Source organism: Pan paniscus, chromosome 10 (genome assembly GCF_029289425.2).
Source record: "Pan paniscus chromosome 10, NHGRI_mPanPan1-v2.0_pri, whole genome shotgun sequence".
NCBI lineage: Eukaryota > Metazoa > Chordata > Mammalia > Primates > Hominidae > Pan > Pan paniscus.
Window position 1 is genome coordinate 26,263,117 of NC_073259.2, and position 288,358 is coordinate 26,551,474.

General features: G+C 38.3%; 1 protein-coding gene and 1 long non-coding RNA gene across 3 annotated transcripts; one reads left to right on the forward strand and one right to left on the reverse strand.

Annotated features, from left to right (window-relative positions):
- Positions 1-4,396: 4,396 nt before the first annotated feature.
- LOC106634354 (solute carrier organic anion transporter family member 1B3-like) lies at positions 4,397-81,311 on the forward strand. The gene is made up of 12 exons (XM_034935480.3): positions 4,397-4,626; positions 36,937-37,078; positions 40,347-40,479; positions 42,921-43,042; positions 44,302-44,448; positions 44,646-44,744; positions 57,096-57,338; positions 59,632-59,796; positions 61,286-61,481; positions 62,690-62,855; positions 65,255-65,439; positions 80,103-81,311. The coding sequence occupies exons 2-12, from the start codon at positions 36,937-36,939 to the stop codon at positions 80,146-80,148; spliced, it is 1,644 nt and encodes a 547-aa protein (XP_034791371.2). The 5' UTR covers positions 4,397-4,626; the 3' UTR covers positions 80,149-81,311.
- Positions 55,455-203,370, reverse strand: LOC103785659 (uncharacterized). 2 transcript variants are annotated; one of them, XR_010108816.1, is made up of 8 exons: positions 202,573-203,370; positions 202,077-202,144; positions 197,981-198,050; positions 161,424-161,495; positions 159,966-160,907; positions 93,162-93,294; positions 83,119-83,175; positions 55,455-56,921 (listed from the first exon to the last, which is right to left on the reverse strand). It is a non-coding gene; the product is annotated as an uncharacterized LOC103785659 (long non-coding RNA). The 2 variants fall into 2 exon arrangements; XR_004665638.3 differs by lacking the exons at positions 159,966-160,907; positions 161,424-161,495; positions 197,981-198,050; positions 202,077-202,144; positions 202,573-203,370 and adding an exon at positions 99,644-99,802.
- Positions 203,371-288,358: the final 84,988 nt, after the last annotated feature.

The following is a 288,358-nucleotide window of genomic DNA, read 5'->3' on the forward strand; positions in this document are numbered from 1 at the left end:
CTTGGCTCACTGCAAGCTCCACCTGCTGGGTTCATGCCATTATCCTGCCTCAGCCTCCTGAGTAGCTGGGACTACAGGCACCCGCCACCACGCCCAGCTAATTTTTTTTTTTTTTTATTTGTAGTAGAGATGGGGTTTCACCATGTTAGCCAGGATGGTCTCGATCTCCTGACCTCGTGATCCGCCTGCCTCGGCCTCTGAAAGTGCTGGGATTACAGGCTTGAGCCACCATGCCTGGCCACTCTGTAGTCACTCTTCTAGAGTGGCAGTCTGGGGATAGCACCAGGAGATATCAGCTGTGATGGCTCGGAGAAACAGTGTAAACCAGCAGTGTAAACGAGAGCAGGGCATGTATGAGTAGTTGAGAACGGTGAATAGGAGTGACTGGACAGAAGATAGTAGGGATGACAAGTGTTTTTGGGGCACAGTCTAAGTTGGTCTGGTGTCTGGAATGAGACTGGGGCCTAATAAAAAGGAGCGTCTATACAGGAGCTTAAAGGCTGTACCTTGTAGCATTCTGAGGACAGGTCTGACTTCTGAGAAGGGAAAGTGGTAAAAGTATTGTCCAGTCCTTTTTAAGGTGGTGGCTGAGCTTGGTGAGGTGTGTTTTTAATAGACTATTAGTCTGTCACTGAATACTAAGAGCCTAAAAAAATGCTTGGCTGATTTGACTAATAAGGGCTGGTCTTTTATCAGACTGTATAGAGGTGGGAAGGCTAAACTGAGGAATTATGTCGACAGAAGGGAAGAAATGACTGCGGTGGCCTTCTCAGACCCTATAGGAAAGGCCTCTACCTATCTAGTGAAAGTGTCTACTTAGACAAAGAGGTATTTTAGTTTTTGGGACTCGGGGTATGTTGAGTAAAGCTAATTTGCCAGTCCTGGGCGGGGGCAAATCCTCGAGCTTGTTGTGTAGGGAAGGGAAGGGGCCTGAATAATCCTTGAGGAGTAGTAGAATAGCAGATAGAATAGCAGATGGAACACTAAGAAGTTATTTCCTTGAGGACAGATTTCTACGATGGAAAGGAAATGAAAGGTTCTAAGAGGTGGGCTAGTGGCTTGTACTATAGCATATCCTGCCTTTGCTGGTGTGTGGTGATTAGGCCTGGTGGAACTGCCATCAATAAATCAAGGGTGATCAGGGTGAGAAACAGGGAAGAAGGAAATGTGGGGAAATGGGATGAACATCAGGTGGATCAGAGAGATGCAGTCATGAGGGTCAGGTGTGGTATCTGGAATAATGTGGGAGGCTGGATTGAAGTCCGGGCCAGGAACAATGGTAATTGTGGGACTTAACAAAGAGTGAGTACAGCTGAAGGAGCCAGGGAGCAGAAAGTATATGCGTCAGGTATGAGGAAGAAAATAGATTTTGGAAGTTATGAGAAATGTAGAGAGTGAGTTGAGCATAGTTTGTGATTTTGAGGGCCTCTAAAAGTACTAAAGCAGTGGCAGCTGCTGCACGCAGACATGAGGGCTAGGCTAAAACAGTAAGGTCAAGTTGTTTGGACAGAAAGGCTACAGGGTGCGGTCCTGGCTCTTGCGTAAGAATTCTGACCACACTAACCATGCCTAGGAAGGAAAGGAGTTGTTGTTTTGTAAGGGATTGAGGTTTGGGAGATTAATCGGACACGATCATCAGGGAGAGCATGTGTGTTTTTACGAGAATTATGCCGAGATAGGTAACAGATGAGGATGAAATTTGGGCTTGACTGAAGTAATGGGGTCTGTCTGGGAAGCCTTGCGGCAGTACAGCCCAGGTAATTTGCTGAGCCTGATGGGTGTCAGGGTCAGTCCAAGTGAAAGCGAAGAGAGGCTTGGATGACTGGTGCAAAAGAATAGTAAAGAAAGCATGTTTGAGATCCAGAACAGAATAATGGATTGTGGAGGGAGGTATTGAGGATAGGAGAGTATATGGGTTTGGTACCATGAGGTGGATAGGCAAAACAATTTGGTTGATAAGGCATAGATCCTGAACTAACTTGTAAGGGTTGTCTGGTTTTGGGACAGGTAAAATGGGGGAATTTTAAGGATAGTTTATAGGCTTTAAAAGGCCATGCTGTAGCAGGCGAGTGATAACAGGCTTTAATCCTTCCAAAGCATGCTGTAATGGGATATTGGCATTGAGTGGGGTAAGGGTGATTAGGTTTTAATGAGATGGTAAGGGGTGCATGATCGGTCACCAAGGAGGGAGTAGAGGTATCTTATACTTGTGGGTTAAGGTGGGAGAATACAAGAGGAGGATGCAAAGGAGGCTTTGGATTGGGAAGAAGGGCAGCAATGAGATGCAGCTGTAGTCCAGGAATAGTCAGGGAAGCAGATAATTTGGTTAAAATATCTCAGCCTAACAAGGGAACTGGGCAGGTGGGGATAACTAAAAAAGAGTGCGTAAAAGAGTATTGTCTAAGTTGGCACCAGAGTTGGGGAGTTTTAAGAGGTTTAGAAGCCTGGCTGTCAATACCCACAACAGTGATGGAGGCAAGGGAAACAGGCCCTTGAAAAGAAGGTAATGTGGAGTGGGTAGCCTCTGTATTGATTAAGAAGGGGACGGACTTATCCTCCACTGTGAGAGTTACCTAAAGCTCAGCGTCTGTGATGGTCTATGGGGCTTCCGAGGCGATCAGGCAGCATCAGTCTTCAGCCGCTAAGCCAAGAAGGAGTCAGTCAGAGAGCCTTGGGCCAGAGTTCCAGGGGCTCTGGGAGTGGCTGCCAGGTGAGTTGAACGGTCCGATTTCCAGTGGTGTCCCGCACAGATGGGACACGGCTTAGGAGGAATCCTGGGCTGTGGGCATTACTTGGCCTGGTGGTCAGATATCTGGCACTTGTAGCAAGCTCCTGGGGGAGGAGGTTCTGGAGGAATGCCTGGCCACTGCGGTTCAGGCGTTTGGAAGTTCTTGTGTGCTGGAGATGTGGCTGGGGTTTGTCTCACAGTGGAGGCAAGGAATTGCAACTTTGTTTTATTATTGTACACCTTGAAAGTGAGGTTAATTAAGTCCTGTTATGGGGTTTGAGGGCCAGATTCCAATTTTTGGAGTTTTATTTAATGTCGGGAGCAGATTGGGTAATAAAATGTATATTGAAAATAAGATGGCCTTTTGACCTTTTAGGGTCTAGGGCTGTAAAGCGTCTCAGGGTTGCTGCTGAATGAGCCATGAACTGGGCTGGGTTTTTATATTTGATGAAAAAGAGCCTAAACGCTTCTGATTTGGGATAAAGAAAAAGGAGCATTAACCTTGACTATGCCTTTGGCTCCAGCCACCTTTTTAAGAGTAAATTGCTGGGCAGGTAGGGGAGGGGTAGTCACGGAACAAAACTGTAAGCCAGACCAGGTGTGAGAAGGGGAGGCGATAAAAAGTTTATAGGGTGGAGGAGCAGAGGCTGAGGAAGAATTGGGACCTAGCTCGGCCTGGCGACGAGGGGAGAGGTCAGATGGGTCTGTAGAAAAGGAAGATTAGAAAGACTCAGCGATGCTTGGGGCTGGGACTGAGGGGACAGGCGGGAGGGAAAGAAGGAAGATTTGGGATGAATTGCATTGGGCAGAGACTAGGAAGGGACTGATGTGTAAAAGAATGCCTGGACATCAGGCACCTCAGACCATTTGCCCATTTTATGACAAGAATTATTTAGGTCTTGTAGGATGGAAAAATTGAAAGTGCCATTTTTCTGGCTATTTGGAACTACCATCGGGTTTGTATTGGGGTCAAGTGGCATTGCAGAAGAAAAAAGACGCTTAGATTTTAGGTCAGGTGAGAGTTGAAGAGGTTTTAAGTTCTTAAGAATACAGGCTAAGGGAGAAGAAGGAGGAATGGAAGGTGGAAGCTTGCCCATAGTGAAGGAGGCAAGCCCAGAGAAAAGAGTAGAGACATGGGGAAGTGGTGGGGGTTTCTTGCCCTCCAGAAAAGCAGAGAAAGGGTTGGGGCATGGAAATAAGGGATTGGGGGTTCTTGACCCCTAGAAAAGCGGGACTTGCCGCTAAGGGTGAAGGAGAAGGGGTTGAGGGGTACTTGCCCCTCCCCCAGAAAAGCAGAGAAGGGGTAGAGACATGGAGAGAAGGGATTGGGGTAGTTGTCCCTCCCCCAGAAAAGCACGGGGGATTGATCTTCCAAGGGAGGTCCCCCGATCCGAGTCACGGCACCAAATTTCATGTGCGTCCGGGTGAAGAGACGACCAAACAGGCTTTGTGTGAGCAATAAAGCTGTTTATTTCACCTGGGTGCAGTTGGGCTGAGTCCGGAAAGAGAGTAAGTGAAGGGAGATAGGGGTGGGGCCATTTTATAGGATTTGGGAAGGTAAAGGAAAATTACAGTCAAAGGGGGTTGTTCTCTGGTGGGCAGGGGCGGGGGTCACAAGGTGCTCAGTGGGGGAGCTTCTGAGCCAGGAGAAGGAAATTCAAAGGGTTAATCACTCAGTTAAGGTGGGGCAGGAACAAATCACAATGGTGGAATGTCATCAGTTAAGGCGGGGCAGGGCCTTTTCACTTCTTTTGTGATTCTTCAGTTACTTCAGGCCATCTGGGCGTATACGTGCAAGTCACAGGGGATGGGATGGCTTGGCTTGGGCTCAGAGGCCTGACAGTGGCAATGTATGGTCACATTACTGAATCCACATGTTGCAAGAGAAAAACTAGCAGGTAAGGGAATGGTCAATTATTTATTTGTCTTGTGCTCGGTAAATCGGCACTTTACACAATATAAGGTGAACATAGACTAGCTACCTGTGGAAATATTTAACCTTTTATCTGTAGCTATCTGCTTAAGGAAAGGCATCTTTTTGCAGAACTCAGCTTTTAGCTTAATTTTGTTTATGTCATAGTGAATTGGGGTCTCAAGTTTTTATTTTCCTTTCATACCCCTGCCTTTTTCCTTTTAAAATCTTTTGGAGAAAGCATTTTAGAAGAAAGTTACTCCTTGGTCTTGAATTTTGTCTGATCTCGCATGGCTGTGATGGTTTATTCCTAGAACAATAGATCCTACATTATTAGGAATGCTCATTTTTAGCAGGTTGTGAAATCTTATGTCCTGCAAAGAAAAAAATAGGAGGAGGAAGAGAGACAAACACACAGTAAAAGGAACAATCCTGGAAAACTGATATAGGCCATATCACTCTGAAGTGTGTTGTCAGTAGGCACGTATGAAATGGTTTGTGTGTATAAATCGGTTTCTGTTATTTTCTTCTGAAGTTTAAGTTGTCTAGTTTGCATCCCCATGGCTTAAGAAAATCACAGCTTAATATTTAGTAATTTTAAATTGGACAATACGGGGGAAAGGAAAATGAAAGGAAAGGAGAAAAGAAAGAAAAAATTGAAAACATTATTTGGAGACTTGTAGTCAGGAAAAATTTTAGAATTTATTTCAAATTGTAGAAAATAATAAAAACTGATAAACCTTAGGCAAGACTAGAATCAAACAACAGGTACTATAATTTATAGAAGCATAATTTTTCTCTCTTCAATTCCCCAGTTTTATTAAACAGAAAATCATAGTAGGACCAATTTATTGGTAAAATAAATTTTAGTACTTTTACACTTGGTTTAATTATTTGTATAAAGTGCAACAAGAATAATCATTTGCCATATAGGAGCTCTCTCTTTTTGTGAATTGGCTTTGCTGGATCTTTTTGCACAACGAATGTAAGATTGGACGTTTGTAAATGCCTGAAGCCTAGCCGAGGATTTATCTGTGCCTGCAGATACATATGTGAACTGGGTGAATTCTTCTCTTTCTGAGGTCTTAAGAAAACTTGGAGTTCCTGGACCAGTCAAAAAGTGACATTCTTTACTTACCACAGGTCATGACCCTGTAAAGGATAAGATATGGGGCTAGTTTTTCCAAGGGGCTTCTATTGGCTCTGTAGGTCAGCCTCCTTTTCTCAAGGCAATCAGAAAATGTCATTCCAGTCAAGGACTTGGTAAAATAACGAGTGTCTCGAATTACGTCCTGTGATAAAAGAAAATATATTCTTATTAAACTTATGCAAATAATTATATTGCCATAAATTGAGAATACTCTCAAAATAGTTTTCAAATTTTGGAGAAATTAGGTTGAGAGAAAGGAATTATATTTTAAATTTTGCTCATAAGAACAAATTTTACTGAATTTACTAAATTCACTTTATTAAATTGATAAAGCTGTAAATAGCTTAAAAGGAAAGTTTTCTTGACTCTGAAAAATAAAACCAATCAGCAAATGTTTTAAACAAAATCTTACACAAGATTATTTCAGTCTTCTATTAGTTTGGTCCATGCAATTAACTCCATGTTCTGCTCAATATTGGGTCAGCAAGACTTATTAATATATGAGCTCTCCATGAAAGGCCTGGAAATTTTCGTATCTATTCCAATGATGGTATATCTAAATTTATCAAAAACTTATTTTTTAGGAGTACTCAGAGTTCTATAGCAGATTACAAACTGTCCTATAAAAGGATTAAAGTAAAACAACTATTGTGAATGACAAAAATCTTAGAACAGCCATGGTTAAAGACACCATTGACAAGTAAATTTGGTTTCTTCTGTGGCATACAGCAATTTTACATAATAATCATAATTACTACTGACAACATCTACTAAGACATATTAGAATCACAGGAATTGCATATATTTTTGGAACACATAATAATAACACATTCAAGTAAATATAATATAATCCAAAGAAGGTTAAATGTCATTGTTTATTTGACAGTGCTTCCTGTATGACTTTACCATACCAAATAAGTCAAATATGTCTCTTTTGGACTTCTGGAGACCTATTATTAATAAATATATGAAGTCCAAGTACTAATTTTCCAATTTGATTTTGGAAAGTCTGTCAAATGTCAGAAGTTTAAAATACTTAATATGATAATATAGGCTCATAGGTAATTGTAAAATAAATCATTCATTTAGTCAAAGTGATAACAAAGTTTTTTTAAAAAAGGCAAAAATCTTTATTTTTTGAGAGAGGAGACTTAATTTCCCAAACAATGAGCCCTAAGAGAGACTGCATGAGGCCAATTAAATCTGTCTCTCAAATCTTATAAACAAATCTATTAAATTTTAATCATTTTGACCATAAGCTATAATTTCCATAAACCTTTAAATAACCTTTTAATGTTTTTTTAAATTAAAAAATGGGTTAATGCTATAAGAACCTCGTTTATCTAACACAGGGGCCCTGATGCTGGTCTTTCATCAACCTATAATATTAATGTGTAATTTATATGGAAACTCTGAACTAAGTTTATCTCTCAAAATTGGCCCTTATAATTTCACAGACGCATGTCTTCTGTGACAGTCCCTGGGATTAGAGGGGTTCAGCAGTTTTAATTTCTGGCACTGTGTCTCACGAATGCAGTTTATTTTGATTATCATCTTTTCCTGGGTCTGAAGATGAGGGTTTGACTGGTGTTACGGTTTAAGATTTAGCAGGACTTGGCGTGCTTTTTTGACCCAGAAGTAAAAGCCCTTTAATTTAACAGAATAGGCTGGGCACGGTGGCTCATCCTTGTAATCCAAGTACTTTGGGAGGCCAAGGCAGGCAGATCACTTGAGGTCTGGACTTCAAGACCAGCCTGGCCAACATGGTGAAACCCAGACTCTATTAATAAATATACAAAAATTAGCCAGACGTGGTGGTGTGCGCCTGTAATCCCAGCTGCTCAGAAAGCTGAGACAGGAGAATTGCTTGGATTTGGGAGGCAGAGGTTGCAGTGAGTTGAGATTGTGGCACTGCACTCCAGCCTGGGTGACAGAGCAAGATTCTGTCTCAAAAAAAAAAAAAAACAAGGAAAGAAGAAAAACCATGAAAACTTAATAGAATTAGGACTTTAAAAGCAACACAGAAAGTAAAATGGACATAATAACCTTAATTTTTAAAATTTGTAAATCTCAATTTTTCTAAGCAAATAAAAAATAAGAATAACAGGAATTATTTTGATAAATGTAAAATCTGTTAGACAAGTTAACAAAAAGAATAAAAAAGAAATTCTGTGTTTGCTTTTTCCTATGAGGAGTACATTTAAATAACATGCAATCAAAACTAATGTAAACCGTACTTGAATTAGTTGGATATAGAAAGAGTGTATTCCGGGTGATAAATGAAAATTCTTGGTTTCATAGAACAATTAAAGCCAAGAGCACAGAGGGTTATATTAGAAGAAAACATTTTATTTAGACCTTTAAGGTAAAACATTTTTTTTTTATAACGTCAGGCCACAGTAGCAGAACCTGAGGGAAAAAAATTACAGAAGCTGTTGACAAAGTTGAAGGAGAAAGTTATCTCAGTCCTTCTCAAAGGGAAGAGAAAGCTGAAAACAGTGGGACACAATAAAAGTTGAACTTTTGGGTTAAAAAATTAAAATCTCTTGTAATTTTATTAAGAGTGAATCAATACCTTAAGAAAATGTTGTTCTAACCAATTCTTTAGTGAATTAATTCTTTTTTAATATCAAGTCTCAATCTCTGGAATGACTATTATAAATAATTTCCCTTTAATTATAGCAAACTTGATCACTTTTTTTTACTCATAAATCCTCTTCTTACAAACCTTATTACAATTTATACAAATTATTTATGATATGCTTGGACTTTCTGTGTTATCCTAAAGGTACCTCTTTCTTAAATAACCAGTCATTTTAGAAAAAAAATTAATCACACAAGATTCTTTCTCATATAAAATTATTTTCCCTTCAACTTTTCTTACCAAAAATAACTCTTTATACCTACAACTTTCTGTGTATCTCTCTTATATACTAGTTTCTTTCACTTTGTTTCATAAACTTTAGCCTTTGTATTAGACAAAAATTATTTTCCTTTAAAAAAGAACATATTTTTTAGAAAAATGTCTCCCTATATTTTTTAAATTGGAAATAACCCAGATACTTAATGTAACATAACTTTAGATTATAAATGGTCATCATTTAAAGTTATTTGTCTGTTAATCATTTTTATAGCCTGTGATTTCAGATGTTTACCTAAGAACCTTAAGGTTAAATAACTTTTTTCTTGTTGTTGTTTTGCCGGTAACTCAAAAGTTAGCTGTTTTATTAAGCCAACAATTTTCAATGCATTATTTTTACAAAAATTACACAAAGATAACCATGTTTTGGGTTATAAGCTTTATAACCCTCATGCCAAATTTGGACACCTTATAATATTTAGCAGGGATAAATATTAAACTGCTTGATCAAGAAATCTAAACAATAATGTGAATTGACAATTCTAAAGACATTTCTAATTTTATTTTACCAGCAATTAAAACACACTTATTTATCAAGGATTTTCTTAAGTCACATGAACTTGAAAAAGCATTTGGGCTTTTCTATCTTCTGTTTTTCTGATAAAGTATTTGATTTAAATGCTTTTGTAAATCCAATTAATTACAGCTCCTTTATATATTTTTAGTAGTGAAACATACATGACACATAAATATGTAGACTTATTAGTCATGAAGATAAAAGTAGATCTTAAAGATTCATATTTTAGATATTTTAGACTTCCAATTTAGATATTTCAGACTTCCAATTTCTTTTTTTTTCGTTTTAAGACAGAGTCTCACTCCATTGCCCAGGCTGGAGTGCAGTGGCACGATCTCAGTTCACTGCAATCTCTATCTCCTGGGTTCAAGCAATTCTTCTGCCTCAGCCTCCCGAGTAGCTGGGACTGCAGGCACATGCCACCATGCCTGTATTTTTGTATTTTTGTAGAGACAGGGTTTACCATATTGGCCAGGCTGCTCTCGAACTCCTGACCTCATGATCCGCCCGCCTTGGCCTCCCAAAGTGCTGGGATTACAGGCGTGAGCCACGGTGCACAACCTCCAATTTCTTATGACCTGTTTAACTGGATAGCCCTAAATTTGCATACTAAAGGAACAACTCTTAGGTGAAAATCAGATAGCAAAATTTACATCTCAAGGTACAGAGAGAGAGTGGTGTGCTAGAGGGAGATTAAAAATGGATACCAAGTCAAACATGAAATTGTAGAAATCTACCTTATGATTGTATAGGAGACCAATTTTATTTAGATAGGTAGTTTTAAATTTAGTCTCTATCTTTTAATTGGATCTCTGAGCTCTTTGCACAAAGCTCCACTGAATCTTAGGTCTCCAAAAGGAGAGAGATTCATGAGACTAGGACATGTAATGCTTTTATGGTGCACTTGGCTACAAAGACATTTCTCTAAGTGTCTAAACCACACCCTTTTGTATCTTAAACACCCATGAATAGCACCTGTTGTAACAACTATTTTAGTAAAAAAAAAAAAAAAAAAAAAAAGGTAATACAATACAAAAACAAGCATTAAGAACTGAGAAACTTGTCTGATTGCACTCTTGGGGTTCCATAAGGAAAAACAGAGATTTCTCCCCAAAAAGGAGTCTGGGAGGAAACCTGTATTTTCTTAAGGAATCCCAGGCTGTTAGAAATGATTTTAGGTCCCTCACACAGTGGGAGGGTGACAAGAAGAAGGAAAGACATGTAGAAGTAAATGAATGAAACAGTCAACTGAGCTGTTTCTTCTCAGCCAACTGAGAAGAAGAAAGAACTTTTTCTCAAAAAACAAGATCCTAGGAGAGAAAGAAAGCATAAAGGCACACACACACATACACACACACACACACACACACTCACACTCACACACACATCTTGGATATTAGCTTTTAATTAAGCTGATTTTTAACCATGGAACTAAATACATCCTTTTAAATTTCATTACCATATTTTAGCTGTGACAAACTGCTGATATTTCAAAAGTAACACAAGTATCAACCCAGAAAAGATTGGATTTAGGAACCAAACCCAGGCTGTCATGGTGAAAAAAGGGCAGAATCTTAGCTACTGAACTACAGCATGGGGTAACTACCATTGCTCTGTCATCTTGGCTTGGCTAGGAATAAATGGCCCTGTTATGTACATAAAAGCCCCTCAGGTAATCAATATAATTTTTTCCTTTTGCTGGTTGTTTTTTAATTTTTCTTTCCTTTTACAGAGGCAGGAATTTAATCAACTCAGTAGCCTTTTTCCCCATAATTTGGAACTTTTCTTTGGCTTTGACCGTGTTGAGTAGAGTTGGTCAAACCTAACGGGAAAAAGACTGAAACAACAAAAACAAACAAACAAAAATCAGTTAAGTCAAACAAACAAACAATTGTACAATTTATAGGATCGCTGAGTGCTCTAATGGTACGGAGAAATTAAGGCCAGCTAGTTGCTAATCTTAACTTTTAGTAATTAAGGAGAATTTCCAAGACAAAAACTACAATTCAGCTACTGCCTAGGAATGGGGCCCAGGCTGAACACTGCTCTCTACCATCCTAGAAGCAGGGAAAAACTCAAACTCACCTTCCCTGTGGGAAGTGGGCTCAAACTTCAGAAAGGAGTTGTTGGTCTCCTTCATCATCATGGAGCAGGAAAACTCCCCTTCTTTGTTCGAAGCAAGTGAAACTCCAGAAGAGGTGTTGCACAACAAAATAAATCTTAGATCTTAACCAAATTTTGAGAGATCAGGCATTCTCTCTGCAGTGGGAGCCCCCTGACCTTGGCAAAATGTGCAATTGGTTTTGTTACAGGAAAGGGGTCCCAATCCAGACCGCAAGAGAGGGTTCTTGGATCTTGCTCAAGAAGGAATTCAGGGCAAGTCCACAGTGAAAAGTGAAAGCAAGTTTATTAAGAAAGTAAAGGAATAAAAGTATAGCTATTCCATAGAGAGAGCAGCCCCAAGGGCTGCTGGTTACCCATTTTTATGGTTATTTCTTGATGATATGCTAAACAAGGGGTGGATTATTCATGTCTCCCCTTTGTAGACCGTATAGGGTAACTTGCTGATGTGGCCATGGCATTTATAAACTGTCATGGCGCTGGTGGGAGTGTAGCAGTGAGGATGACCAGAAGTCACTCTGTGGCCATTTGGTTTTGGTGGGTTTTGGCCAGCTCCTTTACTGCAACCTGTTTTATCAGCAAGGTCTTTGTGACCTATATTTTATGCTGAACTTCTGTCTCATCCTGTGACTTAGAATGCCTTAATTGTCGGGGACTGCAGCCCAGTAGGTTTCAGCCTCATTTTATCCAGCCTTTATTCAAGATGGAGTTGCTCTGGTTCACATGCCTCTGACAGTGTGAGCAATGAAGATAGCTCAAGCTTGCACCTGGCACCCGTAGGAGCCTTGTCAAAGGTTAGGGCCATCTCCACTAAGAGTCCTTCCCTTGGTCACCAATTTACAAATTTGTAAATCAAAAGGTATGAGAGATAGGTCTTAATCAATTTAGAAGTTTATTTTGCAAAGGTTAAGGATGCATGGGGGAGACAGGCCTGTGCCTTTCTCAAAAGATTATTTTGAGGGCTTCAATATTTAAAGGGGAAAAATAGGTTGAAGGGGAAGGAGAGGTGAGGGTATGATCACAATTCTGAATCCACAGGTTGCCAGAGAAAAATGAGCAGGTAGGTAAATAGTCAACTATGTATGCATCTTGCACTTAGTAAACTGACACTTTAAACAAGATAAAGTGAACATAGAGTACCTACTCCTGGAGATATTTAACCTTTATACCTGTAGCTACCTGCTTAGGAACAAAAGAAAAAGCCGCTTTTGGTGACTCAGCTTCATTTTGTTTCTTTTGGCATAGTAAATTGGGGTCCCAAGTATTTATTTCCTTTCACAGAATTCACTTGCAATAATGTTAAACAAGGTTCCTTTTAACTTTGTCCAGGGAACATAGAGTTTGTTTGTTTTCTGAGCTATCTGGTAAAGTCTATTGTGATGAAATATTTGAATAATATTTCAGCAGAATGGCAATCATAAGGAAAAAGTATTGGCTAATGCAAGTGAATTATCTTCTATTGTCTAAGGGTAATATTAGGCTTAATTATTTTTACTTTTAAATACTGAGTGTTACAGTGATTTCACTTTCATGTGCATAGCAAAGTGACAACAAACTGGTGGAAGAAATAAGATTTCCAGAATAATCCCTTAAAGCATATTTGGAATAGAAGCTAGGAGTTAGGAAGATAGCAGTGTATGTAAGGCACGTTACCTGCAGTCCAATAAAGAAGCCAGGCCGGGCGCGGTGGCTCACGCCTGTAATCCCAGCACTTTGGGAGGCTGAGGCTGGCAGATCACGAGGTTAGGAGTTCGAGACCAGCCTGGCCAGTATGATGAAACCCTGTCTCTACTAAAAATACACAAATTATCCGGGTGTTGTGGCACGCGCCTGTAGTTCCAGCTACTTAGGAGGCTGAGGCAGAAGAGTCACTTGTGCCCGGGAGGCAGAGGTTGAAGTGAGCCGAGATCCCGCCACTCCACTCCAGGCTGGGTGACAGAGCGAGACGCCATATCAAAAAAAAAAAAAAAAAAAAAAAGCCAGGGGAAAATGTTTGAATAAGGTTAACATCATCGAAAACATTGCTAAATTGATTAATCATATCTACAAGTGATGTTTAAAGGAATCTTTTCACTAAGTTAAATTGTTAACATTGAAAGAATATTAACCTCAACAATCGCATTACAACAATTTTGTAAAGACTTGTGTGTCTGCAGTTGAATTTAGTTGCATTTCTGTGCCTACTTTGTATTCATGAGGAACAAAAATGTAATGTGATAAAATTTTTAAATAATCAGTATTTTAATTTTTTATGAAGTTTGGGACATCAAACTATCAACAAAGTACTGTTTCAGTAAAAATAATTACCAAAAATCTTATTAATTTTGAAATCTTGTGAATTAGGAGTATGCGCACATACAGACAGAGATAATTAAAACAATGGTAAAAATAGATCTAATTCAGCAACATAAAAAGAGATGGTGAGAGAAACAATAATAGTGGCTAACATTTGTTGAGCACTTACTATATATGAGATATTGCGCTAGTGTTTTGTTTGTGTTAATAGATTTTCTTCCTTACCACAGTTCCATCAACCAGATGTTATCATCTCCCTTTGCAGATGAAAAAAACCTAGGTATGGAAAAGGCAAATGAATTTCCCTAGTTCTCACAGCTCGTGAAAGATGGAGCCAAGGTCTGAATTCAGGCAGTCTGATTCCAAATTCCATGCTCTCAACTGTGTTTCACATTGCTAAAGTAACTGTGGACTTTTGTGCTATTAGTACCTTTAAGCGGTGCGGCCTATTTAATGATATACCTTATTCCATATTATTCAGTATCAAACAACCATGGGACTTGGTTTACGTGCATGTGCGCACACTAATACACGTTGTTACTGACTTGCATATACAGACTCAGTGGATGGAAATGTATGAAAGCCCAAGTAGATTACAAACCCATTTAAATAAAACGACATACTTTGATTATTTTCTACCATTATTTGATTATTTTCCCTCAGTTTTTTGTATTGAACCAACTGTGTTACACAGAATCTGCCACTGTATACTTCTTCATTACACTTGTCTTTTCTGCTCTTCAAATTACCTGTACCCCTATATTGTAATGAAAATCTTTAACAACAAAAAAGTAATGATTATTAAAAAAAAATAGAGCAAAAGAAAAAGTCTCCCCTTTCTGCCTTCACTGTCACTCCCTTTCTGGAATAATCACTCCACATACGTAACTGCCACCAAGATCCATATCCCACAGGTTTTATTCTGGGTCTCTTTTCTCCGGCCATGGTGGCCTTTTTGCTATTTCTCAAACATGCCAAGCACACTTCTGACTTGGGGAATTTTGCACTTCCTTGTTCCTCTTCTAAAACGTTCTTCTTCCAGATGTCTTGTACTTTCATGTCATTCAGATCTCTGTTTAAAGATTTCTTTACTCCTGAACACCCCATATAAAATAGCATTCCCTATCCATAACTCTTTAACCAGCTTAATTTTCATAGTATTTATCACCAGCTGACACTAAGACCCCAAAACGCACCTGTGTAGAAGTGCGTGTTTGCGCACGTGTGTTTAATGGCGTAAAACAAACAAACAAAATTATTATCTTAGAGATCTAAAATCCAGAAATCAGAAATAAGTGTCAGTGAACTAAACTCAGGGGGTTGGCAAGACCATGTTTCTTTCTGAAAATTCTAGGGACAATACACTTCTTTGTTTTCTCCAGTTTCTAGAGGCTGTCTGAATTCCTTGGCTCATGGCCCTTTTCCGTGTTCAAAGCTAGTGATGTCCACGTCACATGGATGCTTCTTTCACATTTAAAGGAGCCTTGTGATTACAATGGGTTCACTAGGCCAGGTCAAGTCAATCTCTTTGTTTTAAGTCATCTGTTTAGCAACCTTAATTCCATGTGCAATTTTAATATCTCCTTGCCATGTTACCTAACATATTTACAAGTTCTGGAGATTAGGACCTGGATGTCTTTAAGGGTCATTACTCTACCTAAGGTTATATTATATATAACATTACATCTATATATTCTCCATATATATGAAGAATACATATATATAGTTTATATATGTTTACTATATATACACACATATAGTTTGATATATAAATATATACACACATATACACAGATATATACATATGTTTACTATGTATGTATATACATATATAGTTTATATATGTATATTGTACACATATGTTTACTATATATACATGAATATATACATATATTGCATATATACACTATATATAGTATATAGAGTATGTAAACTATTATATACACACAAACTGTGTGTGTGCATATATATACATACACTTTATGGTATAGAGAGAGATGATAAATAAATTACGTGTATATTACATATATTTACATATGTAATTTATTTATGTAATATGTATTACATATATGTAGTTTATCATCTGTCTATATCATAAAGTGTGTGTGTATATATCTATATATGCACACACAGTTTGTGTTTAAATAAGTTTATATACTCTATATACTATATATAGTGTATGTATACAATATATGTATATATTCATGTATATATAGTAAACATGTACACATATACATATATAAGCTGTATATGTATATACATACATAGTAAACATATATGTCTATGTGTGGATATGTGTATATGTATTATATTTATATATGTATTTATATATTATATGTGTGCATATATAAAAATATATAAATATATATAAATATATACACATATATAATATAATCAATGCATACATAGATATAATACATACATACACATATAAAATATATGTATTTATATAACAAACTATATATGTATGTATATAGTAAACATATATAAACTATGTATTCATATACATGGAGAAAGTGTGTATATATAGTAAACATATATATAACCTATATACATAGTCTTCATATACATGGAGAATATATATATATAATTATATATAGGTTGTATATATACATATATATGTTGTAAGCTATATATGTAGTCTTCATATACGTGGAGACTATATATATATAATTATATATAGGTTATATATAATATAACCTTTGGTAGAGTAACAGGTTATATATAATATAACCTTAGGTAGGGTAATGATTATATATGTATATATATTATAATATATATTATGATATGTAACGTGTATTTATCCTATATTTATATATAATATATATGTAATTTATTTAGCATCTATCTCTCTGTACCATAAATTAAGCTCCGTGAAAACATAGGTGTTTGGTTCACTGTTCTCTCTGGCAAACATCAGTGCTCAGTGTGTATAAGCTGAATGACTGATGCAAGAGGTGGGTCCCTCAGTCTTGGGCAGCTCCACCCCTGTGGCTTTGCAGGGAACAACCCTCCTCCCAGCTGCTTTCATCAGCTGGCATTGGGTATCTGTGGCTTTTCCATGTGCACAGTGCAATCCACAGTGTCAGTGGATCTACCATTCTGGGATCTGGAGGATCGTAGCCCTCTTCTCACAGCTCCACTAGGCAGTGCCCCAGTGGGGACAGTTTGTGGGAGCTCTCCCCCCACATTTCCCTTCTGACTGCCATACTGAAATTTCTCCATGAGGGCTTCACCCTTGAAGCACACCTCTGCCTGACATCCAAGCATTTCTATACATCCTCTGAAATCTAGGTGGAGGTTCCCAAACTTCACTTCTTGACTTCTGTGCACCTGTAAGCTCAACACCATGTGGAAGCTGCCAAGGCATGGGGCTTTTACCTTCTGAAGCCACAGTCCAAGCTGTACCTTGGCCCCTTTTAGCCATGGCTGGAGTGGCTGGAATGCAGGGCACCAAGTCATGAGACTGCACACAGCAGGGGGGCCCTGGACCAGGCTCAGGAAACCATTTTTCCCTTCTAGACCTCCAGACCTGTGATGGGCGTGGCTGCCCCCAAGGTCTCTGATGTGCCCTGGAGACATTTTCCGCATTGTCTTGGCAATTAACATTTGTCTCCTCATTACTTATTCAAATTTCTGCTGCCTGCTTGAATATCCCCCCAGAAAATGGGTTTTTCTTTCCTACTGCATTGCCAGGCTGCAAATCTTTCACACTTTTATGCTCTGCTTCCTCTTGTACACTTTGCTGCTTAGAAATATCTTCCACCAGATACCCTAAATCATCTCTCTCAAGTTCAAAGTTCCACAGATCTCTAGGGCAGGGGCAAAATTCTGCCAGTCTCTTTGCTACAGAATAACAAGAATCACATTTGCTCTAGTTCCCAAAAAGTTTCTCATCTTTATCTGATACCACCTCAGCCTGGACTTTATTGTCCATATCAGTATCAGTGTTTTGATAAAAGCCATTCAAAAAGTCTCTTGGAAGTACCAAACTTTCCCACATCTTCCTGTCTTCTGAGCCCTCCAATTCTCTAGGAAGTTCAAACTTTCCCACATTTTCTTGTCTTCTTCTGAGTCTTCCAAACTGTTCCAACTTCTGCCCATTACCCAGTTCCAAAGCTGCTTCCCCATTATCAGGTATCCTGTAGCAATGCCCCTCAGTACCAATTTACTGTATTATTCCATTCTCCTGCTGCTAGGAAGAAACACTGAAGACTGGGTAATTTATAAAGAAAAAGAAGTTTAATGGACTCACAATTTCAAATGGCAAGGGAGGCCTCACAATCATGGTGAAACGCAGAGGAGCAAAGGTACATCTTACATGGCAGCAGGCAAAAGAGTGTGTACAGGAGAACTGCGCTTTATAAAATAATCAGATCTTGTGAGACTTATTCACTATCACAAGAGCAGCATAGGAAAAACCCATCCCCATGATAAAGTTAGCTCCCACTGGGTCCCTTCCATGACACATGGGGATTATGGGAGCTACAATTTAAGATGAGATTTCAGTGGGGACACAGCCAAAACATATCACTATTATAAATATCTTCTTTTCAAATTAAGTTTATGTGATAGATTACATGAATTGATTTTCATACATTGAACCAGCCATGTATACCTGGAATAAATCCCATTTGATCATGGTATTTAGTTATTTTATGTTTCGTGTATTATTGAATTTTTTTACTAATATTTGTTGAGGATTTTTACATCTATGTTCATGAGTGATATTGGTCTACATTTTTTTGTTATTGTAATATCTTGGATTTTAGTATCAGGGTAATGCTGGCCTCATGGAATAAGATAGAAAGTATTCCTGATGCTTTTATCCTGTGAAGAAGGTTGTATACAATTAGTATAACATGTTTCTTAAATGTTTGGTATAATTCACCAGTGAAACTATCTGGGCCTCATTCTTTCTGTTTTTTGTTTTGTTTTTTTGAGATGGAGTCTCGCTCTGTTACCCAGGCTGGAGTGCAGTGGTGCTGTCTCAGCTCGCTGCAACCTCTGCCTCCCCAGTTCATGCCATTCTCCTGCCTCAGCCTCCTGAGTAGCTGGGACTACAGGCACCCGCCACCACGCCTGGCTAATTTTTTGTATTTTTACTAGAGTTGGGGTTTCACTGTGTTAGCCAGGATGGTCTCGATCTCCTGACCTCGGGATCCGCCTACCTTGGCCTCCCAAAGTGCTAGGATTACAGGCGTGAGCCACTGCGCTAGGCCCATTCTTTCTGTTTTTGAAGGTTATTACTTGACAATCTAATTTCTTAAACAGATAAAGGCCTAATTCAGATCATCAGTTTTTTCTTGTAAGAGTTTGAGTAGATTGTTTATTTTGGGAAATTGGTCGATTTAATTTAGGTTATTATAATTGCAGGTATAGTTTTTTCATAGTATTTCATTATTATCCTTTTAATGTCTGTGGGATTTGTAGTGGTATCCCCTCTGTTATTTTTGATATTGGTAATTAGTATTCACTCTCTTTTTTTTTCCCTTAGTTAACCTGGTTAGAAGCCTATAAATTTTATGGATCTTTCTAAAGAACAAATCTTTGGTTGTGTATATTTTCTCTATTGAATTCCTGTTTTTAATGTCATTGACTTATGTTTTAATTTTTATTATTAACTTTCTTCTTCTTGCTTTAAATTTCATTTGCTGTTTTTTTCCAAGTTTCCTAAGGTAGAAACTTAAATACTGATTTTAAATGTTTCCTCTTTTCTCATATATGTATTCAGTGCAATAAATTTTCCTCTAAGCATTGCTTTTGCTACCTCCCACAAACTTTGATGAATTGTGTTTTTATTTTTATTTAGTCAAAATATTTAAAAACTTATCTTGAGATTTCCTTTGACCTAAATGTTACTTAAAAATGTGTTATTTAGTCTTTACATATTTGGGGATTTTTCCAGTTATTTCTGTTATTGATTCTACTTTAATTCTATTGTTGTCTGAGAACAAATGCTATCACTTCTTTTTGAAAATAAATTGGATAAGATATATTTTATGGCTTAGAATGTGGTCTCTCTTGGTGAATGTTCCATGTGAGCTTAAGAATGTCTATTCTACTGTTGTTGGATGTAATACATGAAGTTGTAAAGTAATATATAGATGTTAATTATATCCAGTTGATTAATGGTGTTATTAAGGTCAAGTATTTTCTATCTGTTTCTGCCTGCTGGATTTGTTCCCTTCCCACAGAGGACTATTGATGTCTCCAACTATGATAGTGTATTCATCTATTTCTCCTTGCAGTTCTACCAGTTTTTACTTCATAGAATTTGATGCTCTGTTGTTGGGTGCATATATGTTAAGGAGTATTATATCTTTTTTGAGAACTGATGTCCTTATTATTCTGTAATGCCCCCTCCCACCTTTTTTTCTTAAATCAATTTCCTTTTGCTTTTCTTTTTTTTTTAAATTTTATTATTATTATACTTTAAGTTTTAGGGTACATGTGCACAACATGCAGGTTTGTTACATATATATACCTTTTTTTAACCTCTGGTAACTTTCCTTGCTTTGAAGTTTGCTGTGTCTAAAATTAATTTAGCTATTCCTGATTTCTTTTGATTATTGTCATAGAATATTTTTCTCCATCCATTTACTTTTAATCTATATGTGTTTTTATATTTAAAGTGGGTGTCATGCACACAACATGTAGTTGGCCTTGTTACTTGATTTACTGTCACCTTCTATCTTTTAGTTGGTGCATTTAGATAATTGATGTTAAAGTTCATTATTAATATACAATCATGGAACATTAAATGACAGGAATGCATTCTGAGAAGTGCACTGTCAGACAAATTTTTTAATTTTGCAAACATCATAGACTGTACTTACACAAGCCTAGATAGATTAGCCTGCTAGACACCTAGGCTATATGTTATAGCCTATTGCTTTGAGGCTACAAACCTTTACAGCCTGTTATTATACTAAATACTGCAGGAATTGTAACACAATAAGTATTTTTGTATCTAAACATAGAAAAAGTACAGTAAAATATGGTGTTATAATCTAATGGGACCGCTATCATATATGCAGTCCACTGGTAACTAAAATGTCATTATGTGGTACATGACTGTAGTTGAATTAATATCTACCATACTTCTTACTGTATTTCTGTCTGTTCTTCTTTGTTTCTATATTTGTATTCCACTCTTTTTGTGCTTTTTGTGGTTTCAAATGAGCATTTTATATAATACCATTAATATTTTTTCTCCTTTCTTAGCATATTTGTTATATTTCTTCTTTGACTTATATAGTAGTTGCCCTGGTGCTTGTAAGATATATTTACAACTATTTCAAGTCTACTTTCAAATTACACCATACTGCTTCATGGGTAGTGTAACTTGCAAAACAAATTATTTTTATTCTTCTCTCCCGTTTATTGCATCATTGTGTCATTCTTTTTATTTTAGTGTAAGCATACATAATCAAATACATTATAGATATTATTATTTTGAATAACTGTTATTTCTTAGATCAATTAAGAATTTAAAAAAACTTTTTAATTTACCTTCACTTATTTTCTGCAGTGTCTCTCTGTTTTTATGAAGTTTTGAGCTTCTGATCTATATTATTTTCTCTTTCTCTAAAAAACTGCTCTTAACATCTTGCAAGGCAACTCTGATGAGAAATTCCTTTAATTTTTGTTTATCTGAGAAATCCTTATTTTTCTTTCATGTTAGAAGATAATTGCACAGGTTTCATAATTTTAGGTTGTTGTTTTCTATCAATGCTTTACATATTTTTATTCCACTCTTTCTGTGCTGGCATGGTTTCTGAGAAGTCAAATGCAATTCTTATCTTTGTTCCTATATAGGTAAGGATAGGTATTTTATTTTCCCTCTGGTTTCTTTTGGGACTTTTTTCCCCTTGTCTTTGATTTTGTGTAGTTTGAAAATGATATTCCTAGGTGGACTCTTTAAAGCATTTATTCTGCTTGTTTTTCTATGAACTTCCAAGATCTGTGGTATGTTGTCTGACATAAATTTGGGGAAATTCTTAGTTATTATTGTTTCAAATGTTTATTCTGTTTCATATTCTATTTTTGGGGTGTCCCTATTATGTGCATGTTGCTACTTTTGTAGTTATCCCTTAGCTTTTGGGTATTTTCTTCTGATATTTTTCTGTCTTTGTTCATTTTGCTTTTTACTTCTGCAGATTTTAATTGGTATATTCTGAAGCTCATATAGCCTTTTCTCAGGTATGCCAAGTATACTAATATGCTTGTCAAAGGAATTACTTATTTCTGCTACAATATTTTGATCTCTAGCATTTGTTTTTGGTTCTTTCTTAGAATTTTTATCTCGGCTTAAATTGCTCATCTGTTCTTGCGTACTGTCTCTTTTACTTTTATAGCCCTTAGTATGTTGCTCATAGTCATTTTAAATTCCCAGTCTGATAATTCCAACATCTCTGCCATATGTGAGTTTGGTCCTGATTCTTGCTCTGTCTCTTCTAATTGTGTTATTTGCCTTTTAGGTGACTTGTAATATCTCCTTGATAGCAAGGGAGAATGTATTGGATAAAAACCTACTATACATGTGCCTTCAATAATGTGTTGGTAAGGCACAGTCCGGAGAAGAGGCATCCTACAGTTCTAAGCTTAGGTATCAGTCTTTGAATGAACCTCTGACTCTGGACCATAAATTTCACAAATGCTTCTCAATTTTTTTTTTTTTTTTTTGAGATGGAGTCTCACTCTGTTGCCCAGGCTGGAATGCAGTGGTGTGATCTTAGCTCACTACAGCCTCTCCCTCCCTGGTTCAAGCAATTCTCTGCCTCAGCCTCCCAGTAGCTGAGATTACAGGCACTCAACACCACACCCAGCTAATTTTTTTGTATTTTTTAGTAGAGACGGGGTTTCACCATCTTGGCCAGGCTGGTCTTGAACTCCTGACCTCACAATCCACCAGCTTCATCTTCCCAAAGTGTCAATTTTTAAAAAAATGTTTTTCTCCCTAGGCAGGATAGGATGGCTAGAGTGGGCTGTAATTGAATATTTCTCTCTGTAATATGGTAGGCTAGAACTGGCTGAAGTTGGGTATTTCCTTTACCTCAGGTCAGTTAAGCTTAGATAACACCAGAGCTTATGAGGCTCCAATTAATTAGTTTTTCCTGAGGGCAAGTCTCATCATCCCTATTAAAAACAAAGTGCTCTAGCCTATTTCAAAATGATTCCTTTCTCTTTCACTCTGCTAGAATGAGAAGATTTTCCTCCAACATTTACTATAAGATCCGGGTCAAGCTCCTGAAGAGAAAATCATCAAAAAAGGGGGTCCTTGAATTGGTCCCCCTGGAGTTATTAGCCCTCAGACTTGTCCAACCTGAGGCTCTAGCAATTCAATTATAGTACATTTTTTTTTCTTTTTTTACTCTAGCACTATTTCCTTTCTGGTTTTTGTTATGAGTTTCTGCTCCAGGAAGCTGTTACTCCTTATATTTACTTTGTCTCTCCATTTCCAATCTTGGAGACAGTGGTTTGCCACATGTCCTCATCTCTTTTATGGATCCAAGAATCATTGCTTTTTCAGTCGGTTTAGTGTTTTACTTGATGTTAGAAAAAAATGGCGCCCTCCAACTTTCTTTTCTGCAAAAGTAGCACCCAGAAGTCCCAGTATATTTTTTTAAATTGTATTCACTTATCTCATGTCTTATCAGTCCTAAACTTCTACTTAAAATTCCACTATAATTTCTTAATTAATACACAAGTTATTTAAAATAAGATTTGCCCCAAATATATGGGGATTCTTATTTAAAAATGTTTTCTACCATTGCCTGCCATAATTGCACTGTGGCAGATATTGTCTGTATGATACCTACTTTTTGAAACCTGTTGAGTTCTCTTTTTCTTTTCAACTTTTATTTTAGGTTCAGGGGGTACATATGCAGGTTTGTTACATAGGTAAATTGTGTGTCATGGGAGTTTGGTGTACAGATTATTTCAGCACTCAGATAATAATCATAGTTACCAACAGGCACTTTTTTAGATTTCACCCTCCTCCTACCCTCCACCCTCAAGTAGGCCTCAGCATCTATTGTTCACTTGTTTGTGTCCATGTGTACTGTTGGGATTTTTTTATGTCCGAATATATCATCAGTTTTTGTAATTCTCCCTCATGTACTTGAGAAAAATGCGTATTCTTTGAATTGTTGGATGTAGTTTTTTTTTTTTTTTGAGACAGTGTCTCACTCTTTCACCCAGGCTAGAGTGCAGTGGAGCAATCTCGGCTCACTGCAGCCTCTGTCGCCCAGTTTCAAGTGAGGTTCAAGTGATTTTCCTGCCTCAGCCTCCTGAGTAGCTGGGATTACAGGCACATGCCACTGTGCCTGGCTAATTTTTGTATTTTTAGTGGAGACTGGGTTTCACCGTATTGGTCAGGCTGGTCTTGAACTCCTGACCTCGTGATCCACCTGCCTTGGCCTCACAAGTGCTGGGATTACAGGCATGAGCCACCATGCCCAACCAGATGTAGAATTTTATATGAATTTTATATGTATCTTAGAGGTCAGTCTTGTTAATTGTGTTATTCAGATCTTTTATGTTCTTGCTAATATTTTGACTACTTGACCTATCATAATTGAGAAACAAAGATATGTTGAAATTTCCTCTAGTGACAATAATTCTACTGACTTTTGTTTATATATTTTATACCTATTAAATCCATTGTTTTATAATCATTGTATCTTTTAGGTTGATATATCAATATGTAGAAACCTCTATCCATAATGATGTTTGTGTAAATCTATTTGGGCTATTATTTATACAGCTACAAGATTTTTTTTTAATTGCTTCTTATTCTTTTACCATTATCAACACTTTCTCATGAATTAGGAATACCTGTTATCAAGATCGCATATTTAGATTTTTCAAAAAATAGCCAAACTGAAAAATCTCTGCCTTTAAACTAGCAATTTTGTCCACTTACGTTTATTGTATTTTATATAGTCAGACTTGTTTCTACTATCTTAGAATATTATGCCAATTTACTCCCTTCCCTGTTGCCTTTTAATGTTTTCTTATACTTTTTGAATTGATATATTTATCTCTCTTACAACAAGGCAAATACTGTAGCATATTGCTATGGTCTGAATATTTGTACTGTCTCTGATCCAAAGGTAAAGACTTCAAGAAGTGATTAGGTCATGAAAGCAGACCCCTCATGAATGGGCTTAGTGTTTTTTATAAAAGAGACCCCAGAGAGCTATTTTGCCCTTCCCACTGTGAGATTACTGTAAGAAGATGACCCTCTTCCTGCTGCTGTCCTGATCTCAGACTTTTCAACCTCTGGAACTGTGACAAGTAAATTTCTGTTGTTTATAAGGTACTCAGTTTTGTTGTATGCTATATTTTGCTGTATTTTTAATAGAAGCCCCAAACATACTAAAATACATGTTCTCATGTTCTTTGATATGCCTCTTTAACCTTTATACTCTCTGATACTATCTCGATTTTCCATCTAAAATTTTAAATTTTAGATATTATATCTCTTTCCTTTTCTATTTTTGGTCTCATTTTTTAAAAGACAATTACAAAATTATCAAGTGTTTTATTCACCTTGTTTTACAAATCTCACACAATATCTTCAGTATTTGATTCTTGTTTTATTGAAGTATATCTTCCAAATTTGACTTCAGTGTGAATCTTTACATGCCACACTTTTGAGACCTTATATGCTCAATAATATATTTCCTTATAGTTGAATGACTACATGGCTAAATATAAAATTACAGTTTTAATGTTCTCTTACCTCAATACTTCAAAAGTATTATTCATCCACGGGGCTCATGCCTATAATCCCAGCACTTTGGGAGGCTGAGGTGGGTGGATCACAAGATCAGGAGATTGAGACCATCCTGGCTAACATGGTGAAACCCCGTCTCTACTAAAAATACAAAAAAATTAGCTGGATGTGGTGGTGGGCACCTATAGTCCCAGCTACTCAGGAGGCTGAGGCAGGAGAATGGCATGAACCCTGGAGGCGGAGCTTGCAGTGAGCTGAGATCGTGTCACTGCACTCCAGCCTGGGCAACAGAGTGAGACTCTGTCTCAAAAAAATAAAAAGTACTATTAATCTTTTGTACATGCACACTTACTGTTTAAAATTGATATGCTTTCTTTTCTGAAAGACTTCAAATTTTTTTCTTGTCATTGATATTCTTATGTTTTACTAAACTTTCTCCATATATATGTGTGTCCCTATGTCTTTTGCTGGGTGTTCAACAGGCACTCTCAATCTGAGGTTTTCACATTTTTGTTGAATATTGGAAAATTTGCATTTATTTTATTTTTTTAATTTTCTCCTCTTCAACTTATTATACTCCTTTTAAGGAATTCATTATTAAGTTATTGTTAATTTTAATTAAAATCTTTGTACACTTTAAACATATATATATAGTATATAAGTTGTGTGTATATATATGTGTGTTTGTGTGTGTATGTACACCTTAAACTTTGTATACCTTAAACTTAAAGATATTTATATATACATAAGTGTAAGGTATATAAAGATACCTTACATATATATATGTATGTATTTCCAATTTTTAAAATAATTTCTGGCCAGGCGCAGTGGCTCCTCCATGTAATCCCAGCACTTTGGAAGGCTGAGGTGGGCGAATCACTTGAGGTTGGGAGTTCAGGACCAGCCTGGCCAAGGTTGTGAAACCCCCTTTCTACTAAAATACAAAAATTAGCCAGGCATGGTGGCATATACCCCTGTAGTACCAGTTACTTGGGAAGCTGAGACAGGAGGATCACTTGAACCTAGGAGGCAGTGGTTGCAGTGAGCCGAGATCACACCATTGCACTCCAGCCTGATTGACAGAGCAAGCATCTGTCTCAAAGAAAAAAATAATTCCATCTTGCATTAATTGATAACCCCCAAATCATTCAGGAGCAGATTGTTTATTTTCCACGTATTTGTGTAGTTTTAGGAGTTCCTTCTGGAGTTAATTTCTAGTTTTATTCCACTATGGTCTGAAAAAAATAGTTGATATGATTTCAATTAAAAAAAATTATTCGGCTGGGCGTGGTAGCTCACGCCTGTAATCCCAGCACTTTGGGAGGCCAAGGTGGGCGAATCACCTGAGGCCAGGAATTCGAGACCAGCCTGGCCGACATGGTGAAACCACATCTCTATTAAAAATACAAAAATTAGCCAGGTGTGGTGGTGCATGCCTGTAATCTCAGCTACTCGGGAGGCTGAGGCAGGAGAATTGCTTGAACCCGGGAGGCAGAAGTTGCAGTGAGCCAAGATTGTGTCACTGCACTCCAGTCCGTGTGACAGAGCAAGACTGTCTCAAAAAAAAAAAAAAGCACCAGTTCTATCCCTCTAAGTTTCAGAGATGGATTCATTGCTAACCAAGGTGATGGAAGCCATTTTATTATCCAGCAAGACTTAGACTATGTCATTGAGCTCACCGGGCTGATTGTGACCCTATGTACAAGGTAGCCACATGGGAGAAGCAGATCTACACATACTGTTAAGATGGTCTTGTACGATTCTACCAGCTTTCTGACCTCTGACCTCTTGGAAAGAGCAGCCCCAGTTAGTGAAAAGGTTTGACCCTGATCAACAATGAGTAGAAACATCATCAGTCCTTAATGTCTTGGGCGCCCCTTGGAAATCACAGAAAGTCAGCTGTCCTGGCTATATGGGACTCTCATCCCAAGACCTACTTTGAACTGAGTAAGAAGCTCACCTGTGACTACTGCATTTGTCTCAACTTCTCCTTGTGTAAACTCACCCCAGCAACACAGGGCAAGGATATAGATGCTTCAGTTTGTTCTTTTGTGTTAAATGTTTACAAGGACCTCAGAACTAAAGCCTGTTCTCTGGAGGAAATAAAGAAAATATGTTTGGAGGTGTCTGAATATGAAAAAAAAAATTGAGATTTGTTTTGTGATGTATCATATGATCTATATTTGAGAATGTTCCATGTGTTGATGACAAGAATGTATATTCTGCAGTTCTTGGGTAGAATGTTCTGTAATAGCTGTTAGGCTCATTTGTTCTAGAGTGTAGTTTAAGTACATTGTTTTTGTTGACTTTCTCTCTAGATCATCTGTCTAGTGCGGTCAGTGAAGTTTTTAAGTTCTCCACTATAATTGTGTTGCTGTCTACTGATTTCTTAGGTCTAGTAGTAATTGTTTTATGAATCTGGGAGCTCCATTGTTAGGTGCATAAAAATTTAATCTCTTTTTGTTGGATTGATTTCTTCTATCATTATATAATCATCTTCCTTGTCTTTTTTTTTTTTTTTTTAACTGTTGTTCCATTCTGTGGAAATCGAAATCAAAAAGTGAGCAGGAGCTATTCTTATATCAGATAAAACAGACTTTAAAGCAACAACAGTTACACATATTTATTTCACATATTCCAATTTTTTTTCATTTTCATAGCTTACTTCTTTTGGTAACATTCACTATATTTTCATTTACTATGACATTGTTTTCCTTTATATCAAAGAGAATAGTTAGAATAGTTCTTTCAAAATTCTGGTCAGTGATTCCAACATATGTGCCATCTATGGGTTGGTTTTTGTTGATTGTCATTTCTCATGAGAATATCTCACATTTTCCTGGACCTTCACATGTGGATAATTTTGAACATTGTTATATTCTTCCAAAGAGTGTTATTCTTTAGTTAGTTAGTTAGTTTCTTTGTTTTATAAGGTATTTAACTTCGTTGACTTGGAATTGCAAACTATGTGTTGGTGTTTTAATCAGCTCAGGTGCTAAAACAAAAACCATCAACATATATATTTGAAGGATATGCAAACATTCAGTCCTTAACAGATGGTAATAAAAACAATGACAATGAGTGAGTTTGCCCAGAAAAAGTATATGAAGTAAAAAGAGGAGAGTGTCTGAAACAAATCCCTGGAAGAACAGGGGATAACCAGAATAACATAATCCACGGATACTTGTGAGGAATGATGCAAAAAACAGGATTTGAGTCATGCAGGCGTAGTCAACTCTAAGCTTCTACTGGAAAGGACACAAGGGAGAGTTATGGGAAAGAGAAGGTTCAGTGGGGCAGGGGAGTTATTTTTTAAAATAAAATAAACTGTAGAAGCTTAGAACTGTCTTCTGACTGTAAGTCCAGAAATTTTACCGTATTACACTAATGAACAGCTTGCCGTGACTGCAGGTAGATAGAGACTTTACCTCTTATCTCGATGCCAGTTGTCTCTTCCTGCCAGTGACATATTAAAATCTCTCTGACAATTATGTACATTTGTATCTCTGTTTTGTTTTTATTTGAATGAACTTAAAGCAGAGAGCTGGAGGTTGGTAGTTCACAATTTTAATAAAAATAGAAATTTATCAAGCTTACTGTGAAGCTAGCACTTCATGTTCCTGGAGGTATTTAGAAAGCCTCACATATGCCCAGGGTAGTAGACTCACTTGTAATAAAACACCTGAGAAGACCATAAGCTTTTACCTAAGGCTGATCCTCAGGCTCAGCCCAAGGCTTACCAAAGGTGGAAGAATTAAAAAAAAATAGCTAAAATAAAAATTTATAAGAAAAGAGTTATGGACTGAATATTTGTGCCTTCCTTGCCAATTACATATTGAAACCCTGAGCCCAAGGTGTTGGTATTTGAGGCCTTTGGCAGGTAAATAGATCATGAGAGAAGAACCCTTCATGATGGGATTTGTGCCCTTAGATAATGTGAGAAAGCCAACTAAATTTTTCCCTCCCTGTGAGGGTACGAGTAGAAGCTAGCTGTCTTCAACCTAAAAGAGGGCCTTCACCAGAATTCAACTGTGTTGGCCCCTTGATCTCAGACAACCCAGCTTTCAGAATTATGAAATATACATGTTTATTTCTCAACCCATTTAGTCTATAGTAATTTATTATAGCAGCCTGAACTAAAACCAAAGTTCATTGGCAACCTTAAGCAGGCAGAATACAGAATCATCGAATTTTAAGATAGGCCAATTGAAAATTTCAGTCTGAGAAGCAGAAAATATATATATATATGAAGAAGAGTGAACAAAACCTAAGGACCTGTCATATACCATCAGGTGAACCAGGATACAAATTACAGGGATTTCAGAAGGAGAATAGAGAGATAAAAGGGAAAAAAGAATATTTGAAAAATGGGCTGGCTGAGAACACCACAAATTTGATGAAAGACATAAATCTCAATAGCCTAGAAGCTTAAGGAACTCCAAGTAAAAAAACTGAAAGAAATTCACTTTGAGATATTTTGTAATCAAACCATTAAAAGTCAAAATAATAATAATAATACAGAATCTTGGAAGCAGCTAGAATGGGAATCATCATGTACAAGTGCTGTCCCATAAGATTAATAACTAATTTCTTGTCAGAAACTATGGAGACTAGTGAATGATATATTTAATAAGGGGCTGATATTCAAAATCTACAAAGAACACTTAAAACTCAATGATAAGAAAACAGCCAATTATAAAATGGGAAAAAGATCTGAACAGATACCTTACTGATGGGCATATACAGATGGTAAACAACCATATGAAAACATGTTCAACATAATATGTCAATAGTGAATTGCCAATTCAAACAATGAGCTTTCATTACATACTTATTAGAGTGAGTAACATTCCAAACACAAAAAATGCCAAATGCTGGCAAATATGAGGAGCAACCAGAATTCTCATTTATTGCTGGTAGGAATGCAAAATGGTAGAGCCACTTTGTAAAACAATCTGATAGTTTCTTATGAATCTAAAGACAGGCTTACTGTACAATCCTGCAGTCATAGACCTTAGTATTTACCCAAATGACTTGAAAACTTATATCCACATAAAAGCCTGCACACAAGTGTTATAGCAGCTTTATTCATGATTGTCATGACTTAAAAGCAACCAAGATATCTTTCAATAGGTGAATAGGTAAACAAACTGTGATACAGTCAAACAATGTAATTTCTTTTAGTGATTAAAAAGAAATGGAACATCAAGTCATAAAAATACATGGAAAGACATCCAAAACATAACTGTAAGCAAAGAAGCAAATCTTAAAATGTTATATATTGTAAGATTTCAAATATATGAGATTCTGGAGAAGAAAAATCTAAAGAAAGGAATGTGTTCAGTAGTTGCCAAGTGTTTGAGGAAGAGAGGAAGAAAGAAAGAAACAGTGCAGAGGATTTTTAGGTAAGGGAGACTATTCTTTATGATACAGTAATGAAGAAGACCTATCAATATACATTTATCAAAATCGATAGACTGTACAACACACCAAGTGAACCCTAATGTAATAATGCATCCAAATTGGTTCATCAGTGTAAACAAATGTACCACACCAATAGAAGGTAAACATAATAGTAGGGGAAACTGTGTGTGGATAGAGGGAATATGTGGAAGCTCTCTGTAATTTATGGTCAAATTTTTTTTTTGTAAATCTAAATTGCTCTAAAAAATAAAGTCTATTAAGTATATTAAAATGTTCAAGAAAATACTAGCCAATTAATTCCAACAGCACATTTAAAAGATTGTACACCATAACAAAGATGGATTCATCCTGGAAATTTAAGCATGATTAAATACATGAAACTCAAAGGAATGCAATATATTAAGCAAAGAAAAAAGCCACATGACCATCTTACTAGATGCATTTGACAAAAATCCAACACCCTTTCTCAGCACAAACACCCAGAAAACTAGTAATATAAGGGATCTCTCTCAACATGATAAGCGCATTTATGAAAAATCTTCAGCTGGCATCATATTTGATATTGAAAGACTGAAAGTTTTGTCCCTGTAATTAAAAACAATACAAGAATATTCATTTTTACTAATGCTATTCAAGATTGTTCTAGAAGTTCTAGCCAGATCCATTAGACAAGAAAAAGAAACAAAAGGCATTCAAATTAGAAAGAAGGAAAACTGTCTTTATTTACAGATAACATAATTATATGTAAAGAGAAGCCCAAAGAATCCACAAGAAATCTACTAGAGCTAATAAATAATTAAAGAAAAATTACATAGTAGAAAATCACACACACACACACACACACACACACACATACATACATTACTTGTGTTTCTGTACACCAGGAATAAGCATTGAAAAATAATTAAAGGAGTAAATCAATTTATCATAGCATCTCAAAAATATATATAGGAACAAATTTAAACAAAAAGGTTAAAAAAAATCACACACTGTAAACTATAAAACATTGCTTAAAAAATTAAAGACCCAGATAAATGGAAAAACATCCAGTGTTTATAGATTATAAAATTTAGTATTTTTGAAATGACAGTGCTACCCAGATTTCTCTACAGATTTACCGCACATTCTATCTAAATCCCAACAGCCTTTTTTTTTTTTTTCTTGCAGACATGGAAAAATCCATACTGAAAGTCATATGAAATGGCAAGGGTCCCCAAATAAACAAAATAATATTGAAAAAATAACAAAGTTGGAAAAAAATTTTTAAAACTTTTGTTTTAACTTCAGGGGTACATGTACCAGTTAGTTATATAGGTAAATTGTGTGTTGCAGATGTTTGATGTACAGATTATTTTTATTATTATTATTTTATTTATTTATTTATTTATTTTTGAGACGGAGTCTCGCTCTGTCGCCAAGGCTGGAGTGCCATGGCGCAATCTCGGCTCACTGCAAGCTCTGCCTCCCGGGTTCATGCCATTCTCCTGCCTCAGCCTCCTGAGTAGCTGGGACTGCAGGCACCCACCACCCCTCCCGGCTAATTTTTTTTTGTATTCTTAGTAGAGATGAGGTTTCACCGCGTTAGCCAGGATGGTCTCGATCTCCTGACCTCGTGATCCACCCGCCTCGGCCTCCCAAAGCACTGGGAATATAGGCGTAAGCCACCATGCCCAGCCGATGTACAGATTATTTTATCAGCCAAGTAATAAGCTTAGTACTTGATAGGTAGTTTTTCTATTCGCTGTATTCTCCTAACCTCCACCCTCAGGTAGCCACAATGTCTATTGTTCCCTTCTTTGTATCCATATGTACTTAATTTTTTGTTCACACTTATAAGTGAGAATGTGCAATATTTGATTTTCTGTTCCTGTGTTAGTTTGCTTAGGATAATGGCCACCAGCTTCATCCATGTTGCTGGAATACAATTGCTGGGTTGAATGATAATTCTATTTTAAGTTCTTTGAGAAATTGCCAAAGTGCTTTTCACAATGGTTGAGCTAATTTACACTCCCACCATCAAGGTATAAGTGTTCCCTTTTCTTCACAACTTCACCATTTTCTGTTATTTTTTGACTTGTTAATAATAGCCATTCTGACTAGCATGAGATGATATCTCATTGTGGTTTTGATTTGTATTATCATATTTTATTTATTCGTTTGTCAATGAACATTTTAGTTGCTTTTACCTCTTGGCTATTGTAAATAATGCTGTGATGAACATGGGTGTGTGAAAATCTCTTCAAGATCCCAGTTTGAATTTCTTTGAATATATACACAGAAGAAGGATCGATGGCTTCTGTGGTAATTCTGCTTGTAACTTTTTTGTGAAAACTCCAAACTAGTTTTCATGATGGCAGCACTATTTTACATTTCAAACAACAAACACAGTGGATCCAACTTTTTCACATACTTATTAACATTTGTTCTTTTTCTTTGAATAGTGAGTATTCTTATGAGCGTGGGGTGATAGCTCATGGTAGTTTTGATTTACATTTCCCTTATGATTAGTGATGTTGAGCATTTTTTCATATGTTTATTGGCCATTTATACATCTTGTTTGGAGAAATGTTTATTCAAGTCCTTTGTCCATTTTTTAGTTGCATTATTTGTTTTTTGTTGTTGTTAAGTTGCAGAAGTTACTTATATATTCTGGGTATTAGCTCCTTATTAAATATAGGATTTGCAATTATTTTCTGCCATTCTATAGGTTAAATTTTCATCTTGTTGTTTCTTTTTATGTGCAGAGGTCTTTAAGTTTGATGTAGTCACATTTGTCTATTTTTTATTTTGTTGCCTGTGCTTTGGGTGTCATACTCAAGAAATTATTGTCAAATCGAATGTTCTGAAGCATTTTCTCTGTATTTTCTTCTAAGAGTGTAAGGTCTTACATTTAGGCATTTAATCCATTTTGAGTTAGTTTTCGCATATGGTGTAAGACAATGGGTCAACTTCATTCCTTTGTATGTGGATATCCAGTTTTCTCAACATCAATTGTTGAAGAGACTGTTCTCTCCCTATCATGCAGTGTTGGCACCCTTGTTGAAAATCACTTGTCCATATAGGCAACAGTTCATTTCTGAACTCTATTCTATTCCATTGTTTTATATGACTATCTTTATTTCAGTACACACCATCTTAATTACAGTTGCTCTGCAGTATATTTTGAAAACAGGAAATATGAAGCATCCAGCTGTGTTATTCTTCAAGATTATTTTGGCTACGCAGGGTGCCTTTGGATTCTCTGTAAATTTTATATTTGTTTTTTCTATTTCTATACAAATGCTGGCTAGGAATGGTGGTTCATACCTGTATCCCCAGGGCTTTGGAAGTCTGAGGCTGGAGGATCACTTGAGGCCAGAAGTTTGAGACTAGCTCTAGTCCAAGCAACACGGCAAGACGCCATATCTTTAAAAAAATAATAATTAGTTAGGCATAGTGGTGCACAGCTGTAGTACCAGCTATTGAGGAGGCTGAGGTGGGAGGATTGATAGAGCCCAGGAGGTTGGGACTGCAGTGAGTCATGATCACTCCATTGTACTCCAGACTGGGCAACAGAGCAAGACTCTGTAAAAATTCAAAATTTAAAAAATTAAATGGCATTGAAATTAAAATCTGTAGATGAGTTTGGATAGTATGGATGTTTTAACAATACTAAATCTTCCAATCTATGAGAATTGAATGTTTCCCATTTATTTGCATTTTATTTATTTTGGTAATATTTAATAGGTTTCAGTGTAAAAATCTTCACTTTGTCATTTAAGTTTATTCCTAAGTGTTTTATCTTTTTTATGATCTAGTGAGATTTTCTTAATTTCCTTTTGAAATGTTCATTGGTAGTGCATAGAAACACTTCTTAATTTTGAATGTTGATTTGTGTCCTGCAACTTTGCTAAATGTGTTTATTTTTTCTAAATTTTTTTTGGTAGAATCTTTACATATAAGATGATGTCATCTGTGAACAGAGATAATTTTCTTTCTTTTCCAATCTGAATGCATTTTATTTCTTTTTCTTGTTTAATTTCTTTTCCTAGAACTTCCAGCAGTAGGTTGAATTAATATTAATGTTAGGAGTGGGCATCTTGTCAAATGTTTTTTCTGCATTAATTGAGATGATCATGTGGTTTTGTCCTTCATTTTGTGAATGTGATGTATTATGCTGATTTAATTTTGTATGTTAAATCATCCTTGTATTCCAGGTATATATTTTGCTGGATCATGATGTGATTTTAAAAAATATGCTGTTGAATTCAGTCTGCTAGTATTACATTTAGGATTTTTGTATCAATATTCACCAGGAATATTTTTCCGTAGTTTTCTTTTTTTTCTGTCTTTATGTTATTTTGGTATTAGGGTAATTCTGGCCACATTAAGTGAATTTTGGAGTTTCTTTCAAAAGTATTGGTGTTACTTATTCTTTAGGAGTTTGGTAAAATTCTCTAGTGAAGACATTGGTTACTGGTTTTATCTTTTTTGGAAGTATTTGATACTGCTTCAATGTCCTAATTATAGTTCTGTTCAGATTTTTAAAATTGAATCATAATTCAATTTTAGTAGGTTGTATGTTTCTAGGAATGTATTCATTTATTCTATGTTTTCCAGTTTGTTGGCTTATAATTGTTCATAGTCATCTCTTATAATTCTTTTTAATTTCTGAGACAGCCGTTGTAATGCCTGCTCTTTCAGTTCTAATTTTAGCTATTTAAGTCTCTCTCTCTTTTTTATTTTAGCTAAAGGTCTCTCAGTTTTGTTGATATATTCAAAAGACCAACTTGGGTTCATTAATTTTTTTCTGTTGTTTTTGTTTATTTTCTATTTTATTTTTTCTACTCTAATGTGTAATATTTTCTTCGTCTCTTAATTTCAGGTTTGTTTTTGTTTTCCTGGTTCCTTGATGGATACAGTTATGTTATTTGAGATTTTTCTTTCCTTAATATCAATTTATAAACTTTCCCTTTAGTGCTGCTTCCACTGCATCACATAAGTTTTGGTTTCTTGTGTTTTCATTTTCATTTTTCCTCAGATATTTTATTAATTCTTGTTATTCCTCCTTTGACCCATTGGTTGTGTAAGAAAGAATTTTTTAATTTCACGTATCTGTGGATTTTCTTGTTTTATTCCTGCTTTTACATACTAGTTTCATTGCACTGTAGGAGAAAAGATACTTAATATAATTACAACATTTTTAATTTGTTAAGATTTGTTGTGTGGGCCACGGTGGTCTATCTTGGAGAATGTTCCATTTCTGCTGGAGAAAAGATGTATTCTGTTGTTATTTGATAGAGAGTGCTCTATTTGTCTGTTAGGTTAATTGGTCTATCATGTTCAAGTCATTTGATTCCTATGATAGTCTCCCTGGTTGTTCTGTATATGAATGAATGCAGGATATTGAAGTATCATTATTATTATTATTATTATGTTACTGTCCATTTTTCCTTCAGTTGTATCTATGTTTGTTTCATATATCTCATTGCTTTAGTTTTAGGTGCAGATCTATTTATAATTGTTGGCTCTTCCTGGTGAATTGATAATTTTATGCTGCTATAATGTCCTTTGTCTCCTGAGACAGATTTTGTCATAAAATCTAGTTTTTCTGATATAATTATGGACATACCTGCTCTCTTTAGGTTCCTTTTTGCATCGGATACCTTTGTCTGTCTTGATACAGTCACTTGTGTTGGTCATAAAATTCCTCTTTGCCTCCACAAAGTTCTATTTTTCAGCTGGCTTCCTGAAAGTGCTACTCCTGCATGCACTGCCATTCCCCTCCCAGTTAGCCAGGGCTATTCACATGGAAATAAAGAAAATAGCTCACCATCATGGCCATCTGAGAACAGTGTCTAGCTTCCTATAAATCAGTTAATGAAATTAGTTTAAAAATAGCAACCTTAACTATACTCCTCTAGCAATCGAATGTTGTAACCAAGTTAGAAAATCATGCTTTAGTAGTGTACTGATGATAGTATTATAGGGCTGAGAAGTTTCAACTTGTATAGGGAAAAATGGGTATTTTTTTATGATAATGTTTTCGAGTAAAGAAGAAAAACTGTTTTAGTTCCATGTACCTATAAACATTATATAGTTCTTTGATTAACCAATTTTCATTTTTTATTCTATTGTTTTTAGATGTTCTTGGCAGCCCTGTCATTCAGCTATATTGCTAAAGCACTAGGTGGAATCATTATGAAAATTTCCATCACTCAAATAGAAAGGAGATTTGACATATCCTCTTCTCTTGCTGGTTTAATTGATGGAAGCTTTGAAATTGGTAACTTTTATTTTTTCTATTTGATAACCATACTTGCATAAGTTGAAAAACAAACTGTTCATGCATGCTTTATATCACTGGGTCTGGACTAGGTGTAAATTTGTCTCTCATGGGCAATTTGGCAATATGTTAGGATATTTTTGTTGCTATAAATGGGCTGGGGCAGGGAGGATGCCACTGGTACCCAGGGGTAGAGGTCAGGTATGCTGCTAAACACTGGGCAATGCACAAGACAGACTTACCAACAAAGAAGTATCCTTCCCAAAATGTCTATAGTGAGGATGGTGAAAAACTCTGGTCCTACACAAACTCATGGTTTGCAAATTAACTTTTTAGGAAACTTTATCTCCCTTGTCTCAAGGTGCCCCAGTGTGAAGAAAGGTTGAGGGAGGACTATAATTCTTATGGTTTTAGGTGGAGGGACTGCATAGGAGCAACCTACACTAGATTCTACTGTTTAACTGTGTACAACGTTGGGGGTTTAAAGTCTTTTTTTTTTTTGAACATTGAAGATACTGCTTTGATGTAATCATTTTAATTTGGATTTCTCCAACAATAGTGAGATTTTATATAATAATTGAAAATATTATATAATAATTGAAAATATATTTTCACTATAATAATTTTTCAAAGAAAAATTAAAATTTTTCTTATTTTACGAACTGCTAGCTCATAGCCTCTGCTAATTTTCCCTTTTTCTTTTCACTTTCTAATTATTTGGAGGGACCACCAAATTGTCTATTATATAGACTGCAAATATTTTCTACAATTCATGTTTCTATTCTAACTGTATTTCCACAATGCTTAACTAATGACTAAAATGTAATTGTCAAAGGAAGATTTATCTCTTTATATAAATTCAGAATATTTGTGATTCAAAGATATGACACTCTACATATCCTTCACTTGTTTACCTCCCAGGCTCAATGAAATCATCTAGAATTTTAGAATTGGAATGTTATTAGTTTTAACGTTTAATTCACTGTATGTCTATTTTTATTATGAAATTAATCCTTAACATTTTTGTTAAACTTTGCAACTATTTAACAGCAATTATTTGAACATCATTATCAGTTTGGTTTCTTACCTCTATTTCTTGAATCCTGTGACTGCAAATCTCATCTTTACTCTTTCTGGAGTATACCTTCATGTATAGATGACCCTCTGTATCCACAGGTTCCACACCCACGGATGCAAGTCACATTCAAAAAATATAAAACTTAAAAATGGCCATATATTAATAAAAATGATACGAATAAAAACAACATAGAATAGCAACTATTTACGTAGTATTTACATTGTATTAGAAGTATTAGAAGTTATCTAGAGATGATATAAAGCATACAGGAGGATGTTGATAGGTTTTATGAAATACTACATCTTTTGTTTGTTTGTTTTTGTTTTTCAAGGCAGAGTCTACCTCTGTCGCCCATGCTGGTGCAGTGCCCTCATGTCATCTCACAGCAACCTCCACCTCCTGGGTTTAAGCAATTCTCCTGCCTCAGCCTCCCGAGTAGCTGGGATTAGAGGCGTGTGCCACCACATCCGGCTAATTTTCGTATTTTTAAGTGGAGAACGGGTTTTCACCATTTGGCCAGGCTGATCTCAAACTCCTAGCCTCAAGTGATCTGCTAGCCTCAGCCTTTCAGAGTGCTGAGATTATAGACGTGACCCTCCACATCCAGGCAATAGTACACCTTTTTACCTAAAGGACTTGAGCATCCACAAATCTTGGTGTCTACAGAGCATCCTAGAACCAATAACCAGTGGACACGAGGGATGACTGTAATTATTTTTTTTAGGAAGAATTGAAAACGTGGCATATTTTCTAAGCCCTTGCCTGTTGGAATATTTATTTTAGTATCATATTTAATTGATAATTTGTCTGGGTATGGAATTAAAATTTCCAAATCCCTTTTTCTCAAAACATTAAAAATATTCATCTACTGTTTTATAACATTCAATGTTGTATATGAGAAATTATTACCACTGTAATTTTCATGCACTGATATGCATCTCTTTTCTATCTTTAAATATCCAAAAATTTACCAGCATGTATCCGAGACTCTCTCTCTTTCTACGTTATTTCTGCTGGACAAACGTAGGAACTTTCATATGAAAGCTTACGTCTTCCTCTAACACAAAAACTTTATTTTCTGTTTCCTATTTGTTTCTTCCTGTATTTTATTCTTTCTTTTCTTCTGAAACATGTATGAGATAAATAATATATTTTCTGAATATTTTTCCTTTAAAATTTTTTCCTCTAAATTTCTACCTCTTTTCTTTATGTTTCATCAATTTTCTCTGATGTGTGATGTCATCTTTTATATCAAGTTCTAATTTGTAAATTTTTTATTATATTTTAAATTTATAACAACACTTTATTGTTGTCTTATTATTTTTAGTCTGCCAGTTCTGATTCTATGGCTGCAACATGCCATTTTACCTCTAAATATACTAACAGGTTTTTTTTTTTAAAAAGTTTCTACTCTTTTTAGTTTAATATTGTTTAAGTATTTATTCTTGTGTTGCTTTATCTGCTGGTCCTTTCAGGTGCTTTCTTTCGTGAAACTATTTTCCATCAGTGTTCAATAATTCTTGATTATTGTCTGTTCAATGTTATATATAAGGCTACAGATAAATCTGAATTGGTCTACTCTTATTGCTCTTCTTCCACGTTTTAATCTAAATAATTTATACTCAACATTACATCTCAAATAATGTATCCTCCAGGAAACTTTCACAAAGCCCCTAATTAATTTAAGCTCCCTATTTCCATAATCTAATAGCACATCTATCCATCTGTTTTATTTTATTACTAGTGTGTTTCCAGAGAACAAGTACCACGATTTTTTTTTTTATATTTCTGACTCTGAGCACTGTGGTAGGTACATAGTATAAATTTAAAGGATGCCTAGAATAAGTTTAAAATATGCATGAATGATTATCTTTCCCTCAGATTAGGAAGACATTTTCCATTCCAATGCAATCCAGTAAACTCCAAATTTTCAAAAAAAACTTTGCTTCTCTCATATAGCCAAATTACCCAAGTGCTTTCTTTGCATATAAAACCTATTCTACTTATTAATACTATACAGCTTTTCAATGAGTGGTTTAATGTAGGAGAGTTCAGCTTCACAGTTAAATTACATGGTCTTTGAGGGAAGGTACAATGTCTTGGGCATATTTGCATTCATTTGGGGCATTCAGTTCTACTAGATACAAAATTACACTAAGTCATATCAACATAATTTTGGTTTTTTTCTAGGAAATTTGCTTGTGATTGTATTTGTAAGTTACTTTGGATCTAAACTACACAGACTGAAGTTAATTGGAATTGGTTGTCTCCTTATGGGAACTGGAAGTATTTTGACAGCTTTACCACATTTCTTCATGGGATAGTAAGTGTTAAACAGCTCTGAGCCATTTATTATCAGCTACTTGTAAATTAGCAGTAGAATTTCATTTTTATACTTTTAAGTGGGCAGTTACCTTTTGAGAGGAATACCTATAGGTATGCATAGAGAAATGGAGTATATTTTCTATATAATAGTTCATGTATTGCTTTATTCATCATGTATTTCTTTATTTATCATGGCTTTTATAAACGTTTAAATAAGAATAATATATAAGGTATACAGTTTTATATGAAATAAATATCTTATTTACCAATTTTAGTATAACATATGTATTTTATGTTTTTGCCTGTAAGATTTTGATTATCCTCAGTAAGGCTTCACAACTTCACCTGCTGCTGTACGGGTTTTCCCATCAGCATTTCACTGAAGCTGCTCTTTCTAAGGTAACAGTGTAGTTATGATTAGAGTAAGAAGCTCATATGAGAAAACTGAAAATAGCAATAACTTAAATAAGATAGAAGTTTATTTTTTACATTTTTTCAATGTAACTAGTCCAAGGATGATATGATTCTACTTTTCATCATAGTGCTATGCCTTGCATGGCCTTGTCCTCTTCTTACAAATTGTGGCAATGTATTTCCAGGCAACAGGATAGAAGAAGAGAAGAACAAGAACAAAGAGTGCACACAGGCTGAGCTCCAGGAGCATTTTCAGAAGCAAAACACTTTCACTGATTTCACATTTACGGGAAGTCAGTTACGTTTTACACATAGATATGTAGATGTTGGAAAAATATACTTTATTCCAGGCTTCCATATTTCCAGCTAAAAAACCCAACTTCTGTTACTATGGAAGGAGAGAAGAAAGGATACTGAGAGACAATGAGCAGTTTGTTAGAGACACCAATTCCTTAATGCCAAATCCAGCAATCATGCCTTTTGGTCACCATATGAATTCTGTTTTTTTTCCCCCTCTACATTTGGCCCTTATAAGAACTTTCTTCTTAATGGTACTGCTCTAATACTCATCATATTCCACAATCTTGATTCATTCTTCTATTTTTGTGGCTTCTTCATCATGCCCATCTTTTTCCTTTGCTTCTGACACCATATTCTGTGTCCCATAATTCCCTCTAATCTTCTTAATATCTTATTCTTCATGATTTTTATGGAGAATATGCCTTAAATGCAACTACCCCAGCTTCATCTTCCATTGCTCCCCACATTTGAGGACCACATTCTAGGCTTACAGCTCTCTAATGTGCCATAATATGTCATATCTTTGCATCCGTTATTTCTACATACTTGAATACTTTTCTTCCTTTGTCTACCAATTTGAATTCTACCCATCTTCAATATTCATTTAATCTGTCCTTCACATTGTGAAGTTTTCTTTGATCTACCCTCACCTCCAAGAAAAGCTGATCATTTCTGTTTTTTTTTTTTTTTTTTTTGAGACGGAGTCTCACTAGTCGCCCAGGCTGGAGTGCAGTGGTGCGATCTCGGCTCACTGCAAGCCCCGCCTCCCGGGTTCACACCATTCTCCTGCCTCAGCCTCCCGAGTAGCTGGGACTACAGGCGCCTGCCACCACGCCCGGCTAATTTTTTGTATTTTTAGTAGAGACGGGTTTTCACCGTGTTAGCCAGGGTGGTCTGGATCTCCTGACCTCGTGATCTGCCCGCCTCCACCTCCCAAAGTGCTGGGATTACAGGCGTGAGCCACCGCGCCCAGCCCCTGATCATTTCTTTTTTGTGGGTGTGTGACAACCCAGGACCTTGTATATTAAATTTACTATATCTTCGATCATATACATTTATCTTAGAGAGTGTGAAATTTCCAAAGTACAAACACTGTGTGTTTTATTTCTTGATCTTCATGTTTTATTTCTTGTTCTTTGAAGTTGAGCAAAATGCCTGGCACACTATATGTTGTCCTTAGAACTCACAGAGCGGTTAGTATTTTTGAGCATCAGCATCTGTCCCTGATCCAGCTCCATCTCCGTTGTTCTTATTTTTTCCTCATAAAGTTGAAATGAATTAGAAATTTGTTTTTATTGAGTTTTGAAAAGTCAAGCACTTTGTGTGTGTGTGTGTGTGTGTGTGTACATGAAAGAAAATCAGACAGATTGACCATCTTTGACGGTAACTCAAAGGGATAAATAGACATAGTTAACAGATAAAAAAACAACAGGTGAAACCATGATATTTCATATGTTGACCAGATTATAAGCACTCTTAGGATAAAAGCAAGGTGATAACCCACTTTGTTCATGGTGTATTGAAGTATCTTTCTTAGTGGACACTCCCATTTCACCCCCTCTCATCACCTGTTCTGAAATACATACTGGGAAGTTGACAAACAAGATTCTGGTAATTTGGAGAAGACAGCGGTTCAAATAAAGGAGAAAATTTCTCTGTATTTCTGGGAAAACTGAAAATATTCAGTAGATAAGCAAAATGTTCAATTTCATGTTGCTATTATAGTTATAGGTATTCTAAAGAAACCCATATTAATCCATCAGAAAATTCAACATCAAGTTTATCAACCTGTTTAATTAATCAAACCTTATCATTCAATGGAACATCACCTGAGATAGTAGAAAAAGGTAAGAATTAATAGTGACAATAAAACAAATTCTAGATTGATAGATTTAATCACATCTATAAAGTTTGTGATATTCTTTAACAAAATTGATTTAAGAACAAATAGGAAGAACATTTATCCCTTACATACAGACAAAATCATACTGTTAATGTATGCAGTCGATTCTTAAACAACACAGGTTTGAACTGTACCTGTTCACTTATATGCAGCTTTTGTCCAACCAAACAGAAGGAGAAACCCACCACCGATGTGGAGGTCTGACTTCTATAGGCGGTTTCCACAGGGCAAATGAGAGTCTGCATAAATTTGTGTACATATGAGTTGTCCTAGAACAAATCTCCTAGTGTACAAATGGATTATTGTATACCAAGGGCATTTAGAAGTAGATAAGAAAAAAGAACAAATTTAGTAGGAAATTTGCAAAGAACATACACATTTAAAATAAAAAAGCAGAAAGTGGTAGAAATATGTGAATAATATAACTTTCTCTTTATAAAGATGCAAAACGTTATAGCATTTGAAGACTTTGTAACTATTATAAACACAATAAGTATAATTTTAAACCCAAAATTTAATAAAAATAAATGAAGTGGAGGAAAAAAATGATTTCAAGTTTTCTGTATTGCTGGGAGAGTATAAATTTGAAAGTCTTTCTGGAGATTAATTTTCAATACATATTAAAGAACAAAAATATACTTGCCTACTTTCTTGATTAATCTTAAGGAAATCATCAGTAATGTTCACAAGGACATTTCATAATCACAGCCATGACATCCATGTTTAACAGAATAAAAGAAAATATTTTGTAACAACAAAAGAAGAGATTGTTTAACCAAATTAGGAAACTATTATTCAACACACTACTATGCAGTAATTAAAATTTTAATATAGAAGAACTCTTGACAACATGGGGAAATTGTGACAATGTAGTGATAATTGTATATGCACCTTAAAAATAACCTGGATTTTTAAATATGTAATGTACATAATGAATATTATGCATATTTTGTGCACTAAAAGTGCAGAAGATCTAGAATAACATTTGCAATGATCTTCTGTGTGTAGTGTAATTATAGAAAATTTTTACTTGTTTTCTTTGTGCCCTTCCTTATTTTCAAACTTTGTAAAGTGAATATGAATCACTTGTAATTAGGAAAGAAACAAACAAAAAATGGAAAAATGAAGGATTTAAAGTAGTTAAATTTCTAATAGGAATGTTAAAATTAATGTTTAAAGTAAAACACTCTCTTGTCTCGATAGATTGTGTAAAGGAATCTGGGTCACACATGTGGATCTATGTCTTCATGGGGAATATGCTTCGTGGCATAGGGGAAACCCCCATAGTACCATTGGGGATTTCATACATTGATGATTTTGCAAAAGAAGGACATTCTTCCTTGTATTTAGGTAACGTACAGAATATATTAAATTTCATGATTACATTCCCTGGATCTACCCTTGAAATAATAATGTCATTATTTTTTTCTTTTACCTATTAGAAAAATATTAGCAGAAGTGTATTGTGTAATATTACTTTTAAAAGCATGTTAAATGAAAACCAAGTATTTGTGACATCTGATTAAACTGTTTTGTAATACTTACAGGTAGTTTGAATGCAATAGGAATGATTGGTCCAGTCATTGGCTTTGCACTGGGGTCTCTGTTTGCTAAAATGTACGTGGATATTGGATATGTAGATCTGAGTAAGTACAATTAGAACAAGGTACCATGATAGTGTCTTTTAAGTGCAGGACACCATTCTTCCAAAGAATTAAATTCAGTCTTTCAATAGTTCTTTGTTTACTATTTTTCAAGAGTTACAAGTAGGAAATAAATCCATTAATAATCAGAATAAAAAAGAAATTTAGCTCCTATTTATACTTTGCTTTTACAACTAAGTATAAAAAGAGATTTTTAACAAATTTATTTTAGATTACTTGATCCAAAATAACCAAACTTGAAATGTCCCTTTCCCAAAACTGACTGGCCCAGTCAAGTAAATTTTATTTTTCAGTTGATGGTGACTTGGATGTTGATGTGTAGAACTCAGATGTTGATGTTTGCTTTGCGAAAGCCTCCTTGTGGCTGCTGCATTGACTTACGGCAGGGGTGGGTTAAGAGAGGCCACAGTGCACTTTGGTTGTGGTCATTTTTCCTGGTTCTCACTGAGGGCTTGGCCTATGGGAACATTTAATGAGTGCTTATAGAACAAATGAATGAAGGAGAGGATGCATAAATAAAATTTATAACTTTTGTCTTTACTCTCAGAGCATGCTTTATTTCTCCTCTCGTAGAAGAATAAGAATCAATGTTGTAATATCTGCCTCGACTTCAGGCCCTCCTTCCTACAGATATACCTTCACCATATCCATATTTATCTTTTTTTAACCCATACTTATGAAAAAGTATTTATCTTTAGCTAATATTAGTAGATCCAACTGGGGTTTAGATTTCCTCTTTCTGCCTCTCCTCCATCTGCACCCTCTCTTTTCCTCAGCAAACACACTGAAGTCTCTCCCATCTATGTACACATACACATTTTTATATCCCCAAACAACTTTCCAATTGATTAACTGTTTCTCAATTTATCTTCAAAGCCAAGTACCTAGAAAAACATCATCTAACATAAGTGTCTCACCTTCTCACCTCCCATTTACTCCTCATCCACTATAATCTGCTTTACCACTAATAAAACACAATCAACTTCTATGTAATTTACTAATTGTAATAGATATTTTTCTATAATTTATTTTAATGGATATTTCTACTACTTGTTCCATTTTTTTCTTCTTAGATTTTTTTTTAAATAAGTACCTAAAACTCAACCTGTCAAAAGCTGGTCTCATCGTCTGATTTCCAAACCCACTTTGTTTCCTGTATTCCCTCTCTTGATGAATATCTGTACCTTAATTCAATGACTGACTGAATTACTATGCCCTGTAATCTCACACTTCCCTTTATTTAAAATTGGAAAAACTTTTCTCTCTTTTTTATTTTTATGGTTCTCAAAGTCTCTTTCAACATGTGACTTTTCTCATGTAACCCTTACTTCATCATTTCCATTGGTCTCAAATTCGGTGCTCCTATTAATCATCAAGAGCATGCCTTTATTGTAGCCCTTCTCACAACAATCTATAAATATTTGCATACTTACCCACCATCTCTTTGAGAACATGACAGAATCGTGTCTGTGTTAGCGTATAATAACTCATCAGGGTTTGTGAATAAACAAATATGATTTTCTATCTCTTGAGGACTTAAATAGATCACTCCAAAGAGACCAAAGGATTCATTCCAAGATGGAATAGCCATTATTGTAGGCCAAGAAATCATAAAGTGTTTTCTATTATAAAACTAAAGCAAGTACCTGATGATATGTTTTATATCTTCCATGTTAGACATGTGGCTTAGTGTAGCTACACATTATGTACATCATTTTTACTCATTTGCTCTACTTTAATCATTGCTTTTAACACTGAGTACAAAGTAAGTGTTGAAGGTCTTTAGGATAGTAGTTTTGTAGCCTCTCTATTCAGAAATAAGCACACCATTTTAGAATTCATGGTGATTCAACTTCTACCCCTGACTCTTCAGACCTTATCACATCTTCTCTTATTCTGTGAGAAGCATGAAGTGAACTTATGATAAAGTATACTTTGGTAAATTTTAATTCCTACAGGATCCAAAGACATAAATGAGTAAAGAGTATCAAGGGCAGGAAATTAGGGTATGATGGTTAGAATGGGGACAGTTGTTGCTGGTGCACTACTCTCCCCATACACACCAAAACTCATGTGCTCCCCAGCTCTGGTCTATACTTTTCATACAGAATTTTGGCACCGGCATTAATAAGGCTTTCTGATTGGTTTTCCAGAGAATCCAGGAACCAAGATTTTAATGTAGAATTTTCCAATTTTTAAGATTGTGTGTGAGCCACGGGAAGCACTAGCAGGACATATCTAGCTTGGTTATGACCTTTAGTTCCTATATATAGACCAGTGAAAGAACCAAAAACAGTCATCAAAATTACATTTCTGACAGGTGATAAATAAACACTTAGCATGGATAATGGAGTTACTGATTTAACTAGTCATTTCCTGAAGTCTGCCTGAGTTGTTGATTATGAAACAATATGATCACATAAATCAATTTTAAAACCAGATCAGTCCATACTAGCAAATAATATATTTCTAAATAGTTTTAAATCAATTCAATATTTTTTCATGTCAATGATTTTTCTTATAGATCAGAGTAATGGCATCAGTTAAGTTTGCTACAAACTTCTATGGTGTGTGTTTCCGTGTGTGTACGCTTTCTTAATCTTTATTATTTTTATTTTACTGAGATAAGAACCATTAAAATGGACTCTACCTCCCAAAAATACAATTGAACCTTGAACAGCACAGATTTGAACTGTGCAGGTCCACTTATACATAGTTTTTTTGATAAATGTATTGGAAACATTTTTCGAGATTTGTGATGACATGAAAAACCTTGCAGATAAACTAGGCAGCTTACAAATACAGAAAAAGTTAAGAGAAAATTAGTTATACTGTGAATACATAAAATATATGTAAATATTATTTTATAATTTACTACAATAAAATATGCACAAATCTATTATTAAAAGTTAAAATTTGTTAAACTTTACACAGAGAAACTCTTATAGACCTTACATGATGCCATTCCCAGTCACAGTATTAAATCATAACTGCATAAAATTAACTGTAGTGCCTACTTCACTGCTGTAAAAATTCTGTAACCATCTCCTGTTGTTATTGCAGTAAGCTCAAGTGTTGAGAGTATTTATTTAAAATGCCATGTGTCATTCATCATCTCCATATGAGTAGTTTTCATCACTCTCCAGTAAGTGATGAATCACAGTAAAAAGTGAACCCTTGTGTTTTCTGCGTATTTTTCATCCTGTTTAGTGCTGTAACATCAACCTTAAGTAACACTGTGTGAGCCATATGAAGTACCACTAGTGATGCTGGAAGTGCTCCCAGAAGCAAAGAAAAGTCATGACATTATAAGAAAAAGTTGAATTGTTTAATATGTACTGTAGAATGAGCTCTGCAGCTGGCCACTGTTTCAATATAAATGTATCCAGTACAAGGACCATTGTAAAACAAAAACAAAAACCCACACACAGAAAAATGGATCAACATGAAGCCTCACTGCAGCTACAACATTGAGCACATAAACCTGTCCTTTTAGTGCAATAGCTTTTTATATCATATTGAAAATTCAACTTTTATGTAGATGCAAGATTGCTATCAGAAAGGCATACCTGTAGACTCGAAACATGATTCAAGAAAAAGTGAAGTCATTATATGACAACTTAAAGCAAAAGGAAAGTGAATGATGTAAAGCTGGAGAACTTCATGCCACTAATGGATAATTTGAAAATTTTCTAAAGAGGTTTGCCTCAAAAAAGTGTCAATATAACAGGAGAAGCAGCTTCTGCCACTTAGGAGATAACAGAAAAGTTCTAAATGGCATAAAGAAAGTCATTGAGGAGAAAGGACATCTACCTGAGCAGGTTTTTAATCTGATGAAAGTGCCCTATTCTGGAAAAAAAATACCACAAAGTACACTTATTAATAAGGAAGATAAGTGAGTACCAGTATTTAAGGCAGGAAGGGATAGGCTAACTAACTCTGATGTTCCGTGCAAATGCAGTGGGGTTTATGATCGGAACTGTTCTTACCTATACAACTGCTAATCCCTAAGCCTTGAAGGGGAAATAATAAAAAACAGTTGTTAGTCTTTTGGTTGTATGACAAGAAGGCCTGAACAATAACTTTTTTTCTGAAAAGTTATGACAGTTTCCTTCCATGCTTTGTTCTTGAAGACAGGAAGTACCTTGGCAGGAAGGGTTTACCTTTTAAAGTCCTTTTGATAATTGGCAATGCTCTTGGTCATCCAGAACCTCATGAGTTGAATACTGAAGATGCTGAAGTGGTCTGCTTTACCCCAAACTCAGTGTCTCTAATTCACCCTCTAGATGTGGGGTCCTAAGGACATTTAAGGCTCATTATACATGTTACCCTATAGAAAGGATTGTAAATACTGTGGAAGAGAACCCCAATAGAGAGAACATTATAAAAGTCTGAAAAGATTACACCGTTGAAGTCGCCATCATTGTTATGTAAAAAGCCACAAAAGCCTTCAAACAGGAAACAAATTTCTACTGGAGAAAACTGTCCAAATGTTGTGCATAGCTTCATGGAATTCATAACCATTCAAGAAAATTATGAAGAGATTGTGGATATGGCCAAAAAAAAAAGGTGTGGAGTGAAGAATTTCAAGACTTGGATCTTGGAGACATTGAAGAGGTAACAGGCACATCAGAGGAATTAACAGAAGACAACTTGATGGAGATAAGTGCTTCTGAACCAATGTCAGATGATAAGGAAGAAGACATAGAAGAAGCAGTGACAGAAACAAATTGACATCAGACAGTCTGGCAGAAGTGTTCTGATTATTCAAGACTGTTTTGATGTATTTTACAACATGGAAGCTTCTGTAATGTGGGCACTGAAATGAAAGCAAACAGTGGAAGAAGGATTGGTATCATATAGAAACATTTTCAGAGAAATGATAAAGCAACAAAGTCAAATAGAAATTATAATGTATTTCTGTAAAGCCACACTGTGTGTACCTGTCTTTCCTGTAGAAATTATGATGTGTTTCTGTAAAGCCACACTGTGTGTACCTGCCTTTCGTGTCTTTCTTTTTACCTCCTCCACTGCCTCTGCCTCTACTACCCTAGAGAAAGCAAGAACAATGCCTCCCCTTCCTCCTCCTCTACCTATTCAATGTGAAGAGATGAGGATGAAAAGCGTTATGATGACCCACTTCCACTTAATGAATAGTAAACACATTTCCTTGTGATTTTCTAAATGTCATTTTCTCCTGCTTATTTTATAGAAAGAATACAGTTTATAATACATACAGCATGCAAAATATATGTTGACTGTTTATGCTATTGGTAAGAATTCTGGCCAACTATTAGTGCTAAAAAAGCACTTGATAAAATTCAACATCCCTTCATAATAAAAGCCCTCAAAAATCTGGGGATAGAAGGAACATACCTACCCAAATATATCTACAGATTCAAGTTAAGTTTTTGGGGAACCCCAACTGTGTGGGGGGTCAGCCACCCTAAATCCCATGTTATTCAAAGGTCAACTGTACAATACAGTATTATTAACTACAGGCACAGTGTTGTACAGCAGATCTCTAGAGCTTACTCATCTTGTATAAATGAAACTTTTTATACCCATTGACTGGGAACTCCCTATTTCCCCTTTCCCACAACCACTGGAAATCACCATTCTACTTTCTGCTTTCATGAGTTTGACTCTTGTATGCCTCACATAAATGTAATCACTCAGTTGTAGGGACCAGCCCCACAGAGTCGGTGGGTCTCTCACTGTGTGTGGAGACGAGAGAGTGTAGAAATAAAGACACAAGACAGAGATAAAAGAAAAGACAGCTGGGCCTGGGGGACCACTACCACCAATGCGCGGAGATTGGTAATGGCCCCGAATGTCTGGCTGTGCTGTTATTTATTGGATACAAAGCAAAAGGGGCAGGGTAAAGAGTGTGAGTCATCTCCAATGGTAGGTAAGGTCATGTGGGTCACATGTCCACTAGACAGGGGGCCCTTCCCTGCCTGGCAGCCGAGGCAGAGAGAGAGAGGAGACAAAGAGAAAGACAACTTACACCATTATTTCTGCATATCAGAGACTTTTAGTACCTTCACTAATTTACTACTGCTATCTAGAAGGCAGAGCCAGGTGTACAGGATGGAACATGAAGGCGGACTAGGAGCGTGACCACTGAAGCACAGCATCACAGGGAGACGGTTAGGCCTCCGGATAACTGCGGGCAAGCCTGACTAATATCAGGCCCTCCACAAGAGGTGGAGGAGCGGAGTCTTTTCTCAACTCCCCCGGGGAAAGGGTGACTCCCTTTCCCGGTCTGCTAAGTAGCGGGTGTTGTTCCTTGACACTTTTCGCTACTGCTAGACCGTGGTCCGCCTGGCAATGGGCGTCTTCCCAGACGCTGGCGTCACCGCTAGACCAAGGAGCCCTTCTGGTGGCCCTGTGTGGGCATAACAGAAGGCTCGCACTCTTGTCTTTTGGTCACTTCTCACTGTGTCCCCTCAGCTCCTATCTCTGTATGGCCTGGCTTTTCCTAGGTTATGATTATAGAGCGAGGATTATTATAATATTGGAATAAAGAGTAATTGCTACAAACTAATGATTAATGATATTCATATATAATCATATCTAAGATCTATATCTGGTATAACTATTCTTGTTTTATATTTTATTATACTGGAACAGCTCGTGTCCTTGGTCTCTTGCCTCGGCGCCTGGGTGGCTTGCTGCCCACACTCAGTATTTGTTCTTCTCTGACTGGCTTATTTCACTTAGCACAATGTTGGCAAAGTTCAACAATGTTATCACATATTGCAGGATGTCCTTTCTGTTTAAGGGTGAATAGTATTTCATTATATGTATATATCACATTTTCTTTGTTTATTCATCTCTCTGTAGATATTAGGTTGTTTTCACATTTAGACTGTTGTGAAGAGTGCTGCAATGAACATGCAAATGGAAATATCTCTGTGAGATCCTGATTTCGATTATTTTGGATATACACCTAGAAGTGAGATTGCTCCATCATATGGTAGTTCTATATTTAATTTTTTGAGGAAACTTCATACTATTCTTTTATACCAGGTGCACGATTTTGCATTCTACCAACAGTGTATAAGTGTTCAAATATCTCCACATCTATGCCAACACTTTTCTCATTCTTTATTTTTGATAATAGCCATCCTAATGAGTGTATGGTGATACGTAATTGTGCTTTTGATTTGCATTATTATCATAATAAGTGATGTTGGATATCTTTTCATATACCTGTTGTTCATTTCTATACCTTCTTTGGAGAAATTTCTATTCAGGTCTTTCACCTATTTTTAAATCAAGCAATTTATATTTTTTTGCTATGGAGTTGTAGGAATTTTTTGTACACTTTAGAAATTAACACCTTATCACATATATGCTTTATGAATATTTTCTCTTATTCTGTATGTTGCCTTTTCACTCTGTTGATTATTTCTTTTGCTGGGTAGAAGCTTTTTAGTTTGACCAGTTCCATTTGTCTAATTTTGCTTTTATTGCCTGTGCTTTTGGTGGTACGTCCATGAAATTATTGTCAAGACAAATGTAATGAAATTCTTTCTCTAAGTTTTATTCTAAGAATTTTATAGTTTCTAGTTTTAAATTTTAGTCTTCAACATAGTCTGAGTTTATTTTTTCAGTATATATAAGATAAGGGTGTAACATCATTTTCTTGTATGTGAATATCCAGTTTTCTCAATACCATTTATCAGAGAAACAGTTATTTCACTATCGTGGTCCCTTGTCAAAGATCAGATGACTGTATACACACAGATTTCTCTGGGCTCTGTATTCCATTCTATTGGTCTACATATCTATCTTTATGCCAGTACTGTAATGTATTAATTACTTTAGCTTTGACATATATTTGTAATCAGGAAGTGTGAACCATCACCTTTGTTCTTTCTCAAGGTTGCTTTGGCTATTTGAGGTCATTTGTTGGTTTCATATGAATTTGAATCTGTGGATATATTTGGGTAGGTATGTTCCTTCTATTCCCAGATTTTTGAGGGCTTTTATTATGAAGGGATGTTGAATTTTACCAAGCGCTTTTTTAGCATCATTTGAAATGATCATATGATTTTTACCTTTCATTCTGTTTATATAATGTATCAGATTTATTGATTTGCATGTGTTGAACTAACTTTGGATCCCAGGATAAATCCCACTTGGTCATGATGAAGGATCATTCTAATGTATTGTTGAATTTGGTTTGTCACTATTTTGTTGAGGATATTTGCATCAATATTCATCAGAGAAATTGGCCTGTAGTTTTTTTGATGTGTGTTTCTTTGATTTTGGTGTCAGGGTAATATTGGCCTCACAGAATGAGTTTGGAAATATTCCCTGCTCCTCCATTTTTTGGAATGGTTTGAATAGTATTGGCATTAATTATTTCAGTCTCTTTGTTAAATTATCTGATAGTTTCTGAATTCCTTCTCTGTGTTATCTTGAATTTCTCTGAGTTTCTTCAGAATAGCTATGTTGAATTCTCTGTTTGAAAGATTACATATGTCTGTTTCACCAGGATTGTTCCCTGGTGCCTTATTTAATTTGTTTGGTGAGGTCATGTTTTCCTGTCTCATCTTAGTGCTTATGTTATTCATCAGTGTCTGGGCATTGATGACTTAGGTATTTATTGTAGTCTTTGTTGTCTGGGTTTGTTTTTGCCCATCCTTCTTTACTAGGCTTTTTAGGTATATGAAGGGACTTTGGCCACAACCTCAATAATACTGTGGTTTTTACAGTCTTAGAGAGGTACTGCCTTGGTGGCCTTGGAAAGTATATGGAAGAATTCTCTGGATTATTAGGCAGAGACTCTTGTTCTCTTCCCCTGCTTTCTCCAAAGCAAATATAGTCTTGGTCTTTCTGTGCTGAGCTGCCAGGAACTGGGGGTTCACTGATGCAAGCAAGCATCCTTGTGGCCCCCCAACCACTGAGACTGTCCTGGGTAAGACCTGAAGCCAGCACAACACTGGGTCTTGCCCAAGGCCCTCTTTAACTACTGTCGGGCTACCATCTATGTTAACTCAAGTTCAAGGGCTCTACAATCAGTAGTTGGCCAAGCCAGCCAGGTTTGTATCCTTCCCTTCAATTCAGTGAGTTCCTCTAGGCCTCAGGCTGGCCTACAGATGCTGTCTGAGAGCCAAGGATTGGAGCAAAAAACCTTAGCAATTTACCTGTAATAGATACTCTATTTTACTGTGGCTATGCTGGCACCCAAACCACAGCACAAAGTTCTTCTTGCTCGTCTCTCCCCTTGCCACAGGCAGAGGAGCCTCTCCCTGTGTCCACCACCACCACAGGCCCAAGGAAGATTCTGCCAGGCCACCACCCATGTTCAATTAAAGCTCTAGGGCTCTTCAGTCAGTGTATTATGAATGCTGCCAGGTCTCAGAGACTCATCCTTCAGGGCAGTGGGTCTCTTAGTCCAGGACTAGGCTATTGGACAGCATTTCTAGACTTGCCTCTGGCCCAGGGCAGGTCTAGAAATGCTTTCTAAGAGCTTAGTCCTGGACTCAGGGACCCCAAAAGCCTTCTTGTTGCTCTGTTCTACTGTAGCTGAGCTGCTACCTAAGGTGCAAGACAAAGTCGCCTTTATTCTTCCACCACTTCTCTTAAACAGAAGGAGTCTTTCACCGTAACCACCACGGCTGGGATTGTGCTTGGTCACACCTGAAGTCAGCAAATCTCAGAGCCCAGGGCCCGCAGTGCATTACTTTGGTACCACTGCTGGTTATTTAGGGCCTGAGGGCTCTTTAGTCAACTGATGATAAATGCTGCCAGGAGTGGGTCCTTCCCTTCAAGGCAGTGGATTCCTTTTTGGCCCAGGTTGTGCCTAGAAATGTTGTCCATGAGTTAGGGCCTCAAAACTCTGCCTGGTGCCCTATTTTACTGTGGCTGAGCTGGTATTAGAAAAAATATTTTGCAATCTATGCCTTAGAAAAAAAAGAATCACCTCTCCAACTCTTCATGGACTGGCCTTATTGTAGGAAAAAACCTTCATCAATCAGCCCAGCCATATCTTCTTGGGCCTCTCAAATTTTCATGGTCGTCCAAACATCTTTGTCTTAGGATCCCCCAGGCATCTAGAGTATGCAGGGTCTTATCAGCACCTTTACACATTTGAGACAGAAGACAGTCCTTAGTCAACTCTTAGGAAAGTTTGAATATTTGGCATGCTGTCCAACTCTTTCCCTTCCCATGGAGAATTTGGAAGCTGAGATTTCTTACCTCATCACTCTGCTTAAATCTAGGGGCAGGAAGAACTTGGCAAGTGCCCATGTGCTAGTTTAAATCATCATTTTTGTGTTCTTTATAGCACCCAGGGGCCAAGTGTATGCCTAACCTAAAGACAAGGAAGACAAAATACCTTTCCTTGATAGAACTCAGAAAAGATGAAATGTTATATATGTGGTCCAAATCTTTGTTTCCCCATGGAGGAGCTAAGAGCTGAGATGTTGTTGTTGTTTTTGTTTTTGTTTGTTTTTGCCTGCTCACTCTGCACTAACCTAGGGGGCAGGATCTGTGATAAATGTCCACATACTGGCTCATCTTTATTCTCTATAGTTCCCAGGTGTCTGGCATATGCTGGGTCCTGTCAGTACTTCGAGACAGATGAGATAGAAGCTAATCTATTGGGTAGCACTTGGAAAGGTTGAAATGTTGAATGTGCAGTCCAGCCCTTTCTCTCCCCAAGGATAACTGGGAGCATTTTAAAAAAAATTTATTTTACTTTAAGTTCCAGGATACATGTGCAGAATGTACAGGTTTGTTACATAGGTAAACATGTGCAATGGTGGTTTGCTGCACCTATCAACCCATCACCTAGGTATTAAGTCCCACATGCATTAGCTATTTGTCCTGATGCTCTCCCTCCTTCTGCCCCCATGACAGGCCCCAGTGTGTATTGTTCCCCGCTTTGTGTTTATGTCTTCTCAGTGTTCGGCTCCTACTTGTGAGAACATGCAGTGGTTGATTTTCTGTTCCTGTGTTAGTTTGCTGAGGATAATAGCTTTCAGCTTCATACATGTCCCTGCAAAGGACATTATCTCCTTCCTTTTTATGGCTGCATAGTATTTCATGGTGTATATGTACCACATTTTCTTTATACAGTCTATCATTGATGGGTATTTGGGTTGGTTCCATGATTTTGCTATTGTGAATAATGCTGCAATAAACATACATGTGCATGTATCTTTATAATAGAATGATTTATATTCCTTTGGGTATATACCCAGTAAAGGGATTGCTGGATCAAATGGCATTTCTCGTTCTAGATCCTTGAGGAATTGCCACATTTTTTGTTTTTTTCTTTTTCTCTCACACATTCGCTCTGTGTTAAGCCAGAGGGAAGAGCTGTGTCAAGTGTTCACATGCCAGTTTAAACTGCTAGTTTTTCCCAATTGTATGGTATAATACTGAGGAGGAGAATGGCAAGAGGATGTCTCCAATTATCTTACTGGTTTTTATATATCTGGTTTTGTACTTTCCTGATGTATAGCAATCTCTCAGTTAGCTTCTGTATTTCTCACAAATGAAATTGTTCTGAATATTACTGTTGAATCAGTATGTTCATGGAGAAAAAGGTATCTGTGCTTCCTATTCTGGTATCTTGCTGATATCTCATGGATGCATTCCTATTACTTAAACTGTATATTTTCTACCTACTAAAATAACTCATTGACATTTGAGATATAGCATTTACACATTACTCTTATACATACTTTAAGGGAAATATAGTTGAAATAAAATGGTTACATGATTTCTCACATTTAGAGTCCAATATTTCTGGGTTACTCTTAAACTCAGATTTTCATTTTGCATAGTTTTTCATCCTCTGTGCTGTCTGGAGAGTTGCAAATGCAGGTTCCTGGGTAGTTAGGGTGCTGTGGATGGAAGCTCCTTTATTGTCTCTAAGTATTTTTTGCCAGCTGCTTAAATTTTATTTCTGATGCTTTCTTGACCTCATTAGATGATTCCAACATTTTCAGACAACAGTGAGGATTCATATTTCTTCCATGAATAGTTATTAAATGGTCTGAGGAGTTAAATGTCCAATGATGACAGCTGTCCAGTCATGAAATCTGAAAAGCCACCAAGTGCACACAAGATCAGGCAATGCGAACAGTGTCATGACTGACTCCTGGACAATAGCAATTGCAAGATGTCATCAACCTAGTTTCAGAGATAACAAAATATGAAAAGAAGAAAATAGTGTTTTAGAATTGAAAGTAAACATTTGGTTTACTTTCTTCGTCTATGGAGGACTGCAATCATTATCATTATTTCCCAGAACCTACTGTATTTCAAAACGATTTTTGACTGGCTTCTTTTAACTGTTTGTCCTAGGCACTATCAGAGTAACTCCTAAGGACTCTCGTTGGGTTGGAGCTTGGTGGCTTGGTTTCCTTGTGTCTGGAGTATTTTCCATTATTTCTTCCATACCATTTTTTTTCTTGCCGCAAAATCCAAATAAACCACAAAAAGAAAGAAAAAATTCACTATCATTGCATGTGCTGAAAACAAATGATGATAGAAATCAAACAGCTAATTTGACCAATGAAGGAAAAAATGTTACAAAAAATGTGACTGGTAAGTATTTAACATTCATTGTCAACTTGGAATTGTTAATCTCAATGAAACGGAGAAGTGAGTAAAAAAAAATAAAGCATACTCAAATCATCTAGAGTTAGCTTTCTTCTCTGCTAAATTTAGCTGAATTATTTTTTCTAAAACTTCTATTAAAATTAACAAATATATCTTGAGTACATAAAAAGGGGAAGAGGATTAGGTTTCTGCTCTTTAGAAGAGAGAAACCAATCAAAGGCTACAAACATCTGTTGCTTATAAGCCAAAGAGTATATATTCATTTTAATATAATATAGTATAAACTGTGAGGGTTTAAAGGATTATAATTTTTCATTCATTTATTTATTTAACAAATGATACCAGCCATCATACTATTCCCTGGCAATAGAACATTGCCTTTATTTTTTGAGAACCTAGTGGATTATATTAAGTATATAGATCACTGTAATAAAGTATCTTAAGTACTATGGTAGGTTATATTTAACTATTCTCAGGTGTAGAGATGAAATAAGGGGAAGGAAGTCAGGAGAGGAGTCTGTCTAGGTAATTAGAGTAAGATTATTTTTCTTGGTAATTAAAATTACATCTTATTAAATTAATTTTTATATATGAATTAAAATTATATATATATACATATATAATCTTACCTAAGTATTCAAAAATGAAGTGAAAAGCAACATCAGTGATTAAGATATTTGGAGTCAATAATGTGAATTAGGATTCTTTACCACTTGATAGTGGTGCCTCTTTCGAATATAAGCCATATGGGCTAATGGAGTACCATTGAGAAGCAGTAATCAAGAGAATGATCTGGCAGCTGTCAGAGCAAGATATATCAAATGGTAAGGTATTGACAGCAGTTTTCAGATTAGGGAGAAATGGTGAAGTAGTAAAACCTGAAGCAGTGCAACCAACACTTAAACCCTTGGCACTTTTTAATGTTTTCATTGAAGTAAACTTAAAAACTTTCCAAAGTAACCCATGTTCTTTCTCTCATCAGTTCCTTCACTTACCTTTTTTGTTGTTGTTGTTATTTTCTCCTCTCCACCACACTAACCCAAGAGCAATGGGATGGATGCTGGAGACTTGTATATTCACTCGTGAGAGTGGATTGCTCAATTTCAGCTGCGTTTGTAGCTTGAAATTGTCCATGGTAGGAGAATTTACCATCATGTATTACCATGGAAATTGAAAAATATCACAAATCAAGTTTGTTTCCCAGTGAATCTGTTATTAAACATTTACTAGCACATCATTGATAAGTTTTTGTAGTTTAACATGCATACTAAAAACAGCGTATCAAGGATTTTTTATTTTGTCTATGCTATGTTTCTACTTTAATCAAATCCATAACAATTGATGAATTTTTTTTTTTGAGACAGTCTCGCTCTGTCACCCAGGCTGGAGTGCAGTGGTGCAATCTTGACTCACTGCAACCTCCACCTCCCAGGTTCAAGCAATTCTCCTGCCTCACCCTCCCGAGTAGCTGGGACTACAGGCACACACTGCCATGCCCGGCTAATTGTTTGTATTTTTGTAGAGACGGGGTTTCACCGTGTTGGCCAGGCTGGTCTGGAACTCCTGAGCTGAGACAATCCACCTGCCTTGGCCTCCCAAAGTGCTGGGATTACAGGCGTGAGCCACCATGCCCAGCCAATTAATGGATTTTCTAAACCTATAAGGACCAGGGTTGACTGTGAGCCCAAAAAGAATAAAGAAGATAATAAGGTGCAAAAAAAGGGGCAACTGTAAACATTTTCTATATTATGAACTGTTTTTTTAAGGGTAGTGACGTGAATAGTAAAGCGAATTTTAATTAGGTGCTCATTAGGAATGGTTAAAATACTAAGTACCTATAGTCAGAAAAAAAATTAGATTTATCCCATATATTCTTGAGTAGAACTAAGACTAATTGATTAGAAAGCGAAGAAAATTCCAGTTCATTACAAAGACAACATGTAAACAATGAGAACTGTTCAAAAGTTGAGCAAATTGCTCTCAAGTAGAGTAATGTCACTTGAATTGTTTATTGATCCATTTTTTAATGGATCAACATTGTAGTGAGTTATGATTGTATAGAAGTTCAGTTTAGATGACATCTGAGTTCCTATTTACCTCAAAAATTTAACAATTTGGTTAATTCACATGTTCCATTTATTTTGAGCAAAGGTCGCGACTCTCTTAGAAAGCCTCACAAATCATTTGTAACTTTAAGTCTTATATAACTTATATTTACAAAATGCAGATATTAATATATATTTTATTATTGAAATATGTTATTTTTATAACTCTATAGGTTTTTTCCAGTCTTTGAAAAGCATCCTTACCAATCCCCTGTATGTTATATTTCTGCTTTTGACATTGTTACAAGTAAGCAGCTTTATTGGTTCTTTTACTTACGTCTTTAAATATATGGAGCAACAGTATGGTCAGTCTGCATCTCATGCTAACTTTTTGTTGGGTAAGACATATTTTTTTACCTGTTTGCTTGATAAATGAAACACTGCTGAGTACTTGTGTTCCAAGTCACATTTTATTATGAAGGTGATTTTATATTTTACTAAATGTAATCTTATTATGTCTCAAACTTTACAAAATTTCTCCATCTTGTGATATCATCGTTGTTCTGCATTTGAAGTTGCATCTCATGTTAGGTGAATTTAATTCTATAGGTGAAATTCACCTAATTCTATAGGTGAAATTCTAAAGAAAAAAAATTGCTTGTGAATAAAACATTTAGACGTGGTATCTGCATAATTGGATCTTACAATATAGTACTGAGATCCTGAGACAAACCCTTTTATAATATAACCATTATAATCCTATAATTCATGGACTGAAATAAGGCCTCAGCTACTTACAAAAGACATAATATTAATATTTTCAGAAGGAGAATCAATTTAAATACATTACAAAATATGCATGATTCAAAACAAATGTCATATTTTAGAGAGGTTTATTTTGCTACAATACCTATTTTCAAAGTCATATTGAGACCTTCTCATTAAGGAAAGGTTATCTTATATCCCTTTTCCCACAACTCCAGTATTGTAGAAACCTTGTAGAAATTTGATAAGTATTTGATGAGTTAAACAGTGTATCAAATAGTATGTATCTAGGTCATATGTACATAGGAAAGTAATAATTAGAAAATGAATGTACTGAAGCATTGGAACAGGCTTCTGGATGATCTCCCTGTTGAACTGACAGATTTAAACTTAAAAGATTCAGTTTTGACTCCCAATAACCTGGCTTGAATTTTTTGTTAGAGGAATCTTCACCTTTAATAACACTTACGGGACTGTGAAATGGAAAAAATGTAACAGGGATCAGTCATTTTTAATCCTGTATGTAGACATTTTTATCATATCATGGTAGATATGTCTTTTATGAATAATAAAGAGATATTAATTCAAGAATTTAATTCTAAAGCCTTGGGCAAAATTGGAGTGAGTTATTGAGGACTGAAACTCTGTTTTGAGAAATGTATAAAGGATTTTTTAGATGATAGGATAGAAATCTCAGAGAAAGAAAGATTTTGTTTTTGTTGTTGATTGCCAGAAAAAAAGAAAGCTCCTCATAGAAATAACCTTTTTAGACACATAAATATTCTTAGCCACTGCCTTTTTCTTGTGAGGAAGCCAAGCCCTCATAATTGGCCAAAATAAATTATTTTTGTCTCTCATGTGGGTATACTTGTCCCTTACCTCCACCCTAGTGTGCCACCCTTCTTTTTTTTTTTTTTGAGATGGAGTCTCGCTCTGTTGCCCAGGCTGGAGTGCAGTGGCGCGATCTCGGCTCACTGCAAGCTCCGCCTCCCAGGTTCACCACCCTTCTCTTAAAAGAAATAAGAATGGGTGAATTTGGTTGATATACACTGTGTTTTATATATAAAGACATATCAGAAAAACCATATTCGTATAGTTATAGCTTTTTTCTCTTATTTCTAGGAATCATAGCCATTCCTACGGTTGCAACTGGAATGTTTTTAGGAGGATTTATCATTAAAAAATTCAAATTGCCTTTAGTTGGAATTGCCAAATTTTCATTTCTTACTTCGATGATATCCTTCTTGTTTCAACTTCTATATTTCCCTCTAATCTGTGAAAGCAAATCAGTTGCCGGCCTAACCTCGACCTATGATGGGTTTGTATATATTGCTATATAAATTGTGTAATATGTTAACCATCAAATTAAAAGATTATGTGCAAGTAAAATAAGGTAGAAAACAATTGTAATTAAACTTTATTTTAATTGAGAGAAATTTCAATTTTCAAATTCTTAAAATGTCCATTTCCTAAGACAATAAAAATTTGTTTTATTCCTTAAGGAAAAGCAACATCGGTTGAAATAATAATACCTATAATTTCTGGGTAATTAAAATGAGTGGTAGACGCTTTTACCCCAATTTTATAGATGGGAAAGTGAGATTTAGAGAAACACACACATTATATGGCTAGCAATGTTAAGATTAAGACACAAATTTGAGCTATTAGAGGTATCAGATGTCATTAAATAAAATTATTCATAATGTATTTTCTAAATTATCAATCTCCTTATTTTTAATTTAAATTCTATACTAATTTGAAGATATTTTATAAATCCTTAATAATTATCATATCTTTACAAAACAAAATCTTTAAGCTTAAACATTATACAAATAACATTTTATAATTTTAGTCATAATATAAAATTATATCTTATGATTTATAATTATATTATAAAGTAAATCAGTATAAATAATATAGTTTTATTCAGAAAATATGCAGAGATTTTTTATCCTTTTTCAACTAATTCTATTATTCTTGATTTTTTATTCCTCAGAGGTTCGGTTTTAACTACATTGAAATCTTTTTTTTATGTAGTTAAAATATAGATTGTAAAATTCAACAATGTTAACTAACATGCATAGATTCAGAGGATTTTAAAGTGAGCTTAGAGGAACCTCAATCTAATGCCATTACCTCCCTGAAGAGAAACTGAATCTCAGAAAAATGAAGTTACTTATATAATGTAAAGTTTCATTGATAGAATGATAAAGACCTCTTGTCTAAGTCTTATCTAACCTCTTTTATTTCTTTTTTAAGTTTTACTTTTTCTAGGTCATAAGTCATGTCTTGGTAAAGAAGGAGAGTTAAAAGTCAATAAGCATTACAAAAATTGCCATTTTGACATCAGCAAATCAAATTTCTCTATCTAATTAAAGGAAACCCCTTTCTCTTATTTCTCTTCTCTTTTCCTCTTCTCTTCCTCCTCCTCTATTTCCCCTCTCCTTATCCCCTTGTCTCCCTCTTCTGCTCTTTCTCTACTTCCTCTTTCTCTTTTTTTGATATATTTCTATCATATATTTTCAGAAATAATTCAGTGGCATCTCATGTAGATGTACCACTTTCTTATTGCATCTCAGAGTGCAATTGTGATGAAAGTCAGTGGGAACCAGTCTGTGGGAACAATGGAATAACTTACCTGTCACCTTGTCTAGCAGGATGCAAATCCTCAAGTGGTATTAAAAAGCATACAGTGAGTATTAGTTTTCACTTTTTCTCCTCTCCTTAATCAAAATCGCAGATTTGATTTAATAATTACTTATCAAATCTTCCTATAACTAAGGTCTCCAATAAAAAGATAAAACAAAAAGATTCCAGTATTATCTGTCCTCGTGATAGCTGTGAAGTATAAACAAAGCTTCATATAAAACTCTGCTTAGGACACAATCAGACTTCTCTGTTACTTGAATTCTAATTAGAGATTACTTACTTTTTTTCTTGAGATTTTAAGAATATGACCTGTTAGAATTTGAATGCATTTAGGGTCTCTAAGAAGCATCTCATTTGACTAAAGCACATGATTTTTATTATTTGGAATTACTTTACCCTTTGGAAGTTAGGGGAAAGTTCAGAGTTAGCCTGTTGTCAGCACTACCTGCTTTACGAGAACAATAATCTATTTGCATTTTAATATATACATACTGATAAGTTTAGCTAGGGACTCACTGTGGCCTTGGACTTTCCAAGAAATGAGTCAAGTCTTCATGTTCACTTGAATTCCCTATTCTTGATTTCCTATTTTGATGTTCCCAAAGCTGGCACTTCTTTTACTCAGTATAATTTAGTATCCTACTCACTGATTGCCAACATATCCATTGGAAATTCCATTTCTTTCTTAACTCAAAGGCTTTTTTTTTTCCGTATGACACATATCCTGTTTTTCCCAATATCCTGGGTAACTCCCAATGATTGGAAATTAGGTATGCTGTTCCCCATACCTACAATCAATTCAACATCTCACAAGTTGCATAACTATTTTTCAGGCCCTTTCCCTATTACCAACATTAGCAATATAGTCAGCTGCGATTATGACTCTCTACCACACTCTTCCATGCTTCAATTCTAAACATTTTCTATCTTTCCCTTGCCCAATATCCTACCAATGTATTATTAAATGGCATGGAGAAATTTGAAGAATAAAGCATCCTAGTTTCCTTGAAGATAGGCTACAACTTTAGTAAACTTGCACATTTGTGGCCCAAAGACTATACTTAAAAGCCCACATCTCATATTCATCGGCTATAGTATCTTTCAGTAAGAGTACCCCATTTAATCCCTGGTCCCGTGTTGTCCAGTAGTGAAGACCTGAAAGAGAGGTGATATTAGTATCCTAAAGAGAGCTCTGTCTTCACGGAGACATCATCTTCATATTGGCAATGGCTATGCCATGTGGGGGCTACTGCAAAGTTCCTTTACTAAATCCTCAGTAAAATTGTTAAAATAATGCTCTCTGTATCAAAGTTGGGTTTCATTGGCCAATGTGCTTGCTCCATAAAAGATTCCTCCATATTATTCCTATTAAAAAAAATAAAAGGAAAAAAGGAATCTCTCTTGAACCATACGAGTATGGATTTAAATTCTTTTTTTTTTGTTTTGAGATGGGGTCTCGCCCTGTCACCCAGGCTGGAGTGCAATGGCATGGTCTCGGCTCACTGCAACCTCCACCTCCTGGGTTCAAGCAATTCTCCTGCCTCAGCCTCTCAAGTAGCTGGGATTACAGGTTCACACCACCACACCCGGCTAATTTTTTTTTTAATCTTTAGTAGAGACGGGGTTTCACCATGTTGACCAGGCTGGTCGCAAACTCGTGACCTCATGATACGCCTGCCTCATCCTCCCAAAGTGCTGGGATTACAGGTGCGAGTGACCACGCCTGGCCAATTCTTTTACAAGTTCTCCTTCAGTAAATAGTCTTTAGCAGTAGTAGGTTCAAGATGAACTTAAATCTTTAGCCTAGAATCAGAGCAGAATTTATTAAAGCCACCTGACCACATACACTGCCTGCCTGATCTCTAAAATTACTTGTTCCTAATATTCCTCTTCTATATTCTAACCATTAGCCAGCACATTCTTTTCTGTTAAACCTTTCTGGTAATAATATACTATATCTTGTCACCTGTCATTATGGTCTTGAATGTGCTTTTGCCTGCTTAAATAGAATTCTGGCACCTCTGCCTGGCTCTATTTCCTCTGCACTCTGTCCCATTTTCATGAGTGGCTAGATTTTGTCCCTTTTCAAACTATATTTTCTGGATTCTTTTGGTAGTTCTTTCCCAGAGTAAGTCCCTAATACTTAGAACCTGCCAAAGAGAGTAAGAATGTGTATTTTGGAAAGAAAACGTGGGTGGAAGAGAAATACTTTAAATAATGTATATTAATGAAAAAATTATATACAGAATTTCATATACTAATTTCTTAAACTCCTAAATTCAGGGAGCTATTTTGCCTTCACTATTAAGCAACTATATTTTTATAACATTTTTTAAACTGTAAATATTTTAGTTTGAGACTTCTTTAAATATAATGGAATGTATTCATAGCCCTGTTGTATTTGGCAAATGTATTTGTTAATATTTCAAAAACTGTTTTTAGGTGTTTTATAACTGTAGTTGTGTGGAAGTAACTGGTCTCCAGAACAGAAATTATTCAGCGCACTTGGGTGAATGCCCAAGAGATAATACTTGTACAAGGAAATTTTTCATCTATGTTGCAATTCAAATCATAAACTCTTTGTTCTCTGCAACAGGAGGTACCACATTTATCTTGTTGACTGTGAAGTAAGTATGATCCTGTAAAACATTGTCATGTATATTAGACTAAAACACACCTAATGATAGGCATATTTTTCTGTATTTTGAGCTCAAATTCATATTTTGTCAATTTTTAATTCTTTGAGAATGCATTTTCTTAGAATTATTTTGATCTTTCAGTAACATCATTAATAATTTTTGTCTCTAATACTTCCATTGTCAAATCTAGGCTCTATACTTTCTTCTCTTTAATAAAAATCTTAAGGCACACACTGATTGACAATTGCCTTGATTGTAGGAGAATCTTTGTGTGATTGTAAAAGAACTTTTAATTTTTAGTTGCATTGCATCCTAATGAGCCAGTTAAGAGTAAATCATCTGTTGATTTCATTGAAAGAAAACATTTAGCAACCAGGTATAAATACAAACTTCAATTTGTAATGAAATTCTAATGCTTTCAATTCACCCACAGCATGGCTTTTGACCTGGTATTTCATGATACCCTTGTAGGGCATAAGAAAAATATGTGTAAATAATTCATTCCTTTTTTCACTTATTAGACAGTTATTTAGACAGGATATGATGTTCGATGAAGAATATTTCCTAGTAAGTAAAACCAATAAGGTACTTGTTTTCTCACAGCTTAGAAAATGACAAGACTGATGTGAGACAAATAAGTATAAAAATAAACACATAATTACAAATTGCTGTTTGTCTTAATAAGGAAAAAGACTGCCAATTAAAGGAATAAAAAGAGAAACTAAATTTAGGATTAAAGTAAGGGGATGTGAGGGGAAAGACTCCCAGAGTACATCTCAAAAGAAGTGACATTATATCTAAAGATGTAAAGAAAAAGCCAAATGAAGGGCTTTCAGGGAGAGGGTCTAGGTGCTGTTTCCTTAAGACAGGAAAGAGCTAGAATTTTTGAGGAATGAAAAGAAGCCAGTTTATTGGAACACACTGAGTGAGAGGGGTGTGGCAGATGATGTTTGGAGAGTTGGGGGGAAGCAGATAATGTGTGCCCTACTGGCCAAAATAGGCACGCAATCACCTAAAACGGGAAACATGTAAAGACATGCGTGTAGATCTTAAAAATATACATGATAAGTAGAGTGACCTGGGGTAACACCTAATTGTACTTTTAAAACCTACTAGTTGATCGTAAGTACATGGCCAGCCAACAGCATGACATGGTAGAAAAAAAAAAAGCAACCAACAATGTGTTTTAACTTTTGTTAATATGAATATAAACCTGTAAACTAAGTCAGTTTACGTTGTTAAATTTTCACCCTGCCTGCAAATTTTCTTAAATTCATACCATAAATATTCCACAAGTATAGCTTCATCTTAATATAAAATGTCAATTCAGAAGGAGAAGCCTTCTATATTTCCAAATTACAGATTCATTAACTTATAAAAATTCACTTCATAATTTCATACTAGTTTGCCTCTCAACATGTTTTAGCTTCTTAATTGAAACCTTTTCATGAGAAAAGGAGAGTTTTAAAAACATTATTCCATCCTTGATGATAGTTATATTTTATCTGAATAAAAAGTGATTAAATCAACATTACCACTTATCAGAGCATTTATTAATTTCTCACCTGCCTTTGATTTCCTTTGAAGAAAAGTTTTCTGAAGCTGACTGGAGAATAAAAATACAAACTTCATTTTATTAATGATTTTCTAATGCTTGCATCATAAGGCTATTGCTAAAACTAGACTCAGCAGGAGTGTAGACATTTACTCATCCAGTACATATTCATTATGTGTGTCAGCCACAAATCCATGCACTGAGGATGCAAATGTGAACGAAAATGATAAAACTTCATTAGCATCCAGTGGGGATAGGGTACAGGGAGTGGATACATATAGAAGAACTAATAAACAAATAAGCAAGTAAATATGTAAAACAGGGTAAGTGTGAAGCACTAGAAAGAAAAATCAGAGTCAGAAAATAGAAAAAGTGGGGATAGGTAAGAGATGCTAGTTCAGATATTGTGAAAGTTATATGACAAGAGACCTAAATGAAAAGATGAAAAGAGAAGCTACAAGCCATGCTAAATGAGGACAGGAAAGGAACAAGCTAGGCAAGGTAGAGCAAAGACAAAGGCCCTTGGGTGGAGCATACTTGATACATACAAGGTTAGAAAAAAGTGTGTGAGGAAAAGAGGTACGAAGTACAGTGACAGAGCTAGGGTGATCCAGATTATATTGTTCACAGGAAAGGCTTTGGAGCTTATTCTAAGTGTGTTCAGAAGCCCCAGAGGGTTTAAGCATTAGTATTACCTAATGCTTAAGGCTTACCTAATGAGAAGATCACTCTGACTGTGCATGACTTGTGTTTTTGGAAGACAAGAATGAAATCAGGGAAAACAAAAGGGTATGATCATTCTTCACAATGAGGTATTATTGAGCATGGTTATGATAAAGGAAATGGGAAGATATTTGTGCTTCATTCTTTGTTTTGTTTTGTTTTCTAAGGCAAAGCCAATATGATTTGCTGGTTGATTGAATGTGGCATGTGACAAAGATAATTTAAGGATGATCCCAAGGTTCTGGCCTGAGCTCTGGAAAGATGGTGATACTATTGAACAAAAGGGGAAATACTAAGGAAGGGTAGTTTGGAGGAAGTGGAAAAGCAAAATTTCTTATATCCCTGTAAAACTGAGCTGCCTGTTAGGTATCTACCAACAATGCCATATGTAGAATCCACCATTTAGGAAAATCATTAAAGCCATAGACACAAATCTAGAGTTGGCAATACACAGATGCTATTTAAATCCAATGCCACATTGAGATCTTCTAGGGACTGGGTACAGATAGAAACTACATCCTAGGAACAACAGGCACTCTAACTTTAGCGATTAATAATAGAAAGAGAAGACACTAAAGGAAACTGAGGAGGTCCCATGAGTTATGAGGAAAACTGGGAAAGGATCATGTCCTTGAAGCACAGTGAAGAATATATGAAGAAGCAGTGAATAAAGAAACTATGTCAAGGCCTGCTGAGAGTTCACAGGAGTTATGGACTAGAAAGTGACCATTGGATTTCATTATATGCTCATCACTATTAACCTAAACAAAACTAGTGCATGAAGATGGGAGGTGAAAAAAAGGATGTTTTGGTTGTTTTAAATTTTTTCATTTTTATGGATTTAGAGATAAAATTGTAGTTGTGAAACATGGATTATATTGTGCAGTGGTAAAGTCTGGGGTTTAATGTTCCCATAGTGTACTTTATATTCACCCGAATAGTGTACTTTATATTCAATAGGTAGTATTTCTTCCCTCCCACTCCCTTCCACCCTCCCACACTTTAGGGTCTCCAGTGTCAATTATTCCACTCTGTAAGTCCTTGTGTGCCCATTGTTTAGCTCCCACATCAAAGTAAGTACATGCATTTTTTACTTTGTTTCTGAATCATTTCACTCAGGATAATGGCCTCCATTTCTATCCACATTGCTATCCACATTCTATCCACATTCTATCCATGATTTCACTTTTTAATTGCTCACTAGTATTCCATAGTGTATACATATATACAAAATTTTTAATCTAATTATCAGTGAATGGAAATTTAGAGTGATTCCATGACTTTGCTTTTGTCACTAGTGCTGTAGATAAGCATACAAGTCAGTTGTCTTTTTAATAAAATGATTTCTTTTTCTTTAGGTAGACACCCTGTGGTGAGATTCCTGGATTAAATGGTAGTTCAATTTTTAGATCATCAGGAAATCTCTATACTGTTTTCTGTAGAGGTTTTACTAATTTACATTCCCACCAACAGTGTATAAGCATTCATTTTTCTTTTCATCTTCACCAACATCTTTTGACTTTTGACCTTGTAATAATAGCTATCTTGATGAGTATAAGATGATATCTCATTATGGTTTTAATTTTCATTTCTCTGATGATTAGTGATGTTGGGCATTTTTATATATTTATTGGCCATTTGTATGTCTTCTTTTGCAAAGTGTCTGTTCATGTCCTTTACCCACTTTTTAATGAGGTTTTTTTCTTTTTTTTATTGAGTTGTTTGAGTTCTTGTAGATTCTGGATATTAGCCCTTTGTCAGATGCATTGTTTGCAAATATTTTCTCCCATTCTGTGGTTTGTCTGTATACTCTGTTGATTATTATTATTTTTTTTTTTACTGAACAAAAGTTTTGTAGTTTAATTAAGTTCCATTGGTGTATTATTTTGTTGCATTTCCTTTTGAGGGTGTAGTCATAATTTCTTTGCCTAGACCATTGTCCAGAAAAGGTTTTCCTAGGTTTTCCCCTAGGACTTTTATAGTTTCAGGCCTTACAATTACGTCTTTCATCCTTTTTCAGTTAATTTTTATATATGGTGAGAGATACGGGTTCAATTTTATGTCTGTGTATATGGCTCTCCAATTTTCCCAGCACCATTTATTGAATAGGATGTCCTTTCCTCACTGTATATATATTTGTTACTTTGTCAAAAATCAGTATGTTGTTGGTATGTGGCTTTATTTCTGGCTTCTCCATTCTGTTCCATTGATCTATGTGTCTATTTTTATACTAGTACCCTCTTATTTTGGCTTATAGCCGTGTAGTATAATTTGAAGTCAGGTAATGTGATACCTTCAGCTTCATTTTTTTGCTTAGGATGGATTTGCTAGTCAGACTTTTTTGTTTCCGTATGAATTTTAGGATTTACATTGGTAATCTCATAAAAATTGTGTTGAATCTGTAGATTGTTTTGGGCAGGATGATCATTTTACACAATATTCATTATTCCAATTCATGAGCGTAGGATGTTTTTCTATTTTTTTGTGTGACATATATGACTTTTTTATCAGTGTTTTGTAGTTCTCCTCGTACAGACTTTTTTACCTCTTAGTTTAAATGTATTACTATTTTTTTATATCCATTGTGAATGGGATTAAGTTGTTGATTTGATTTTGAGCTTGATCATTATTGTTGTATGGAAATGGTACTAATTTTTGTACATTGGTTGTGTATCCTGAAACTTTACTGAAGTAGTTTATCAAGTCTAAGAGGCTTTCAGAGGAGTTTTTAGGGTTTTCTAGGTGTAAGATTATATCATAAGTGAAGAGGAATAATTCAAATTCTTCTTTTCCCATTTGGAGACCTTTTATTCCTTTATCTTACCTGATTGTTCCTGATAGGACTTCCAATACTGTGTTGAATAGGAGTAGTGAAAGTGGGCATCCTCATCTTGGGTCCATTCTTAGAAGTAATGCTTACAATTTTCCCCCATTCAGTATGTTATTGACTGTGGTTTGTCATATACATGGTTTTTATTATTTTAAAGTATGTTTCTTCTATGCCTAGTTTGGTAAGTGTTTTTATCATAAAGGGATGCTGGATTTTATCAAATGTTTTCTCTGCATCAATTTATTTTATCATATGCTTTTTGAAAAAAGATTTCTGTTAATTTTGTGAATCACATTTTTGATTCGCATTTGTTGAACCATCCTTGCATTTCAGGAAAAAGTCCACTTTTCATTGTGATGAACCTTTTTATGTGCTGCTGAATTTTATTTTCTAGAGTTTGTTTTTTTTTGAGGATATTTGGATCTATGTTCATCAGGGATATTAATGTGTAGTTTTCTCTTTTATTTGTTATTTACTTGCCTGGCTTTGGTATCAGCATGATGCTGACTTCATAGAATTAGTTGAAGAGGATTCCTTCCCACTTGATTTTTTGGAATAGTTTTAGTAGAATTGGTATCATTTCTTCCTTTTTGGTTTGGTAGAATCTGGCAGTAAGTTCATCTTTTTGTTGTTGTTATCAGGAGATTTTTAAATTATTATTACTAATTCAATTTAATTACTCATTATTGGTCTGTTAAGGATTTCTGTTTCTTCCTGGTTCAAACGTGTGAGGTTGTACGTTTCCAGGAATTTATCCATTTCCTCTAGGTTTTCCAGTTTGTGTATGTAGAGATGGTCATAGTAGTCTCTGATGCTCTTTTATATTTCTGTGGTAATGGTTTTAATGACACCAGTAATATTTCTGATTGTCCTTATTTGAATCTTCTTTCTTTTTGGTTAAGCTACTAGTAAGCTATCTATCTTACTTATATTTTCAAATTACAACTTTTTATTTCACTGATCCTTTGTAATTTTTTTGCCCAAATTTCATTTAGATTTTTTCTTTGATATTTACTATATTCTGCTAGCTTTGGGTGCAGTTTATTCTTGTTTTACTAGTTCTGTGAGATATGATATTAGATTGTTAATTTTATATCTTTCTGTCTTTTTGTTGTGGGCATTTAATGCTACAAAATTCCCTCTTGGCACTGATTTGTTGTATCTCCGAGGTTTTGGTATGTTGTGTCTTTATTTTCATTCATTTCATTTTCTTAATTTTTTTTTGTTTTTGGGGACAGAATCTCACTCTGTCACCCAGGCTGGAGTGAAATGGTGTAATCTTGGCTCACTGCAACCTCTACCTCTTGGGTTCAAGCGGTTCTCTGGCCTCAGCCTCCCTAGTAGCTGGGATTAAAGACCTGTGCCACCACACCCAGCTAATTTTTTTAATTTGTAGTAGAGACGGGGTTTCACCATGTTGGCCAGGCTGGTCTCAAACTCCTGATCTCAAGTGATCCACCCACCTCAGCCTCCCAAAGTGCTAGGATTACAGGTGTGAGCCACCACACCCAGCCTCATTTCAATTAAAAAAAAAATCTGCCTTGATTTCATTATTGACCAAATAATTGTTCAGGAACAGGCTATTTAATTTTCATGTATTTGTGTAGTGTTGAGAATTCTTCTAGGTACTAATTTCTATTTTTATTCCACTGTACTCTGAAAAGGTACTTGATATTATTTTGATTTTTAAAAAAAATCATTGAGTATTGCCTTTTGGCATAGCATGTGGTCAGTTTTTGAAAATGTTGCATGTGTACATGAGAAGAATGTATATTCTGAGGTTGTAGGGTAAAATGTTCTGTAAAATGTTTGTCAGATCCTTTGGGTCTAATGTCCATTGTAAAAGTTTCTTTGTCGATTTTTGGCTGCCATGATCTGCCTAGTGCTGTCAGTGGATTATTGAAAGACCCCACTACTGTTGTATTGCTATCTATTTTGTTTTCCTTAGGCCCAGTAGTGTTTGTTTTATGAATTGGGGTGCTCCAATGTTGGGTTTATATGTTTGGAATTGTTATATCTTCTTGTTTAATTGATCCTTTATATGATAACCTTCTTTGTCATTATTTATGGTTTTTGATTTGAAATTTGTTTTATCTAATGCCAGTATAACTACTTCTGCTCAGATTTGGTTTGTATTTTCATAGAATGTCTTTTTGCACCCCTTTGGTTTGAGTCTGAAAAGGTCTTTACCAGTTACTTGAGTTAGGTGGGTTTTTTGTATGCAGCATATAGTTGGATTTTTAAAAATTCATTCTGCCAGACTATATTTTTTAAGAAGAGTGTTTAGTATATTTATATATAAGGTCAGTATTGATTTTTGAGGGGTTGTTTCTATAATATTGTTAATTATTTCTTAATTGCTTTGCAGTCTCAGGCAATTTTAAAATAAGATCTGTAAGTTTTATACTTTGTGTGTTTCCATAATGATAAGTATTGCTCTTTCATTTCTATATGTTAGAACTCCTTCAAGCCTTTCTTGTAGAGTCAGTCTGTTTGCGACAAATTCCCTTAGTGTTTGCTTATTTGGGAAGTACTACTTTTCTTCTTGAATTATAAGTCTTAGTTGAGCAGGATACAAAATTCTTGGCTGGCATTTTTTTTTTTCTTTAAGAGACTGATAATAAGACCCTAATTTCTTTTGGCTTGTAAGATTCCTGCTGAGAAGTCTGTTGTTAGTCTGATAGGATTCTTTTTACCGGTAATTAGATACCTCTCTCTTGCCACGTTTAAGATTTTTAAATTTATGTTGACTTTGAGTAGTCTGATGACTATATGTCTTGTGCTGGTTATTCTTGCAATGCGTCTCACAGGAATCACCTGAGCTTTTTATATTTGGATGTCTGGATCTGTAGTAAGTCAGGGAAGTTTTTGGGAGTTATTCTTTCAAACAAGTTTCCCACACTTTTAACTTTTTCTTCTTCTCCCTCTGGAATACCAATGATTCATAAGTTTGGATGCATTCCGTAATCCCATATGTCCTGAAGGCTCTGTTAGGTTTTTCAATTTACTTTTCTATGTATTTTTCCTACCAAGTTTATTTGAAAGACCTGTCTTCTAGCTCTGAAATTGTTTATTCTGCTTGGTCTGGCTTATTGTTAAAGCTTTCAGAAGTATTTTGCAGTCCCTGAAATTGTTTATTCTGCTTGGTCTGGCTTATTGTTAAAGCTTTCAGAAGTATTTTGCAGTCCCTGAAATTGTTTATTCTGCTTGGTCTGGCTTATTGTTAAAGCTTTCAGAAGTATTTTGCAGTCCCTTCAATACATTTTTAATTTTTAGAAGTTGTGTCTGCTTCTCGTAATAAAATCTTTCTCTTCTTTTATACCCTATGTTATTTTTTTCATTTATTTTTGGTAATTTTTAACTTTCTTTTGGATCTCAAGCTTTACATAATCCCATATTACTTGAAGGTCTTATTTCTCGAAGACTTCTTTAGAATCAATATTTTGGATTCTTTATCAGCATATCAAAGATTTTATTTTGGTTTGGATTAATAGCTCAAGAGTCATTGTGGTCCTTTGGACCTTTAACAATCTATCTTCTTTATACTTCCAGAATTCTTTCTCTGGTTCTTTCTAACTTAGATAGGCTATCTCTCCTTATTTTGAATTTATTTTGTTTGAATTAGGTTTTTTTCCATTTGAAAATGTGGCTATAATGTGTGTTATGTAGGATCTAACAGGCTATATTGAAGAGGATAGAGAGAAAATGCCAGAAAGGGAAGTGCAACAGTCAGCACAGCAAGTTATTTTCAGGAGTAGTGCTACAAAAGAAACAGACAAAAGTTGTGGTTGATAGCAAAGTTGTGGAATAAAACTTCTGTTTATGTTCAATGCTAGACATAATAGCATGCTTACATACTGATGAGAATCATCAGTAGAGATGAAGGAAACTGACAATGCAGAAAAGAGGGAAAGCAATTACAGAGGAAGATGAAAAGAGATTAACCAGGACACAGAGTTTTTCTCTGTACAAGAAGGGAAATTTTTTATGTGGGTAAAAGGCAGGTAAATGTGTACCTGTAGTGATGAAGAATATTGAACTTTTTTCTGCTGCTTCTACTTTCTTTGTTATAAAAAAGGAATGTAATCAGATGAGAAAGAGGAGGAAGAAAAGAAAGAGTCTTTAGATCAGAAAATGTGAACTAGTAATCCTGAAGATTAAAGAAACATACTGACAGGGAAAATGGACTAGTAGAATATTGGACAATTGCCCTGGAGGCCCCCTGAATGTCTGTGCTTATGAATTTAAAGTGAGCACAGTGAGATGTTTGAATATTTCCTCCAGGGATGCAGCTCTTTGTATATAGGTTCAGAGAAGGCAGAGGATTAGATGAAAGCATTTTTGCTTGTCTAGTACAGTAAAGGATGAGATGGACAAAAATTTACAGAATATATGCAGATGAGCAATTATAACAAAAGATCATGATGAGAAAGGAAGTGAAGAGGTAAAACTAGATATGACCTGTGAAGAGGTTAGGGGAATCATAGCCTAAAGAGCTAGGGCTGGAGCTTCTTGTAACAGATATATTAAAGGGAGTAAATTTAAAACTTAGGAGGTAGTTATGAGGACTGGGATGGCCAAAATGGAGAATTTTAAAAGTGGGTACTGATGAACTGACTGTGGGTGGAAGACTTTCCAGAAAAGAGGTCAAGAAACTGAAAGGCCAGAGAACATTGGGAGCATAATCTATATGATCTATATTTCCTAAAATAACTAGGAAAAAGGGCAGAAATAATTTTCACAAAAATGACAGGGAGTTTGGAATGAAAATTGTCAAGAAATGATGAGAGTTGTGATGTGCCATTCTATAGCTAACTTCAACAAGGAGGTTAGAGAATAGTATGGTAGGGTGGTGCACTTCTTCTTGGGACCTAGAGGTCTGTCAGAAGAAAGACTCAGATCTGGAAGTGGTAAAAATGAAAGATCAATGAGAACTTCTACATTTCAGGCCCATTGATGTGGAGGTTGTGGAAGGAAAAAGCCTACAGGAGAGAGTTACATGGAGTGTCATTGGGAGTAAGCCAGGCTTTGTTTAGAACAAGAAAGTGAAAGGGCTACAAAGAATGTAGGAACTAATATTTTGCTGGTAACAAATATGAGTTTCCCTGGGAAAAATGAAAGGGTTTGAGTAATGGAAAAAGAGTAAGAGAGTGAGTGGGATTAGGGGATGTAGTAAACCATGTGGAATGAGAGCCTTGGTACCCAGACAGGATCTCAAAATCTTGACATTCTGCTGGTGACAGGATGTGAGGCATGATGTAAGTTTATGACAAACAAAACATCAATTGAAAAGGCCCAAAGGAGGGTAATGTTTCAGAACTTTTTAAAAAAACTGCATTTTAGTGGCTTAGCTAGAAAAGATTTAGCTCATATACACAATAAATTAGAGCTTTTCTTCAGTCTTTTGCAAACAGGAAAACAAGCATTCCCTACCTGTGCTATCTATTGTTAGAGTTTCATTAGGTCTAACTGGAAATTACCTCAAGAAACAGCAGGTCATGATGGTTGATTGTCATTAGAAAGAACAACAGAGGATCAATGTAAATGAAATCTCTTAAATTAAACAATTAAATGAAATAGCACATTTAACTTCTTAGGGTGCCTTTTGTGATGAATTCATCCTGAGATAGGTGCCAGCTGCTCAATATCATATGTAAAGCAGGAGTCACACTACAGTGGTAAATAACTTACATGATAACCATGCGCGAGCATGTGCAGATCAGTGAGGATGTGAGTATGAGCAGGCAAGAAGTAGTGTGAGTGTGCATGCATGTGGATGTAGGGGTGAGTGTGTGTGATTGTTATTGTATATGAATATTACCATATCACACACATTCATCATCTCCATTGAATTGTTGAAGATTTCAGGCCAGCTCTTAGGAAAATATCCTCCCTATCTGCAAGTCCCCCCAAGTCTCCTGCATGCTACCCCTTCCCCTGGGTGAAAATACAGCTCAATAACAAATTTCAGTTTACCTCGTGTGTGTAGTATACCGACAAAGTGTAACTTCTGAAAATCAAGTACAGTGAAAAATACATGTCAGGCTATTGTCAAAAAACTCAACACGGGTTGAAGTGCAATCTCTCCCTTCCCAAAATCTCCTTTGAGAAATCTGATATTTGAGAGTAATAACTAAATAGATAAGTTAAACTCCCCTTTCTACTGATTTCTTCTTGACCATCTCTTTATGAAATAAACTTCCTCCTAAATAGCAGGCATGGATTCTGTATTCATTTGTTTTTATGCTGCTGATAAAGACATACCCAAGACTGAGCAATTTACAAAAGAGGGAGGATTTAGTTGGAATTACAGTTCCACGTGGCTGGGTAAGCCTCACAATCATGGTGGAAGGCAAGGAGGAGCAAGTCACATCTTACATGGGTGGCAGCAGGCAAAGGGAGCTTGTGCAGGAAAAGTACGCATTATAAAGCAATCAAACCTCATGAGACTTATTCACTATCATGAGAACAGCATGGGAAAGACCATGATTCAGTGATCTCCCACTGGGTCCCTCCAACAACATGTGGGAATTATGTGAGTAAAATTCAAGATGAGATTTGATGGGGACACAGAGCCAAACCATTTCATTCCACCCCTGTCCCCTCCAAATCTCATGTCCTCACATTTCAATACCAATCATTCTTTCCCAACAGTCCCCCAGAAACTGAACTAATTTCAGCATTAACCCAAAAGTCCACAGTCCAAAGTCTCATCTGAGAGAAGTCAAGTCCCTTCCACCTATGCACTTGTAAAAACAAAAGCAAGCTAGTTACTTCCTAGATACAATGGGGGTACAGGCATTGGGTAAATACAGCCTTTCCAAATGGGAGAAATTGGCCAAAACAAAGGGGCTACAGGCCTTATGCAAGTTTGAAATCCAGCAGGGCAGTCAAAACTTAAAGCTCCAAAATGATCTCCTTTGACTCCATGTCTCACATCTGGGTCACACTGATGCAAGAGGTAGGTTCCCGTAGTCTTGGGCAGCTCTATCCCTGTGGCTTTGCAGGGTATAGCCTCCCTCCTGGCTGCCTTCTCGGGTTGGCATAGAGAGTCTGCAGCTTTTCCAGGTGAATGGTGCAAGCTGTCGGTGGATCTACTGACAGCTTCTGGGGTCTGGAGGATGGTGACCCTCTTCTCACAGCCCCACTAGGCAGTGCCCCAGTAGGGACTCTGTGTGATGGCTTTGACTTGACATTTTCTGTTCACACTGCCCTAGCAGAAGTTCTCTATGAGCACCTTGTCCCTGCAGCAAACTTCTTCCTGGGCATCCAGGCATTTCCATACATCCTCTGAAATCTAGGCAGAGGTTCCCAAACCTCAATTATTGACTTTTGTGCACCCACAGGCTCAACACCACATGGAAGCTGCCAAGGCTTGGGGCTTGCACCATGTGAAGGCACAGCCCAAGCTCTACATTGGTCCCTTTCAGCCACAGCTGGAGCAGCTGGGATGCAGGGCACCAAGTCCCTAGGCTGCACATAGCACAGGACCCTGGGCCTGGCCCAGGAAACCGTTTCTCCTAGGATTCCAGGCCTTTGACAGGAGGGGCTACCATGAAGACTTCTCACATGTCCTAAAGACATTTTCCCCATTGTCTTGGGAATTAACATTCAGCTCCTCGTTAGGTATTCAAATTTCTGCAGCCAGCTTGAATTTCTCCTCAGAAAATGGGGTTTTCTTTTCTATCACATTGTCAGACTGCAAATGTTCCAAACTTTTATGCTCTGCTTCCCTTATAAAACTGAATGCCTTTAACAGCACCCAAGTCACCTCTTGAATGCTTTGCTGCTAAAGGAAATTGTCACCATCCTCCTTTTGCATAGGAGTAAAAGGAAGCTGAAATGCTGGAGTGATTTCCCAAGGGCACAAGGGTAAAAAAATGAAATGATTGTTTGAGGCCTGGCACATGAAGGGTATCCCAAACATTTTTTTTCTCTCACTTCCCTAATATGTGGTTCGGCCCAAGGCAAGAACACAGAAGGAGGTTGTATTCTTGTGTTCAGAACATTGACTGCCACATTGTAAATTGAGCACATGGGGAGCCAGGCTCTGATCAGCTTTATGGTCAGCAAGAGTTCATTAAACAAGAACAAGACCTAAAAGGTAAACTTGGAAGGAATCAGGAAAGTCAGATGGAAGGCAGCATGTTATGAGATGCTTACCGGGGAGGACAGCACAAAAAGTGTGTGATTGTGGCAAGGGGTAGGGGAAGTAAGGTTTGAAACTGGGAAAATGATGGAGAAAGCAAGAAGATGAGGCATGCAGAGACGTATTTTGCTCTGAATTATTTTGACTAGGGATGTACTCCGCAAACTGGCGTCTGAAGACCAGAAAACCATGGATATATTCATGTGGCTTAGTGAGAATTATTTTTCTTTAAAGAGGCCTATACATTACTCAGCTTTGAAAAATGCTGAACAAAGGTCATCTCTACTTCAAATAGATAACTTCACTGATTGGACAGTGCCTTAATAGTGGTCCAGACTTCAGAACCACTCTGTAAATTAATCCTTTCAATGATACAGCATCAAGCTTATCAATGATGGTTTCACTTGCTTCAAATGATTAGCACCATAAAACTTAGGTCCTATTCCAGAAGTGTTCATGGAGTCCCTTGGGTGTAGTGGTAAACATTCATATGTGGCAAAAGTTAAATCTAAAAATATCTGAAACACTTTGAATTAAAATCATCAGATTATTGTAAATATCAGCTTGAGATATCAACTATCAACACTTTCAATTTCTTAATTTTGGAAGTTGCTTTTATTTTATTTTTAAAACTCATCAATTATTCTTTCAGTGGGCTTCAAATATTTTAATACTGCAGCACCAAATTCTTAGCTCTGACCACAGTGAGTACTGCTTCCCTGGTGTATCTCTACACACTGGATGAGATGATGATAAAGCCTAGGGATTGGGGAGCCACCAGATGGAAAAAGACAAGATCTCGGAATGACTGCATGGAGGAGAGCTGCCCACTTGCCCAGGAACTTTTATGAGAGCAAGAAACCAACTTCTGGTGTGTTAAAATTCTACCTTTAAAAACTGTTCCAGGCCAGGCACAATGACTCACGCCTATAATGCCAGCACTTTGGGAGACTGAGGTGGGTGGATCACGAGGCCAAGAGATCGAGACCACCCTGGCTAACACAGTGAAATCCCATCTCTACTAAAAATACAAAAAATTAGCTGGGCGTGGTGGCGGGCGCCTGTAGTCCCAGCTACTCAGGAGGCTGAGGCAGGAGAATTGCTTGAACCGGGATGCAGAAGTTGCAGTGAGCCAAGATTGTGTCACTGCACTCCAGCCTGGGCAACAGAGCGAGACTCTGTCTCAAAAAACAAAACAAAACAAAAACAAAAAACTGTTCCAATGTAATAATTCAGCTGGGACAAAATATATATTCTGATACTGATGCATCTGAGTTCTTATCTCAAATAGCAGAACACCTTGATTCCTAGACAATACAGTTTAAGTAAAATATGTGTTACTATTAAGTGCCAGTTATGGTTCTAATTATTTTAAACATATTGTCTTATTTCAGTCTCACAAGAACCTTACAATGTAGGATGTTTTTAATCTTTACTTAAAAGATGAATAACTGAAGAAACCAAGGCACAAGGAGGGGAGATATTTTGCCTAAGATCACATAGCTGTCAAATGGCCAAGTTTGGAATTTAGATTATTTGGACTCAAAAGTTGTATTTTCAACTGTGAACTTTCAATCATGCACCAGTTGTACATAAAATCACATGGAGTGCTTGTAGCAGAGACTCATCCTGTTCACTGAAATCTACTGCCTCTTCTTATTGGAACACCAGCTGGATGGTATTTCCCTTCCTCCCTTGTAGGTAGCTGTCACCCTGTGACTGAGATCTCCTTAACAGAATGAGAGGAAAAAAGAAAATTCATGCTACTTTCAGTCTGGTCCATTACAAGTTCCCATAGTGCTCCTCCATGCTGTTTCCCCTTCTACTTGGTGGATGCGGATGACTATGAAACCCTAGCATATGGGAGAGCCACTGATGGAAATAGTCTGGGTCACTGAATGACTGCATGTGGAGAAGCCTCCTACCAACCTCACCATGAGCCATCCTATGAACAAGAAATTAATTTCTATTGTGCTAATCTACTGACACCTTGGAATTTGATTCTTTCTAAAACTTACCTTAACTAATAAAGAGCTTTTTAAAAATTCAGTTTCCTGGTGTGAACTCCAGAACTCCTAGATTAGAATCTCTGGGATAAAGACTATGTATCTCTACATATATATTTTTTTTTTTTGAGATGGTGTCTCGCGCTGTCGCCCAGGCTGGAGTGCAGTGGCGTGGTCTTGGCTCACTGCAACCTCTGCCTCCTGGGTTCACGCCATTCTCCTGCCTTAGCCTCCCGAGTAGCTGGGACTACAGGCACCCACCACCTTGCCTGGTTAATTTTTTGTATTTTTAGTAGAGATGGGGTTTCACCATGTTAGCCAGGATGGTCTTGATCTCCTGACCTCATGATCCGCCTGCCTCGGCCTCTCAAAGTGCTGGGATTACAGGCATGAGCCACTGCGCCTGGCTGTATCTCTAATTTTTAAAAGATCCCCCGTGCAATTCTGAGGTAGCTAGTCTTTAGCAGTATTGCACTTCATATCACAATTGACTTTTTCCTTTTGCTAGCTAAATTCTAGTTGGATATCTTAAGACAATGGTTTTCCATTTTTAGTTTGCCTGATTTTTTAAAGAAGCTATAGCTCAACAATTTATATTGCTTCGGAAGAAGCTTCACTTATTTATTTAAGATTCAATCCATTTGACCCAGGGGATTCAAGATGTATCGTCTCATCATGAGGGCACCAAGTCATCTATTTCCTTCTTTCTGCCATCTCTCCCTTCCTCTGTCTTTCTCTATCTCTGCCTCCTATTCTTCTGTCTTTCTATCTATCTGTCATGGCTAAGCAGCCTTCCCCAAAGTATTTTCCTTCTATTTTATTGTATAAATATAGAGGTTTTGCATTGTGCAATTCCTTGAAAATAACATGTGGCAATTACGACATGAGATTTCATCAGCTGTTCATGTATTATAGTGATTACTTTGAAACTGTGACTGATATTTGAATCTTAGGGGAGAGAGGGCATTAAGAAACTCTCAGGAATGATTAGGTCTCCACCAGCTATTTTTTCAGTTTAAAATTGAGATTGTATTTCTTGCATCATTTCATCCATTATTTATTTTTTCTGACTAAAATAGATTATTGAAACTCAACACAGTGATAAATTTGATCTCTTCAAATGCCTTGAGTGTTTATATTAGGATGACATTCTTAATTGTCAAGGGGGTATATGAAGAAAGTCTTTGATATATCTAGCTCCACTGACAATTAGTAGAGCTGCATCATATAAGGATAGTTAATGATTCATAGAGTGCTTACTGTGTGCCAGTTGCCCTTCCAGGGACTTTGCATAACTTAAGTCCTTTAATTCTCAAAATAATCCTATGAATGGAGTCCTGTGTTTATCTTCGTTTCATAATGTGGAAATGGAGGCACGGAAGCACAGGGGAACATGCCCAAGGTCACACAACAAGGAGGGGTGGTGTTGGGACATGAACCCATGTAGTCTGGCTTTAGGCTCTGTGCCTTTACTACACACACTGACTGTTTTTATAGATAAGCACTCTTCCATGTGATTTTAAAAAAAATCATTCTAAGGGTATATTCCTTTTCTATTGCTTTGTAACAAGTTATCACTATTTTAGAATCTTGAAACAACATGCTTTTATTATTTCACAGTTTCCATGGGTCAGGAGTCTAGGCTCGGCCTAACTGGGTCCTCAGGTCATGGTCTCACAAAGCTGCCGTCAAGGGATCAGCTGGGACTAGGGTCTCATGTGAGTTTCAAAGTCTTCTTCCAAGCACACATGCTTAATGGCAAAATTCATTTCCTTGCAGCTGCAGAACCAATGGCAGCCTGTTCTTTCAGTGCCAGCAGGAGAATCTCTTTCTGACTCAGTGAAGTCCAAACCCTCTTTAAAAAGGCTTCCAGCTAATTAAGTCAGATCCAGCAAGTATAATCTTCCTTTTTGATGAACTTTTCAACTGATTTGAGGCCTTAATTATATTTGCCAAATCCCTTCACTTTCACCTATAATGTAACCTAATTATGGATGAAACACCCGGGCAGAGATCATGGGGCTGTCTTAGAATTCTTCCCAGACAATAGCGCAATGGGTATGTCTGATCCCTTCCTCCATGAGTGAGGGAGATGGCTAAATACTGATGGTTTCATTAGAATTTGACTCATTAATCTCAGCTTATAAAAAATATCTGGAATTTGTTTTTCAATGTTTTATACATAAAAATTTCCTTCTTTAACTTTTTTCTAGAATTGTTTATACAAGGTTAATAGCATAAATAAATTCGGAATTTTTTTGAAAATTATCTTGTAAATTTACTCTGCTGATTAGTTTCCTGAGACATTTCTTAAAACCAGCTTGTCACTTTTGTCCTTTGATCACCTGTTGGGTAAAAATCAAATTCCTTAGTGTGTGACAAACCAAATCTCTTATGTACTCACCAAATGTACCATGTTGTCTTAGCTGCTTGCTACTGACTTCTCCTCCAGCGTTTTATGCTAAAAAGTGGAAAGGAAGAAGGGAAGGAAGGGAAAAAGGCAGAGAGATGGTTACTGGATTAAGTTTGAATCCCTCCGGAAGTTTCAAGCAGGCCCCAGGCCCTAAGAATTCATTGATCAGTAACCCGTAATCTGCAGTCTTAGCTGGTCTGAGATAATATTCCATTTCTTGGAGGTTAAAGGTTATTTTAACCCTGGGAAGGTATAATAACTAGAGAAACATGAATAAATGAATTACTTTAAATATGAGAAACAAAGGTATAATAATAAATGCTTTCAACCTGTGTATTCTACTATTCCTGTTATTCCATCCTCTGCTTCTAATGTACATTTATTATTTACTTATTTATTTAGCATATTGCTTAGTATCTGCCTCCCTTCTTCCCACTCTTTCCCATCCTGTCAAGTATAAGGGCAAGGGTCATGATCTATTTTGATTACTGAGGTATTCAAGCATCCAGGACAAGTTATTGAATAAATACATAAATAATTGTGGTCTGTTCTTAGGATTTTTGAATCATTTAAGAAAAGTTAACATATTGGATTTGTAATTATATTGAGACTTTAAGGATCATTGTTTTGGTTTGGTTTCATTTTTGGGTTTTTTTGCTGTTTGAGCCTAACACAGATTGGAGGACATTTCCAAAGAGGAGGGTGTAAGGGGAGAATGGCTCTGTGTGTGTGGGTGTGTATGCATGTGTGCATGCATGTGTGTGCGCGTTTCTACATGCTGTATCGTGGCTAAGTGAGCAGACAGGATTGTCTGTCAGTATAGGCCTTCTGAGGGTGTAAACCCTCTAAGGAATAAATGCATCTGGAGAAATTCTACGTCCTGCAATTTTAACTCAAATTGGTTTCAAGAAGGACACAGAGATCTTCCCTCTGGAGAGTAGGTGCAGGCATTATTTCCTGCTCCCCCTTTAATTTTTCTGAGGAAACTGAGAATTAGAAAAATTAGTTGCAAGAGGGATAATATTTTTGGAATTTCGATACATCTTGCTTTGTGGGTGAACTAGATTTCTGTCTTTGCACCTTGTCCACCATGATTGCTTTAGGAGACTATAAATGTCACCTCAGAAAGGATATGAAAAGAGGATATGTAGAGGATATAAAAAAGAAGTCCCTTACAGGTGTTAGAAAGAAGTGGGATGTTTATCCTTCCGTGCCAGTGGACTGCAAAAAAGGAGACAGAAAAGAGAATTGGAGAGGCAAGTTTTTAGTATATGCATCCTGCTAAGAAAAGTCCAGAGAAGAGTCCAATTTTTCCCCATCACTGTTTGGAGCACTTGGGGAAAAAAGACCGTATTGGAAGACTCTTTGTTAATGTGTGAGGTGAGATAGTAGTGACAGTCTTGATCCTATGGGTTCTGAAAAGTTCTTTGAGCCTTGACAAGCAGACGTATTGGTGTTAAGAAGCCCAGGGAATTGGCAGAGGCCTGAAGATGCACAGAGGCTGTAGAGAAGGAAGGCACAACCAGGGGCAAATGGTCAGAACCAGAGGGTGTGCCAGAAAAATGTTCCAAAGACCCATGTGGACTGAGTGACACATCAGCTGGGAGGGGACCAGGCCATGCACGGAGGATCCAGAGGGCTCTGACATGCCTTTCCCTTGCTACCACACGATTATATCAGCCCCAGCCTCTGGGGAGAGAGAGCAAGCTGGGAAGATCCAGCATTGGGAAGAGAGGAATCTGGGAAGATCCAGAGGAAGCTTGGAAGATCCTCTGGGGAGAGAGAGGAAGCTGGGAAGATGCAAAAGTAAATGCATCATGGGGGAGCCCATTTAAAAGACAAGAGACTTTAGTACTGAATATTGGCAAGTATAAAAGAGTGCTGTCCATGCATTGGTACCCAGTGAGGTAGATGTTTATGAGGAAGAGTAGATCTATGACAGAAAACAGAGAAGCTGCATTTTCTTCAAATATTTGAAGTAGTATTTGAAGTTTTTATCCCTACTACCCCAGGTGCATACCCAAGCCCACTCAGGTGTGAGGGGGCATGGCTTCAACTGCAATCCAGATCCCTAGGGCAGGGCTTTTTCCAGTATACCCAAGCGTCCTGTTTTTGAATGTCAGCAAAGCTTACAAACTGTTGCCACATACAAACCAACACAGCCTCGGATAGTGGCCAAATTAATACGGATTCTTTTTTTTTTTTTTTTTTTGGAGACAGAGTCTCACTCTCACCCAGGCTGGAGTGCAGTGGGGCGATCTCGGTTCACTGCAAGCTCCGCCTCCCAGGTTCACGTCATTCTCCTGCCTCAGCCTCCCGAGTAGCTAGGACTACAGACACCCGCTACCATGCCCGGCTAATTTTTTTAGTAGAGACGGGGTTTTGCCGTGTTAGCCAGGATGGTGTCCATCTCCTGACCTCGTGATCCACCCGCCTCGGCCTCCCAAAGTGCTGGGATTACAGGCATGAGCCACCACGCCCGGCCTAATACGGATTCTGTAAGCTTTAGTGCAAGGGAGGCATTCAAGCTTGGGAAAGGAGGAAATCCATCTGACCTGAGTTCAGGAAGGGAAGGTGATGAGGGACCCTTGAGGGACACATGGGAGATGAGAAGATGTGCTCTTTCTCAGTGTCACTTCTAGTGTGGACTCATGGAGGTTAATCAGGTGCTCAATGCAAAAAAAAAAAAAAAAAGAATATGATTAGCTTCTATGAACTATGAACTCAGGTTGAGTAGGTTCTAGGTAGGCTTTTCCTCTGGGACTCACTCAACTCCATTTGTGTTCCCAAAGGTATCACAACAATAAGAACAGCCTGGATAGGAAGATTCAAAAGATGGTTTTCATATACCCGTTAAAAACTGGGGCTCCACCTCACCCATTTCTAAAGAGGAAAATGAAATCTGACAATAAAAGACTGATTAAAAAGCTAGAGGTGAGGAAGTAGAAATGAAATAATGAGATATTTTAGTCAGAAATGGACTCTAGCAATTTTAAGATAACAGAACATTTATGTAATGCAATTATATCTAGTACTATTATTAAAAAGTAAAAGAAACATTGCAATTATCTCAAGTATTTTAGAAGTGTAAAGCAACATACTAAATAACACACACCCTTAGTCCTTATATCTAGAATAAATATAGAGTATTTTGACTAAATTGTCAAGATGATTATCTCAGTTCTCCAGTTTACTTTTACCTACTTAGAGAGACTTGAATGCAGCACATGACAGCATGTGGCTCACTGCTACTTTCTGCTGCACAAATGCAGCATCAGTCATGATTATCCTCAAACCCAGGAAGGCTCCTTTGGATATAGTAATATCATGTTAATTCCAAATAAGATGCAGTTTTCCTCAAAAGTCCTCATCTATGAATGAGCTCCAGAGATTTTTAAGCAAGGGAGCAGGCGGGAAACGATATCCTTGTAATGGGTAAGGTGCCATCTCATGCAGAGAATAGAGATAGACCAGTTGGGTCTATGTCTAAGATTAAAATCTCCTGCCCATCCAAGTTGCTTCTACTTTGGAAAACTATTGGCAGAATTAAAATAATTTTTAAATCATTAAAATAAGTAATCCACCCCCTTTTCCATGTATGCACCCTATCAAAGATTTTTAAAAGGGTAAGGGGCTTACGTGGGGAAGAACATAGAAATGTAAAAGGTGGGAGTTGAGGGGAGGGTGGTGAGAGGAATAGGAGAAATTGAAATTATTTGACTCTGAGAGCCAAATACTATTTATGGGGAGAGTCTGTTGACACAACATCAACAGAATGTGCAGTTTGATTTTGAGTTCTCCAGGGCAGTGCTGGGTGTGTGCTATGCACATGTGTGCTCTCTCACCACTCCCCCCATGACCCACCATGTGCATTTGCTGGTTTAGGAGGAGGGCTTGGCCTTGTTTTAGAGAGAGGTTCACTGACTCACGCACAATTTGAACTCAAGACCTTGGTCTCATTGATTCTAGACCAGCTCACCCCTGTTTTGCTAGATAAAGATTGCATTAACCAGGTAATATTTTTCTCAAACATTACCAGGAGAGGAAACATCAAATTTAACACTGCCAACTTACTTCAATGTTTAACCTAAATCAATAATATAATTAACACATGTAAATAAATTACATTTTTGAGAACATGGTTGAGGATTTTAAAAAGATAGCTTTTCCATCCTAACCTTTTCCTATCCTCATTTGCAGGTAGCTTATTTGTCTGTGGCCCTCAGTGCATGCTGTGAACTGCTTTCCCTCCTGGTATGTTTCAGTAGCAGAATATTAAACCTTTGTTTTTAGGTCTGTGTTCTGGTTCAGGTTAGGGTTTGAGTTCATTTTTTGAAATAGCCACCTAGAGATTTCAAACCATGAAATCAGAGAATCTCACGAGCAAGTGGACATTGTTTGCCCTACTTCTTAATGTCTTATGCCCTCTGGTGGTAAAATCAGGTGACCTCCTATATTTTTCTTTGAATTCTCCAAAGCAAAATATTTCATTAAAATAAAACAAGACGGGTCTCTCCCTTTCTCTGCCATTGTGGTGTATGCGGTTGACTCCATTCCTCACTATGTCTGCTCGCAAGGTTTTCAGTATCAAGCGATTTCTGGCCAAGAAACAAAAGCAAAATCATCCCATTCCCTAGTGGAATCAGATGAAAACTGGTAATAAGAGCACCTACGACTCCAAGAGGAGACATTGGAGAAGACTCAGCTGGGTCTGTAAGGACTTAGACATGAGATGGCACTCAGATTCATGCTGTACTGGGGTCACTGGCATCTTACCATATCAACTTGGAAACGTTGCCACTGTCTGTACTGTGGGACATGTTTTAATGAAAAAATGGTTTATCTTTGTTTCTGTGCCCTGCTCTACGTTGGTTCAGTAACAAGTATGTGAGGACTTTTGTTTGAAAAAAAAGTTAAGACAGCATTCATCATGATTAGCAAGTTATTGAAAATGTATATATACACACACATATATATACATTATATGTGTGTGTGTATGTATGTGCAAGTATATATGTGTGTGTATGTGTGTGCTCTGGTTTGACACTAGGAGTGTGAGGTAACTATTGAGTAGTGATGAGTCTTGTGGTCTATAAAATAGGCCTATCCTTTATAGAGTAAGGATGCCAGGCCTTTATACCTAGGCTTTTTGAATAGAAATGAAGTTCCCTAAATCTAGAAAAACATGTATCTGTACATAAAATTTGACTCTAAGATGCTCAAATTCACTGAGGTAAAATTATAACTAGGATTAATTTATAAAAAAATTACTTCATTACCCAGGTCATATCCTCTGAAAATATGAACAATAGCAGAAAAAAAATAAAACAATGGGTCAGAGCAAAGGAACATATTGATCTGGGGGAGAATTTATGGAATAAATATGTTTTTCCATGTGTATTTTTTAAGAATGTATTTAACTTTTTTTTTTTAAGAGACAAGGCCTTGTTCTGTGGCCTAGTCTGGAGTGCGTTAGTGCAATCACAGCTCACTGCAGTCTGAAACTCCTGGGCTCAAGCAATCCACCCATCTCAGCCTTCTCAAATCTGGGACTTACAGGTGTGCACCACGATGCCTGGTTAGTTTTTTATTTTTATTTCTATAGAGATAGGGTCTCACTATGTTGTCCAGGCTGGTCTTGAACTCCTGACCTCAAGCTATTCTCCATCCTCTGACCTTAGCCTCCCAAAATGCTGAGATTACAGGCATGAGTCACTGCATGTGGCCAACATTTTTATTTTGAGAAGAAAATGTATTTTGAGAGGGTGTTAAGTCATCTCTTTTAAAATGAAGTTTTGTAATCATAGGTAGAAATGTTTTTAAATACCTTTTCTTTCTTTTTAATATTTTTATTACCTTTTTATTTTGAAATAATTTCAGACTAAAAAAAGTTGCCAGTACACAGAACTCCCATATACATTTTACCAAACTTCTCCCAGTGTTAATATTTTACTTTACCACAGTATAATTTTCAAAATCAAGAAACTAACATTGATATTATGCTATTAACTAACCCCAGACCTTATTCAACATTTGCCAATTATCACATTAATGCCTATTTTATAGCCAAGATCCAGATCATGATTAAGGTAATAATGATTAAATTCAGCTTACACATATTTAGTAAGACTACCACAGAAGCGATATTGTGGGCTTCTCAGTACATATATCATGGGTCCTTTTTGTTGAATACTTCTTATTATTGGTGATGTTAGCCTTCAACACTTGGTTAAGGTAGTGTCTGCCAGACTGCTCCACTGTAAAGGAACTGTTTTTACTTTTGTATTTAATAAGGACTTCGTAGAGAGAGACTTTAGGACTATGTAAATATCCTGTTTCTTATATATTGCCCCACTCATCGCCAACTAGTGATTTTTTTTACTTTAATAATTTATTTGACACTCGTTAATTATAATTCTACTGTAAAGAAGAGCTTTCCCTTCTCTCCCATTTGCTAGTTATTTCATTATTGAATTATATCAGTATGCAGTCATGAATACTTATTTTATTCTATATGCTATACTCCATTATTACCATAATTTACTTTGTTCTTCAAATTGGCTCACAATTGACCACTGGGGGCCCCTTCAAGTTGGCTTCTGTGTCCTTTCAACATGTGTCCACCATTTTGTTCTTACTGCTTCTTTTCTTTCTGGCACAAGATGTTCCAGGATAATCTTACACAGTACTTTCCCTGCCCCAGCCATGAGCTCAGTCATTTCTCAAGGATCCTTGGTTTCTTTTATTAAATAATGTCATCTAGAAAGCAAGATCTAGGTGCTCTTTGTGTTCATTGCTACTGGTGTCATAACTTTTAGGCCCTCTCATCAGACAAAGCTAGATAAAAATCTGTTTATAATAAACGTGTACATACACATAATCTAAGTCTCTATCTCTGTATCATCTATTATCTATCTATCATTTATCTATCACCACGAGTTCATACATTTGATTCCTATTTATATCTATCTATCTATCTTATCTATTATCTATTATCTATCATCTATCTATCACCATCAGTTCATACCAATACATTTGATTTCAGTCCAGTATTACAGTGTTAATTCTAGCCTTCCTCCTTTCCTTACTAGTAACTCATTTCTCTAAAAGTAAGAAATCTCCCTCTTGTTATCCAAATATTATTTACTTATTTGCACAATCCTAAAATAAACATTAACTGGGTTTATAATTACTAACCAATGCCTCTTTGGGGCTGGGGAGCTTGCAAACTAGTGTACAATGTTTGTGTACATTCCTGTTGGTCTTTGGTCTTAGAGTATATAATATGTACATTGTATTAATAATACATGTATATAATAATACATTGGGTTTCAAAGTTGTCTTCAGTTCATTCTTTTCTTCCTCATCCCCTTCAGTGTGGTTTGTAATTGAGTTAGGCTCATTTGTTATTGTTTGTATTGAATTTTGGGTCTCCCTTCACCCTGCTTGATTTTAGTCATTTATTTATATTTTTGGTAATGAAACATTACCATGGTTTCTAAAAGTCAGAACTGTAGAAAGAGTTATACTCAGAGAAGTGTTCCTTTCCCACCCCCATCATCCCTTGCACCCCAACTCCTTCCTGTTATCCCTGTATATAAGCAATCTTAGTTCCTGGGTTAACCTTTTTGTGGTTTTCTTTCTTTTTCTTTTTCCTTTTTTTTTTTTTTTTTTGGTCTCTCTTTCATAGAAGTTGACACATAATAGATATTCTTTTGCACTTTGTCTTTTTTCTTTTTCACTTAAGAAAAACCTATTTGGATTGTGTTCTGAAAAACAATCCAAATAGGTTCACAGGAATCCTTTTCTATTTTATTTTCTCTTAGAGCCTGTAGAGGTACACAATTTAACTACTCTCTTGTGTTCAGATATTTACATTGTTTCCAATATTTTGCAATAACAACAATGTCACAATTAATAACCCTGTGCAAATATATTTTTGCCTTATCGGAGGTGTATCTTCTGGGTAAATTCCTAGAAGTGGAATTGCTGAATTAAAAAATAAGTGTATGTGTAGTTTCTTAGGCATTACCAAATTTCCCTCTATAAAGCTTGTACCACTTGACATTGTCACCAGCAATGTGTGAGGGTATCTCTTTCCCTACAGATGACTGCCATATTTTTAATTTTTTTGCCAATCTGATAGGTGAAAAATAATATTCCTATAAAGTTTTAAGTTGTATTTCACTAGTTATGAATATTAAACATTTTTTGCTATCTTACAAGGTTTTTTATATATCTTTTTGTGAATTGTCTACTCTTGTTTCTTTATCTAGTTCAATATTTTTTAAAAATCCCTTCTCTTTCAATTTTAGGAGTTTTTAATATATTAGCAGAATATATACTTTATTATAGAAAGATTAATGTTGCAAGCATTTTTTTAAAGTTTGTTTGTTGTTTGACTTTGTTTATGGTGTTTTTGCCATGCATTAAAATTTTTATTTTTATGTGGCCACTCGTCAATCTTTTTTTTTTAATTGCCTCTGGATTTTGAGTCATGGTTAGAAAATCTTTCCCTATACCAACGTTAAATAGAAATTCACCCATGTTTTCTTCTGCTATTTAAAAAAATTTTTTTGTGTTTTACATTTATATTATATCTCTTTTTCATTGGGTCTTTATGCTTGTATATGGTGTGAGATATGGATCTAAACTTATTTCATTCCCAATAGCTATCCAGTTGTCCCAGAACCATCTATTAAAATTTTCTTGCCCCAGCAATTTTGTGATGTCACTTATCATATACTAAATTTCCATATGTACTTGAGTCGATTTCTGGGCATTCTAATTTATTCTATCAGTTCGTTTGCCTAGTCATGCACCTGCATCCCACACTCTTAATTATGAAGACTTTATAGTATGTTTTAATGTGTGATAGGGCTAGTTCTTCCTCCTAGTTTTTCTTTTTAAGTGTTTTCTTGGCTCTTCTTCAGTGTTTTATGTCTTTCAGAAATGCTTTCCTCATACAGTTTTTGCACATTTCCTTTTAAGTTTATTTAAGTGTTTCATGTTCTTTGTTGTTATTATAAATGAGGGTTTTTCTGTTATTACATCTCCTAAATAATCATTGTTTATGTATATAAAATAGTAAGTTATCTATGTAATGTTTTTATCCTGCTATTTTATATTATAATAACTTATCTTATTGTTTTAGTTAATGCCTTTTCTTAACTTGAACCAGAAATACATTTTTATTGTGTTAAGCCTCTGAGATTTGATTTATTTCTTATAGTAGTTAGCTGAGTCTGACAAATAAAAGATAGAAATAACTTTATTACCATCATAAAGTAAAGATATTAAGAGCAGAAATATTGACAAGTTTGCCTAAGGTCATAGAATGAGCAATGGACAACACTGGTTTTTAAATCAATATCCTATGTTATTAACCACTGCATATTACCCTCTCCTCAAGGTGTGAGTTCCTGAGCTTTTCTGCTAGCTTCCATTTGAAAGAGAGAAACCAAGTTCATTCTCCATCCTTCTTTGTCTACTTGCAGTTCTGTTATTCATTGTAGGGAAATGAGTGGGAGCAGAAGGCAGACTGCTAGATGAATAATAGCATGGAGGGACACACAGCTACATAGATTTAAGAGAGTGTGAACTCATTGTACTTTATAGGCATAGAAAACTATACAAGATTTTGTAGTTATAAAAATAACAAAATCTCAGCTCTGATTCACCATTCAATTTGTTCTCACTATACAACAAGTATGATCTTTTAAGAATGAAACTAGTTAGATGGCATTCTCTTTGTTTAAATCTTTCAATGGATTCACATTTGTATCAGAATAAAGACAAAACTCATTCACATGGCCTCTGCTTTACTATCCAGGCTCAGCTCCATGCCTTGTACTAATTGCTATCATACGGTATTTTGATCACTTACTTACTGCCCTGTCTTGTAAACTCTTCAGGACAGAGACTTTTTAAATTTTGGATTCCAGATTCTGGTACCATGCCTAACACATAGTAGGCACTAAATATATGTTCATTGAGTGAGTGAAGGAGTTAATGAATAAATATTGTTTTCCTACCTTTTTTGATTTCATGGAATATGCTTATCTCTTCTTTAGAATATTTTCTTCTTCCCTGCATGAGGAATGAGCTTTCTGTATCCTTAAGATTGCCACCATCATCAGCTGTGAGCTGTCATGAACTTTTCAAACTCTGAAGAGAAATGTCAAATGAGTGATCTGAGATTCTTGTTTTAAAGAAAATAATCAGCTGATATATTTCTTCCTACCACTTATATTTTCTACTCTTTATGGAAATCATTTTGCATTTGTTAGGATAAATAATCCTCAGTCTTTTGTAAAAGGCAAACTGAAAGTTTTATTTGAATATCTCACCCTGCCATTTCTTTTCTTTTCTTTTTTTTTTTTTTTTTTTTTGGAGACCGAGTCTCACTCTGTCACCCAGGCTGGAGTGCAGTGGCGCAATCTTGGCTCACTGCAACCTCTGCCTCCCAGGTTCAAGTGATTCTCCTGACTCAGCCTTCCAAATAGCTGGGAATACAGGCACGTGACACCATGCCTGGCTAATTTTTTGTATTTTTAGGAGAGACAGGGTTTCACCATGTTATTCAGGATGGTCTCGATCTCCTGACCTCATAATCTGCCTGCCTCGGCCTCCCAAAGTTCTAAGATTACAGGCGTGAGCCACAGTGCGCGGCCCTTTTTTTTTGAAATGGAGTCTCACTCTGTCACCAGGCTGGAGTGCAGTGGCACAATCTCAGCTCACTGCAGCCTCTGCTTCCTGGGTTCAAGCGATTCTCCTGCCTCAGCCTCCTGAGTAGCTGGGACTATAGGCACGCGCCACCATGCCCAGCTAGTTTTTGTATTTTTTTAGAGACAGGGTTTCACCATGTTGGCCAGGATGGTCTCGATCTCTTGACCTCATGATCTCCCACCTTGGCCTCCCAAAGTGCTGGGATTACAGACGTGAGCCACCACTCTCAGCCCACCCTGCCATTTCTAAAAGGCACTTTCTCTCAAAAGCCTGGTCCAACCCTGGCAATAAAGATTTTCTAAGTATCATATGTAGTCTCTAAACTAGTTTTCTTGACATTTGATAGTAATAAAAGTAATTGTTTATTGAGCTTCATCTGTGTATTAAGACACTCTTGTAAGCATATTATATACAATTTATGAAACATATTAGTTTCACTACTTTCTGGATGAGGAAACTGAGGCATAAAGAGGTTAGGTAACTTGCCTAAGTTTCTTTAAACACAGCCAATAATAAAATGAACTGAGATTGGAATTCAGGGAAGCCAATTCCAGGGTCCATACTTTAAATCTGCAGTGGATCACTTTCATCACTTATGATGCTTCATCTTACTGCACCTCCTAGAACATGTAATGTTGTTTGTGTGCTTCATGTACATCTATTTCATCATCCAGATAAGTTCCCTAGATGTTCTTTTTGGAGGAGTGTCTTATTTCTTCAGCCTTACAATGTTTAGAATAGCGGCAGACATATTGTGGGTCCATTTCATACACAATTGCTAAATTGCTTTGAAAGCTGTATTTAAATTCTCCCCCTAGTTTTAGGTAATTGTATATAGGGGTTTTACCAAGTTAGGATAAAGCAGCATATTTAAAAAATCTCCGTATTTGTTTACTCAAGAAATAAGTGTAGGATTGTGATTATAATAGATGTAATAGGAACTCAGGAGGGGTAGGAGATCCCCACAACATCATCCACCTACTGTCCTTCCTTTCTGTACCTCCATATGGATATAACGATGCGTTGATGGATATGAATGAAACTGGGCATTCTGTGACTTATTGATTTGAACCAACACTGGTTAATAAAGCATTCATTTAACTCATTCTCTGTTATAGCTCCCTCTACTGAGGGCCATGGCTCTTCTCTGAAGGAGGGGCAGGAAGCTTGTTGTCACTGTATGAAGGTGCAACTGAGTTCTTTAGCCAAAGGACAACCCCAGTTCAACCTGTGTACAACAACTCTCCTGTGATGATGACTGCCGTCCTCTACTGACATGCCTCCCAATGCTTGGAAGGTTAAATTATTCCCCATGCCACAATGAGTGGGGTTTTTGGGGGAACATGATGGTACTAACCATCAACCTTAAGAAAATAATAACTTGTTATTACTGAGACCCTCTGCCCTTTATGCAAATAAACCACAGCAGGCTACCATTTAGACATGCTTGTACATGTCTAAATTTACTAAACATATGTTTAAGAAATATATGTGGAAAGTTACAATTCTGTTATTTTCCCAAACCTATGTTCAACTCAGAAAGAGTTTGCAAAAAGAAAAATAAAAGGAAAGTCCAAAGAAAAGTAACTGAATATATTAAATTTCTTTATCAAGCCTCCATACTATAAGACTATGTCTTCTTAGAACTTTGTTACATTATCTTTTTTATTAATAAGTGCCTTTTGTTGTAATCATTTTAGGTCATAAAAATAATATATGTTCATGGTAGAACTATTGGAAAATCAGAAATATATTTTTAAGTGTTTAATAATTCATGATCTCTTCACTGGAAGATATTCACTGTTAGTATTTTGGTATATTTGTTTTATCTAGATAGATTGATGATAAATAGATTGAAAGATAGAGATGGAACTGTTTTTGATATGCATATATACATATAGTTTATTTCCACTGACTGAGCTTTATCTCATGAACATTTTTCAGATCACTTAATATTCCTCAATGACCTTTTATAAATGGTTTAGGATGTGTATTTTATAACTATATAGTGTTCTATTTAATGATCTGACAGAGTTAGATATTTTGATGCTTTCACTGAGATGAATGCCAGATTGCTCTTCTAAATCCTGTCCGAGTGAAAGAAGAAAGTACATCATGAACTGCATAAAAAACAGAGGGTGATTTTCTAAAGAAACAGAGGAACTTTCATCTGCCCAATGAAATTCAGAAATTAAAAAATAAAGAAAAAGAAATTCTTTTCTGTAAAAAGCCCCAGAACCTTGATGCTTATCAGAGATTTATCAAAGTGATTCGAGCCTAATGGGGACCTGTTTGTGTCTGAAATCCCTCAGCACTGCTCAAGGACAGGAAAGTGACAAGAGGACATATTTCTCAGATTTTCGGCTACTTCATTTTCTTAAGTCAAGCTGCAAATATCACAAATATAATTTTGCATGCAGTATTTTGGCTGTTCATGGTGGTTATCAACTGGTGGGAGGACCAAAGGGAAAGAAAATGGGATACGAAATCAAGGGATGTTTTCTGAACCTTAAAGTTGGCACAGTGATATTATCTCTACTTTTGCAAACAATTTACCTTTCTTTGTTACTGTGCAAAGTCAACACTTGCTTTGAGATATATTTACTCAAAGAAAAACAGTGTCTAATTTGGTAACCAAAATACCATAAACTGAAAGGAATTAGATTAGTCCTAAAAGGAACTAGACTGGGCTATGCAGCAAGAGAAATAAAGATTTTACTTCAGTATTCTGTACAATGGAGCATAAAAGGCTTTTATAGCATGTAAACGTACATTAAAATAGTATACCTATCAAATTGAAAAGGATTAAAATGTTGCACGTGGGCAAGGATGTAGAGAATTGGAAGCTGTCACTGTTAGAAAAGGACAGAGCAGTTATATAATACCTTCCAAAACTAACAGTGTATGTGTCCTCCAATGGCTCCTAGGTAAGCTTTGACCTATGTGGAGGAAACGTGTGAGAGGGCTATGTTGCAACATTATTCGAGATAGAAAGATCTTTTAAACAACCCAAGATTCCACTAACAAGAAAATAGATTGATAAATTTTGGAATAATGATTCAGTGGAATACTATGTAGCAGTGAAAATAATGTGTATCAACATGGATAAACCTCAACAATTTAATGGTGAATTACCAAAGCAAGATATTAAAAGAAATGCAAAGTATGATACCATTCATATAACATCTAGGGACACAAAACAATACTCAATATTATTTGTAGGTGTCTATGGAGCATAAATACAGAAACATCACGGGAAGATAAACATCAAATTCAAAATGTGTTTACTCCTGGATACAGAGACAGAGAGAAAGAGAAAGAGAGAGAGAGGAAGAGAATTGGCTTGAAAGGAGTACATAATTAGCGTCAACTTTAACCTTTCTTTCCTTGTGAAAAATCTGAAATAACTATGAGAAAATAACTAAGAGCAATAACATGTAACAAAGCTGGATGACAAGCATATGGGCACTTATTATTTCATTCTAGATAATTTTCTCTATCCTCGAGCTATTTCATTTAAAACAAACTTTTCAAGGTCACAGAGCTAAGAGATGGCAGAATTTGTTTGGTTTTGTATTAGGAAGTCTTGTTTTTTGAACCTGTTTAAGAGACTTCCAGCTATTTAAAAGAGAGGAGTCATGTGAAGGCATAGTTGCAGTACGAAGTACTGACTGAGACCTCCCTGGTGCGGAGAAGCCAAAGAGCCTTGGCAAAACTTCTGGGTTTAACATGGCCCATCTTGCTGGCTTTCCTTTGAAGATGCTTTGCCCATTGGATCAGCAGTCTTAGCTACTAAAACTTTCCCACAAGTGATCTTATTATCCTCATTCATTAAGGTGGCAAGAAACAAGATTTTCTCTAGCACTCACATGTGCATCGGGGGTCTATCTGGATCTAGCCACAGTTGAGCATCCCCTGGTCTCCTGAGTGTGCCCTGCGAACTGCTACCCCTCATCTCTACCTTCTTAGGTTCTGCCCATTTTCTAGAGTCAGCTACACCTCTCAACCCCACGGGGGCTTTCCCAGATGCTCCAACCCTATGCAGTCGCTTCCTTTTCAGAACCATTATAGCAGCTCATCTGCCACTTAGCATGTGCCGTCTTTTATTTCAGGTCTTCTTAAAACCTAATAATCAATACACTTTAAAGCTAGGAGCAGTTTTACAGAACACATAATCCAATTTCCTCTTTTTGCTAATGAGAAAATGGAAACCTAGAGATACTTGGTAAATAATAGAACCAAGTCTAGACTCCATCCCTCCTTTGCCATTATCTGGTATCATTTTACTGTGATATGTGTGTGTCCTGAGAGGATGTCAGGTTCTTTCTGGACAGCAACTTGTTTGAAACTATACCATGTGCATATTGGATCTTTAATAGCCATATGCACATGGTGACATGGTGCTTCACCACACCACATAGGGCAGGTGGAAGATAAATAATTTCTTGTGTAGAACAGAGTTTAAAGTTTAAAAAAAATTATTTATGTAGCGGTGGCTCATGCCTGTAATCCCAGCACTTTGAGAGGCCGAGGCGGGCGGATCACGAGGTCAGGAGTTTGAGACCAGCTTGGCCAACATAGGGAAGCCCCATCTCTACTAAAAATATAAAAAATTAGCTGGGCATGGTGACAGGCACCTGTAATCCCAGCCATTGGGAGGCTGAGGCCGGAGAATCACTTGAAGTCAGGAGGCGGAGGTTGCAGTGAGCCGAGATCGCGCTACTGCACTCCAGCCCGGTCGACAGTGCGAGACTCCATCTCAAAAAAAAAAAAGTATTAATGTATTTCAAACCCTTAGGTGTATAAAGTTTCCTTTAAAAAAGGATTAGAAAGCTTCTATTGGTCATATAAGATGTTCAGATGTTTCTATTTTTGTTACTACAAGCAAAACAAAGTTAATCGCTCTTAACTTTGTTCCCTTAATTCATTGCTAAAGGTGAGCTCAGAGAGGATTTATATGGACCAGTTCTGACCATTGTAGGTTAAAGACATTTCTTTGAATTTCAGCTGAGAAACATTCTCCCATGCAGCCCTTTTACCAGTTAAGTTGAAAAGCTTAACTTTGTAGATATTGTTTTTAGTTTCATTTCAGAAAAAAAGAACATTAAGATGTCAATTTAATCAGCAAAATTATTTACATGATTTAACTTAATTTGGCAATATGGCTGGGAAAATACAGAACAAAACAAAAGCAAATGTAAGAATACATACTTGGAACTGAACCAGTAGTGTTAGCAGTAATTATGCAATTAGTAGTTTTAATTACAATTAAAAAATCACCCTAAATTATCCAAGACCTATGATATGTGACATGGCACTCATCACCTTGAACGACTTCTCTGAATTCATTTTAAAACTGAGTACGGCGCCCATGGCATTTTCTTCCCAACTCATCCACCTGTGACCATGTTAAGAAGAAATTCCCTAGAATAGTTCAATCAAAGCTTACTGTGAACACTCTCACAACTTAATCGATGTTCTACATGTTCATTTCAAGGTTATTCTGAGATCTCAGGAAGGGTTTGTGAACTTCCTGAAATAGAAGAAGTCTCAGAGGAATTCATCCCCCTGAGCTCAGTGGAGATATTCCAGCCATGCGGGTCTCCTTCCTCCTCTCCACCCTAGCCTTCCTCCTTCTTCCTCCCTCACAGCAGAGATATGACAAACACCACCCACTTACAGTTGGTTCTCCTAATTCCACCCACAGGAGCTAAAAACCTAAAGAAAACACATTTATTTGTTTAAAAATGTAATTTACAAACAGCATTTTCATGAAAAATGTTCTCACCCTTGTTGTGCTAGTTCGTTGTATCTTTTTCTTCCAGGCTTATTCCTTCCCAAATGACTACAGTTTTTGCTGGCATTTCTCTGAAAGTATACTTGAGATCTCTTTAAGAGTCAGAAAAGCTACCTGAAATTGCAGGCAGCTTCCTGTTGGGCTCACATTTTGCAGAATCCACGCTTGGTGTGCAGAAGGTGGGCAAGGTGTTTGAAAAAACAGGAAGCACCTGTGAATGTGTGAATTTATTTCTGGAAGCAGAAGGCTCCCTCTGAGATGGCTCTAGATGCTTCCTGCTGTTCCACCTATGAGCATTTTGCAAGGCCTTTCAGTACTTTGGGGCTATGAACAGGCTTCCGAATGGCAGGATTATTTGGAAAATCTGGGACACGGTGGAAATTCTGTTTTTTTTCATGCAACTTTTCTGTTTTTTTCATGCAACTTTTTTCATGCAACTTTCTTTTTGGGGGATATTGGTTGATATGCGTGGAAATGAAGGTAGACTTTTAATTGCAATGGGGAAGTTAAAACCAAATGAGAATTAGAGATGTATGTAGCTTTATAAGTGATTTTGCTTTCATAAGATCATGTTTGTACTCATTGATTCCTTTACTCAGTAAACAGTATTGAGTGCAAGGCACTGAGATACTCCCTAGGAATCCACTGGGGACAAAACAGTGGTTGTGTGAAGTTTCAGTCCCCTGTTTCAGTCCCAAAATCACCTACAAGAAAGTGTTGTATTTCAAATTTGCATTTTTATATTTGCACGTGTCTGTATGATTTAGTGATGTGTTTAATTGAAATGCTACTGAAATAAGTCTCCTCCTCTGTATGAGGTACTCTAAACTACTGTTGGTGGCTGGCTATTCCAGCTTGGGCAGCCCCTGCCTGCCTTTTCAGGTCATGCATTTGGTGACATTAGTGGCTAATTAGGTTAATCCTGTTCCTTGACTGGAGAGACCACAGCTAATTGCTATCCTGTAAATACACTCTTGGCTGTAGATAAACTGGACTGCAACATGTGTCTGGATTATTGAAGACCTATTACCAGTCTTTGAGGTAAAAGTGTCAACAGCTTCTGTTCTACAGTTTTCAGTAGCTTTATTTTCGTATCTGAGCAAAATCTGGCACAGAGTAAAGAATACAGCTCCCTCCCTCTTTTATATGTGTGTGGCCTCAACAAGTCACGTTGCAGCCAGTTTGAAAATCTCCAAGTAAACAGTGCTGACTTGTTGGTAGACTACGCTGGAGAAAATGCAGAGGGGCTGGGGAGAAAGAAACCTGGGTCTAAAGTTTAGCTCTGCCACTTACTAGCTATGTGAACTTGGGCAAGTCATTTAGCATTTCTCCAAGACCACCTTTTTTTCATGTGAATGGAAATAATTCTCATACTTACCCAAGCAAGTATCATGAGGACAAATTATATAAAGTTTATAGAACATTATATAATATACATCCCCAGGTTCTAGAGATGGATTAGGGTTTGAGCCAAGAGGCATGGGTTTGATCTTGGAAAGGTCACCCTGGCCCTCTGTGCCCAAGACACCTCTAGCATAAAGATTGAACATGTCCTGTATTGGGCTCCTATGGATTTACTGAGCACCCATATATGGTAGTCACTGAGCCAGAGACTATTGACACAGATAGAAATGTCGGGTTCCTGTCCTCAACACAAATGAGGATCCTCTATTTTATATCTGTTATTGGAAAAGGAGAGGGAAGATTTTCTAAGGTTAGAATGAAATTCTAAAGTAATTAACTGACTGCCAATCATTGTTAAAGGGCACTTTCCATATTGTGTTATCAGGAGCACTGGCAGGCACGGGCAGACCAAGGCCTTGACTGGCTCTTCCACTTCTTAGATGGGTGACTTTGGGCAAGATACTTCGTTTTGCTAAATCTCAGTGTTTTTTGCAAAATGTGGGCAATAGGAGCACGTTCCTCACTTGGTTCTTGAGAAAATTAATTGAATTAATAGGAGAGAAAGAGAAAGAGGGAAAGAGAGAGAGAGAGAGATTTTCTGTCTCCAACATATGCAAATTCTATTTGCATATGTTGATACATTAGTCTGTTTTCCCACTGCTATAAACACCCAAGACTGGGTAATTTAAAAGGAAAGAGGTTTAATTGACTCACAGTTCCACATAGCTGGGGAGGACTCAGTAAATCTACAATCACGGTGGAAGGAGAAGGGGAAGCAAGCACCTTCTTCACAAGGCAGCAGGAAAGAGAGAGAGAGAGTGAAGGGGGAAGAGTCCCTTATAAAACCATTAGATCTTGTGAGAACTCACTCACTATCAGGAGAACAGCATGGGGAAACCGCCCCCATGATCCAGTCATCTCCCACTAAGTCCCTCCCCGACATGTGTCAGTCAGTATATTAGGCATTGGAGTTACAAGACAAAAGAAAATTCTGGACTTCAGTTGAATTACAAAGGAAAGCACGAATAAGCAAATTGATTAGTACATGATGAATGTTATAAGGAAAGCCTGGAAAAGGTCTCAAGAACAAGAGGAGAAATTTTACTATTCTACCTGGAGGAGGTAAAGTGTTAAGAATTTATGATTAAAGGTGTTCCTAAAGGTGGACCTCAGAGGCCAAAAAAAAAAAAAAAAAAAAAAAAAAAAAAAGGGTAATCAAGCTGTCCTCTTATCTAGTATCCCATGGGAAACACTGACCAAACAGGAGGGATTTCAGGACATCATTTCCTAGTCAATGACATCTGGGATTTTCTCAAGTTCTGTAAAAGCAGCAGTAACTCAGCAACAGACAAGTGGTTGAGATGAAACAGGCATGCTTGGGTTTGGACAACCTCGTGCTTTATAAACTATGAGCCAAACTATTTTTCTGATTTCTCTTGGTTTCAGGTTTCTCACATATAAAGTGAAGACAGTGGTGCCATACTTTCAGGTTATTGTGGGATAGAAGATAATATGCCTGACACACAGTAGGCACCCAGTATGTGTTAATGAATGTTTCATCTGTAAGATAAAAGTTGTCTTGTCAGAGAATATAAAGGGTTTTCTAAAATTTGTGTTTTATTAGTTTTTTAAAATTTGTTTTGCTTGTAAAGACAAATCTCTCACCAATGCATGTGATTTCACCTCCTCTTATCTCCTTTGGACTCTACTATGCATACATTTCCTTTATTTAATTTTCAACCAGGCTTATGACTAGTAGGTAGTAGCACAGTGATCCTGCCTTTACTTCCCCTCCGCCATCTCATTCCCTTCACACTTCAAAATTAGTTGGGGGTTGTTAGGGGCTGAATTGTGTCCCACCTCCTGCCCTGCAAATTTATATGCTAAAGTCTGTGTTGGTCAGCGTTCTCCAGAGAAACAGAAGCAATAAGATATAGATTAAAATATAGATATATAAAAACAGCTTTATTATGAGGACTTGGCTTGCGTGATTATGAAGGATAAGAAATCTCACCATCTGCCATCTGCAAGCTGAAGGCCCAGAAAGCTAATGGTATAGTTCCAATTCAAGCCCACAGGCCAGAGAACCAGGACAGCCAATGGTGTAAGTTCCAATTTGAGTTAGAAGGCCCAGAAACTAGGAGCACTGATGTCCAAGGGCAGGAGAAGATGGATGTCCCAGTGGATTGGATGCCCAATCACACTGGGGAAAGTGGTTCTTCTTTGCTCAGTTTATGAATTCAAATGTTGATCTCTTCCAAAAATACCATCATGAACACAACCAGAAATAAATTTTCCAGCTACCTGGGCATCCCTTAGCTCAGCCAAGTTGACACATAAAATTAGCCATCACAAGTTTTTAACACCTGTGCCTCTGAATGTGACCTTATTTGGAAATAGGATCATCAGATATGTAATTATATTAAGGTCATACTGGAGTATGGAGGACTCCTAATCCAATATGACTGGTGTCCCTACATAAAGGGTAATGAGGATGCAGACACACATGCAGGAAGAATGCCATGGAAAGATAAAGGCAGTGACTGGAGCGATGTGTCTATAAGCCAAAGAATGTCAAGCTGGGCCAGGCCAAGGTAGCTCATGCCTGTAATCCCAGAACTTTGGGAGGCTGAGGCAGGAGGATCACTTCCACCCATGAGTTTAAGACCAGTGAAGGGAATATAGTGAGATATCATCTGTACAAAAAAATTTAAAAATTAACCAAGCATGGTGGTGCACACCTGTAGTTCCAGCTACTCAGGAGGCTGAGGTGGGAGGATCACTTGAACCCAGAAGGCAGGGGTTGCAGTGAGCCGAGATCATGCCACTGCACTCCTACTTGAGTGACAGAGAGATATCCTGTCTCAAAAGAAAAAAAAAAAAGAATGACAAGATGGTCAGCAAATCATCAGAAGCTAGGAGCAAGGCATGGAACAGATTCTTATAGCCCTTAGAAGAAATGAAATCTGTTGACACCTTGATTTCAGATATCTGGATTCAGTTCTGGAATCCAGAACTGAAGGTACATTTCTGTTGTTTGTGCCTCCAAGTTTGTGGCAGCCCTAGCAATTAATACAGGGCTCCAACAGAAGCTGGATGCATGGGGATCAGGGTCTTGAAAGACTAGTAATACTCAGGCATTGAGTTAGATCAATTAGGGGACCCAATTCTCCATCCCTCCCTGTATCCATACTTTTTGCCATGTAACTGTGCCACTCCTCCCACTCGAAGTAGTAACTTTCTCTGCCCCTTGACTTAGTGACTTGCTTTGGACCATGAAATGTGAGCAGACATGACATGGCACTGGTCCCGAGCCTAGTGATAAAGGCAGTGATTAGAGTGATATATCTATAAGCCAAAGAATGCCAAGCTGGGCCAGGCCATGGTAGCTCATTCTTGTAATCCCAGCACTTTGGGAGGCCAAGGCACGAAGATCGCTTGAGCCCATGAGTTCAAGACCAACAAAGGCAATATAATGAGACATTGTCTCTACAAAAAAAATTTAACTATTAGCTAAGTATGGTGGCACATGCCACCTTGAGAGGGCTTGTTTTTTCCTACTTTTCCTATTGCCATAGTCAACAGAAGACAGTGCTCCATTTTGCCTATTGGTCTCAGGAAGAGCATGAGGAGCAGAGTCACCTCAGCAAAGGTGTCTCCATTAACTTTCAATTTTGTGAAAAATAAATATTTACTTTTTAACACCATTGAGATTTTGAGGTTTGTAATGCAGCAATCATTGACTAATTCAGCTGCTTTCATTTTCTCAGTTTCTTCTAGTCTAGTTTTGCCTATTGAATATTATATTTTCTTATTAATTTTATTTCATGTTTACCAAGAAGGCATTACAAACTATTAATTATTAAAAGGCAGCATTGGGTCAGATAGAGATAAGAACTAATGTACTGAATGATCTCTTAGAGTTTCTGCCAATATCTATATATCTTGGGCTCTTAAATGTTGAATGCAATAAGAGCTTTAGCATCTTAAATTTTCAGTGTGGAAAGAAAGTTGGTTATTTGAAAAATTTTTGTAAAATACCCAAATGTGAACTCAATTGTGCTATTTAACTTCTCTAAACCTCAGTTTCCTCATTTATAACATGAAAATAATAATATTGACTTATAAGGATTCCTGTGGGTATAAAATTTATTATCATGTTAAGTGAGAATGATAGTAGATAAGCTGGGTCCAGTTTTCAAAGATGTCTTCAGGCTGTAATGGCAAGAAAGCTAATAAGATCGGTGGTGGAGACAAAGCTATGTGTCTCCCATAGCATTTCTTGTTTCTGGAAATTCATGGAAATCTACTGTTTTAGCTAATGAAATATGTAACCCAGAGTTGGCCTTTAAAATCAGAGCGACACTCCAGTCCTCACTTCCACAACTCCAAGTGACCCTTGGAGCCATGGGGGCCTAATAGCTTGACTATGAGATGGACAATGGTCTTCAGACTCTCATCCAATGGGGGGGTGAGCAAATAAACTGTTACCATGGTTGAGTTTTGGGGGTTTGTTTGTTGGGGCAATGTTTTAGTCCCTTTGTACTGCTACAAAGGAATACCTGAGGCTGGGTAACTTACAAAGAAAAGAGGTTTGTTTGGATCACAGTTCTGCAGGTTGTACAAGAAGCATGGCACCGGCGTCTGCTTTCTGGTGAGGGCTTCAGGCTGCTTCCACTTATGGCAGAAGGTGAAGGGGAGCCAGGGTGTGCAGAGGTCACATGGTGAAAGAACAAGAGAGAGATGGAAGGTGTCAAGCTCTTTTTAAAAACCAGCTCTCGGAGAACCCTCTTGGGAACTAATAGAACAAGAACTCACTCATTAACAGGAGGGAGGCACAAAGCCATTCAGAAGACATCTGCCCCCATGGCCCAAACACCTCTCTTTAGGCTCCACCTCCAACATCAGAGATCAAATTTCAACATGAGGTTTGAAGAGCCAAATATCCAAACTATAGCAGGCAACACACATGGCTTTCTCTAACCAATACAAGATCTTAGACCATGATCATGGAAGACAGTTTCTGGTTAAGGGAAATGATAACTCCCTTCTACACTAAGCATTTAGATTACTGATTTGCTTCTAAGATCCACACCTTAAGAGAGACAATTTTGTTGAAGAAGAAAAAAAACAGTATGATGAAGGAAGGAAAGATCTGCAAATCGTGATATTATAAGACAATATTGAAAACTATAACACTCCACAAATATCCTGGAGAAAAAAATATTCGTGGAGCCATATAGTGGTCTTTAAATGGTTGAAGTTTGGGGTAGAAATTTTTTCTATGTGGTTGCAGGTGTCAGCATTTAAGAAAATGAGCTAAATAGAGTAGGATTGATTTTAGTTTGACACACAGGGGAAATTCCATTCTCTCTCTGAAAATGGCAAGGACTACTTCTTGAGAGAATATGTACCTTATTACTGGATGTGCCAAGTAATATCTTGAGAGCCACTTATAGGGGATGTTATAAGAGGAATTTATATATTAGATAAAAGGTTGAATTAAGTGGCTTCGAAGTTTCCTTCAGCCTCAAAGAGTATATTCTTAAGAACTGTCACCTTGGATATTTCAGTTTTTAAAACTATACTTTTGCATACTTCAATTTGTTTAAATCAAGGCACACTTGTAATACAGGGCAAAACGTATATACACTTGTTCACAGCAGGATCAATTTGGATTCAGGCTGACATTGTGCTCCTCTTCTGCAATCTAATTCAAATATAGACAGCAGTGAGCCGACAATGGAGCACCATGTGGAGTTTCAGCTCCTCTTGGGGAATGGAGGACATGCAACCAAACAGGTGGCTTCAATTAAGAGAGCAGCCGCTGCCAGGAAATACCAGAGGGAAATCATCAAACCACGAAGGAAGCAACGACAGGTAGATGGGGTCAGTCCTGGAGACCCCTGGAGCATCGCCAGAGAACACAGCCCCACTAGGCCAGCACAACCAAGATTAATTGAAAAGAAAGGCAGTAAAGCATTGCATTCTATAGGTATATCTGTTGGTGATAAAGCTGACTTTCCTTTCAAAGCTGCAATGCAAAGTTAAAAAAAAAGAAAAAAAAATAGAGAGCATGAGACTGCTATTTAATGAGATGACAACAGAGATGTGCTTGAGATAATGACTTCCAAATTGTGAATGAGTCTGTAAAACCCTGAGCACAGCCCATCTGACTATGCTTAGAGTGTTCTCCGTGTACTTTGGAGCTTTCCTGCCCCCATGCCTGCTGGAATACAAGGCTGATTCATTCGTTCGATTTATCGTTGAATACCTCCTCCCTATCTTTTCAGAGTGCAACAACAAAGGGCATGTTCTCTAAAAGCAAGGCCAGGAACAAACTCTTTTAAAAGCATTGAGAGTTGATTTTAATGGGAATGGAATGGTCAAGGAGAAAGACAAATGGGAACATATCTTTAGTTGGCAGCTGCTTTAATTTATTTCATATTAATGCAATCCCCTTCAAAGTCTCTGATCCCAGAAGCATTTCCAAGAATCATTTTTAATTAGGGCAGATTCTACACAACCAAAGCATATGAGAAGGTGATACACTTAGGAGCTAATTCAGGCAACTCTCCCTGTCTCCTCTGAAGAATAAGAATTGAATAATTAAGAAGCCATGACTTGTCAAAAATGGTAGTCTAGATAAGTATCTTCTCTATTATTTTGATTAATATTTTAAAATGTCTGTGGAAACTGTGAGTAAAAGGCCTAGTCATCGTCCAAGTCAGATGACTCCTGACTTACTCAGAGCTGTAATTAAACCCCCTGCTGCTGCAGAGGCGACATGGGAAAGCTCTGCCACTGCTTGGTTAGCATCACCACAAAACCACGATGATCACTCTCATGTTCCCAAAAGGTCTCAAAGAAGGTATTTCCTCCATTCCTGTCACATTTTTGTTTCAGGAATTCAGATATTCAGGAAAATACCTTTGTAAAACTTGATTGGCAAGCACAGACATTTCGGTTCTAGGGTACAAGAATTTCTGATCACTTGTATTGGGATCAATAGAAGAAGTAGAAAATGAGGACTGATAACAAAAAATGTAAAAAAGCAAGAAAGTTGTTGAGAAGAATCAGAGTGTTATTGGGAGATTCAAGAAGACAAAAATAAACTAATGTAAACTAAAAAATAAACTGAGTTGTCTATACCTTCTAGGAGGGTACAGGGAACACGAACTTTGATCTACAAGATATAGCCAAAATTAGAGGGACACCCCTCTCTGCAGACCTTATGCAGCTCACAAATCCTAAAATATTTACTATCTGAACTTTTACAGAAAAATTTGGCTGATCCTTAATCCAGAAATAACCACCATTATTCTGGTGCCTCTTCTTCCCAATCTCTATTGAGCACTTGTGCAAATTTTTAAGAAAACAAAGTCTGTGATACTGCTGTTTATAGTTTTTATTGATATATAGTATTTGTGCATATTTATTAAAAATGTGATATTTTGTTAAATGTATGGAATATGTAATGATTAAGTCAGGCTATTTAGAATATCTACCACCTTCTTTATCATTTCTATGTGTTGGAAACATTTCAAGTCTTCTCTTCTAGGTATTTTGAAATATACAGTACATGATTGTTAACTACAGTCACCCTACTCTGTTATTGAACATTAGAACTCATTCCTTCTATCTAACTGTGTGTTTGTGCCATTAGCCAGCCTCTTCATTCCTCCGCCTCCACATACACACCTCCCAACCTCTGGTATCTATCATTCTATTCTCTACCTCCCTGAGATAAACTTGTTTTTAGCTACCACCTGTGAATGAGAGACTACAATATTTGTCTTTCTGTGCCTGGCTTATTTCACTGAACATATTGTCCTGCACTACCATCCATGTTGCTGCAAGTGACATGATTTCATTCTTTTTATGGCTGAATAGTATTCCATCGTACATGTAATAGCACATTTTCTTTTCTTTATCCATTCATCTCTTGATGGACAATTTACTTGATTCCATATCTTTGCTATTCTGTATAGTGCTGCAATAAACATAGGGGTGCAGGTATCTCTTTGATATACTGATTTCCTTTTATTGGGGGTGTGAATAGTCAGCAGCGGGATTGCTGGATTGTATGGTAGCTCTATTTTTAGTTCTTTGAGAAATCTCTGTAATGTTTTCCAAGGTGGCTGTACTAGTTGACATTCCAACCAACATTGTTCTATACAGTTCTGTATCTTGTGTTTTTTTCCACTTTAATATTACATCATGAGTATTTTCCCAAGTCATTAAATTTTTAAAAAATGAAAGTCCATTTTAATTGTACAAGCCAAATGTAAACAATTACATTTATGGGACAGTACCCTTAGTAGTTAATCCTATTTCCCCATGAGTTCAATATTTTAATCTGTGTATCTTTTAAAAGTTATTTATAATTGTGTTAAAATACACGTAACAAAATATACCTGAATAAAATGCCGAAAATATTAGGCATTTTTAAGTGTACAGTTCAGTGACGTTAAGTACATTCACATTGTTGTGCAATCATCTCCACCATCCTTCTCTAGAACTCTTCTTTCTTTCTTTTTTTTTTTCTATTTAACTTTTATTTTAAATTCAAGTGTACATGTGCAGGGTTGTTATATAGGTAAACTTGTGTCATGGGGATTTATTGTACAGATTATTTCGTTACTCAGGTACTAAGCCTAGCACCCCTAGTTATTTTTCCTGATCCTCTCCCTCCTCCCATCCTCCACCCTCCGGTAGGCCCCAGTGTGTGTTGTTTCCTTCTACATGTCCATGTGTTCTCATCATTTAGCTCCCACTTATAAGTGAGTACATGCAGTATTTGGTTTCCTGTTCCTGTTAGTTTGCTAAGGATAATGACCTCCAGCTCCATCCATGTAGAACTCTTTTTATCTTGAAAAAAATGAAACTTTGTACCCATCGAACAATAACTCCCCATTCTACACTTTCTACTAAAAACATAATTTTGAATCGTTATTGTATTAGTCCATTCTCATGCTGCTGTAAATAACTGCCCGAGACTGGGTAATTTATAAAGGAAGGAAGTTTAATGGACTCAGAGTTCTGCATTACTGGGGAGGCCTAAGGCAACCTACAATCACGGTGGAGGGCAAAGGAAAAGCAGGCACCGTCTTCACAAGGCAGCAGGAGGAAGTGCAGAGTGAAGGGGAAGAGTCCCTTATAAACCCATCAGATCTCATGAGAACTCACTCACTATCATGAGAATAGTATGAGGGAAACCACCTCATAATCCAATTACCTTCACCTGGTCCTGCCCTTGACACATGGAGATTATGGGGATTACAATTCAAGGTGAGATTTGGGTGGAGACACAGAGCCAAACCATATCAGTTACATAGTATTTATTTTGGTTGTATGTTTCCCAGCTCTTTTCATTTGATACTTTTCTATTGATATTAGAAATAAAAGTTATTTTTTGAGTCCTGCTATTTGGAGTAATGAAGGGACAGTAACAAAAGTCTTATAGAAGAACTGTCAAGAGTGGTTATGGTGGCAAGCTTTGAAAATTTATATTTTTACTATGAGATCGTATATAATGTAACTAAAAGGTGGTTTGGGGTTTAATAGAAAGTTTCAGGATAGTCCTGGAAACGAATTGCATGGAGTGAGGGTGACACCAGGGAGCTTGAGTGTCCCTCTGTCTAGATTCAACCTGTGCTTCACCATCCCCTGTTTCCATACCCAGCACCCAGGCATTGCTGTGGTTCTGAAAATCCCCACACCACCCTCTCCACACCAGGAAGAAGCCTAGAAGAGGAGGAAGAGAAAACAAAAGGAGTCAGGGATGACTCCTACTCTGGGACCATTGACATTTAGGGATGTGGCCATAGAATCCTCTTGGGAGAAGTGGCCATGCCTGGAGACTCTACTCAGAGGGGTTTATGCAGAGATGTGATGTTGGAGAACTAAAGGAACTTTATCTTCCTGGGAATCTCTCTTTTTGACCTGGGTAGTATCTCCATGTTGGAGCAAGGGAAAGAGCCTTGGACTGTAGAGAGCCAAGTGCAAATAGCAAGAAACTGAAATGGGTGACAATGGATCAAATGTGTGATCACAGGTCTTTCCTTACGGTCTCTGGGAAAGAACCAATTGTATGAGATGACCCATTTCATTAGGTGAGGATTGTTTCTATCCAAGTTCCTGGAAGAAGAAGGACTCTGCCTTTGAAAATTAAATATTGTCTGAATGAGAGAGCATTTGGCAGGGGCTGACAACAAAATAAAATGATGATGCCACTCATCGTGCTCATTGTGTTCAGGGTGACTTTCTCCTCACAGGAGGGCATTGTGGGTTAAAGGAAAGAAATGCTCTACTGGCTGACCATGATATAGAACAGGCCAAACCCTTAGGACACTGGGATTTTTATGGGGGTGGAGTAACAGGTTATTAGGTACTGATATGTGGTAGAAATAATGCAGGGGAAAATGGACACATTCTCCATGGAATTGCAATAATGGTTGCATAGCAAAGATTGATGAAAAATTGGTCTCATTTTTGAAATTGAAGAACAGTTATCAGGGTGGAGAGTTCAATTTCAAAAACTAGAGCAGCGTGTTTTTGGGTAGGATTCACATTTTAACTGCTAACATAACAATTTGTTTCTCTTATTTAGAACGTATTGGAGATCAAGTATTTTAACTAATAAATTTTAACATTATTTCATAAAAAGAAAAAGAAAGTTTTGGAATGGTGTAATTCTGACGCTGTGACTTAAAATTTAGTACTAGTTAACCACTCTGTGTCTCAATGTTCTTATCTGAAAACCAAGGGTAACAAAACTGATGGGTGGGGAGGGGCCAAGATGGCCAAATAGAAAGAGCTCCCGTCTGCAGCTCCCAGCAAGACCAACACAGAGGGCAGGTGATTTCTGCATTTCCAGCTGAGATGCCCAGTTCATCTCACTGGAACTGGTTAGGCAGTGGGTGCAACCCACGGAGAATGAGCAGAAGCGAGGTGGGACATTGCTTCACCCAGGAAGTTCATGGAGCCAGGGGACCTCCCTCCCACAGCCAAGGGAAGCAGTGAGGGACTGTGCTACTTGCCCAGAGTACTACTTTTCCCACAGATTTTGGCAATCCATGGATTAGGAGATTCCCTCATGAGCCAACACCACCAGGGCCCTGGATTTCAAGCACAAAACTGGGCGGCTGTTCAGGCACGCACTGAGCTGTAAGAGTTTTTTCATACTCCAGTGGTGCCTGGAACTTTAGTGAGACAGGAGAACCGTCCACTTCCTTGGAAAGGGGACTGAAGCCAGGGAACCAAGTGGTCTCACTCAGTGGGTCCCACTCCCATGGAGCCCAGCAAGCTAAGCACCACTGGCTTGAAATTCCCACTGTCAGCATAGCAGTCTGGAGTTGGCCTGGGACAATCAAGTTTGGTGGGGGAGGGGTGACTGCCATTATGTGGCTTTAGTAGGCAGTTTTCCCCGACAGTGCTAAGGAGATTGGGAGGTTTGGACTCGGCGGCTGTGGTCAGACTGCTTCCCTAGATTTCTCCTCACTGGGCAGGGCATCTCTACAGGAAATCCAGTAGCTCTAGTCAGGGGCTTACAGACAGAACTCTCATCTCCCTAGGACAGAGCACCTGGGAGAAGGGAGGTTGCATTAACAGCTTCAGCAGACTTAATCTTTCCTGCCTGCCGGCTCTGAAGGGAGCAGCTGATCCTGACAAGGGGAATTCTCCCAGCACAGTGCAACAGCTCTGCTAATGGACAGACTGCCTCCTCAAGCGGGTCCCTGACCCCGTGCCTCCTGACTGGGAGAGAACTCCCAACAGGGGTCGATAGATACCTCATACAGGAGAGCTCCAGCTGGTATCAGGCTGGTGCCCGTCTGGGATGAAGCTTCCAGGAGAAGGAACAGGCAGCATTCTTTGCTATTCTGAAGCCTCCAATGGTAATACCCAGGAGAACAGGGTCTGGAGTAGACCCCCAGAAAACTGTACCAGACCCGCAGTAGAGGGGCCTGACTGTTAGAAGAAAAACTAACAAACAGAAAGCAACAACAACAACATCAACAAAAAAGCACCCCCCACCCCCCAAAAAAAACCATCCGAAGGTCATCAGCCTCAAAGATGAAAGGTAGATAAATCCATGAAGATGAGGAAAAACCAGTGCAAAAATGCTGAAAATTCTAAAAGCCAGAACACCTCTTCTCTTCCAAATGATCACAACAGCTCTCCAGCAAGGGCGCAGAACTGGACGGGAATGAGATGGATGAATTGACAGAAGTAGGCTTCAGAAGGTGGGTAATAACAAACTCCACTGAGTTAAAGGAGCATGTTCCAACCCAATGCAAATAAGCTGAGAACCTTGATAAAAGGTTACAGGAGTTGCTAACTAGAATAGCCAGTTTAGAGAGGAACATAAATGACCTGATGGAGCTGAAAAACACAGCATGAGAACTTCGTGAAGCATACACAAGTATCAGCAGCAGAATCAATCACGTGGAAAAAAGGATATCAGAGTTTGAAGACCATCTTGCTGAAAAAAGGCATGCAGACAAGATTAGAGAAAAAAGAATGAAAAGGAATGAATAAAACCTCCAAGAAATATGGGACTATGTAAAAAGACCAAACCTATGATTGATTAGAGTACCTGAAAGGGATGGGGAGAATGCAACCAAGTTGGAAAATACACTTCAAGATATTATCCAGGAGAACTTCCCCAACCTAGCAAGATAGGCCAACATTCAAATTCAAGAAATACTTCCCCAACCTAGCAAGACAGCCAACATTCAAATTCAGGAAATACAGAGAACACCACTAAGATATTCCATGAGAAGATCAACCCCAAGACACATAATCATCAGATTCTCCAAGGTCAAAATGAAGGAAAAAATGTTAAGGGCAGCCAGAGAGAAAGGTGAGGTCATCTACAAAGGGAAGCCCATCAGACTAACAGCGGATCTCTCAGCAGAAACCCTACAGACCAGAAGAGAGTGGGGCCAATTTTCACATTCTTAAAGAAAAAAATTTTCAGCCCAGAATTTCATATCCAGTCAAACTAAGCCTCATAAGAGAAGGAGAAATAAAATCCTTTCCAGACAAGAAAATGCTAAGGGATTTTGTCACCACCAGGCCTGCCTTGAAAGAGCACCTGAAGGAAGCACTAAATATGGAAAGAAAAAGCCAGTACCAGCCACTGCAAAAACACACCAAAATTTTAAGACCAATGACACTATGAAGACCCTGCATCAACTAGTGTGCAAAATAACCAGCTAGCATCATGATGACAGGATCAAATTCACACATAACAATATTAACCTTAAATGTAAATGGGCTAAACACCCCAATTAAAAGACACAGATTGGCATATTGGAGAAAGAGTCAAGACCCATTGGTGTGCTGTATTCAGGAGACCCATCTCCTGTGCAAAGACATGCATAGGCTCAAAATAAAGGGATGGAGGAAAATTTACCAAGCAAAGGAAAAGAAAAAAAAAATGCAGGGGTTGCAATTCCAGTCTCTGATAAAACAGATTTTAAACCAACAAAGATCAAAAAAGACAAAGAAGGGCATTATATAATGGTAAAGGGATCAGTGCAACAGGAAGATCTAACAATCCTAAATATAAATACACCCAATACAGGGGCACCCAGATTCATAAAACAAGTTCTTAGAGACCTACAAAGAGACTTAGACTCCCACACAATGATAGTGGGAGACTTTAACACCCCACCATCAATATTAGATCAACAAGACAGAATATTAACAAGGATATTCAGGACTTAAACTCAGCTCTGAATTAAGTGGACCTAATAGACATCTGCAGAACTCTCCACCTCAAATCAACTGAATATACATTCTTCTCAGTGCCACATGGCACTTATTTTAAAATCACCACATAATTGGAAGTAAAACACTCCTCAGCAAATACAAAAAAAACCCCTGAAATCATAACAAACAGTTTCTCAGACCACAGTCCAATCAAATTAGAACCCAGGATTAAAAAACTCATTCAAAACCACACAACTACATGGAAATTGAACAACCTGTACCTGAATGACTCCTGGGTAAATAACAAAATTAAGGCAGAAATGAAGAAGTTCTTTGATACTGATGAGAACAAGGAGACAATGTACCAGAATCTCTGGGACATGGCTCAAGCGGTGTTAAGAGGGAAATTTATAGCACTAAATGCCCACATCAGAAAGCTGGAAAGATTTCAAATCGACACCCTAACATCACAATTAAAAGAACTAGAGAAGCAAGAGCAAACAAATCCAAAAGCTAGCAGAAGACGAGAAATAACAAAGATCAGAGCAGAACTGAAGGAGATAGAGACACAAAAACCCTTCAAAAAATCAATGAATCCAGGAGCTGGTTTTTAAAAAAATTAACCAAATAGATAGACTGCTAGCTAGACTAATAAAGAAGAAAAGAGAGAAGAATCAAATAGACACCATAAAAAATGATAAAGGGGATATCACCACTGACCCCACAGAAATACAAACTACCATCAGAGAATACTATAAACATCTCTATGCAAATAAATGAGAAAATCCACAAGAATTGGATAAATTCCTGGACACATACACCCTCCCAGGACTAAACCAGGAAGAAGTCAAATCCCTGAATAGATCAATAACAAGTTCTGAAATTGAGGCAGTGATTAATAGCCTACCAACCAAAAAAGCCCAGGACCAGATGATTTCACAGCCAAATTCTACCAGAGGTACAAAGAGGAGCTGGTACTATTCCTTCTGAAACTATTCCGAACAATTGAAAAGGAGGGACTCCTCCTTTACTCATTTTATGAGACCAGCATTATCCTGATACCAACCTGGCAGAGACCCAACGAAAGAAGAAAACTGTAGGCCAATATTTCTGATGAACATTGATATGAAAATCCTCAATAAAATACTGGTAAACTGAATCCAGCAGCACATCAAAAAGCTTATCCACTATGATCAACTGGGCTTCATCCCTGGATGCAAGGCTGGTTCAACATATGCAAATCAATGAACATAATCCATCACATAAACAAAACCAATGACAAAAACCACACGATTATCTCAATAGATGCAGAAAAGGCCTTCAATAAAATTCAACATCCCTTCATGCTAAAAATTTTCAATAAACTAGGTATTGATGCAACATATCTCAAAATAATAAGAACTATTTATGAGAAATATGTAGCCAATATCATACTGAATGGGCAAAAGCTGAAATTGTTCTTTTTGAAAACCAGCACAAGAAAAGGATGCTGTCTCTCACCACTCCTATTCAACATAGTATTGGAAGTTCTGGCCAGGGTAATCAGGCAAGAGAAAGAAATAAAGTGTATTCAAATAGGAAGAGAGGAAGTCATGTTGTCTCTGTTTGGAGATGACATGATTGTACATTCAGAAAATCCCATTATCTCAGCCCAAAAACTCCTCAAATTGATAAGCAACTTCAGCAAAATCTCAGGATACAAAATCAATGTGCAAAAATCACAAGCATTCCCATACACCAACAATAGACAAGCAGAGAGCCAATTTATGAATGCACTCCCATTCACAATTGCTACAAAGGGAATAAAATACCTAGGAATACAGCTAACAAGGGATGTGAAAGACCTCTTCAAGAAGAACTACCAACCACTGCTCAAGGAAATAAGAGAGGACACAAACAAATGGAAAAACATTCCATCCTCATGGATAGGAAGAATCAATATTGTGAAAATGGCCATAATGCCCAAAGTAATTTATAGATTCAATGTTATTCCCATCAAACTTCCATTGATGTTCTTCACAGAATTAGAAAAAACTACTTTAAATTTCATATGTAACCAAAAAAGAGCCTGTATAGCCAAAACAATCCTAAGCAAAAAGAACAAAGCTGGAAGCATCACGCTACCTGACTTCAAACTATACTACGAGATACAGTAATCAAAGCAGCATGGTACAAAAACAGACATATAGACCAATGGAACAGAACAGAGGCCTCAGAAATAACACCACACATCTACAATCATCTGATCTTTGACAAACCTGACAAAAACAAGCAATGGGGAAAGGAGTATCTATTTAATAAATGGTGCTGGGAAAACTGTCTAGCCATATACAGAAAACTGAAACTGGACCCCTTTGTTACACCTTATACAAAAATTAACTTTAAGATGCATTAAAGACTTAAATATAAAACCCCAAACCATAAAAACCCTAGAAGAAAACCTAGGCAATACCATTCAGGACATAGGCATAGGCAAAGACTTTCATGACAAAAACACCAAAAGCAATTGCCACAAAAGCCAAAATTGACAAAGGGATCTAATTAAACTAAAGAGCTTCTGCACAGCAAAATAAACTGGCATCAGAGTGAACAGGCAGCTTACAGAATGGTAGAAAATTTTTGTAATCTACCCATGTGACAAAGGTCTAATATCCAGAATCTACAAGGAAGTTAAACAAATTTACAAGAAAAACAAATGACCCCATGAAAAAGTGGGCACAGGACATGAACAGACACTTCTCAAAGGAAGACATTTATGCAGCCAACCAACATAAGGAAAAATGCTCAACATCACCGATCATTAGAGAAACACAAATCAAAACCACAGTGAGATTCCATCTCACATCAGTCAGAGTGGTGATTATTAAAAAGTCAAGAAACAATAGATGCTGGCGAGGCTGTGAAGAAATAGGAACACTTTTACATTGTTGGTGGGAATGTAAATTAGTTCAACCATTGTAGAGGACAGTGTGGCGATTCCTCAAGGATCTAGAACCAGAAATACCATTGACCCAGCAATCCCATTATCGACTATATACCCGAAGGAATATAGATCATTCTATTATAAAGACACATGCACACATATGTTTATTGCAGCTCTATTTACAACAGCAAAGGCATGGAACCAACCCAAATGCCCATCAATGAGACTGGATAAAGAGAATGTGGTACTATGCAGCCATAAAAAAAATGAGATCATGTCCTTTGCAGGGACATGGATGAAATTGGAAGCCGTGATCCTCAGCAAACTAACACATGAACAGAAAACCGAACGGTGCATGTTCTGACTCATAAGTGGGAGTTGAACAATGAGAACACATGGACACAGGGAGGGGAACAACAATACCAGGGCCTGTCGGGTGTTGGGGGGCAAGGGAAGGGAGTGCATTAGGACAAATACCTGGTGCATGCAGGACTTAAAACCTGGATGATGGGTTGATAGGTTCAGCAAACCACCATGGCACATGTATACCTATATAACAAATCTGCACGTTCTGCACATGTATCCTGGAACTTAAAGTAAAATACAAAAATAAAAAATAAAACCGATAGGGTTGATATGTTGTTTAAATGAGTCAAAGTATGTGTGAAAATAATTTTAAATAACATGACGTGATGTGAATATTAGTTTTTATTATGTTGTCAAGATATTTACTATCAAATAAAGTTATTCACTTATGAGAGAAAAATATTTTAATGGATTTTTTTGAGTGGCAAGGTCATTACATTGAAATAATAAATAACAGAGGACAATTTCAGAAATAACTTTTTAGCAGTTCAAATTTTCCCTGGAAATTTACTATTGTCCTGGGAATATTATTACATGGTTCAAAAGCTGAGCACTTCTGCATGGCATTTAATTAAAATGCAGCCTGAACATGCTAGGTGAAGAATTTTAAACAGTCTTGTTCAATATAAAATATGCTCAATGTCAGTATATTATGTCTTTTTTTACTATTCATTTTCCCATCAGAATGCATTTGACAGTCAATCTGTGAAAAGATAGATTGGGTATGTGTAATTTTTATATGCTTCTTAACATTCTTTTTATTTTAATGATAAATTTATAATTATGGCCCATCCCATTTACAATGGTCTGGGAGGTAAGTACTTAAAAATATTTATAAAAATCATATTGCTAATCTCTATAAACTTGAGTTCTCAGGGGTCTAATAACATAAGATAGGATAAAATAATTTTAAAAACATGTTTCACAAGTAACACTCTTTAAAAGCCTCCATCTATGTATGTAAAGTAAAATGGATAGATATAAATAATATTGTTTGTTAAGTATTCAGGATTTTCCAGATTGTCCATTATCCACATCAATCACTGCTAATAATAAAGTACACCAGATAACTTTACAACTCAACTGTTATCTATAGCTTCTTGTTTTTACACAACAATGTGGAAATTAGAATTTAAGAATCAGATGGTGACAAAGGCCATTTGGAGTTGCTAGGCTTCCCCAGTAGGAGGGGTGAAACTAAGTTCATGGGTCCTCAGGTTTGTACAATTTCTTTTAGAAAAAAACATGAAAATTTAATCCAAATGTATGTAAGAAGATCAAAATTTATTTATGAAACCAGAGCAAGTGAAGCACCCTTAAAACTTCACCCTTGGAGTGAATCCTCAGAGTAAATCTACTTCTGCCTAGGCCGACTGAAAAGGGGGCTTCCTTTCCCGGAGGTCCTCTGCTTTCTCTCTTTCTGTCTTCTGCTTGCCTCTTGCCTTAGTGTAAAGAATCCAGATGGGCTATGCTAAAAAGAAAAAGAAATGTCATGTTCATGATCATAGAGCTGAAGAGTGTTCTTACTTGAAGAACCAGCTGTCCTGCTGAAACAAATGTTTCTAAGATTTCAGGCTATAGTTGGGGAACAGAGGCCAATTGAAAATTCACACCAACAGCTTGAGTAGAACTTGGATCCAAGAGACATTCCATTGTTTCTTTCAGCACAGATAGGAGAATCTGGCAGCCCATAGACTCACCACCAATTCTTGAGCTAGTTCCTTATATCACGTGCAAATGTGACGGTGCTGGAAAGATATCAAGGTGGCTGTTGGAAGCTTGCCGCATACATGCTTGTGGTCTCTGAGTGTATCAAGCTGACCTTTTTAGGAAAATGATGTCTGGCTTGTTGGATGAATTAACTTGCACGCTAGCTGTGAAGCAAAGGAGCTTCAGAGCATTCGGGTGACAAATTGCACAGATAAGATGGCATTTCTTTTCTGTCTGAGTGACAGCGTGCTGAGTGGTGGTCTGATTTTGTGATAATGGTTGGAAAGCTCTAAATAGCAGGCTATTCTCCTTTGAAGCACATATGGCTGATTTAGATTGAAAAATGACAGGTGTTATATAAGCAAAGGTGAGAGCTTGGTAATAACTTTAAAGCTAACAAATGTAGAATTTTGTTGCAAGTTATGTTTTTTACATTTTCGTGCATTTATTAAAAGTTCAAAGTATGGATGCTGACCCATTCAGCATGAAAATAAGATTCTATTTCTGAAAAAAAAAGGAGTTTAATGTATTTTCGTTTTGATTTAATTTCATTCTTCCCAAGTAATTCTGTCCTCCATAAATACCATTGACTAAAAGTGTCATGTCATTATCCCATCAAAATCACTCACCCGCACATGACTTGGGGCTATGCTGGACATTGTATAAAGGAGGTGTCAGGCAGAATAAAATGATAAATTAAGCAAAGTTTGTCTTTCCACACCCTCTATCTTCCCCCTTAGCCTCATTCTTTATTTTTTTCTTCTGGTCTTTATTCCCCTACCTGTCATTACCCTTCCCACCCCCATTATTTTCTGCTATAGTGTTAATTGATACGATATTTGTTCATTAAAGAGTAATCCCCATTCTCCAAAATGATACTTGGTAAAACTGGCAAAGCCTTTACATGATAAAATAAAACTATACTGGTAGAATAACAGGCAGTAGGGTTTGAATTTGAGGAAAAGATTCCTTCCCTTAGTTTCATCTCAAGAGGATCATGGGGCTAGCTTCCTATTTCACTGCCTAGTTAGACTAGCTCCATAGAAAGCCTTCTAGGAGGAAATAACCTGAGTAATAAAATAAACACAACATAGACAGAAGCAGCCAGGCTCCAAGTCAATTGAAGAATTAGACCTTCAGAGTAGGAAGTGTCATTAGAGGTGGTTTTGTCAAACCCTGAATTTTCTTCATCTGGAAACCGAGCCATGGAAAAGGTAAGTGCATTACACATGTTCTTTCAGCTAGTATATTTATACATTTGCTACAAGAATTCGGGTCTTGCAAAATTTCTAGTCCAGTGCTACTTTTATCAACCATATTAACCCACCTCCAAAAAATATGTAAATCCAATAAAACATAAGTGGAATGATATGGTTAGGCTTTGTCTCCCCACCCAAATCTCATCTTGAATTGTAATCCCCATAATCCCCACCTGTCAAGGGAGAGACCAGGTGGAGGTAATTGAATCATGGGGTCAGTTCCCCCCACGCTGTTCTCATGATAGTGAGTGAGTTCTCACGAGATCTGATGGTTTTATAAGGGGCTCTTCCCCCGCTTCATTCGGCACTTCTCCTTCCAGCTGCTTTGTGAGGAAGGTGTCTTGCTTCCCCTTCACCTGCCACCATGATTGTACGTTTTCTGTGACCTTCCCCAGCCATGCTGAACTGTGAGTCAATTAAACCTATTTCCTTTATAAATTACCCAGTATCAGGCAGTTCTTTATAACAGTATGAAAATGAACTAACACATGGAGCATATCATAATGTTTTATTTTTACCGTGGAGTAGGAATTATGAGACAGGTGAATCAGGTCTTATGAATGTATTGCAGGAAGGTGGAGAAAGAGAAGAGAAATGAGAAAACTTTTAAAACAGAGTAGGGTGTAACCTTGTTTTTGAGACAAATCTCTCTGTCCCTTGGCTGGAGTGCAGTGGTGCTATCTCAGCTCACTGCAACCTCTGCCTCCTGGGTTCAAGCAGTTCTCCTGCCTCAGCCTCCTTAGTAGCTGGGACTACAGGTGTACACCACCATGCCTGGCTAATTTTTGTATTTTTAGTAGAGACAGGGTTTCACCATATTGGTCAGGCTGGTCTCAAACTCCTAAACTCAGGTGATCCACCCGCTTCGGCCTCCCAAAGTGCTGGCACTACAGGCATTAGCCACTGTGCCCGGCAGGTGTTACTTCTCAAAACCAGGATGGGAAGGGTAGGGAGGAAATATGAGACTAAATACAGATGGAAGATGAATACTGTTTGTTCACCTTTCACTTAAATCCCAATCCTCTTCCCTTCCTTGGCCAACATAAGTCAGAGCCAAAGGGCATGTTGAATGCATACCTTTTTTATTTTACCATCAATTTTGACTTCAGGAAGAAATAGCCAATGACTTTTGAGGCACGTTTATGGGGATTTATTGGGGAAGGAGGAGTCTGATTATACTTAGACTTGGAGTTAGCAGGGAGACACGTGTCTGTAAGGTACTTTTAAATGTTTCTTATTAGAGATGAATGCAGCGATTATAGTTGTTAACTCAATACCTGTATTTGCCTGTAACAGCAGCTCATTAGTTGCAGCAGATGCTCTTGATTGTCCTTCCATATCTCCTAGTTTTTCAATGCATGCTAGCTGGACTTTCAATGATCAGTCCCTGCATTTCTTCTCCTGAGGGCTTTCTCTGACTGTTAAAGCCCAGTTTGCCTCCTATATGGTAAACAGATATGCCAGGGTATTAATGTTCCCTGGAAGCCCTCCTCAACCAATAAATGAGTTGGTATGTAAATACCCTAGCTCCTTTACCCCTGAGGCATGTGTTTTCTGTTGGTTTGTAGAGTTTCTTCACAGTGGTAGCTGGCTTGATAATGCACCCTTTATTGGCTGCTTTTTTTCTGTTTCACTTCCCTAACTGCTTATTGATATTTCCTTTGCCTCTCAAATGAACCACTTGCACCCTAATCCTTGTCATAAGGTCTGTTATTGAGGGAACCCAAATGAAGACACCCAGATTGCTTATTATGTTAGCAATAGAGTCTCACAACAAACCTCAGGAGAGCCCATCTATGTCAGGCATTCAATCGCAAGAAACAGCAAACCAAACTTCAGTAACCTAATAGAATAGGGGATTGTTTTTCTTCTATTATGAGAATTCCAGTGGCAGACAGTTGCTAGAGTAGGTTCAACTGCTCCATGATCCCACCAAGGAATCAGGGCCTTTCCATCTTCATCTTTACCTTTCATCCTTGGACTTTTTGCTCATGTCACAAAACATCTGCATCTCAGGAACCAGAGCCATATTCCAGGAAGAAAGAAGGGGAGAAAGTTAAATCTTTCCTTTTTGCACAGCTTTGTCTTTTTAGTCAGGAAAAGAAGTCCTCTCCAGGTGTCTCCATCTGCAGTTGAACTAGGTCACCTGCTCATCATCAGACCAATTACTTCCAAAAGGGATGAGATTAGAAAGCCTGGTTTATTTAGCTCAGTCATGGTTCATCCCTGGTGAAGGTCCCTATCTGAACAAATTGGGATTCTGTTAGCTGGAAAGAAGAGGCAGAAGTGGCTTGGGTCAGCAATAGAAAACATCTCATGCATCACCTCTAAAAAGTATATCATTGGTCAGCTCCGTGGTAAATATTTCAGTTTCCTCTCTCCACATGACCTATTTCAGACCAATGGCACACCAGCAGACGCATACTCTAAGACAAGGAAAATATAGAAGCAGAGAGGAGTAGCTTTAATGTGCCTTCCTTAAAAGTCTTTATTTTATCTTACTGAGTCTTAGATATCTTTAGAAACTGTATTTCTGAATAAATCTAGCAAATAAAATTATTTCTGTAGCCTAAAAACTACAAGGCATATTAGTTAACCCTTTGTAAAGGGGGCTCTGCTCAGAGAAGAGCACTGTTTTTGCAGGTATAAAAAGAGAACAGAATTCTAAACATAAAGCTATTCAGAGGATACTTTCTTAGTGAAATTGAAGGTCAGTAGCATTCACAAGAACAAAATCTAGGTCTCTAGTTAGTTACCATGAATATGTCCTTGCAAAGATATTGGTAAGAGGTCCCCTGGGAGAAAGCTGGCCTTCTAGAGTTAAACACTGTCTCCTGTGGAATGTTAAGCTTTAATCTTAAAATACTGCATGTTAATTGCTTGTCAGAGAAGAATGTATTGAAATTGGCATCTGAAAGCTCTGAAGAAATATAAAATGCACTTCTTTGAGGTGAGACAAGAGCCTCAAACTTTGCTTTTCTTTCCATTGGCCAAAGGAGAAATTAATAAATCAATGATTCTGTTAGAGCTCTAGTCTTAAGCTGTACAAGATATATTTTTTAAACAAGGACAAAACATCCTTGTTCTAAGCGGAATCTACTCAGTCAAGGGCTAGAACAGAAGACTTTTGCCAATCATATGGTAGAATGGAAGTGTCACTCCTGCTTTCCAGAGAGCCAGGTAGAACAACTTAAGAAATTAAGTGGAAATAGAAACGCAACCAAAGCCAGTTAACCTAAACTAGAATCTATTATGCTCCATGAAACTTTATGAAGCAGATACAGTTAGTTCTGATAATCCAGTATTTTGTAGTTCAGAAATCCTTTTGATTCCTTTTGGAAAGTCAAAGGAATCCAGGAAAATACTGTGTTCCATTATGTGCCAGGCATTGTCTCAGGTGCTTCAGATGGATTAATTCTTAATCTTCAGAACAATACAATCCAGTACTGTGAGTGCTTTTCTTACCACCCCCATTGAACAGATGGGAAAAAGAGGGGACATAAAGGTTCAACCACATGCCCAAGATTGCATAGCAAATGGGTGGCAGAAACAGGATTCAGTCCCCCACCTTCTAATTCTGAAGGCAACATTTTCAGCTACTTTCACTGCCTTAGAAATTATCGGATAAGTGTCCTAAGTGTATTCACTGAGTTGGTATGTCATTAACCCACAAATACACCAGGAACTGAAAGGAGAGAGATCCTTCAAAATATTAACTTGGCATAAAATTACTGTTTTTTTAAGAAACATTGTCATTTACTGAGCATAATAGTATTACTGTAGTGTTACTGTAGATGCAATAAATCTGCATATTTTATGAAATAATTAAATCTGTATTTCTTACTGCTTATATCTCTGAAATTTCTGAGACTTTAATGAAAATGACATTGATAAACCAAGCCCTGCAGATGCTCATGTTCTGTTTTCATTTTTTTGTTTACTATTCTATAGCTCTCAGATCTTACAACTATGTTCTGAGGAACACAGTCTAATCATCCAGTTTCATAAGACTTTGACATTAACTGCTATTTTGTGTTAGAGATACTTTATTACACTAAAAAGAGTATTTAAAATTTTGGAATAATGTGCAATTTTGATATAGAATTATGGTGCACAGTAAAAGTTTACGCTAGAAGTAAATTATACTAAAAATAGGACTTTATCTTCACCTCTTACAAAGATGAAGTTAAGATGTATCAATGGAGTAATGTCCGTTAGTCTGAGATCTCAAAAAGGAAGGAGAGGGAGGAAGAATAGGAAGAGAAAGAGGAAGAATTCTGGATGGATAATTTAATATTTTCAAGCAAGGGAAAATATGAATGAATTCTGGCCTCCCCTTATAAAAATTATTTCTTAATTAAAGAAATAAAAAAGTGAAGTTCTTTTTTGATAACTTGATGTGTACTTTCCCAGTCTTTGGGTCTGACCCACCTCAATAAGAGTAAAAATACAAATTTCCTTATAAACAGAAGACAGGGTCTAATATCTAAATCCAGCAGTGGATTTAATAGGTGAATGATCCTGCCATTTAGTAAGTTCAAGAAGATAATGTTACAAATCAAATATTCCAAAACTGAAATCACTATTTGTGAAGATACCATGTAGATTTTGCCTAGTGTAGAAATAATTCAGTCAGTCCATCAGTCGTTGACTCAGTAGATATTTATTATCTATCATATCTTGAGTACTCTTTTAGGCACTAGGTAGGCAGCAATGAGTGAAACAAAGTCCCCGCTCTCAGCTTACAATCAACTGGGGAGGAGATTGCTCACTGACACGTAAACAAGTAAACATATGTATCAGATGGTGATAAGTACAAGGAACAAAGAACAGCTGAGAAAGGAGTAGGGTGGTCAGAAAAGACATTTCTGATAAGGTGACAAAGAGAAAACAATTTCATTTGGTTTCTGTGATGCACATTTTGTAAACAGTTCATCTTAGAGACTATATCCGGAAGTATCATTTTTTAAAGTTAAGAATTCTATGGGTGCTTCACTGAGATTTTATGTAGCCAGAGTTGTTGTCTACTTATATTTCTCTTAACATTTTTCTAGGTTAAAATTATGAGCATGATATAGAACTTTATGGCTTTGATTTCTCATTTACCTCTAGCTTACTCAGTAAATGTTTTCTAAGGAGAACTTTGGCCTAACATATATACCCTAACTTAATTAATCTCCAAACACAGTTAAGAGACCCTCTGTCCAAGTGGTTGTCCTGATGTACTTCTTTATTTTCAAGAGAATCTCAACTCTACCCCGGCTCAATTTTTGCTATTAAGCCCTGCCTTGATCTACTAGTGTCTGTAAAAGTTACCATTTTTACATATTAAGGGATGCCTACATCAATGGTATATGGTTATTGAGGAACTGAATGAAGCAAAAACCCCCTGAAATCAGTCTCTTCCTCCTGCACATTTTTCTTTGACCTTGGCCCTCACAATTATCTTCAGCTTAATTATACATGTTTGGGTATGTATGTCAAATTCATAATTAGAATATTCCAATTGGTTAATATTTTTAAAAAGTAAAAATGAAATTTCATGAGATGTTTGAATAATAGAGGCATGAAAACTTGATACTGGGGAAACTATATTGAATATAGTAATTACGTTTTTTCTTCTTACAGTTGTTTTGAATATAAGGACGGATAATGGAAACATGGCAGACAACCTAAGCATTTCGTACTTTCCCTCTGTCCCTAGTTCCATCTATCCACAAGTTCAGAGTGGCAGGTCTTGGGCTCTAGGTGATACCCTTCGTGAAGCAAGTGTGGATCTTTCTCCCTGAGCATCAGAGGAGTCTCTAAACCTTTACTGGGGAGCCCTAGGGCAAGAATTAGAACCAGAGGACCCTAAGGAATTTGCGTATCCCCAGGGGTAAAACTGGCACTGATACTATGAGTATGTTTGTTCTTGCTAATCTCCAAGAGGTGCAAGGAAAACTAAGCAGGTGGGCTTGGCCTTTACTGTGTGAGGACAGAGGGCAGAGAGGCTTCCTCCTGGTTCCCTTCTCTGTCCCTAAAATTAGAAAATGCTTTGCCGTCCACAAGGTGAACCACAATCACTTATGGTACCAGAAATATCAGTCATATGCCTAAATGAGCCAAGAAAAGAAATGGTAAGAATATAGTGATGTGGTCCCATCATTCAGAGAAAGACCAAACCACAGAGGTAGGTGCCCAGAGAAAGAGCACTACTGCAGATCCCTGAGGAATCAGAGCAGATAGTCCATCCCAAAGGTTTTCTGGAACTAAAAAAAGCATGATTTTCAAACAAAGAAACAAAAAAACAATAGGTGTATTGAAGAAAAGAATGGAGTCTGTTGATATCTGCATTAGTGACTATGAATGCCAAGTAAAAGAAATCCCTCAATGAATGAACAAAAATGTAGAGACAGATGCGATGAAGGAAACACATAGATGGGTGCAAAGACTTAGAGTAAGAATAATAGCTTTTCCACAAAGAGACAAATGTAAAAGATAAGCAAGAGACCATGATTTTACAGGTAATAGATGAAAATTTTCTAGACTGAACATAAACCTGAATTCATAGTTTGAAAGGAGATACTACATTCCAAGTAAGTTTGGTAAGAAAAACAAAACTAAACAGCATACCTGGGCATATTATAGCAAAATTCTTGAGCCACAAGAAGGAAAAGAAAAATTTGTATGCTTGCAGACAGAAAAAACAAGATACCCCCTAAAAGAAAAGAATCAAAGTTACCTGTGAGATAGCATATCATACAAGTTTAGAATAATGGCTTGGGTCACCTAGTCTAGTTTTGATTTCACATTTCTCTATTTAATGCCTATGTGTCTTGAGTAAGTTACTTAACCCTATTTCAGTTTACTTATATATAAAATAGTGATCGTGATATCCATAATGTTTTGCGAGGATTAAATTAACTAGTAGTTAATTGATACATGGCTTAGAACAGTGCCTGGTACATAGTATCAATATATGTGGTGGCTATGTATGTATATCTCAAAGCTGCAAGTCAGAAGACAGAAGAAAATCATCTACATCAAAAAGAACTAAACTCGGGGATCCTATACTCACCCATATGATATGGCTCCTCTGACCTGGTGACTGATATCTGTGGCTATGTAAGGGTTGGATTCAGGAAACATATCACCCATATACCCCATCTGAGGAATTCTGAGACCTGCATCTTCCTCATCCTGAAGGATGATATAAAAGAGAGGAACCAGAGGTCTCTATCATAGCCTAGGTGAGGGAGCCTAGGCCCCAAGCTTTCCACAGTCCCTGAGATCAGAGTCCCTCAGATCACAGGTCAAATATAACCTTACTGAATAACATTTGGAACTGGCTCTAGATATCGAGAGCCTCTTGATATCTAGAGCCAGTTCCCAGAGCTGCAGCAAAAACCATCACTACAAATACAAACTCTTGAGATGGCATCATCCAGGGAAATAATAGATGTAGAAAAATAGGGGTGTGTGTGTGTGTGTGTGTGTGTGTGTCTGTCTGTCTGTCTGTCTGTCTGTCTGTCTGTCTGTCTCAGTCTCATCCCCCTCAACCCTGGGCGTCTACAAAAGAGTCTAGAAGTAAAATCATTCCAATTACAATAAGCACACCACACCAAATCTTGATTACTGAAAGCTATTCCCCATTAAGAGAAAGTTGGGCTCCTTGGAACAATATGTGATTTCAGGGCTGATTTTAATATGGAACAGAAAGTATAAGATGAACCAGAAAAAGCTGAACATGAGTTTTCCCAAAATAAGAGACATATTGAAAGAATGTAGGAGGTAGCCTAAAGGGGAGAGAAGTTCCTAGGTCAGATCCTGAATCTCAGGGAGAAAAATTCCTCTCATTTGTTCTCTGTGGAGCCTGGCTCCATTTTATGAAAAATCTTTCTTTTCTGGTATTTTCCCTGGCCTTATGAAGTCGGCATTGGGAAGGATACTGTCTACAGGATTTGCAGTGCTTTCACTGTATATTTTCCCTATGGAAGTTTGAGGTCCAATGGGTTTTAAGACTCAAATAATCAACATATTATGATATGGTTTGGCTGTGTCCCCATTCAAATGTCTTAAGCTGTAGTTCCCATAATTCTCATGTCATTGGAAGGGACCCTGTGGGAAGTAATCGAATCATGGGAGCAGGTTTTCTTGTGCTGTTCTCATGCAGTGAATAAATATCATGAGATCTGACAGTTTTATAAAGAGCAGTTCCCCTGAACACACTCTTGCCTGCCGCCATGGAAGATGTGCTTTTGCTACTCCTTCACCTGCCATGATTGTGAGACCTCCCCAGCTACGTGGAACTGCGGGTCCATTAAATATTTTTCTTTATAAATTACCCAGTCTCAGGTATGTCTTTATTAGAAGTGTGAGAACAGACTAATACATATTTTACTGATGTCTTTGGCAGTAAAATCCCTCGGAAACATAGTAGGCTTTTAATCTGTTTTCAGTCAGTCCCATGTACCAATAATCACATCCCAAATTATCTCCTAAAGGTAGATTCACATGTCTGCTTTTTCTGTTTCCTTTCCCTGTGTCCCTGTATTTCAACTTTACAGTAGCTTCTTTGGAGGCATTTGAAAGAACAGGCTTGGGTGGGACTGAAATAGCCTTATGCTGGTTTTTGCCCTGGGACTGAATCACTTGATTCAACTGAGAAATCTTAATAGGCCTCTTAAGATTTTATTTTTCAGTCCTTCTTTTCTCAGATTTTAGGAGTTAGCTTTTTCCTCCTTGTGAAGTTACATATGTCCAACTGTGATTTCAAATGAGCCGATTTTTGCTGATTTGCTGAAGGTCTTTTTTTTGTTTATAATATCTTGCTAAAAGTAGAAAGAAAAATACCCTATATTAATACTCTTTTCAACAACTTTTCTTAAAGCCACATGTGCAGTAGACACATGGTCTGCCTGAATTATGACACGTGGCAACTTTACCAAATATTTTGTCTCTGTATAATACTAGTTTCCATTTTCTTCCAGCTTATATTATCCATTTTCTCATTGCATACACTTGACCTTTAATCCAAGATAATATTTTTAATTGTAGTGATACTCTATAAGGTATATCTTTTTGTGTTAATTAGGATAGCACTAACTGCTATAACACATAAACCCTAACCTGTTATTTCTACCTAACCTAATGGTCCAATATGTGTCCCGGTTGCTAGGCAGTTTTCCTTTACACACTAATTTAGGGCACTCCTTTGTCTTAAGCCTCTACATCTTTGACGTTCTCACCTCTAACCAATGGATGGGAAATGAGGGTATGAAACTTTTAAGTGACACATTACTTCAACTCACATCCCATTGGTGAGTAGTAATGTAACCTCTGAGTGGCAACTCCACACTCTGGAAGAGGAAGCACTAATTGTATGTGAATAGCTGGCTTCATCTACCACTGCTGCCAACAAATACTACATAATCTTTTGATTAAACTTAGACAATTAGCTGCATGAAACCCAACTCATGTCTGCTTTTGTTCCTTACATTGATCAAATTAACATTTTTTTCTGTATAATGAAGTCAAATCCCTAATGTAAAAATTAACATTTTTTTAAGTGTAAGACTTTGCTTCTGTTAAACTTTGTCGTGGCAGTAGCATCCTTATTAAGATGGAAATAGGTTAAGGAATATATTTTATTGACTGAAATTTCATGATGGGAACTAGGAATAATGCAATTGGTGTTTAGATGTGCTTTTTAGGATTCCCTCTACTTTATTATTCTGTTGCGCCCCTTCATAACAATTTGTTTTCTGTGCTCTCAATACTAAGAAAATCATGCCACTCCCACATTTCTCAGAGAAGAAGTATAATAGTAGATAGGTGTGTTACAGGTTGAACTCTGTCCACACTGTTGAAGTCCTACCCCTAGTACCCCCGAATGTCACCTTATTTGGAAATAGAATCGTTTCCGTTGTAATCAGTTAAGATGAGGTCATTAAAGTAGGCTCTGATCCAATATGACTGGTGTCCTTATGGGGAAGATAATGTGAAGACAGATACACAGGAAAAAGGCCATGTGATGACAGGCAGTGCTTTGAAAGACATAGCTGCAAGCCAAAGAATGCCCATCATCGATGACCACCACCAAAAGCTAGGAAGAGGCAAAGAAGGCTTCTACTTAGAGTCTCAGGGAGAAACAGTTTGATTGTAAACTTCTAGCCTCCAGACTGTGAGAGAATAAATTTCTGTTTTTATAAGCCACCCATTTGCGGTACTTTATCACTGCAGCCCTAAGAAGCCAACACAAGGTGCAAGAGTTGAAGATCACCTCTGGAAGCTGCCATCTGTGAGGTCCTGGGTGGGTCGTTTTATCTCTCAGAGCCTGTTTCTTCAACTGTAAAATGGGAGAGAATTATTTTCATCTTTCAGGACTGTTAGGATTTAAAACTTTACAATTTTTAGCACAAGTCTTGACAAACTGTAAGTGCTTGGTTAAGGGAAACTATTGCAGTGTATTGGTTGTTTGAGTATTGAGTGGCGTAAGAATTGAATATCTTTCCAGATATCACTGCTGCAGCTTTGGACCTAACGAAGTGTTTTTTTCAGGACAGTATATTTTTGTACTCCCTCTTCCAGGTATCTCTGTATACTACTATTCAGACCACGCCTCCGTGCTCAGACAAAATGATTTATTTAGCTTTGGCCTTAGAGCAGGAAAACTCTTCTATGAGCAAGGATCGAGAAGGATACAATAATGTGTTTAATTCATTGATTTAAGAAATGTTTACTGAACACTTAAGTTGCAACAGTGCCTGGCACTATGCCAAGCCCAGGGGATGCAACAAGGACTGAGGTCCAGGCCTCTTACAGCTAATTTACAGTCAAGGCTTAGTGATGAGTCCCTTGAGGACAGTGCAGTCAGTGCTCAGGAAACGTGCAGCAGTAGTCTCTCCACCAGTCTTGGGAGCCAGGAAAGGCTTCCTGGAGAAGACGTACCCTCAGCAGAGCCCTAGGTCTAAGTTACTAATTACCCAGCAGGATGAGGATGTTGTGGGGCATAGGTGCTTCCAGCACGGGGGGCAAACCAGACACAAAGGTCCTGTAACGGTTCGGCTTCCGGCTGAGCTCTCAACAAAGGGTGGTTCAGTGGCTCCATCAGAACGCTCTTGTATATTTTGGTTAATTCCCCTAGACTTAAAAACGTTGATGCATCTAAGGCAAATGAGTGTTCTTTACAATCTTGCCACTTATTCTGATTTTTGATTTGCTCCAAAAAATGCTTTTACCATAATTTTTCAGTTGAATAATCATCCTTCTGAACAGAACAGAAAATAACAAAATAATAAAATACATCAAAACAAAACCACCGTCCAGTCCTTTTGTCTCCACCACATTATTTGTTAATACAGTGTGATCTCTTCTTTCTGGTTATTTTAATAACCTAAAATAATAGGGAGTTATTTTTCTCCTGTCACAAGAATTCCAGCAGCATGCAGTTGGTGGAGTTGCCCTTATCCCACTATAGCTGGTTCCACTTTTTATGAGAAAAACTAAATTTTCATTGTGCCAAGCCACTGTATTTCAGGATTTATCTGTTCCAGAACCTTAACTAACAAGCTTTATATGCACCCCTTCCCCTTGGCAGGTTTCCAAGCATGAAGCAGACCCAGCTCAGGGAAAGAGAAAAGGTTTAAATTGGGTGAGAGTTTGAAATTTTCATATTACGCTGATTGGATGTGTATGTGTGTGTTGAAAAATGAGATTTCTTAGAGCAACCAAGATTTCATCAAGGGTTGGGGAAGACCAAGTTGAGAGATTACTTAAGAAATATAAAGTTGCTTTCTGTTTGCATCTTACCAACCTCAGCAATTTAATAAACTAGTTAGAGTTTACATGTTTCTTTGATTGAGTAGAAGTAACTATATTGATAGTTCAGTGTGCACTAACAAAATTTTTTTTGCTAGACAACTTAATGCCATGTGTCTTAGTCCACTGGGGCTGAATTACAAAATACCATAAACTGGGTGACTTATGAACAACAAACACGTATTTCTCATAGTTCTGAAGACTGGGAAGTCCAAGGTCAAGGCACCAGCAGATTTGGTGTCTGGGGAGGGCTCATTTCCTGGTTCATTGATGGTGCCTTCTCCCTTTGTCCTCACATGGTTGAAGAGACAGGGCAGTTCTCTGGGGCTTCTGTTATAAGGGCACTAATCCCATTCACAAAGTCTCCAGCCTTATGATCTAATCGTTTCCCAATAGCTTCCCACCTTTGAACACAATCACACTGGCGATTAGTTTTCCACATATAAATTTGGGGAGGACACAAACATTCAGATTAGAGTACCGTGTTTAATTTATTAGCTTTCCACTTGACCCTGCAGAGATACACCCATGTGAATAAATTAGCACTACTTCATTCTGTGCCATTAGCCTACCATCTTATTTTACTATATCAAGGGATGGAAACATTAGATATAAACTTAGTTTGGAGGTTTTCTTTTTTTTCGGAAAAAGACTGAGATTTATTCATAATCTTGGGATATTTATGTTATGTTTTATATTTCACATTTGAAAACAAAATATAAACATAAACATATTAATTCTTAACATAGGGTTATGATGACATATCTTGTTCTTTAAAAATAATTTTAAAAAATCCAGCAATATGAAGGACAGAAATTAAGTAACTTTCCTAAGGTCACACAGCCAATAAATGGATATAAAGGAAGAGGAAGGAGATGTAATAAACCCTTCTTGTACTTATTTTTAGATATTGCCAAATAACTGCATTAGCTATATGAAAGTTATTTCCAATATCTCTTTCTCTCTCTTTTTTTTTTTTTTTTTGAGACAGAGTTTCGCTCTGGTTGCCCAGGCTGGAGTGCAATGGCACAATCTTGGCTCACTGCAACCTCCACCTACTGGGTTCAAGCAATTCTCTTTTTTAAAAATTTTTATTTATTATTATACTTTAAGTTTTAGGGTACATGTGCACAATGTGCAGGTTAGTTACATATGTATACATGTGCCATGGTGGTACGCTGCACCCACTAACTCGTCATCTAGCATTAGGTATATCTCCCAATGCTATCCCTCCCCCCTCCCCCCACCCCACAACAGTCCACAGAGTGTGATGTTCCCCTTCCTGTGTCCATGTGTTTTCATTGTTCAATTCCCACCTATGAGTGAGAATATGCGGTGTTTGGTTTTTTGTTCTTGCGATAGTTTACTGAGAATGATGATTTCCAATTTCATCCATGTCCCTACAAAGGACGTGAACTCATCATTTTTTATGGCTGCATAGTATTCCATGGTGTATGTGTGCCACATTTTCTTAATCCAGTCTATCATTGTTGGACATTTGGGTTGGTTCCAAGTCTTTGCTATTGTGAATAATGCCGCAATAAACATATGTGTGCATGTGTCTTTATAGCAGCATGATTTATAGTCCTTTGGGTATATACCCAGTAATGGGTTGGCTGGGTCAAATGGTATTTCTAGCCCTAGATCCCTAAGGAATTGCCACACTGACTTCCACAATGGTTGAACTAGTTTACAGTCCCACCAACAGTGTAAAAGTGTTCCTATTTCTCCACATCCTCTCCAGCACCTGTTGTTTCCGGACTTTTTAATGATTGCCATTCTAACTGGTGTGAAATGGTATCCCATTGTGGTTTTGATTTGCATTTCTCTGATGGCCAGTGATGGTGAGCATTTTTTCATGTGTTTTTTGGCTGCATAAATGTCTTCTTTTGAGAAGTGTCTGTTCATGTCCTTTGCCCACTTTTCGATGGGGTTGTTTGTTTTTTTCTTGTAAATTTGTTTGAGTTCATTGTAGATTCTGGATATTAGCCCTTTGTCAGATGAGTAGGCTGTGAAAATTTTCTCCCATTTTGTAGGTTGCCTGTTCACTCTGATGGTAGTTTCTTTTGCTGTGCAGAAGCTCTTTAGTTTAATTAGATCCTATTTGTCAATTTTGGCTTTTGTTGCCATTGCTTTTGGTGTTTTAGGCATGAAGTCCTTGCCCATGCCGATGTCCTGAATGGTAATGCCTGGGTTTTCTTCTAGGGTTTTTATGGTTTTAGGTCTAACGTTTAAGTCTTTAATTCATCTTGAATTGATTTTTGTATAAGGTGTAAGGAAGGGATCCAGTTTCAGCTTTCTACATATGGCTAGCCAGTTTTCCCAGCACCATTTATTAAATAGGGAATCCTTTCCCCATTGCTTGTTTTTCTCAGGTTTGTCAAAGATCAGATAGTTGTAGATATGCGGCATTATTTCTGAGGGCTCTGTTCTGTTCCATTGATCTATATCTCTGTTTTGGTACCAGTACCATGCAGTTTTGGTTACTGTAGCTTTGTAGTATAGTTTGAAGTCAGGTAGTGTGATGCCTCCAGCTTTGTTCTTTTGGCTCAGGATTGACTTGGCGATGCGGGCTCTTTTTTGGTTCCATATGAACTTTGAAGTAGTTTTTTCCAATTCTGTGAAGAAAGGCATTGGTAGCTTGATGGGGATGGCATTGAATCTGTAAATTACCTTGGGCAGTATGGCCATTTTCACGATATTGATTCTTCCTACCCATGAGCATGGAATGTTCTTCCATTTGTTTGTATCCTCTTTTATTTCCTTGAGCAGTGGTTTGTAGTTCTCCTTGAAGAGGTCCTTCACATCCCTTGTAAGTTGGATTCCTAGGTATCTTATTCTCTTTGAAGCAATTGTGAATGGGAGTTCACTCATGATTTGGCTCTCTGTTTGTCTGTTATTGGTGTATAAGAATGCTTGTGATTTTTGTACATTGATTTTGTATCCTGAGACTTTGCTGAAGTTGCTTATCAGCTTAAGGAGATTTTGGGCTGAGACAATGGGGTTTTCTAGATATACAATCATGTCATCTGCAAACAGGGACAATTTGATTTCCTCTTTTCCTAATTGAATACCCTTTATTTCCTTCTCCTGCCTATTTGCCCTGGCCAGAACTTCCAACACTATGTTGAATAGGAGTGGTGAGAGAGGGCATCCCTGTCTTGTGCCAGTTTTCAAAGGGAATGCTTCCAGTTTTTGCCCATTCAGTATGATATTGGCTGTGGGTTTGTCATAGATAGCTCTTATTATTTTGAGATTGGAGGTTTTCATAAAAACTTACCAGCCTCCTTCTCCCTCCTCCCTACCACCCCAAGCCTGGTACTTACATTGCTACCTTCTAGCTCCTTTAGACTGGAATCTGCAGTTGAAACAAGTGTTTTCCTATTTGTTAGCTTCTGAGCAAGTTGTCTTGTTTTAACACATGGTCCATGCTCTTTTGGTTCTTCCCCAACCCCTCATCTCATCAGGAAGGCAGTCCGAAGATCATGCCCCAGTCTAATTTTGTGGTCCTACCTGCTCAGAATGGAAGTTAAGACAATGACAGCAAGAGAACAAACTAGAACAAGTTCTGACCACTCATACCAAAACAAAAAAGAGAGCAAAAATAACTATAATTCATGAAAGTGAAATAATAGAATGGCAAAATGGCAAAGGTCAAAATAGAAGCCAACATATTGTGAGTCTGTTTTACTGTCAATATTTTTATACCACAGAAACACCTTCATATGAAGTCAGATGTCATTTTGTACACAGTAGATTGTCCACTAGTCTTTTGTCCACTAATGAAACTATTTTAAAAATCTAAGTTTATTGGATTAATCATAATATATTACTCTTATTGAGTATTTATTATGTGCCAGGTATTATCCGAAGCCCTATGTATATTCTGCTTTATTTAAACCTTATAACACACACTGTATGCGAGGACTCCCCTCATATCCATTTCACAGAGAAGAAGCTGAGGAATAGCCTAGAGAAAATAAGAAAATTGTTCCAAGTCACACTGCTAAGAAGTGATAGATAGTATCTTCATTTGTATCCAGGCAGACTGGCTTGCAAGCCTGAACTATCCATCCAGGTATTAACTACTACTGATGGCTGAGCCTTCACAGGGAGCTAGACTCACGACCAGGCACTTCACCTTGATCATTTAATTTAACCCTTACAACAACCTTCGAGATAACATTAACAATTCACAATTGAAGGTACAAAGGCTCAGTAAGATTAAGAAACTTGCCAAATTTATATTTATAATCTGATCTCCAAAACAGCCTTTGTTGTTGTTGTTGTTGTTTTTGAGGTGGAGTCTCGTTCTGTTGACCAGACTAGAGTGAAGTGGTGGGATCTCATCTCACTCCAACCTCCGCCCCCTGGGTTCAAGCGATTCTCCTGCCTCAGCCTCCTGAGTAGCTGAGACTACAGGCACATACCACCAAGACCAGCTAATTTTCCTATCTTTAGTAGAGACGGGGTTTCACTATGTTGTCCAGGCTGATGTTGAACTCCTGACCTCAGGTGATCCGCCTGCCTCAGCCTCCCAAAGTTGTGGAATTACAGGCGTGAGCCACTGCACCCAGTCCAAAACACTCTTTACGGTGACCATATAATCTATTGTCTAAAGACCAGGATACTTTAAAGAGTGAAAGACATTATTAATGATACTGGGAGAGTAGTCACAAACCAGCACTCTCCCAGGCATGCTGGAATTCATGACCACCCTCCACTATACTGGACCTGACTAGCTGATGACATTCTACCTCAAATCTGTGGAAAGTTCTTCACATGACAAAAGATATAAGTGTTCCACCAGGGTTTTCTGAATTGGCATTATCCTTCTCCCTTCTATTTGTGTCCTCTGCCAGGCCCCTTTGCAAACCCCAATAGACTAACTTCCTCTTCTCTATTTCAAGTCTTTTGGGAAAAAAAAAAAAGACTACAATTAGATCTTATAAATGTGTTTTCCTTGAGTGTGAAATGATGGTTTATTGGAACCTTGGAGAAAATAACATCCTTTCATCTAAGAGCAGAGCTGAACAAAATGGGAGAACATAGCAAGGACTAATAATTTAAAGATAAATTTATAGGTCTACTGATCTAATGACTAAGAATAATTTGCTGTTTGCATCTTAAGGGGTAAGGAAATTGTACTCGAAACCAGCTGTGCATGGCAATCTCCTCTAGCATTAAGAACAATTCAGATGCCCAACTCTCATTTCAGACTTATGGCATCAGAATCTTAGAAGGGTAAACCCTTCAGGGTTTCTATCCTTTTAGAGCCACACCAGTGGTTCTGATTCATTGCAGGGAGAATGAATCCATATTAAATCCATCTGACCCTAACAGGCTGTTCTTGCAGCAACAAGGAACGTGTATATTGATCTTGATACCATGTGTGGACATGATATTGATGCCAATATCTTGCATGTGCCATAGTCAACAAACAATCCATCCTGGGTTTTCTTCAACACACATCAGGAACTTTTTTGGTTGTTTTTCTAATCTAAAATGATGAAATCTTATCCCTCAGACCTATTTAAATATTTATAGTCTCTTTCATGGTTTCTTTTACTTCTTCTCTAACTCCTCTTCTTTCCCTGCAGCTTCTAGTACATCTGTACATACATACAAACATACACACATATATATCTGTATCAAGTTTCAGAAGAATTCAGGTAAATATATATATAATCTCAGTTTAGGTAAATATATATAATCTCAAAATACCAGGTAATATACACATTATTTGAATTACCCCAAGATATATTTTACCTGAATTATCTTGATATTTTAAAATCTCCCCTTTTCTTTTTCATAAAAAGGTCATTCTGTGTTGACTTATTTTCAGGATTATGAGACTTAAAGCCGTCCTTGATTTTTATTTAAACTGTAGACAGTAAATATCTAATAAATAATTTCGAAGAAATCCCATGAATTTTTAAGCCTTTATCTTATTTCCCAGATTCTTTTTTTCCAACACATTATGAAAATTTTAAAACATACAACACAGTTGAAAGAATTTTAGAGTAAACATTAATGTACCCACCATCTCAATCCTGCTATGAACATTTTACTTTGCTTGCACTACCACATACCTGTGCACCCGTCATTCCCTCATCAATCTATAATCCATCCTATTTGACGCATTTCATAGTATATTTATGGCTGGGCATGGTGGCTCACCCCTGTAATCCCAGCACTTTGGGAGGTCGAGGTGGGCAGATCACTTGAGGTCAGGAGTTCGAGACCAGCCTGGCCAACATGGTGAAACCCCATCTGTACTAAAAATACAAAAATTAGCCGGGCATGGTGGCATGTGCTTGTAATTCCAGCTACTCTGGAGGCTGAGGTGGGAGAATCGCTTGAACCCAGGAGGCAGAGGTTGCAGTGAGCTGAGATCGCACAACTGCACTTCAGCCTGGGTGACAGAGCAGGACTGTCTCAAAAAGCATATTTATATACTGATTTGATAAATTTTATGGCTATTTCTAACATTGATGGTGACAAAATATTTCAACTGTATATTGTCATTCCACCAAGCAAGTTTTCATTCAAAATAACTCCATGGTAAAAGACAGCACAGGTCAGATTCCATTCTCAGGAAATAAAACATATTATCTTTTGCTGGTAAGAGGATTTAAAGGTTGCTATTAAATCTCTATATAATGTAATGTATGTTTTTATTTTAATATTTAATTGTATTACACAATTTGAAAATATTAACCTTTTGACCAAAAAAAAAATTAATAAAATGTTATTATTTGTTCAGTATTAAGAAAAGGCAGCAGTTGAAGGTAGGACTGTTAAGTATGAACATGCATCTGATTTTTGTCCTTGTACCCTCAAATATGGTTTACAAGTTTATAATATGTCCTAGATGCAGGTAGTATGCATATCTGGAAGAAACAAGAATGAATGATATCTCTGTTCTGGAGTATTCAGAAAAGTAAAGGATACAAATTGATTTTGAGTTAAAATTTTATTTACTTGGTATCTAATTACCTGATTATTTTTAATTAATACATGAGATATGGAATTAAAGGTCAAATTTGTGATATGCTTATAATACTTTACAAGCAAGCATAATATAAATAAAAGCTGCCACAGTATACATACCTGAAATGTAAAATTTATGCCACCCAGTATAATACATTAAGGTAATTTATGTGTGTACTTGAGGATAATCACAATAGCTAGTCATAATTTACTCTTGACTGCATTCTCAATAAAATGCAGGTAGTTAAACTCTCAGGAATCGTTTTAATGTTCTGACTTGAAAATTGAAGTAAAAGTCTATGTTTATCATATTGCTGTGTGCCTGATGTTTTTGAATTTAATGAATGAGAGCAAATAAAACCAGAAAAGTTTGGAAACATAGCTTGCAAGATATCTTGCTGATGAGATTGCTAGGGTCTAACCTCTGTTACTGTGTGACCTTGGACAAGTCATTTCCCCTTTATTGGCCTCATTCGTCCCGTCTGAAAAGAATAGGTTGGACTGGCGGGGTGTGGTGGCTCACACCTGTAATCCCAGCACTTTGGGAGGCGGAGGTGGGCGGATCACGAGGTCAGGAGATCGAGACCATCCTGGCTAACACGTTGAAACCCCGTCTCCACTAAAAAGACAAAAAATTAGCCAGGCGTGGTGGTGGGTGCCTGTAGTCCCAGCTATTCGGGAGGCTGAGGCAGGAGAATGGTGTGAACTCAGGAGGTGGAGATTGCAGTGAACAGAGATTGGCCATTGCACTCCAGCCTGGGACACCGCGAGACTCCGCCTCCAAAAAAAAAAAAAAAAAAAAGAAAAATTTGGACTAAGTGATCTCCAGGGTCCTTTCTGACTTTAAAATTCCGTGATTTATTAAAATTTAATGTTTTTTAAGCTGAGAACTTACATTCAAACTAATTTTTCAAAAGGAAAACTGCAGTATGTTCTTCTTTGACAGAGGATTCTCTCTCTCAGAAGCTAAAGAAAGTATTTATTAGATACATAAATATGGGGAGATCTTGAATTTTATATCTTAAAGCAATTGAGCTACTTTAAATTTTAGCAATTGTGCTAATCATAAATTGCATAGCATCTTTTTTTTTATAATTTGCTGCTCAAATATAAGAATAATTTTAATGTCAATCATTGGTGCTGGTAACTTGCACGGTTTCAGAAGACATAATTGTGAATACATGGTGTAAGAGTTGAAGGGTTGGCTTTTACCCCAGACTTCACTCTTTTAAAAAGCAAAATGCAGCAACATAGATTTATGGCTCAAATTAAAGTATATAAGGATTTATTGAAGTTGTACCAAAGCATTCTGTAGAACAGAATAGGATGGGTGTTAACGTCAGTCTTTTTGTAGAACCAGAAATTAATATGTCATCTTTAAAAGCTTATACCAAAATATCTATGTCCCCCATTTCAAGTCATGAGTCAAACATTTCTTCTCTTAATAGATGGGCCTAATATTTTTTTTTCCATTAGTATTTTTGTGAAGCCAATTAATTCTTGTGCTATTTTAATATATGTAATTATAATTTGGCCCATTTCAAGCCTTTTAAAAATGTATTAACATCTTTTGAGATAAAATTGGACCTTTTTAGTTATCACAAAAGTCTATAGTCTATTCAGAAAGAGGGTATGAGCTGCATACTTTGCACAGTGGAGTTGACCACCTATAAACTCTCCCTAAGACATTTGTTTACAGGTGTATTTCAGTTTAGCAAATGCTTTGGTCCTCAGTGTATGTGCTGCATACAAATAAATGTGTTCTGAATCTTTTCATCTTGATAACATTTTTACAAATTTTTCCAAGGAATGAAAATTATTCTTGATTTTTTTTTAAAAAAAGTAATTGTGACGTTTGCTCATAAAAGTGGAAAAAAAAGTCCATAGTTTGTAGCATCTGGCTATGGTGCAATATGGTGTTAATATGGCAGGGTTTTGGACCCATTTGTTGAAAATACAAGTAACAGAGGGTCTTCCAAAAATAAGGACCTTTTACACAGATATTATTTAAGGACACCATAGAATAGTTCTCTTCTCCCCAAAATATCTCCCACACCCACCTGAAACCTCACCGTCATGTTTCATGGGTTTTTTTGGGGGGAGATCCTGGCTAAACACCAAGAATGTTCACTGTCATTCTCTGCCTTTCTTAGCCCTTCTCAGCCATAGAGGCTGAATCCTTCACTTTAACCTGACTCAGCCCTATGCCATCCTTCTGGACTACGTTAGTAGGATAGGGAAACCAGTAGATGCCACACTTCAACAGGTGGAAGTTAGTATTAGTTTTGCTGCCATAAGCTTTGGTATTTTGGTGTCTTGGAACCACTTTGGGTTGCCTCATGTCTTAGTCTTCTTGTGCCACTATAAGAGAATACCAGAAACTGGATAATTTATAAATAGTAGGCATTTATTTCTCACAGTTCTGGAGGCTGGAAAGTCTAAAATAGAGGCACTGGCAAGCTTGTTGTCTGTTGAAGGCCTAGTCTCTGCTTCTAAGATGGCACTTTGAACAGTGAGTCTTTACATGTTGGAAAGTGGAAGGCAAAACAGAAGAGATAGCTCCCTCAAATCTTTCTTAATAAAGCCCTCAATCCCATTCATGAGGGCTCCATTTTCATGACTAATCCACCCCCCGACCTTTTCATATAAGCACATTGATGATTAAGTTTTACCATATGAATTTTGGGGGATAAATTCAAATGATGGCACCAAGGTACCCACTAAATCAGCTTTCTACCAGCCCCTGTGTACTTGGTGTCTACGTGAACTGGACTCTCCTACTGACTGTCTATTGCAGTTCCTTGAATTCCAAGTTGGCTTGATGATGTATGGGGAAGGTGGTGCTGGTTCCCTGTCTATTCCTTGCCCCTTCCTCTGTGTCTCAAACCTTGGGTTTCATAGTCCCAGTTCACTGTGGAGACACAACTTCACATAGCTATGTCCTTTGAAACCATGACCCAAGGAATAGTATGACCTTGAAGACCGCTTATATTTGAATTGCCTCCAATTCTGCATCCCAGCTGCTGGATTGGATTCTCCTGCATATAGATAATGATGCTGGTTTGCATGGAGCCTGAGCTTGCAACAGTAGAGATTAGAATTCTGGTTGCTGCTCCTTTGGGGGCAAGTCCTCATGTCATAACTATACAGCCTTAGTGTCCCATTTCTCCTGATCCATGTGGGGCTTAGATCAAGCTGATCCATTCAGCACATTGAATATTTAAGAACATGGATGCTACAGTTAGACAGTCCTGGATTCAAATTTCTGCTCTACCGATTATCGACTGTGACATTCTGCAGTCCCTTAACCTCTAAATGCTCATCTCTTTCTCTGGAAAAATGAGGTTTCCATAGCACCTCCTTCATTTCTAGTTTATGGATTTTTACTAAGATAAATGCATGAAAAATGCCTAGGATATTATGGTATACAGTAAGTACTGAAGAAATGGAAGCTTAAACAAAAGTATAAAGTGCAAATAACATTTCAGATACTCAAAGCCATTTCCAGACTAAAGTGAGCTGCAAAGAAAGAAATAACCTAAAGTGTACTTTTATCATTAATAATGTTTTGACCCTTTGTTACCCTAATGTTTTTTGGCCACCTGATAAAGCCCTGTGAGGATGGTATGTGGGAGGATTATGGCCTATAGAAATGGAATAATCTTCTTGTATTCTTGCTATTTTCATCCTGTCTACAATTCATGAGCCATTTATTCAACTTTTATTTGTTCATCCAAAAATATTTTGCACAATGTACTGCACTGCACCACAGTAGGCACCTGGGCTCAGTGAGGTGAGATGGGATTTACAGGTTATGTTAAGAAGCTGGATTTTTGGCTGGGTGCGGTGGCTCATGCCTGTAATCCCAGCACTTTGGGAGGCCGAGGCAGGTGGATCACGAGGTCTGGAGTTTGAGACCATCCTGGCCAACATGGTGAAACCCCATCTCTACTAAAAATACAAAAAATGAGCTGGATGTGGTGGCACATGCCTGTAGTCCCAGCTACTCAGGAGGCTGAGGCAGGAGAATTGCTTGAACCCAGGAGGTGGAGGTTGCAGTAAGCCCAGATCGCGCCACTGTACTCCAGCCTAGTGACAGAGCGAGACTCCGTCTCACAAAAAAAAAAAAAAAAGCTAGATTTTTTTTCTGCAGGTAATATGGAGGCATCAAAGAAACTTGATTGTGGAAAGATCTTTATATTGCATATCTGCATGTTGATAAGACCACTCTGGGGACAATGTGGATAATGGGCTTGTAGGGGAAGTGACAAGTGACAGGCAGACAACTAGATCTCATGTGAGAGCGTATGTTGTGCTAGTTTATGTCTTTGAGGCTTTGTGCTACCCAGAATGCCCTTCCCATGCACCTTCCTCAGCCCCTCCTCCTCCAGGAAGCCTTCCCACACTCGTTCACAAACTGTAAATCCAGTGGCATTACTCTGTGCTCCCAGAACTCTGTGCTTACCCCCATCTTAGCACTTACTAAAACATACCAAAATGAAGTAAAGTCTTCCTTGTATTTTCCACCAGATTTTAAGTAGTTTGAGGCCAGGACATACATCTTCTTCATTGTATCCCCAAAGCCCACTTCAGTGCACAGTGCATACTAGATGCTCAGTTAACATTAACAATTAAATAGGCTGGGCTAGTAGTCAAAGACTACACAGCGTGACTCCACCCATGAAAGTCATAGTTTAACAGAAGAAAAACAGACATGACAATATATTATTACAATGCAATGGGATGGTAGAAATCTATATAAATGTCTGTACAAATACAATAAAACATAATGGCTAAGTGGGTAGGCGAGAAAAATAGGGAGACTGATGGTCCAGTGCCATGTCTGCACCCTGGAACAGTGGAGCCCACTGGGACCTCTGGCCTCAGAATCAGGGCTATTCTGTATAACATCATCTGTGGATTCCAACTCCAAGGAGCAAGTCATTCCTTATGTTTCAGTTAGTTTCAGTGGACCCGGAGCCTGCAAGGGTCTCAACTTGTAGGGTGTGAACCCCACTGTTGGCAAAGGGGCTGGACCACAGCAGGGAAAGACCGCTGCTTAATTGGCTGTGCCAGCGTCATGTTTACAGTTGAGGGCTCACTTGTCTGCATTCTTAAAACTCTGTTTTAGAATTCAGTCCTTTAGCATTGTTCATGTTCTCTGTATTTTCTCAAAAATGTATAACAGCACTTTCTTTTGTGATTCCCTCTGAACCCTTGGTTGGAATTTGCCTAGAATCAGCACCTTCAACTCATTTAAAATTGTCACGTGACTCACATTGTCTTCTAGTATTTTTGTTATATTTTGATTTTTAATTTAACGTGTTAATTACTATGTTTATTTTGCTTTGGTTGATTTTTTTTTTGACAGCACGTAGTGCAGATAGCAAATCATCAGCTTATTTTTAGAGCAATGCCAACTCAGTAATGACTCCATCCGAATAGATCCATTTAGTGGGAAAAACAAATTGATATGAAAAGATGCATAGACAGGGATGAAAGAACAGGAATTGCAAAGTGAGAAAGGCATTTTATAATTTATGACAATGAGAACTATCTTTTGTTTAAAAACATTTAAATTTGGATCTATCTTGGATTTCAAAATCATCAAAACATGTTTATTCTGCCCTTTCAAATACAAGTGGAAAAGAGAGAAACAAAATATGAATTGAGCCTTTCTTTGGACTGCCCCTGGTTCTCATTCCTTCTCTGCTTCAAGGTGGTCTTACCTTTCTTTCCATTTCTTGATATGAACACAGCCAAATAAATACATAAAAATAGAAGCCTTCATTGCTGATCTTGTCTCTTCTGTGATTCCAACCTATTCCCCTCAATCACCTCCTTCCCTCTCTCCCTTGTTCTTCTCTTTCTCACTTCCTCTCTCTAATTAGTTGTTTTTCAGGCCAAACTGGGCATGGGTTTGCTTTAGTATCATTGGGATGAAATGGGTTGAAAAGAGAACTTGGAATAATGAGGGCTGTCTTGGGCTAAAGCATGACAATAACAGAGGCACACATTCCACTGTATTAAAATAGCACTTGGTTCCGATCTCGGTCACTAGGTGTCGCTAAGTAATCTAATTAAATACCTGGTTTATGACCAACAAATTTGAGTAGACATTGAGCTGAGTGAGGCAGAAATAAAAATTAAGGTCACGTGGCCTACATAAAATCCCGTTATCCACAACAGCTATTTTAGAACAGCAGGATTAGTACCTGGAATATGAATTGGAAAGTTCATGAATTAAAAAGAACCTACGAAAGTGCTCAGCCTTTATTGGGGAAAATGAATAAATCCTTTCTATTTTATGTGCCCTTCCTTTTCTTCCTCTCCTATTAAATTGGACATCCTGCTGCCTGCATTTTCATGAGCATAACTGGATTTTATGTGGTCTAAATGTACTGGCTGGGCTGTTTGCATCTAATCCTTCCTCAGTTCATATATTTTATTGTTAAACTTTTTTTAGAGCCTGTTTTAACCTGAACTACCTGAAAAGCAAGCTGGATGAACATAATGCCTATTCTTAGTGGAATATCTTTGAGTGAACTCCTACTCCTATGCATCCTTCAAGGCAGATCAAATGTTTTCTAGTCTGTCAAACGTGACCGCAGGCAGTTCTTTTTGCCTTGTTCCCAGAACACAGCTGCATCTTCTTCCATGTGCCATTTTTTTGCCTTACATGGTAATTAATGGTTCATGTATCTGTCTTCGCCACATACTGTGAGCTCCCTAAGGACAGGGACAAGTTGAGGAAAGTGACTGCTCAACATTTGCTACTGTTGCTACTTATAGCTCTTCTAGTGGTGTGGCCTATAGTAAATTCAGCACACAATTACCAGTTTCCCTAAGCATTTCAGTAGAATCTTCTCATGTCATTTCAGCAGGAGTTAAACTGGTTGTATGTGTTTTGTGGTTTATAATATTGTGTGCTTAGAAAGCAAAATTAAGGGCTCACTAAATTGATGTGGAAAGAGATTTTATGTTGCGTGTGTGTGTATGTGTTTGGATGGGGTCTTCAAATGTTTGTTAAAGGAGTTGTTTATTCATCCATTGCCAATCCTTTTAAAAACAGTTACACAGCAGAGAAGGGGGATTGTATTTAGAGGAGACGCTAAATCAACACCTAAATTAAGGGTAAGCTTTTAGGCAAATTACTGTGTTTTTCTTTCCTGAGAGAAATAACTGGAGATTAGGAAACATCTTTTCTTAAAGAGTTTAATGTACTTCCAAATTCAAACAAATATTTAAAATGTTACAGTAATTTCATCTAAATCTTCTGTGTGTGTCCACAATTTTCTAAAATAAGTGGTAAATCACTTTAGGAAACCTATAACAGAGTGAAAATCAGCACACATTATTCGGGTTTACTGTGTGCGTGATGCTTTGTTGAAGGAGGGAGGAGATAGAAACATGTCTATCCCGTAAGAAGTTCACAATTGGTGTGGCCACGGATAAAACATCTAAATACAATTTGCTACTAGCCAGGAACCAAAAAGAAGACTTGAGTTCCACAAAGGACAATGAGATTTACAAGGAGTTTTCCCAGAGGCATGACGTTTGAACTAGCATTTTACCATCTTTGCAGACAGGAAACTTCATAGTTTCTACTTACTTTATGGTTTAGCTAAATTGAAGCACTAAAGGATTCAGGCAATGTTTACCTAGAGTTTAAAAAACCTAGATTTTAACATTTTTATTAACGGATTGGGTGTATATTTTAATCTAAATGATAAAGCTATTAGAGTAAATCAAGATGACTATTTTCTCTCATATTGACCTGTCCCTAACCTAAGCGGGTTTCAAACTTTGGCATACTTTGAAATTATCAATACAGTTGTTAAAATACAGATTTCTCGCCAAACTTAAAGAATCTCAACCTCCTGGGATGGAGAGGCAATGTGCTTTTAAAAAGGGTTCCATGTGAATCTGGTTTAAAACCATTAAGCAATTGGATAAATCAGAGGTAAAATTTGGCCTCTATATATGCTATAGATTATGGATATGCTATAAGTTAGTAACACTATCTTCTGATCTACTAATGAATATTCCCCTTGAGGGGAGATAAGGAAAAGTTATTAAGCACTCTACTCTAATAGGTAATAAGTCGGCTGACCCCCTGCTCATGGCCCATTTAGTATAGCCAGCTTCCCTCAACCCCAGAAAGATCAATTTTTAAAAGATGTTTCCTGCAAGACAACTATTTAAGTTATTTCCATTAAAATAAAAAGACATGGTGATTTTCTCACATGTCTGCTTTGAACTGGCTGCTGACAACTCAATTTCCAGGGAAGAAGGGAAGAGCTGGCTTTCTGGTACTGATAATCTCTTTCACCTTCATCCAGCACTCAGCTTCTTCCGGCATTCCTGTATCAGAAAGCAAACACGGGCAACTCTAAACCTTAACACTCACATGCCTCTTAGTTGGTGTCACTGAGTTCCCTTGAGCAGGCATTTGGAGGTGAGACAGCTCTTAAAAGTAATCAAATTGCTTAAACCACTCCTTTTGCAAATGGACAGTGGGAATTTAGCCAAGCACAGAGGAGAAAACTTCTGACAAATGTGATCCTATAGCAGGGCTACTTAACTTATGCTTGAGGACGATGTTCGGTATGACCAAGATAAAGCTTGGTAGGACTAATTCCTGCTGACCAAAGAATTAAGAGAGCACCAGGACCTGAGATGAGTCAGTCTAATTCAATCCTGACATGATCCCAGAAACTAATGTCACAACATTTCTGATCCTTAGCTAATAGGGGCATTGTTAACAACATCAGCTGGTCTGTTGTGGTTGTTACTGACTGGCACAAAGTGGATGGATTCGTTTTCCTTTGCTGGGCACCTCAAAACATCACTACTAGTTGTAGAACATTGTTAAGAAAATACTTGTAAGATAGTTTTACAAGTGGATTTGCATATAGTATTTGTTAACAAAAAGCGATGGTACTGTAAATTTTGTTTTTTCAAATTTATATTGGCAATTGTAGTCTCTGAGAACACTTAAATAAATGAAAGCAGGACTGTTACCATTATGCTTTCAAGATTGAGAACCCTGAGTTCAAAAACTGATACTCTAAAAACACCTAGATTGAATGAACACTTTTCAAAAACCAATGGGAGTAATAAATACAACCTTAAAATTTATCAACTGACTTTTCTTCGAATGAAATTATTGTTAGAAAAATATAAGCATTTGTATAATTAAAAAAATAAAAATCCATCATGAACCTGTAATCGAACATTTTGGCCCTTGTATTTGCTTATTTCAAAATGGGTCCATTTTTGCATGTTTGTGTATATACTTCCAGTAATGACAATTTAGTGTGTCTATACAGTCCAGAAATGACAATTTAGTGTCTATCTTACCAGAATTACAAAGCAATTTTGAAACAAAGGTCATGAGAGAGTCCCATTACCTTCTCCAAAGGGTGCCAGGACAACTTTTCTATTATATTTTCTCCCAGAAACCTTTACTGTTCCTTGTTTATAATAACCAATATTTTTCTTAAAAAGACAGTATACAGCCCAAGCTTTAACATTAGTTTTGTAACTCTATTTTTATGAAAGCTATTTCAGCAGCCAGAGAAACTGACTTAGCTGGCCCCTAAACAGCCTTCTCTCAACATGCCATGCAGACAAGATAAACCAGCTGATTGTGTAACAGCAGAAATCTCCCTACACGGGCAGTTTAGGAGCTGGCAGAGGTGGTGGGAATTTTTCTGGGCAGTGTTCTGGATGGCCTGTCCTGTCTGGTCTGTCTTTATCCCATTGTTCCCTAAAGCTCATCCTCCATGGTAATGCCTCAGACTGTGATGGGCTGTTCACTCCACAGCATGAATTCTGACCATTAACTTAGTGATAGGACCCAGAGGAAAGGCTGTCCTCCCCACATCTGTTCTTTGGGAATGTCCTTGCACAGGAACAAACTGTGCCCTAACCTTGGTGATTAATTTTTATAATAGGAGCTCAGTAGGGTTAGATTGTACTGATACATGTAAAAGTACATAGAAAGTTAAGAACGTTCTCTGAATAAAATAGTACCACCACTCCATTACTCTGTCTCCCTCTCTCTTTCACATACACACACACACCCCCCACAATGTTTTACGGGAAGATATAGCTGTAGAAGGAAGCCTTTTCCTCTCTAACCTTGTTCTTTTCTTGGCATTTGTCCATGAAAAGTGGGTCTACTTTTGCAAGTGTGTGTGCATATTTGTAATGAGGTAATGGTCTTAATTTATTCAGAGAACTCCCTTAATTTTCTACTCACCTTTAGATTACAGAGAAAGAAAATTTTGCCAATTCTTTTGATCTCTCATGAATGTACTATGGAGTGAGTCTTAACCTCTCCATCTTCTGCTTTCTCCTCCCCATAGGAGCAGATGTGGTTAATCTGATTGCTCCCTGGAACTCATCAGGCATCCACTTCTTCCTTACTAATGCACTGTGACCCCATATGATGTTATTCAGGCCACTACTGTGTCTAGATAAGACTCCACATCCCAATCTACCTTGCAGCTGGAAGTGGCCAATGAGATGCTAGCAGAAGTTGGTAGGTGGGGTTCCCAGTGTAACTTCAGTTCAGCTGGGATGTGTGTCCTTCCTCTGGCTCCTTCTATTTTCCTATTGCCCTGGGACGCGGTGCCGTGTCTAGAGCTCTAGTGGCCACCTTTCAACCTTGAAGTGACCTTGAAAACAAAAGCTACAGGCCAAGTAGGTAGAGTGGAAAACAGAAAGATTCTCATTCCCTGATGATTGTGGAGAACATTATACTTCCTGGCTCATCTATCTCCAAATTTATTTTGGGAGAAGGAAAGACTGTTTTTAAGACAGTTTTTTTTTGTTCAATCCAGCTGAAGCTAGTCTGTTATAAACTATATACAAGTCATGTATTCTAGAATAGCTCCACGCTGCCTCTTTCCCCCTTCTCTCTACTCTCACCCTTGGCTGCTGGTTTTTGCTTGCCTTGTAGCTTCTCATCTTCAACTGTTAAACCCAGTGCTTGGTCTGCTTGTCGCATGAAGGTTGGAAGCCTTCCACCATTGATGTCCACCATTACTGAACACAGGCATCCAGCGTTTGTCAAACCTAGCCCCCATTTGCTTCCCAGTACCCTAGATAGCAGCAGAATCCAGTCTGCTGATTTGAGGCAAATTAACCAATCAGATTATTATTCCCATTTCCGTAAAGAAGAGCAAGTAAAGAGGAATTGAGATGGTGGATCTTTCCTTTTTGGTGTTTCTGAGAGTCATGATGGAGATTCCTTCTTCTATGAGATAAGAGGAAAATGTGGGAAGAGAAAGTTTCCCTAAAGATACAAATCATTCATTGCTTATGTTTAGATTTCCATATCAGTCTTTGCCTCTCTTTCATTTCCACTTCTATAGCTGTGTTGAAGGGAGTGAAAGACTGGAGTGGAGAGATGGGTCACTAGATCCCAGCCCTTTCAGTGCAACATGCAATTCAGCTTTACCTCTCCTCTGGCTGGTGGCTCTGAGAGACACCAGGGGGTGCAGGAAGCAGGTGTGTGCTTCTCCACTGTACAAAGGTGCACGCACCCTCTCTCCTGTGCACCTGCCCAGCAACAAGGGACGGGGTTGGGACAAAGAATGTGGGGAGAGTAGACAGTGGCTTTGTCTCCCTGCTTTGGCTTCTACACTGTGTGGATCTTAAATTTGTTTGTGTAAATTACAAGTGAGGTGCAGGGAGATTATTGTGTTAGAAATGCACTTGTTTACAGTGGGTTAACGGTAGGCAGTCACCATTTGCAATGGCTGTTTGGAACTGAGGATTCACTGCACTTCCTACATTGCCCTTTCTTTCCATAGAAGGTTAAACTAACATTCGCCATCAAGAAAAGGGGAGTAGTTACCCTTTCCACATTCCAGAATCTTATTCTTTCTACTTCCTTGAAAGAAATCTGAAGGAAGAGAATCAAGATCTTTTGATTACACAAAAAGGGATGTGAACAGCCCCTCTTAAGGACCATCCTTCTTCCAGGTGCGATGAAGAATGCCCTGGGTTATTTTCTAAAAGGATCATCAGAGTTGACAATTTTGTGGACTGTCTGTTTTGAAAACAGAACTTAATATTCAGGACACCATGATAACTAGAGGAATCAGCTAGGGCTTGAATCTCAAAACTGTGTGTCTCCCAAGCTTTGCCCCCATGGATGACCCACTCAGAGCCACGGTACATCAAATGGGCCACTCAGTTGCTGTGAGGAATGAACAGCAGTGCATATGTCTAAGACTCAACTGCCACATGGTGACTCTATTTAAAGTTACCCAGTGTTCAGTGTTGCCAGTTTCATAATAACAACACCTAGTATTTGTATATAACCTTTGGCTGAAAAACACAGATGTTTAAAAAATATACTCAGGTCTTATCACAAATGTAGGTGGCAAGTGTGGTTCTTTTCTTCCTCCAGTTGAGGAAAATTAAGAAACAGGAATGAATGACTTGTGTAGGCTCACTAAAGCATTTGTAAAACCTTGGCTTTTATTTGCCTTCAATTTAGTTTAATATAATTTGTTAAATGGGGTACTGATTTTTTTCTCATACTTTTTTGAGTTCTAATTCACAATTCACCTTTTTAAAGCACACACCATGATTTTTAATATATTCACAGTTGGCCAGGCATGGTGGCTCATGCTTGTAATCCCAGCACTTTGGGAGGCCAAGACAGGTGGATCACGAGGTCAGGAGATCGAGACCATCGTGGCTAACGCGGTGAAACCCCATCTCTGCTAAAAATACAGAAAAAAATTAGCCGGGTGTGGTGGCGGGCGCCTGTAGTCCCAGCTACTCGGGAGGCTGAGGCAGAAGAATGGCGTGAACCCAGGAGGCAGAGCTTGCAGTAAGCTGAGACTGCATCACTGCACTCCAGCCTGGGTGACAGAGCGAGACTCCATCTCAAAAAAAAAAAAAAAAAAAAATATATATATATACATATATATGCATATTCACAGTTGTAAGATCATAATCACTAATTTCAGAACATTTTAATCACCTCAAAAAGAAATCACATACACATTAGCAACCAGTCCCTATCCCCTTCCTTCCCCAGCCCCTGGTAACCATTAATCTACTTTCTATCTCTCTGGATTTGCTTTTTCTGGACATTTCATGTAAAATTGAATCATACAATATGTGGCCTTTTATGACTAGCTTTTTTCATTTAGCATAATGTTTTTTAAGGTGAGTACTTCATTCCCTTTTATGGATAAATACTATTCCATTGTATGGATATACTAAGTTTTGTTTATCTACTCATCAATGATAGACATTTGAGTTGTTTTTACTTTGGGGCTGTTATGTGTAATGCTTCTATGGACATGCTTGTACAAGGTTTTGTGTGGAAATCTGTTTTCAATGACCTTGGGTTTATGCCTAGGAGTAGAATTGAGTTATACGGTAACTCCATGTTTAACCTTTGAAGAATTGCCAACCTGTGCTACAAAGAGGCTGCCCAATTTTACATTCCCACCAGCAGCGTAGGAGGGGTCCAGTTTCTCCACATCCCCGTCGGCATTTGTTATTTTCTATCATTGTGGTTAGCTATCCTAATCAGTGTGGTAGCTAATGATTTTTATTTGTTTGATTTTTTTATTTAAAAATTATATTTCAATGGCTTTAGGGGTACAAGAGGTTTTGGTTACGTGAATGAATTATACAGTGGTGAAGTATAGGATTTTATTGCACCTTTTACCCAAGTAGTGTATGTTGTACCCAATAGGTAGTTTTTCACTAATGATTTTTAAACAATAATTTAAAGAAATAGAAAGCTAGAGACCTTAGGTCACTGTTTTGTTGTTGTTGTTGTTGTTGTTGTTGTTGTTGTTTTTGTGAGGTGTAGTCTCGCTCTTGTTGCCCTGGCTGGAGTGCAACAGTGTGGTCTTGGCTCACTGCAACCTTCACCTCCCAGGTTCAAGCAATTCTCCTGCCTCAGCCTCCCAAGTAGCTGGGATTACAGGTGCGCACCACCACACCTGGCTAATTTTTGTATTTTCAGAAGAGACAGGGTTTCACCATGTTGGCCAGGCTGGTCTTGAACTCCTGACCTCAGGTGATCTGCCCACCTCACCCTCCCTAAGTACTGGGATTACAGGCATGAGCCACTGTGCCTGGCCAACCTTGGGACACTTGCTAAGCTGGGAGAATAGACTATGTGGCCTATGGAAAGGGAACCCTTTTCCTTACCAGGCTTCTCCCCATTTTCATTGCCCCACTCCTCATCAGTGACCAGCTTCCTGGGGTCTGCACTTAATGGGAGACAGAGAAAGCTGCTTGAGGCTTCACCTCCTCCCTCCATTCCCAGAGTCCCACATTCAGTTTACAGGGAGGCTTTTCCAATTTGCAATTCCAACTCTCTCCAGAAACTCTCCTACCGTTGACACCTGGCTCAGTGCATTCACTATTGTCACCATCTTCAGCTGTTCTGGAATACTCTTTATACCATTTGATGTCTTCCTCATATGAATAGTTATATCCAATACTGAATATGCCCATAGCACTTATTATACCTGGTTACACTTAATCTTCACAGCAACTCTGTGATTCATGTTGCTATTGTCCCAGAAATTTTAGAGATGAGGAAATTAAAGATAAAGGGTGCAAGGTCAATTTCCTTGGCCACACAGCTGTCAATGGTAAAGTAGAAATGACTGGGCAGGGCTGTAATGTCAGCTTCATCTGTCCTGATATTCATTTCTCCTTGGTCTCTTCTCAGGCTTTGAAAGTCTGGAGAACTCTCTTACACTGAGAAATCCTGAAAAGTGATTTCTTCATCCTTCCTCCCCTAATGACACAATAATCCTGGAGGGAGTTGTACAGCTAAGTAGGCCTGGGATGACTTGGTTTTATTTAATTATAATTTTAATTATTCCATTAGGCCATTTGTGTCTCTGGAGTGAATTTTCCTTCTCAGATATTTTCTGAGAACTAGAAAATAAGTTTATAATTTTTTTTTCTTGGTTTTAATTGCAGTCTTATTAATTGGATCAGTTTAGGTTTGGAGTAATTTCTTGGTGTGGTGAATAAGAATAATCAAGGTTAACCCCATACACACAGTGTAATAATCATGTTTTTTGGCTGTGAAACAGAATCTAGCATGGTCATTTCATACCAGGTGAAGGATGGCTCTCATGAAAGTGTGGTGAAATAAAACAGTATTTCACCACACTTTCTATGAGTTTGCTGGTGTGAAAAATGCATTATTAGAACACATGGCAACAATGCTAGAGTGGACTCTGGATTTTTTAATGCCAGACTTTCATTAAGCGGGAGAAAAGAATACAAATTTTGACATTTCACTTGGAATGGAAGCAGGTGAGCCTCTAGGTTTGTTTTTTGTTTGTTTGTTTTTAACTTCTATTTTAGGTTCAAGGGTAAATGTGCAGGTTTGTTATATGGGTAAACTTGTGTCATGGGGGCTTGTTATACAGATTATTTTTTCACCCAGGTACTAAGCCTGGTGCCCAATAGTTATTCTTTCTGATCCTCTCCCTCTCCCATCCTTCATTCTCAAGTAGGCCCCAATGTTTGTTGTTCCTCTCTTTATGCCACTTGTTGATGAACCTCTATTATTTTTAAGGGTCTAGTTAAATTGAAATGGTAACTTTTTAAAAATATTCACCATTGAGACATGTGTTTTCTAGTAGCAAAAACACCATAATAAAAAATTCAGGGCCCTAAATGCTTTTTCCCCCCACTACCTATCACAATCTCTCAACCCATTTAAGAGCAAAAAAGAGGAACTTCATATCTGGAAAAATACAGGCATTATCATTTGGTATGGGCTTTGACCATATATTTTATTTTCATGACAAGTTAGGCCTACTTTTCTTTCTCATGTTTTAATCTTTCCTACTTACAAAGCTAGAAGTTGGCATCTTAAAGATAGGATAGGATGAGGGTAAAGATATTTCTTACATTTCTGGAAGGAGGTGTGTGTGTGTGTGTGTGTGTGTGTGTGAAAATCTTCAGGGGAAGACTAAAGAATAACTGTAGGGAATAGTGGCAAATTAATTTAAACTAACATACTGTAATAAAGCCAACCCCTGAGATCTGTTCTTCTGGATGTTGTCATAAATAACACTCTATTCATTATATGGGCAAACATGAATTCAAACTAAATCCATTGAATTTTGTTAAAAAGTCATTTAACTCAGGGTTTAACTCAGGTTCGTTCTATTTCTTTTTAAATTTTATTTTATTTTCAGTTAACCAAATAATTGCATATATTTATGTGGTACAATGTGATGTTTTGATATGTTTATCATGAGGAACGAATAAATCATTTCTTTTAAAAAATGCTTGCTTTTAACTCTAGTTCATAGCAGTATTCAGAGGAAAGAGTGTTCCTGAGTTGCAAGGATCTTTACTGGAGATTTTTTTCTTCTGACCCTGGTTCTTTGACATGAGTGAGACATAACTGATACTGGGGTGATTCCTGTAACTGGCATAGTTCTAAAATGAAGTGGACACAAACTGTTTTCCATTTAAATATTTTAAACTGGGATATATATATATCAATAATGGAAACATCTGGGTACATGCTGAACCTTGAATCTTCGCTGTATTTGTTATTTAAAATACACAGATACCCCACCAGTCAGGGTCTGTGCTGTTCCTTGGGCCTCTTTGCTTTTCCAGCTCAGATCTGGCTTTATATGGTCTGTTTCAAGCTCTTCCAGCCTCCATCTTATCAATATTTCAGAAACCTCTAAGGCAGATAGAGGTAGAGTCAGAAGACCTGGATTTGAATATTCCATCATTTGCTTATTTTGTGACTCTGGGTAAATTATTTGACTTCTCTGAGGTAATTTCTTCATCTACAAAAGTAAGAAAATGCTTAATAATTATTTTTAGTATTAGGCCTTTAATTTTCCATGCAAAGCTCTACTCTCATAATTCATTTTGAATCAATGATGGCTTGAAAAATATCCTAGTCATTTCCCTCTGGTAATTTCCCTCATGCCCCACTTCTACGTTTACCATTGATATCAATATTTGTCAGCATTTAAACAAATTATAATGATCTTCCCCCCAAAGGGATTTTACTATTTTTGTTGTTCAACATTGACATTTTCCCACTTCACATCATTTTTGGAAATGGGTAAATAATGAATAAAATGAGTATTGATATACCTTGCAAGATAAATCGTCTCACCGGAATCAGATCACTTTGTTTCACAGCAGTATTGGAATACTTAATCGAATTTCTCAGTGGAGCCACAGGCATGACTTTATGGGCAAGGCTGCTACAGGAGATCAAATAGAGGTGGAAGAAGAGTAAAGGAAAGGTGAGAGAGGGTCTGATAGCTACCTGCTGCCCAGGTAAGAATGAGGATAAACAAATGGTTAAGCATCATATGAAGGGCATGGAGTTCTTGGAGGTGTGGGGACCCACAGAGCCAATCAGATGGGCTCCCTGAGGCTACCTGACCAGAACTGTGTGCACCTGATAAGCAGGATGGCTACGTAGGGGCTCGGAGAGGAGAGGAAGGCAATGAAGCTGCCTGCTGGCACAGGATGCCTTCGCCAGCAAGACCAGGAAAGGACAGTGTTCAGGACCCAGCTCAAGCCAGCAGTGGAATATCTGTAGTGAGGAATGGAAGCTCACTGCCCCAACAAAAGTGATGCTGCCACTCAACTCAACCCAGATATTGAATTGTTTCAGTTGTCCAAAGTAACAGTATTCTTTGTGGGCCACTGTGACATGGTAAAACATTTTGTTCCTAGCAGATGGTATAAACTTAGTGAATGTTTGCTGAATTTACTCATTCACTTATTCATTCAAAAATACCTATGAAACTTCTATTTTAGGCCCGACACTATTTTAGAGTATAGAAATATAGTCATGAACTAGATAGGCAAGTCCTTGAAGTCATGGGTTTCTATTCTAGACGGGGAGTCAGATACCTAAATAAACAAGCAGAATAATATTAGGTAGTGACAAATGCTTATCATTAGACTTATCTAGAATGATGTTGTGGTCAGGGGAGTGGTATTTGAGGCCTGAATCATAAAAATTAGCCACCTACCCTAGGATCCATACAAAGAGAACCTCAAGTGGATTCAATAACATGTAGTGCTTGCTGATTTGTTCTATCCCTTAAGTAAATCTTATTCTAATATACTTCATTCAAAATAGTTGTTGAACATGTTCCATATTCCAAGTAATGTGTTAGGTGCTAGGGATATAAAAGCAAAAGCCATGGCCCCTGCCTTCAAGGAACTGATATTCCAATATGGAGATCCAGAGGTGTGAACAATTACAATAAAAAGTGAGAACTGCCCTGATGATGGAGGCATGGTCAGTGGGAGATTTCTTGAAGAAGTACCTTTATTGTAATGAAGATAGCAAGACTATCTGTGTGTTGGGAAAAAAATATGTCCAGGGGTGTCTCATGTTTCTGCAAGCCTTGTCAACAAAGAGACTTTTATTTGGGACTGCCTTCCAAGAATATTTGGTGAACTTCTTGGAGGTTAGAGGTAGCATGCCTCTCTCAAGCAGAGAGATTTGTTTCTTAACTAGGATACTAAAAAAAATGTTTCCTTCTAAGGAAAAAGTTGGGCAGCTTTCCTTATAGCCTCTTTAAAAGCTTGTAGTTTCCTAAGCTCGGGGTTTTTCACCTTTGGTGCAAACCGACTGCGTTTGCAGCATCTACCTTGGCCACCCCCTAATGCCCCATAGGATTTGGAGGACAAGAACAACCTACATGAATATTGGAGCTGATGCTGCTTGCTGTGCCATGAGTGATAAAGTCCTCTGTGTCTGACTCAGGAATCTGTGTCTTCTGCAAGAATCCATGCAATTGTGGCGGCTCCCTTGTTAGCTTGGAAGCAGATAAAACTTCACACCCTTAATCATTCTTAACATGGTGACAATATTAAAATTATTTCAGGTTTATGAGCTTTATTTTTCTCAGTGGAAAACTTGGGATAAAAATTCTAACTTCACAAACTCATTGTAAGAGCCAAATGGAAGGTCATAGGTGTAGCAGAGTTGGTTAGCTATTCCCTAATATATGTTCTCTCTCTCTCCTCTAACATAGAAATTGTAGTGTGACAAAGGCTACCACACTGACTAAAATATCTCCTAGCCTCGTTTGCAGCTAGCTGTGATCAAGCAATAAAGCTCTGTCAATGGGGTGTGAGCAGAAACACAACTTGCAGATGATGCTCTTGCAAGGAAGGAAAATTCTCTCCCCTTCCCCTTCCCTCCTTCCCATTGCCTGGAATACAGACATAGTGGTAAGACATCTTGGAACATTTGGATGGGAAACACCCTACACATGGCAGAGCACTAAAACAAAAGGAACCTGGAGCCTCTGTCCTCTTGCTGTCACCATTCAGGTCCTGGACTGCAAATATACAGACTGTCACATCAGAAAAAACTTCCCGTCTTGTTAGAGCCACTCCTATCTGGCATGTTTATTGAAGAAATGAACTGGTATTCTAATGAATGGAGGAATGAGAAGATCCGAGTGAGGGATTAGAAAGATGCTATTGGTGATGGTAGATAAAAGAAAATAGAGCCAGATAAATTAGGAGGGAGATCACCTAGCTGCCAAGTAATGGGCTATTTTTCAGAGGTTTTGAATGTTGGCAAATCTTTAAGTCTTACCTGGTCTGTGGACTCTTACAAGAAGTTTGAATTCCATAGTCAAATTAGGAACACACTGACTTAAACAGAATTCTTTATTATAGGTAGTACAAGCGTTTTCAGCACTAAAAGATTTTATGCCTCTTAAAAGAGAGGGCTGAAAATAAAATATTCCTCATACTTATCTGAAAATGAGACCTTTTATCTAAAACTAGGGTTCATGGCCACTAGAGGACACATGATCCAATGCCTATGGGATTTAAAGACGTCTCCCAGCCCTCTAGAAATTTGTAACCTGCAATAACACCCAAATAGTCCACAAAGCAATTCACAAAGGTATTTGTCAGATAGGATGAAATAGACATGTGTGCATGACACATACACACCCTTTTCCAAACCAGAGCCAAAAGTTGCAGATACACCAGAAAACCATGTGGTATCAATTTTCCCCTCTAAAGAGTTCAGCTTTGTTTTTGTTCCAAGGTGCGAATGAATAGGACAAGGACTGAAACGGATAACAGTTCCTACCTTGATTCCACTTGAAGATCTTCATGAAGAAAGTCCTTGCTGGAACCTGAGCAGACTGAATACTAATTTCTCTTAGCAAGACATTACACTGCATGGTGGATGGCCTTGTTGCTCAGGAAGTTCATGACAATCCAAGAGGCAAAATGAAAGGAGGCAGAACAGAGCATGTAAAGTCAGAATCTTGTGACTTTGGCCCTGAGAGTGTTTGATCTGGCAGGAAATATTTTCCATGAGTAACCGAGTCCTGTATAGCACTTATGGGATCAAATGGCAGTATAAATTGGATCAACAGTTAATGTCTTAATTCTCTCCATGACCAATGTGAGGAAAAGTAATTCTATTTAAATCCTTCATAGAAAAATACTTCATGCAGAATCCTGGGGGGAAAAGAATTAAAAATTGTGATCTCATGTCAAATATTCCTGCAGTTTTCTCAACAGTACAGTTAATCCTTTGGGCTGGCAAAAGCAGGTTTTCTTTCATTATTTTGGTCTGTATTGGCAACGAAGTTATTAGGTGCAAAGGAAACACACACAGAGATGTCACACCACACTTGACACTGTCACTGTGGTGACAAGGTTTTCTCCAGCTGTCAGTGTCAGAAGGATTTCATTCTGTTTGATGCCACACGGTTTTGTGGTGAGAAGTGGCAGGCAAGCCCTTTTATTCCTTGTAACGTCTTCATTAATAATAGCAGTCATCAATTACCAGAGAAAAGGAGTACAAAATAAATTGTAAACATTATAACCTGGGGTCTTTATGGAGGATCTTCTATATTGTTTCATGGAATTGGAGGTGAATTCAGCAATAGGATTTTTGAACTCTGGAAAGATAGGGGGAAGCTTCCATTTCTTCTATGCATGTTGGTCACATAAGACATCAGTCTGTGTGCACAGTTTCTTCATTTTCTTCAATGGTCTGGGTCATTGCTTACCCAACAATCTGAAAAAAAAGTACAAATTGTGTGTCTAAGTCTATACAATGAGAAGGTGACTTCTTTTTAAGAGCCATGAGAACTTCTCAGAATAAGAATCTCTTTTACAAATCAGTGGAAATCTATCAATCTTAGTTTGGGGGATACCAGGTAAGGTTTCTTCTTTGTAGGGTTTCTGGAGCTTTTAATGAGATGATGCATTCTGTGAAGCTTTAAGGGAAAAAGAAAATATACAGTTTCCTGAGTTTGTTTCATCACAGAAACATTTGTTACGGGCCTAGATAGTTCCATGAAACCTCTATTTTGGAAAGGCTAAAGGAATTAGTTAATCCATCAGCTTTTATATCTAATGAGCACATACTGTGCCTACAAAGAAACCAAAGTTTTCAAGAAACGCCCTCTTAACCTGGCAGTCGGACCAAAGTCCACATTCTTGGTGAGGAAGTTAGGCCTAACAATGTTTTAGCAGAGATATAATTTGATCCTTGGGACTATTTAAGAATACAGCAGTAAAAGTTGCTTACTTTGAGCTGTGGCAGAGATGGGCTGCAGGATTTGTGCAATTCTCATCTCACTGGTTGGAATTCTCTTCTCTCCTATTTGAGAAAATACAGTGTGAAAAAGTCACGTTCCTGCAAGTGTAGAACTCAGAGTCTCTAAAATATGACCTAGTGATTCAAAAAGGTTGGTACTTTGCTGTTTGACAACATTTTTCAGTGAACCATCACACTTTAAAATAGCCCTGTATAGAGCCCTGACTCCAAGGATCCTGAGAGGATCCCAGAGAGGCTTTTACCATTGGTGGGTGTGTGTGTGCAGGTGTGCATGTGCAAATTCACCCACATGTACAGGTTCTGGATTAGAGGCCGGGAGGAGAATCCAGAGAAGGAAAAACAGACCACACCTCCCTGAAGTCTTCAAAGCTGGTAAGAATTCCCAAGACAGCAGTTCTTCTGAAGCTCCCCACATGCCGTTTTATGGGTTTTTGGTTTTCAAATTAACATAGACTATGAACACCAGGATTTAGCCTTATGGATTTTTGCCCTATGCTATAGAGAAGTCTTCACTTGGCATCTTGGTTTACTGCCTGTGGGAAAATATGACAGGCAATTATAATGTCCTTTTAGTTATAAGCTGAAGTACGAGTAATATTTTAAAAATATAAAGCAAATATAGAGGGAGCTTAGCATAGCGGTTAAGAATAGAGATTCTAGAACCATTTTGCCTAAGTTTGAACCTAAATTCTGTGCCCTTGGGCAAATCATTTAAATGTGCTATGCCTCAGCTTCCTTGTCAGTAAAATGGGTCTGATTACAGAACCCTCCGCAGACTGTCATAGGGTTACGTGAGTTCATATCTGGAAAGCTCTTAGAATAGTGCCTGATACTTAATAAATGTTTATTACATTTTAAAATATTTTTAAATATGGTTTTCAGCCAGGCACGGTGGCTCATGCCTGTTATCCCAGCACTTTGGGAGGCCAAGGTGGGTGGATCACCTGAGGTCAGGAGTTCAAGACCAGCCTGGCCAACATGGCAAAACCCCATCTCAACCAAAAATACAAAAATTAGCTGGGTGTTGTGGTGCACACCTGTAGTCCCAGCTAGTCAAGAGGCTGAGGCAGGAAAATCTCTTGAACCCGGGAGGTGGAGGTTGCAATGAGCCAAGACCGCACCACTGCACTCCAGGCTGGGCGACAGAGCGAGACTCTGTCTGAAAAAATAAATATGGTTTTCATTTTCTCTCTTGTATTTCATAACACTCAGAAGTTATTCCACTGGACACTCCAGGGAAAGCTGGCAAGTCACTGCCACCCGGGAAAAGCAGTAGCTATGGGGCCAGGAAAGTGTTGGCCACAGTGGAAGAAGAAGCAGGCCCATGGTGGACTTCAGGAGAACTAGGAGGAAGCTGGCATGGATGGGTGTTACAGATGGACCCTCCTTTCAATAGGAGAATTCCTGGAAGGGTGGTAGGGGTGGCTGGTTACAAGCAAAGCAGAGAGCAGAGTAGGTTCCTTATTTCCAGCTGGGGACTGTGGGAAGAGAGTCTCACAGATGCCCCTCTTTCCCTCACATCAACACTGATGGGCTCCATCAGAGTAACCTTTGCAGCAGTTGCATGCTTAGGCCAAAGGAGGCCTATATTTAGTTCTCCCAATTCTTCCTCCACTGTCTTGGGTACCCTGACATTCTGGGCCCCTGTGGAGGACATGCAGAGGTTAGATAACAGTGCTAGGGGAAGTTTACTAGGGATGTTACTGTGGTGAGATTAAACAGGCAGACCCTGTGGCTGAGGGCTACAGGCCAGATTACCTGAGCCTGGATTCAGTAGGTACAGCCATAGCCACAGATGCCTCTTGAAGAGAGCAGAGGAAAGGGACATTTGAGGATGGAATGTCCAAAAAAAAAAAAAAAATGATAGACTGAGTTACATAAAAAGTCTTTCAATTATTTTATGCAACAGAGTTTACAACAGACTGGATTATCAGACACAGAGGGGTAGGTGGTGTGAGGAATATCAGGTAAGCCATAGAAAAACAGAAAAATTACATTTTTTTCTGCTAATCTAAGGTTAGCGTAGTTTACATAATTCCACAACAGAAACATTTATTCAAAAGATGACTATTAATAGCATGCAAAGTTGTACTAGATGCTTGGAGGGATAGAAACTGGAGATAGATAAGGATCTTGCCTTAAGCGTTGTGTAAGAAAAACAAAGCTCAGCACAGGAAGAGCTTGCTGAGCTTAGGTTTGTCATATTGAATTTGAAATGGTTGAACCTCATGTGAAGGTATCCAGGAAAGAATTGGGAATGTAAGGTTGGAGCTCAGAAGGAGAGAAGAGAGATGCAGTTATTTGAGGGGACATCCACTTAGAGGGAACGACTACAGCTTGCCAAAGAGAGTTGAGAAGAGTAAAAGTTCTATTCATTTATTCAATGAACATGCACCAACCTCTTCTTGGTTCAGGTATAGCAATCAGTGTCAGGAAGGAAGGGTCTGGAAGTGGCCATGGTATTGCCCAAAGAAGGATCTAGAGTGTCAGTTTATTGTGTCCTTATGTGGCAGAGACCACTTGGGGTGGCCAATTGCCAAGTTCTCTTTTTCCCAAGCATCTGACTCAACCACATTTTCCAGTTTTCCTCAGCTTGGAATGACCATGTGATGAAATTCTGCCCAGGAGCACAAGGGTGTTTGCGATACGGGCCACTTGCCATATCCATTCCCTTTTATCTTCTACATGAAAGCAAAATTGCTTTTATTTCCACATGATTTCCAGCTTAGTAAAGAAGACACAATGAGGAGGTAGGACTGAATTACTACAAAGTCCTCACCCACCCTGTAAGGACTGGAATGTAAGGACATGAGTGAGAAATAAGCCTTTATTATTAAACCACTAGGATACTAGGATGTAGGCTGTTTGTTTTAGATGCTAGTGTTTTGTTTTGTTTTGTTTTGTTTTTGAGACAGGGTCGTTCTCTGTTGCTCAGGCTGGACTGCAGTGGTGTGATCTCGGCTCACTGCAACCTCCGCCTCCTGGGTTCAAGTGATTCTCCTGCCTCAGCCTTCCAAGTAGCTGGGATTACAGGTGCCTGCCACCACGCCCAGCTCATTTTTGTATTTTTAGTAGACACAGGGTTTCACCATGTTGGCCAGGCTGCTTTTGAACCCCTGACCTCAAGTGGTCTGCCCACCCTGGCCTCCCAAAGTGTTGGGATTACAGGCGTGAGCCACGGCGCCCAGCTCAGGTGCTAGTATTACTATTTACCTAATAAATACAAACCAAGATCGATTTAACTCACTAGTTTACACTAAGCAAAACCCAAAGGAGACTGGGATGGCTACCAGAATGACAGCTTATTGATTGAATTTGACAAATGTATCTGTCATTCAGACCAGAAATTCTCATACTGACATGCTCCAAGCCTTCTCTGGTTGTTGTCAGACTGCTCAGGAGCCAAACAATCCAAAGCCACTTTGTGCACTGGCCATGAGCAATCACTGCTCAAGGACTGGAAACACGTGGAATCCATGCACTTATCGTATTCTTGTTCAGTGGGAGATCCAGATGGCAATGAGAGGTTGTCTGAGAAACATGGAAGCAGGATAAGGGGAGTTATATAAAACCAGAGATTAAGGACCAAGAGCCAGGGGACCCTGAATCATCTGTCTCTTGAGATTACTTTCCAATGTGACTAAAAAGATTGGATGCCTGATAACTTAGGTTCCCTATCAGACAATTCCTCAATAGGTCCAGCAACTCCTATTTCCTCCTTTTCATGCTGTCACAGATGCTGCTTTTCTACCTCACCCACATTGGAAGGACATATTCTCTCTCTAGCTGCGTTCATACATGTAATCAGGGAACCACTCTGTCTCCTCCCACTATGTGCTCATTTTATAGTCCTCTATACTGTGGTTGGGGTAGGGCAATTGGAGAGACTTTCCTAAGGCTTCCAAGGAGGGCTGACACCTGGCACCATCTCAGTGCTGGAATCTAGAGAGGAAATAAAGTAGGCACTTGCCTTTCAGAGACTGACAGCTCCACAGGGGACACAGATAAGCACATGAATACCAGGTTACAATGCAGTGTAAAGGTAACCATAGAACCGGGTAAAAAAAAAAAAAAGCTACAGCACAGAGAAAAGTGTGGTTAATACTTCTTGAGTGATAGGCATAGGAGGAAATGAGGGAAGGCTTCCTGTAGGAGGTGATAATTGAGCTGGAACATTGATGGAGGTGTTCCAGAAAGGGGAAATATCATAGCAAGGGAACAAGGCACACAATGGCTTGGGGTGTCCAGGAAACTAGCAGAAGTTAATTATTTGGTGGGGTGCAGGTGGCTAGTATATGAGGATGAAGTCGGGCAAGCCTGGGGAGGTAGGCAGAGGTCTTTCTCCATGAGGTGCCTTTTACTGAAGCATAGCTGTGTATTAGTTTGCTAGGACTGTTGTAACAAGGCGTACCACAAGCTGAGTGGCTTAAACAAGTCCCACAGCTCTAGAGGCTAAAAGTCCAAGGTCAAGGTGTTAGCAGGGTTGGTTCCTTCTGAGGCTGTGAGAGGAGACTCTGTCCAATGCCTTTCCTTAGCTTTGGTGGTTTGCTGGCAACCTTTGGCATTCCTTGATTTGTGGAAGCATCGTCCCAGTCTCTACCTTAATCTTCATCTTCTATTCTCCCTATGCGCATGTCCGTGTCCGGATTTTCCCCTTTTCATGAGGACATCAGCCTTATTGGATTACAGCCCCGACTAATGATCTTACTTTAACTTGATGACCCCTATAAAGACCCTATCTCCAGATAAGGTCACATTCTGAGGTACCACATGTTGGGACTCCAACAGAGACATTTTGTTAAGATGCAACTCAATCCGTAATGATCAGCATTTAAAGGAAAGCTAAAGAAAAAGAACAAAAGAAGTTTCAACCAGAAAAATAGGAAGAGAATGCAGTGCCTGAGAAGAGTGGGACCAGGCGCTGGTCAACAATGCTGATTGCATCTTAAGGCCTAATAATTGGATAAACAAATTCCACCTCTGCCTCTTGCACTTCTTTCTCTGTGCCTCATTTTCCCCTTGTTTGCAAGATAGGGGTAATAAGACTTCCTATGGGGTGGCTGTGAAGATTAAATGTGATTATGTATATATAGACCTTAGCACGTAGTAGGCATGCAAAACACAGTAGCATAAAAACTGGATTGTCACACACCAGTAACATCTTCCATATGCACATGCCAAAAGGGTTCTAGACTGGCATCAATTGCTCCTTAAATATACAACATCATTAAAAGCTGACACCTTGGGAGCCTGCTCCTGCCTCCCACCATGTGTAGAACTTGTGAAATTCCATATTTGCTTCATGTGACCAATAACCTACAGAAATAAACAAGTACAAAGCATGTGAATTATGGCTGTGAAACAGGATTTCAAAACATTCCCCTCTTGTACATTTTGGAAATTAAACGTCTGACACCTCATGAATCTTTTTCTCCAGGTTGTTTTGTTTGGGTTTAATGTGGTAACTGATCTGCCCAGGAGAGCAAAATAAAAGCTTGCCTTTCCCTGCACATCTAGCTGGTAGGATATCCAAGAGGCAAGTTCCTACCCCTTCAACCATTCCTACCATAAAAGAATGTCAAGCTCCTTCCTTCTGCATAGTGACTGATTTTTTCACAGAGGCAGGTAAGGGTAGTTTAGTTGCCTTGGAAATGCATTTTCATATTCATGGCACACTCAAGTGAGCACCCACATTGCAGCTCACAGTATTAAACCAACTCAGTGCCTCGGGTCCAGTCTGTATCTTTTAAGCTTTACCAGCTTCCAGGCCCTTTCACTGCTGACATTGTGCTGGTGTGGTGAAGAAACCCTGGGGGTGGACACAGTGAATCATGCCTGTAATCCCAACATTTTGGGACACTAAGGTGGAAGTATCACTTGAGCTCAGGAGTTTGAGACCAGCCTGGACAACATAGCCAGACCTTGTGTCTATAAAAAATTTAAAAAACAAACAAACTGTGTTTTGCACACACCTGTAGTCCCAGCTACTCAGAAGGCTAAGGTGTGAGCATCACCTGAGCCCAGGAGCTCAAGGCTGCAGGGAGCCATGATTACACCACTGCCCTCCAGCCTGGGCGACAGAGCGAGACCCTGTATCAAAACAAATTTTTTTCAAGATGCCCTCTTCCCTCAGATAAAATCCATTTCAGTAATATTTCTGAAAGACACTAATATCCTGAAACATGTCCATTGTCTAAACATTTGTGAGATATAGTACCCAATGTCAATTTTTTATTTTTGCTTTCAAAGCAGCTTTACTATATTTTCTGTCAATCCTAATTCTTTCTTTCCTGTAAGATTAGAATCACCCTTTTGCTTTGCTTAACCTCAACTACTCCAAGCTGTAGTTGGAGCTATGTAAGCAGTCTGTTTGGAACAAAGGGCAAATTCCCAGGCACTGCCAATCATCCCCAGTTACTCACATCCCTGCTGCTAGCTTTAACATGCTGGAGAAAACCAAGAAGCATGTGGAAAACCCTCTATGCTGGCTTCTTCAGCTGTCAGCTTTTTCTGAATAATGGGACATGCATCAATCAATGTTTGTTTCTTCCATCTCTTGCTCTTCCTAGCCCCACTCGTCCTTAGGTCGGGCCCTTCCCCCGCTTACCTGGATTCCTGCAATAGCTTCTGAATGGGCTCCCCTTCCTCATGTCAGTATCTTTGTTGACTTAAACTTTCACAACCCGCCTTGACCTTGGGCTTTTGGATTTTCATTGTTCTACCTCCAGAATAAAGTTTAAACATCCTCACATGTCATTCAAAGACCTCAAATATATGCCTAAGCTATACCCCCAAGCTCTTGTTCCTTGAGATCCTTCCATATGCCATTAGCTGTAGCCTGGTGCAGCTGCTTCCTCACAGGCACTGGTACCACAGTGTGTGCTTTGATCATTCTCTGCCCTCAGTGAGGAAGGCAGGACCCCATCTCACTCAGGGCTCAGCTTCACCCTTCTGAGAAACCTTTGCTGACACCTCTATTCATTAAATTCCTTTCCTAGGGCTCCTATCACTTTCTACTTTATATCTTATTTATGTGTGTATCTGCTCAGCTCCCTCCTGGATTGCAAACTCCTTGAGTATAGAGATGTATCTGATTCATACCCCCAGAGTATCTGGCAAAGTGTCTTATGCACACAGAAAGCACTGAATACATGTTTTGAGAGTGACCGAATGCCAGGCTAATGGATGAAGGGAAAACCTCAAAAATCTTCATTGTGCATCATCGGCCCAGGTACAATCTTCAACCATGCTTTTATAAACCACACTTCCTGCAGATCTGCCAGGTAAATGTACCCACCTGAGACAGCTCTCTCTTGCTTTCTCTCATATATTCTTAGCATAGTCCTCATGGTAATAGTGCCTTGCTCTGAAAGAAAGACTGCGTGGGGTGGAGAAAAGGAGGTGAGTTATGTTTTTCCATCTGACTTGTCCTGCTGTTGCTTCAAGTTCATTATTTGCATTTTTGTCTTGGTTTTCATAAACTAAGGTGCTTGTCAGCTGTCTTGTTTCCTGGAAGCTCTGCCGAAGTGCATATAAAAGTGGCTCATAGCTCTTGGTGTTCTAGGCCCCAGAAATCTATCCTTACTTGGGACCCTGTGGTTTTTCCCATGGAAGGCAGGAGGGCTCAATTCAGTTTGTATTCCCTGCTGTGAACAACCAGGTTTCTAGGGCTAGAGCTAGCTATGAAGAGCAGTAAACTGAAGCAAGCTGACTGTGGTGTTATGTAACTGTGTATGTGTGTGTTTGCACATGTGTGTGCGCAGGTGTGCATGTATGAATGTAGAGATGTGGAGTGAATGGAAGAAGTACTAGTCAAGGGTGAGCAAGATACTGGTTGCTAATTTAACCTATACGAGTGAGAAAGGATAAAGCACTGTCTACTGATACCAAAGGAAAGGTCTGGGGTCTAGATAGCTTCAATAAGCCCACAAACATTAATCCTAAAATCAAAGCAAATGAAGCATAACCTTCAACCACAACATCCCCAGACTGCATATTCAACTTAGTGACTTACTTCCCTTTTAATGTTTATTTTAGCCTTTTCTATTCCTTATTACTTTCTGTCACTTGAATTAATGGTGTTGGAGAAAGAAGAAGGAAGATATGCAATAGGATTTATGTATTCTTTTCTCTCCTCTCCTTATTCTCTTTCTACATACCTCCCAATATTTAGGCCTGTTCTGCCTGGAAGAAGTTCAAGATGTTCTCTTCGGCTCAGGCTCCATGTATTGTTTTTGCCTGTCTGAGAATCTCTTTGAAAGTACTGAATTAATGAGTCGTTGTTTACTCACAAGCTTATTACAGTGTTCAGAATTTCTTTCATAGAGAAAATGCAAGCTGAGTAAAATCTAGGTCTGGGGCCCCCAGCCCTTCTGATTTTCCCATTGCAATGCGGCTGCTTAAACTTCTGGTTTGTCTGCTGGTGGTTGTTACGTACCTGGGTTTGAATGCTCTCTCTCTCTGCCATTCTCCCACCTCAAGACGCCCAGTGTCCTAAGACTGCCTCAGGCCCCATGGCATGGCATGACCCCCTGGTAGCATCACCCGAGAATTTATCCTGGGAGTGCCCCATACCTTATACCTATTTTCTCACAATCACAATGTTCTTGAATATAGTTCCATCCCCTTTAAGTTGATTGCATAGGTAGTTTGGTCAACTCATTCAAAATCTTGTTCTAATGACCAATAATAGTTCAAGGACTTCTCTTTCACCTTAAATATGTATTTAAAATAGGGGTCATCACTTGGTTTAACTCTAAGAAGAATGGAGTAGTATGATATATTCTATCTGAACAAATTGTGTGTGTGTACCGGTGTGTGTGCATGTGTGTGTGAGAGAGAGACAAAGACACACACACACACACACACACACACAGATTCAGGAAGAAAGAGTGAAAACAGGGGCTTTTGCATACTTTAAATTGCACCATGTTCACCATCATGCCACTTAACTTTAGAATCTATCTTGGGAAGGAACTAGGTATATGTAATTTTTACCTGATTAGTACAGAGCCCCAAGAAGTGAAAATCATGGAAAAATGAGAAACAGTGGGAGATGCTTGTAGCTGACTGGCAGTGTGAGGACCTCACTGCCTGCTCCCACACCAGGTGCCTCCAGCCATATACCTGCTGGTGCTGTGGCCCTCGGAGCTGGGGCAGTAGCAGACATGGGATTTGTAAATCTGCTAAACACTTATTTCCTTGCTAGCCAGTAGCACACGTGTCCTCTACATCATGTGAAAAAATTGTTCTCCAAACTTTAGCAGAGTTGCATAAGATTTCATCATATACGTTCATCTGAATTTTGAATATACCACTGCCTTCTATATGGAAGTCACTGGCTCCTTAGCAAAGTTCCCTGTAAAGCTCATAAATGATAAATACTAACTTTATTTCATTTTAAATGGTGTGGAGCAAATTTTTTGGTTTGCCGGTTTGTTCATGAAGTTTTATAATTCAAGTCCTGAGAAATGTCTCTAAGGCCAATGAGAAGCAATGATGGAGGTGTGAGTGTGAGTGTGGCATTCTGTTCAGGTTATTTACAGAAACAGAGTTTTGTGCCTTTAAAAACATGGTAGCTAAAACTAAGTTAATGGTGTTAGGTTCAAATTGGAAGGCTGGAATTCAAAGTGCCTGCAGGAAAAACTGAGCTTGTCACTGGCATGTCTTCAATCTCAAGCACCTGGATCCCCAAACTTTAAAATATAAGAGTAGAGCAATGCAAAGAAATTCTATCCTGTTTGGTATCGTTTTTCACCAAAACAATTCTAATGATGGTAACAACCGTGTAAAAAGTCGTTGAGAAATATTTTTTTCTAAAAATAGCAATGCCATGTATCATGCAATTGATTTACTGTTTTGAAGTTATTTCACAGCAAATGTCTTATTTTTGTCCTCACAAAGCTTCTAAGACAAATTTTCTTATCCTCATTTGACATCTGGGAAACAGATACTATGTAATAAAGAAACAGCTAGAATCCAGATTTTTTTGATTCCCATTTTGTATTATTTTTAGTAGTTCACAAAAGAAAGAGAAAAGAAACACTAATGACTGAGAAAGTCCTAGCGGAAGTCGACATTTCCTAAGTGTGTGGATATGATATTGTTGGTAGCAGTTTACAGATGCCCCTCAACCTACCATGGTTTGATGAAAATGCTTTTAATACATCCAGCCTACCTACATTCTAGCTTACACTGTAGAACATTTTAGCTTAAGTGTGTTCAGAAGACTTAAATTAGCCCAGAGTAGGGCAAAATTATTGAACACAAAGCCTATTTTATAATAAAATGTCCAATATCTCATGTAAGAGTTTTGTACGACATATTGCTAGCCCAGGAAAAGATCGAAATTCAAAGCGTGGTTTCTACTGAATGTGTATCATTTTCACAGTATAATCAAGTAAGAAACTCATAAGTCAAACCATCATAAGTTGGGGACCATCTGTATAACTTAGGAGTTCAAGTTCGGATTTTTTTTTCTCCAATTTTCTGGCCAAAGTTTTGGTCTTATATAATGATAAATAACTTTTAACAATTCCTTTAATAAAGCAGCAAGTGAAATTATTATGATAAACTTTTACATAAATACCTACCTATACTTGGGAACTTGCTAAGATAACACTAATTTATTATCAATCAAAGCTTTAGTTTAGCAACCAACTTTTCAGATTTCTGAGTTATCTCAGGGTTCTGATACTTGAGGTGCCTGAGCTTTCAGATTCTTAAGATAATCAAGGTGTTAGATTTACAGGGTAGTTAGCTCGGAAATACTACATTCATGAGGTTTTTTTCTCCTGCTTTTTTTATTTGAATTTTCCCGTTTTTCGTGATGAGAATATATTGTACTTTTATAACAGAAGAATGTTTCTAAGATACCATTTTATATAAGTAAAATTTAAAAAAGGAAAAAGGAAGGAAGCAGGGAAGGCAGAAGAAAGGCAGGTGAATAGAAAGAAAAAAAAAGAAAGAAAAAACAGAAAAAGAAGAGAAACAGAAAACAAGACAAGACTCTAGCCCAGGCAGTGAGAAGTACATAGTTAGGCTGCTGTAATGGTCATGCTAAGGCCACAGAACCAGACCACAGCCTTGTTTGTGAGAGATGTTTCCATAAAGGAACATGTGCTCCCGCTGTCCAGTCATCCTGGGAAGAGGCTAATTCTGGCTCTGAAAATGAAGCGGCTTCCATTTAGGGGTTGAGTCAGGCCTATACTCTAAGGTACAGAAAGGCCTAGAGAGTTCTGATGAGTGTGAGCTGAGTTAGCCCTAACCACTGGCAGAATGCTGTGAGTTTGGGTCTGTAGACCCTTAGTAAGAGCTTCAGAGTGGAACATGCAGAAGCCCCTCACTGGGCTAGGTGAGGTTAGATTAGCTGCAGACTGGTGTCCCTGAAGAGCGGTGATGTTGTGAGGATGGTAGGCACAGGGGCACAGTGAGGTGCAAGGTAAGAAGCCAGCCAGCTTAGAGAAACGGGGGTTGTGGGCCATTCCTGAGACAGCAGGAGTCCTACCTGGGAGACTGCAGCCAGGAGACCCCTGGGGGCCAGCTAGTTCCTGGGAATCAAGCTGGTGGGAGTGGGGGTGGGGGCTCACATCATCACAAGTTAGATATCAAAGGCAAGCATAACATTCTCTCATGGCTCAGACTTGTCAGGTCTGGGACATAAATGGTGAGGACTGGGCAAAAAGACTGGATGGAAGGAAATGCACCAAAATGTGCAATGGAAATACATAGAAATTGCTGAATTATGAGTGATTTCTTTCTTTGTTTTCTGTAATTTCCAAGTCATATACAGTTTCTTTCACAATTAAAAATGTCAGCATGTTATAAATGTTATTGTTTTGTGTTTAGTCTCAGCCCTGAGGCACTGTTCAAAGTGTTCTTGCAACCTCTCCTAGTATTTCAGCAGACGAATTATTCCTTTGCCTGCTTTCAGGTGCCTGCCTCTAAGGTGACACCCTGTTGGCTCCAGGTCCTTCTTTCTTTTTCTTTTTTTTTTTGTTTTGGAGACAGAGTTTTGCTTTATCACCCAGGCTGGAGTGCAGTGGCACGATCTTGGCTCACTGCAACCTCCACCTCCCGGGCTCAAGCGATTCTCCTGCCTCAGCCTCCTAAGTAGCTGGGATTACAGATGCATGCCACCATGCCTAGCTAATTTTTTTTTATCTTTGGTAGAGACGGGATTTCACCATGTTGGCCAGGCTGGTCTTGAACTCCCAACCTCATGATCCGCCTGCCTTGGCTACCCAAAGTGCTGGGATTACAGGTGTGAGTCACCGCGCCCGGCCTCCTGGTCCTTCTTTCTACACAGAAGAACAAAGGAGACTAAATTGTATCATGTCTGTATACTTCAAAGGGGCAAAGCTGATCACTCTTTTGTAAAATAATCAGGAAGTAAGTGTTGACAGTACCCTTCAAAGGATCTACCAACATCTTACCTGGCATAGCATATTTTAATGACTTGACAAATATTTGTTGAATAAATAATATAATCAATATATTCTCTAATTGCATGCTAAATATTACATAAAATGTAAATATGGAGTCAGCATTAGGTCTGCCACTCATAATATTTTTCAGGACTGTAGACTGAGGTTTACCTAAAAGCTTTCTGAGGGGCATAATACTATATTATAGAATTATGCTGTTTAGTATGGTAACATGTGACTACTGAGGACTTCAAATGTAGGTAGAATGCATTAAGATGTGCTGTGGGTGTACAACACACACTGAATTTTGAATCATCTCAATATATTTTTAAAAATTTGCATTACATGTTGAAATAATAGTACTTTGGATATATTGCATTTAGACTTATTAAAATGAATTTTACTGTTTTTTTTTTTTTTACTTTTAAAATTATAGTTACCAGAAAACTTTAAGTTGCATACGTGGTTTGTACTATTTTCCAATTGGATAGTTCTATTATAGCGTAAACATTTCTGATGGGAGATTTCTAACACATAGTTTTAACTTGACCTTATTGTAGTGCTGAAAATTTCCTTCCTCATCCTTCTGCTGTAAGTTACATTGTAAATCCTCATTTCTTCTCCTAGTAATGTAATGATTATTTGACAGGAAGAAGATAATAAGATCAGGTAGCAGTATGAAAGCAAAGCCAGATATATGCATTGCAGAACATAGGATAGGTTTGAAGTTCAGGGACTACAAGTAATAGGTTTGAAGTTCAGGGACTAAAAGTAAGAGTTACTTAGAAAAACTGACTGGAAGGCAGTGAGCCCATGGAAGCAGAGACCACAGAATATATGAACTGTCATGAACCTCTGAATATATGGCCATTAGGGAGGGATTGATGTTCAGGAAGATTACTGTGTGTTGGTGCAACGAAGTATTGTATTTTCAGGTATGATTAATCATTTGGTATCTAAAAATCCTACAGATCTCTTTTCAAGCAAAATGGACTATCTGTACTGGAGATACTTTTCAGAAATCCTAATCTTAGCTTTCTGTCAAAACATTGATTAAGATGAATGACATATTTGTGGATAGCCAAAGCAAATACTAACCATCTATCTGATAATATTCTGGGTAATAACTGTAATATATTTGGATTATATAAGTCCAGTGCCTCATCAAAATGTTCTAATGTAACCACAATTATATGCCACGATCTCAATTGTTTTTAATCAAGAATTGGCATAAGAAATGGCCATGAGAAATACATGTGAAATATTTTAGAAAACATATTTTCCATTGGATTTCTCTAAGTCTCTATGATTAAATTCCATATAAGTAATTTGTCCTTGATTTTATAACCTGTAAAAAAAAAAAGTTATTCTCTCCTTAAAAACTAATATCTTTCCTTCTGCTAGACAGAAATATCCCATGACACTGTCTTTTGCCTTGGGTAATCATAAGCTCAGAATTAATTTAGTGCTTAATTGTGGTAATTATCTAATTTCTGATTTTTGATAAAATTATCTTTCTCTAGCTTCTCCTCATTCTTTTTATCAGAAATACCCTGGATACATAATGATAGAGGTAGTTCTTAGTGGGCTGGATCTCATGTTCATTTGCCCTGGCATGTGGAATAACCACCACCTACCTTCAACCCCCAATCCAACCACACATGATCCTAGGGAAAGCTTTAACTCTGTCCTCAGCTGAAGTTCAGATTGATTTTTTCTGATGGAGTATGTTGGGGGCATCAGAAACGAGACTGAATAGAGATATAACATATTAAGAGATGCCTGCATATATTCCAGCCTTAATTCAAGGAAAAGAAAAAAAATAGCCTCAATACTTTTGCTTCTGTAATGAACAGAAGCACTAAAAGAAGAAGAAAGAATTGCTTCTCTTTTTGGGCTGGTGATAGAAATAAGGAAGAGTTACAGAATGAGAAAAGTGATCATTATAAAACTTTAACATTAAAAGCCCTGTATAATAAAGTTGTGTCCTGGTACTTCATACAAAAATCCTTACTAGTCTACAAGGCCCTGTGTGATCAGTTTCCTCCTGCCTTCTCCAGCATTATCCTGCCACTCCTCTGCTCACACACTGCTGCAGATGGACTGACTTTCATTCTTGGTCTCATGGAGCTTACATGCTAGTAGATGAATGAATTGGTCAATCTGTCAACCTCTGTGTACACTGCCTATATCACAACTTTCTCCTTACCCTAAAAGTCCCACTTTTGAATTGTAATCAGTTGGAGGACTTTGATCCTCAAGAAGCAGAATAAAGAGAAAAAATCCCCAAGTCCTTTGATAGAAGCTAGCATAAGCTTGTCAGGGCTAAGCTTCCTGTCACTGTGTGTGTATTCGGGGGAGGTGCTAGGGCCCCATTCCATCACACTATCTTCTTGGAGTAACTTGACAGAGATGTTGCACTAGATGATTAATTAATTGATAATTAACAGTTTTGGGGTGGCTTCATTGTGCCATGAGGTTGGGGGCTGACAGTATGACTGAGATCAGTCCCCTCCCTGAACTTACTATCTAGTGGGGAATATGGACAGGCACAGCAGCAACTGTAATCGAATGTGATGGGCATTCAGGGGCAATGGGAGCACCTGGTGGGGGTCTGGCAGGACTTGATTCATTGGCAGAGGGAGTAGGGAAGCTTCCTGGAGAAAGAAACATCTACATTGAAACTTGAATGATGACTGGGAGTTATCCAGGAAAAAAGGCTGGGAGGTGTGTTCTAGACAGGGATGCAGCAACACAATAGCACCAAAATGAGAGAGTTATTCAAAACCTGCATGTAGTCAAGGTGACTAGAACAAAGGGAGTAAGGAGGGAAAGTAGCATGAGACGGGATGCAGATCATAAAGGACTTATAAGCCATGTTGTAGTGCACAAAGTTCACTGACATATTTTCAAAAGCAAGAGCACAATACCTTCAGTTGGGTGCCCTACTACCCCCCAAAACCCTATAAACCAGCAACAATGTCATTGTCCTTAGGTCAAGACAGAGATATCACACAGAATCTATCCCTTTATTCATATATCCTACTTAATTTATATTTTACCCAACTTTTGATTCATATATATATATATTTATTTATCTGGGTAGAATGTACATATTTTTCAGTCATCCCGAGATTTAAACCATTTCATTTCTATCATATGCTTAATTCTCCTTTTTTTCTGAGAAACTCTTTTAAAACCCGTGTGCCATGGAATATTAGTTCTAAGAGAGGCTATTACAAAAAAGGGAGGAGGGGGAATCCTGGGTCAAATGTATCTACTTCTTGGAGAATAACAACACACATCAGGCTCTGGGAAATCTTGCAGAAAATAAATGTATTTTAATTATTTGGACTACTGTTTCTTAAGTGTATTTTACTATAGAATTTATCCACATAACCTTGTTGTTGTCTTATGTTGTACATCATGCGGTCCATCTATCAGTGTCCCTAGAACAGTAAGAGTACTGTTGAGTGATGCCCTCTGGCATCTCTCCCTTCACTTCTCTGCCATTGTCTTCTTTTGGTCCATTATGTTGTGCATGATTCCTGAAATCTCGTTTTCCTTCCTTGGTCTCTGCTCTCCAATTGAAAGTCCATCATGCTACAGGGGTAACTATTTGTTAAGATATAGTTTATTTGAGTACCTTGCTTATCAGAGAGGATGGTCGTAGGGCAGGGTGGTGGGGCAAACATTTCATTTGGCAGAAATCAAAGGAAGCAGATATTTGGAAAGGAGAGAGTAGAAGGTATGTTCAGAAGGCAATACGTAGACAATCTGGCTGGATATACGAAATAAGGCAAACAGGTAGCCCATCCTATCTGTGTACCTTAGGCATTTTCTAATGTGTTGGGAAATGATACTTTCATTTCTCCCACCAGAACATTAAAACTTGAAGCCTGAAAAGAGTTCTGTAATGATGGCCCTAAACATTTTCTAAAGGGAGAGAAGGAGCTGTTCATTCGCTGCCACGCTGCTATCACAGAGAGGCCTGCTGCATTTGCGTTGTTTGCCAAGAATGAGAGGCTGGCTCCAGGATCCCACTTCTAACTTGGCCAGCGTGCACTCTTTTCTCTTACTATGAATACTCACTTGAGAACCTTGCAGCTATTTTAGGTACTTTGTATAAGGTGGCCTTCTTGGATGACACTGGGGCTTCTTGTATTGTTGAAATTAGCTGGTGCTGGCAACTTTCAGGATGAAATTCTGCTAGTAATTAAATTCCGATGAATAGTTAAGAATAGAAGTATCCCAGGAGAGCAAAGCTCTGCAGAGGGTAACTGTGCACTGGCATTGCAAATGTGACCTGTCACACATTGGTTTGGCAGGCACTTTCAGTCTCCATGACTGCCACGGAGCACAAATGCATTGGCATCGAGGGATAATATCAGTGTTGTTGAACGTTGTAGAAAGTAATGGCCTCCCATTAGCAGAGAAATCCTTAGGCAATCGAAAATCGTTTATCAACACACACATCAAAGCCAATAGGAGACATTTATTTCCAAGGTGGGAAATGTTTATTCTGTGTCATTCTCCCCAGACAAAGCCCTTACTTGCCTAATACTTAATGACAAATGATGCAGCTGCTCTTCCTCTATTGGACACATGTACAAAACAGGAAGAGAGGAGCAGTTGCTACATATGCCATACATAATCCCTATCCCAATTGGCTCAGAGCACGCCTTTCTTTTTATGTGTCATAGACGACATGGGAAAGTAATTTTAAAAATGAATCCCTGCACTGCTATAAATAAGTTCAGTTGTCTCCAGAGGCCAAGGGTAGGTTTCAATGAAAAAAACAAACAAACAAACAAAAAAAAACAAAAAAAAACAACTATCACCACTTTATATGTGTGTTAGTAAAAGGGATGGGATTTGAATATGATTGCTGAGAGATTTGGAATTCCAGAAAAGTGAGGCATTTCTGAGTAATACATGAATAAGAGGTAAAGAACCTACCAGCTCGTTACCTAATGCTCTTTAATAATACCACAATATGGAAGATTCACATTCTCTATTTCCCATTGTCTGGATGACTTGGATAATTCAAATAAGATCCACAGACTGGGAAACCAGTGAGGACTAAACAAGTTGTCATTGCCCTTCCCAAGTGGGCCCTCGATATACCCTAGGTTCCAGCCAACGTTCTTAATGGCTTTCTCACTGTGAATGAATATTTCTTGGTTGCCATTATTTCTGGCTTTCCCAAGGTGGGACACATACATTTAAAAAAAAAAACAACAAAAAATACCTATAACTCATGTAACAGGTTTTTATTAAATCAGCCCCGTTACATTGTAGTTTCAACAACTGGTTTCCTATCTTGTGTGTCTGTGCTGGGGTTTCTGTGTTGGTTTGCTGGCCATTCGTGAATTCTTTGGGACTGGGATTCATTTTTGCCCTCCTGCTCATTTTAGAGATAGGTAAGCTCCATACCACTCCCAAACCCAAATCCTGATACACAACCTCCTGCTGAATCTCTTGACACTGACTATTAGAACTTCTTTCTGTGGTCTAATACTTTGGGTCTCCTCTTACTTTCTCTTCCAACAATATAGGGCTTCCCAATCTCTGAGTCAGGCTTTCTCTATCTGACCCTCTCTACTATCTGCCAAGGCTGTTTCAGAGGCCATGAGTTTAAGACACAAATGCTGCTTTTGTTTCAGTTGTTCTCCCTAAACATTCTTTTAGCTTTAGTTATCACCTTACTCCTTCCAATATTCATTTGCTCATTCAAAAACACTCATGGTTTCTATGTTGTACGAGGCACTGGAACTGGTAGAAAGAAAAAGAAGGCATAGTTCTTTCTTTAACAAGCTCACAGTCTAACATAACACTATATATAACATCTCACGTTTAAGACTTTAAAGTTCACAAAGAATTTTCACATCTATTTGTTGACTATTGTGCTTTAAGCTATACATTAATTGATTTTCCATATTCAAGACCACAACTATTCCAAAGGAGTCATGAAACTAGCTTTCCCATGATGTAATTCAGATGCATACCGGAGAGAAACCTTATAAAAGTAATGAATGTGGGAAAGCCTTCAACTAGAATCATTGCCTTTTCCAGCATGCACGAATTCATACAGGAGAGAAATGCCATAAATGTTTTGTTGCCTAAGCAAACTGGTTTCTTGACCTGCATTAGTTGGTGAATTTTCTATTTAATGAGGCCTCAATTCAGGACCATTTGAGGTTTTAATGCAGATTCAGCTCTTTTAAATTGAGAGAATGTGCAGTTTATGCTTTGAAATATGATTTATATAGGTGGTTTAGCACAGTCACGGTTGTTTAGCCTGCACAAATTCCAATGAGATTACATAATTTTATTTTTATTATGTTTTTGCACATTTTGGTGAAGAGTGACACTTTGGCGAATATTCACTGCCATTGGATGAGGCATAGCTGTGCCACTGAAAAGTATGAAAACACCTAAAGCATTCTGCTGTCCATTTGGTCAACTGGGTGACATACTTTGGAGAATTTCAAGAAAAAGTTGTCAGCGATATCAAGAGCCAAATCCAGAAAGGGGTCATGGTAATATCACTTTGTGGAGCTACCTTTTTTAACTCAATACTTCAGGCTCTTTATTTACTTTTAGGTAATTTGCTAGTAATTACAGGGTAAGTTGCCTGGGTGCAGGTGTGCACCAGGTATACAACCTGGAGCTCAATAAGTGGATGGAAAAAATGAAACAAGGAAACTGAGAGCAAAACAGCTACTGTGTCATGGCAATCGGGGGATACTCAGACCCCTCAAGACAACTTTAAAGATGATTTTTCAGCTAGAACAATATAACTGGCTCCTGAATAGATACATGCATAAGAGCAACCTGTGTCGTCAGTCATAATCATAAATCATCTTATTGTTCTGACACCTATGTTAAAGTTTGAAATTTGGGAATCAACCAGTAAATTATTGCAGAATTCTATCTCTTGCTTTACAATTCTGTCTTAAAGGCTGGAGTTAGAAAATGCTCATGAAATAGCCTACATTGTAACTAACACCTTAAAAGAAGGGGCATTCTCGAAAATTATAAACTCTGCTGAAAGAATTAGAAACTCAGATATTGAAGGCTAACATTCACTGAAATTTCCATGTGAAAATGTTATCTCAGTAAAAAGTGAAGCTGTTTCAAACCAATGTGTTGAGCTGTAATAATAGCGGCAGAGTGCTCTGCCTAATTGCATACAAAGATTCTCTGCCAGAATATATACCTGATTGCACACAGCATTTTCCTAGGCGCTATTTCCTTTTTCCTGGTATCTTATTACAATCTTAAGGGAAAAGGGGGAGTTAAGAAAACTAACACTTAGTGATCAGCTAATTTATCCTAGCTCTTGAAATTTGTTAAAATATGTTGTCTCCTTTAATCCCTCCAGAGATGTGTCATGTGACTACTATTATTCCCCTTTTATATATTATAGAGTTGGAGCTTAGCGAGTTTAAATAACTTGCATAAGGCCACACAGTTCACCACCAAAGCCCAAGCCCATGCCTCTGAACTTCTGCCATCTAGTGTACGTGGTGTTTTCAATGTGGAGACACTGAAGTCAACGTGGTAGACTAAATGAACACTTGCTGCCCTCATGCAACTTACATTCTTTTGGAGAAGACAGACAATAAATGAGTGAACAAATAAATAAAATGGCTTAAACAGTGATGTGTGCCCTGAAGAAAATGAAACAGAATAATATGTAAGGGAACACTGCAGTGGGGGAAATATTAAACAGTAAAATCAAGAAGTGATAGCAAAAATGTTGACCTTCAATCTGAGAACTAAATAGAAGGAGTGAGGCATTCAAAGAACAGAGGGAAAAAATTTTAGCTGAGGAACTAACCAGGCTACAGGCCATGAGGCAGAAAACAATTTCATTTGTTTTAAAACATAAAGATAAGTGCAAAAATTCTATTTTAAAAAACTCAGTACGTTGAATTCAGCAGGACATTTAAAATAAATCAACATTAATTCTTGCAAAGATGCTCCAACATTAGCAAATCTATGAAGGCAATTCAGTGAATTAAATGAAGAAAACCAGGTAATTATACCAAGAAAGCTGAAAAAAAAAAAAAAAGAGAATTCAAACAAATATAAAACCCATTTATAGGAGAGAGGAAAATAAAAGCCTTTTAAGAACTAGAAATATAAGAAAAATTCCTTGGTTTAATATAGAGTGGCTATAGCAAACATCTTTAGAAACCATCATACTTATGAGGAAATATTAGACTCAGTTTTATCTAAAACAGCAATATTAACTCTCATGATATTCAACATTATCCCGATGGCCCTCACCAACAAAATAGGGCAACAGAAATGAGGTTTAATTAATGGAAAGAAAAAAAGAATTGGCAGATGATACGATCATCTACCTTGAAAATCTAAGACAACTAGCTTATATTCTATTACAGCTTTAAGAAGTTCATCAAATAGCCAGCATCCACAATCAATATACAAAAAAAAGCTTTTCCACCCACCAGTGATAATCATTAGAATATATATTTTTAATATACCTGTTGTCCATTTGCATGTCTTCTTTTGAAAGATGTCTATTCAGGTCCTTTGCCCATTTTTAAATTGGGTTATTTGTTTTCTATTGAGTTGAGTTCTTAATATATTTCGGATATTAACCCCTTATCGGATTTATGGTTTACAAATACAGTATATTTACCCATGCTGTAGGTTGTCTCTTCACTCTCTTGTTTGAGAAAATGTGGTATATACACACAGTAGAATACTATTCAGCCTTAAAAAGGGAAAATCCTGTCATTAGCGACAACATGGGTGAAACTGGTGGACATTATGTTAAATAAGCCAGGCACAGAAAGACAAATACCACATGATCTCATATGTGCAGTGTAAAAAAGTAAAACTCATAGAAACAGAGTAAAATGGTGGTTTCCAAAGGGTGGGGGCTGGGGGTTTGGGGAGATGTTGGGCAAAGGACAAAACATTTCAGTTAGGAGGAATACGTTTAAGAGAGCTCTCAAAAAAAATCTATTGTTCATGGTGATGACTTCAATTAATAACACTATTATTGTATAATTGAAAATTACTAAGAAAGTAGATTCTAAGTGTTCTCACCACACATACACACAAATAATAAGTATGTGAGGTAATGCATATATTAGTTTGATTTAGCCATTCTACAATGTATACATATAACCAAACATCAAGTTGTACACTATAAATATATACAATTTTTACTTGTCAATTAAAAATTTAAGAATAAAATAAATTTTAAAAAAGAAAATGCATTTTTTTATTATACTTTAAGTTTTAGGGTACATGTGCACATTGTGCAGGTTAGTTACATATGTATACATGTGCCATGCTGGTGTGCTGCACCCACTAACTCGTCATCTAGCATTAGGTATATCTCCCAATGCTATCCCTCCCCCCTCCCCCCACCCCACCACAGTCCCCAGAGTGTGATATTCCCCTTCCTGTGTCCATGTGATCTCATTGATCAATTCCCACCTATGAGTGAGAATATGCGGTGTTTGATTTTTTGTTCTTGTGATAGTTTACTGAGAATGATGATTTCCAGTTTCATCCATGTCCCTACAAAGGACATGAACTCATCATTTTTTATGGCTGCATAGTATTCCATGGTGTATATATGCCACATTTTCTTAATCCAGTCTATCATTGTTGGACATTTGGGTTGGTTCCAAGTCTTTGCTATTGTGAATAGTGCCGCAACAAACATACGTGTGCATGTGTCTTTATAGCAGCATGATTTATAGTCCTTTGGGTATATACCCAGTAATGGGATGGCTGGGTCAAATGGTATTTCTAGTTCTAGACCCCTGAGGAATCGCCACACTGACTTCCACAATGGTTGAACTAGTTTACAGTCCCACCAACAGTGTAAAAGTGTTCCTATTTCTCCACATCCTCTCCAGCACCTGTTGTTTCCTGACTTTTGAATGATTGCCATTCTAACTGGTGTGAGATGGTATCTAATTGTGGTTTTGATTTGCATTTCTCTGATGGCCAGTGATGATGAGCATTTTTTCATGTGTTTTTTGGCTGCATAAATGTCTTCTTTTGAGAAGTGTCTGTTCATGTGCTTTGCCCACTTTTTGATGGGGTTGTTTGTTTTTATCTTGTAAATTTGTTTGAGTTCATTGTAGATTCTGGATATTAGCCCTTTGTCCGATGAGTAGGTTGCGAAAATTTTCTCCCATTTTGTAGGTTGCCTGTTCACTCTGATGGTAGTTTCTTTTGCTGTGCAGAAGCTCTTTAGTTTAATTAGATCCCATTTGTCAATTTTGTCTTTTGTTGCCATTGCTTTTGGTGTTTTAGACATGAAGTCCTTGCCCATGCCTATGTCCTGAATGGTAATGCCTAGGTTTTCTTCTAGGGTTTTTATGGTTTTAGGTCTAACGTTTAAGTTTTTAATCCATCTTGAATTGATTTTTGTGTAAGGTGTAAGGAAGGGATCCAGTTTCAGCTTTCTACATATGGCTAGCCAGTTTTCCCAGCACCATTTATTAAATAGGGAATCCTTTCCCCATTGCTTGTTTTTCTCAGGTTTGTCAAAGATCAGATAGTTGTAGATATGCGGCATTATTTCTGAGGACTCTGTTCTGTTCCATTGATCTGTATCTCTGTTTTGGTACCAGTACCATGCTGTTTTGGTTACTGTAGCCTTGTAGTATAGTTTGAAGTCAGGTAGTGTGATGCCTCCAGCTTTGTTCTTTTGGCTTAGGATTGACTTGGCGATGCGGGCTGTTTTTTGGTTCCATATGAACTTTAAAGTAGTTTTTTCCAATTCTGTGAAGAAAGGCATTGGTAGCTTGATGGGGATGGCATTGAATCTGTAAATTACCTTGGGCAGTATGGCCATTTTCACGATATTGATTCTTCCTACCCATGAGCATGGAATGTTCTTCCATTTGTTTGTATCCTCTTTTATTTCCTTGAGCAGTGGTTTGTAGTTTTCCTTGAAGAGGTCCTTCACATCCCTTGTAAGTTGGATTCCTAGGTATCTTATTCTCTTTGAAGCAATTGTGAATGGGAGTTCACTCATGATTTGGCTCTCTGTTTGTCTGTTATTGGTGTATAAGAATGCTTGTGATTTTTGTACATTGATTTTGTATCCTGAGACTTTGCTGAAGTTGCTTATCAGCTTAAGGAGATTTTGGGCTGAGACAATGGGGTTTTCTAGATATACAATCATGTCATCTGCAAACAGGGACAATTTGACTTCCTCTTTTCCTAATTGAATACCCTTTATTTCCTTCTCCTGCCTATTTGCCCTGGCCAGAACTTCCAACACTATGTTGAATAGCAGTGGTGAGAGAGGGCATCCCTGTCTTGTGCCAGTTTTCAAAGGGAATGCTTCCAGTTTTTGCCCATTCAGTATGATATTGGCTGTGGGTTTGTCATAGATAGCTCTTAATATTTTGAAATACGTGCCATCAATACCTAATTTATTGAGAGTTTTTAGCATGAAGGGTTGTTGAATTTTGTCAAAGGCTTTTTCTGCATCTATTGAGATAATCATGTGGTTTTTGTCTTTGGCTCTGTTTATATGCTGGATTATATTTATTGATTTGCGTATATTGAACCAGCCTTGCATCCCAGGGATGAAGCCCACTTGATCATGGTGGATAAGCTTTTTGATGTGCTGCTGGATTCAGTTTGCCTGTATTTTATTGAGGATTTTTGCATCAATGTTCATCAAGGATATTGGTCTAAAATTCTCTTTTTTGGTTGTGTCTCTGCCCGGCTTTGGTATCAGAATGATGCTGGCCTCATAAAATGAGTTAGGGAGGATTCCCTCTTTTTCGATTGATTGGAATAGTTTCAGAAGGAATGGTACCAGTTCCTCCTTGTACCTCTGGTAGAATTCGGCTGTGAATCCATCTGGTCCTGGACTCTTTTTGGTTGGTAAACTATTGATTATTGCCACAATTTCAGCTCCTGTTATTGGTCTATTCAGAGATTCAACTTCTTACTGGTTTAGTCTTGGGAGACTGCATGCATCGAGGAATTTATCTATTTCTTCTAGATTTTCTAGTTTATTTGCGTAGAGGTGTTTGTAGTATTCTCTGAAGGTAGTTTGTATTTCTGTGGGATCAGTGGTGATATCCCCTTTATCATTTTTTATTGTGTCTATTTGATTCTTCTCTCTTTTTTTCTTTATTAGTCTTGCTAGCAGTCTATCAATTTTGTTGATCCTTTCAAAAAACCAGCTCCTGGATTCATTAATTTTTGGAAGGGTTTTTTGTGTCTCTATTTCCTTCAGTTCTGCTCTGATTTTAGTTATTTCTTGCCTTCTGCTAGCTTTAGAATGTGTTTGCTCTTCCTTTTCTAGTTCTTTTAATTGTGATGTTAGGGTGTCAATTTTGGATCTTTCCTGCTTTCTCTTGTGGGCATTTAGTGCTATATATTTCCCTCTACACACTGCTTTGAATGCATCCCAGAGATTCTGGTATGTTGTGTCTTTGTTCTCATTGGTTTCAAAGAACATCTTTATTTTTGCCTTCATTTCGTTATGTATCCAGTAGTCATTCAGGAGCAGGTTGTTCAGTTTCCATGTAGTTGAGCGGTTTTGAGTGAGATTCTTAATCCTGAGTTCTAGTTTGATTGCACTGTGGTCTGAGAGATAGTTTGTTATAATTTCTGATCTTTTACATTTGCTGAGGAGAGCTTTACTTCCAAGTATGTGGTCAATTTTGGAATAGGTATGGTGTGGTGCTGAAAAAAATGTATATTCTGTTGATTTGGGGTGGAGAGTACTGTAGATGTCTATTAGGTCTGCTTGGTGCAGAGCTGAGTTCAGTTCCTGGGTATCCTTGTTGACTTTCTGTCTCGTTGATCTGTCTAATGTTGACAGTGGGGTGTTAAAGTCTCCCATTATTAATGTGTGGGAGTCTAAGTCTCTTTGTAGGTCACTCAGGACTTGCTTTATGAATCTGGGTGCTCCTGTATTGGGTGCATATATATTTAGGATAGTTAGCTCTTCTTGTTGAATTGATCCCTTTACCATTATGTGATGGCCTTCTTTGTCTCTTTTGATCTTTGTTGGTTTAAAGTCTGTTTTATCAGAGACTAGGATTGCAACCCCTGCCTTTTTTTGTTTTCCATTTGCTTGGTAGATCTTCCTCCATCCTTTTATTTTGAGCCTATGTGTGTCTCTACACATGAGATGGGTTTCCTGAATACAGCACACTGATGGGTCTTGACTCTTTATCCAATTTGCCAGTCTGTGTCTTTTAATTGGAGCATTTAGTCCATTTACATTTAAAGTTAATATTGTTATGTGTGAATTTGATCGTGTCATGATGATGTTAGCTGGTGATTTTGCTCGTTAGTCGATGCAGTTTCTTCCTAGTCTCGATGGTCTTTACATTTTGGCATGATTTTGCAGCGGCTGGTACTGGTTGTTCCTTTCCATGTTTAGTGTTTCCTTCAGGAGCTCTTTTAGGGCAGGCCTGGTGGTGACAAAATCTCTCAGTATTTGCTTGTCTGTAAAGTATTTTATTTCTCCTTCACTTATGAAGTTTAGTTTGGCTGGATATGTAATTCTGGGTTGAAAATTCGTTCCTTTAAGAATGTTGAATATTGGCCCCCACTCTCTTCTGGCTTGTAGGGTTTCTGCCGAGAGATCCGCTGTTAGTCTGATGGGCTTCCCTTTGAGGGTAACCCAACCTTTCTCTCTGGCTGCCCTTAACATTTTTTCCTTCATTTCAACTTTGGTGAATCTGACAATTATGTGTCTTGGAGTTGCTCTTCTCGAGGAGTATCTTTGTGGCGTTCTCTGTATTTCCCGAATCTGAACGTTGGCCTGCCTTGCTAGATTGGGGAAGTTCTCCTGGATAATATCCTGCAGAGTGTTTTCCAACTTGGTTCCATTCTCCCCATCACTTTCAGGTACACCAATCAGACGTAGATTTGGTCTTTTCACATAGTCCCATATTTCTTGGAGGCTTTGCTCATTTCTTTTTATTCTTTTTTCTCTAAACTTCCCTTCTCGCTTCATTTCATTCATTTCATCTTCCATTGCTGATACCCTCTCTTCCAGTTGATCGCATTGGCTCCTGAGGCTTCTGCATTCTTCACGTAGTTCTCGAGCCTTGGTTTTCAGCTCCATCAGCTCCTTTAAGCACTTCTCTGTATTGGTTATTCTAGTTATACATTCTTCTAAATTTTTTTCAAAGTTTTCAACTTCTTTGCCTTTGGTTTGAATGTCCTCCCGTAGCTCAGAGTAATTTGATCATCTGAAGCCTTCTTCTCTCAGCTCGTCAAAGTCATTCTCCATCCAGCTTTGTTCCGTTGCTGGTGAGGAACTGCGTTCCTTTGGAGGAGGAGAGGTGCTCTGCATTTTAGAGTTTCCAGTTTTTCTGTTCTGTTTTTTCCCCATCTTTGTGGTTTTATCTACTTTTGGTCTTTGATGATGGTGATGTACAGATGAGTTTTTGGTGTGGATGTCCTTTCTGTTTGTTAGTTTTCCTTCTAACAGACAGGACCCTCAGCTGCAGGTCTGTTGGAATACCCTGCCGTGTGAGGTGTCAGTGTGCCCCTGCTGGGGGGTGCCTCCCAATTAGGCTGCTCGGGGGGTCAGGGGTCAGGGATCCACTTGAGGAGGCAGTCTGCCCATTCTCAGATCTCCAGCTGCGTGCTGGGAGAACCACTGCTCTCTTCAAAGTTGTCAGACAGGGACATTTAAGTCTGCAGAGGTTACTGCTGTCTTTTTGTTTGTCTGTGCCCTGCCCCCAGAGGTGGAGCCTACAGAGGCAGGCAGGCCTCCTTGAGCTGTGGTGGGCTCCACCCAGTTCGAGCTTCCTGGCTGCTTTGTTTACCTCAGCAAGCCTGGGCAATGGCGGGCGCCCCTCCCCTAGCCTCGCTGCCGCCTGGCAGTTTGATCTCACACTGCTGTGCTAGCAATCAGCGAGACTCCATGGGCGTAGGACCCTCCGAGCCAGGTGCGGGATATAATCTCGTGGTGCGCCATTTTTTAAGCTGGTCCGAAAAGTGCAATATTTGGGTGGGAGTGAACCGATTTTCCAGGTGTGTCCATCACCCCTTTCTTTGACTCGGAAAGGGAACTCCCTGACCCCTTGCGCTTCCCAAGTAAGGCAATGCCTCGCCCTGCTTCGGCTCCCGCATGGTGCGTGCACCCACTGACCTGTGCCCACTGTCTGGCACTCCCTGGTGAGATGAACCCGGTACCTCAGATGGAAATGCAGAAATCACCCGTCTTCTGTGTCGCTCACACTGGGAGCTGTAGACCGGAGCTGTTCCTATTCGGCCATCTTGGCTCCTCCCTCGAAAATGCATTTTTTTTAAAGTTTTTTGTTTCTTTTATTATTATACTTTAAGTTTTAGGGTACATGTGCACATTGTGCAGGTTAGTTACATATGTATACATGTGCCATGCTGGTGCGCTGCACCCACTAACTTGTCATCTAGCATTAGGTATATCTCCCAATGCTATCCCTCGCCCTCCCCCCACCCCACAACAGTCCCCAGAGTGTGATGTTCCCCTTCCTGTGTCCATGTGATCTCATTGTTCAATTCACACCTATGAGTGAGAATATGCGGTGTTTGGTTTTTTGTTCTTGCGATAGTTTACTGAGAATGATGATTTCCAATTTCATCCACGTCCCTACAAAGGACGTGAACTCATCATTTTTTATGGCTGCATAGTATTCCATGGTGGATATGTGCCACATTTTCTTAATCCAGTCTATCATTGTTGGACATTTGGGTTGGTTACAAGAAAAAAACAAACGACCCCATCAAAAAGTGGGCGAAGGACATGAACAGACACTTCATGGATTATCCACTCACACACACACACACAAATTCTTGATGGATTAAAGACCTGTGTGTGTGCATGCACATGTGTTTACATGAGTTATACACATTTATCCTGAGAAGTATTTGTGCATGTGCATAGAGAAGCTTGTACAAAGAGATCCATTTAATGATCATTTTCATCATAAAATATCAAACAATGTTCATTATGGCTAGAATTGTGAAACAAATTATGGCACATCTAAATATGGAATGCTATGCAATAAATGAAGAAGAGCATTCATGTGTAATCACATAAAAAAACTCAGTCCTATTGTTGAGTGAAATGCAAGTTATAAAACTGTCCTATTTATATAAATCAATTTAAAGAAATTATTCCACACAAAACTCTACTGATTATGTATGTCTATGTGTATATATATATCTACACAAAATTCTGATTATATTTATGTAGATATATACACACACATCTATACAAAACTCTACTGATTATGTGTGTTTATATATATTGCATATCTATTCATATATGTATAAAGTGAGGGCGAATGTTATATATATAAATGTTATACATATATGTATATATATTGACTACAGTGTTTTCCTCCGAGCACAATGATCAGGAATTTCAGGCTACGTGGCAGAAAATTACTTTGTGCTTCAAGTATTACACAAATATGCTATAATGCTATTACATTTCCTAGGCAGAGTAATGAGAAGAGTGGATCTTATCTATCTCAGAAGAGTCTCTGGAAATTAAAGATCAGATATTGAGGTCTAATGAATGAAATGAGTTATGGAACATTTTTATTACTTTGTTAAATATTTTGGACAGATAAATATAATGGCTAAGAAGGAAAAAGGAAAGGCTAATTATTTTATTCCTGTAAAAACCATAGATTGCTCTGCATAATCATTTACAATCCACTATCCTATTTTAGTAGGACATATAAATGTCATACATATGTTATTCTAAAGCTGGTTTGAACACCAGCTTCTATGATCATAGGAGTGTGCAGAGTGGTTATACAACAAATTATCTTTTGTTCTTAACAATGTCAACTAATGCTTTACCCAATGCATATGGTCAGGACATACTTGATTGATTGGAACAATGTCTTTAGGTTAACTTATAAAGTAGAAGTCTCAATGGTTACTTCCTCAGTTATATGATTATGAAAAGGCAGGAGCTTAACCCCGCCCTACTCTTCCATGAGATGCAGTTAAGTAATTCTGCATCCTGTAGAGTTCCCTTACTTGTTTAATACGGCTTGCATCACACGATGATAAGAAACATGGTTAAGAATTTCTGAGATCCTATTGTGTATTTCACCTCAGTCTCTCAGTGGAGGTATTTCTCAGATCTTCCAGTTTAGGTTCATGGAAGCTTCAAATGGATAAGGGACAAGAAAATTATAGCTCCAACACTCCAGAAAAAGAAACTCCTAGAACTTGAAAACCACTGAAATTATACTCTGAAATATAAATGTCTTGAAGACTTAACTACTAAATTGAGAAATGAACAAATATGGAAATATACCTAATCCTTCTCAAAAGACAGCCAGTTATACCAACCTGCTTAGGATCCTGTAACAAGATGGCTATAAAAATTCAAGAAGTGCTTCTCAGTGATAAATGAAAAATAATCCTGCAGCCTGCATTCTGTGAATCTACTAGATTGTTTTCTTGCAGTAATACAAATGGAGATATTTGTTTATAAACAGATCTTTCTCCATTCTTACCTTCAAGCTACCTGATACCTAGGTTTATTTCCTCAGCAATTAATCAGGTCATTAGAACTCTAACACAACCCTCCCCAACTTTCATATTAAAGAGATAGGACAATCTAATTTTTTCCACGTGTATTTTCTGCTTTACTCATTGGCTAGTCTGTTTTTCAGCACATAGGTGTGAGGTTTTGCAGCTCTTTTGTTATATAGGAGCCTATAGGACACACTTGGGGTGCAGCTTATAGCTCTGCTAATCTAGGCTTCTAGGAAGTTTTCTTGTTCTTTTTTAAATCCTCCAACACAAAGCCTTTGTTTCCTAACATAGTACATACAAGGAACCACCTGTGTAATTTCCACTTGAACTTTTAATAAGCATATAAAATAAAAAGGTCAAAACAGCATTTGATTCACACCCCACCCCAAGCCTGTTCCTCTAGCATCCCACATCTTAGCAGAGGGACCCACTAGTCAAGGATTAAGGCCAATATCCTAGGAGTCATCCTTGAACCCCCTCTCTTAAACCCCATATTGAGTTTCCAGGTAATCTTGTCATGAAAACATACCCATGATCTCACCCCTTCTCATCAACTCCACCGCTAGTCTGAGCCTCTGCTGTCTGTCACCTGGGCCACTGCCTGGCCTGTTACTGGTCTCCCTCTTCCTGCTTTTTGCCTCTTGGAATCTGTTTTCCAAACAACTGCTAGAGAGATTCTTTAAAATATAAACCTGGCCAGGCATGGTGGCTCATGCCTGTAACTCCAGCGCTTTGGGAGGCCAAGGTGGTGGATCACTTGAGATCAGGGGTTTAAGACCAGCCTGGCCCAAATGGTGGAACCTCGTCTCTACTGAAAATACAAAAAAAGGTTAGCTGGGTGTGGTGGTGTGTGCCTATAATCCCAGCAACTCTGGAGGCTGAGGCAGGAGAATCACTTGACCCCGGGAGGCAGAGGTTGCTGTGAGCCGAGATTACACCACTGCACTCCAGCCTGAGTGACAGAGCAATACTGTCTCAAGAAAAATATACATATATAAGATACATAAATTTATATATGTATATTTTATATACATTTTATTTATATTTTATGTATATTATATATATATACTGATTGCTTCCTTTCCTTCCTCAAATCCCTCCAATGGTTTTCCATCATACCTAGAACAAAATCCATAAGCCTTATTTTGGAAACCTAGACTTAACGATCTTGCTCCCATGTCCTTTCTATCTTGATTTCTTCCTCTCTTGTTTTTACTTATCTATTAAGCTTTGGTGACATGGCCCTCCCAGATTTTCCTCAAACAGGAGTATAGCAGGCATGCTTCTGTCCCAGGGCCTTTGCACTTGCTATTCCCTGCCTGAAATACTCTTCCCTGAGACATTCATATGACTCCCATCCACATATTATTCAATGCCACCTTCTCCAAGAGAATGTTTCTGGCCATCCTATCTAAAATGGGACAGCCTGACATGATTGTCTTACCTACTATATCACTGCTTCTTAGCCCTTAGGTTATATACTGTCTATGATCTCTCTTCCTCTCTAGACCAGAAGCTCTTTGAAAGCAGGGACCTCATCTGTCTTATTTGCCATATTTCCAGTGCCTAGGATAGGGCTTGACACTTGGCAGCACTCAGTAATATTAGTTAAATGCATTATACAGTTTAAACGGGTAAGTTTATGGTATATAAATTATATTTCAATAAACTCCACTGCTGAGTATCTACCCAAAGGAACAGAAATTATTATATCAAAAAGATACCTGCACTTGTATGCTTATCACAGCATGATTCACAATGGCAAAGATATGGAATCAACATAAAGGCCCATCAGTGGATGACTGGATGGAGAAAATGTGGTACACATATACCATGGAATCCTACTCAGCCATAAAAAAGAATGAAATCATGTCTTTTGCAGCAACATGAATGGAACTGGAGGCCATTATCTTAAGTGAAATAACTCAGAAACAAAGTCAAATACTATTTGCTCTCACTTGTAAGTGGAAGGTAAATAATGTGTATACATAGACAGAGAGTGGGAATAATAGACAGTGAAGACTCAAGAAATGTGGGAGGGTGGAAGCAGGGTGAGGGATGAGTAATCACCTGATGAGCACAATGTAGACTATTCGGGAGATGGTCATCCTAAAAACCCAGACTACACCACTATGCAATATATTCAAGTAACAAAACTACATTTGTACCCCCTAAATCTACTTAAAAATTATACCTCGATAAACCTTCAAAGGAACAGTCTCCTAATTTTAAAAATCGAGGGAAATGAATGAATTTAGTGAATGAATAAAAGCAATACTTAGTTTGATGTGACTAAATTTTTCAAAACTATTGATCTGTAGAAAGTAGTGTTTCTAGTTGTAATGTTTCGTATCCGTTAAACATTCAATTTTAATGGTATGTTGGGAAGTTTGAGATATTATATTTAATAAACAGAATTTTAGTGTTTTCTGTGGACTAGGGGCTGTGATAATTTGTACATAAATTATTTTACTTACTTCTCTGGAGCAGGTGCTATTATATCCCCATAATGAAGAACATGTGACTTAGAGAGTTTGTTTCCAGCCCAAGCTATTACAAGCTACCACAGCTATTAAATGGTAGGGCTTGGATTTGAACCCAGGCAGACTCCAACATTAATCCTTCTCAGTTTGTAGTAGGACAGGAAAAGGACAATGAGGTAGATGGCAAGTTGCCATTTTTGTAAGTGCTAGAAAGCTCCCAGGATGTTCTTTAACTCATTTTGTCTCCTATTGCATCTTTCATTCCCTCTACTCTAAGGAGTAGGACACTATGCCAAGCCAGGTTCAAGATCACCCTTTTCCAACTGACTGCCTTCACAGTGATGTTCTACTTTCTGTGATTGATAGGATCTCAGGACATCTTTGTCAAACAAGGCTTTCTTCATCTCTGCTACAGTATATGCTTCCTTTCCAGAGCCCTTTATATGTAAGAAGGCTTATGGGCTCACCCCAAATAATCCAGTGTTGTCATCGCCTTTCTAAACTGCACCATCCACATTACTGTTGAACAGCATAAACTCTTCTGGCCTATCTGGCTTCTGTCCAAATCCCTCCAGATACCTTTCTCTAAGGCAGTCAGGTAAATGGAAAACTAAGTGTCCTAACTGTCAACTTAATGGTTTTCCCACTTACTGTCACTCAAAATTGACACCTGTCCATGCACCTCTCATCATGAGCAATTCTCAACCCTGAAATGTCCTCCCACCAGATACCTCCACTGCACCCTCTTCCTCACTACCTTATGCCACATGTCTTGACTTTTTTTTATTACTCTCCCTTTTCATCTACTCTGCCTTTGACATTTACTTTGTAGTTTTCCCTCTTTATTTTCGACCTCTCACATCGGACATTACCAATCTCCACCCACATGTAGTTATATCTTCTCAGACGTCACTGTGTTTTGTACTGAGACAAAATCAACTTTCAACCCCTTATAATATCTTGCATCTATTGATCATATTATGGTTCTCAAAGGTGTTCACATATCTAGTTTAAATCTTCTGAACAATACTGTGAAGTAGATATTACCATCTGAATTTGAGAGAAAAGGAAACTGAGTCACAAAGCCTTGCCCTTTCCCCCATACTGCCCAGGAAGGTAAAAATGGAAATAAAGACCTGTTTTTCATTTGACCACAGCAGAACACTTGTTACCTTCTTGCAGCAAAACATGGTAGCATCTGTGCTGTCCAAAATGGGAAAGTATGTGCTTTTACATTTAAATGAATTAACATTAAACAGTATTAAAATTCAGTCCCTCAGCCCCATTAGCTACAATTTAAGTGACCAATAATCACATGTAGAAAGTGGCTGCAGTATTGGACAGTGCAGATATTAGATATTTCCACCATCACAGAAAGTTCTATTGAACAGTGCTAGCTAGATCGCTGTTGTACTATTGATGCTGAGAGATAAGAAGAATTTCCACTCTATTGGCTTTTATCTGCAGTTCCTTTAGGAAGGATCTCCCAGGAGATACAGAACCATCTCATCTTAGCAGACATGTAGTTCAGTGTTTCCCAATATGGAAAGATCACCAGAATTACAGATTCCTGACCCATTATGCTCAAATGAATCAATAGTGCTTAAAGATAAACTACTGATCTGCTCATTGGGGCCCCCATTATTCTTAAACCAAAGAATCAGAAAAGGTTTGCCAACCCCAGGACATAGCAGATAATTCCCTTATTTTACAGTTGCAGAAATGGAAATGCAGAGATAAAAAGTAACTCTTCCAAAGTGGCAGAGCTAAGAATAAAATACTCATTTCTAGAGTCTTTGTTCAGTGTTCTCTTCTCTAAACCATGCTATTTTGTTGAGCATATGTAACCTACCAAAGCCTATGCTGGATAATGATTAGGAAGTTGGCGGATAGCCTCCTTTTCCTCTATTCAAGCCTTTCCTTCTGCAGTCTTTAAAAATGGAAGGGCTGTTTTCTAGATGCCAAAAAGAAGCAGCCATATGAAGCTACCAAGATAGCTGGCCAATGAGGTTACAGAGCCCCGCCTTTATAATGGGGCTATGGCTTATACCTTACGTCACCCACTTAACTTGGTTCAGAATCTGTCTGCTGAGACACCTGCCCCATTGTCCTACCTTCGTTAGCCACTGCAGGCAGGAGCTCTAAATAAGTCAGTGTTGTGTAGCTGGGGAAGCCTCCACAACTTCTTGCCTACTAAGTCATAAAGCAACAGCTGGGTGTGAAAATATAACCCCCTGCCACTTTTCCAAACAGCATGAGACTCAGCCTGAAGGGGCCCGAGTAAGTTCCTGGGCATGTTGTAATTCACAGCTGCCGCCTGGAATGACATTTTTCCTCCCTGAGGTTTCGGGTGGCAGAGGGTTAGGATCATTTTTCCAGTGTTGCTTTTCTTCCTTATGACCCTTCTGTCCATGCACTACTGGGCTTTTGTTCCCCCTAGTCTTAAATGTTTGTTTATATGTGACTGGATGTGAAGTTCAATGACTTTGGGGGCATAACATTCTAAAGTCACTTTTTAATTACTCTGAGAAGGAGAGCTGAGATTTCTCAAGCAGAAGGCAAAGGAAGAACCAAGCTCCTGGGCTGACATTCTTTTGTGCTTGAAAACACCAGCTTGCTAAATTTGGTTGCTGTTTCCTTTTTTAGTGGGATAATATAAAAGTCTGAATGTCTCATGCAGAGAAATAGCATAACCAAAGGCAATGCCTATTTGAATTTCTTTTCCTAGAGTCCACTCTCTGTTGCCACTTCAGATTTGATTTCTCACTTATAAAGAATAATTATGGGGTAAAATGGATTATAAATTTCCTTAACACAAAGCAGAATTGAATATTTAGTACCAAAAAATGCAACAGCTGCCTATGTTCATTTTTATCCTAAGAATATGATGAGCAGAAACAGGAATGGATATGTTTTAAGTAAACAGCCTATGTGTTCAGAAGGGACCTTGGTGCAGGGAATAAAATAGAGCCTTGGTCCAACTGAGCTCTATAATCAGCAAAGCCACCACCATCTGTCAGGGTTGGTCTCCTCTCCCTCGGGCTCTGGCACCCGGGGCCCAGCTGACAGACGGGCATCATTAGCTGGCTGGTGCACTAGGTCACCCCACTGAGACAGGTCACCTTGTGTCTTTGGGGTGTTTTATTCCCCCCTGCTCCCAATTTTGATCCTGAGAAAGGAAAATTGAATTTTAGTCTTAAGATTAAATGATGACAGTATGCAATCTGTCAACTTCTTGCTGGTAGCCAAGCAGGTTTGTTAAATTAGACAAGAAAGGGAAAATATGATCCAGCCTCCTCTTCCTTCAGTCCTCCAGGATCAGAAGCAGGCGAACCCTGTCTGTGTACAGCCCATTAAAATGCAAACACCTCAAAGATGCTTCTTTTCTTTGCCCTGTGGATTAATGAGCAGGCATGGAGATGTCTATTATTTGGGCTACAGTGCAGAAGAAATGAGGGAAACTGACACGAAAGGAGAAACAAAGGAAGAGCCTCAACATGATGTGATAGTGAATTGTGGCAGGGTCCACTCAGGAAACCACTTAGCACAGAGAGAAAAAGCCACAGGCACACTCTGCCCTCAAGCCCCTAAATTTTAAAATCGGTCATCTGTTTTAGCACTTCATTCAGTTGCACAGACTTCCTTTCACAGCTTTTTCATGGATTTCTCCCCCTGTTAACATGCCCAACACTGCGAGCCCTGCACATCTTCCACTTTCTCTAGAGGCAGCTGTCAAATGCTATTCTCCTCCACTGAAGGATGCCCCCAGCCCTGGCTTCTTGACCCTTGTGCTGAATTCCCTTTCTTCTCTGTCTTCTCTTGGTTTCTGAGGGCTTTCTCATGAGTGACGGTGACCTAGTTCCAGACCTCACTTTAGATAAGTTCTGGAGAGAAGTTTTTATTAGTCAAATCTCAATGTAATCAATATTCTCTTCTGAGATAACTCAATTAATTCTCTTAATAAGGGACTACAAGTTTTGGACAGGGATCTAATTACAAATTCAGCTGTATTTTAATGTAGAAGATGAGGGATGGTTGTTTCAGCCCAAAGAAAAATGATAATCTTCTAGATTTCACTTACATAAAGAATAGCTTCCAGTTTTGTCCTTTCTTCAGGAAATTGCTCCAAACTGTCGACACTGTGAATCATCCTGCAAAATGGGTGGATTTTAGTTTATAGATCTTAAAGCTTTTTAAACCATGGATATGTTTTAGAAATAGCACACAATTCTATGAGGACTCAGCCTTTTCTGCCAATTACTCAAAGAGGGGCTCAGCAATGTTACAAAATGCAATGTAATGTTACAAAAATGCTGGAGGAAATCATATAAAGATGCAGACTGGGGCCTCTACAAACCTCGTCTTTGAAATCCCAGTGCTCACATCCTTCTACACAGACTGGTTCAACTTCCTCTCTGTCGCCTTCCAATGTTTATTTCAGACCTGAAGCCATGCACTCAAATTTTCCAGTCTTGTCTCTACTCCTCTCCAGTGTAGCATATAACCTCATCTTCAACTTTTCTGAGATGCTAGAGGCTTTTAGACATTTACCCTCTTCAAAGCCCTGCTCAGACACGCAAATGCCTATGCACTTGTCTCCACCTCCTTTCCAGCCCTCAGTGGAAGAGGTGACGCTTTTCCTTCCCTCCTCTTGCCCCATCCTCACAGTCCTTCCTTAAGGACTGGGGTCTTCACTTATTTTCTCTCTCTGTTAACCATACTTTCTGCTAGCTCCCTCCTCTCCGTCAATAAATGTGTTCTATTCTTGCCTGTCTTCAATTTCCACCATCCTCCTGTGTCCACTCTAGTGATTCCTCTTCATTGAAAAAACAAAGGTTTATACTTGCTGTTTAGAATTTTATTTAGACTTCCTCAGTTCCCACTCATTTTTCTTTTTTTCTCTTTTTTTTTTTTTTTTTTTTTGTGACAGGGTTGCAGGCTGGAGTGTAGTGGCACAATCACAGCTCACTGCAACCTCCGCTTTCTGGGTTCAAGCAGTTCTCCCTGCCTCAGCCTCCTAAGTAGCTGGAATTACAGGTACCCACTGCAACACCCAGCTAATTTTTGTATTTTTTAGTAGAGACGAGGTTTCACCATGGTGGCCAGGCTGGTCTTGAACTCCTGACTTCAGGTGATCTGCCCACCTCGGCCTCCCTTTTCCAACTCTCCATGTGGATTCCACCTTCCTGAGACCCTCTGGCAATGGTCGTCATTGACCTGGGAATTTCGAAATGGAAAGGATTTGGGGAGTAGGCGGTCATTGCTTTCCTTGATCCCAGCTGAACAGCTTTTGAAACTGCAGCACACTGAGATCAGTGTGGATACAGCTTGCTCTACATATCAGTATGCTAAATGCAGAGGCAGTTCAGAGTCCAAAGGCTAACTCAGACTTCCTTAGCTACATCTCTTTAGGCAACTTACTATTATTCAAGCTACAAATTATTATTGCTATGTTATTAATGTTACAAAAAGCTAACATGGATTGAGGATTTACAGTGAGTTGGAAAGGGCTAGTTCTTTGTATGATTATCTCCTTTAATTCTGACAGCAACTCTAAAAGATGGCTATTGTTGTTCCCATTTATTTTTATTTATTTATTTTTTTTGAGGCTCTGTTGCCCAATCTGGAGTACAGTGGCACGATCTTGGCTCACTGCAACCTCTGCCTCCTGGGTTCAAGCAATTCTAGTGCCTCAGCCTCCCTGGCAGCTGAGACTACAGGTGCACACCACCACACTTGGCTATTTTTTTGTATTTTTTAGTAGAGATGGGGCTTCACCATGTTGGCCAGGCTGATCTCAAACTCCTGGCCTCAAGTGATCTGCCCTCCTGGGCCTCCCAAAGTGCTGGGGTTACAGGCATGAGCCACCACGACCAGCCTGTTGTTTTTCCCATGTTACAAACAAAGTAGGCCAGGTGCAGTGGCTCATGCCTGTAATCCCAAAACTTTGGGAGGCTGAGGCAGACGGATCACCTGAGGTCGGGAGTTCGAGACCAGCTTGACCAACATGGAGAAACCCCGCCTCTACTAGAAATACAAAATTGGCCGGGTGTGGTGGTGGATGCCTATGGAGGCTGAGGCAGAATTGCTTGAATTTGGGAGGTGGAGGTTGCAGTGAGCTGAGATCGTGCCATTACACTCCAGCCTGGGCAACAAGAGCAAAACTCTGTCTTAAAACAAAAAAAAACAAACAAAACAAAACAAAAGAAAAAGCAGCAGAGAGGTTAAACAATTGACCTTTTTAAACATACAGCTAGTAAGTCAAAGAAACAGCATTCTTAACCCCTATCTTGTACTTAACTCTCTTTAAGCTCCCATTTACTCAGAGTGGTATATGAGATAAAACACAAGTTCCTGTCCCAGATAGGCATTTCCTTCTTAATGTCCCCAAACACAAACATGTAGTATGTCCCAAATCACAAGCATGACTTTTCCCTACTCTTCCATGATTCTCCATCTTGGTTAATGGACAAAATCCCAGTCTCCAGGAGCCTAAGAATCCATCTAGAGTCCTTTCTTTCCCTGATTCCCCCACTTTCTCCTGATACCCATCTCCTTCATGGTTTTCTAGACTCCTTCTCCCCATGCTCAGGGCTCCCTGTGCAGCTTAGGCCCTCATCACTTCTCTACTATTGTGCTGGCTTCTCTACCACGGCCCTTGTTGGGTCTGATGTTGCTCTAATCGATCATCCACCTGCTTTCAGAGGAGTTTTCCAAAATACAGATAGGATCATGTCCTTATTAATTATCTTTAAACAAGACACAGAGCTTAAGTCACCTGCCCAAGCTCTAAAAAGGAAGAGTCAGAGTTTGGCTTCAAATCCAGAAGGTCTGGATCAAAAGCCTATACTCTTAACCACTTCACTGGCATTACCTTCCAGAGAATGAAAGGATAATTTCACCCCTGTTCCTCTCACTGCCTGCTCTTTCTGCCAAGGACTTTCTCACAACTTCCACAGCAACGTTTTGCCTCTACCTAGTTTTGGCTTAAAGTTAGTCAGAATCACGCAACCCTAAAGTAATACACCAAATCCATGAATTTTTCTTGAGCTCTTTCTTGCCCAAGTCTTCATACACACCCAGGGACACCCCAGATCAGTGCAGGAGATTTTCCGAAAAAACACTGATTTGTCAAGTTCAACAAGCTCAATGTTACTTTTGAAAGAAAAACATCTTGAAAATGTAAACCCTCTGAGACTGATATCCAACTCTTAATTTTTCTCTATTGAAGGCATCACAGATCATTTATTGATCTTTTTCGAAAAGTAAAATAAGAAAAATGTATGTGTCAATTGAGTAAATAGTTTTAAGGTTAGATTGAAGCTGTAAATCAGGGTTTGGAAAAATAGTTGTGCCTATGATTACTTTTTGTATGGGTTCATGAATTTTTTATTTGTTCTTTTCAATAACACTGTATAAGGTAGAAATTGTATCCCCCCCTTTTATGAATGTGAATCCTGAGGCTCAACCAACTTGCATTAAGTCATCTTGTTGGATGGTGGTGAAAGGAAAACACAAACTCAACCTTCTGACATTAAGGTGCATGTTGTTCCCACTCTCCTGCCTCTCAAAGATCTGAAAATACTTTTCTAAATGCACTTTTTATTTTGGAATCACTTTAGATTTCTGGAAAAGTTGCAAAGATAGTACAGAGAGTTCTTGAATACCCCTAACCTAGTTTCCTCAGTGCTAACATTGTACATAACCACATTACAGTCATCAAAATTATGAGGTTAACATTTATACATTACTATTAACTAAACTCCAGTCCTTGTGCAAATTTCAACTGCTTTTTACTAATAATCTTTATCTGTTCTAGGATGCAATTCAGGACACTCCCTTACATTCAGTCATCATGCCGTGTCTTCTCTGGTCTGTGACATTTTCTCTGTCTTTCCTTGTTTGTCATTACCTTGACTGTTTTAAAGAGTACTGTTTCAGTATTTTGTGGATGTTGAAAATAATTTTTTGATACTCAAAAATTTAATTTATCTGTTTAAGGCAAAAGTATATCTATACCTATTTGATTTTTGTGGACATATTTCAGGAAGCAGATGCAGATTTCCTGGTTGTTTTAGTTTTGTTTGTTTGTTTGTTGTTGTTTTTACCTGAAAATGATTGCACATTTCTTCTTGACACCATCAGGGACACAGAACTTTTATCAACACTGTGTTTACCTTGTAATGCCTATCCTCAGACGAACTGTGTTCCCAGATCATTGGATCCTTGAGGTCTAAAATAGTAACTGAACAGAAGAGGTGATGAATATACATGCAAAATGAAGAGAGGGGAACATTTCACAGAGAGATAGAATAGTAGCCAACCAAAATGGACATAAAGTTTCAAGAAACAAAAGTTAATTACTATGGCAGAAATCAGGTTAAAAGAACTTTAGGTATAATGGATTACATTGTGTTGTACTAGGGTTGATAACTCTTTATTGCCGGTTACGTTGGGCTTGAGGAATATTGAAGGCAAGATTCTGGTGTTTCACTTCATGTAGTAAAAGCTTATAAAATATAATGATAAAGATCACAGCACCCTTCCCAGTACCTGACACACATTAGGTACTTGGTAAATGCAAATATCTTTGTAGAGAATGCTTATCTAACACTTACTATGTGCCAGGTACTCTTCCAATGCTTTATATACATTAACTCATTAAATCCTTACCACTACCCATTTTGCAGTGGAGGAATTGAGCTTCAGAGACGTTAAGTGAGTTGTCCAAGGTCACACACGGCATAGCTGGGATTTGAAATCTGGGCAGTTGGGAACCATATGCATCCTTTTAACTGTGATACTCCACTGCTTCCTTGTAATCCATGAAGAACAACATGAGGAGTTAGCATTGCACTTATTTTCAAGATGACTGAATTTAAAATAACTTAACCTTTTATGTTGGAACTATTTCTAAGATACATCAATTGTCTTCCTAACACAGATCGCATATTTTCTGATATTAGAGGGTTATGAAATATGAACACCAAATCTGTGTTTTGCTTAATTATTTTTATTTTACTCTAACGCAGAATGGTCCCACACTGAGAAAATGTTCATGAATTTTTTTCCTGCCATTTTGATTTATCCATTTCTTTTATCATTGTCAGTTCTGTCATTTCTTGCCACTTTCAGTTGCCTGACTTGGACAGCATCCTTTTTATCTCTTTGCAACAACTATTTCCATTTTGCTATTAGAATTGTATCTTAAATAAAATAAATAGATACTGGGGAGTGCTCTAAGGCCCTCTTCTGTGAGTTCAGAGCATAAGAGAGAGGGTTCAATTTGTGAGTATTTCAGTTGCTTACCCTTCACTTAGCTGCTTTGCTTATTTCCTTGGCTCAACTCCTAATCATTGAGATCACTTCTGGATAAGTGAACTAATATATCACACGTTTTGAACACAATGACTTAAAATAGTTAATCAGTTACCACTGGTTATTTTATCTCCCCAATCACATTACTAAAAGACATGCCATTCAAGGCAAACAATAAATTGGCTGTTTATCTTCTAAAAAGAATGCAAATGTGACTCATTATATCATTTAAAGCCCCATTTCCATCATCTGGGAATTGGGGCACAGTGGTTTATCTTTAGTTTAACAGAGAAATTTTCTCCTGTGGTGAATGCTCTTAATGATTCCTGGCATCTGAGGGTTTAGGGTCGGATGTGGGTTGTTTCTTAGGAGGTATTTGGTTCCTCAAGTGGCATATGAGGATGTAATCCCTGACTGACACCATTTCCCTTCCTTATACCTAAATCCTTACAGTGAAACCACACGGTTATTTTCTCTTTGTCTTCCCCAACACTAGAATTATTTCAAGCATTTTTAGATGGATGGAGTTTTTGTTCCTGGCTCGTTCTAGTGGAAACAGAGAAGTCCTCTGTCTGGGCAGAGTTGGGGCCAAATTGAGCAGGAAGCTCAGCTGCTATGTCAGACCCAGCTGAATTTGGGAGACAGTTGCTGGATGCGAACCAAGGTGTGTTTGTAACTACCAAATCTTTCATGATCTTTGGTACTGCTTGCCTCTGTGATGTCTCAAAGCGTCCACATAGGGAAGGAGGCCCAATTGAGTACTATGGGGAAATTTCACAGGGGGAAAATAATGGTTTCCATAGCTTAGAATTTTTTCACAAGGGCACTCAACAAACCTGAAACAGGTCACTCATAGTTCCAAGTGGGAGACTGTTCAATGATGAAGAGTTACTTGACTCTCAGGTTGTAAATATAACACTCAAAACTTGTGATTTATTGATCTCACGCCTGGTGACTATTTTATCCTTCTGTAAATGGAACCGAAGTGCTATTAAGTAGTCTTAGTACATCAATAATACATGTCCCTATTAATTATGTGGTTAGTGAACTTTCAGTGTGAGACGTCATCTGAGTTTATCAAGTAACAATTATGTAGAACTTAAAAAGAAATCCCCATTTCAATTCTTTAAGATTATATACTTTATATCCTTTAACAACATCTAAATTCTTCCCAAGTTGGATAAACACATTATCAGATTCATTCTGTAACCAAATTTAACTAATTTGCTTCCAACCCCACCACCATTACCTTGCAGACCACATAGTCAAAGAGGTGTTCAATTTTGACACTGAGTTACAGGCAAGGTAGTTTCCTGATGGGTGAATTATTAATATTCAAGATAAATCAGGTTACCAGGCAACTTTCCAAGCATGACTTTTTAAAGCAATAGCAAATGTAACTGGAGCTTTCCAGAAATGAATCGTGGTCCAACCTATTACCCATCAACTCTTCCTGGTTTTATGTGTGATAGAACACAGCCATGAAATCTGAACTCCATTTTTGAGGTAGTTATTGAAACACCAGTTATTTCTAAGAATAGCAGTGACCGTATATTAATAGCCAATTAAGGCATTAGTCTCTGCTCACTGCTTGCTTCCAACTTATTCCTCAGTCAGCCTGGAGAACTGGGTTGTATTTGAATAACAACGAGAGGAAAAGGTCCTGCTGCTATTTTTTTTTCTCAGCAGCTGACTCTGGGTGACAAAATGAATTTTTCTCACAAAACCCCAGAATATAAAGCTGCCAAATTTCTCCTTTTGTGGAGGTATCTGAATAAGAAATGTGGAAGATGGCAATTTTCTAAGAACAACTGGCTTAAGAAATAAAAAAAGTCAGATTCTCTAATTGATAAATGAAAAAAACACTTGTTTAAAATACTGCCCTACAATTGGTTCTTTTTACTTTCTCCTCCTTCCATCTTTGAGAATTTTTCTTCTCTTATCGTCTTACTAACACCCATTCACTTCTCACCTTTCTTCAGGTTCCAAAAGAGATTTAGGTATTTCACTCTGCTTTGTCCTTACCAATGGAGTCATCAGTTAAGGGTTTTATCCAGAGTGACCAACACAGTGCCTGGTTTCACTGTCCCCTTGCTGATGGAAGGAGAAGCCATTTAGTCACCAGATTACAGCTGAGGATAAGCAGGGGTAAGAAGGAGCAAGGATGTCCCCTTCCGTAGCCAGCTCTCATGGACTGCATTGGCTCATGTCCTTCCTGAAAAGAAAGAGTCTCAGGCAGTGAAGGGAGGCTGGAAGGAAGAAAAAGTGAGAGAATGAGGAGAATTGTCATTGCCACCATGTACTGAGGGCCTATTTGAAATCAGGATCTTCCTTCATATTAGCTCATTTAATTCCCACAACAACCCTGCAAAGGATGATCATCCTTCTTTTAATGATGGAACTTGTGAGGCTCAAAGAGTCTAAGCAACTTGTACTGGATTCCCAGTTGGTAAATTGCAGAGCCAGAATTTGAAACCAGATCTGTGTCACCCAGTGCTTGATCTGCTTCCCATCCTTCTATGTATGGAGCCCCCACAGAGGCAAGAGGGAGGGCAGATCAAGGTCCTCGGGTGCCCCTATTCCCTGCCTTCCTCACCATGGAGTCTCAGTGATTGAGACTTCCTGTGTCCCCAGCCAAGGTGTCAGTGAAATCACTGGGTTCTCAGCTGCTACTTTCCTCAGGGGAGACAAAGCACTTGTCCTCCCAAACAGTACCATCACTCTACCTAGAAGGTGTTGACATTCATCTATAAAGATGACTTGGTTACTCACTGCCAACCAAATATTTTTAACAAGCATTTTTTTGGGGGGGCGGGGAGGGTGGGGAAATATGGTTAATAAATCAGAATTGGTTCTGCTACAATTTTCAAGCTTCTATTTAATATATGAGATGACTGATACACAATTACAATAAATATAATTCTAATTAAAATTAATACAGCTACCATTCATTGAGTATAAACTATGATCCAGAAACTCATATATCATTTCTAATTAGTCCTAACAACATGGTGAAGTAGATGTTGTATCTCCACTTTACAGATGAGAAAACAGAGTATCAGGGGAATTAAGGAAATGCCCAAAGTTAAACAACAAGAAAGTAGCTGGGAAGTGACTGGAAATCATGTCTGTGTGTACCCAGACCACGCTTTTTCCACTCCATCACAGCTGCTCCTTCTCCATGCTGGCCAGGTTGGAGGGAAGCCTGGCAAATCTGCCTTGAGTGTGTATGCCTTCAAGCAATCACATTCCCATCCATGATTGAGTTGAATAATCCCTGTTTCATTCTCACACTAGGTTTGATTGCAAACTGTCTTGTCCTCCTTGCTTAATATTAATAAACTTTCAATAGTTTCCCATTCCCCAGAAAATAGATTACAAATACTGTTTTGGAAATGTAACAGGCCTCCACAATCTGACCTCAGCCTGCTTTCCAGCCTGTTCCTCGTCACCTTTTTACTAAACCTCTGCTCCGATGGAATGGGTTCACTTTCTTTATGAAATATACCAGGTGCTTGCTCACTGCCCTGTTTTTACCATGTTCATTCCACCTGTCTTAAAATCTGCTGCTTACCTCCCTATTGAACCCAGCTCAAATTTCACTTTCTAAATGATCTGGAAAATCCAGATTAAAATACTTGCATTTACCCTCTACTTTAACAGTATTTGTTATTAATTCAACAGTAATTGTTGGTCCATTTGCCAACTGATGTATATGACTTAAAGACATGTCTACTTCAGCATCTTGATAACTATTTAAATCTTAGAATGCTCTTTAACTTTTAAAATTTGAGTGGTCCGAGAGGAATCTACTCCTATACCCTTTGTATCAACTGTGCAGTACAAAATATGTTGCATGGCATAGAGCAGGAACTGAAGATCCTTGTCCTGGTTTCTTTAACAACACTGTAATGTGGCACAAGGCATCAAGGTATGTTTCTGGAATAATGTGACAGTATTAGCAAGGATAACCCCCTGTTGACCATCTGACCTGGATAAAAGCCAGTTATTTCATTTACTAATGAAAGTGCTTTCATTTAACCTGAAAGAATGAGAATGGAAAAAATGAAGAGAGACAAGATGTAACCCTGAAGAATGAAAATGAAATTTGACTTGGAAATGAGTGATCCTTTCATGTATTTCATTTGTTTATATCCTGTCATTTTCACATAAGTCTAGTATTTTAGAGTGTGTAACTAAAAGAGTCAGGAAAAAGAATGTTAAATTAAAATGACTGTTTTACACTTTGGTAATTCTCATTAATTCTTTCCCTGAAAACGTATCTTACCTTCGGGAACAGAAAGGAGTGACAGGGCACCACAGCAAGATAGTAACTATAAACAAACTGGGCTTTAAGGTTTGTTTCTCACCTGCTTGTGAGTCAGTGGTGGAAAAAGTGTTTCCAGAGCTGGAGGATGCTCACCTTACTTGCCTGGGCCTGTTTTTAATCATGACTCTATGACCCGAAAGCATCTTCATCTTGGATAAATAATTGAGACAGGGAAAAGAATGAACCCACTGGAAAAAAAGGAGGGAAAAATAGTCCTTCCCACAGACTATCACATTCCTTTAGGCCCCTTTCTCTGGAAAATGAGAAGAAGAAGCCTCATAGACAAGAATGCTAATTATAATTATTACCTAACATAACAAATCTTTCATGACAAGGGCCAAAGCTGTTAGATATTAATACCTAAACTGTTTCATTTTAGTACAAATTACTTTCCTGTTCCCTTTGACAAATGCCTCAATTTTCATCTCAAGGTTGCTCTTCGAAGGAACATGTAATTATCTGGTCTTGTTTACAGCAACAAAGGTCAGGTTCTTTAGTAGATATTAATAACCACTTTGCTGAGAGCATTCTTCCAGCTCACCCCACATGCTGAGCTTTGCCCTGATTTCAACCTTGTGAAATTTTCATGGTGCCCATTCTGTACCCTACCAACTTTTTATGACTGTATATCCATGGTGATAACTGCTTTCAGCCAAATTTCCTTTTATTAAACCAAATAATTATGCATTAGACAGCGCCTCGCTCTCTTAGGGTTAACAGAGTCTGGTGAAGTGATATGGAAAAGTTTATTTATTGGACCTCTCAAGACTTGGAGAACTGCAAGGGCATGACAAGGAAGTTACAGTGATTCAAGAAGATCATGGTGGTGGTGTCATTTCTGAGGTCAGGTTCAAACTAGCAAAGTAGAAAATTGACATCATTCTGAATAAAAAGAGTATAACACCAAAATAATTTTGCCTCAACTACTTGGCCATTTTAGATCCAAAGTGGGACTGGGTATTACTTCAATTTTGTAGCTCCGTTAATATTTATAAACTTGTAATAATCGCTAATACTTATGTTCTAAACACTGTTCAATTGTATACCAATTCTAGGATGTAGATACTATTGTCCCCATTCTCCAGATGGAAAATGAAGACATAGAGTTAAGTAACTGCCCCAGGCCATGCAGCTAACAGGTCACAGAAATGGGATTTGAACTCAGGCAGTCTGACTTCAGATGTGAAGGGCTTAACCACAAGTTGCTTCTGCCTTTCCAGCCTAGTCCTTGAGTGTGCCAGCCCCTAAGACAGAGGACTCCAGCAAGGAGAAAATCTTGGCCAAATTGTACTTCCTTTTGGGCCCATTTTCCCTGAGTAGGGGCACAGTTTGTGATTGGTCCAATATCTGTGCTGTAGGAAGTCTGAGAGTTCTGTTCTACACCCACCTTTGAAGGGGTCAGATTAATTCCCTGAGGAAAGAAGGGATCACTTCTCCAAAGCCCTATGAAGTAGAAATTATTATAGCTATTCCTCTTTTACAGATGAACAACTCAGAAGAGTAAACTAAGTTACCTAAGGCCACATAGTTAAGAAGACACAAAACGGGGTAAAAGGCACTTCACTTTATCATTCTTTGCGTAACCCTGGATTCCTTCCATCAAAACAACACACAACTCAAAAGATACTGGCACATTATCAGACTCCCATTCAGTCACATTAGTCATTAGTCCAGCCCATCATTATGTCCTAAGAATGTGTCTCCCAGGGCAAGGCCACTCAGGTTTGCAGGCTTCTGTTCAATCTTGCCATGTTCCAAAAACGGGTGATCTCCGCAAACGAAGCTTCACCCTTTCAGGCATCTGTTACCACTGAGCTAAGAGACAATGATATCTCTTGCTCTGAGCCTCTTTTGAGGTGTTAATGTAATATTGGATTTCCCTGACTTCATAACCCATTTATTCCTTTATCCTCAGCTACTATTTTTCCATCCTTCATTAAAAACCTTTGCAAGGAGCATTAGCATTGTTGCTGTGCTGTTTAGATTGCAGGCAGCAATAGCAGTCTAGTGTATGCCTCCCCTCAGTCCACTCCCATTCAGATGGGGTAAGGATACATACATACATACATACATACATACATAGTGGGTTACATAGGTGCAGCAATAGTGGATCCCCAGGCAACATAACTGTATCCACTGTTAAGCTCAGTTTTGCCAAATGGGGTGAAGGCACAATCCATCCCCCTTAAGCCTGTCAGGCCTTTAGAAATTCTGACATAAGGTTTAAAAACAGTGACAGTTTCTTGCTGAGGAATCATCCTTGCTTCCAGCACTTGTTGCAGCCCTGGTCCCAGAACCACTGCATCAAATACAGGAGAAAAGAGAGAAAGAGGTGTTGTGGAGAAGAACGAAAACATCATAATCATTATGCCAGTGTACTCCTCCCCTCGCAGAAGTTACATAGTTTTTCCAGCATGCTTCCACATCCCCTCTTCCCCAGATCAACCAGAAAAAGATGATAGGAAATTTCAGTGGGGACACTCCTTTAGTCTCCCTCATGTTGGGTGTGAGCACAACCTCATGAAGGCGTGTAAACCAGCCTCTTGTGCTTTTATCCTTCCCCATTTTAGACAACTGATGTTTTAATTGCCTGTTCCACTTCTCCTATCCAAAAATCATTATTCTGAGGAGGAGATCTCTTTGCCCATTGTTGAACATTGTTGGCTGCATAGCGTATTCCTTAGTCTGAAGAAATAACAGTTGGCTGACCAAATCCGAGCAATATCTTCTGTTCTATTTTTGTTATTGTTGTTGTTAGTGGCACTCTGAGTATTTGCATCTTCCACCAGGTAAGGAAAACCCACTCCAGAATCAGTGTCTCCTCCTGTCAAGAACCATTTGTAGCCTCTCAGGGCTAACAGCGTCAGTCTCACTCACCAGCTGTGTCCAGGGCCTTTCCATCATGAAATCTGTCCCATAGCCATCTGCAGTCTCTGTCTCACTTGCTGAGTAACAGAACAGCTCTTACTGGCATCGTGTTCCAGAGAGGGTGCGAAAGGAACATGCCTAGATCCGGCCCCTCCTTACACTTCTGCAGGTCCCCCATATCCACTCATTTCATGGACTCAGGTGGCCACCTCAAGGGAGCACACAAGGATATCTGCTTGTTGATTCCAGTCACCTTCCCACCCTGGAAGGAGGCTCTTCCAATGTACATCTACACAGCCCACCTTAAGGCACCTTTCATATTTCCAGAGGGCCAAGCTCCATATGAGCATCCCTTTAAAAGGCCAGGTTTCTACTGCCCTTCTGTGTGACCATGTGTGGCCAGGCCATTGGCCACTGCCCACAAGCCAGTAAAAACCTAGACACAGGGGCTTTTACCACTGTCCAATTACTTCATCAGTGTTAGGAAGGCAGCATGCAATTTAGCTCACTGAGCTGATTCATTTTTATGTTGTTCAACCAGAGTGCCATCCTTTTAATTAGGACGTTGTTGTCCATTCCCCTTGGAACTGCCATCCACACACCAAGCAGCTCTTTGTTGGTCAGTCAAGAGCTGTAGTCAAGAGCTATAGGGCACTATCCAAGTGTCCATAGAATCCAGCAGCTCCTCACACAGTTCCAGAGTCAGTCCTAGGGGAAAAGAGGTTCCCTGCTCTTGAGTGTCTGTTCTTTGAATTCCCTAGGTAGCATGGCCCTGTATAAATCATCTCCATTTTACTATGGAACTCTTCTGGGGACCACTATCCCTAATAGAGTGTTTCCCTGACATCACCAAGACAGCATGCATATTCCAGATTTCAAGATCATATTATGTCCTTCAGTCACAGGGATAGCTTCAGTTAAAGTTCTATTGCAAGGCTGTAAATGCCCCTCAAGTGGAAATTATCAAAGTCCAAAGTCCCTGTAGTTATCATTGAGAGGCTCTCAAAGGCTTTTGCTGTAAGTCCTAGTAACTGTTCCACAAAGAACTAGCAAATGGAGAATTTGTCCCTACGAGCACTTCAGCTTCTATTATATACTGTGCGGGCTTAGGGAGTCTTACTGGTTCCCATTTAGCATGTTTAATATTGCTCAGAGGGCAGATTTTTATGCCTTCTCTTTTACAATATTAGGTAGAGGGGACATCCCCCAGTCAGATAAAATATCCCATTGCTATTAAAAAGGAGATGCAAATTACTTTACTTACAGCCTGTTTAAACATTCCAAATTTCACTATGCTACCAACCCTTACATTTTTTTTTTTTTTTGAGATGGAGTCTTGCTCTGTCACCCAGGCTGGAGTGCAGTGGCATGATCTGGGCTCACTGCAAGCTCCACCTCCCGGGTTCATGCCATTCTCCTGTCTCAGCCTCCCAAGTAGCTGGGACTACAGGCACCCACCACCACACCCGGCTAATTTTTTGTATTTTTAGTAGAGATGGGGTTTCACCATGTTAGCCAGGGTGGTCTCGATCTCCTGACCTCGTGATCCACCCACCTTAGCCTCCCAGAGTGCTGGGATTACAGGCGTGAGCCACCACACCTGGCCAACCCTTACATTTTTATGTTCAAGTCGCATGACCTTCTCTTCTCCACCCCCAGACTATTTTACCTTCTCTTGGGCAAAAGGCTTTGGGTCCTTAGCAGCAGGTTGAGCCAAATGTCCCCGGCCTTTTTGTCAATCTATCTGAATTAACCTGCCTCAACATTGCCCCAAGCTATTGTTGGTCAGCTTTCTCATTGTAATCTTTGCCTTCTGACTTTTAAAATTTCCCCAAACTGGGGTAAATACAGCAAACCTGTTTGGAACCCCTTACTGTTGGGGGACCAGCAGAGGCTCCCTTTGGTCCACCCAACCTTCTATAGTGTTGTATTAAGACCTTTGATTTAACCGTATCAATTTCCATTTTATTCATCCTATTTCTTAATAACCATCTAAAGATTTCCACCCTGGAACAAATCTCATGACTCTCCCCTTTCCTTTTTTTCTTTGTTCATCTCATTTCTTAATAACCATTTTAAAATTTCCACCTGCCTGAGATGAACTCTTTGACTTTCCCCTCTGCCTTTCTCCATTCTCTTGTTAATTAACCTACTGTTTTTATTAGCATCTGTAAGACTCATGTGGGGAAGGAAGACAGCAAATTTGACAAGGCTTCTCTGACCACAGCTCAATTTTGCAGCAGTATCCTTACATGTGGTGTCCATGCAAAAGGGGCACCCTTGACCACAACATTTACCATGACCTGGGTAACGGGCATAAACAGCAGGTGAATATCCTGATCACCATAAAGCCACATGGCTTTATGTGGTCCAGGAACTGCTTCTATGGCATTGTATTAGATCATTCTTCCACTTCTACAAAGGAATACCTGAGACTGTGTAGCTCATAAGAAAAGAGGTTTAATTGGCTTACACTTCAGCAGGCTGCACAGGAAGCATAGTGGCATCTGCTTCTGGGGAGGCCTCAGGAAGCTTCCAATCATGACACAAGGCAAAGGGTGAGCAGGCACTTCACATGATGAAAGCAGGAGCAAGAGAGAAAGGGTGGGGAGTGGTGCCACACAATGGTAAATGACGAGATCTTATGTGAACTCAGGGCCTGCCTCAACATTGCCCCAAGCAATTATATTCTCCCTCTCCCTCTACCTTTCCCTTTCCCTTTTTGAGATGGAGTCTAACTCTGTTGTCCAGGCTGGAGTGCAGTGGTGTAATCTCAGCTCACTGCAACCTCTGCCTCCTGGGTTCAAGTGATTCTCCTGCCTCAGCCTCCCAAGTAGCTGGGAATACAGGCACGCACCACTATGTCCAACTAATTTTTGTATTTTTAGTAGAGACAGGGTTTCACCATGTTGGCCAGGATGGTCTCGATCTCCTCACCTTGTGATCTGCCCACCTCAAAAAGTGCTGGGATTACAGGTGTGAGCCACCACACCTGGCTGAGTTTAGATTTTTATTATCAGAATTGGGTCAGAACCATGAAAAGCATGTACAGCAAGGGTAATCTGAAGCAAAAGACTATGATAGACAAATATATTGAACTCTATATTTAATTTGTACTTAACATTGTACACTTAACATTTCTTCCTCACTGCTGTGAATTATTTGTGTGTGTGTCATTCTATGCTACAAGTATCCAACTAGTGTTTAAACTACATGACAAGAACTGTTATTTCTCTGCTATTATGTTTATTGCATTGCCTTTTTGCCCAGAGTAAGCATGCAATAAATATGTTTAATTGAATAATTTGAGTGAGGCCTTTCTTAATTTTTTTAAATACATAATCCAGTAGAATTATAAAGCTCGGCCAGACGGACACCTATTAGGCTTCTATGATGGTCAAACAATATAATGCATATATATGCTGCTGCCTATTATTCATCTCAAACGTGTAAATTCAAGTTACTTCAAACTTAAGATTGTGGAAATTTCAAACACCAGCCATAAATCTGAAGCTCCATTCCTTGACAACTCTTTGGCCTTCAGGACCTGTTGAGACTCTCAACAATATGCTATGGGTCTGAGATTTGATAGGGCTTCTCCATACTAGTTTGAAAACCTGAGTCACAGGCCGGGGGTGGTGGTTCAAGCCTGTAATCCCAGCACTTTGGGAGGCTGAGATGGGCAGATCACGAGGTCAGGAGATCAAGACCATCCTGGCTAACATGTTGAAACCCAATCTCTACTAAAAATACAAAAAAATTAGCTGGGCGTGGTGGCGGCCACCTGTAGTCACAGCTACTCAGGAGGCTGAGGCAGGAGAATGGCGTGAACCTGGGAGGCGGAGCTTGCAGTGAGCCGAGATCGAGCCACTGCATTCCAGCCTGGGCAACAGAGCAAGACTCAAAAAAAAAAAAGAACCTGAGTCACCTCGTGCTACAGCTAGCCCATTGCAAGCCATTTCGGTCTGTTTCTTCCCTTCATTCATTCTTTTGTTCTCCTTTGTGCATATCTGGGCTTCCCACCTGGAATTCACGATTCTCTGGGCCCAAAGATCATGAACTGTCATCACTGTATTCCTCTGTTTCAGTTATCTATCACTGTGTAACAATTTTATCCCCAAATTTAGTGGCTTCAGACAAAAATCATTTGTCTCTGTAAGTCAGGAATTTGGGAAGGGCTTGGTGGAGCAGCTCTGGCTTACAGTCTAGGATGTGGCTGTAGTCAGATGGTGGCTGGAGCTGTGACAATGGGAATGAGGACTGGAGTAGCTGGGGTCTGGCTTGGTATCTATCAACAATCTTCATGTGGTCTCAGGGCTGCTCTTAAATAGTCTCTCCACATGGGTTAGTTTGGACTTCGGTTCAGCATCATAGCCTTAGGGCATTAAAACTGCATATATGGCAGCTCAGAGTTTCAAGAGACAATTCCAGTGAGCAAGGTAGAAGCTGTATGGCCTGTGATGACAGCCTCAAAAATGTTACTGTATTACTTTCACCATACTCTGTTGGTCACAAAAGCCTACCCAATTTCAAAAAGGAGGAAATATAGATCATACCTCCCAATGGTAGTGTTAAAGGTACATTTTAAGGGCATGTGGGATGGGAGTCAATTTGGAAAATATCACCTGCCTCACCATCAGAATTTTTGACATGATGCTTTGCAAAAGGCAGGTGCTCAGTAAATGTCTGTCAAATGAATATAATAAAAGCAATTTGCCTAAAAATGTTGTATAAGTAGAAGACCAACCCAACAAATTTTAAAAGTAGTTAAAATGTAATAGTAGTTTTAAAAGACTTTGCTATAGTCTCTGGTCTATCCCCTACTCTATAAAACAGGCACTCATGCAATTTTAAAAACATTAGGAGAAATATGTCACTAATTGTGATCTGCCCTATTAACAACTGTCTCTCTAGGCTGGCTCTCAATAGTGTCATTTGCATTATTCGTGTAGGAGTCTGTGTCCTTTTTTGCTTGATCTATTTGTTGTAGATGTTGAGAATAAGCTTATCTCTATCCTTAAGGCTGCCCCACATCTCCAAACATGTTCCAAGGTCTCACAGACCATGCTAATAGACAGCTCACATGTGTTAATTGTAGCTTTCATCAGCTCTGGAAATAAGGAGAATCAAAGACTTCTACAGAGATAGAAAAGTGACTTGTCACCCCAGGGCAGTTCCATTTTGGGATAGAGATAGACAGCAGTGGTGTTTATTCAACCAGTTGGAAGAAAACACTCAAATATATATCGTTAAGAAAAACAGAATAGAATCACTGTTTTGTTTTGTTTTGTTTTGTTTTCCAACAGAAGAGTCTTGGAGATTCTCAGCAAACAATCTCAGTTAAGGAAGAGGAAATGAAGTTATTTGTGTGACTGAATTTGCATAGCAGGTTAGTGCTATTCTGTTTAATGTTGTCTGCAAGTTCTTCTAATGGGTAAAACAACTTAAGGCAAAAAAAAAAATACTTGAAAAATATCAAGTAAAGGCTAAGTATGGTGGTTCATGCATGTAATCCCAGTGCTTTGGGAGGTCAAGGTGGGAGGACCACTTGAGACCAGGAGGTCGATGCTGTAGTAAGCTATGATCATGCCACTGCACTCCAGCCTGGGCAACAGAGTGAGATCCTATCTCAAAAAAAAAACAAAAAAAAAAACCAAGAAAGAAAATTGAAAACGGTGTCAAATTTTCTTCAACTAGATTTCTTTCAGCTAGATCATGATGGTATTCTAAGCCCCCATCTCAAAAGGGCTCTATAGAAGTAAGCATTATAAAAGAAAAGAGTTCTATGAACTATGCTGAGTTAAAAAATATTAACAAGTGTTTTTACTGTGAAACTGCTCAGTGCCTTTAATAAGCTAACATTTACTGTGACTATTTAAAGAAGGATGGTCAATGAAGTATTTCTCAGTTACACCCTTTTGTTCAAAAGCATTTCTCAGGTCTGATATATTACAGAAATTGTTCTGAGAAATACTGAAATCTCACCCCCAGAAAGCTATTACATATGAAGATCTCAGTTTTAGGGGAGTGCCACAGCCATAATACAGTCCAAGAGCTATGTGAGGAAGTCACAGGGCCCAAAAAGGTTGCTCAAGCAGCCCTTAGTCCACATCCCTTTCAGATGATATTTTACTCTTTTTTCTTTTACATATAACAAATGGGATAGTCTATTCAATATGTTAAAGGAGACAGTGTATCTTGAATTAGATGAAAGTTTTTTTTAAAAAATATATGTATTCTAGAGTTTAGTGTTGTAGTCATTGGATAATTGTTTAGAAGCCATTTAGAGAAATTCTGGTCATGGAGTTAAAATTCCTCCTGCGTTTTCTGAGTTGTAGGGTATATTAACTGTATTCAAAATCCATGAGGACTAAACTCTGATTTTTTTTTTATCTCACCCAAATTCCTATCTAAGGGATCTGGGGAGTCATGCCCTAAAAATAATACATTCTCATCAGATGGGTTTTATTTAAGCCTACATATCGTGATTTGCTTTCCAACCTGACTCTGGCATAACATTATGAGACAAAGAAGAAAATCAACATATTTTACCCCAAAATAGTTTCTTTGTCATATTTTGAAATGGCCCTGCAAAGCTATTCTTTGTGGGGGAAAATGTTCATCTGTAAAGAATCTCTATTAACATAGCTAGATCTTTTTCTTTCAGACCCTCCCAATCCTAAAGAGATTACCTAAAATCTGAATAGGAAACATTTGTTATCCTATTGTCTCTAAGGGCAGCCACTATAAGACTTCAAAAGAACTTGGGTCTCCACAATCTTTATCTTAACCTGAATATTTCCCTTCTGTCATCCCAGGTCTTTAGACAAACTCAACCAACTGTCAACCAGAAAATGTTTAAATTCACCTATAGCCTGGAAGCCCCCTGGCTTTGAGTTGTTCCACTTTTCTGGACCAAACCAATGTATTTCTTAAGTGTATTTGACTGATGTCTCATGCCTGTCTAAAACGTATAAAACAAAGCTGAGCCCTGACCACCTTGGGCACAGGACCTCCTAAGGGCTGTGTCACAGACCATGGTCATTTATATTTGGCTCAGAATAAATCTCCAATATTTTAGAGTTCAACTCTTTGTCGACATCCAAAATGGCCAAACTTTTAGCAATAAAAGATTTAACATTCAAAAGTGACCACGAAGTTCTGCATGTAGAAACTTACCACTTTGCTGTAACACAAATTTGAACTTCAAAGGCTGTGAGACTATGGGCATGGACAGATCACTTAACTAGAGGATGAGCCTAGTCCAACATCAGGTACCTGTAACTCAACAGACTTTTTAGTATTATTAATTTTACATATGGATGTTAGGCATTTTACAAGGATAGATAAATCAGCTATTATGATTGCATTCAGCAGTAAGTAGCAGAAAACCTTTATAACCGTGGATTAGTTAAGTAAATGATTATTTTTGTTCACATAACAAGAAGTTTGGAGATAACAGCTCAGTGCCAGTGTAGTAGCTTAAGGATTCTGCCGGGGAATCTGATTTCTTCTCTTGTCTGTCTCCAATACCCTTGAGAAGTAGATTTTCTGTATAGTCACATGATAGCTACTGCACCCTCAGATTGTAATTGCATTCCAAGCAGGTAAAAGGAAAAAGAGCAAGGAGTGAAGAGCAAAGGCATACGCTGTTGAAGTTTACTTCTCTTTAAATCAGGAAATCAGTATTTTTCTTAAAAGCCCTATCATAGATTTCATCTTTCATCTCATTGGTGAGTATTTTATCACATAACCACTGCTGTCTATAAAGTACCTTAGAAAATCATTTTTTAAAAAAAACCTGGGTACATTGCTGCCACCAAAAATATTGGTATGCAGTAGAGTTTCATTGTAGTCTGATGGAAGATTGTGACTGTTCAGACCTTTCTTCAATATTCACAGCAACTCTCATGTGTTCATTATATCCATGAGACACTTGACAGTTTGCAAAACATCTCCATCCACATCCTCTCACCTGATCCTAATTAGATATTCTCACTTGAGTCTACGTTTTTTGTTGTGTCATCGATCAGAACCCTTCCAATGATGTGTGTTTCTGTACTTACAAAGATGCGGTTTTCATTGTGTTTATCTGATAATTCTGAAGTAGATTTTTAGGACATCTTTCTAGTGCTTCCATGAGTTCAAATAATCAGCTCGTAATCATTTACAAGGTGCCCCACTAGTTGGTGCTATGCTAGGGACCATATTGAGATTTTAAAAAGAAAAGGAATAAAAGATAGCATTTCTGACCCACCCCACCCCCGGCCCCCATTCTTCTATTGTCACCTCACCACTCATGGATGTAAGGACTAAGCTCTGATTATTTTATCTTGACCAAATTCCTATCTAAAGGGTCTGAGGTGTCATGTCCTACAAACCATAAATTCTCATCAGATGGGTTTTACTTAACTTTATATATTGTGACTTACTTTCCAATCTGACCCTGACATAACATTATGTGACAAGAAAGTAAAAATATTTTACCCCCAAAACATGTTTCTTTGCCATATTTTGAAAGGACCCTGCAAAGTTGTTCTTGGTGGGGAAAAAATTACATCTGTAACTAATCTTGGGCGTTCTGATGGCAAGATGGCCGAATAGGAACAGCTTTGGTCTGCAGCTACCAGAGAGATTGATGCAGAAGGTGGGTGATTTCTGCATTTCCAACTGAGATACCTGGTTTATCTCACTGGAACTGGTTGGACAGCGGGTGCAGCCCACAGAGGGTGAGCTGAAGCAGGGTCGGGGGTTGCCTCACCTGGGAAGCACAGGGGGTCGAGGGATTTCCCCTCCCCCAGCCAAGGGACGCCATGAGAGACTGTACCGGGAGGAACGGCGCACTCTGGCCCAGATACTGCGCTTTTCCCAGTCTTTGCAGCCAGCAGACCAGGAGATTCCCTCTGGTGCCTAGGCCACCAGGGCCCTGGGTTTCAAGCACAAAACTGGGTAGCCATTTGGGCAGACACAGAACTAGCTGCAGGAGTTTGTATTTTTTTTTTTTTCATACCCCAGTGGCACCTGGAATGCCAGTGAGACAGAATCCTTCACTCCCTGGAAAGGGGACTAAAGCCAGGGAGCCAAGTGGTTTGGCTCAGCGGATCCCATTCCCACAGAGCCCAGCAAGCTAAGATCCACTGGCTTGAAATTCTCGCTGCTAGCATAGCAGTCTGAGGTCAACCTGAGATGCTCAAGCTTGGTGGAGGGAGGGTTGTCCACCATTGCTGAGGTATGAGTAGGTGGTTTTATCCTCACAGTGTAAACAAAGCCACCAGGAAGTTCAAACTGGGAGGAGTCTACCGCAGCTCAGCAAGGCCACTGCAGCCAGACTGTCTCTCTAGATTCCTCCTCTCTGGGCAGGGCATCTCTGAAAAAAAGGTAGCAGCCCCATTCAGGGACTTACAGATAAAAACCCCCATCTCCCTGGGACAGAGCACCTGGGGGAAAGGGCAGCTGTGGGCATAGCTTCAGCAGACTTAAATGACCCTGCCTGACAGCTCCAAAGAGAGCAACAGATCTCCCAGCACAGCATTTGAGCTCTGATAAGGGAGAGACTGCCTCCTCAAGTAGGTCCCTGACCCCCATATATCTTCACTGGGAGAAACCTCCCAGTAGAGGCTGACAGACACCTCATACAGGAGAGCTCTGGCTGGCATCTGGCAGGTGCCCCTCTGGGACAAAGCTTCCCAAGGAAGGAACAGGCAGCAGTCTTTGCTGTTCTGCAGCCTCTGCTTGTGGTACCCAGGAAAACAGGGTCTGGAGTGGACCTCCAGCAAACTCCAGCAGACCTGCAGCAGAGGGGCTTAACTGTTATAAGGAAAACTAATAAACAGAAAGGAATAGTATCAACATCAACAAAAAGGACATCTGCTCAGAGACCCCAACCAAAGGGGTCACCAACATCAAAGATCAAAGGTAGATAAATCCACGAAGATGGGGAGAAACCATAGCAAAAAGGCTGAAAATTCCAAAAACCAGAACACCTCTTCCCTTCTGAAGGATCACAACTCCTCGCCAGCAAGAGAACAAAACTGGACGGAGAATGAGTTTGAGAAATTAACAGAAGTAGGCTTCAGAAGGTGGGTAATAACAAACTCCTCCAAGCTAAAGGAGCATGTTCTAACCCAATGCAAGGAAGCAAAGAACCTTGAAAAAGGGTTAGATGAATTGCTAACTAGAATAACCAGTTTAGAGAACAACATAAATGACCTGATGGAGCTGAAAACCACAGCATGAGAACTTTGTGAAGCATAACACAAGCATCAATAGCCAAATCGATCAAGTGAAAAAACGGATATCAGAGATTGAAGATCGACTCAGTGAAATAAAGCGAGAAGAAAAGATTAGAGAAAAAAGAGTGAAAAAAAATGATCAAAGCCTCCAAGAAATATGGGACTATGTGAAAAGACCAAATCTACGTTTGATTAGTGTACCTGAAAGTGATGGGAAGAATGGAACCAACTTGGAAAACACTCTTCAGGATAACATCCAGGAGAACGTCCCCAACCTAGTAAGACAGGCCAACATTCAAATTCAGGAAATACAGAAAACACCACAAAGATACTCCTTGAGAATAGCAACCCCAAGACACGCAATCATCAGATTCACCAAGGTTGAAATGAAGGAAAAAATGTTAAGGGGAGCCAGAGAGAAAGGTCAGGTTACCCACAAAGAGAAGCCCATCAGACTAACAATGGACCTCTCAGCAGAAACCCTACAAGCCAGAAGAGAGTGGGGGCCAATATTCAACATTCTTAAAGAAAAGTATTTTCAACCCAAAATTTCATATCCAGCCAAACTAAGCTTCATAAGCAAAGGAGAAATAAAATCATTTGTAGATAAGCAAATGCTGAGAGATTATGTCACCACTAGGCCTGACTTACAAGAGCTCCTGAAGGAAGCACTAAACATGGAAAGGAACAACCGGTACCAGCCACTGCAAAAACAAACCAAATTGAAAAGACCATTGACACTATGAAGAAACTGCATCAACTAACGGGCAAAATAACCAGCTAGCATCATAATGACAGGATCAAATTCACACATAACAATATTAACCTTAAATGTGAATGGGCTAAATGGCCCCAATTAAAAGACACAGACTAGAAAATTGGACAGAGTCAAGACCCATCAGTGCGCCATATTCAGGAGACCCATCTCATGTGCAAAGACACACATAGGCTCAAAATAAAGGGATGGAGGAATATTTACCAAGCAAATGGAAAACAATAAAAAAGCAGAGGTTGCAATCCTAGTCTCTGATAAAACAGACTTTAAATGAACAAAGATCAAAAGAGGCAAAGAAGGGCATTACATAATGGTAAAGGGATCAATGCAACAAGAAGAGCTAACTATCCTAAATATATATGTACCCAATACAGGAGCACCCAGATTCATAAAGCAAGTTCTTAGAGGCCTAAAAAGAGAGTAAGACCACCACATAATAATAGTGGGAGACTTTAACACCCCACTATAAATATTAAACAGATCAATGAGTCAGGAAATTAACAAGGATATCCAGGACTTGACTTCAGCTCTGGACCAAGTGAACTTAAGGTGGAGACATCTACAGAACTCTCCACCCCAAATCAACAGAACATACATTCTTCTCAGCACCACATCAAACTTATTCTAAAATTGACCACATAATTGGAAGTAAAACACTCCTCAGCAAAAGCAAGAGAACGGAAATCATAACAGTCTCTCAGACCACACTGCAATCAAATTAGAACTCAGAATTAAGAAACTCACTCAAAACTGCACAACTGCATGGAAACTGAACAACCTGCTCCTGAAAGACTACTGGGTAAATAATGAAATTAAGGCAGAAATAAAGATGTTCTTTGAAACCAATGAGAACAAAGACACAATACACCAGAATTTCTGGGACACATTTAAAGCAGCTTGTAGAGGGAAATTTGTAGCACTAAATGCCCACAACAGAAAGCAGGACAGATCTAAAATCAACACCCTAACATCACAATTAAAAGAACTAGAGAAACAAGAGCAAACAAATTCAAAAGCTAGCAGAAGACAAGAAATAACTAAGATCAGAGCATAGCTGAAGGAGATAGAGACATGAAAAACCCTTCAAAAATCAATGAATCCAGGAGCTGGTTTTTTGAAAATATCAACAAAATAGATAGACTGCTAGCCATACTAATAAAGAAGAAAAGAGAGAAGAATCAAATAGATGCAATAAAAAATGACAAAGGGGACATCACCACTGATCCTACAGAAATGCAAACTATCATCAGAGAATACTATAACCACCTCTATGCAAATAAACGAGAAAATCCACAAGAATTGGATAAATTCCTGGACACATACACCCTCCCAAGACTAAACCAGGAAGAAGTCAAATCCCTGAATAGATCAATAACAATTGCTGAAATTGAGACAGCAATTAATAGCCTACCAATCAAAAAAAGTCCAGGACCAGATGGATTCACAGCCGAATTCTACCAGAGGTACAAAGAGGAGCTGGGACCATTCCTTCTGAAACTAAGAGGGAATCCTCCCTAACTCATTTTATGAGGCCAATATTATCCTGATACCAAAACCTGGCAGAGAAACAACAAAAAAAGAAAATTTCAGGCCAATATCCCTGTTGAACATCGATGCAAAAATCCTCAGTAAAATACTGGCAAACCGAATCCAGCAGCACATCAAAAAGCTTATCCACTGCAATCAAGTTGGCTTCATCCCTGGGATGCAAGGCTGGTTCAACATAAGCAAATCAACAAACATAATCCATCACATAAACAGAACCAATGACAAAAACCACATGATTATCTCAATAGATGCACAAAAGACCTTTGACAAAATTCAACAGCACTTCATGCTAAAAACTTTCAATAAACTAGATATTGATGGAACGTATCTCAAAATAATAAGAGCTATTTATGACAAACCCACAGCCAATATCATACTGAATGGGCAAAAACTGGAAGCATTCCCTTTGAAAACTGGCACAAGACAAGGATGACCTCTCTCACCACTCCTATTCAACATAGTATGGAAGTTCTGGCCAGGGCAATCAAGCTAGAGAAAGAAAGAAAGGGTACTCAATTAAGAAAAGAGGAAGTCAAATTGTCTCTTTGCAGATGACATGATTGTGTATTTAGAAAACCCTATAGTCTCAGCCCCAAATCTCCTTAAGATGATAAGCAATTTCAGAAAAGTCTCAGGATATAAAATCAATGTGCAAAAATCACAAGCATTCCTATATACCAATAACAGACAAACAGCCAAAACAAACAGAATAAAATACCTAGGAGTACAACTTACAAGGGATGTGAAGGACCTCTTCAAGGAGAACTACAAACCACTGCTCAAGGAAATAAGATAGGACACAAACAAATGGAAAAGCATTCCATGGTCATGGATAGGAAGAATCAATATTGTGAAAATGTCCATGCTGCCCAAAGTAATTTATAGATTCAATGCTATCCCCATCAAGCTACCATTGACTTTCTTCACAGAATTGGAAAAAACTACTTTAAGTTTCATATGGAACCAAAAAAGAGCCCACGTAGCCAAGACAATCCTAAGCAAAAAGAACATAGCTGGAGGCATCACGCTACCTGATTTCAAACTATACTACAAGGCTACAGTAACAAAAACAGCATGGTACTGGCACCAAAACAGATATATAGACCAATGGAACAGAACAGAGGCCTCAGAAATCACATCACACATCTACAACCATCTGATCTTTGACAAACCTGACAAAAACAAGCAATGGGGAAAGGATTCCCTATCTAATAAATGGTGTTGGGAAAACTGGCTAGCCATATGCAGAAAGCTGAAACTGGACCTCTTCCTTACACCTTATACAAAAATTAACTCAAGATGGATTAAAGACTTAAACATAAGACCTACAACCATAAAAACCCTAGAAGAAAACCTGGGCAGTACTATTCAAGACATAGGCATGGGCAAAGACTTCATGACTAAAACACAAAAGCAATGGCAACAAAAGCCAAAATAGACAAATGGGATCTGATTAAACTAAAGAGCTTCTGCACAGCAAAAGAAACTATCATCAGAGTGAACAGGCAACCTACAGAATGGGAGAAAATTTTTGCAATCTATCCATCTGACAAACGGCTAATATCCAGAATCTACAAAGAACTTAAACAAATTTACAAGAAAAAACCCCATCAAAAAGTGGGTGAAGGATATGAACAGACACATCTCAAAAGAAGACATTTATGTAGCCAAGAAACACAGGGAAAAAAGCTCATCATCTCTGGTCATTAGAGAAATGCAACTCAAAACCACAATGGGATGCCATCTCATGCCAGTTAGAATGGTGATTATTAAAAAGTCAGGAAACAACAGATGCTGGAGAGGATGTGGAGAAATAGGAACACTTTTACACTGTTGGTGGGAGTGTAAATTAGTTCAACCATTGTGGAAGACAGTGTGGCGATTCCTCAAGGATCTAGAACCAGAGAAATACCTACCATTTGACCCAGCAATCCCATTACTGCGTATATACACAAATGATTATAAATCATTCTACTATAAAGGCACATGCACACATATGTTTATTTTGGAAGCACTGTTCACAATAGCAAAGACTTAGAATCAACTCAAATGCTCATCAATGATAGAGTGCATAAAGGAAATGTGGCACATATATACCAAGGAATATTATACAGCCATAAAAAGGGATGAGTTCATGTCCTTTGCAGGGACATGGATGAAACTGGAAACCATCATTATCAGCAAACTAACACAAGAACAGAAAACCAAACACCACTTGTTCTCACTCATAAGTGGGAGTTGAACAATGAGAACACATGGACACAGGGGTTGGGGGCATCATACAATGAGGCCTGTCAGGGGGTCGGGGGCTGGGGGAGGGATATCATTAGGAGAAATACCTAATGTACATGATGGGTTGATGGGTGCAGCAAACCACCATGGCACGTGTACACCTATGTAACAAACCTGCACATTCTGCACATGTACCCCAGAACTTAAAGTATAATAAAAAATTAAAAGGGATGGAGGGAGCAAGTCTGTCCCTTTTTCCCTCCGCCATATGAAGATGCAGCAAGAAGGCACCATCTTGGAATCAGACAGCCAACCTTTACCAGGCACTAAATCTGCTGGCATCTGGATCTTGGACTTCCCAGCCTTCAGAATTGTGAGGAATAAATTTCTACTATTTATAAAGTATTCAGTCCACAGGATATTGTTATAGCAGCCTGAATGGACTAAGACAGATGTGTAGTACCTAATGTGTAAATAATAAAATATACATGAAAAAAAAAAGAATCTCTGTTAACATAGCTAGATCTTTTTCTTCCAGGCTCTCCCAATCCTAAAGAGATTAAGAGTCTAGTACATTTTAAAGGTCTGAATAGGAAACACTTGTCATCTATAAGACTATTAGACTTCAAAAGAACCTTAGTCTCCACAATCTTTTATCTTAACTTGAACATTTCCTTTCTATCAATCCCAGGTCTTTAGACAGACTCATCCAATTGTAAACCTGAAATTGTTTAAATTTACCTATTGCCTGGAAGCCCCACCACCACTGCGCCACCACCATACTTTGAGTTGTCCCACCTTTCTGGATCAAACCAATTCATTTCTTAAATATATTTGATGTCTCATGCCTCCCTAAAATGTATAAAACCAAGTTGCACCACAACTGCCTTGGGCACATGTTCTCAGGACCTCCTGAGAGGTTTGTGTCATGGGGCCATGGTCACTCATATTTGGCTCAGAATAAGTCTCTTCAAATATTTTACAGAATTTGACTCTTTTTTTTTTTTTTGTCTCCATTCTGTGGTTATTCTTTTTTTTTTCTTTCTTTCTTTTTTTTTAATTATATTTTAAGTTTTAGGGTACATGTGCACATTGTGCAGGTTAGTTACATATGTATACATGTGCCATGCTGGTGCGCTGCACCCACTAACTCGTCATCTAGCATTAGGTATATCTCCCAATGCTATCTCTCCCCCCTCCCCCCTCCCCACCACAGTCCCCAGAGTATGATATTCCCCTTCCTGTGTCCATGTGATCTCATTGTTCAATTCCCACCTATGAGTGAGAATATGCGGTGTTTGGTTTTTTGTTCTTGCGATAGTTTACTGAGAATGATGGTTTCCAATTTCATCCATGTCCCTACAAAGGATATGAACTCATCATTTTTTATGGCTGCATAGTATTCCATGGTGTATATGTGCCACATTTTCTTAATCCAGTCTATCATTGTTGGACATTTGGGTTGGTTCCAAGTCTTTGCTATTGTGAATAATGCCGCAATAAACATACGTGTGCATGTGTCTTTATAGCAGCATGATTTATAGTCATTTGGGTATATACCCAGTAATGGGATGGCTGGGTCAGAATTTGACTCTTTTTGTCAAAGGTGTTTTTTTTTGCTTTTACTGGCTTGCTGCTTTTTCCATTCCTTTTACATCAAAGGGAGATAAGAGCATGGGGAATCATGGAAGTAATGTGAATTCTAGATATAACTCACCACTGCATTACTGTGGGCATGAACTTGGGAAAATCACACAGAAAATTCCTAGGCCTGTGTACTAATTATCTATCATTGTCTAACACAAATACCCCAAAATTTAGTGGCTTAAAACAACAAACATTTATTATCTCACAGTTTCTGTGGGTCAAGAATCAGAGTGAAACTTAGCTGGGTGTCTCTGGCTCAAGGTCTTTCTGTAGGTTACAGTCAGGTTATTAGCCAGGGATGTGGTCTCATCTGAAGGCTTGACTGAGGGAAGATCTGCTTCTGAACTCCCTAATCTTGTTGATGCAAAATTCAGTTCCTTGTGATATGTTGGTCTGAGGGTCTCAGTTCTTTGTTGGCTCCCCTCACTCAGTTCCCTGCCTGGTGGCCCTCTCCATGGAGCCACTCACAATATGGGAACTTGCTTCCCCCAGAACAAAGGCTCTGCAAGAAACAGTGAGTCAGAGTGACCAAAATAATCAAAATCTATCTGTAATTTAATCTTGGACGTAGTATCCATCATATTTGTCATGTTTCATTTGTTTTAAGGCAGTCACTAGATCTAGCTTACACTCAAGGGGAAGAAATTTTACAAAAGTATGAATACCAGGAGGCAAGGATGATGGGGGTTGTGGCGCATGTTAGAAGCTGGTCCCTTTGGTTTCAATCCCCTTTATATAAGAATCCTACTGGCTTTGAAGCCCATAATTTTATGGTTCTAAGAACATACTTCAAGTGAGCCCTGGACTGTGCTGTGAGTGTCATGAAGTCAGGGGATTTTTGTTTGTTTGTTGTTTGTTTTTTACCCCTACATCCTCAGCACCACCACAGGGCCTGGCCTATAGTGAGTGTTTATGTATTTCATTCATTCAACTTTTATTGCTCATGCGCCATGCCTTATACTAGATGCTAGAGATGTAGTTGTGACCAAGATAGATGTAAGTTCTCAATATCATGGAACTTACATTCGAGGAGGGGAAGACAGACAATAAACAAGTAACCCAGTAAATGAACAAGATACCATTATACAGAAAGAGATAATGTGTCAAACTTGAAACAATTACAAATTATATTATAAACATCATTTAAATGATGTCACTCTATGAGGAGCTGTATATACATCAGTAAGAAAAAAATTGATCATCCCAGAAAATCTGTTTGCAATAAAACTCTAAGAGAAAAAAATATGGGTTAAATATCACTAGTTATCTAAGATCTGAAGATTAAAACACAACTTATTAATTATTCTCTTTAAATTGCTGTTGTTGTTTTTGGCAATAAGAGTCAATGTTTTCCAGGGAAACTGGGCTTTCTCACAGACTCTTGGAGGAAGTGCATGTTGGTTTTACTTTTGTGGAGGGCTCTATGACAAGATATGTCCAAACCCTAAAATGAATGCATTTTGAGTTTTTTTTTTTTAATCAGTGAAATTAAAAGCTAAGAGTATAGGCTGTGGGATCAGCCTAGTGGGGGAGATGAGGGTGCAGGGCGGGTCAGCCAGGGCTTCCTAGCAGGGAATGATTTCTGAGCTGAGTAGAAGTTAACATGGCCATGTGGGGTCTAGGATGGGAAGTGCTTACAGACAAAGGTGAAAAAGTAGTTTCATTCAGGACACAGAATCAGGTGTTCCAAGGTGCAGAGTGTAAGAAATGTGAGAAAGTATGAGATTCAGCCAGAGGGAGGAGTCCAGATGATTCCCATATTTCTCTCTTGGGCAGCTGGTGGATGACAAAGTCATCACCAAGAGAGTAAAACAGGAAAAATTCCTGCATTGCATAGGAAAATCAGGGGTTTCCAAGCCCTATTGATGATGGCCCACCTAGGTGAAGTAAAATAGCTGGAGACCCATCTCTCCGACCTATTCCTATACAGTTTATTTCTTCAATCAGAGCCTCAGAGATTTGCAAAGTCCTGATAACTTTCATTTTTAAAAGTATATTTAAAAATGAGTTAATGCCAAAATGGGGCTATGAAAATGTTGGTGGTACTTTTTAGATGTTACCATTTAACAAATTAAAACTGGCCAGGTGCGGTGGCTCACACCTCTAATCCCAGCACTTTGGGAGGCTGAGGTGGGCAGATCACCTGAGGTTGTGAGTTCAAGACCAGCCTGACCAACATGGAGAAACCCTGTCTCTACTAAAAATACAAAAGTAGCCGGGCTTGGTGGCTCATGCCTGTAATCCCAGCTACTTGGGAGGCTGAGGCAGGAGAATTGCTTGAACCCAGGAGGCGGAGGTTGCGGTGAGCTGAGATAGTGCCATTGCACTCCAGCCTGGACAACAAGAATGAAACTCCGTCTCAAAAAAAAAAAAAAATTAAAACTTTCAGAGTGCACGCATGTGTGCACAAACATTGCAGTGGCTGTGTATAACCTCATTTGAAGGTAACACCAAAGTCTAAACCTGAGGTCATTCATGACTGTGAGGCCCCAGTAAATGGCTTCTCTGCCTGTCTCCTCCATCAGGATCCAGGTTCTGTTCTCAAGGACAAGGGTGCCTTCATTTCCATTTCACAGAATAGTGTTTCTCTGATATAATTAAGTCCAGAGCAGCAGTTCCTTTTTGGTCTTCCTCCCCCTCCCACACATATTCAGAGATATGCAATTATCATCAGGTAAAAAAATATATCTGATGTCTTTTAAGGGAGTGATATTTAAAGTACATGCCTAGTAGCCAAAGTCTGTTATTTTACTGTATCTTTTCCCTGTGACAGCATCTTTTAGGAGAACACAAATTGCATTCCTTGAAGACTTTTGGAGATGACCTTGAAAAAAACATTTCTGTTCATTAGTTTATTTATTTTTAATTGGTTTTAATCTAACTACACCTGTAGTTATCTTTGTGGAAAGTTTTAGAATTAAACATTTAATTTATCTTAATAGTGCTGTGGTTTGAATGTGTCCCTGAAATTAATACGTGAAATGTAATCACCAGTGTGACAGTATTAAGAGGTGAGGCCTTTAAGAGGTAATTAAGTCATGAGGGTAGAGGCCTCATGAATAGGATTAGGGTCCTATGAAAAGGGCTTGAGGGAATGGGTTTGCTCTCTTGCCCTTCCGCCACATGAAAACACAGCATTCCTCCCTCCATAGGATGCAGCGACAAGGTGCTATCTTGGAAGCAGAGAGCAACTCTTGCTGGTGCTTTGATCTTGGACTTCCCAGCCTCCAGAACTGTGGGAAATGTCTATTATTTATAAATTATCCAGTCTGTAGCATTTCATTAAAGGAGAACAAAAGAATTAAGACAAATAGTAATAGAAGCTCGCAGATTTTCTATTTATTTTTGTGTTGTTTCAGTTTTGGTAAGTTGTATGTTTATACAAATATGTCCATTTCATCTAAATGTTCAACTTTTTTGCATAATATTTTTTATAATATCCTTATTACCTTTTAATCAACTGCCAGTTTTATAGCAATATTTGATTTTTCCTTCTTGGTGTCAATACTTGTACTATTGCTCATTTTCCTTACCAAAGAAGAAACTTCTTGCCTTACTGTCATTTTTAATATGCATTTATTTTCAGTTTATTTAATTTGCCCTTATCCTACTTTCCTCAAATTTATATTGCTATTCTTTTTTGTAATTACTTAAGATGGATGGTTAGCTCACTTCTTGTGGGGTTTTCTTAAAAAAAAGTGCATTTTAGGCTATGTAGTTTTCATGAATTACTGCTTTGACTGCATTCCACGAATTTTAGTATGTAGCCAGGCATGATGGCATGCACCTGTAATCTCAGCTACTCCCCCTGAGTAAGGAGGCTGAAGTGGGAGGATTGCTTGAGCCCAGGAATTTGAGGCTGCAGTAAGTTATGATCATGCTACTGCACTCCAGCTTGGGTGACACAGCATGACTCCATCTCCAAAATAAACAAACAAATAAATAAATTTACTATGTAATTTTGTTATTTGGTTGAAAATACTTTCTAATTTTTATTATAACTTATTTAACTAATAAGCTATTGATAAACTTCTTAATTTCTAAGCACATACAGATTTTATACTGTTATTAATTTTTCAGCATAATTACATTGTAGTCAGAGAACTAACTTTATATAATTTCAGTCTTCTGATATCAAATATGTAATAAATTTTGTCAATCATCTGTATGTTTGTAAAAAGAATGTGTCTCACAGTTGTTAAGAGCAGTGTTTTCAAAACATCCAATAGGTTGTTTGCTAATGGTGCTTTCAAATTTTCTGTATTTCACTAATTTTCATCTGCTTGTTATATATATTACAGAAAAAGGTATTTAAAAATTTCTTACTGTGATTGGGAATTTGCCTAGTTTTCCTGATACTTGTGTACTTTGTGAACTTTTTTTTTTTTTTTTTGAGTCAGGGTCTCATTCTGTTGCCCAGGCTGGACTGCAGTGGTACCATCTTGGCTCACTGCAGCCTTGACCTCCTGGGGCTCCCACCTTAGCCCTTAGCCTCCCAAGTATCTGGGACCACAGGTGTGTGCCACCACACCTGGCTAATTTTGTGTATTTTTAGTAGAGATGGGGTTTTGCCATGTTGCCCAGACTGGTCTTGAACACCTGGACTCAAGCAATCTGCCTGCCTTAGCCTCCCAAAGTACTGGGATTATAGGCATGAGCCACCGTTCCCTTGTGTACATTTTATTATTATTAAGTGTATAGCAATAGGAAATTCTCACATCTTTCTGGTGAATTGAACATTTAACCATTATGAAGTGACCGACTTTTCTCTAGTAATCTGCCTTACACAATATTGTTACACCAGCTTTCTTTTAACTAATGCTTGCATGGTAGATCTTTTTCCTTCCATTACTTTCAGTTTTTTGATATCCTCATGTTTTAGATCGATCTCTTGCAAGTTACCTACAGTTGAGTATTAGGTTTTTTTTTAATATATTCTGAGAATCTATTTTTTCCTTTAACTGGAATATTTAGTCTATTTACATTTAATATAATTACTAATTATTTGGTTTCAGATTATGCAATTTCTAGTTTTGCTAACTATTCCATATTCTTTTCCTTCATCTTTTTTGCCTTCTTATGGATTGATTAGTTTTTAGGATTTCATTTTTGCTTCCCACTTATACGCAATATATAATATTCTCTCTTTACATATTATTTTACAAATGCTGCAAGACATTATTTTTGTTGTATATAGTTAACTTTCATTTTGATTTACCCACATATTTATAACTTTTTTTGTCCTTCAGTCCTTTCATTTGGCATAATTTTCCTTCTGCCCAAAATATACCTTTAAAATGTCCTTTAGTGTATATTGGTTTATTGTAAAATCTCTCAGTTTCTGTTTTTCTGAAAATATGTTTCATTTCACCTTCTTTCTTGTAGAATATTTTCAAGGGATAAAAGGTCTAAGTCGTGGCTGGGCGCGGTGGCTCACGCCTGTAATCCCAGCACTTTGGGAGGCCGAGGCTGGCAGATCATGAGGTCAGGAGATCAAGACCATTCTGGCTAACACGGTGAAACACCGTCTGTACTTAAAATACAAAAAAATTAACTGGGCGCGGTGGCGGGCACCTGTAGTCCCAGCTACTTGGGAGGCTGAGGCAGGAGAATGGTGAGAACTCGGGAGGCGGAGGTTGCAGTGAGCCGAGATCGGGCCACTGCACTCGAGCCTGGGCAACAGAGCAGACTCCGTCTCAAAAAAAAAAAAAAGTTCCGAGTCGTTAGTTATTTTCTTTCAGCATGCTATTTTACCATCTTCTAGCTTCCATGATTGCTGTTGAAAAGTGATTTTTTAGTGTAAGTGTTGCTCCTCTGAAGAAAATCTGTCTCTCTCCTTTTCAGCTTTGGTTTTCTGCAATCACTATGTGAATTTGGGTTTCTTTCTTTAAAAAAAAAAAAAATCATACTTGGGATTTGTTAGGCTTCTGATTGTGAATTGATATATTTCATCAGTCCTGGGCAATTCTAAGTCATTACCTCTAAATTGCTTCTGCCACATTTCTGTTTATCTCTTTTAGTTAAAAATATGTTAAACCCTCTCACCTCTCCTCTGTCTTTTACTTACTTGTCTACATTTTCCATCTTTTTGTGTTTTCATGCTTCTTTCTGGATAATTTCTCCTAATCTATCTTCTCTTCAGCTGTGTTTAATTTGCTTCTAAACCCATCTATTAAGTTTCAAATTTTTATTGTAAATTTTAGTTGGAATTTCTATTTTTGTTTTATTGAATGTTATAGTTTTTGTTCCCACACATTTTATGCCCATTCTTTATCTCCCTGAATATTCTAAGCATGTTTCATATTCTGTTTCTGATAATTCCAGTATTGTGGTCCCTGGGGGTTTTGTTATTTGATATGTTTTATTGGTGCTCACTCATGTTATCTTTTTTACCAATGTTCCACTTGTATATTTGAAAAATTATTTGTAGAAATAATTTGAGGCATAAAGTCAAGTCACCTTCTGGAGAGGATTTTAATTTTCTTCAGCCAGGCATGAGGGAGTGCTAGCTGTCCAATACAACTTTAATCCAGTTTCAAAGTGTGAGGCTTCCTTGGCTGCTCAGGGACGCAAAGTTGGGATGTAATCACTGTGAGGACTTCCTGCCAATTTACTTTGACCCAGAAGGCAGTGCTCCCTAGGTCTCAGCCCAAAGTCAAGCGGTGAATTTCTGGGATCCTGCCTTTGATGGGCCTTAGACTTTATATGTCCCCCTTAGCACTGAGAAGCCACCACTACCGTTGGGTATCTTAGCTGCTTCTGCTGGCTCAGCAAATGTCACCAGGGCAAAAACAGCTCCGAGTGAGGTGCTCATCCTTACCTTCTGGATATCAGCCTGGAAATTTCTCACTGTTTTATTTGCCTTTTGATGCTTAAAAATTTTGTCTTTCATAGAGATCATTCAGCCAGTTGTCATGAGAAGAGAATATTTTGATTTCCCTATTTCTATATAGCCAAAGTTATAAGTGCAGAAATTCCTATCTAGAATATTCTTCCCTTCCACTCTAGAAAATGCTCATGAATTGTGAATCAAAAACCATCAAGTAGTAATTCTCCCACCTTGTATCTTTTCTTTTAGCAGGAATACCAGACTATAATTGCTTTATATGTGATTTGTGACCTCTCTGGGGAGGAGACTAGAATATGTCATAGCAATTGCTCTTTCTGTACCCATAATTCATTCATTAAGTCAGTCGATATTCACTAAGCATATACTACACAACCAGATATTTTTCTGGGTACTGAGGACACAGGGTAAACAAGGCAAATGCAGTTGCTGCCCTCATGATGTTTGTGAACTAAGATAAAATAACAGTCCTTCCAGAATATGTTTCCAGATGAATTCAGTAAAAGTACATAGCTTAAAAATGGACAATAATGGACACTCTAGTCAGAATACTTAAAGCTGAGCAATGGAAATAAATTCTTCCTGACTTAAGGAAAAATAGAATTTATTGAAATGAAATTCATTAGTTCACAGAATCGCTGGAAAGGCTGGGGAACCAGATTCAGAATGGGCAGAAACAAGAAAGGCAAGGCAGCAGGTAGGACCACATTTCATGTCAAAAATCCAGTCCAGAGAGGACTTGCTGCCCCCACTGCTGTACCCTGGATATCAGCACTTGCAGCACCTCTGCCAGAGTTAGAACTCTGGAAGCTTCCACAGCACTGCAGCTCTGCTTCCCCACAGACTGCATGAGCTATTAGAGCTACCACCCTCTATCACTAGGACACATTCCCCTATCCTGCCCTTTCGTGATTCTTAACTCCTGACTCAATCTGTGTATGAGTGTCTGACTGACTGAGCCTAGGTCACATGGCTACTCAAGCCACATGGGAGGCTGGGAAAGGAAAAATCTGGTATTTTCTGGAAGGTTCTGTTAGTGAAACCCTGGTTTTGCATCCCAATTAAGCCCATAACATAAGGAATTTTCCAAACGTAGTAAATCAGTGAAGTTAATGGACAGTCAAAAAGAATGACAAATGTCAGCCTCCAGCTATTTTGAAAGTAGATTCTCCACCAGGCACTCTGCTTACTACGCCAGATGCATCATTTTGGAAGTCAGAAAGTCTTCTTCCAAACAATTCATCAACATATTCACTAATGTGCTTATCATCTTTATAACAAACTTACTCTCCTTTTATAGATGGGGAAACGGAGGCGTAGAGAGGTGAAATAAGTTTCCCATGGTCCCATAGGCAGTATGTTCTACAGCTGAGTTTTTAAAAGATATTTCTGACCACAGAGCCCTTGCCTAACCACTCTACAACACTGTCTCCTCCCCTCCTGCCCCCTCTCCTGTGTCAGGTTTAGGTATAGGGTCCTTTCCTGCATACTAGTGAGACATTAGGGTCAACACTGAAATAAAATGTTCGCTCTATATGGTATTTAAAATGATCATTAGGAGCCAGTCTTTTTCTGAACAATTCATCAATATAATTCACTAATGTGCTTATCAGTGATTAATGAAGACTGGTTGCTGTACATTCCTGGCAACATAAATACTGAGTCTATTACTCATTAACAATCTTTTAAGATGCTGTCTTCTTGGCTTGCTTAATGCCAGTCTGAAATGAGTTTCCAGAAATGGCATTTTAATCCATGATATATTTTCTTCCCTCTCAGCCAGGAAGACGTGTTATGAAAAGAAAGTGTAGCTTTGGATAAAGCACATATATGCAAAAGCACAAATGCAATATGTTAAGGTATATTCCAGTTCTTTTCCTACCTAATCCTTTTTGAAGACAGTCATATAAACACTTGAGGGGCATGAGTTAAAAAAAGGACCGTTTGCCATCTAGGTTGAAACTATGAATAAATCACATAAAATCCTAAGGATTCTAATAGTGAAGTTGTGTTTGTCAGGCTGGGAGCTTGCACTACCAAAATGGAAAAATAAAGGCAGCTTGGAAACCTATGTCAAAAAAGTATGGTGGCACAGAAACAAAGGTAGCAGGGGGAAGGGAGGTCTTTGAGGGAACAGGACAGGCGGAGGCATTCAACAGCCGAAGGTACAACCTGTGTCCAAATGTGGAAGGCATTTACAGTTGCTTTTCAGTTACGTGGCTCTGTAAGACAAAGGACCACATGTCAGGTAACTCAGATAGATCCAGGGGAAATATGAAGAGGAAAATGAAGCGAAGAGGAGGAAGGTGAAATGCCAAGAAATGGATAGTTTCATAAAAGGAACAACCAGCCAAACAAGCTTCTCATTCACATATCCACATACTAAACTATTTTAAGCATCACACTCCTAGACAGTTACCAATAGTATATCACACTTTATTTTATGGCTATGAAAATTAAATTCATTATATAAATTTTAATATGACAGTACAAAAAGAAAAATGTTTATGTTGCCACAAGAAGTTTGGTTTAGATATTTCTCACTGTAGGGAGTGTCGTTTCTCTCTAATTGGTGCCTTGAGGATATCTGTGCATTTAATTTCCCTGAGAAGGTGATTTGGCTTTTTTTTTTTTTTTTTTTTTGTCTGGGCTTTTATATTGCTTCAGATTTTGTTCCAGAGTATAGAACTGCCAGGTGAAGTCACTGCCACATAACCTTGGAAGAAAAGGATGTCTTTGAGAACAGAATTCACGGTGTAACTATTTTTGCCCAAAGAAAACCTCTTAAATGTATATTGTGCAAGAACTTTTCTGGGCTCTGCTTCAAACTAAATTGGCCTAGATTTTCATGCGGATGCACTGACAAGTGTTTAAGGCTAGATGATAAATCAGAAGCTTATATCACTACAGTAGCTATTCAGCACAATGAAGACAATCCCTCCTACCCCACCTCAGGGAGAACATTTTCTCCAAACACATGATGTTTGCTGTTAAAAGAGGTCACTTTATTGAAACCCGAAGTCAATAACACGAAGACTGGCGCTTTCACTTTGGCACTAACTTCCCAACATCCCAACCTGTATGGTATTATAAAACAGGACCATACTGCAACCAGATGTAAACTTTCTTCCTGTCTGGATTTGTCTACCCTTGTTCTTTGCTTCTATAGCACAGCAAACCTTTCAGTTTTTTCTTATTACGTTGTACTTACGTAACCAAACATCCTTAGGCTCCAGTAGATACAAATGAAGTCATTTTAATCCTCATGAAAGAAATGTCCTGTTCCTGCCCACAGCTGCCGGTACATGCAAATCCACTCCTCCCTCCACTGTTCTTCCTCCCATCTGCCAGTATGTATCTTTTGAGTTCCCAAGTATCTCATATGTGCTGTGAACAACTTGATCTCTCTGGTCGCTGTGTGATGTGATTTTCTTTTCTTTTTCACATCCCTCTTGTCCTTTTCCTGTTAAGCCACTTAAGAACTTTGCTTTGCTGCTGATATTAACAGTGCCTACTATACCCAGCAACATCCAGGCCAAGGGCATGTATTCCTGCAGCTCCCAAGCCAATAGTCCAAATGTCCCAGGGCTGTGTTTGTTCACTAGGTATTTAGTGAGTGCCCACTGTGTGGACACCGTGGCACCCTCCCCATCACTGCTGTATACTTTGCTACTGGGCCCTTACCTGGCACTACTTGGGATTACTATTTTGGAAAGGTTTTATGAATCAGCTTTTTAAATTTTGACTCATAACTCACTGAGCAGAGACTCCAAACCAGTCCAATATCCAGGGCAGAAGAGAAAAGCATTCCACCCCTCCACTGGCCTCATCCCTTTCTTCTCTATCAGGAGCTCTTCCAGGCAGATCAACAAAGGGAAAAAAATCCTTATTCTTTGCCTAGAAAATGCAAATCAGTGCACATTTATTCATGCACACTGATTGTCAGAGAGGTTATAAACCTTCTAGTTTTACCAATAGCTAAGCTCTCAATCCTAGCCTTGATTTAGCGATGACATTCTGCTATCCTATTCTACTGATATCTATGAACATAACAAAATATATTTCTTAGTTTCCTACTAGATTACCATTAACTTAAGAATGTTTCAATTCTCTCTCTATCCCCACACAATACTTAAAAATAGTGTCTTATAAATCATTTTTAATTGATTTGATGGTGACTCTTCATGTGTAATCCTAGAAATCTTAAGGGATATGACCCAATGTCTTTACAGAGTCACAGTCAAAGGAAACACCAGTTTGCCTGCATAACTTGAGAAAAAACATATATTTTTACTATTGGCAAAATATTGGCATTTTGTATCATGCATTCACTATCCAGAAACTTCCTAGATGTCTTGGTATCATTCTTATCAAAGTCTCATATGTATAGCAATTACAAAAACCAAGCAAACAAAATCTCTTGTTCTCTTTTTATGCCACCTAGCCCTTGGGTACCACACTCCCATCTTGTAAGACCTTATTCTCTGCCCCGCGTTCCTTCAATTTCTCACACTGAAAAAGCCGCTTGTGAACTATAGTCTCATCTCTCATTTTCATCACTTTTAAAATGAGAATCATCATCAGAGAAAAAAAATCCAGAAGCTGACCTGGAAATGTCTGTGATAATGATACAGTAATAATTTTTCCTCATTAAACATACAGCTTGTTTGTTATGTTCATCTTTTTAATGTTTTATTATTTTTAAAACTTAAAAGCGAAGTCAGAACTGAAAAAAATCTCTTTTTAGATAATGTTAGCAATTTTCTCTGAAGGAGAAAAGTTCTGACACAAAGCATGAGTGTGGCTATAAAACATGTTTTTCTGCAGGATCTCAACAAGCTATTTTTGTGATATTTTTACCCTTTTAAGATCTTATAAATTCAATCAGCATAGAATTATCAGAGGGAACCTGAGAACACATTTTAAATGCATTCAACTAGTGTTTAGGAAAACAAAATGAAGAGCAAGCCATTTGAATACTTTTCTGCACACTCCTCCATATTAGCTGCTTGTTTTGGTCATCTTTGCTGTGTAACAAACCACTGCAAAATTTAGTGGCTTAAAAATAACTCTTTCCCTTTCATGACTCTGTGAGTTAACTGGGATCAGCTGGGTAATTCTTCTGCTGCATGTGATTCTGTTTGCAGCTACAATCATCTAATGATTCAACTGATCTACAGTGTCTAAGGTGGCTCAGACATGTCTAGGCTTTTGAGAGGAAAGCTTAGAAAGCTGATGCCTTTTGTCTACCTTCCTCCTGTCCGTGTCAGCTGGGATACTCAGATAGCTGGGGCTTTTTTTTTTTTTTTTTCTTTCTCTTCCTACATAGTCACAGGGTCTCTCCTACTCTCCATGTGGCTTCTCCACTAGAATTTGCATGGTGGCTCAGGGACCCCCAAAACACAAAGACTTGGTCACAGACCTTCCATATACGCCTAGTTAAAATAATACACAGGGCGAACCCAGATTTAATGTGGAAGGGAGTAAACGCTAGAAAATGTGATTCGTTGGAAGCCATCTTTGGAGATGAGCTACCACATTATCCCACCCCCACGACACACAATTACAAAAACTAATGTGTTCTTTAATAGTAAGTATTTTCTTCTGTCTAGATAATTGATTTAATCTGATCTATTTTTTAGTTGAAAATTTTCTCATAGTATCCAACAGTCTTGTTTTAGAGTGGTTATTGACTTTTTTCCCTGAAATAATTAAAACTGTGTGTATTTTCCTTTAGAATGACACACAATTACCAAAACTAATGTGTTCTTTAATAGTAAGTATTTTCTTCTGTCTAGATAATTGATTTAATCTGATCTATTTTTTAGTTGAAAAATTTCTCATAGTATCCAACAGTCTTGTTTTAGAGTGGTTATTGACTTTTTTCCCTGAAATAATTAAAACTGTGTGTATTTTCCTTTAGAAATACTGATACTCACAATTTTAGGTGATTTAGATAGTTAGAAGCATGAAGTTAAAGCCTATCTAACAATCACTAAGAGTACTATCCCAATAAAATAAAACTGAATGTTCTTAGACCTAAAGACAGAAAGCAGCATTTCTCAAAATATGTTTCATAACATTGGTACTGGAGGTTGTAAATGCTAGTATGTGAACATGGAGTTTGGAGGAAACTCTGGATTAAATAAAGTTAAGGAGTTTTTTTTTTTTTAAGGTAAAATTTGTTAGACCTTTATTATGCAAAGTGGGATGCAATGTTTTTTGTTTTTTTTTTTTTTTGCCCAGGCTGGAGTGCAGTGGTGCCATCTCAGGTCACTGCAACCTCCTGCTCCCTCAGCCTCCTGATTAGCTGGGACTACAGGTGCACACCATGACACGTGGCTAATTTTTGCCATTTTTTTTTTTTTTTTTTTTGAGTAGAGGCAGAGTTTTGCCATGTTGCCCAGGCTTGTCTCGAACTCCTGGGCTCAAGCGATCTACCCACCTGGGCCTCCCAAAGTTCTGAGATTACAGGTGTGGACCACCATGACTGGCCTGGTTTGTTTTCTCATTTGTACATAAAATTTTTTGTCTCAAAACATCCCCAGCGACTACAGTTCCACCAAATACTCGATGAGAAAATGAGTCTCAACTTGCGGAGCCAAGATGGCCAAATAGGAACAGCTCCGGTCTATAGTTCCCAGCGTGAGCGACATAGAAGACGGGTGATTTCTGCATTTCCATCTGAGGTACCGGGTTCATCTCACTAGGAAGTGCCAGACAGTGGGCGCAGGTCAGTGGGTGCATGCACTGTGCGTGAGCCAAAGCAGGGTGAGGCATTGCCTCACTCAGGAAGTGCAAGGGGTCTGGGAGTGCCCTTTCCTAGTCAAAGAAAGGGGTGATGGACGGCACCTGGAAAATCGGGTCACTCCCACCCGAATACTGCACTTTTCTGATGGGCTTAAAAAAACAGCGCACCAGGAGATTATATCCCGCACATGGCTCGGAGGGTCCTATGCCCACGGAGTCTCGCTGATTGCTAGCACAGCAGTCTGAGATCAAACTGCAAGGCAGCAGCGAGGCTGGGGGAGGGGTGCCCGCCATTGCCCAGGCTTGCTTAGGTAAACAAAGCAGCCAGGAAGCTCGAACTGGGTGGAGCCCACCACAGCTCAAGGAGGCCTGCCTGACTCTATAGGCTCCACCTCTGGGGGCAGGGCACAGACAAAAAGACAGCAGTAACCTCTGCAGACTTAAATGTCCCTGTCTGACAGCTTTGAAGAGAGCAGTGGTTCTCCCAGTATGCAGCTGGAGATCTGAGAACGGGCAGACTGCCTCCTCAAGTGGGTCCTTGACCCCAGACCCCCGAGCAGCCTAACTGGGAGGCACCCCCCAGCAAGGGCACATTGACACCTCACACGGCAGGGTACTCCAACAGACCTGCAGCTGAGGGTCCTGTCTGTTAGAAGGAAAACTAACAAACAGAAAGGACATCCACACCAAAAACTCATCTGTACATCACCATCATCAAAGACCAAAAGTAGATAAAACCACAAAGATAGGGAAAAAACAGAACAGAAAAACTGGAAACTCTAAAATGCAGAGCACCTCTCCTCCTCCAAAGGAACGCAGTTCCTCACCAGCAACGGAACAAAGCTGGATGGAGAATGACTTTGACGAGCTGAGAGAAGAAGCCTTCAGATGATCAAATTACTCTGAGCTAAGGGAGGACATTCAAACCAAGGCAAAGAAGTTGAAAACTTTGAAAAAAAATTTAGAAGAATGTATAACTAGAATAACCAATACAGAGAAGTGCTTAAAGGAGCTGATGGAGCTGAAAACCAAGGCTCGAGAACTACGTGAAGAATGCAGAAGCCTCAGGAGCCGATGTGATCAACGTGAAGAAAGGGTATCAGCAATGGAAGACGAAATGAATGAAATGAAGCAAGAAGGGAAGTTTAGAGAAAAAAGAATAAAAAGAAATGAGCAAAGCCTCCAAGAAATATGGGACTATGTGAAAAGACCAAATCTATGTCTGATTGGTGTACCTGAAAGTGATGGGGAGAATGGAACCAAGTTGGAAAACACTCTGCAGGATATTATCCAGGAGAACTTCCCCAATCTAGCAAGGCAGGCCAATGTTCAGATTCAGGAAATACAGAGAACACCACAAAGATACTCCTCGAGAAGAGCAACCCCAAGACACATAATTGTCAGATTCACCAAAGTTGAAATGAAGGAAAAAATGTTAAGGGCAGCCAGAGAGAAAGGTCGGGTTACCCTCAAAGGGAAGCCCATCAGACTAACAGCGGATCTCTTGGCAGAAACCCTACAAGCCAGAAGAGAGTGGGGGCCAATATTCAACATTCTTAAAGAAAACAATTTTCAACCCAGAATTTCATATCCAGCCAAACTAAGCTTCATAGGTGAAGGAGAAATAAAATACTTTACAGACAAGCAAATGCTGAGAGATTTTGTCACCACCAGGCCTGCCCTAAAAGAGCTCCTGAAGGAAGCGCTAAACATGGAAAGGAGCAACCAGTACCAGCCGCTGCAAAATCATGCCAAAATGTAAAGACCATCGAGACTAGGAAGAAACTGCATCAACTAACGAGCAAAATAACCAGCTAACATCATAATGACAGGATCAAATTCACACATAACAATATTAACTTTTAATGTAAATGGACTAAATGCTCCAATTAAAAGACAGACTGGCAAATTGGATAAAGAGTCAAGACCCATCAGTGTGCTGTATTCAGGAAACCCATCTCACATGCAGAGACACACATAGGCTCAAAATAAAGGGATGGAGGAAGATCTACCAAGCTAATGGAAAACAAAAAAAGGCAGGGGTTGCAATCCTAGTCTCTGATAAAACAGACTTTAAACCAACAAAGATCCAAAGAGACAAAAAAGTCCATTACATAATGGTAAAGGGATCAATTCAACAAGAAGAGCTAACTATCCTACATATATATGCACCCAATACAGGAGCACCCAGATTCATAAAGCAAGTCCTGAGTGACCTACAAAGAGACTTAGACTCCCATACATTAATAATGGGAGACTTTAACACCCCACTGTCAACATTAGACAGAACAACAAGACAGAAAGTCAACAAGGATACCCAGGAATTGAACTCAGCTCTGCACCAAGCAGACCTAATAGACATATACAGAACTCTCCACCCCAAATCAACAGAATATACATTTTTTTCAGCACCACACCACACCTATTCCAAAATTGACCACATACTTGGAAGTAAAGCTCTCCTCAGCAAATGTAAAAGAACAGAAATTATAAGGAAGTAAAGCTCTCCTCAGCAAATGTAAGAGAACAGAAATTATAACAAACTATCTCTCAGACCACAGTGCAATCAAACTAGAACTCAGGATTAAGAATCTCACTCAAAACCGCTCAACTACATGGAAACTGAACAACCTGCTCCTGAATGACTACTGGGTACATAATGAAATGAAGGCAGAAATAAAGATGTTCTTTGAAACCAATGAGAAGACACAACATACCAGAATCTCTGGGATGCATTCAAAGCAGTGTGTAGAGGGAAATTTATAGCACTAAATGCCCACAAGAGAAAGCAGGAAAGATCCAAAATTGACACCCTAACATCACAATTAAAAGAACTAGAAAAGGAAGAGCAAACACATTCAAAAGCTAGCAGAAGGCAAGAAATAACTAAAATCAGAGCAGAACTGAAGGAAATAGAGACACAAAAAACCCTTCAAAAAATTAATGAATCCAGGAGCCGGTTTTTGAAAGGATCAACAAAATAGATAGACCGCTAGCAAGACTAATAAAGAAAAAAAGAGAGAAGAATCAAATAGATGCAATAAAAAATGATAAAGGGGATATCACCACGGATCCCACAGAAATACAAACTACCATCAGAGAATACTACAAACACCTCTACGCAAATAAACTAGAAAATCTAGAAGAAATGGATAAATTCCTCGACACATACACTCTCCCAAGACTAAACCAGTAAGAAATTGAATCTCTGAATAGACCAATAACAGGATCTGAAATTGTGGCAATAATCAATAGCTTACCAACCAAAAAGAGTCCAGGACCAGATGGATTCACAGCCGAATTCTACCAGAGGTACAAGGAGGAACTGGTACCATTCCTTCTGAAACTATTCCAATCAATAGAAAAAGAGGGAATCCTCCCCAACTCATTTTATGAGGCCAGCATCATTCTGATACCAAAGCCGGGCAGAGACACAACCAAAAAAGAGAATTTTAGACCAATATCCTTGATGAACATTGATGCAAAAATCCTCAATAAAATACAGGCAAACCGAATCCAGCAGCACATCAAAAAGCTTATCCACCATGATCAAGTGGGCTTCATCCCTGGGATGCAAGGCTGGTTCAATATACGCAAATCAATAAATATAATCCAGCATATAAACAGAGCCAAAGACAAAAACCACATGATTATCTCAGTAGATGCAGAAAAGGCCTTTAACAAAATTCAACAACCCTTCATGCTAAAAACTCTCAATAAATTAGGTATTGATGGGACGTATCTCAATATAATAAGAGCTATCTATGACAAACCCACAGCCAATATCATACTGAATGGGCAAAAACTGGAAGCATTCCCTTTGAAAACTGGCACAAGACAGGGATGCCCTCTCTCACCACTCCTATTCAACATAGTGTTGGAAGTTCTGGCCAGGGCAATTAGGCGAGAGAAGGAAATAAACGGTATTCAATTAGGAAAAGAGGAAGTCAAATTGTCCCTCTTTGCAGATGACATGATTGTATATCTAGAAAACCCCATTGTCTCAGCCCAAAATCTCCTTAAGCTGATAAGCAACTTCAGCAAATTCTCAGGATACAAAATCAATGTACAAAAATCACAAGCATTCTTATACACCAACAACAGACAAACAGAGAGCCAAATCATGAGTGAACTCCCATTCACAATTGCTTCAAAGAGAATAAAATATCTAGGAATCCAACTTACAAGGGATGTGAAGGACCTCTTCAAGGAGAACTACAAACCACTGCTCAAGGAAATAAAAGAGGATACAAACAAATGGAAGAACATTCCATGCTCATGGGTAGGAAGAATCAATATCGTGAAAATGGCCATACTGCCCAAGGTAATTTACAGATTCAATGCCATCCCCATCAAGCTACCAATGCCTTTCTTCACAGAATTGGAAAAAACTACTTTAAAGTTCACATGGAACCAAAAAAGAGCCCGCATCGCCAAGTCAATCCTAAGCCAAAAGAACAAAGCTGGAGGCATCACACTACCTGACTTCAAACTATACTACAAGGCTACAGTAACCAAAACAGCATGGTACTGGTACCAAAACAGAGATGTAGATCAATGGAACAGAACAGAGCCCTCAGAAATAATGCCGCATATCTACAACTATCTGATCTTTGACAAACCTGAGAAAAACAAGCAATGGGGAAAGGATTCCCTATTTAATAAATGGTGCTGGGAAAACTGGCTAGCCATATGTAGAAAGCTGAAACTGGATCCCTTTCTTACACCTTATACAAAAATTAATTCAGGATGGATTAAAGACTTAAACGTTAGACCTAAAACCATAAAAACCCTAGAAGAAAACCTAGGCAGTACCATTCAGGACATAGGCATGGGCAAGGACTTCATGTCTAAAACACCAAAAGCAATGGCAACAAAAGACAAAATTGACAAATGGGATCTAATTAAACTAAAGAGCTTCTGTACAGCAAAAGAAACTACCATCAGAGTGAACAGGCAACCTACAAAATGGGAGAAAATTTTCGCAACCTACTCATTGGACAAAGGGCTAATATCCAGAATCTACAATGAACTCAAACAAATTTACGAGAAAAAAACAAACAACCCCATCAAAAACTGGGCAAAGGACATGAACAGACACTTCTCAAAAGAAGACATTTATGCAGCCAAAAAACACATGAAAAAATGCTCATCATCACTGGCCATCAGAGAAATGCAAATCAAAGCCACAATGAGATACCATCTCACACCAGTTAGAATGGCAATCATTCAAAAGTCAGGAAACAACAGGTGCTGGAGAGGATGTGGAGAAATAGGAAAACTTTTACACTGTTGGTGGGACTGTAAACTAGTTCAACCATTGTGGAAGTCAGTGTGGCGATTCCTCAGGGATCTAGAACTAGAAACACCATTTGACCCAGCCATCCCATTACTGGGTATATACCCAAAGGACTATAAATCATGCTGCTATAAAGACACATGCACATGTATGTTTATTGCAGCACTATTCACAATAGCAAAGACTTGGAACCAACCCAAATGTCCAACAATGATAGACTGGATTAAGAAAATGTGGCACATATACACCATGGAATATTATGCAGCCATAAAAAATGATGAGTTCATGTCCTTTGTAGGGACATGGATGAAACTGGAAATCATCATTCTCAGTAAACTATCGCAAGAACAAAAAACCAAACACCGCATATTCTCACTCATAGGTGGGAATTGAACAATGAGATCACATGGACACAGGAAGGGGAACATCACACTCTGGGGACTGTTGTGGGGTCGGGGGAGGGGGGAGGGATAGCACTGGGAGATATACCTAATGCTAGATGACAAGTTAGTGGGTGTAGCTCACCAGCGTGGCACATGTATACATATGTAACTAACCTGCACAATGTGCACATGTACCCTAAAACTCAAAGTATAATAATAAAAGAAAAAAAAAAAAGAAAAGAAAATGAGTCTCTAAAGCATAACGTGCTGGGAAGATAACATTACCACCCAGTAGCTTCATGTTCCATGGTTTTGAAAAAATTTTAGAGGTGTAAAAGATACTCATAATGTATGAGTGTTGCAATCAATCATTATAATAGCAGATAATATCTATTGAGCATTTACTATGTATTGCATAACGTGCTAAGTACTTCGTGTCCATTTTATAATGCATTAAAGTCTTTACACATTCTCCCATTTAATCCTTTTGATAATTGCACAAAGTAGATACTATTGTAATCTCCATTTTACAGATGAGGAAACTGAGTCATAAGAAGACACACAACTAAGAGTTAGAGATATGACTCAAACCTCAGTTCGTATGACTCCATAGTCTGTGAGTTTAACTACATCTCTACATTGCATTCTCTTCTGCATATCAAATTAAAATTTCAGATTCTAACCTTCATGCTTCAGATTGAGTTGATTCCACCACTCCACAATGGAGTTTTAGCCTGATTAAAATAATACAAAGGGCCAACCAAGTGTTTACCAAGTACCTACAATGTGCTCGTCCTTATGCTTTTATATATACTTATTAGGTGATTTAATTCTTACAATAGCCATAGAAGAAAAGTACTGAACATTTTGTAAGAAAAAATAAACTCTTTTGTTTTGATATCGAGCATTTTGCAAACATAGAATAAGCATCCCATCAACCACTTCAGATGATTTCTTAGGAACTCACTGAATTCTGAAGTACAGACTACCATCCCTCACACTTTCCTAAAGAATTGCTTCACCGAAGCACTCAGAACATCGAAAGTTATTTCAGCTTAAATACACCTTTTCTCCAGCCCATTAAATATCTAGCTGGACTTCTAGTGAAAATTATGCAGAATAATATGTTTGGAACCCATACTTATTAAATTCTATACCCAGGGTGATAATGTATATCTTTCTTAATTATATATAAGTGTAAAAGAAATAAGTGGAAATTAATGGTACCAATTGAATCTATACTTCTTTGCACAACATCACTTCAACAGAGCAAAAATATCCATAGAAATATATTTCCTTTCGAAGTTATTTCAAGATGGCAAATTGAGCACACATTTATGATCCGGGCTTCCTGAGAGTCCACTGAAATAGAAATATAGAAGCACAAAAAAGAATAAAGAATAAAAGTTATTTGGGAAAGGATGTGAAGAGCATTGATCATTAGTGAATGAGAAATGTCAACAAATTTCTGGATGACAAGAAGCAGATGGAAGGTTCTAGGCAGGTAAATAGCACAGAATTTCTAAAAGAGGTGCTATGATTAGGTGGGAGCTTTACCAGTAGCAAAGTTGGAGCAACCACAAGCTTGGAGTTAGTAGAAAATAGAGAAACCTGGAGCAGATAGCAGTTCTGTGTGTGAAAACTAAGGTCTGCATATGACCTTAGTTACTTGGCTTAGTTACCCTCTGTCCCGTCTGTTCACAGAGGGCAATCAGCCCAGCAACATAACCTGGAGGTTAAAAGAATGGACTGTGGAGCAAGTTATCTTGGTTCAAAGTCTGCTTCTGCCATTTACTAACTCTGTAACTTCGGGCAGATTATTTAACCTCTCTGTGCCTCCATTTCCCTGTGCATGAAAGCGGGATAATAATAGTACCTAACTCATAAGATTTTTGTAAGTAGTAAATGAATTTACATATGTGATGTGCTTAAGACAGTGTCTAGCACATGATACTATATAAATAGTAGCAATATCAATAGTTTTTATCATTGTTATCAATACTTCCTGAACAAACCTCTTGAATAAACCATAGGAGAACATCTATGGATTATGGTATGGAAATCTGAGTCTCAAAGTAAAGGCTTCCTCAATCTGGAATTTGGGAGATTAGTACCTGATTGCTGGCTCCCTGCTCACTTATCCTAAAACAGTCCTGTCAGTGAACCTCTCCCCCTCAACTACATGGGGTTTCCAGTCAGACTTCCCACTAAAGGAATGAGAAAGTATATCAGGAAATAGACCTACTAATATAAAAGTAAACCCATCCCAACTACTCAGTCATTTGTTGTAAATGCAAAGAGAAAACCTAGGATCACTAAGCAGAATTTACCAGCATGTGTAAGAAAATATTCAAGACAAGCAAATAGCAAAAACTGATCCCAGAGGTAATGGAGATAATTCAGGGAGAAGAAGAGAAGCTAAAAAACAACATCAAGAATTTTTAAAATCCACTTAGAATTTTCAGAGATATCAACCGATATTGCATCCACCACAAAATATACCTATATACATCTGCTATTACAAAAATAAACCAATAACAAAAAAGAGCTCTTTGAGGTTAAAAACCTGAAAATTCAAAACCATCAAAAGAATGTTAGAGGTGGGCTCCAGGATGGCTGATTAGAGGTACCCAGCACTTGCCTCTTCCACAAAGAAGGACGAAGACAGGGGGTAGATAACCACATGTCTAAAAGAGAACATTGGAACCCAGCAGAGAAGAGACAGAAGGAAAGGCAAAGCAGCTGGCCTGGCCAGGAATGGCTCAGAATGAGAGGGAACTTCCCATTGTAGGGAAAAATTAAGTGAGAGCTCCCTAAAAATCTATATTCACATCGAGGATGCCTACAATCCTGGCCACAGGACACTCGGCCCTCATGGATCCTGAGAGTGCTGAAGAAAGATGCCCTGAGTGCATGAGACAGCACAGGTCCAGAGAGGGGGTTTATGCTGGGTTCCACACACACCCCAAGACCCAACAAGTTGCAGCACAGTGCTATTTTCAGAGTCCAGCCCCCACCACACTGCATCCTGCTCTGGAGCCCAACAGCCCTTGCATCTTCACATCCCTGACCCTGCTGAGATCCCCCTACATCTACCCAGAGGGTTGCAGTGTTGCGATGCCAGCTGGACCCAGCAGTGCAGCCAGGTTCCCAGCACTCTAGCCCACACAGTATCTTACACCCTGGGAAATGGGTGGTGCGATGCAACAGGGAGGCTGAACCTGGGACAAATGGAGCCAAAGCACGCTCTCCCTAGAGCCTAAGGGTTGCCTAACCAGCATTGCTGCCACTGACAGCAACCCCGACTTCTCCAATAGGAGGCCTGCCACACACCAGCATGTGCCTTTAAGGAGCCTGGGGGCCAGTCTGCCTGTGTGCCATCCCAGGACCCAAGGACAGGTCCATTCCACCCACTGCTGCTGGTGCCCACGTGTACCATCCTCAGGCCTAAAGACAGGCCTGCCATGCCTGCTGCTGGCACCCGAGTGCAATCCAGAGTCCTGGGGTGTATCCCACCCACTGCAGCCAACACTCTTGCACACCACTGTGGGGCCTGAGGACAGGCCTATCTCACTCATCACCACCAACACCTAAGAGCTCAGTCCAAGGGCCTGGGAATTGATCTTCCCTGTCCACCACTACCAGTGCCCACATGCAGCATTGGGGGGTCTGAGGACAGATCTACTGTGCCCGCTACTGATAGTTCCTATGGACATTGTCCAGGGGCCTAGGGATTAACCCACTCCACCCACCACAACCAGGGCCCACACACACACTGCAGGGATGTCAGGACAGGCCTGCCCCATGCACCGCTACCGCTACCAGCACCTGCTTGCATTGTCTGGGGGTGTAGGATTTGACCCACCTTGCCCATGACCACTGGAAGCTGCAAATGCCTTTTGGGAGCCTGAAGATGGGTCCACCCTCCACACAGCCACTGTCCGCATGTGCTGTTTAGGGGTCTGAGGACAGGCCTGCCCTGCCCACCACCACCAGTGAATTCACACAATATCCAGGGACCCAGCCTGCCATCACCGTGACTGGTGCCTGCATATGCTGCTCAGAAACCCCAGAGTTGATGTGCCCCCTCTACTGCCACTGCTGATGCAATACACACCACTCAGGGACCTAAGGACCCACTCACCTGGCCTGCTGCTACCATCATTGGTAACAGCATGCCGCCTGGAGCCCTGAGACCCAGAACCAACATCACTGGCACCTGCATACACAGGCTGAGGGCCCAAGGATTCAGCAGGTCCAGCCCACTGTCACCACCATTGGTTCCCCAAAACAAACACACCTGACATCCCCATCCTCACCATAGCCTTGCCACAGCCTCCACTAATAACCACAACCTAAGCCACTGAGGAAATCAGAGACTCCATTAACACTGATTACAGTCAAAGATATCATATGGAGACTCCACTACTGTGGCCACCCAGAATCAAAGCCAAAGCACCCTACTCAACCAATACTATAGATATCTCTATTGTAAAAAAAGTCTTTCTCTACAAAACCCAACCCATACAATTGGAAGAAGCAACTGTTATGCTAGATGTGCAGATATGAATGTAAGGACAAAAGAAACATTAAAAAAGCAAGTAAATGACATAATCAAAGGAACACAATAATTCTTCAGCAATAAATCCCAAAAGAAAAGAAAATCTATGAAATTCTTGCAAAAGAATTCAAAATGACAACATTTAAGAAATTCAGTGAGATACAGGAGAACACAGATAAGAAATACAAAGAAATCAGAAAAACAATTTATGATCTGAATAAGAAATTCAACAAAAAGATAGATATGATAAAAATGAAACAAACATAAGTCCTGGAACTGAGGAATTAGTGAAATAAAAAATATAATCAAGAGTTTTAACAATAGATTAAGCAGAAGAAATAATTTCTGAAGATAGGGCTTTTGAAATAATTCAATCAGACGAAAAAAGACTAAAAAAGAAACTTACATGATATATGTGACACCATAAAGAGACCAAATATTTGAATTTTGGGAGTTCTAGAAGGAGAAGAGATGAGGAAAGGCAGAGGAAACCTATTTAATGAAATAATAGCTAAAAACTTCTCAAGTCTTGCAAAAGATATAGACATCCAGGTATAGGAAGCTCAAAATTCCCAACGAAGATTAAACTCAAAAAGATCTCCAAGAACATTATGGTCAAACTGTCGAAAGGCAGATACAAAATGAATGTTCTAAAAACAGTGGAAGAAAAGTGTCAAGTCACATATGAGGGAATCTCCATAAGGCTATTCAGCAGATTTCTCAGCAGAAACCATATAGGCCAGGAGAGAATGGGATGATATATTCAAAAGATATATAAAATGATCAGAAAACAATTAACAAAATGACAAGAGTAGGTCCTCAGCTATTAATAACAAGTTTGAATGTAAATGGTTTAAATTCCCCAATTAAAAGATATAGACTGGCTGAAATAATAATAATTTAAAAACCTGGGACCCAACTGCCTACAGAAAACTCATTTTACCTGTAAAGACACACATTTATTAAAAGTAAAGGGGTGGAAAAATTTTCCATGAAAATGGGAACCAAAAGCATGTAGAAGTAGTGATACTTACAATAGACAAAATAGACTTCAAGTCAATAAAACATAAAAAGAGACAAAGAATGCCATTATACCATGACAGAAGGATAAATTCAGCAAGAGAATATATTAATAACAATATGCACCCAATGCCAGACTACACAGACATATAAATCAAATATTGTAAAAGCTAAAGGCAGAGATCAATCTCAATACAACAATAGTTGAGGTATTTAACCCTCCACCTTCAGCATTAGACCATCTAGACAGAAAATCAGCGTGGAAATATCAGGCTTAATCTGCATTATAGACCAAATGTACCTAACAGATGTTTATAGAACATTTTATCAAACAGCTGCAGAATACACATTCTTCTCATCAGCACTTGGAACATTCCCCAGGTTAGATCATATATTTGGCCACAAAACAAGTCTCAAAATGTTTTAAAAATTGAAATTATATCAAGTATCTTTTCAGACCACAGTGGAATAAAACTAGAAATCAACAGCAAGAGGAACTTCAGAAACTGTATAAATACATGAAAATCAAGCAACATGCTCCTGAACAACCACTGTGTCAATTAAGAAGAAAAAAAAATTTCTTGAAACAAATGAAAATGTAAACATAACATACCAAAACTTGTGGGATACAGCAAAAGCAGTGCTAAGAGGGAAGTTTAGCAATAAATACCTACATAAAAAATTGGAAAGATTTCAAATAACCTAATGGCTAAACTTAAGGAACTAAAAAGAGCAAAAAGAAACCAAACTCAAAATTAATAGAAGGAAAGAAATAAGATCAGAGCAGAACTAAATGAAATAGAGACTTAAAAAAATGCAATAGATTAACAAAATGAAAAGTTGATTTTTTGAAAGGATAAACAAAGCCGATAAACTGCTAGACTAACCAAGAATAAAAGAGAGAAGACCCATATAAATATACTCAGAAACTAAAAGGAGATGTTACTACTGACACCACAGAAATATAAAGGATCATTAGAGACTATTATGAATATATGATAACAAATTGGAAAACCTAGAAGACATGGATAAATTCCTGTACACATACAAGTTGCCCAGATTGAATCAGGAGGATACAGTAAACAGACTCATAATGAGTAAAGATATTGAATCAGTAATAAAAAATGAAAACAACAACAACAACAACAACAAAGCCCAGGACTGGATGGTTGACTGCTAAATTCTATCAGATTTATAAAGAAGAATTAACATCAGTTCTTCTCAAAATCTTTTGAAAATTGAAGAGGATAAAATTCTTCCTAACTCATTATATGAGGCCAGCATAACCCTGATATCAAAACCAGATAAGAACACACCAAAAGGGAAAACTACAGAGTAAGATTCCTTATAAACACAGAAGCAAAATCCAGAACAAAATCCTAGCAGATCAAATCCAACAACACATCAAAAAGGTAATACAACATAATCCAGTGACATTTATCCCAGGGATGCAAAGATGGTTCCACATCACAAATCAATACATGTAATACATCATATCAACAGAAAGAAGGACAAAATCCAGATGATTATGTCAACAGATGCAAAAAGCAATTGATAAGGTTCAACATCCTTTGATGATAAAAACTTTCAACAAATTAGGCATAGAGAAAACATACCTCAATATAATAAAGGCCATATATGACAAACCCACAGCTAACATTATACTGAATGGGTAGAAGCTGAAAGCCTTTCCTATAAGAACTGGAACAAAACACAGATGTCCACTTTCACAACTCTTACCCAACATAGTACTAGAAGTCCTAGCCAGAGCAATTAGGCAAGAGAATGAAATAAAGGGGATTCAAATTGGAAAAGGGGAAGTCAAATGGTCACTCTTTGCAGATGGCATTATCTTATGTATCAAACAACCTGAAGACTCCACCAAAAATACTCTTATAACTGATAAATAAATTCAGTAAAGCTGCAGGATACAAAATCAAAACACAGAAATCAGTAGCATTTCTCTTTTGTATACACCAATAATGAACTAGCTGAAAAAGAAATCAAGAAGGCAATCCAACTTAAAATAGCTCTAAATAAAAATACCTAGGAATAAATTTAATCAGGAATATGAAAGACCTCTACAGTGAATACCATAAAACACTGATGAAAGAAATTGAAGGGGACACAAACAAGTTGAAAGATATCTGATGTTCATGTATTGGAAGAATTAATATTGTTAAAATGATCATACTGCCCAAAACAATATGCAGATTTAATGCAATCCCTATCAAAATACCAATGACATTTTTCACAGAAATGTAGAGAAAAAAACAACTCTAAAATTTGTATTGAACCACAAAAGATGCTGAATAGCCAAAGCAATACTGAGCAGAAAGAGCAAAGCTGGTAATCATATTACTTGATTTCAAAATATACTACAAAGCTATAGTATCCAAAGGAGCATGGTATTGGCATAAAAACAGAGACATAGACCAATGAAACAGATAGACAATCCAGAAATAAATGTATATATTTAGAGCCAACTGATTTTTGTCAAAGGTGCCAAGAACAAACATTGGGAACAGGACACTCCCTTCAATAAATGGTGCTGAAAAAACTGAATATCCATATGCAGAAGAATGAAACTAGACCAATATCTCTCATTATAAACAAAAATCAACTAGAAATGGATTGAAGATCTGTAAGACCCAAGACTCTAAAACCATTAGAAGAAAACAAAGGGGAAATGCTTTAGAACATGGTTCAGGGAAAAGATGTTATGGCTGAGACCTCAAAAGCATAGGCAACAAAAGCAAAAATGGACAAATTGGACAATCTTAAAAAGCTTCTGCACAGCAAAGGAAAAGAATCAATAGATTGAAGAGACAACCTGTTAAATAGGAGAAAATATTTGCAAACTATGCATCCAACAAGGGATTAATATCTAGAACGTACAAGGAACTCAATAGCAAAGAGCCCAATAATTCCATTACAAGTGGGCAAAGGATCTGAATAGACATTTTTCAAAAGATGACACACAAATGGTCAACAGGTGTATGAAAAAATGCTCAACATCACTAATCATCAGAAAAATGCAATTCAAAATCACAATGTGATATCACTTCACCCCAGTTCGAATGGCTTTTGGCAAAAAGACAAAAAATAACAGATGCTGCTGAGAATATGGAGAGAAGGTAACTCTTTTACACTGTTGATGGGAATGTAAATTAGTACAACCATTATAAAAAACAGTATGGAGATTTCTCAGAAACCTAAACATAGAATGCCATACAATCCAACAATCCCACTACTCAGTATTTATCCAAAGGAAAGGGCATCAGCATAGCAAAGGGATATCTGTATCCCCATGTTTACTGCAGTGCTATTCATAGTAGCAAAGATATGGAATCAATCTAAGTGTTCACTGATGGATGAATGGATACAGAAAATGTGATGTAAATACCCAGTTGAATAGTATTCAGCCATAAAAAAGAATGAAATCTTGTTACATGGATGGAACTGGAGGTTATAATGTTAAGTGAAATAAGCCAGCAACAGAAAGGCAGATATTGCATGTTCTCTCTCAGATGTGGGAGGTTAAAAAGTTGATCTCATGAAGGTAGAGATTAGAATACTGGTTACCAGAGGTTGAGTAGGGTGGCAGTGAGGAAGATGAGAGGTTGGTTAATGAATAGAAACATACAGTTAGAGAGAAGGAATAAATTCTAGTGTTCAATAGCAAAGTAGTGTGGCTTGTAAATGATAATTTATTATGTATTTCAAAATAGCTAGAAGAGAACATTTGAAATATTCCCAACATAAAGAAGTGATAAATGTGTGAGGTGATGGATATCCTAAATACATTGATTTTATCATTACACATTGTATGCATATGTCAAAATATCACATGGACATCAACAAATATGAATACTTCTTATGTACTACTAATAAAAATACACTAAAAGTTAAAATCAAGATTTCCCAGGATATAAAGCATAATGACAACAAGATGGAAAATTAAGAAAGGAAAAAACAGAAAATCCTTAGAGGGCTAATTCATAAGGATTCCATGTGCAACTAATGGGTTCTAAAAAGAAAGAAGTCAGAATGGATGGCATATGTGTTACCAAGGATTAGATGAGAAAACATGTCCCATGCCTGAAAAAAGATTTAATGATTCTGGTTGAAACGGTCTCTGAACACCAAACAGAGAGAAAGAAGTTCACACTGCTCACATCATTAGGGAATTTTAGAATAAAAGGAAGTAAGAAAAGATCCTAAAATTAAAACCCAGTGAGAATAATTATGTTAACAAGAAAGTAATGAGAACCAGATTGGAATCAGACATCTCATCAGCGACACTAGATGCTGAAAGACCATTTAGCGAAGCCTTCTTCCAAGGGCCATCCATTTACCTTCTTTGCAATAAGTGGAGATGCTGATTGTATACCCTCTTTTCTAAGCCACACCAGCCCAGACACAAAAATAAGACTACAGTGGCAGTGACAAAATAACTATTTTTCTGGTTTGGCCCTCTTCAGCAGAACTCCAGCTATCTTTTGAATTCCTCCAAATACTTAATCGGTGCAAGCTGCAACTTTGTCATCCTGGCTCCAAGAGGTAGCCTCGCATTCCACCTCTGCTGCACATGCCCCTTGGTGAGTTCTCCTGTTACCGCCAATGCCAATGTCTGCCAGAGAGTCTGCCTTTAAGCATTGTCTGAGCCGGGTAGGACGTCACAGCACTTAACTGCACAGACTCTGGCAACAGAATGGCTGGACTGAAATCCCAGTCCCACCACATACTAGAAGCTTAACCTTGATCTATCTAGGCCTTGATTTTAGCTTTTATAAATTGAGGATAATAATAGTATTTATCTCACAGTGTGACTGTGATAATGAAATGAGATAATCCCGTTTAAAAAGTTAGCACAGTGCCTAGCATAGAGTTCCCATTTGATAAAGTTTCAGTATATCCTACAAGCAAAGACAAAACAAAATCTCATGTGTCATGCCACTGATACCTGCCAGCGTACATACTCAAAATGCTGCTGCCTGCTCATGGCAGCATCTTCCATCAGCACCATAGCTTCAGCTTCCCTGGGTAACACTTCACTCAAGTGAGCAGTCAATGTAATTCTCTTGACTTTCGAGTTCACTTAAGTTCTACTTTAAGCACCCATTCTGAATGGTGATAGAAACTCGGTGAATTTAGAGCCCCCTTCCCAAGTTACATATATGTTTCCAAGGGATTACACACTACCTCTGCATTGTCTGGTGGTGGGAGGAGGCAGTACTAAGTCCTTGTCTCCTAAACAATGATGTACTTTGGCCTCTCTGGGGTCCTCAACCATTAACAAAGTCAGCGGATGCATCTCCCCTGACTCCCACCCTAAAGACCTTTCAGACCTAGCTCTCTGACAGATACCTGCACGCCACTCTAGAGCCTCAGAGATCTGAGGATGGTTCCTGCTCTTCCTCATCACTGGCCCCATGGTGAGTGTGGGGGAAATCCTACTACGGATGACCTGGCCGTTCATGCAAGTCTCCCGACTCCTGCTTGTTTCTCCGTCTCTGAATGAGCACAGAAGCCCTCTATTCCCAGATTCCCTGGACTGATCCGGATTGTTTTGTCCACTCTTCTCTCCTCCTGGTGGCTCTGGCTAAGAGGTAAGGGAAAGCGGCTGCTCCCTTTTTGAGTGACACACACCGGCATCTGCCTCCCTTGCTTCCTTCCCATTCTTCTCCTTGCCCTACTCCAGGAGGAACATGACCTTGCTTTGGAGAGGGACAGGAAGGGAGGAGGATTGTGCTCACTTTGCCCAGAGGCCCTGGAGGCCCTACTGCTATTGGCTCCTTAGCTGTGACATCCCTGAGGGCAGAAAATGCCAATGACAAGCAGAGACAGGCAAGGAAATGCAAGGATACCAGAAAAACTTAGCAAGGTCAAACTGTTATCTGCCATAATCTTGATACATCATAGAACAGCACCAGATAACATTTTTTGAGAACTTACTAGATTCCAGGCTTTTCTTTAAGCACTTTGTATGTATTAAGTCAGTTAATAATCATAACAGCCTGGGAGGCAGGTAGTATTTTACTCCCACTTTCCAGATGAAAAAATTGGAGGCTAGGACAAGTTAAAGTAACTTGTGCAAGGTCAGCGAATATGTCCATAGGAAAGCTGGGAAGACAAACCTATGCAGAGTGATTCTAGGGTATAGGTCTCCACCCATCTTCCATCTGCCTCTCCTGGACTGTGACCCAAACAACTCCTGGGGTTTCCCTCAGTCTCATATTGTGGCCTGCGGCCTGAGTCTACGGATGTGGGTCAGGGGACACTTGGAGCAGCAGGCATACTCAGAATCAGCCCCCACCTCCTGCCCCCATGCACGCTCCTTGTTCTTAAAGAAAATGCACCTCCTGCACCTCTCTTTTCCTTTAGGTGGAGTAATTTACCTTGCCCATTATGAAAAGCAAAATATGGTCTAATGGAAAATGGAAGCCCAGCTTAAACCACAATTCCCACTCCACCATTATAGCTGAGAAACTTTAATCAAGTTGTTTATTATCTCTGAGGCTTAGTGATTTTATCCATAAAATGGAGGGAAGACATCATAGCGTCATTAGATATGTGACGTGCTTAACACAATGCCTGACACATAGAAGGCACAAAGTAGATATTTATTTGGTTTGTTATTTCATCCAAGTTTGTGTTGAGCATGTAGGGGCATTCTAACCTTCGGTGGCATAAAGTTAGATTGCTCTGTGTGAAACCAGCTGCTTGAGGTCCTCTGTCCTAGAGGCAGTTCATTGCCTGTTTATGTGCATGTCACAAGCATTGTACTAAAAGAGTCACTCTTAGCAAGAGCTTTTTTCCTTAACAATGACTGGTCTGTTTAGATTTATATCTATTGGGTTACACCTAGAGTGAAGTCAATCAATTCCCCCCCCAAAAAACTGAATAAATAATCATAAATTAATATGCTTAATAATAATGTTAACAGCTATCATTTGTATAGTACTATGAGCCAGCTACTTTACTAAGGTGAATTTCATCTTTACAGTCTTGTGAGAAAGAAACTCTTGCACCTATTTTACAGAATAGGTTGTCGAGGTTTAAAGAGGTTAAATAACTTGTCCAAGGTTACAGAACTAGCTCTTGGCAGAGTTGGATTTTAAACAGAAGGGCATCCCTTTTAATCCAAAGCCTGTGCTCTCCATCATGATTTAAAAGCAAATAGCCGGGCGCGGTGGCTCACGCCTGTAATCCCAGCACTTTGGGAGGCTGAGGTGGGCGGATCACAAGGTCAGGAGATCGCGACCACGGTGAAACCCCGTCTCTACTAAAAATACAAAAAATTAGCCAGGCGCGGTGGCAGGCGCCTATAGTCCCAGCTACTCGGGAGGCTGAGGCAGGAGAACGGCGTGAACCCGGGAGGCGGAGCTTGCAGTGAGCTGAGATCGCGCCACTGCACTCCAGCCTGGGCGACAGAGTGAGACTCCGTCTCAAAAAAAAAAAAAAAAAAAAAAAAAGATAGTAACAACAATAAAACATAGGAAAAAACTTAGCTTCTATACTCCTTTTGCTTTCTAAAAAATTGCATATTAATCTAAGTCACATGTTCCATTAAGCCTTGCAACATAAAAGCAATAGAAATAAAACAGAACTAGTCTTAATAGATGTGTTTTCAAGACCAAGGAAAAGAAAGTCCCATGAGAATTTTCTATTATCTAAGCATGCACAGGAAATTTCACAAAGGATACTCAAAGCAAATTACTGGAATTTGGTGAGCTGGTTTTCTCCCATGAATATATTCACTGGGCCTCACCAGCATAGTGATAAAGAATAGTCCTCAGTTGACATCTAAATTAAAAAGTCGAATTTTCTAATTTATTAGAAAATAATAAAAGAAATAGTTGATTTATTTCTCCATTAGTGTTTGCCATAGTACCTAGTAGCATGCATTCATTTGACCAGTTTCCCTGGGGTATTAGTTAGGAAACTTCCTGGGGGTCTTTGGAACTTAAATAAATAAAGCAGATTCAACAGATAAGGTGCATTACTGTACAAAAATTTTTATGGCTTTAGCAGAGAACAGAATCCAACACCCATACTCATTTATAGACCTGATTAACAAGAAATTTTCTCCAAGCAGATGGAGCATGAAAATTGCTGCCCCTTGGAATCAGTTTTCTAACTGAGTTTAATATTTGCATTTGGTTTTCCACTGTTATTATCATTATTGCCATTTTAACTTATGCATTCCTGCCATAGCATATGCCTCTAGGTACAAGAGGAAGGAAAAATTCAATTTTAGTGTTTGTCTTATTTGCACTTTACTTGATGCAATTTGGTTTGCCACATGGAGTGAATAAAGCTGTCATGTTATTTTTTTTTCAAGAACACAATAACTATAATGGACTGTGCATTCATTACTGAGTAGATTCATTTTTTTCTCCCATTGAAGGGCATAAAAGAGGGGATAATTTCAAAGTGAATTGAATTGTGTCTGGTGAATCATGGTGCGCATTTCCGACCAAGGCATAAAACACGTCCCAGCTTTTCTGCCAGCATTTTTTTGAAGAATATTACTCAGAATGCAGTAAAGCCACATTTGTTTGGTTTTTTGCTTGTATGTACTAATTTTCTGTGGGAAAATGTAAATTAAAAGATAACCTTTGACTTCCAGAAAGTATGCTCTATGATGGAGTCTTGGCTTGCTTTCCTGGGGGACTTGAATGTTCTCTTCCTTTTTTCTTATTTTACATTACCTCCTTAACATTTTCACCTACCATCTAGCTATTGCCAAATTTTTCCCTAGATGTTAAAGATCTTAGCTGTGTTCATACTACCATTCAAACATGCCTGGCCCCATCTGGAGATTCATTGTAGGGGACCCTTCAGAGCTCTGTTGGCATGAAGTACTCAAGATCTCGCTAGGAAATAGCTCATTATAAGAACAGATTTGAGGGGAATACATTTGAAGACAGTGGGATAGGGTTGGAGGAGAGGATCATTTGGGCAACAACATTATCATTCAGATCATTCCCCATTTGGTTTCCTTGGAGGAGGGCTCACACCTGTAATCCTAGCACTTTGGGAGGTCAAGGCAGGAGGATCACTTGAGGCCAGGACTTTGTGACCAGCCTGAGTAATATAAGACCTCATTTCCATAAAAAAAATTTTTTTTTTAATTTTAAGAGCTGTTTTTACAAAAAATCTTTAGATATTGAGAGCACAAAGAAGTGCTTTTGTGTAACCTAGGTAACTCATGGCAGTAATACAAATAATTAACATTTATTGAGCTCTTCTAATTAGTAAACATTTTGCATACATTATCTAATCCAATCATCACAGTGATCCAATGATATGGTCATTATTTTCTCCAATTAAGGCTTAAAAGGGATGTGTAACTTGCCTGTGGACACATAGCTCAAACATGGAAGATCCAGGATTCTATGTACATCTCTCTGAATTTAAAATCCACACTCCTGACCACCTAACAATACTGTCTTTCACCAAGAAGAACTGGAGCATGCTGTAGTACAGAAAGAAATGATGGACTGAGAAGTCATCATATGGGCCTACATCTGCAATGGAGGATGGGAGAACAGTGGGCTTTAATGCACACTGAAAATGGGTGCCTAATGCCTGCATACACTTATCAGAAGCCTCTTGTTGGCTTCTTGGCAACCTCTCAGCTGCTGAGCAGAGAAGAAGAAAGTGGCTCCTGGCAGATGGTGGCCAAGATGAGAATACAAGTGAAATAACTCCTGGACTTCCCAGAACAATTAGGGAGAGATTCAAAGGTAACTGAAATTCTTGTAGGGGAAACTGGGGGCAAACTAAAGCAAATTCTGTTTTGTTACTGTTTTTAACTCCAGGCTGGTTAGGCCTAGGGAAGCAGGTTATGCAACGAACCCCACAAATCAGGATTTTGCTTATGATAAAACAAGGCAAATGGCCCCCTGCTTTCATCTTTTGATGCTCTTTAATTTTAGCAAGTGACTTCTGAAAGAATAAAAACAACTCTGAACTGCTCTATTTTCTTCCCTCCAAGCTTGCTTGGAACAGGACACGTTTCTGCTTTTTTCTCCCTAACTTCATTTATTATTCAAAAACTATTGCTAAGTATAGGCCTTTTACCCAATCAAAAAGTTCTAGATCCTCTATCCTATTGGGCCGCCCACTCTGTCTAAGAGACAGTGAGCAAGGTACTGGGGTATTCCAAGATGACTAAGCCACGGTTCCCTGCTCTGACTCACTTTCATTCTTACGGAGGGAGAGAGATCAGTGTATCACTAACCACACACAAGACAAAATAAGACAGATCTACACGGAGGCAAAGTAACAAAATGCACAGGGTGCTTTAGGCAACAAGTGGCATTCTTGCATGGGGGCTTTGCCTGTCTTCTGGCGTATGTTTTGGTAGGTGTTATTTCACACTATTCTTCCCGGCCTTCCCACTCTGCTCCTGCAGTGATGTCATACTCCCTGGGCTGTCTCTACAGTCACTTTCTTTTTCCCTTTCTAAGTAAATCCTGTCTCAGACACCCACTGAAATCTCTAAGATCCTTCTCAGAACCACCTTCAAATCAAGCTACTAACAGCATGTTCTTGCCAACCATTACTCTCTAAGTCCATCTGTCTTCCTGTCTGCTCAGACGAGTCAAAAAGTATTTCTAGATCTTTAACAATCTTTAAGCCACACGGGGAAAATGCATTTAAACTCGCTAATAAGACCACAGACTAAGGGCAAAGCACTAAGATCGAATTTTATGTACCCAATTACTGCCTTAGATGTCAACCATTCAACAGGGGGTTCTTAATAAGCTATGTAAAAGAGAGTCTTTGAAATGGTTTGGCCTTTTCTCTTTCCTTTATAACCCAGAGTCTATCCTACTCCACCGAATGAGCAGCTATAAAATGCAGAAGAGAGCAGCGGCAACAAGGAAAAGGCTTCATGATAGCAGGGGCTGGTCTGTGTTACTCACTGCTGTATATACACTGCTTAACACATAGTGCTACTAAATATTTGCTGAAAGACAGGAGAAAGACAGATTGAATTACACACTGGACTTGACTTGTACCGGATGAACTCTGAGGTGCCTTCTCACTGAGATTTTGTGACCTAGTAAGAGTGAGAACTTAAGTTTGAAAACAATTTACATTAAACTCATCAAATTGTATTGTTTCCTAACCCATGTTCTCAGTATAACAAATTGCTAAACAGTGTTAAGGCCAATATTGGGATCAAATAAGGGAGAATAGAATCAAGGCAATGGAAAGAATTTCAAAAGACCATTTATTTTATCCCCAGTTGGCAACTAAACCATCCCAAAAAAGGATGTAGAATGATCTAATGGGAAGAGTGCAGGCTCTGGAGTCAAAGCTGGGTTTGAATTCCTATTCTGCCAGTCACTAGTTGCATGACCTTGGACAAGTTAATATCTTTGAGTCTCTGTTTTCTCTTTTATAAAATACAGGCCATAAGAAAATATCTTGGGGTGTTTGTGTGCCTTGCACAGACTGCCATAGAAGGACCTCAGAAATGGGTCGGTTCCGTTTCTCCAGAAAGCTGTATGCACATAGTGAAATATTTTTTAAAGTTGTGTCTCAGCTTCCTTTACGTATCAGCATCTTTCAAATTTCCTGAGCCTTATAATTTTACAAATTCTGGAATTCTGCTGAAATAAAAGGCCTTTTACTTTTTGTTTTTAATGTTTTACTTACTATTTGTTGGACTATCAGTTGAAAAATATCACTGCTTCTGAATCCTCATTTGTACAATAACCCTTCACAAATTTCAAGATCATTATCAAGTCCCTTGTGTGCCTGTTGTTTCCCAGCCCTCACTTTGCTTCATTTTTGAGAGGTTTTAAAGAAAAGAATTCTTTTAAACACTTAGTGTATCATTAGGTCTTAACCTGCTTGAAGACAGGCCCTTGTTTTCACTCTGGCGAAGCAGAACCTAAAACATTAATAGGAATTCTAACTATGGAAGATACATATCAAAGCCAGAGGAAAACAAAGTATGTATTATCCCCTTCTACTAAATGAAGGTTAAACTCCTTCCAAAGACTAAGTTTAAAATAGTTGTTATGCAGCCAGTCAGCATGCAAGGTGACTGGAGATAGAGGAATCTTGGCCCCAGACGGGAAGTGTTTAAAAATGGACAGAGGGTTCTGGGGTAAACTCCTCCAGACCAGAGACTGAGTCTTAATCCACAGTGATTCCCTGGGACCAGACTCATGTCTGGCACCCTTTATTGGCTAGAAATCTCTGTTAAGCAGAATTGAAATAGTTGTTACGTCTAGAAACTTAATAAGACTATACAAGAGTACTTTTATGTAGAAAACCAGAAAATATAAAAGTTAAAACCTAATAATATTGATATTATAATTCTTTTAAAAGTGATACAACAAGAATATTAACTTTTTAAAGAATATCACTATATATTTTTTAACTATTGAAAAAATATTTCAAGCCTCATTAGTTCTGGGTCATAAACCACTGTCTCTTTCCTGGCTCTGATTACAAATAATCAGAAGGTTTATAAAAAAATTTCATTTGTCTACATGGAATAGATTCATTCTGATACATTTGGCCTTCAGTAGACAGGGCCATTCTACAGCATTCATCCTAAGCTACCATTTTCTTTGATGGCTGACATTCATATGTATACATGTAGCAAGGCACCAGTTTCATAAATGTATGAAAGAAACCTACTTATAGCATGCAGTAATCCAAAAACTTCAAATTCTTCTGCCTTGCAACTCTGTAAGAATAATAAACTCCCTTGTGGGGTTGTGGTTCAGTGTGAGATAATGAATATAAGTCACTTAACACTTACCTGGCACATAGAAGATAGTAGACACTAAATTAATGTAATTAGTGATTATAGAAGCAATAGTAATAATGAGAACAGATTTAGCTGTCAGGCAGACCTGAATTCAAATCCCAGCCCAGCCATTTTACAGCTGTATAACTTTGGGCAAGCTTTTAAATCTAAATCTCAGCTTTTCCATTTTAAAACTTGGACATGTTAGCACCTACCTCAAAGCATTTTTGAGAGGACTGAATGAGATAATCCACTGTAAAAACTTAGTAAAATGAATGTTGCTTGGTATGTACTCAATAAATGTCCATTATTATTGTCATATCATTATTAATAATATTAATTAGTTTTGCCTGTAGTTTACTCCATAGGAAAATGTCAAATGAATTAGATCTCAAGAAAAAGCAGTCAGTAAAACAGTCCCAAACATTCTGCCTTGGAATATTTCAGTAAAGGCAAAATTAATTAATTAATGGTAGTATGAATGATAATTCTTATCCAATTATGATGTATTTGGTGATTCAATTTGAGATTCAAATGAATCTCAAGCCTTGAATGGAAAGAAGTTGCTGATTTAGTATAGTAATTGTAAACGGAGGTAGGTGTGTATATATTGGGGACCACTTGGAGCTTTCTCAAGATAATATTCCTCTGTTTCCTAAAACCGAGACATCCTAGACAGGCAGTGTAAGTAGGCATAAGAGTTTGATAAATACCCACTTTTGGTCTATGATATGTTCTCCCTTCCATTCTGAGGATCATTCATTTATTTATAAGATTAATAATTAAAATGTATTGGTAAGGATTTGGGCTAAGTATAAAATGTTTGAAGAGAAATAGACCAAAAACAAAACATTAAAAGGACTTTGAAGGCTATTTATCTACCCTTCCATTTTAAAGATGAGGGCACTGAGATAAAGATTGCCTTGGCATACAGCTCAGTAGCTATGGGACTCAGGCTGGGCTTAATTCCTTCTTTACTACACTACTCTGTTACAACTCTGCAAAAAATAAAGATAATGGACTCACTGACCAAGCTGGAGTTTGTATCAGCTAGAGAAATTAGAATATTTTGCTGTAATTCACTGGTGGATCCTTTGATCTATGAAAATCCTATCATGTTTTACTTGACTACTGTTCAACTTTGGTACGTAATATGTTATAACCATGTATTGTTTTGTTAATTGAATGTGGGGAAAATTAGTTTAATTATTGAATGAACCATTGTACCCTGTGGCCCCATGAAACCTCAGCTAACCCATGCATCTGCTTTTCTTCCCCTAACTATAATTCATTTGTATAGCCAATGATGGGACTTGGCTCCATAGCCCTCAAAACTTGGGGTTTTCCCATTGTGTATTTATTTTATTTTTGGGGCCCTCAGATATTTCAAATCATTAACATCATCCTTCAGAGACTGAGAATTGATTATTACAGAACATTAATAACATATTAAGGTCTCAGGCTTCACTTTCTCCTAGGGTTGTAAAAGGCTACTGTTTAATTACAATGAGTTTCATCCTCAAAAAAATGTCCCCTTGTGATAGATATCTACAACAGCCTCAGAACACGCATTGTCTCGTGTTTAAATATATCCCCCCAAAGCATGCCATTCTCTTATCCAAGAGTTCTAAGAAATATTTCATGGCATCTCAATGGCACTGATTTGGTCACAAGTCTGCCTCTAAACAAATCACTACAGACAGGGAAATATGAGACTTTGTGTGGCCACACATGACTTAGATACCATCCCTAGGTCAGGGTTGATGACAGCTACACTGTGTGTGTATATATATATACACACACATATATATTTGTATATACATTTGTATATACATTTGTATATGTGTATGTATATACAAATATATGTATATATGTATACATATATGTATATATATACACACATACTATTATATATACACTATTATATATTATATATACTATATATTATATATACACTCTATATTATATATAATATGCTATATTTTATATATATATATATATAAAATAGATTTCCTGGTGTATAGTGTGTGTATATATAGTGAGAGTGGCAAGTGGTGGATCCCCATTGAACAACTGGGAATTGGGAATGAATTAGATTTTGATAAGCCAAAAACTAATGAATATCCACTATTCTAGGGAAGGTCACTGAGCCTTGAGTTGTCAGGATGACAAGACTAGAAATCTTTAGTTAGGAAAGATGAAGGCTGAGAGAGCACCTAATGGAAGTCTTTAAAACTGTACACAATTTTGTATGAATGAAAGTCAAATCCTTAGATATTAAAATGAGAATACCACCTTTAAAATTCTGAAAGGTATTTTAGCAGTGAGAATTGCTATTTCATGTAAAAAGCAATATTTTTGTAGAATTCTCTACCATCAAGAGGCTATACCTCTAAAAAATATAATTAATTCAAAAGATTCAGGAGAAATAAAGCCTAAATTAATAATGAAGAAAAGGAATAAAACACCTAAAATGCATGTTTAAGTTCAGAACATCCAAGACTCTCATGACCCCCTCTGAAAACAAAGTTAAATGACCCTCTTGAGCAATCCATGTACTCTCCTGGATAGTCCCCCAACCTCATTAACCTAGTTCAACTCAGCAAGCATGATGGAAACATTTTTACATGCAGTTTTAAATCCCTGAAAGAGTTTTAGGGATTAAACAAAGCAGAGACATGCAACCAGTCTATAAAGAAAAAGCGCTTTCTATTGTATCATTTCTACAGCCAACAGACAAAAGAAAATGCAGCTGTAATCTGCATAAGAGAATCAAGAGGGTAACACAAACATGTTTTAAAATTCAAGGATCCAAAAACAAATCAAATAATTGTGTATTAGAGCTAAACAATTATATTCAGATTTTTTATTTTCTATTTTTAAAATTTTTCCAATTTATAACTGATAGTTAATATAATTGTTCTTCAATTATATTACCATTTACATTAGAAGACATAAAATATTATAGAATATTCATAGCCTTATAACTGACTATTGGATAAGTAAAGGAACTTCAGCTTCCTTTTCATGTGGCTCTCCTGAAATAAAGGTCTGATAAAGTTTCTGATTCATTCATTGTAATTTATTTCATCAAAAAAGCTAGAAATCCTTAAGAATGTAAATGCGTCCTTTGAGCAGGCTTTCATTCTCCTTTATTTTTTCTTGGGGTATTGTGCTTTCCTGGTAATTGGGCCACTGAGGAATGATGAAAAGAATGATCTATTTCAACATTTGTGGCTCATTATAGGCACTGAGGGACAAAGTTGAAATGAAAGGTCATAATGAGATTTAATTGTTCTTCAAGCTTGTCATAGATAGGAATAGAGGCATACCTTGGGAAAAAAAATTGTATAGAAATAGAACTTTTCTTTTTAAGTTATGCAAAATGCATTGAGAATGTGCATTTAAGGCAAATAAATGTTTTCAGGGATATCAAGTGTGGTTCCAAACTGTGGAAGGTAATTTGAAATAAAATCCTTTTTAAAAAATGTAGACATTACATTTGTAGAAATTTGGGATCCATGAACCCAGGATCCTTCTTTTTCTTAATGGATGTGGCGTCAGTGTGGGAGAAGGTGCTTGATTTTTTTTTTCTGTGCTAATTAACAGTGATCAAACGTATAACAACATGAGTAAAGCCATACACATACTTGCTCATTCATTAAACAGCTATTCATTGGGCTCATTCTGTGTGCTGGAAATACAACATTGGGTGATATAAAGTCTTTGCCAAGTGGGGAGTCTAGTAGGAAGACAGAAATTAAATTTAAAATATTAAATTATGATTGTAATAAGTGACACAAACGATAAGCAAGAGTGTGATTGAAATGTCCAACTAGGATACCAAACGGGTGAAAGGAGTGACACTGGATTGCATCTTGAAGGGAGAGTGAAATTGATGGGTGGGGCAAGTGAGGGGCAGGACTAATGGCAGGAAGGGACAGCAGTGATATTCTAAGCAGAGGGAACTATGTTGCTGAAGGTCCTAGGTGGAGTGGGATTGAGGAATGGAAGTGGAGAGGGAAGCAGAGGCAGAACACTACTCCTTGAAGCATAAGAATCTGAAGCTTTATAAACCAAGAACAATGCACATTAGTGGGAGAGCTTTTAAAATGCATGCCACTGCATTTCATTTTGAAAGTTATCCTTTTCCACAGTTAGAGGAATCAACTGGAGAGGTATAAGCACAGGTACATGGAGACTATTTGGGTGCTCATTGCTATGGTCCGAAACCAGATGGTGGTGGCTTGGCCCACTAGGGATGGCAAAGTTAATGGACAGCAATAGAAGGATTTGGAAGATATTTAGGAGGCAGAGTCAAGAATACAATGGATAGAGTGAGGTAGAGTGAGGTGAAAGTGACCCCCATGTTTCTAGACAGGATGGATAGAGGGGAGGGGATCCCCAACATAGGGCACATCAAAAGCAAAGGATGTCTTTTAAAGACTGAATTCTGGAAATGGTGTTAGTCTCATATCCAAGCAGAGATAAGGAGTTGACATGTGGGTCTGGAATACAGAGGAAAAGTCTAAACTAGATAGATTTGCAAGTTTATTTAACAAACTGACTTGGAAACACTCACTTTTACCAGTCACTGTCTAAGCACTTTATCAATACTAAATCATTTAATCTTCCTAACAACCCTCTGAGGCAAGTACGGTTGTTAGACTTACTTACCTACAAGAAAGCTGAGGCCCAGAATTCTTAAAATCACCCGGGTAGGAGTACAGAGCCAGGATTCAAACCCGGAGAGTCTGGCTCCAGAGTCCACATGCTGAACCGCTAGGCTTCTAGACAGTACGCAGGAATCGAATGGGTGTGGGTGAGTAAGAGAGATGTAGAATAACAGGAGGAGAGAACAGAGGCTTGAGGAGGTCAAACTTTTAAATCAGCAGAGGAGAGTAAATTGGTAAAGCGGCCATATCACTTCCACAAATCCATAAGACCCATTTGTCCCAAAATGTTTGTCTGGCAAGGCCTCACCCTTTCAAGGCAGCTGAGCCCACTGAGGAGTCACATGATCCTTCATCTCTATTAGTCTGGACACCCTCACAACCAGACACAAAGTCTCAGAGATTTATCCTGTTTGAAAAGCCAGGACAGATCTACCACACCGCTTTCCAGGTTCTGAACAACTGTTTCTCCAAGGCTAACTCTTTTGCCAATAACTTGACTTGTATTATTTTTAGTGAAATATCATGTAACAAGCTGCTCCTAAAATATTTCCAGCTCAGAGTGCTGGCAAGAAAAAGATAAAAAAAGAAGAAGGCTGGAAGCTGAGAGTGACAGTGGAAAAAGAAAAGGAATAATGGAAAAGGAAGGCAAAACAAAACAAAATAAAAACAAAAATTGTTGAAAGAAAATATGATCTTTTAAATTGAGAAGGGTGAAAAGTTATTAACACGTCCCAGTCAATTTTAATTTCAAGGAATGCACACCCAGCCATGCCTGCAACTTTTCTAATTAAGCAGTTACCCAGTTCATTTTCAGTGATGTTCGTTTGCTCTCACTCATTGTGGACTTTCACAGTAACCCCTGGCATCAGAAAGCAGTGTGGTGTAATGATTACAGGTACAGGCTCTGGAATCAGTGCCATGTGTGTGTGAGTCCTGACTGCATTATGTGTTAATTGTGTGATTTCAGGAAGTTACTTATCTACTCCGTCTGTTTCCTCAACTGTAAAATGTGGATGATGATATCTACTAATAAATTCTACTTCATATTGTTCGTATGAAGAAGAAATATTTGAAATAGTATTTGACTTAGTATAATATATACCACTCAAAAAGTTTTTGTTAAACTTCTTTTTTTTTTTTTTTTCTGAGATGGAGTCTCGCTCTGTGGCCCAGGCTGGAGTACAGCGGTGCAATCTCAGCTCACTGCAATCTTCACCTCCCGGGTTCAAGAGATTCTCCCACCTCAACCTCCCAAGTAGCTGGGACTACAGGCGCTCGCCACCACATCTGGCTAATTTTTGTATTCGTAGTAGAGACTGGGTTTCACCATGTTGGCCAGGCTGGTTTTGAACTCCTGACCTCAGGTGATCCACCCACCTCAGCCTCCCAAAGGGCTGGGATTACAGGCGTGAGCCACCACGCCCGGCTGCCTTTGTTAAACTTCTTATTGTTATTATTAGAAGTGCTGGTGCTCTTCAGGTGTTTTTAGCAACATACCGTGATGCATTCTAGAGCACCAAGGTGCCATATTAAGAGTCATTTGTGTTTACCAGCCATTAAAGGAGGGTTTTTGATGTTTAATTAGAGTATTACCAACTGAATTACTCTCAATTATTGTTTGTATCAGCATTCCATCAGAGAAGCAGAAACTGTGTGCGTGTGTGTGTGTGTGTGTGTGTGTGTGTGTGTGTGTGTGTGTGTTGAAAAGGAGCAATTGGTCCCAAGTACTTGACTTTATGCGATTGTGGGATCTGGCTCAACAGTCTCTGCAAGGCTGTTGCCTTTCCATCTGACACTGGATCTTGAAGCCACAGAACGGGCTGGCAGGAAGGGGAGATGGATGGAAAGTTAGGAGAGCAAGGATAGACTGGAACCCACAGTAGAAGCTTGAACCCAAAAGGGCAGCCTGAGACCTACATCATCTCGTTTCCTCTGACCTGTATGATATGGCTGTCCTGCAGAAGTGGTGGCCTTTCATCATGGAACAAAACACACACAAATGGCCCAGGAGTCAGGCAAGCTGCAGAAATCTCCAGGAAATGGTGGTCAGTTATAGGCCCATCAGCTGCCTTGTGCCAGCAGGGTGAGCTAGCAAATGGATGGCAATGAATGCGAACTACAGATGGCTGCTGCCTCACTCTGCCTGATATGCCACTCAAATCTCTCTGTGGCCTGACCCCACTGGAAGTGTGCAGGAAAGGGAATTCTGGGAAATGTATTTCAGTTTAGGTGATTGTTGACACATTGCAAAGCCACCAAATAGTTATTGCCACAGATATTTAAACTGGCTGAACACTATGCCAACTGCTTTTCATTACTTATTTCATCTGTTTTAGCCACAGCCCCACAAGCCTATCCATTTGTCATAGGTGAAGAAACTGAGGAAAAGAACCCTGTCTTGAATAACTTGGCCAAGGTCAGATTTATGAGATTTATTTATAAACGATGACACTTGCAGCAAGCTTTTTGAGTTAGTGTCTGCATTAACTAGATTTATCTATCATTGGACTTCCTCTCCAAAACAGCATAGCTAGTCATTGCAACAGATAATTATCTCACAGTTTCCATCCCTACTCTTGTTAAAAATAATAGGGCAAGATAGGCCCAAGGCACTGATGTACCAAATGACAATGTTATACTCTTAGAATCTTGTGAAAATGAAGTAACTTTTCAGGTACTGCTTAAATATAAATATTCTCTTAAAATTAAATAAATATCAATGCCTAATAGAATTATTCCTTAGGCTCAATTAATTTCATTTCAAAAGCTATAACTTAGTTATATTCTAGTTGTAAGTCATAGCTAGTATACCATTATCTTATATGTGGGTATGTAATTTGCATTAAATTATTAAGAATTTAAATGTGAATCATCATTGTCACTTAGCTTACAGTAATCAATATCTGTGAAACTGAGATCCCTGCAGATAGTCATGGGATGCCTCCCACACAGACAAAATTCCAATTTACTAGTTAAAAGATGGTTATAAAGAAAATATGGGGTAATTGCTGTGTAAGATATTGATCTGTATGCAGATAACAGCTATAAACTCTGGACATAATGTAAAAAGTAGCTAGCTGAAGTCACTAGAGAGTGAAGTGATACAAGCAAATTCTTATAAGTAGTTCATCCTCCTGGGAAAGGAGCTGATAGAGTGAGTTTCTATGTTTGTCCTTTTAGCCTGGGATAAGGTGCAGTCAGTGGGGATTGAGTAACACTGGGACACTGGTGGGGGAAAAACTGCAGTCTTTTTGTCCCAGGGACCCAGAAGACTTAATCTGAGGAGACCACAGTCACTACAGAGGAATAGCCTGTAAGGAAAAGGATCAGAGAGAAGATCTCCAAATTCTATCTGCTTTTATTTTCAATAACTCTTGAACCACACGTGTCAAGTAGGCTCAAAATAGCTCTGCTAAAGACAAAAGATATGAACTGCATTTGGAGATGCTACATAAGAAATTGAGTTTTCATTTCAAACCAAGTAAAATTGCTTGCTAAAACTAGCTAACAGTTATCAGAGAAAAGCATCAGAATCCAAGTTCCACAACTTAACATTCATAATACTCTGGGTACATCAACATTACTTGACAATAAAGAACATGGAAAATGGGACATAATCGTAAGAAAAAATTAAATAAATCTAACTATCAAATAATCCAAATATTGGACTGATCAGACAAGGATTTTAAAGCCATTATTATGACCCTGCAATAAAGTAAAAAAAAAAATGCTTATAATGAGTGAAAGGTAGGGAACTTCAGCAGGGAAACTGAGCAAGTAAAAAGAAAACAAATATAAATTCTAAAACTGAAAAATATAACTGAAATTTTAAAACTGTCAGATAGATTTAAGAGTGTGAGAGGCCAGAATATGTCACCCCAAAATATACCTCTTTGGCATAGTGACTGTTGCACTGATGGCAATTAAAAAGCAGCAGATGCAGAAAAACTCTTGTGTTTACCCCTCATTTGCCTAAAAGCTGAACACAAATTAATAAAACCAAAAGATATCCCACCTCCCTTCTCTGCCAGGGAGAACAAAAGTTAACTTTAGACCCTTGTAGACCTGGAGATAACACCAAAGAAATCTATATTTATATAATTTATATGCCTTCTCACAATTTAATGGCCATAGAGATTCAAAACTCTTTTCATTTTCTTGTCATTCCTCTAAAAATTTACTCTTCTTTGTTGACGATGCTATATAAGCTGAAATTCAAAGCCACCTCTTTGAGAATTACTCATTCTCTGGGTATCTCTCATGTATATATGAAATATCCATGTTAATAAACTTCCGTTTTTCTGTTGTTAAAGTGTCTTTTTTTTTACAGAAGTCTGTAACTGAAAATTTATGAGGGTCGAGAAAAATATATATATTTTTCTTCCCCTACAAAAACAAAGTAGCAATGACAGAGAAAAGGGCAAGTGAACATGAGGATAGACCAATAAAATTATTTAAAGTGAATATCAGAGAAAAAAATAAGAAAATGAACAGAACCTCAAGGATCTTGTGGATTATATAAAATAGTCCAACATACGTATAATTGGAATTCCACAAGGAAAGAGGAGAGAGAATTGGGCAAGGAAAAAAAAGTGTAAAAAATAACAATCAAAATTTTCCAAATTTTATGAAGCATAAAAATATTAAATATGATCAAGAAACACTAAGCAGGACAAACATAAAGAAGGCTTTGCTTGGGAACATCATAAACTTTTGAAAGCTGAATATAAAGAGCAAAACTTGAGAAAATGAGAAAATGATAGATTACATATAAGGGAACAATCATTTAATTTGCAAATTGCTTCTCATCACAAATTATGGAGACCAGAAAAGAGTGTAAAAACATTTTTTAAGTGCCAAAAGAAAAACAAAAAACAAAAAATTGTCAACCTAGAATTCTGTATCTAGTGAAAAAAATTCTTCAAGAATGAAGGTGAAATAAAGATTCTCACATAAAGGAAAACTAAAAGAATGTATCATCAATAGGCCTGCACTTAAAGAAAATGCCAAAAGAAGTTATTTAGTGGAAGGGAAATAATTCCAAATGGACACAGAAATCCTCAAAAAAAGAGTATCAGAAATGAAAATATTTGGGTAAATTCAAAGACTATAATTTTTTAAATCCCCTTAATTTCTTTACCATACATATGAGTATGTAAGAGTTTAAAGGGTAGTCCACAAGACCACCCTCACTTCTGATACCAACTAGAAGTCTGAGGTCTCCAAGACCACCCTCAGATTCAATAATTCTCTAGAAAGACTCACAGAACTCACTGAAAGCAGCTATACTCATGGTTATGGTTTATTACAGATTACAATCAGCTGAGGAAAGAGACAGAGACACATGGGTAGAGTCCAAGAGAATTCCATGGATGGAGCTTCCAGTTGTCCTTTCTCAGTGTTCATGGAAATGATGTATAACAAGATATATAGAGTAGTGCCAAGTGGGGAAACTCACCTGAATCTTGTTCAAGATTTTATCATGGCTGTGTCACATAGACATGATGGACCATCCACACAGCTGATCTTAGTTTCCAGCCCCTCCAGTAGTTGAGCTGACACCATAGGACCCAAAATTTCCACTATACATTACATTGCTATATTTGATGTGGCTTAAAGCCCTCAGGTAAACAGACACTCTTATCAGGCAGCACATTCCAAGGGCTTCAAGATTACCTTCCAGAAGTCAAGGGCACAGGGCAGACCTCCCTTTGAGCAAGATTAATTCTTTACCACACAGTGTTTAATGCCAAAATTATAACAGTGTCTTGTGACAATGTTGATAATGAATTGTTGAGAGTGAATAATGACAATGTTGATAATGAAGGTAGATGTAGCATAAAGGATGAGGACAGGGTATGTATCTACAGGCTGGCAGGATTCTATATTTTATGTGAAATGCTGTAATATTAATTGTTATTTGGTCTATGAAAATATTAAGATACATATTTTATCCATAGAACAGCCGAAAAGGCAAAGTATACCTAAAAAGCCAATGGGAACATTTTTAAAATTTCTAAAAATATTCAAATAATTTAAAAATACAGATAAAGAGTACTAATAGAATTTTAAAAGAGGAAATAAATATAAAATAAAGAATAAATGTTTTTATTGGTTGGGTGGGTAAAAACCACACCCAACCATTACTAGACCTAATATACCCAGTGAAATGCAGATGTTATCAGATTGTGAGGGAAAAAAAACAAGACTCCAGTGTAGGCTGTTTTTAAGAGATACACTTTAAATATAAAGACAAAGTTTGAATGTAACTAGATGGAAAAAGTATAGCATGCAAACAGTATAGATAAGAAGGATGGAAAGCCCATAATGGGATGGCTAGTATTAAAAAAAGCAGAGGCCAGGCATGGTAGCTCTTTACACCCATTAGGATGGCTGGTATAAAAAAAAGCAGAGGCCAGGCACAGTGGCTTATGCCTGTAATCCCAGCACTTTGAGAGGCAAGGCGGGTGGATTACTTGAGGTCAGGAGTTCAAGACCAGCCTGGCCAACATGGTGAAACCCCATCTCTACTAAAATACAAAACTTAGCCAGGCATGGTGGTGGGTGCCTGTAATCCCAGCTACTCAGGAGGCTGAGGTAGGAGACTTGCTTGGACCCAGGAGGCGGAGGTTGCAGTGAGCCAAGATTGTGCCACTGCACTCCAGCCTGGGCTACAGAGCAAGACTCAGTCTCAAAAAATAAAATAAAAATAAAATAAAATAAAAACTTTTAAAAAGGCAGAAAATACGTGTTGGTGAGGATGTGGAAAAACTGGAGCCCTTGTGCACCATCAGTAGGTGATATGGTTTAGGGTTGTGTCCCCACCCAAATCTCACCTTGAATTGTAATAATTTCCACGTGTCAAGGGTGGGACCAGGTGGAGAAAATTGAATCATGGGGGTGGTTTCTCCCACAGTGTTCTCATTATAGTGAGTTCTCACGAGATCTGATGGTTTTATAAGGGGTTACCCCCTTTGTTCAGCACTCATTCTCTCTCCTGCTACTCTGTGAAGAGGAGCCTTCCACCATGATTGTAAGTTTCCTGAGGCCTCTCCAGCCATGGGGAAATGTGAGTCAATTAAACCTCTTTTCTTTATAAGTTACCCAGTCTCGGGTATTTCTTCATAGCAGCATGAGAATGAACTAATACAGTAGGAATGTAAAATGGTGCAACTGTTATGGAAAACAATACAGCAGTTCCTAAAAAAATTAAAAATAGAGTTACTATATGATCCAGCAATACCCATACTTCTAGGTGTATCACCAAAACAATTGAAAACAGAGTCTTGAAGAGATATTTATACATTCATATTCATAGCATTATTCATAACGGCCAAAAGGTGGAGGCCATCCAAATGCCCATTCACAGATGAATGGATAAACAAAATGCAGTATATACATACAATGAAATATTATCCAGCCTTTAAAAGAAAGGAAATGCTGACACATGCTACAAAATGAATGGAACTTGAAGACATTATGCTAAGTGAAATAATCCACTCCCAAAAGACAGCCAAATACTGTACAATTTCATTTACATGAGGTATCTAGTGCAGTCAAACTGATAGAAACAGAAGTAGAATGGTGGTTGCCAGGGACTGGCAGGAGGGGGAAATGAGGAGGTGTTGTTTAATGGGTATAGTTTCAGTTTTGAAAGATGAAAAAGTTATAGATGTTGGTTATAAAACAATGTGAATATACTTAACTGTACACTTAAGAGTAGTTAAGATAATAAATTTTATGTGTATTTTACCACAATTAAAAATTTTTAAAAGGATGGAGTAGTTTTATTAACAGCAGATGAAATAGATTTTGTATTTTACAATTCCTTTATAAAAAGTTAGATGGACATTTCAAACTGATAAAAGACAAAGCATCTGGAAAACCTAGCAATCACCAATGCATATGTGCCTAATAAAAAACTTCAAAATACAAGAAGCAAAAATTGACAGAATTAAACAGAAAAATAGATAATACCACAATTATAGTTGAAGATTTTTATATCTCCCCCATGGCAATTAATAGAACACTCAAACAAAAATCAGAGAAGTTCTGAACAATACTTTCAGCAGTCTTGACCTAATTATTATACATAGAACACTATACCAAACAAGTGCAAAATTGCAAAATAAACTTTTTTCAAGAGTGCATGGTGAGTTCTTGAGGGTAGACTATATTCTGAGCCATAAAATAAGTCTCAATTGAAATCATAGGGAGTATGTTCTCTGAAGAAACTGCAACTAAATTAGAAATTAGTTGAATGTGTAAGAAAATTTTAAATATGTAAAAATTAAACAACACACTTCTAAATAATCTGTAAGTCAAAGAATAAACCACGAGGAAAATATTTTGAACTGAATGACAATGAAAAGACAACATAGTAAAATTTGTGGGAGGCAGCTACAACTGTGTTTAAGGGGAAATTAGAGCTTTTAATACTTATGAAAAATAAATATAGGACATACAGTCATGCACTGCATAACGATGTTTTGGCTAATGATGAACTGCGTATATGCCAGTAGTCCCATAAGATTATAATGAAGCTGAAAAATTGCTATCGCCTACATGTCTTGATGATCCTGACCTCGTATAAACCTAGGCTAATGTGTGTGTGTTTGTGACTTAGTTTTTAACCAAAAAGATTTTTTAAAGTTTATAAAGTAAAAAAGCTACATACAATAGCTAAAATTATTATTGAAAAAGAAAAGAGTTTTTAAAATAAATTTAGTGTAGCCTAAATGTGCAGTGTTTATAAAGTCTGCAGTAGTGTACAGTAATGCTGTAGGTCTTCACATTTACTCACCACCCACTCATTGACTCACCCAGAGCAATTTCCAGGTCTGTAAGCTCCATTCATGGTAACTGCCCTGTATAGGTGTGCAATTTTTATCTTTTACACTGTAATTTCTTCACTGTGCCCTTTCTATATTTAGATACACAAATACTTACCATTGTATTACAATCACCTACCGTATTCAGTACAGTAACATGCTGTATGGGTTTGTAGCCTAGGAGCAATAGGCTATAACATATAATCTGGGTGTGTAGTAGGCTATACCATCTAGCTTTGTGTAAGTGCACTCTGTGATGTTCACACAATGAAGAAATGACATTTCCCAGCCTTACTTACTTTATCTTTCACAGGTATTTTCCCCAGTAAATCATTACTTGCAGTTCGTTGGGCCATTTGATGGGTTATAGTGAATGGAATATATAGAGAAATAATATAAGCCACTTTACAGCATGGCTGAGAAAGAAATTTCCATATGTAATCCTCCATTCTCATTGTCTTTCTCCTGTCTGGTGTTGGGTAATGCTAGGGTGACTAAAATCTCAATATAATGGAGCCACAAGATGGGAGTAGCCTGGATCATGAGTCACTGCTTGGAAGAGAGCTACTGCAGAGTCATCCAGTTAGAAACATCTACACTGGGTGTTAAGTAGCTAAGATTTGGAGGTTGCTTTTTATAGGAGCTTATGTCATGACTAAGGTAGTCAAATAAGAATTTTATTTGGACCCATATTATTCTTAAACAAGATTTTACGGACATCTGAAAATAAAGCTTTTAAGGCCTTAAGGTAGAATTTATGACATTAAGTAGTGCTTAGTAAATATCATTATAACGTGTTCGCAAAAGAGTAACTGAAAGTTGCAAAGGAAGACATTTGAAAAAAGAACAGAAGACATGTACCAGGTCTCAGAGGAGACCTAGGATATAGTATGTGTGCAGTATCAGAGGTATACCTATGGAGTGGTTTTGAGCAAGTCTCTACTTTTCTCTTAGAGCCTGCATGTCTACATAGTCAGTGGAATTTTTGAACTCACTTGGATCTTTTAGTAAGCAGCTAAGGAGAAAACAAAGCTAAGACTGTAATTTAAGTGAATCCTGAGACTTCTGTAGATGGGAAAGCCAGAATCAATTATATGTAGCAGGGCAGGGGAATTCTCCTTGGAATACTGGGCACCTCTCCTCCCCATCAACATGCCATTTCTGATCTTTTTCTATTTTCAACTCCTGTTTTCCTCCATGAAAGCAGTCGTGTTTTGGCCATTAAAATCATGCTCTGTTTGTTGTTAAAGTAGCAGCCAAAGTGTAGCTCTAGAGATATGGCTCCTAGCAAACAAGAAAACAGAGCAAACCAGTGAGTGAGTCTACTTATATTAGCAAAACAACCCAGGGCCAGCCATCTTAGGTATCATTACCCAAGGGATGCCTTTCCTATGATACTGTAGAGGACATTTGGTTCAACTCTATTTCATTTGATAGGTTCTTATGTATCATTACCCAAGGGATGACTTTCATATAATACTATAGAAGACATTTGTTTCAACTCTATTTCATTTGGTAGGATCTTAAAATAGACTGTGACAAAACAGGATAATGCAAAGCCAAAGTCGAATGGATATTAGAAATTACTGAGTCCGATCAGACCCATGGCTTGGTACCAATAGAGCCTCAAACAGAGGCATCACTCAATTCTCAAGAGTTTAACTGAAAAGGCAAATGCAGAGGACATCTCTTGGGGTGACCTTCCCATTGTCTGTGATTGTCTCTTATTGAGGAACAGCTCTGTGGCAGCCATGGAAATGTACTACTCACATCTCCTGCTATGAGGGATATCATTGATTGATGGCCCCAGCTGCTGCACTCTGAATCTACCACAATACTCATATCCAAGGCCATCTTTTCCCTGGGCTGCTCTTGGCCAATGACTGAAAATGGTAGGGATACTAAGGCAGGCTCATTCTAATGAGGTTGTAAGAATTTTCTGATAGGTGACTTTGGCTCAAGAATTTGAATTGGCTTGGCCAGAATTTCCTTAGTGCTGCAGTCTTAAGTTCTCAGGAAGCAATTCAAATCTGCTTCCTTTTCTCTCTCCCTCATAGGGGTAAGACTTGCATCATGGTATCTTCTGTTCCACTCTTTCATTTTTCATAGGTGTTTTATCCAGTAAATCATTTGCATGCCTAATGCCGTATTGGCATCTGCTTCTTAGAGGGCCCAAACTAATACCTGCTTACTTCTACAGATGTGGTTCTAAGAATTGAGTCTGTGTTCTAGGATCCTGCCATAACTGCCATAAAAACAGACAACTGACCAAAATGGGACCATTGGATACTGAGTCCCAGGAATCTGAGGTGTGAACAACAGAGACACAAGTACTGGGGTCCATGGAGCTCAGTTATATTCAAGAGCTCCTTGAAGAAAAAGTCCATGGGCTTTGAATGTTGAGGTCCCTGAAGCTGCTTTCATACTTCTCCTCCTATAGTTTTGTTTTTAACTGTTCCTTTATATATTTGTGATTCTCCAGTTGCCTTCTGCTGAATTCCCCCTTTTTCTCCTTGTGTGTCAGCTAGCCAGAGTCAATTTCTGTTACTTACAACTGGGCAAATCTGATCTACTATAGTGAGGCATAGCCCAGAGTTTACCTACGTCTTTTGTGACCCTGCAAACTTTATCCAGATCCTTTCTTAATCCATTTATTTATCGGGCCTCTGGTGGCATCTCTGTGGTATTGAGTTTTGCCCTCTGCATGAAGTAGACTTTATTTTTAAATTGTGAAAAATCTTTATTTTTTGCAGGGTATGGAACATAAATCTAAAACTCCTGAAGTAAAGGTAAAAAGAAAACATGACTCACAAAAAGGACATTTTAATAGTTAGAAGTTATGAGAAAGGATTTTTCAAGCATCATTTGCTAAATCTCCCACATAAAAAGAAGGCACTCAGAAACTATAAAAGGAGAATCTTGTCCTACATTAGGCATCTAGTGAGGAAGGTCATAGAGTAAGATTACCTAAAGCAGTATATTAGTTTCTATCTGGATCTTAGAGAGCAGACTTTCCACATTGAATGTTGAATCACAAATCAAATAGAAAATGTCTTCAATATTAGAGGGGGAGAAAAACACAAATACTGCAAGGAGACACAAAATGAAGCAAAAGGAGAAGAAAATGTCTTAACAGTTTATCTTCATTGAAAACCCTTGGCTGGGCACGGTGGCTCACGCCTGTAATCCCAGGACTTTGGGAGGCCAAGACAGATGGATCACGAGGTCAGGAGATCGAGACCATCCTGGCTAACACGGTGAAACCCCATCTCTACTGAAAAATACAAAAAATTAGCCAGGCGTGATGGTGGGCGCCTGTAGTCCCAGCTACTAGGGAGGCTGAGGCAGGAGAATGGTGTGAACCTGGGAGGCGGAGCTTGCAGTGAGCCGAGATTGTGCCACTGCACTCCAGCCTGGGCAACAGAGTGAGACTCCGTCTCAAAAAAGAAAAAAAGAAAACCCTTTGCACCTGCCCACTGCTCTTTGCCAACTATGTTAGTGCATTTCTAAATGCCCCGAGGCACACACACACTTATGAAGACTGGACTTCTCAAAGTGCAAATGATAAAATAGTGCTATAGCATAGCACTTTTTTGTTGTTCAGTGGGAATCAGAATTGGGATTGGAACCCCAGAGTCAAGAAACTGAGAGATCCACATGAAAAACAAGTCACATGCCCCCTAAGAGTAGAGCTGCTGATATGCCACCAGTTTTATGAAAAAGGTTTGCATTTCTTCACTTTGTTTTCTGAATGATTCAGAAACAGATGGCAGAACTTTTAAGGATTATTTTTAAATGCTTCAGAAATCCCTTTTTCTATAAGTGGAATACCAGCCCTTTGACTAAACGTAATGAGGAAAAAGTGAAAGAAGTAATAAGCATAATATACACAGAGACACAGACGCTTTATCAAATAAAAAGATGTGGTCTAGATTTCCAATCCAAAGAACTAGGCTAGAGGCTGAGAATCTATTCAGCCTCCAAAGTTCCCTCAGGAGTTTACAAATATGTTTTCAAACTCCAGACAAGCTCGTCGTCCCTGTGTCTGAGAGGCGCCGTCCAGATCTATACATCATTACAACACGAGGACGGAGCCCCAAAGCTGTCCTGAGTTGTACTGAAAGTTTTTCATTTGGCTTGGAAACAGAGAGAAGGACAGGTGATTAGTCATCATCTGCTTAATCTCCAATGACAGAAGTAAAGAGCAGTTTTATTTCTGGCTTGACTTCTGCCTTAATCTTTTCTAGAAGCAGAAGAAGGAGGACAATCATACTGTAGAACATTCCTTCCTGCAGACTCTCAGCAGAAACAAAAGCACATCTTTTTGTCAAGGGCTCAGTGACATATTTTCCTCTACAGCGGAGCTGGGGAGAGAACCCCTCTGGTCTATGTGTAGCTAGTATGTCAGCCCAGGACTCTACCATGACACCTAAAATTACATCGTATTGACAGATAACATCCAAATTATGAAGGCTCTGCTCCCCTCCTGCTTGATTATGGGAAGGCAAAACTTCTACCTGGTTCTCCTTCCAGTGAATTCTGGCAATCTCCAGAGAATGTATCTGTGTTCTCCAAATTGAGCCTGGTTTACACTTACTCTGACAGTGATGACTTCTTTCTTTCTGGGTGCCTGCTTCTTCAACAGCTCGTCTCTTCCTGCCTCGTGGGATCCAGGGTCTCTCTCCAATATTCCAAAGACAAGCAATAATTTATAACCCATTTAAAGGGAAGCGTAAATCTAGATTGAGATTAAGCTTTATGTATACACAGTTAACAAATGAGCTAATGTTTAGGGTTCTTCTTATGAGCACCATGCTCTACATGATTTAATTTGTTTAGTACTTACTATAACTCTGTAAGTCATACATTCTTTCTAACACAAACTTACAGAAACAAACAGAAACAGAGAGAGGCTAAGGAAATTGTCAAAGTCACAATAGTTACTAAGAGGTGGAGCTGGGATGGAGTCCAGGCAGCCTGGTTTTAAAATCATGGCCTCTTCACGACTCTCTACCTCCTAATTAAATAAACAACTTGCAAAGGTACACGTTTGTCCACTGTTAAAATAACAGTCTGCATTACCTTTTTAAGCCTTTTGGCTCCTTGGTGCTCAAATTCCTCCATTCCAGAAAGAGTCTACTCTTCCTTTGGATATCTATAGAAACCCACAGGGATGGTCTGCCCCAAGGTTGAAGTCCCCAGCTCTTGTGAAATGTGAACTATTCTGCTCAGGATTCTGAAATTACTAGGTTGTGTTTTTATTGTCTTGCTCTTGCTTCATTTTGTTTGTTTTTTAGCTCTGCCCTCTCCATTTGAAGAACACTCTTCAAATGACTCTTCCCTGTTAAAAAAGAAGGCAACTGCCTCACCTGTATTCCAGTGAACTTGGTTTAAGTCTTTAAACCCCTTCTTGACCATTCTTCCTTGGCAGATAATGTTCAAAGTCAGCGTGTGCAGCCACTGATAATACGCACACTTTCTTTAGCTTAGGTGGCCTCTCTCTTCTGGTTTTGTTCAGAGAGGTAGTCTTTGAACTCTGCAATTTTATCTTCTGTCCTGGATTCCACACTTGGTCTGTTCTGGCTATTTTCCCCACTCCAGCCATGCCCATTCCTTCAGATGGAAACAATATGGGAACGTTTCTCAAACATGGGTCTTGGGTTTTCACCTCTTCCTTGAATTCCTTTTCTATATACTCAACTGCCTTTAGGAAGTCTCTATTTGGACACCCCAAAGTCACTGCAAATGCAGCACCTCAGAGCATGGCATTAGCAGTTTCTCTGCCCAGACTGACCTTCCACTAGATACCTCAAAGATCTTTTTCTAGAGCCTTCCCTAACCATCCTCCTTAAATTAGTAGTGCCCCTCCCCCACACTTTGTCTGTATCTGTCCCCTGCACTAGAATGTAAGTTCTATCAGAGCAGACTCTTTTGTCTGTTCTGTTCGACGTTATATTCTCTGCATCTTGGGCACTTAATACATGTTAGAAGGGAGAGAAAAGGAAGCTAGGAAGAAAAGGGAAGAAAGGAAGGAAGGAAAGGAAGGGAGGAAGGGAGCATCTATTGTAGTTGCATAGAACATAGCAAGTGCTCAAAAATGTGTGATGAATGAGTTTCTGTAAAGTGTGTCAGATTAAAAGGGAGGGAGGGAAGAGAGGGAAGAGAAGGGAAAGGAAAGGAAAAGAAGGGAAGGAGGGAGGGAGGTGGGGAAGGAGGGAGGGAGGATAAACAAACCATCTCCTTACTCCCATCTCAGTCTCTTCAGGCCTCAGTCACTCTGCTTCTAACACAACTGCCTAAAATGAACATTTGGTGATGTGGTGTGGCTGTGTCCCCACACAAATCTCATCTTTGACTGTAGCTCCCATATTCCCAGGTGTTGTGGGAGGGACCCAGTGGGAGATAATTGAATCATGGGACAGTTTCTCCCATACTGTTCTCATGGTAGTGAATAAGTCTTATGAGATCTGATGGTTTTATAATGGGTTTCCCTTTTTGCTTGGCTCTCATTCTCTCTTTGCCTGCTGCCATGTAAGATGTGCCGTTCGCCTTCCGCCGTGATTGTGAGGCCTCCCGAGCCACGTGAAACTGTGAGTCCATCAAACCTCTTTGTCTTTATAAATTACCCAGTCTCAGGTATGCCTTTATCAGCAGCATGAGAACAGACTAATACATTTGGTCATGTGGGTCATAATATTCAACACATTCTAAATCCCTCCTGTACCCATAAATACTTAGCATGGATACAGGTTTTACATTCTACCCTTATTGTCCTTACTAGCCTCATTTCTGAACACTCTCCCATGAGCATTCTATACTCTACCCAGCATTTCCCAAATAGATGTGCCACAAACAAATGATGCTAAGGACAAAGAAATCTGATCATGTCATCATACTCTACCCCCATTTTAAAGAATCACAAAGCACATTGTCATTAAGAAAATCACATAATAAGAAAAACCAATAACACATTTAAAAAGGAAATCTGCTTCCATTTGTTTCATCTAGGTTTCTCAAACTTTTTTGTCCATGGGCCCCTTTATCCAAGGAACAACCTGACCTGGACCTCATGGAACACAGTTTTTGAGAACACCACTCTGTAAGGCTACTCACACTTCCCTGAACACCCAGGCTCTCTCATTTCTCCACACTTTACTTTCACAGTTCCTGTGTCTAGAAGGCCCACCCCTCTCTTGATGCCTGAAGAGTTTCTACAATTTCTATAAGCCCATCCTACAAGTATTAATGCAAGCCTACTTCCTCTCTGAAAACTCCCCTCTGGAAAAATTAATCAATCTCTCCTCTGGCCCCTCGTGAATCTTGTATTTTCCTCTTTCACAGTATTTATCTTGTCTATTATTACTGTTTATTTTCTGAATCTCTCACCAGACTGTAGATCACTTAAAATTAGGGTCTGGGGTCACTCATGTCTCTATTCCCCATCATCTATTATAGTGCAGAGATCACTGCAGGGGCTTAAAAGTGGGTGATGAAGGAATAGTCTATTCCAGTGCCATAATATTGACACAATTTTCATGATATCAAAAGTGAAGGTGGAAAGGTTATAAGGAATGTACAAATATATATTTTCTCTGACTCAATTATGTGGAAAGTGTTTTGCCTCCTTTTGTGGCAAGGTAAAAAGGAAATGAAAGATGCAGTCCCACCAGAGGTAGGGACCTACCCAACTGGACTAGATGCATTCAGTAGTCTGTAAGTGACTTAATGAGTAGTCCAAACTCCTACAGGCAATAGTTTCAATTGTTGTCACTGCCTGTTTCTAGAGAAAGGAAATAAACAGCCTATCTCCAGCCCACATAAAACACAGATGCTTCCCAAACCTCAAGTTTGCCCTGAAAACTTGTCACAGTCATGCCAGCCACCTGTGTAGTTACTCTCTACAGATCGACCCACAGACAGGGTGACTATTATTGAAGAAAAAAACAGCCTAAGGAAGCAAGCCAAAAATAAACATGCAATGCTTTCCAATTTAATAATGAAAAATTTCAACATCTATCTCAAACTTCATATAAAATGGGAAGTCAAGGAGTTTGTATCTTCACACTGTCTGGCATCTATTATGTCATCTAGCATCTATTGTAGTTGCATAGAACATAGCAAGTGCTCAAAAATGTGTGATGAATGAATTTCTGTAAAGTGTGTCCGATTAAAAGATTTTCAAGAGGTATGTAAAGTCAGGATATAAACCAGCTATCTTGCAAAGGCATCTGAAAATAAGAACTGGTCCTGACTTCCAGACAACAAAGGGAAGACTGAGCAGGTCACTGCTTCCAACTTTGTTAGTCTACTGTTGGATCAGCAGGACCAAGTAAGGGGAAAGGCCACATGGAGGAGGGTGGAGATTGTTAAACAAAGTGTCTTGACATTCCGCTGATTAATCTGCTACCAGCCTGAATTTTTTCCATGCATTTAAAAATATATTGTCATGCAAATTTATTATCCTTGCTTCCTGCTTCGTTAAGTAAGGCCCATTCTCTAGGGTTCTGCCTAAGGTAAGCATAAGAAGGGCAATCATTTTTAGGAACCTACTGTGGTTTTAATGTGTCCCCTCTAAAATCAGGTGTTGAAACTAAGAGGTGAGGTCTTTAAGAGATGATTAGGTCATAAGGGTCCCTCCTCTCATGAATAGAATTAAGGCCTTTATAAAAGAGGCTTCACACAGCGGTCAGCTTGCTTGCCTTCTGCCTTCCACCATACAAGGACACAGTGTTCCTCCCTCTGGAGAAGGCTGTGACAAGGCACCCCCTTGGAAGCAGAGAGCATTTCTCACCAGACAATGGAACCTGCTGACACCTTGATCTTAAACTTTTCAGCCTCCAGGACTGTGAGAAAATAACTTTCTGTTCTTAATAAATTATTCAGACTCATATTTATTTTGCTATAGCAGCACAAATGGACTAAGACAGTAGCCCAAAGCAACTTAGTGACTCTTTGTCTAAGCAACCAGGGATTTGGGTGGGGGATGGTGATCTCTTACCAGTTAGATTATTTTAAAAAATTTTAAGTGTATTCCATATGACTTAGACTGAATCTAATTTTATTTTTGGTGCTGCCCATGAAACAGTTCTGCCCTATAAGTTTCCAAATCAATGTTCTGCTCTTCTCCTCCCTATTCTGTGCTCTGGGAAGCTCACTCCTGTGATGCACCACCTGGGCTCTGCAGCCTTCTAGTCTTAAGTCTGGGTTAGTGAATGAGAGGCACCAGCAGGAGAACAAAAGGTGAGCAAGGAAGGCAGTCAGGGTATTCGTTCCTGCTCTTCCTGCCGTACCATGGTTCTGGTAGTGACTGCAGGCTGCTGTGACTACAACTTCTCCCACAGTTCCAGTTTCCTCCCCTTCTCTCTCTGCCTAGGGGTGGAAGTGGAATCCCGCAGCTGATTGTTACTGGCGGGTCCCAACATTCCTTGTTGATTCCCTTAAATCTTCTCCCACCTCTACGATAGCATCTTTAATAAATTGTTTTCAGTTAAACTCTTTAGAGTGTATCTTCTGACTGAAACAGAATGTTAAAGAGTTTTATTTTTATCCCAAGTATATCATGAAGCCACTGGAATGTTTTAAGCTTGAATTTCAAAAATATAATTCTGGCTATATTTGGGGAATAGGTTTAAAAAAGAAGAGAATAGATATAGGTAGGTTAGGAGATTATTACAGTGATCCAGAGAAGAAATCCTGGTAGTTTGACTAAAGTGTTGGTAAAGTTGAAGACAGAGGATTCAAAAGACGTTTGAATGAAAAATGAACAGGACTTGTTGATGGATTCAATATGGAGAGATGAAGTAAGTAAGAGATTGAGGTGTCAAAAATAACTCCTTGTTTTGTGGCTTTCGATCATGCCCTACTAGGATAAGAAATACAGCATTGGAAGACTAGATTTCATCATTTTGACTTAAGACATTGATTTTGAGTTGTCTTTAAGATATCTAAGTAGGCAAATAAATACACAAGTCTAATTACTTAGAATCGAGGTCTACAATGGAGACAGGCACTTGAGAGTTGTCTGTGTATATGTGTTAATTGACCCTGTGAGTTATCACCCCTGGGAATGAGAAGTGTTTTCAATGTCCTAGATAGAAATTTTATGGAGACTCTTTAGGGACTATAAAAATGAAGAAATATGAGCAAATATGTGAAGTTGAACCTGCCAGGTGGTTTTCTATTGCCTAGATCAGATGCAAACATCTTAATACAAACATTAAAAAAAAATAAAAAGAACTATCTTTTATTAAGTACATATTGTATCAGTTTTTATTACCCAAGTCTGATACGAAATTTCATAATGCCTTAAAGAAGGCTCATGCTAAGTGAACAAAATGATATACTTATGTTCTCAA

Bases quoted from the DNA above. Each gene is read 5' to 3' on its own strand.
- LOC106634354 (XM_034935480.3), top strand. From the start codon at position 36,937: ATGTTCTTGGCAGCCCTGTCATTCAGCTATATTGCTAAAGCACTAGGT. The intron at 44,745-57,095 runs GTAAGTACAATT...TGTTTGTCCTAG, and splicing joins TATTGGATATGTAGATCTGA to GCACTATCAGAGTAACTCCT. The intron at 59,797-61,285 runs GTAAGACATATT...TCTTATTTCTAG, and splicing joins TCATGCTAACTTTTTGTTGG to GAATCATAGCCATTCCTACG.